This window comes from Perissodus microlepis, chromosome 4 (genome assembly GCF_051167445.1).
Source record: "Perissodus microlepis isolate ML-2025 ecotype Zambia chromosome 4, ASM5116744v1, whole genome shotgun sequence".
NCBI lineage: Eukaryota > Metazoa > Chordata > Actinopteri > Cichliformes > Cichlidae > Perissodus > Perissodus microlepis.
This window is the reverse complement of record NC_140464.1, coordinates 28,098,320-28,322,771: the sequence shown is the minus strand read 5'-3', so window position 1 is coordinate 28,322,771 and position 224,452 is coordinate 28,098,320. Positions and strand designations below refer to the sequence as shown.

The window sequence follows — 224,452 nt, the reverse complement described above, 5'->3', positions numbered from 1 at the left end:
TATGAGCAGTGACATAGAAATAGTTGTTGTTACTCCTCCAGTGCACCTTATGCATCTTTCATTTGCACCTAAGCAGGTGAAATGCATTCACAACAGTTTCTGTTTCCTGATTGGACAGATCAACATCTCTGAAGACTTTGTGCCAGAATCCAACGATCAAGTATTCCTTTCATTTATTTGAGCAGTGCATATTTAAATACACATTTGTTTTCTTACAGACGCCGTTTCATTTCGTGACTCTTGTTTCTCGAAAATGTCATGTGCGCCGCTCAGCATCACCACGTAAGCAAAGTTGTTGCACAAAGCGAAGAGCCTGTATAGATGTGGAAAGATAAAAACGAGATACGGAGATGCATCAAAAAATAACAACTTAATCAGCGGCTGCAAAATTTCTCTCAACATAAAACCCCCCCAAAAAATTTTGCACTTTCAAACCTTTTTGCATTAGCAAGCATTTATCAGCTACTCATAGTTTAGTTTTTAAAATTCATTTAAGGCTACATTGTTTAAAATACTATTAAAACTGGTTCAACGTAAGTCTTATTCACTCACATGAATAAGACTTTCACAGTCTTTGTGCTTTTCATGTCGTTAACCTTTGTTTTCAAGCTTCTTAAAAGTCTTTCTTTTCCATCTTCCTCCTGTCTATCCTTTCAGTTTACTTCCTCATTATTTTCTAGCTTTGTGTATTTTTCCCTCCCTCCTTTGTTCTTTTCTTGTTTTCCAGTAGCAGCTAAAGTGCCTTTTCATTTCACTACCTGCTATGCCACCCTGTACTTTCCATCTGTGCTTCAGTTTACTTACTAACGTGAATTATCAGTGTGACAGAATTCTATGACAACTTTTCTTTTGTGACTTATTTGTGGCTTTTTGTTATTCCTAGAAGGTTGAATGGCAATAAAGTAAAGAGAGAGACCGAGGGATATGCAGCAAATGGCAAACACAACAGAACTCAGGTCTCTGCAATGAGTACACAGGTCTCAATAGTTGGAGCACGAGTACTCGGTCCTTGCCCTTTCCTCTGCCTTTCTGTCTCCATTTTCCCTTCGCTCCCTTTCAGTCGTACATGCTCGAGACATTTACTTAGACTTAGAGTTTTTTATTGTCATTGTGCAGTTTCTTGCACAGTGAAATTGGGTAGCTGGACCACAAAGGTGCAAAGGTAAGAAGAGAAAACAATATACAACAAAGGGAAAACAAATAAATAATTAAAATAAAATAAAAAGCATATATGCATACATATATGTGAGTGAAACTATATACATGGAGTATGCGTAAGAACCATTGAAACAGAAACATTGTGGGTCTGTATACAAGAGCAGTTATATAGTATAATAAATAAATAAGGGTGGAGGGGCTAAGGTCATTTAGGGTGGAGATGGAAATTCTACTGAGACCAGACCTTTTATGCCTTACACTTTAACTCCGCCACCCCCCACTTTTAGATAATTTAAGTGGAAATTAAACACAGCAGTAGCAGGTAACTTTCAAGCACAATGTGTCACACTAACAGGTCTGCAGTGCAGATAAATCAAATAAAAGAGTTAAACTCTTCATTAAAGATGGCATTCGATTGTTCAAAATATATATTTTTGGCACATTGTCAGAATATTCAACCAAAGTCTTCAATTATTTTTCCACTGCATGTTAAAATCGCATGTACATTTTTTAGGTGTGGTTTGAGATGTAAAGGGCGGGACTAATGATAGTCATCTCTCCAGCAGTGCATATAAAGCTGCACTTGTTCCCCCCTCACAATGCAGAGGTACTGCTACACTGTTCTTCATCACGGCCATGGCTTTCTGCAAACTTCTGCTAACTGTGTTGGTACTGCTCCACAACAGTGGTGGTGAGAGAGAAAAATGCTGAACCTTAATTTCCCAACTCCAGAGCCCAGATTTCAGAGTGCAGCCTCGATAGACTGATGCTCTAATGTTTATCATCCATTCTGAGCAAAATAGCAAACAGCTCTTACTTTGATGGGATTTAATTTTCTTAGATGCCTCAAACTTACATCCAGCATTTTGTTTGTGTTTTTCAGGTCTACTGGGAAATGAAGTGAGGAGCTCCATCATTGGTGCAGAGGATGCCAAAAAGGAAAGTTGGCCATGGATGGTTCACCTCAACATGACATCTAATGATTTGAAAATGGTGAAATGGGGCTGCGGCGGCACCATCATTGCAAAGCAGTGGGTGCTGACTTCTGCACAGTGCGTGGCTAAGTAAGTCTGTGTGTGTTTGCAGAAACGTGTCTCATTATTTTTATGAACATCCTCCAGAGCAGTCATAACAAAAAAGCTTCACACTGCATGCGAGTATTTTGGGGGAATAATTACTCATAGGGACCTTTACTGCTGGCCAATAAAGACAAAATCATTTCAGGACACTTTCCCACTCGCCTAACTTCTCAGACCTGGAGGCCTCAGTCAGTATTTAAATACACCATATGCACATTTCAGCATTTTAAGCTGTGTTTTTAGTGAGTAGCTGCATATTTACAGACCTAGCAGACACTGCATCAAGTCCAAACTAATGTAATGTTTACTCCACTGCAGCTCCTTTTCTTTTAGTCCCTGCCAACTATGAAAAAACATATGTAGTCTTTTAAACTGCTGAATGCACCAGTGTCCACAAAACCCATGTGTAGTGTTGTTTTGTTGAAGGCTTGGTCATTCCAAAATACATGAGACTTAATGTGTGTGTTTCTCTTGTCATGCAGTCCTGATTATCGTCGATCGTTCGTTGTTGTCGGCGCATATCAGCTGCAAAAGGCGGCTCACCGTTACATGGGTATAGCCAATATTGTTCAATACCAAGACCTGGGCAACGGCAACAAAAATGACATTGCTCTGATCAAGCTGAAGAAACCGATTACATTTTCAAAAGATGTTGCACCAGTGGCTCTGCCTGACAAGGATGACACCTTTGGTCCATCATCTGAGTGCTGGATCACTGGCTGGGGGGAAGTGGGAAATGGTGGTAAGTTAAGCACAGAAAGTAGGCTTTAAAATGTACACGCTGTAAAAGGCAGGCTCACAGATCCATTGTAAATTGCCATACTGTCACCAGTAAACTGTATTTAATTGTGTATAAACATAGCCTACGTCCATACTTTGCATAGTAAGGTACTTCACAGATAGGAAACATCACCTTTCTGTCACTTCCATACTTTTCCTGTGTGTCCACAGTTCCACTGAAAGCTCCAGAAACACTTCAGCAGCTCAAGATTTCCATCATCTCTCAGAGTACCTGTAAGGAGAGGTTTCCTCAGATAGCCTCTAATACACTATGCACAAGTGACAGCAAGGGAAGGGGTGCCTGCAAAGTGAGTTTTTCCCTTTTTTGTAGTCTTTTGCATTTAATCAAATGGATTATTACCACTTTGAAATAAACAAACACTTTTTGATTTATCACACATGAAGTACTTTACTTTCACTCAGCTGAATTGACAGAAACTAGTAACAGTTACTCGTTACTTTGGAGTTTATTGTTGAATCTAAGTCTAAGTTGTGTGTTTTGCTTCCACAGGGAGACTATGGTGGTCCACTGGTGTGCCGTAAAGGGGGGAAATTAGTTCAGGTGGGAATCATGAGTTCTGGTGGCTGTGGCCCCAAGGACGGCCCTGGCGTCTGCACTGAAGTTGCAAAGTATCTGATCTTCATAAACGACTACATCCACCGTCCTGAGAAAGCTCCAGCTGAGATGTGAACTCCTCAGAAACCGACACTGCCCGCTGTACTCATCTCATAAGCTGTCTTACTTTTAGCTTCTTTCCTGTAAAGCACTGTCACTCCATGGTAATGGTAGCTGACGGTGGCTCAGTTAACAGATTTCTTTGCATTAAAGCTTTAAAGCATCACTTTAGTGTCTCTTTGTGATTTGAAGAATTCCTGTTCACGTTTCAAAAAAGGCACTGATGACACCCCCACGTCCATAGCAACGCCTTCCTTGGATACATAGTTATATGTGTGCAAATTTTTACTTTCCTCTCTGATTTTTAGCATTTTTACAAGTCTATATTATATACTGGGCCGGTTCTAGACAGGCATACATGAGGGGGCAGAGAGAAATGTAAAGACAAGACAACACTCTTTGCAGTCGTCTTTTCTTGCATCATTTCTCCTTGTGTCCTTTCATCTCCTCCTTCTCCGTCACTAGTACTTCTTTCCTTATTCTCAAGCTTCTGTGCTACCTCCTCCACCCAATTCATTTCTGTGTTGTAACTACTCTGCAGTGACTAAATGTCATAACAACAGTTGGTTAATTGGTTAAAATCAACTCTTATCTTTTCTTTCTTTCTTCTACTTTAGTAAATGTCCAGGTGAACAAAGGTGCTCCCTCTTCAGGAGACAAAGCGTCCATATCACTTCCCTTTGACAGTTTGCAGATGGTATAAAACTTTCTTTATACAATGAAAGACTTTTACCACTTTGTTCTCACTTTTATTTATTTTGTTTTATTAAATACCTTTTAACTTTTCAGAATTTACACTCAAACCCAACCCATGATAGCCACACAGTGCACTGAAAAACATGTCAATCTTTTACACTTTGCAAATCCAACCAGCAGACTTGGGTGGGCGGGATCTAGTCTATGGTCTGCATGTTTGACACCCCTTAAATATTACATCATAGAAAGTCTCATTTTTGACACATTTGAAAGAGAGTCTTTCCAAATTTCGTTCACAATTTTCACAGTAGCACCTTAATGTGAACTGGCCTTGATTTGACCACTAGATGGCACTCTGCTCTCAAAAATATTTATACTGTATATCCAACAACAGGAACAGAATAAACTGATGCGGTCAGAGGCACGTCATTCTTTTGACTAATTCTCATATTAACATGTAAAAAAAAATAAAAACCAGTATTCAGTATGGAACAATAACTAAAACAGATGTGTTAAATATTAATTTTGTGTTATTTATAACACAAAAGGTGTGTAGTCTAAGGAGCTTGAAAAGAAAAGCGTCTGGGCTTCTTTAGGTTGCTTGAAGATGGTTCACCTCTCATCTGAGAAGCTTCAGTTCTAAGGTCAAATGGTGGAGAGTCCCAGATTTAAACCCAGTGGGAGTTTCCAACGTGTGAAAACGGGTGTGGGTCCCAATCAGCCAGGGTTTCGGGTGAGCTCACTGTGAAACCTGGCCCCACCCTATCATGTGATTTCCTGAGGTCAGATGGCCCAGGATGTGAGTGGGCATTAAGGCGTCTGGGAAGGGATCTCAAAACTGGATTATAGATGACAGACAGTTGGTGTCGTAAACCACCGCCTCTGTTCAAAGATGGTCGCTCACAGTGGACATAAATGGCTTCTTTCACTCCTCTTTCAAACCATCTGTCCTCTCTGTCCAAAATGTGAACGTTGGCATCCTCGAAAGAGTGTCCTTTATCCTTAAGATGCAGATGGACTGCTGAGTCTTGTCCTGTGGAGGTGGCTCTTCTGTGTTGTGCCATGCGCTTGTGAAGTGGCTGTTTGGTCTCTCCAATGTAGAGGTCTGGACATTCCTCACTGCACTGTACAGCATACACCACATTGTTAAGTTTGTGTTTAGGAGTTTTGTCTTTCGGGTTAAACAGTTTTTGTCCGAGTGCGTTGCTGGGTCTGAAATGCACCGGGATGTTGTGCTTGGAGAAAACTCTCCTGAGTTTCTCTGATACACCGGCTACATAGGGGATGACAATGTTGTTGCATCTGTCTTTCTTATCCTCCCTCGCTGGTGTCTGATCTTCTTTTCTGTGCATCTTTGCTGACTTTATGAACGCCCAGTTAGGATAACCGCATGTTTTAAGTGCTTCCTTTACATGTGTTCCTTCTTTTTCCCTTCAGGCTTAGAGGGAACATGTTCTGCCCGGTGGCGTTGGGTCCTGATTACCCCAAGTTTGTGTTCCAGAGGGTGATGGGAGTCAAAGAGGAGGTACTCTTTGGGGGGAAACTCCCACTGGGTTTAAATCTGGGACTCTCCACCATTTGACCTTAGAACTGAAGAAGCTTCTCGGATGAGAGGTGAAACGTCTTCAAGCAACTCAAAGTCCAGACGCTTTTCTTTCCAAGCTCCTTAGACCCCGCATGCTACAAACTTTACCAGAGTCATTTAGACAGCCGTTAGCACATGATTCTCCTTATGGGGACCTGATATGTTTAATATGCTGCTGAGAATATAGCCCAGAAGAAGCGTATAGTATAGCTTTTATTTTGGAAAGAGCCATTTCTCTGTAATAAACTCTCTTTTCCAAAGATGAGTGATTTCTCGATCAGACAGAATTTTTTATTATTATTTTGTTGTTTCAGCAACATTAAATTTAAAAACTGTACTTTTGAGTTAAAATATATATTTCTAATTTTAATAAATGACAAATTAAAAAGGCATGAACATTTTTTTGTATCGAAAAAATATCGAACTGTGACACCAAAGTATCGAACCGAACCGTGAATTTTGTGTATTGTTGTACCCCCAGTATTAATGTTTATTTTTATAAACACAATTCATGTAAGCATAGATTACACACCTTGCTTTAAAATTCTGCATTGTACCAACTGCAAAGGCTATAAGAAAAACCAATATGAAAAGCAGGAAATAAAATCGACACAGGTTTACCGATTTGTCATAAATAAAAAAATTTGAAAAATAAAACAACGTAAACAGGAAGCTACTGGAGCCTGCAACCAGAATTCAGGGTTTGTTTTTTTTAATTGAATCTAAAATAGCTCATAACAGTAAATGCTTTCCAGCCATTTTAGGGCATAAGTAATAAAAATTTATCGGAATTAGTTAAAGCATTTTTGGGCTTGCTTAGGTGGTCCTGTTAGTAAACAAGCTAGTTACCAAGGAGACAAAGACATCAATGCCACCCAAACTGCAGTTCCTGGATTCGCCACTTGAGGCTGTCAGTCACCAAAAACTTTGCTGAAATGTTTTACAATATTAAAAGTGCATTTACTGTCTGCTGTAAAAATGGTTTGGACCTTTGTAGTAGTTTCAATACATTTTTTTCTCTTAAAAATGAATCTGAACACCTGTAAGACTTAACATTAGGGACTTTACCACAATGTTGAACAGGAGTCCTGTTAATCCGAGTTACCTGGATTTAGCATTTTTGTGAGTTTTGCACCTTTTGAAGCATTTTTAAATGGCATTAGTCCAAGAAGTTTGTGCTATAGGCTGGCGAGTGCAATTTATGACTTCTTTACTTTGTCCCTTATTAGCAGGTTTGTGTGAGAGCCATATGCATGCGGATGACGCTTGCTAACCAAACTAAGCAGAGCTAGTTCACAACTTAACTCTTCCACCCAAAAGGACTTTTTAAAAATTACAATGGGAAGAATTAAAATGTATTTTCAAAAATCCAGAGTCCAGAAACCAGAGGGTGATTTCATTATAGCTCCATCCATTACAGATAAAAATCTATATATTTGTTCATCTGTGTTGCCAAATTTACAGTTGCCCCCAACCTTTGACAGTGTGGGGCCAACTACCACAAAACACACATCCTCTTTGATGTCCATTGTACCTTATTACCCTGTATACACAAGCAGCACCTTTAAATTTCAGGCTGAGCATGTTTTACTCAGCAGCAGAGGGAGCGCTGAATTGTGTCCTTTATGCTTAAGTTCTGGACAGACAGTGATTTCATTCAAAAGGCACACAGTGCACTGTGCACTATGGGCTAATAATGCAAAATAAAGAAAGTAACCACATTTATGACTTTAATTAAACAGAATTTAAATATAGACAGGTAGATGCTGCATCCAGTCGTGTCAGAAGAGCTTGCTCAGGCTTCTGACCAGCTCCTGTATGAAACGCCACTTATTTTAAATATATGTCAAACTAAGAAATAAGTAAAGTTCCACTTGTGAGAACTGGTTTTATATTTTACTTCTGACTGAATTAAAATGGATTCTGTCATGTTTGAACAACAAGATGAACGTTTTAATCAAAGTAATGTATATGAGCCTGAAAATGACACTGATCAGTCCCTATGATGGGTTAGCTAACTTATCAGAATGCTTCAAAGCATTAACGTGACAGACATTAACATGTGTGCTTGAGTTGTACATACAAAATCAAGCACACTAAACATCTTGTACCATAAGTACAGTTGCAGCATTTGAACAATCCAAACTGCTTCAGGATCCTTTTACAGTTCAAGTACTTAGAAACTCTGTGTTCTGCCTCCACAGAGAAATAAGCAAAAGGAGACCGTGCTCTCCCTGAGCTATATATGTATGTATATGTTGGCACAGTGTTCCAGTGAACAGCAGTTGAGCAATGCAGCATCTACATGTGTGTATAACACATCTGCTACCAACAAGTTACTAAATCTTTCCCTGTGAAGACTCACCAACAACTTTGGGCAAAATAATGTCTTTAGAATATCTGTCCTTAAAAAAAAATGTAAAAAATAAATAAATTATATTTGAACCACTGCATTTTCAGAAGTCCAGTCCCCCGCCCCGACTGCTTATTCACCTAGAAATCCCTTTTACATAAAAATAAGCTTTTATTTTTTGGTCTGTTGATTGATGACACTTCACCATCAGTCCCAAACAGACTACTTAGCAGCTGTGTACACAGTATGCACCGACTACTGCATGCACTGCTTCCACCCTCCAGTGAGTGTGTGGCTTGCGCGCAGAGATGGCTGCAGTCCTGCTCATAGCAGCAGCCGAGGCTCCTCCAGTTCCCTTCTTGAATCCTGCAGAGGCTGAGGAATGCGGTCGCTTCTCTCCACCTCTGTTGTGGATCTCTCCGCCTGCTCCTTCTCCTCTGCTTTCCGTTTCTCTGCCTTGGTCTTGAACCTCAGCCCGTGGCCTGTTAAACACAGGAAATAAACACATTTATATCACAGATGGGTCTATCTTTTTCATTTCTTTCATCCAATAACAAAGTTAATAACAAAAGCTTGGTAGCTTTTATTTCCAGACTGTGGATTCACAGTGATACAAAACATCTTGACAAACGACAGGCTGGATAATTGCTGTGGACTGTGTAACGCAGTCTAACACATTAATGTCTTAACATGTGGCAGTAATAAGCTCTGGGAGTCTTTGTGTCAATAAATCAGCAGACAGTGTGCTTAGAAATCATATCCACTACACAGGATCAACACACAGCACCTCATGAGAGAGAGAGTGTGTGTGTGTGTGTGTGTGTGTGTGTGTGTGTGTGTGTGTGTGTGTGTGTGTGTGTGTGTGTGTGTGTGTATACACGTGTACACTTACTTGGACAGTCTGCCACTTCTTTGTAAGCCTTCCTCTTACAGCAGCCTCGACAAAGGCTGAAGACGCACTTATTTCCCTGCAGAGGAAAGTAAAAGCTCACAGGATTCAGGCTAACGATCAAATAAAAGCAAAACCGTCGCTTAATCTCAAAAGCGGTGCGAATGGAACAAAACAAAGAATTTCTAACTAAATGTCATGTCTAAACTTTATGAAAATGTGCTTGAGCACATTGACAATTGACAGATATTAGATTCAATTGACAATTGAATCTAATATCTCATCTTTTAATCTGTTGTCCAAACTTGAAGGTCAGTGTTTGAATTCTGCTTACCTTTGGGTTACCACATTGTTCACATTTGATGTATTTGGCTGCAGGAAGAAATAAGATGCACATTAGTGACCAGTGACTCACATTTTCAATAAGGAACTTGACAATTTACACGACCGGTCAAAAGTTTTACAGCACCCCAATTTTTCCAGTTATTTATTGCAATTCAAGTCCAATGAAAAGCTTGAAATGGTACAAAGGTAAATGGTGAACTGCCAGAAGTTAAAAAAAGGTAAGGTTACACAAAACTGAAAAATATGTACATAATGTACAAAAGGCCTTTTTCAGAGAACACAATATGGGTTAACAATTTAAAGCTGTTCTGCAGCAATGGAGGTTGATCAAGCTGGTGCTACTAATTCCTACAGGTGTTCCAACTTTTCTGGATTACTTACTGTGGCGGGGCGTGGGTGGTGGCGCCACAGCAGGGAAGGCGAACGCACCTGCGCGGCATCACAATCACACCTCGCCATCTTCAGAGTGGTGTAGGGTCCTGTCGTGGGGTTGCTGTTGATGTGTGTGGCTGGCAGCCGCAGAGCTGCAGCCTATTGTAAGTGTACAGCAACCGTGTGTGGGAAAAGTGGTTGAATAAAGATGCAACAAAGCATGGTCTGCCGTGGTCATTTACACTTACAACCCCCTCTGTCTGCATAAAAGCAGTGTGGTCACATACACTTGTGAGCATCACCTGAAAGGTATTGAATGGCGCGAATAGGGGAATTAACAATGGAAGCGAGACGGACCATCAAAAACTTAAAAATGTTATTCCTACAGAGAAATTGGAAAGAAGGTCAAGGTGTCAGTGAGCAGTTTCCTTCAACATCAAAAGGCCTCAGAAACTGTGACAGGAAGAGGTCTGTCAGACCAAAAGCCACAACTGAATCAGAGGACAAGTTTCTGACAGTTAACAGCTTGTGTGATCAGCGGCTCACAGAACAACAGCTTCAAGCACAGCTTAATAGTGGTATAGAAAGCAAGTCTCAGTTTCAACTGTGAAGAGAAGACTTCGAGCTGCAGGTATGACAGGACGAGTTGCAGCAAGAAAGCCACTGCTAAGATGTCAGAATAAGACAAAGAGGCTTGCCTGGGCCATGAAACCCCACCAGTGGAAGACTGGAAGTCTTGAATTTGAAATCTTCAACATGTAGGATCTTTGTACGCCATCAAGTAGGCGAAAGGATGGTTCCTCAGTGTGTGGCATCAACTGTCAAAGATGGAGGAGGAAGAGTGATGGTCTGGGGCTTTTTTTACTGGATCCAGGGTCGGCGACTTGTACAGAGTGATGAACTAAAACGGCTGCCACAGCATTCTGCAGTGCCATGCAATACTCTCTGGTTTGTGCCTAGAAAATAGTCGGGGTTCATCCTACAGCAAGATAATGACCATCGAGTCTCCATCGAGCTGGTTTGGGATGAACTGGACAGAAGAGTGAAAGCAAAGCAACCTACGAGTGCCACATTTATGGGACCTTCTGCAACAGATTGGGAAGGACTTTCTGAAGAATATTTGATTTCTATTGTAGAAAGACTCCCACGGGTGTGTTCAGCTGTTATATCTGTCAAAAGTAGATACTTTTTTTTACTCCAATTCCGTATTTGTACAATGCTTTCATTTCAGAGTGCAATGAGACATTAAAATGCATAATTTTCAATTAGAAAAACTGGAAAAATTGGGGTGTTCTAAGACTTTTGACCAGCAGGTTAAGTCGACAGCACAAACTTACGTTTCTGTTCGGGGCAGAAGTTCTTTTTGGGGTTGCGGGATCTCTTCTTCTGCTTGTTTTTAGAGAGTGTGTCAGCTGACTCACAGTCCTCCAGTGCCCTCTTCTGACAAACTGTCTTTTTCAACACTGATGCCTGGCTGTTACCGTTGGTAACCGTCTCTTTTGGCCTGTAACGTGATCATCCATCAGTGAGAAATCTTTTGAGAAGTGTGTCCATGGATCAAAAGATGTGCATTACTTTCTTTTTACTGAAGTAAGTAGAGATGTGTTGTGACTTACACTGGTCTGACATATGGCTGGCAGATCCAGTGGGGGAAAGGAAGTCCGCTTTCTTTATCTTCTGAATCTTTTCCTTTGGCTATCTCCTCCTGAATAGACAGAAAGCCACAGTCAGGAATCTTTCAGTGCCGCAATGTCTTGATGCATGCTCAATCATCCAGGTAAATAAATCCCAAAAGGTACGTCCAGATGAACAGAATCAACCTTTTGGGAGGGTGCCATAACATCACACAAACCCATTTGCTGCATTTCAAACTGAAATATAGCAAAAATGTAAAAAGCCTATGCTAATGAATCTTCTGACACTTGACACAAACATCCAGTACCCTGATGTGGTGTTTTATGCAAAAATGCACAATTAATTAAGTTAATACATTATATAAACAGTAACAGCGAGCTGATGGGGCAGAACAAAGAGGTACAAAGGGTGTGTGTGCCCAACTGGGCTTTTTTTTCCTTCTTCTTTTTTTAGAATTACAAAACTTCCCAACTTGTGGAAAGAACAGTAAACACTTTCTACACTATGACATACAAATCAAAGGTCATGTGACCCTGAACAAGCTGAAGCTCTAAACCAGGGGTGGGGAACTCCAGGCCTCAAGGGCCGGTGTCCTGCAGGTTTTAGATCTCACCCTGGGTCAACACACCTGAACCAAATAATTAGTTCTTTACCAAGTAGGACCGTGTGACATGACCAAAATCTCATATCCCGATATAAGACATTCATCGTCCCGACAATGATATAAACCACAAATATTTTTCATTTTTTGTAAATTCTGTGAATCTCGGGCAGCTCAACTTGCGTGAAGTGTTTCCAGCTGGGCGTCGTGTACCTGGACTCGACCGTTTTGACCGATGCATGAAACGATACATTTTTAGACATAAGTTGTAAGGTCCGCCATTTTCTTTCTGAGTATTTATTACACGGCGTGCTGCGGGGAAAATTCTGCTCTAATGTTTGAGTTTAAGGGTTATTTTGAGCACCTGACGGCTCTTTTTTGCTTCTCATCCGTAAACTCTCTCCATACTCTTTTACGTGACTCTTGCGTAGGTGGTAGAAGAGGTTTGTCATGTTTGAGTCCATGGTGGAAACCAGTTTGCAGCAAAATTTACATTGTACAGTTTTCTGGTCCGTGTCAGACTTTTCATAACCAAACCATGTCCATGCTACAGAGGTAGCCCCTCGTTTAGGAATAAGGTCCTTGATTTTTTTTTTTTACTGGTCCTTCTGTTTGTCATCATTTCAGTTTATTTTGAAAAATCTCAACAGGATCTTAAGCTTTATTGTGAAAGGTTTATGTGGAAAATAAAAAAGTGGATGATGGAGCCACACGCTGGGTTTACTGTCGTTGTTGCTAACGACAACGCATAAAAACAGTCGCTTGTCCATCCGTAGTGTGGTTATTTTAATTATAAGAGAAAGAGAGAACGTTAAGAAATTCATATAGCCACTACAGGTCATTTAGCCATTTAAATCAGCTGTGTTAGATCAAGGACACATGTAAACCTGCAGGACACCGGCCCTCAGGCCTGGAGTTGGACACCCCTGCTCTAAGCAGTTATACATGGTGTCAGTGCTGCTTTCCTTAAAGCTTATTGGCCAAAATGAATCAACAGACAACATCAGGTTAATATCAGCATTTGACTGCAATATTAGTGTCTGCCTATAAAAATCTAACTCTTGCACCTTGTAGGTGTTAAGGCTGTGATGACATCTTGACCACATGTGAAAACTATAGAGGAAATGGGTCATGGTGAGTTTCTAATGCAACACAAAGTCTACTTGCTACTGAACAATGCACCTCATTATCACATCATTCCACGGATTCTTTGGGAACTGTGTTGCTGAAATGTCTGTAGTACAGACATGACTGCAGTCTACCCACTACACAGCACAGAACTATATAAAAACATGCAATGATTACTTTAATAATGTCCGTCTGCTTCTTGTTTCACCTCTGTCGCTATGGTAATGCTGAGCTCTTAGCTACCTCCTCAGTTGTGCATATTTAAAAGGATGTTTCGTGTTTGTACCTGACAGCGAAGCCTCAGCTGTTTGCTAACGTCAGCCAAACCCTCCAGAGTCTTCACCTTGGCCAACTCCTCCCTCAGATCCTGGTGGATCTGCAGCCTGGACAGACACATGCATGCAGCATGCAGCAAAGGTCACGTTTTAAAGCAGCACTGCTGAGCTATAGCAGGAAGAAACATTGTGTATGTTTCCTACCCTGTACTAGATCACACAAAGTACCACTCAATGAACAGCGAACATGAAATATGATCTGGTGCAGTTATGTTTAAACTCAGTAACTGGGTAGACATGACGCGCTATCATTTAGTCTATTAGGAACTACTGAGACCTTCCTGGTGTCATGCCCGATGTTAAAATAAGCACAGAGGACAGATGTTCATCTATGCTGGCACCTGAAATGTGTTGTAGTTCATCACAGAGAAAGTTTGATCCACCACAGCTTGTATAGGAAAAGATGGACACTGTGATGTCACTTATTGGCTTCTGAAGTGCTGATGTTTTAAAACACACATAATAGACGAGGGGCGGAGCTCCTACACCAGGCTTTATCGTTTTTTATTACTCCACACTGTGTAAAATTAAAATCATGTTCTATTCAGTAATTTAAACTAATGACTGAGGCAATAAACTCATCAGCAAGTATTTTTGAGCTCATAAATCAAAGGAGCCATATTTGACTCTTGGACCAGTAGCATTTCTGGGAAACACAGAATCTCCAAGTGCAGGAGGCAAAGAGAGACATACGTGTGATGCCACAGCTTGAAGAGGTGGGCTCGAACATAGGACAGAGTACATGGAGGATACCGCTTCACCACCTCTAGATACTCCTCAGCCATTTCCCACACCGGGGGGCTGCGGCCTTCAAACAACGCTGGGTTATGGAGGTTCCCCTCTAAGAACAATACAACACAGAAATTGTGGTTGCTATGGTTGTCATCATCACATCAGGGAAGAAAAGTAATAAATAAAACAAACTCCTGCTCCTGACCTGCACTCATCACTCCCTGCACACCTGTTTCCTGAATGCAGCGCTCCACATCACTGAGGTGCTGGATGTTGCCGTTAGCAAATACTGGAATATTTACCTCCTGCCTGTAACAAATCACAGAAGTCAATATACATTAATGTTATTTGGCTCATCAGCTTCATGGTTCATCTGATTTTGCTTTAATATCAAAGCTACTGCATTTAATTATTAGTTAGGAAACACTGGAAACAGGAATACGTCCCACATCAGATACAGAAGACGAGCAGCTCACCGTACAGCCTTTATGTGCTCCCAGCTAGCGATACCTGTCATGGCGCCTTTCTGGTCTTTGGTTCTGCCGTGCACTGTCAGCAGCTGGGAGACACGTCAAGACCGATCAACACAGATTTATTCAAATGCTTCTGGAAACACCATTTAAAGCAAACACACAAATCAACAGTCAGAAATGAAAATAAACTATGCAGCTGTGCGTTACGCTTGTTCAGTGAAGCGTAAAACAAAGATGGCCGAGCCACACCAAACATCAGATTTGCTGAATTTACTCCTCATCACTGCTCCAGTTTAAAAAATTATTTTCTAATGTAACACACTGTTTTCTGTGCATGTAGTTTTCCTTAAAAGCTCTTATTTGTAAAAGGACTTTACATAAAAATGGAACACATCCTTAAAAACACATACTGGCAAAGTTTGCTTATGGTGACTTTTACAATAGCCCAGCTTCAGTCCGTTCATCTGTGTCTTTCTATACACCGTACGAAGCTCAACTTAGAAAAATCTTTTTCCCCCCCTTACAACAACAGCTAAAGTAAAAGGACAATTCTGTTTCTGCTACAGACTGGGAAGTGACAAGCCGGAGAGCTGGCAAACTCATTCAAATTAATGCAGAGGTCATACCTGACATCCAGCTTTCTCGAGCATCTGGGCATAGCAGACTGTCTTTTCAACCTCCTTGAACACACGGATCTTGCACGTGATTGGCACTTTGAGCTTTTCGTTGGCTAAGCTGACTGACAAATAAGGGGAAAGTTTAGGTGCCTGAGATTAAACTGATTAAACAAACAGAAGATGTGGAAAAAATGTTTTTGTATCATGAATATTCGTGAAAACATTATGTCCAACAACAGTCTTCAGTCACACAAACACAGACTTACCCATTTTTTCCAACAGGTCCCATTCATCTTGTAGAAAAACTCCATAGTGTCCTTAAAAAAAAAAAAAGAAAAGACAAAAGAAAAACATCAGTGTCAAGTTCCCCTTTCACTCGTCTGCAAGTTTGGCAACACTATTCTTTCTGATGCAATCTTTAAGAAATGGTAACGTAAGAAATTCATGGGTTCATATATGAATGAAGGGTTTACCTCTCTTAGCGATCATCTGTGGACAGCCCAGGTTGAGATCAATGGCGTCACAATAATCCTGAGCCAGCAAAGCTGCCTGAAGGAACACCGCTGGATCATTGGCACAAAACTGACACACAGAGGATGGAACACTGATTTAGATTAGGCAACAGCAGATGAAGCGATTAAGGTGATGTAATGGTTACATTTGTTTCTTTCTTTCTTTGCCTCTGATAAGGAGGTTTTGAAATGGGCAAAACTGAAAATTTAAATTAAAAATGGACAAATAACAAAAGCCTGCACTTTGAATTTTTTTTACTGCACCACAAACGTCTTGAAGTTTAAAAAGAAAATAAATAAATAGAAAATACAAAACTATTAAAAGCATTTTTAAATTACTGATATTACTATTTAAAAACAAACAAACAAAGAACTCAACTCAGTGTTGATTCTCACCTGTGCAATAAGAGGCCTGTCCTCCTCACAAACTTCATTGTAGAGGTTTTCCCTCCTGTAGTTGGCGTCACGGACAAACACCTGAGCATGCAGCATGGGGGTGTAGCAAAGCTGAGCACCGTGTCTGCGGCTAAGCAAACGCCAAGCCAGCTCACTCTGGTCCACCATGGGAGCCACCACATAGCGTGCTTCTTTCAGAGTTTTCCTCCAAAACTCAAAGCTCTGAAGTTTGGCCATCACAGCTGACTTTGAGAGAAAAGGAAGGATAAGAGGTAAATGGACTGGTTCTTATATAGCTTTTCTACTCTACCTGAGCATCCAATGCTCTTTCTATGCAAGTGCTTTCTAGCTAACATTCGCACACGTTCATTCAAACAACTGGGGGCTAGCATCTTGTCCAAGGATGTTTGGCGTAAAGACTGGAGCAGTCAGGGATCGAACCATCAACCTTGTTATTAGTAGATGACCTCCTGAGCTGCACAGGTAAAAAGTTTCAACACAAAAACTCATCAAGGCATGGGTTTTTGAAAACTAGCCAACTACCCCAAACACTGTCAATATAGCTAAAATAAATAATAAAACAATAACGTAGAAGCAGGAAGAATAAGCAGAGGTATCCCATCAGGTAAAGGTGTAACAGATACATTTTTTGATTCTCCATGGGGAGAATCAACCCCAACCAAATGTCCAGTATTTAGCCTCTGACCCTTCAACGCTGTCTGGGGATTTTACTTTCAGGGCTTCATTCCTGACTGTGTTATTTGGGCTGCAGTATAATTATAGTAGTGAACTGTCCGTTTTCTTTTTATTTACATTTGGTTTAAATCGTCCACTTATTATTCAAATTAATTAACGAAAGTGTACTCTTTATTTTTCCATGACGATTGGACAAATTGTGGCTCCAGTGTTACTAGCATGTATCACTGACTCTTCAACTGTGCCTGAACTCTGTCAACATGTAGCTAGCAAAGCTAACCGCAGGGAACAGACATGTACCGCATGATGTCCCACCGTAGTAAGAAACACAGCCACGAGCAGCTTAACAGAGAAAATATCCCAACATAATGATACAGCTCTAAGAGATTTACGCATCACCTTGCTCATGTGTTGACTGCACCTATTTAAAAATCTAGGAATTAGGTTTTTTTTCACCTGTAGTCCTGGCGTAGCACTTTCCAACTATGTGTAACAGCGAAATATCGCCGGTCGGAAACCTTTTTTAGTTTCCCCGCTGGTTCTTTTTCGTCTGCTTAAACGCAGTTGGCATCAGTCTACGTCAGTGTTTTACTGACCCCATGTGCTGTAGTGCATGGAAGCACCAGACGAAACAATAAATCTACAGTACACGTACAATGACCGTACATATGTGATTATTTTAAGTGTTCGGCATTTTAAATCTCACTTAAGAAAAAGTGCATAACTGCTTGTTATGCAAACAATTATTTTTGCAATTATATTATATTACTTTCTGTGTGCAGTTTACATGTTCTCTCCCGGCTTCCTCCCACAGGCCAAAGACATGCACTTTGTGGGGATAGGTTAATTGAAAAATCTAAATTGCCGACAGGTGTGAATGCGGGAGTGAATGTGAGTGTGAATGGTTGTCTGTCCCTGTGTGTTAGCCCTGCAACAGACTGGCGACCTGTCCAGGGTGTACCCCGCCTCTCGCCCTATGACACCTGGGATAGGCTCCAGCACCCCCCGCGACCCTGAAAAGGATATGCAATGGATGGATGGACAGAACATCATTCCATTTTCGGATTAACAGTCAACATGGTAACACAGTTAATGGAATAAAAACAAAAACAACATGGGCTTGAGAGTATATAAGCTCACATAGTCACATATCTCCTCACCACCTGTTTAACTGCAGCTTCACACAGAAATGCAAATACTCTACATTCAAATAACACTGACTCATGTTTTAGCTTTAAACAACAAAATGAAGACAAAGCATAACAATCAGCGACAAGCTCTGTTTGTTTAAAACACAACATATAACACAATTTAAAAGAAACAAGACGTCCAGCATTTATTGCAGGCAGGTTGCTGTTGTGGTAGGCCGTCCTACTAACCAGTCAACCTTTTAAATGATCCAAATGTAACCATTATGGCCCTTTACTAAGCTAAGTGGCACACAAAGTCCCACTCACTCATCTTTGCATGAGAAATCACCCGTCACCATGGATACTGACAGATCTCAATGTTCACCCAGCTGTTGTGTTATATTTCCTGCTGTCTCCTTACTGAATTGTAACAATCCCGTTTGATTTCAACTTAGATTTTATTTATTGATTCTTAGATTTTACTTAAATTAATGGTCTGAGAGAACCGATGGTTATGAATCCAAGTATTGCAAACACAGCTGAGAAAATGTATTTCAGGAAGCACCCTGCAGCTTTTTTTCAGTTACCGATTTAGACATAGAGCAGTAGTTACAATAGTCACTCTCTTTTAGCTACGTGTTTGGTCTTTATCCAAATATGAGAGATATAATATTTATAACAGAAAATATGTTTCTTTTTTCTTGTAAAACAACTTCCTGGTAGGTGCCTGCAAAAGTTATACAAAATAACACAATAGTAATAGTAATGGTAAAAGTCTGCACAGTTCCATCCCAGGAGTTCCTTTCATGTTTTCTGCCATATTTCAAACATTCACTAATTTTGCATCTCTGCACTTATTTCTGTGAAAATTAAAATGAGTGACACAAAGCCAAAACAATCCCTTTAATGTTCTGTTTCACTGAAACACAAACAGTACAGGCAGTACAAAGCATGTAGGCAACATGAGGAAAAAGCTTTATAGTCATCAGTAAATCGATGCTTTAACCACACCTGTTTCATCCTAAAGGGACACACATATAGTCAGCCTGTCCTTTGGTCCATACAAACATACTGCGTCTTTATCCTATCTGTATATAATTTGCTTTGTAGCGTAACTTGGTGCTTTTGGGGGATGAACAACACAATCAGCACATTAAGCCCAACAACAGATACCCACAGTCAAACACATGTACCACAGTGCATTGAAAACATCTGATGCATGATAGTGAAGGAGGGTAAGAGAGACTGGTACCTTCAACCAAAAGCACTTCAGACTGAACCAACTGCTTCCTTCTTTAAAACATCACACTTTTAACTAATCCTAACATCACAGTGAAGCTACAAATAATATTTGGAGCCTGCTTCTAATCCACACACAGCTACCACTTGACTGGGAACAACCTTTAGAAAGTTCGTCCTAAAAAACATAGTTTTATCAATCTCAATGGTGACGGCACAGATCAGGTGGGAAGATCATTTTCAGCTTTGGACATCGGGTGGAGAAGAGCTTCTGGTCATTACACAACCATCATTACATAAAGCTTTCCTGACCCTTTAAAACAAGCTGAAACAACCGTTTACACAACATTTACTGAATTTCTCATGTGTTTTTTTTTTTTCAAGTAAAAACACAGAATATTCTTTCAAATTATCCCTCAACTTTATTTGCTGGTGGCTTTTAACATGAACTGTATAGACAAGGCAGTGTTGTGACAGCTAACCACACTAAAAACATCTAGAGATAAAATATTGCTCACAGAACTATTAGTATTTGATACGGCAGTGACTCTAATCAGCCATATCAGACACGAACACCTGGGTTAAACACTACATCATGGGGAATAACTATCCAGTACGGTGTGGTCCCATTCACGTCACTGAGCTGTGTGGAAAATAATCCCGTCCGGCGTCTTCTACCCATTTTCACAGGCATGTTTCAGGATTGGGGGTCATGCCACCATTTAGTTGGGGCTCTTTCAAGAACTTTTCCACTTCCTGTGAGTCCACTGTTACGCTCTTTGGCCTGACCTCGTCTACTTTTTCTTTGTCTTTTTCCTCCTCCTCCTTCAACTCCTTCGATGCCTCCCTCTTTGTTTCCTTCTCTTGCTCCTCTCTCTCTCCTTTCTCCTCTTCATCATTTACCTCCGAAGGCCTGCTGCATACTTCTGTCTTGGTGTCATCTGTGACTGTGATGCACTCAAGTTTGTGAGATGGCTCCTGGGGCTTCCTTTTGATAAAGAAGAAGTTGCAGGTAGCTAGAACCACAGCGGAGAGGACCACCTCGCTTCCTGCCAGCAGGAAGACGTACATGTATTTCTTGGTGGCATCAAGCAGTCGGCCTGAAACGGAAGAACACAATGAAAGATGCAATTATATAAATGATTTTGCTTCATTTGTGACGATGCTGGTTTAAATAAACATATAGCGACACGTTTATGGATTCTTTATAATTATCTGAATTTCTGCACTCATAACTCATAAAATGTGCTTAAATCATCCTGTACAATAAAACTGTAGACAGAAAGTAACTAACCCTAACATATGAACAGTTTTTATGAAGTATACATGCAGTCCAATAAAAAAAAAACTAAGTGCATGTTTACCAGTCCAAAGCAATTAAAAGGGTAAGTACCCACATAGCAAGCAGGTCTGGCCCGGATCTGGTGTCAAGCTGGCACTTCTGACTGACCGGTGTCATGGCAGAGTGTATGTCAACCAGATGTGCACTAGGTCTGGCAATGACGCCACTGTTTATACGATGGCATGCCATATCTAGCTCGATTGTGGTTTGGTGTATGTGGCCAAGACCCATAGAAAACAGGTCTTCCCTGGGTCCGGCATCAGCTGGCACTTCTGACTGATTGGTGTCATGGCAGGGTGTATGTCAACCAGATGTAGGCCAGGTCTGGCAGTGATGGCACTGTTTATGTTCCTATTGTCCTATTTTAGTTAGAAGACTCAAATTCCATGTTGCAATACTACACTGCTATGGTAGCCAACGTTTCAAATGCAGATTTGACAGGTTTGTGAGTGTACACTTTATCCAAAACCTAGTGACGGTTTACTCATCTTTGCCAGTGGATGGCTGTAGCTCAGGAGGTGGAGCAGGTCACCGACTGATCGGGAGTTTAGTGGTTCCCTGTCTCCTCCAGTCTGCATGTCAAGAGTGTTTATGTGAATGAATGTAGTTAGGAAGCACTCAGTTTAGAGAAAGTGTGCGATTGGGTGAATGTGGCATGTTGTATAGAGCACTTCTGGCACATGTTGTTATTACATGGCTTGATTAAGGTACACATTAGGCTGACATCAGGCCAGAGCTGAAACAGTTCTGGGCCAGCAGTGTGTCTACAACTGGCCCGTGGCTGCACACAACTTACACATGGCCCACATACCGCAAAGAATGACAGCCCTTTGGTGGCTCAGATCAGGTTTGCCAGAGGTAATTCACACATGGGCCAGCACAGGACCACCAGTGTGTCTGCAACTGGCCTTGTGCTGGCCCATGTGTGGATTACCTCTGGCAAACCTGATCTGAGCCACCAAAGGGCCATCATTCTTTGCGGTATGTGGGCCATGTGTAAGCACATTGTGTGGGCCCGATCCGAGCCATACCAATTTTGCTATGTGGGCATGAGCCAGGTGCTGTTTATCAAATGGTTTTGACTAATTGATCATCAGCAATGTGAACACCTCTTTAAAAATCATTTTGGCAGTTTACCAGCCTGGTCTTTACTGGCTACAATTAGCATGTTCATAACTGTCCAGTTAGAAAAAGATGAACAAGTATGAACAATGTCCTCTGGACAGATAAAACCAAAGTGGAGATGGCCATTAGGCACAGCGCTACATCTCATGCACGGCGGTGGAGGAGTGAGGATTTGTGTTTGTTTTGTTGCAGCGGGATGTTGACCCCAAGCACGGCAGCCAAGCTGCAACAGAATATATGAAAAAAAGTGTTGCAATGGATCTCAACCTGATTTAAATGCTGTGGTAAGAGAGCTGTGCTTAATTGAATGCCAGCAAACCTCCATGACCTGAAGTAATGCTGTAAAGAAGAGTGGGTGAAAATCTTAAATCTTTCACATGATTTGAGATAGTGATAAAGTGGTACGGAGAACAGTTACTTCAAGTTATTTTTGTTAACAGTGGTTCTACAGCTACTGAACTGTGTATAAGACATGAGCCAATTAAATAATCACTGAAGTCCCAACTATGAACCGTTGGTCTTGGATACAACCTCATATCTTCCTGTTTGGCTCACAATCAACAGCTACTACCAAATAAAACAAGTCTTCCTTTTAAACGCAGACTTCACGGAGGCCAAATGTAAACTCAAAAGCAGCTTTATTGCTGATACAAGGGAAATGATGCAAAACTATACCGGGACATGTATGAACTAGTAAACAAAGAGGCAAACTGGGAAACACACAGCCATGAATGAGGGAGACTGGACAGAAGAAAACAAAAGGCTTAAATACACAGGGAATGACGAGGGAACAGGAAGCTCATGAGGAACGCAGCTGGGCCAAATTACACACAACGAGACAGAGGACGCAAAGCTAAACATAACACATGAGACAGGGTACCGTCAAAGTAAGAGAAGCAAAGCAAAACATGGCACAGACGGGAGACTACCAAAGTAAAACAGGAAGTAACGGAAACACACACACAGAGGCGCTGGGTCAAATGGCCCAGGATGGTGACACTGACCTGCACCCGGTGGCCCCACCAGCACAGCAATGGCCTCCATGAGAAGCACAAGGCCAATGGCACTGGAGAACTTCTCAGTACCGACAATTGCCATGAGAACTTCAAACTGTAGGGCACCCACCATCCCATAGGAGATGCCAAAAAAGACACAGAATACCACCAGAGAGGCATAGTCTTTGGCCTGGGAACAAACATAAAATAGTGAACAGAAACCTTCAATGTTTGGACTTCATTTTCCAGTTCAAGGAAGTATGTGATCACTCACCTGTGAGCCAATTAGGTCAGTGACTCCATTGAAGAGCATAGCAAAGCTGAAGAGGTAGACGCAGCGAGGCCGGACCCATTTGAGTCCAGCGATTATACCGCACGTTGGCCGTGCAAAAATATCAATGAATCCCAGGATAGTAAGCAGTAAAGCAGATTTGGTGTCTTCATTTCCCAGCTCCTTAGCGTAACTAACAACAAACACAGGAGGCACGAACAGTCCCAGCACCATGATGGATGCCGCCACAGTATAGATGACAAAGCCACCATCTTTAAACACGGAGAAGTCCAGAAGTTTGGCTTTTGGCTTCTTCTTCTCCTCTTTCCCCTCTTCCTCCTTGTCATTGTCCTCTTCTAAGCTCTTGGCCTTGAGATTCTTTGGGGCCACCAGAGGCTTCATGAGGGCCCCGCACACACAGCAGTTCAGCAGGATACCACCAAGGATAAGAAATCCTCCCCTCCATCCATACTGATACTGAAGGACCTGTCCCAGTGGCGAGAGGCAGCAAAGGGCCACGGGGCTTCCTGCTGCTGAAAGGCCATTGGCCAGAGGACGCTTCTCGCTGAAGTAGCGGTTCAACATAATCAGAGAAGGTTGGAAGTTCAGGGCTAATCCAAGACCTGCAGCAAATAAAAGAAAGGGTTACACTCTTCAGCCTTTTTAACTTGAACTTACCTACTTTCATTAACATAGTTTTCTTTTTCCCTACATTTCTACATGATATGGAGACAAGCATTTCAAGATGTTTCTAACCTTACTCTAATGTTTGAGATATGCTCATGCAGAGCTTGTTTACATGACATCAGCCATATGATTTAATATCTCTTAATGGGTATAATGATGCAAACTTTCTGACAGCATCTCCTGTAAAGTATTTGTGGTGTTGTTACCTTGTAACCTTTGTACCACTAACCTACATTACGGTTTCAAATGCTGCTCAATGATCCGATAAGCACTTGTGGTGGAGTATACTTTCACTGTAACCTTAACCCAGGCGGCACACCGGGGTGTTCTCATTATCAAAGCTGCAGGCTTGTCTCAGTTAAACACAAGGTGTCCATTGGTGAAGGGGCTTATTTGAGTCAAAGGAGCTTGCAAAGAAAAGCGTCTGGACTTCTTTAAGTTACTTGAAGACGTTTCACCTCTCATCCGAGAAGCTTCTTCAGTTCTAAGGTCAAATGGTGGAGAGTCCCAGATATAAACCTAGTGGGAGTATCCCCCCACAGAGGGACAAAAGGACCCCCTGATGATCCTCTAATCGCCTGAGCCAAGGTGTGAAACTGGGTGTGGGTCCCAATCAGCCAGAGTTTCGGGTGTGTTCATTGTGAAACCTGGCCCCACCTTATCATGCGAATTCCTGAGGTCAGATGGCCCAGGATGTGAGTGGGCGTTAAGGCGTCTGGGAAGGGATCTCAAAACTGGATTATAGATGGCAGAGAGTTGGTGTCGTAAACCCCCGCCTCTGTTCAAAGATGGTCGCTCACAGTGGACATAGATGGCTTCTTTCACTCCTCTTTCAAACCATCTGTCCTCTCTGTCCAAAATGTGAGCATTGGCATCCTCGAAAGAGTGTCCTTTATCCTTAAGATGCAGATGGACTGCTGAGTCTTGTCCTGTGGAGGTGGCTCTTCTGTGTTGTGCCATGCGCTTGTGAAGTGGCTGTTTGGTCTCTCCGATGTAGAGGTCTGGGCATTCCTCACTGCACTGTACAGCATACACCACATTGTTAAGTCTGTGTTTTGGCGTTTTGTCTTTCGGGTGAACCAGTTTTTGTCTGAGCGTGTTGCTGGGTCTGAAATGCTGGGATGTCATGCTTGGAGAAAACTCTCCTAAGTTTTTCTGATACACCGGCTACATAGGGGATGACAATGTTGTTGCGTCTGTCCTTCTTATCCTCCCTCGCTGGTGTCTGGTCTTCTTTTCTGTGCCTCTTTGCTGACTTTAAGAACGCCCATTTAGGATAACCGCACGTTTTGAGTGCTTCCTTTACATGTGTGTGTTCCTTCTTTTTTCCTTCAGGCTTAGAGGGAACATGTTCTGCCCGGTGGTGTAGGGTCCTAATTAGGGTCCTAATTTGAGCCCAGACCACAATATTTCCCAAACTTAACCAAGTAGTTGTAAGCCGGTGTACCTTACAAAGCACGTTTTGGTGTTTATAAACCTAAGAAGCTTATAAAAAGCCCAATAGGGGAGGGCGCAGGAAGGAAAAACAAATGCAGAACAAGCAGGGATAATTTGATTATGATGTATTGAAATATAGGAAAAACATTAATGCATTCTTCTAATAATTGTATTGTAATCTATTCTTAATTTATTGGGCGTAAAGCATTGTGTGATTTTATTTGACAATGTACAAGTGTTCGTGACCTGTAATGACTCCAGCAGTGAGGTAGATGTGGATGATACTTGTGGCAAAGGAGGCCAGAATCATTCCCAGAGAGGCAAAGAGGCCCCCCACCATCATCACTGGACGACAGCCGAAGCGGTTCACCAGCACGCTGCACAGGGGACCTGGACAAAGTGTAACATAGTATGACTGCATGCATCAGGCGCAGTGTGCAGCACATGAAAAGAAAAGCGGCGAGCATTAAGGTACAAACACAAGCATTTTCCAAAATTTCATTTTTTATATCATTGTTAATATGATATAAAATATCCCTCTGAGAATATGCAGATACATTATTTTCAAAATGAGATCATCAAATCCTCGAGCTAACCCTTATTTCTTTACACAAAGCTCAAGAAACGAACCAGTGTTTGTGTCTGCACGTCAGACAAATTTGCAAAGAGACACTTTTTAATTAACACACAATTTGTTCCAATTTCTTAATCTGAATCTTAGGGTGATGCCATGGATTACACAGTTTGACAGCAAAAAAAATAATATTTTTGCACCAATAAGTCGATTCGCAAAGAGCTACTAGCTGAAAACATGACATCTGAGCATGGTGTGTGTTTCCCTCTTTCTGTCCTGCTCACGCTTCCGGGATTCCTGTTATGTTTGATCCAGGGCTGCAGACTGTGGAGTTTTGTTCTGTGCCTGTCTCCAGTGTTCAGTGCTCGATCCTTATCTTGAAAATAACATATTTCTAACAAATAAAGTCAAATGTTTAGGATGTAATGGGGCAAAAGGGAGTTTCAAAAAGCTTCTATTGCAGTATTTTTTTTAAATTAAAGAACTGCATAGGTACATAATGCTTCCAAGTACAAAGAGTAAAAAAAAAATGTGAATACTGAATACAACGTGTAACAGCCTACCTGTGCCATAGAGCATGGCCAGCAGTATGGAGGAGATCCATGCAGTGTCGCTGTATCCAACACCAAACTCCCTGATCAGCTCTTTGAAAAATACGCTGATCGCTTTTGGGAAAGCATAGGAGAAGCCTGTGATGACAAAACAGCCAGCCAGCACTGCCCAGCCCCAGCCTCCGTCTGGAGCCTTCACCCTGGAATTACCCACATCCAATGCAACACCTCCCATAGTTCTTTAGGGCTGTATCTTAAAGAAGGCAAATGGAGAAGCTGGAAAAAATAAATAAAAGCAACAGCAAGACGGGGATTTAGTCTGTGTCTAATTCAGTCCTGCATGAAGTGCCTATGTTCTAATAACTGCAACAACATCTGTTCTCTGTAATTATGAGGAATCAGAGAGATGCATGGTACTCTAAGCATGGCTAGCTCTCAGTTCAGAAGTCTTCACTGTAATACATCATGTGCATCAACAGCTGTAGACTCAAGTTATGCTGATTGGCAGAGAAGAAAGATTTTTAGTAGACAGGATCCGTGAACACCCACAAAGAATCAAAACTGTCAAATGAAACAGAGTGCACACTTTATATTCATTTTTTTAATGTATTGCACATCTTGTTAGCCACACATTCTAAAAAATGTGGCCTCAGTAGTTTAAATACATCGAGGTGACAGATATATCATAATTTAATCAGATGTTCCAAGATGATAACAAACAGAAAATGTCCCATTGCCACTGCAGTGTGTGTGTGGAAACGTCGTTAGTTTGGTTCCAACTATTATCCCAAACCAAAGACACCGAGGAGTTTTGTTGTTGGTTGACCGAGTCTGACACCTCACCTCAATGCGATGGATCCCATGTTTTATGTTTTCCCCTCTCCCTCTTACACGAGTGGAAAGATAAGATAGTGGTCACAGACTTTAGACAGACGTCATAACAATCGATGACTCATGTAATTCATTTTTTATGTCTCCAAAAACTTTGTGGATTATTTAAGAACTGACCAGCAAATAGATTTTCTGTGTGTAAAGTAAACGACCAAGAAAACAGTTTAATCCTGAAAATATTATCATTTCTTTCCAAGTAAAATTGCTAAAGTAGAGATTAAAGAAATCAAAATAACTCATCACTGTATTTACTATTAACTAACTAGGTAAATAAACCACTGGTAAGTGTTAAAACTTGTTCAAATATAAAGAGTCTTATCTTATTTTAATACAGCTGTTAATGCTTGTTCAGCCTCATTTGCTTCAACCAGTTGTTATTTATAAGACAGCAGAGAGTTACATGTCATCCTATAATGCTTTGTAATGGACTAGCTCAGAGATTTACAGGCTCACTGGTCCTCTGGAGCGATCATTGGCTTTTACCTCACAACCATACATCAGCACCACCACTTACACGCCGATAGTTTCATGTATTGTATGTAAATCCAAATTATATATCAGTTTTTATTTTGGCGTGGAGGAGGGGTGGGCTTAGCTGCTTAGATGCTCAGCTGCTGGTGGGACAGTGAGGAAACAGCCAGTGGCTCCATCAGTTAATTTACGATCCCCTGAAGAAAGAGAAGGATTGAAATGCAGGCTGGGCTCTTGTTAAACAATCAGCAATCCTTTGTCTCTACGAAACACGAGCATTTCAAGCCTCGTGCTGTCAGGATTGTGACGTGACCAACCTAACAAATTTTAAAAACCCCGCAGGCCACCAGAGCCTGTGCAATGCTCAGTCCCCAGGGCAATATCCTACATTATTACACAGTCACAATAAGGAACATATCTTAGGACTATTGTTTGGACGATGATATCTGCTTTCCAAAATGTCCAGAGTGTCCTTGAAAAACAGATGAAGTTACATCTCTGCTAAAATCGACTTGATTTATGCTGCACTGCTTATCCACAAATAACTCAAGTGCACTCTGTTGTCGCAGACGGATGAGCCAAAACGCTAAAATGTTGCATTTTAAGTTTTCTGCTGCATGCATTCACAAAATTAGGGAATGTAGTTTTAAGGCCTTAATGGTAACTGCCCCAAACCTAAATAAATTATTGAATACATAAAATCTGAATTTTTCTTTTACTACAATATTTTAAGTGTATTTTTTAAAACTACTTCAGTAACATTTTTCCATTTTTAGCTTTTAAAAAATGCTGTTTTCCTTTTCTGTAGCCAAGAAAGGTAAAAATTTAAAATATATGTAATATTGTATATTCTGTAACTTTATAGGTTGGCCCTCTATAGTTTATTGTTATTTATAGGAAGAACAAAGTACAGTTATGGTATAATATCATGAAGGAATGACTGTTTTGTGCTGGGACTTTAAAACTGCACTAATCAATATTTCCATGGTAACAGTGGATCAATTTACGATGTGTACTCACACTGATTAACCCACAATTGTCCCCTTTCCTGTGTTCTGCTCAACAGAGAGTATTTTTTTACTGAGGTTAATAACTGCTGATTCCAGCTTCACTCAAACCATCACTTTATTTTCAGACAGCTGTTTTCAGCAAAACGCTCTAAAAACACTTGCTTCACTATGAACACAACATCCAGCATTTTGAAGCATTTTTCTGCTAACGAGTTACATATTTCTCTCAAGAGTTCACAAAAATCCAGAGACTGTATATAAAAGACAGACATAGCCACTGTAATCTGATTTTAGGTGATGGTGTATCAACCCTGTGCCTGGTTCAAAGTGTCTTAACTTGTTTATGTCTTCTTTAGTTAATAGAAATACACTTCAAAAAGAATCTGTGTTTGTTTTAAACCTTTCAAGCTTTTTATAAGTATTACTCATGCACGGCACATCTATAAGCTCAGTTTTTAACAGCTCACTGTGTACACTGCACCCCATGGTCTCATGGTGTCCCAGGTACCCAACATTTGAATCACTCTTTACTCTTTCCAGCAGACTGAGAATAATTTATTCTACAGCCTCCCTCTGCTAATGTGGTTATATTAGCACATTATTTTAGCACATGAACCCCCCCCCCCACATTGCTGCTGTATGGTTTTCCGTCTGTTCCTGTGCAAACTAACAGCAGAGCTGTATTTTTTGTCTGTTTTTTAGTGAGTTAGCAGGTGGAATATTATATTTAGATTTAAACTAGGTAGCTAACTTCCTGCTAACTTCTAACTCAGCTAAATCTTATAAACCCTCTTCTGTGTGGATGTTTATTGCAACACCCAGGAAAAAAGCCACACTGAGAATTTTATTGGATTTTCTTCATTGTTATTTTAGCAGCTCTTAACTTTCAGTGGTGCTGTTTTTGATTTTGAATTGTCAGACTTACCTTAAGATTACTGTTTTAGTACTATTAGTATTAGTAACAGTATTTTTTTAACCACATTTTAAAGAGAAGATGTTGTTTTCAGTAATACTTAAAACTAGTGACTGAGACCATGAATTACTTTCTTTTTGAAAGCACAAAGTATCCCTTTGCTGTCCATGAGAAAGGAGCCTTTTAAGCCTTATGTTTATCTTTTATCTTTTATATACAGTTTGTGTAAAGACCGAAAAAGAAAGTAAAGTGATTATACTTTATTTTATGTTAGAAATATGCCTTTGTCCAGTGGATGATCATTCATCTTTGTGCCTTTTAGAAGAAAATTAAAAAAAAAAAAAATTCAAACCATTTTACATTTCTCACATTTTTAAAATAAAATAATGTAAACCAGAAGTCTAAAGTCAGGAAATGTATACAAAATATTTGAAACACTAAGGTTGAGAAAATGTATACAAAATAACTTAAAAAGGGCTTTTATAGCTTTGATGATGTCATTGGCTTATTGATTTATTTTTAGTCTTTTTGTTTTGTATGTGTCTTTTTTTTTTAATAAATTAATTTAGGTATGAATTCGACAATTTGACATTAACAATATTTCGATTCCAATATAATTTTGATTTTAACATTTTAAGATAAAAGTTTCAAGACTAAAGCAACAAATCCTTGCTGTGTGTATACCAACGCCACTCACATCCCAACAGGGGGGGGTTGCATCGTGAAAAGCCTATAAGCTATTATCCCTGAATACTGACGCACACCTATGACAAAACACTATCACGACACGCAGTCAGAGTCGCGTGAGGAAACATGCATGAAAATTGACCTATCATGAGTCCCATGAATATGTGTCACTGTGGCAGAGACTTTTCTGCTCCAATCGTCTCTGAATGAAGTTGAATTTCTATATAATACGTATACTGTATATAACAGGGAGAGTTAATGGTTCCATCAGTGATATCAGGAGCTAAATCAATGCACACACACAGAACAACTGTTGAGTGTCTTACCGGGTGATGCTGTCCTGCCCTTCCTCCAGCCTTCTGCTTCAGCACCGGAGATGCGCGTTCCTCCCCGCACGTCTGCCTGCAGATCATCACAACGGCATATACAAGGAAGCCCCCTTGCTGCTGGGTCCTAAAGCCTACACCCCACTGACGTCACTCAGCAGCATCCAATGATGAGCTTTGCTTTTTTAGTCCTTTGTTTTTATTGGATAGTCTAGGTGATACCGGAACTGGTGATTACTGTTTTCCTTACGAGTGCATGCCATGGGAGTATTATGGATTTCAGATAGGAAGTCTCAATATAAGGATGCAGCTGGATGTAGTACTTCTGATAATAACAATTAAATCAAGTCTAAAATCTGCCTTTAATTATTCAGTTGCACAAAATAAAGGCTGGGTTTTGAAAAGCCTATAAAACGATTTCCTGGGTGTTGTTTGCAACAGCAGTGACGTTGTAGTAGAAATCCAAGCATACAGATTCATTTAATTTGTACTGAAGACCTTGGAGGACTTCAATAAAAAGGTATTTGAAATCAAATACTGCTGTGGACTCTGTGTGACACACAGTGGGGACCGCATAGAATAAATGTGGGTTTGCCCTGCCCACACAATCCCATAGTTCACCCATACCTGCCCACAGTGGGCCTTCACGGGTATGTTTGTTAGGTATGGTTGGCAAAACAGCCAATTTGGACAGAATGCAAAGTTGTTGCCATGACAGCAGGTAATATGCTCCAAAGAGGCTACAAGTTCCAAACATCTTTACACGCAACAGAAGAGTTCAATCGCTCCAGATTAGCTTTAGTTAGGTACTAAAGCTAAGTGTCCAGTCAATCCAAAAGTGCCAACCTAATGTGAAATTTGGTGAAAATCCCCGCTTGTTATAAGTCAAAAAGAGTGAAAGTCTAAAAAAGAAAATTGAAGAAAGTGTTTCAGAGATATTATGTTCATGAAAATAAGATAGAAGAAAAACAACCTGTAAACATAACCCCTCAGGCCATGTGTCTCTGGGTTAGGGACACATTGTTTTTATTAAAAAAGCTTTGTTTTCAGATTCATAGTGCATTACTTAATAGAGGGTTAATCCTTTAAAGCCCACCATAGAGCCAAGTTCGCCAGAGCTTATCTTTATATCTTTACATGCTGTAGTGCCATTTTTGGAGCATTTTAAGTTGCTATACATCAATACAAACGATATATCCTAAAGTTTAATAATATATATATATTAAGTCCTTAGTTACTACATAACGTGCAAAAAAGTGCAATAAACTAAAAAAAAAAAGAAAGAAAATAATTTAAATTTTTTTACACATATTTGTAGTCACAGAAATTTCAGATATGTCCCTCAAAACTGTAAATGTACAAAAAAGTTGCATAAAATAATTTCTAACCACGGGAAATTTATTTTGCACAGTGTGCCTGGTCTCGTTCGTTCTTTAGTAACAAATAAGTCACTGTTCCATAGCTGTCCTCAGATGCATCTGCGAAATGATGTAACTGAGCAGTTTTTACAGTTCCAAAACTGTTGGTTTTAAAACAACGATCAACCTTAAACTCCTCCAGCTTGTAGAGCTCTTGCATCCAAATAGTCCATTCCTTTATAACTGCATCAGGTAATGCATCATCCCATCCAATCTTTTTACGACACAGATTTTGCAGACTCTTTTTAGCATTTAAGATTACTGGTGCCAACATTCCTAAGGGGTCATAAACAGAGCTGACTACAGAAAGGATGCCACGTCTTGTCAAAGGTTGATCTCTTAGAGTGATTCTGAACTTGAAAACGTCAGATTCAACACACCATTGAACGCCCAAAACTCTTTCCACTGGAAGCTCATCACTGATCAAGTCTAGATCCTTTATTTTGTTTGCTCTGTTACTTTCAGGTATTACAGCCAACACATTACGACTGTTACTTATCCATTTGTTCAGTGGAAAGCCTCCTTTCAAGCATATGGCACAGAGTTCATGATAGAGATCTATCGCATCCTCTTCTGTGGCTGCTGAGACGAGACAATCGTCAACGTAAAAGTTGTTCAAGATTGTATCCACGGCTTGAAGGCTAAACTGTTGTTTATGATCTTCAGCCCATTTCCTTAGTGCAAAATTTGCACAACTGGGAGATGATGTTGCTCCAAACACATGCACTGTCATCCAATATTCAACCATGGCTTGAGTGTAATCTCCGTTGGGCCACCAAAGGAATCTCAACATATCTCGATCCTCCTCTGGTATTTTAACCTGATGAAACATGGCTTTAATGTCTGCTGCAATGACAACAGGTTCTTTACGAAATCTTGTCAGAACTCCAATTAACGTGCTGGTCAAGTCTGGACCTTGTAAGAGCTTGCTATTTAGCGACACTCCTTGATACTTGGCTCCACAGTCAAACACCACTCTAAGGGTTTTCTTCTGCGGATGCAGAACACATTGGTGCGGCAAATACCATTTCCTGCCATCCGTCCGTTCTAAGTTGTCCTCTGGTACCTTTTCTGCATAACCTTCAGAGATCATATCTGCCATAAAGCTGTTATAGTCCTGCAGAAAAGAAGAGTTCTTCATAAGTCTTTTCTTCAGATTCTGAAGGCGTTGTTCAGCAACACTTTTATTATCTGGCATGCAGACCTTTAAGTCTTTCAATGGGAGTCCAATATAATAATGACCATTATGTAGCTTAGCAGTATTGGAAACTTTATCCAAAAACTGTTGGTCTTCCTTAGAAGGTTCTTTCTCATCTCTGGCACACTCTGGAAAATCAGTTTTAAACTGCTGATTCCACAGCTCATCAAGTTTCACCACTGAAACTCTATTGACACTTATCTGTGGCTGATTGTGAGCTTCAGTTTGAGTCTCACCCAAAGGTCTGTTTACTATCCAGCCAAGGACAGTTTTAACAGCATACAGTCCGTCTCCAACACTTCTAATGACATCCAGTGGTTCCAGAGCCTTTGGCACATTCGAGCCAATTAGGAAATCAATTTCAGAGTCAATTTCTGGCAGATGTACAGACTTCAAATATGGCCACCGGATTATATCGTTCTGGTGAGGAACGTTTCCTTTATGCACAGGCATAGTGAACTGAGTATAAAGAATGGGAAGATCACAAAACTCATTCCCGTCTAGTCCAGCGACTTCTAAATCTGCAATAATATCCGTTTCAACAACTTTATTTTGTCCCATAGTTCTCAGCAGAATGTTGGATCTTCTTCCATGAATTTTCAGCTTATTCATCAGCTTCACTGTGCAAAATGATACAGTGCTGCCTGGGTCAAGAAATGCATAGGTGTACAATGTTACATTTCCTTTCTTGGCCTTAACTTTCACAGGCACGATTGAAAGTTTGAATTCATCTTTACCGGCCCCAGTAAGAGCACTGGTCTGAATAGAGACTATGGCACGATCTTGAGTTTGTTCCTTTGATTCTTGTTCTTTACTCATTGTCTTTTGATAAATGTGTAACATTTGAGGATGCTTTAAACCACACGTCTTGCAACTGAGGCGCTTTTTGCAGTCTCTACTAATGTGTCCTTTACAAAGACATCCGAAACAGACTCCATTCTCTTTTAGAAAAGTGATTTTGTCTTTTTGCGTTTTTCTTTCCAGCTCTTGACAATTTTCTAAGGTATGTTCACCTTTGCAAAACAAGCAACTCCTTATTTGTGTGGCTCTTTCTTTTTCCTTAACTTTGTCAAGGAAGTTAGGGAAATAGGAAACATTAGAACTGTAAATGTTTTCTTCCTTGTCTGCAGATTAACAGTCCACAGGTTGGGTGCTCGCACTCTGATTCGTTCCCTGGAGATGAAGGAGAGAGAGCTCAGAGGACAGCAAGATGGAGGAGTGAAGGAGAAGGTGGTGCAGCTCAGTGTCCAATCAGGAGTGAACAGTTCTTTCACTGCCTTCATTGCTGTCAACAAAGACAACAGAGAGGCGATCCAAGGACCTCTGCACCGCAGACATATTCTACCACCCTGTGAGGTTTGTTTAAAGCAAACAAAGCAATACCATGAAAGTGTTAACAGCAGGATGTCAGAGTCAATAGAGAGGACTCAAAAGAGCAACTTCAAATCAAACTATTTATGTAGTAGGTGTTTCTTTGCCAATGTCTTTTCCCTGCATTAGAAAGTAATAAGCCAAATGGAAGTACAACACACATCTATGCATTTCTATAAAAACTGACCTGCCCTGAACTTATAATCTCTCTCTCTCTCTCTTTGTTTTTCCTTAAAGTGATGGCTGTCCATTCTTCCTGTAAAAGGTGTAAATATAAACCTGAATGAATGGGAGTAGAAACTGTGTGTGCGCATGAAGACATGCTTGTGTCACTGAGATTTAACAGATTTATATACGTTCACGTAGCCAAGTGATAATCATATATAATAATCACTGAATAGTAATAATGTTATTGAACAGGTTAAACATTTAGATATCACAAAAAGTTGCAAAAAAGCAAAAAAAAAAAAAGAACACACACAGCTGTGAAGTCAGCTGCACATGAATAACATTAGTGCAATGACAACTTTAATCAGAGTGAGTTCAGAAGATCCAAAAGTGGGACACTAAAAACAAACTAGTGAAAGCAAAAAGTGACTTTGAAAAATTTATTTCAAGGAATTAAAACACTGATAGGAAAAAAACTAAACATGAGAAGAATGGCAATCCTGCAGCGACCAATCAAAGAAGACTGTAATGGCTGCATTGTAAAGAAGTGAGTGAAGAAAGCTGATTTTTTTTTTAGTTTTTCTGAGATATGCAGAGTTTTAACGAACAATTTGAACACTATTATTCATTTACATTATTTGTTCTCAACAGAGATGGGCAGTAATGCGTTACAAGTAACGTGTTACTGTAAACCGATTACAGGCACTTGCCCTGGTGGCCATTCTTTCAGTGGGCATTTCTCAACAACAACTACAAACACTAGTGAAGTGAATGGGCATTTAATTAAATAATGAAAGATTTAATTCAATAATTAATGGCATATTTAATTCATTCATTTTGTCACTCCTGGCCCTCCACACCTCACTGCCATGATTGTTTGTGTAGTTATTGGATTCTAAAACTACTAGAATAGAATAGAAAACCCATAAGATGCAGTCTCTGTTTTTTCTTCACCTTATTGATTTGAACTGAACTGAAATAAATCCGTTCTTTTCTGTATGGTAATGACCAGGACCTGTCCCAGCTGTCTCTGGTGGATTCAGTATTGTCTCCAATGTTTCTGATAACTTCCAGTTGCAGGTGAGGAATGCAGTGACTGACAGACTACCCCTCCTTGATTTAGGACCCATGCCAAACACTGAGTAAAGACTTCCTTGCATTAAACCTGCATAGCTGTTTTCACATTTATAACAAATCACCTAAGTGACCAGCAGTGATCGTATAGTTAGTGCTCTGAGTTGTTGCCTAAACAACCCCTCTTCAAATCGGAGTTACAGCAGAGAGAATATGGCACTGAAGCAATGATGACAGCTTTAATAACCTATTTCATCTTCAATTATTCTTGTATGAAATTCTCTTAAAGTAGCAACTGAATTTCAACCAACTCAGCTAGCTCTGCATATTTTATTTCCTCTGTTAAAATAAAATGTGGCGGAGCCCAGCTGTAATTGTACCTTGCATTAATATGCTGTATTATTGATGGTGACACAGCACTGCTTAGCATGTCGTCCTGAATCTCACAGGTGTGCCGATGACCTGTGCAGTATATGAGGCACTAAAATCCTGGTGGATTTCTGGGATACGAACAGGAGGGAGTCATGTGAGCTCTATCAATATTGCACCACTTACGTCTCAGACCTGTATTTATGTATTTATGCACTGAAATCGCGCTGTAATATCCAGTTAACTGTCCACATTTGTACTCTGTTTTTCCATTTATTATATTTTTTTCACATTAATTTGTCTGAAAAAAGATCCACGTAGTAACCAAAGAGAGCCTAAATCAATGGTCTCTAATAGCAGCCAAATTATAAGAGCTTTCATTAGTGATGGTGAGATGAAGCCTTGTGATGAACTGAAGCTTTCCATCCAACTGGTCGACTCGTGGTTCGAAGCATTGTGACGATTCATTGGCTCTACTGTGCCATCAAGTGGACGATTAAAGTCAGATAGGCTCAATGATTATAATGATGTGATGTGTAAACCTCTAAACTTAATAAATAAATTGTTTTCATGGTTATTTATCCCGAATATTGTCTCAGTATGTCTGATACAAAAGAGAAAGTGGAAACTATCAGGACAGAGTTTTGGTATGATTGTGTAACTGTGTAATCATGCTTATGTACATCTGGACAATGACACAAACTAGTGTGTGGTGCTTCACTTTTTAATAAACTAAAAGACAGAAATCAGATTATAAGATCTGTGTTGTTGTTGATTTATATTATGGTACTTATCATTTGTGATATTTATTACTGTGTGCATACTGTGGAGATCAGAGAAATATTTTACTGCTATTGTTCATGGTCATCATCATTACCATTGCATTAATAACATAATCTACAGCACTGATATTGTATTCAGATGTTTAAACATATTGGCACCCAATTAGCCTTTATTACAGGTGCAGTTATAACCACTTTAAACTGTTGAGTTGAATTCATAATCTTAAATGCTTTTCAATGCTTTTTATAATCTTAAATGTTCATATGCTGGTTATGTTGGTCTGTATGGGAGAGGCCCCAGGCTTCAGTGTGTGAAAGACTAGGTTGCAGGCTGACAGGAAACGTAGGCTTTTGCAGAGCGTGCTTGTGAAAGTGAAACTAAAGCAGAGTCTAAGGGTAAGTTATTTTGAGGAGCAGTTTGGATGATGCTATTTGATTAACTAGGCTATTCATTATTATCTTTTATTCATTTATAATCTTAATATTAAGCTTTGAGTAGTGGCATTCATTTAAAGCATTTATTCAATATATTACATATATAGTTTTAGTGGATTGTTGCACATATGAGAGTGGCCTCTGTCTGGTTGTGAGTGTTAGTAGGTGAGGTGAGAGGTGAAACAAAGTGCAATTGAGGTCGGGAGACATATACACACACATCTTAGGCAGATTCATTTCTAGGTAAGAGTTCAGATATATTTTTCTTGCAACTGCATTTTGAGTCTGCAGAATTGACAGTTTTTGCTGCAGAGCATGCCCTGAGGTTTTGGAGAAGCGAGAGCGAGATGAGCTACCGGAAGCACCTGGCGTGGAGGCGAAGAAGATGTTCTTTCAAACTTTGTTAAAGTCGTTAATGGAACATTTGTGGTTTTGAAACTTATGCATGTATTGTATCTGCTTGACGCATGAGGGGGCGTCATAAAATTAAACCCTGATGGTATAAAACAACTGCTTGTGTATTGTCAGAGAGAGATCGATGCTGTCTGCGTACAATGTTCATCTCCCACACGTGTGTTCATTAAAATCATCGTTTGACCGACTCTCCTGGACCGGTGTTGTGATTTTGAATCCCTCCTGTATCCCTCCTCAAATGTCGTGATACCATGACCAACCGAGCTGTGGCTATTAAAGTCAACAAGAGCCGCCCTGATATTCTGCAACAGGCGAAACTGGAAATTTTCATCCTGGAGCAGCTGCGAAGGTTGGATCCAGATGCCGCCAACATTGTTCAATGGAACGGCTTTTTCCACGACGGAGAGCGGGTTTGCCTGAAATTTGAACTCCTTGATCAATGCCTGTGGGACTACATACGGGACCGGAAAAACCAGGGTCTCCCCATAAGCGAAGTCAGGCCAATTTTAAGTCAACTGACAAATGCTCTGTCCCACCTGGGTTCTGTGGGAATAGTGCATGCTGACCTCAAACCTGGAAACATCATGGTTGTAAACCGCCATGAGTCTCCCATCAAAGTCAAACTTATAGACTTTGGCCTCGCATGTCCTGCGTCTGCAGTGATGCCTGGTGACCGTGTGGGGACGGTTGGTTATTGTGCACCTGAGGTTATGCTTGGCCTTCCTTACAATGAAGCAAATGACATGTGGTCTCTGGGGCTGGTAGCTGTGGAGCTTGCTACAGGGCTGCCACTCTACCCTGGAAATGAAGACTATGATGTTTTGAAATTCATCATAGAGACTCAGGGTCAGCCACCAGATCATGTGCTAGACTCTGGCGTGTACACTGAAGACTATTTCATTGAAGACAAAGACAAGCAACAGCGCTGGACATTTAAGACTGACCAACAATTTCAGTATGAGACAGGATATGAGTCCCTGGAGACAAGATACATAATACTTACACGTCTGGATGACCTCGAACAGCTAATGATGCTTAGACGAGGACCAGAAGCTGGCCAATGTTTATTTGTCAGCCTAATTAAAGAGATGTTGGCCTTGGATGCACACCAGCGGATAACACCCTCTCAGGTTCTCCGGCATCCCTTTTTCAACCCTAAGAGTTCCCTGTGCATTGACATGAGTGCTGAAATATCACAAAACCCTGTGGTCTTTCAGCACCCTTCAAACTTGCAAAGCAAGAGATCACAGAAAATCAACTGCAGTTTTCAAAACTCGGTTGAATTTTCTCAGCAAGTAGTCGTCCGCACGTCAGCCAGTCCATCATTCAGCTCAGATGAGGTTGAAATAGTTAAAGGGAGCATTTTGGGAAACCACTACAAGGTAGAGGCTTTCCTCGGAGAAGGGGGCTTTGGTATTGTAGCCAAATGTCGCGACACAACAACCAACCAAGCTGTTGCCATTAAAGTCAACAAGAGCGACCCTGATATTCTGCAACAGGCACATGTGGAAATTTTCATCCTGGAGCAGCTGCGAAGGTTGGATCCAGATGCCGCCAACATTGTTCAATGGAACGGCTTTTTCCACGACGGAGAGCGGGTTTGCCTGAAATTTGAACTCCTTGATCAATGCCTGTGGGACTACATAGGGGACCGGAATAAACAGGGTCTCCCCATAAGCGAAGTCAGGCCAATTTTAGGTCAACTCACAAATTCTCTGTCCCACCTGGGTTCTGTGGGAATAGTGCACGCTGACCTCAAACCTGGAAACATCATGGTTGTAAACCGCCATGAGGCTCCAATCAAAGTCAAACTTATAGACTTTGGCCTCGCATGTCCTGCATCTGCAGTGATACCTGGTGACTTTGTGGGGACAGTTGGTTACTGTGCACCTGAGGTTATGCTTGGCCTTCCTTACAATGAAGCAAGTGACATGTGGTCTCTGGGGCTGGTGGCTGTGGAGCTTGCTACAGGGGTGCCACTCTACCCTTCGGAGAATGACTATGATTATCTGAAATTCATCATAGAGACTCAGGGTCAGCCACCAGATCATGTGCTAGACTCTGGCGTGTACACTGAAAACTATTTCATTGGAGACAAATACAAACAACAGCGCTGGACATTTAAGACGGAAGAACAATATAAAGGCTCTGTTCCAGGGACAGGACATGAATCCCTGGAGACAAGATACATAATACTTACACATCTGGATGACCTCGAACAGCTAATGATGTTTAGACGAGGACCAGAAGCTGGCCAACGCTTATTTGTCAGCCTAATTAAAGAGATGTTGGCCTTGGATGCACACCAGCGGATAACACCCTCTCAGGTTCTCCGGCATCCCCTTTTCAGCCCTGGCCTCTCTAACAGGTTCCCATGTATCAACACTGAAAGACCATACTGAATCAGTCTCCAGCATGGCATCTTCCACCCTGGACAAAAGTGATAAAAACACAAACTGGGGTTGGAAAATGATATTAACAGCAAATTACAATGCAAAAATTAATTAAGCTGCTTCAATAATGATCACTTTGGCTTTTTTTTTTTAATTTTCACTCCCCCCACCCCAACCAGTCGTGGCAGAGGGCTGTCCCTTCCTGAGCCTGGCTCTGTTGAAGGTTTCTTCCTTTTTAAAGGGAGTTTTTCCTTCCCACTGTCGCTAAATGCTTGCTCATAGGGAAATCTTCTGATTGTTGGAGTGGCCAAAACTCTAGGGGAAGTAGCAATTCTTGTGATAATTAAAAAAAAAAAAGCCTATCAATCTTCAAAGCGCAGCAGCGGACACCTTACCATCACATCAGTCCTTCAATCAGACCTAAAACACCACGTTTACAGAAATAAATTCCATACAAATTGGAAATAAATTGTGTAATAATTGTTGTTTTTGATTGTTTATAAATATATAGTGCTACCCTTCAGCCTCCTAGTAGACATACCTGTGATATAAATGTGAAACTCCTCTGATTTTCAGAAAAGTTGACCTCTGACCTTGAAGTCAAGGTCACTGAGATTTAAGCTTCACAGAGATTTTCAGTAGATACAACCATGGTATTGACTTGAAAATTCTACACTATCACAGACTTAGGTGCCCACAGCACCTCGCCATATACAAAAGATTTTTCTATTCATATATGTATTATTAGTTTATTTATTTCTTTATCCCGCTCTCTCTCTTTTTTTTAATTCACCTTTCTGTTGCGATGCTCTGGACATTTCTAAACCCCACAAGTTCAGCCTCAATTTTCAACCCAATTTTCCTATACTTTCACTTGAACACGTCCAGCCTTCACCTCTCACCAGTCCTCGTCCCCTCTTCTCACAGCTTCCTGTGTGGCCTCCCAAATCAAACACAGGCCCAAATCAGCCGTTTCTTCTTCTCTGTTCATTCTCTCTTCATCTTTTCAGTCTTTTCTTGGCGGTTAACTCCCAGCATGGCAAATATGAACTCAGACAGTCCAATGCAGTGCTTTCACACAGTCATGTCACTGGTACACTTTCCAGCTTGTAATTCAGAGCGCATGTTCCATTAACATACATGCTGCTGGACCCTTCAGTGTTTTAGGTCAGTTGTACTGTCTTCTGCCTGCTGTTAATTCTTCAAATCTACGGTGTTGTTCTGTCTGTCTTCTGTCTTCATCAGGAGATTGACTGTCCTTTAAGCTTCTCCTCAGGATAAGGGCAGGATGAGAGGTGAAGCTGTAAAATTTCAGCCAAAGCCTGGCCTGTTTGTCGTTCCAATTATGTTAATCTATCATTTTGCCGCTGTACTCATCTGAGGTTGAGCCAAGTCCATGGGCACCTGTATTAACCAGTGTTGGTCAAGTTACTTGAAAAAAGTAATCAGTAACTAATTACTGATTACTTCCCCAAAAAAGTAATCCCATTACTTTACTGATTACTTATTTTCAAAAGTAATTAATTACTTAGTTACTTAGTTACTTAGTTACTTTTTAAAAACACGATTTACAACCTGAATAGGTGATAAAGCGATAGATCTTTCAGCCCAGTTCTACTTTTTCTGCATAATCCATCATACAAAATGTAATCAAATGGAAAAGTCTCCTTTTTTAAACTTGTTTTATCAGTTTTAATCTTTTAACTTTATGCATCAAGCAAAAATTAAATTATATGCACCATTCTCTGACTTGAAGAAATTTGTTTAACATTTAAACCTATTTTCTGCACATTCCTGCACATAAAATAAAATATTTTTTGTGTTTACACACAGTCTTTCAAATAGATGCAAGTAAAACACAGCAGAAAATAAATAAAGTCAAAGACTAGCGGTCCTGTTGCTCTATTTTCACCTGTAAAGCAGGCGGAGGTTTACCCTGGTGCAGGTGTGCCGCAGCGGTCAGTGGAAGAATCCGCGAGTTTCTCTGTGAATTTCCCATTACGTCGTTGCGCACTCGGTGCTTGTTTAGGGGTTTTTTCGCTGTAAAAAGAAGTTTTCTTCCCACGCACAACGGACACTAATGTTTTTGTCACTTTTTATGGAATCAAACTCAAAGTAAGGTCAGTACTTCCACGCTTTAAACGCTGCACGCTCATACTCTCTCCCGCACTCGATCCATTGTTGATCTGCACACAGCTGTTGTCACGAATGTCGCACTCGCTTACGTCACTGTCATGAGACATTCTCGCAAAAAAATCACGGTTTTAGTAACGCGGTAACGCAGCGTTACTACGGGAAAGTAACGGTAATCTAATTACCGTTTTTGCAATAGTAATCCCTTACTTTACTCGTTACTTGAAAAAAGTAATCAGATTACGCGTTACTGCCCATCTCTGGTATTAACACACTAAGACATTTATTTAATATCATTTTCATTATTATTTCTTAGCACTTTCATTCTCTAATTCCTCTGTTTTCATTTTGAAACGTCTCTCACAAGCTCACAAGCTATATTCAGACTTCCTGCTTCACTTCCTGCCAGACACACACACACCCACACTCTTCACTTTACTGGATTTTCATCCGTTTCTACAGCCTAATCAAGCTCTTATTTTATGTTCACACTCTATATACCCTCTGTAACTCTACTAATTCTAATATAAAAAGAATGCACCCTCAGCACAGAAAAACAGAAAAGTCAGTGATGTACTAATGTAGCAAAAATAGGTGTAAGAGCCAAAGTCAATGTTTATGTTTTGCTTATTTGTTATGGTGGCACAGGTGTATAGCTTTACCTGCGTCTCAGGTGATGGCATGTGGGTGTGGTCACAGTCTATTTACCTGATGTCGGTGTTCGCAGCAGGTGTGTTGGGTGAGTGGTTTGTGGGCAAACTTTTCTGTTGACCGTCATTTTTTGGCACACCAGTTAATCCATGCGCTATTTGTAAATTGATTGAAAGCGCAAACGTTTGTTTTTGTTTTGTTCTTAAAATAAATGCGCAAAGTACAAGTACGACTCATTATGGATTATTGGAGGCGCGTCACAGGGACACAACCAACTCAGCCGGCTGCGGCTTTATTTATGGATGAAAGTCGCAACATTTAGTCAACAGAAAATTGTCTTTTGTTGCACGTGCCATAGGAGGATTCACAGGTGGTAAGTTTAACACAGAAGGGAAACCCTTTTGACGGGAAGAGCAGTGGAGCAGCCAAGGGAAGTAGTAAATATAAACACAAATTGCTAAAACTATAATTTATTTTTAAAGAAAGCACTAAAATACTCTGGCCAGGCAGGAACATGAAGTTAAAAACATTAAAAGTAATTAAAACTATACAGCCAAAATGCAATGGCCTCAGCCATGAAGGTCAAGTCCCATAAAAGTCCAAACGGTGCAGAAACCAACAGGATCGTCGCCGTCCTGTCTGCCTTTTCATTCTGGTGCCAACTAAGAAAGGAGAGAGGGCCAGCGGCAGTCACCATTCTTAGATTCCACTGGAGGTACGTCTTACACGGGATTGATCAGGACTTACCCCGGATGGGCAGACCTCCTAACTCCGCCCGCCACTGTGTTGTGCTTTCACACGCGTAGCCATAATCTAACCCCTAACCCTAACCCTGCAGGAAGCAGAGAATAACTTCTGTCTCCATAGTTTCATTTTTGACATTAACTAATCTTTATAAACTGCAGGAAAAACGAAAATAATATTATTCTGCACAATTTGCAAAAAACCAGCATCAAAATAAATTATTTCTAACAGCGCAATTTAAGTTCTAATCATCCCAGAAACTGTAGAGCAAGGCATAAAGTCAAACACGAGCAAAGAAGCAAAACCTAAATCATAGAAACAAGAAATACAAACACGTGAACAACCACATTCAAAAACCACAAAACACAAACCCTGGGATCCACAGACCCAGTACTGTGACAGGAGCAACTGTAACCACATCATTTCCTTCCGGATTTTCAGTATTCTGATTCTGAAAAGTCATAACTCAAATTATACACCTGGAGTAAACAGGCTTTATGTTCATATTTACCCTACTGCTATCACTTGTCAAAACATCCCACTTTTTTTCAGGAAGTGACCAAAAATTCTAAAGTTAAAAAAGAGTTAGAGTTGAAATCATCAAGTCTATATCATCATCATCATCATTGTTTATTTATATAGCACTTTAAAAACACACAAGGCTGACCAAAGTGCTGAACAATAGAAACATAATAGATACCATAAGAATAATAAATACGATAAAATAATAAACATAGCGAAAACAATAAAATATAAGTAAATACAAGTCAGTTAACCACTGAGTCAAAAGCCAGTGAATAAAAATGCGTTTTCAATCTGGATTTAAAAACCAGCACTGATGTCGAGTGCCTAATGTGAAGAGGAAGATTATTCCAAAGCTTAGGAGCCACGATAGAGAACGCTCGGTCTCCTCTCAGTTTCATCCGTGATTTGGGGACTGAGAGCAACAGCTGCTCAGCTGACCGGAGTGAACGAGTGGGGACATAGGGCTTCAGCAAATCAGACAAATATGCAGGTGCCAGACCATTTAAAGATTTAAAAACCAATAAAAGAACTTTAAAATTGTTGAGAGATTTTGAGTTTTGTGTTATGTTTATTTGTAGCTTCATTTGAAGGAAGAAGAGCTTGTGAATTGGACAATTGCAGGAAAAGGGAGTGAGACATTGTGTGCAGAAAAAATGTGCTGTGACAGCCAAAAAGCTACCTCCTGTTTCAACAGATAAGCTAACGGTATCTCCTTTTAAGGAGATGTTATTGAGTTCTGTACATGCCACACCTACTGCTGTGAAAGCTTGCTTGAGTATAAATAAAGAATGTACTGGGAGCCCCGGCGCAATTCCTCTGTGACACACACACAGTGCACACGTTGGTGCAGTGTCGGGGCATCGCCCATGTACATGTAAAATCTTTGAGTCTGTGTTTCTTTGCCTCCTAAGAGTTTTCTCCTCACAAAAATGAATCCTAAATTCAATTGGAAGCCAGTGCAGCGAGGCCAGAACCAGAGTAATGTGCTCAAATTTCCTTTCACCAGATAAAAACCGTGCCGCAGCATTCTGGACTAGTTGCAGGCGTGTCAGAGTGCCCAGTCCAAACCCTATTAAAAGGGAGTTGCAATAATCCAAGCGTGAGGTTATAAAAGCATGGATAACAGTCTCCAAGTCACGCCTTGAAAGAAAAGGTTTAACCTTCGACAGACGCCTGAGTTGATAGAATGACAATTTCACCACCCCATTCACGTGGCCATCAAAGGTAAGTGCAGAGTCGATTTTTAACCCAAGATTGGTAATCGAGCTCTTCAGGTGAGGGGTCACAGCAGCAAGGTCAACATCAGGGATATCAGAGGAACGATTCGGGCCGAACAGAATTGATTCCGTTTTACGTTCATTAAAATTTAAAAAGTTTTGAGCCATCCATGACTTAACATCACTAAGGCAATCAAGCAGGAGTCTAACTGGGGAGCTATCAGAATGACTGAAAGGAAAATAAAGCTGGCAGTCATCAGCATATAGATGAAATGAAACTTTGTGTTTACGAAAGATTGCACCCAGTGGCAGGAGATACAATGTAAACAGTAATGGCCCAAGAATAGATCCCTGTGGTACACCCCATGGCAGAGGGGCCACAGAGGACGATGACGAGCCCAACTTAACACAGAAGCTCCTGTTTGAGAGATATGATTTTATCCACAGTAGTGCCAAGCCAGAAATGCCCACACAATGCTGTAATCGAGAGATCAGCAGGTCGTGATCCACTGTGTCAAATGCAGCAGTCAGATCTAGTAGTATAAGCACTACATGTTTACCACAGTCCGTCGCTACCAGAATATCGTTCATAACCTTTATGAGAGCTGTCTCTGTGCTATGAAACAGCTTAAAGCCGGACTGAAAAACTTCAAACATTTGAGAGTTGTTTAGATAATCCATCAGCTGAGTGTGAACAACCTTTTCCAAGATCTTACTCAGAAAAGGAAGTTTAGAGATGGGTCTAAAGTTTGACATTACTGAAATATCTGAGCCTGGCTTCTTAAGTATGGGGTGAATAACTGCATGCTTAAACCCGCTTGGTACTTGACCTGACAAGAGGCTGGTATTAATTAGGTTCAGAATATGTGGTCCAACAGTAGGAAACACTTTTTTAGGAAATATAACCATAATGCCACATAACTGCTAGATGCATAAATAAGCAATTTCTCTTTTTCTTTTTTTTTGCCTGTCCCGTTTGGCTCTTTTGCCATCAGAATTATTGTCTAAAGGTGAAGAAAGATGCCCAACGGATTTACTTTACCAAATGAACCATCCCAGCCTTGCCATAATGGTCTATTTGATTCACCTTTTATTTTTAATTTTATTTTATTTTCACTTTGCTAAATACGGGACAGACTTGACTGGGGAAAAGAAAGGGGAGAAAGATAAGCAATTTCTCAACTCTCTCTGTTATTCTCTTAAATTTCTCATATTGGGATGTGGCCTGGTTTATTATTAAAATGATTTATTATAATATATTTATTATGTGATAACATAAAACAGATTTCTATTATTGTGAAGAAAAAACCCTCAAAAGCAACCAGGTCATAACTATACTGAAACTAATGAATACCCAACAGATGACACCTCACCGGTAAGTAAAAGTAGCTCATCACTGACAAATCTTAAGGAACTGGTATCTCCAGTAGACATTGCTGACTCAGTATCTTGCTGCTTTAAATTCTACTTTAGCGTGCCTTTAGGCAGCTGTTGCTGTGTTTTGGCAGTATAGAAATAAATTTGAATTAAATCGAATAGAGCTGCAGTTTTAAAATAAATTATGAAAAGTTGTTAGCTAATTTTCTTGTATTTTATTCTTGTCAAACTGTGCTAATCTTTGGCATTTTTTATAGACTCACCTAAAGAAATGGAAACACATTATGTTTGTTTGTTTGTTTGTTTTCTGCATCAAGCTGCTAATAACAGAGTTGATGCTGTTTCAAATAGAATTTTAAGCTGCCTGTTATGTGTAGACACAAAACTGGTTCATTACCTGTGTTAGGTGTCTTTTTATTCTTAAACAATGCACAGATCAGTGTTAAGTAGTTTAGCAAATAAAAAGCATTCCTCTGGAAATTGCCGGATATAAAAAATTGGCAAATAATTAGTGAAAAAGTAGCCAATGTCCACAGGAAGAACTTGAGAAACGACTGTCAGAAATCCTCGACTGTTGCTTGAGATTATTTTTGTTTGTTTGTTTGTTTTAATTACAAGCAGGCCTATCTCCATGGAAGAAAATTTCAAGAAATGAGGGCTGGCTCAAGACCTTTGCACTGTTACAACTGTATGCAGTAACTTAAAACTTTATTTTATAAAAAGAGAAAAAAAAAAAAAAAGAAAGAAAGCTCCAGCTGATTTGCCAACAGTCCACTTCCTATGTAATCATTAAGAGTAATTAACATTTGTCTATTAAATCCAAAGGTAATGCCAGAGAGTTGTTGCCTGACTTTTCTGAGAGGATGCCCTGAGATTTCAGGATTTACTATCATGTGTGGGCCACAAGAGTTTGGTATTCACTGCAGCATCCACAACAGTATACCCAGTGCATATGTACTGAACTGGAGCTTGAGCAAAAGTGAGCCTTTATTGGGCTGATACGAGAGAAACATAAATACAAGGCAAGATCAACGTGGGGCGAAACTAAAACTCAACATAAACTGGAAAAACTAAATAACTGACAAGCTGTGACGAGACCGTGGAACTGGGAAACAACTACGAACACTATGATACCTATGAAACTATGACCATAACTATGACAAGAGGTACATGACTAAACGGGATGAACAGACATCCTGACACAGACTGAATAACAACACAAAGAGTAAATACACACAGGAGGTAATTAGGGGAAGTGGAAACAAAATAGGGACACATAAATAAACGCCATGACATCACAGGGAAAGTGAAATTAAGGGAAAGTGAAACTAAAACAATGAACGTAGAACACAAGACCTCTACAAAACAAAACAGGAAACAGGAAACACAGGGAGACGTAGACATGACACAGGCTTGACAACATGAAACCACACAGACAGGAAATACATGACACAGAAGACCAGGACAGACTTACACCAGGGGACATGAAGAGACTCATAACTAAAGAGACATTGTTACGGATTCAAATATTGGGGATGGATACAAGAGGAAAAACCACAATAACAACACTGGTCCGGCCGGGTTGAGTCAAACGATGATTTTAATGATCACACGCGTGGGAGATGGACACCGTACGCAGACAGCATCAGATCTCAAAATGGTGGAGCATTGATCAAACTCTTATAGCCTCTAGTGGCCCCCACCTAATCATAAAAGCCTAAACATTCACATTCTTTCTCTCCCACAGTGCCTAAGCTACAACCTTGGCTCCCTGTTTATCTGCTCCTGCTGAGATGGGGCAGAAAACTCCAGTATGTTCTGTTCTCTTCTAATCAGACAAATAAGGCGATGACTTTCTGCAAACAGTATTTCTCATAACTCAGCAGTATAATGCATCATAAAACAATATCATTCATTCACAATAAACCAGCAGTCTAATGTAATGCAACTCAGCTTAACAAATGCAATAGTTATCACCTTCTTCTAATTCAGGAGAATAATGCAAACTAAAACTACATAATAATTCACCATCTTTAATTAAGGGTCTAACATGGCATAAAATAATATTATAATCTGACAACATGAAAGGACCTAACTAGACTACAACTCAAGGTAATTAATAATAATACTAATAAGACTTAAAATTATCTCATAAATAATCCAAAAATGCAAAATAACTCAACTAAACCCTTAACTGAAGAATAGCACATGAATTAAACATAATACAAATGTAAGAAAACAATACAAAATAACACAAAACGCTGGGTCAAAGACCCAGCCCCTGACTGTAATAAAGAGAGGTAGCAGGAGACGGGTGTGGTTTGGGGGATGGGTGTGTGTGGGAGGGGGGTATTACTGACTAACCAGAGCTGCAGGAGCAGCTTTTGCAAGACTGGCAAAGTTTGGTTTTGTTTGCATTTTTTTTTTAAATTTCTAATTACTTTAATAATTGAATGACCTGAATAAATCAATTGGGTGACTACGTTTGATGCCCTCTTCACCCCTCAATAATGACACAACATGTTTTAGCCCATCAGACACTCCCATGTACAACACAGCTAAATTTGTTGTGTCAAGGTGACTGCTATGCTCACCACGAGTCATGTGTTTTCCTAAGAAAGCAAGCTCAGGGTATCAAAAAAAGAAAGAAAGACACAACCCTTTGCTGTTGCTCCTGTCTCTCTTCACTGCTCCACTAAAACACAAAAGAGAGCTTCAGCCATCAGCAGCTGTTAAACATGGTGAATCAATGTCCGCTCCAAAGGATGCGATATAAGGTGACCTCATATACTGGCAACTAAAAGCCATTCCAAGCAATCATATGTGTCCATAGCCTCAATAGCATGACTAACAGCAAGTAGCACTGAACTTTCCTGTATGAGGATCAGCTGTGAGGTAAGCAGGGAATTGAAGAAGACTGCTCTAGCAGCTGAAACGGCCTTTTAAAATACCACACTGCTTCTTAATTTTTAAAAAAGGAAAAGAACAAATGCAGGTAGCCACTCATATTGTAAGGGTGTATTTATTTAGCTTTTACTAGTTCTTATAAAACACTGATATACCCATTTACTCTCCTTTAAATGTTATAATCTGTCCAGCCCTCCATTTCCACCTGCTTTTCCAGGTCTGGGTCACAGAAGCTGCAGTCTAGGCAGAGATTTCCAGACCTCCTTCTCACCACCCACTTCCTCCCAGTTGACATGTGATGCTGGTGCCACTGAGCCAAACACCCTCCACTCTTGGCTGTGTCTACAAATTCAGTCCATAAAAGTTATGAATACAGACTGTGACAAAGTGCATTCATTCACTATGAATGAATGCAACTTATTGGCAGCAATGTGAACCAAGCTCTTGCTTGGTTGTACATGGTCAGGACTGCACACAACATGGAGCTGATAACACATACTCCAGGATACCCCAAGGGATGTGGCCGTATGCTTTCTCCAAGTACACAAAATACTTGTAAACTCGCACATACCCTCCAAAAGTTTAAAGCGATGTTTCAGGAGTCCAAGGTTCCAGGATCTCGATGAAAACCACATTGTTGTTCAAACATGGTGTTTGTTATGGACAAACTATGGTTAGTACAATCCAACAACAAAACAAAGGAACTGTCAGAAGACTCAAAGACAAGATGCAGTGGGAACAGTTCAAAGATTTTAATGAACACTTAAGTAAATAACAGGTGAGTGCTTGCAGTTCTTCAAAAAACTACCAAGATGAAGTGTCCATTTCTTTACAGGATCTGGTCAAATCACCACAAGGTTGTCAGTCTCATTGTTTCTGTAGGTTGCAGGTTCAGATAAGTTAATACAGGATTCACATGAACAGTCACAGATAGGTCCACAGTGTATTTCAAGGATTTATTGTTTCCCTCAGGCTCGAGTTAAAAGCTCTCTGACTTTACAGGTTTGAACTTGATGAGGGAGGACACCAAGATAAGTATGTTGCAGCTTAGCAAGCAGGAAACAAACAAACTCAGTAAGACTGCCACGTAATGTATATCAACAACCCAGCAAGGGAAAGCAGGAGCAGGGTTACATACTGCTGATGATTGTAGATGAAAATCTGACATAGTTATGCCAACGTCTGGAGGAGGTAAGCAGAGTTACTTCACTCGAGTCTGCACATGGATGATGAAGAGAGGGAAGAGGACATGGGGGACATGAGAGGAACGCTAATAGAAAATGTTCATTGCACATATAATAAACCTAATTTAATCTAATGCATTTTACATTCTAACGTTAAGCTTCCTCAACCAAGGTACTGTAATTTTAGATGAATAATTTGTTAAACATAACAAGGTTTGGAGAAATATTTAAACTTTCATGGAAATAAATAGAGTTACATTATTTATAATTAGCTATGTGCTTTGACCTCTGATGTACCTTACCACCAGGAAGGCTGAAAACAATATTAGACTCTAAGCAGGTTAAGAAGCTAATAAGAGGCTCCTGTATTCTTCAGTCTGGTAGTGGCTCTGTCTGTGTAGCGGATAGTCAGCAAGAACATGTAATGGAAGATGATGGAAGTGAAGAGAGCAAGCAAAATGAAGGTTGCCCTGAGGGTGATGTCAAAGATAAGGAGAGGCCAAAGCATGTTGGAACGGTGCTAAAAAGAAAGAAAGAAAACACTCTTAAGATCAAGTTCACTGCTACACTGTTGAGCAGGAGACCGGGGTTTGTCCACAGTCTTTGATTATGGGATTAACAAATGCATAAACTGGCACTAAAACACTAAAATGGCAAATATAGGGAATCTGTGTCCAACCCGTCTGCTGGGGTCAAATGCAACAATTTTTTCATGCATCTTCTCCAAAACTGGATTACTGAACACTGATGACTGAGGTCTGCTGCTTTTAACTTTCTCATTCACTTTCATCAGCTAAAACTGCAAAAACTGTCCCTATTAGATACAAAAACACTGGAAGTCCTCTTTATAAAAAAATTCTATAATATTAGTTTAATAATGTAAGTGAGAATTTTTCAAGTTTCAAATTTTTATTATAACATGTTTCCCTGTACAATGAAATTCTTCCTTTGCAGTCTGCAATAGATACCACACAAACAAACAAAAAGAAATAAAATGGCCAAATAGAATAGATCATTTAATAGAATAGATCATTAAAAAAAATAAACACCATATGAGAAACACAGTAGAAATATAAGATGCAAAAATGTACTCAATTGTAGGCCGGGGCTATGTCAGATGTTTAGGGGTCTGATGGGGAAAAAAAGAGTTCTTCAAAGTGTTTTGTTTTACTCAACTTAAACATAAAAATGATATTAATAAACTGCAGAAGGTTTTCTGGGGCAGTAAGCAGTAAAGTTGCACCCTTACATACATACTTATAGCTCTAATGTGGAGCGTAATGTTGTATTTAGTAAGACTCAAGGCTAAAGACTGAGCCCAGGAATTCATCAAGAAATTGTTTGTACGGGTCACAGAAGAGGGGAGACAAAAGCTAGTTCTTCTAATGGCCACAAAGGGCATTATTTCAAATGGGCCCTGCTGGCCATTTGAAATAATGCAGCTTCACTTCACTTTGTCAATGTCTTCACTTTTAAGGACATACTCCAGCCTTCTTTTATATTTGGTCTATGGCATGAACCAAAACATTAAAGTTTTTTTCACTGTGCAACACTGAAGACAACTGCAGTGCTAGAGCTTCATTTTCTGTCAATTTAATGCTCCCTCACATAACCAATTGATTACTGTCAGTATAAAAATACTGACTGACTGGAGCTTTAAGGATTTATGAGGCTCGTGCTTTGGAGCTGATTACTTGATTGACAGGTGCCTTCCTTTATTACGATAGGCTGTGGTGATTACTTGGTCGCCACCTCAGCCCCACACTGACCAAAGAAATCTTGCATTCACACATCACCATCATTCTGTTTTTCTGATGACCTTCCTGTCAGCTAGTCCCTGTCGGCTACATGACCTGTTTGCGGAGAAAGGCATAAAAAGCTGACATCAGGATTGACTGCCATAATTCATCATTCAAGCAGCTGTAACACTTTCTATATTTTCTCATACTATGTCTTATCTGTGACTATGTGCAGGACTAAATAGCAAAAACACAAAGGAAATGATTGTGCACCTGAAGGCGAGTGGGTTTGCTGTGATTCTGCTCCCATGCCTTAGGTGACAGAGTGTTAATAACAGGGGAATAAATAAACTGCAGCGCTGTTGCTGTGGGCTGGAGACTGTGGGTTGCTGACGTCAACGATCCCCCTGCCCCACTTTAACCCTAGACAGGGAGCATGTGTGCGTGTTCAGACTCATGCATCTCACCTCTTCATCCTCTAGTTCCCTTAGGACTTCACTCCATTTGCCCTGACTGATAATGAGCACATGTTCTAAAAGAACGCCCAGCAGTTTGCTTAATATATAACACCATGCTCCAAAAACCACCTCTGTTTTTTCCACCTAGCTTTGCATCTGCTTTAGGGGTTTTCACCACCACAGCCATGCTTGTCTTGGATGCCTTAACCTCTGCACAATCTACAGGGAGCAGCTACGTGGTGTGTTGTATAACTGTCATGGTTGTGCAGTGGCATGGAAACTGTCTGACAGCACCGCCCACTGGTTTCACTGTGGCACTGATGCAGTGAAAATACAAACATACAATCCTGACATTGTTTTACCAGCATTGCTATTTTAGAATAAAATAAAGGTAAATTAAATACAACCTAAGCAACTGAAATGTAGAAATAATGGAACAAATGGACTCAACTCAGTATGATGGAGCTTTTTGTGGCCATCATCATAATATCATTGTTGTAAATTCTTTTGACCAGAATATTTATGAAATGGCAATCCTATGTGTAAAATGTTAAACTAGTACCCTAAATTCTAGAGAGTATGAATAAAGAGGCAACTGGACTTCTGTTAGTTTGTGCAGACATTTGAAGAGGCATCCAGGAGACAAATGGTGGAGAATGCTCTGGTTTGGTTGTCCCCTTGGACATGGTTTTAGGGGTCGTTAACCCACCACTGATCATGTCAGTCATCATAAGAGCCAAAGTGGGAAAAAAGGCATGGGTCATTGCCATCACTGGGGATTAAGGGTAAAACCACTGTGAGACCAAGACCCACCACATCACATAACCTATTGAGCTCACCTGGGGTGTGGTGTGAGTGGGGGTTGGTGCTTCTGGGGTGTCTAGTGGTCATTTACAGTAGGCATCAATGGCCTCCTTTACTCCTCTTTCAAACCATCTGTCTCATCGTCTGAAATGTGATCATAGCCATTCTCCAAAAAATTACCTTTGTCCTTTAGATGCAGATGGCACTTGTATGTTGTGCCACGAGTTTGTGGAGTGACTGTTTGATTTCTTCTATGTTGAGGCCTGAATACACCTCACTGCACTGCACACCACAAAATTCTCTGGTCCGATGAACGCTCTGGCCTTTATCTTCTAACAGGACAATGGCCCTAAGCACACAGCCAAGAGAACAAAGGCATGTCTTCAGGACCAGCCAGAGCCCAGACTGGACTCTCCCCATCCAAGCTGATGGAGCGTGAGAGCGTTTGCACAGAAGAATGGGAGAGATTGCCCAAAACATGCGTGCCAAGCTTGTCACATCATACTCAAAAAGATGTGACTGTAATTGCTGCCAAAGTGCTTCAAAAACTTTTGAGCTAAATCTGTGAATACTTATGTACATATTATATTTTTGTTTTGTTTTTAACATTTTTAATCAATTTGCAAGAATTTTAACCAAACATTTTCCCTCTTTGTCATAATGCGGTATTGCGTGTAGAATTCTGAGGTGAAAATCTCACTTTAATCCATTTTGGAATCAGGCTGTATCATGAAAAAGTATGGAAGCGCTGTGAAGTATTTCCAGGTGCACTGCCTGGAAATCGTGTCAGTAACGAAAGTGACAGGAAGTGAAGATGAAGGTAGCATTTTCATTGGGAGTGACTAGGATGGACAAGATTAGAAATGAATCTATGGACATATGCAGAGGAGGGATAGTAGATGTACTGGACAAAGGATATAAGGTATAGAGCAGCTAGCCGTGAGGAAAAGAGACAAACGGACTTTGTCATTCAGTATACAAGCATACAAGGAACACACAGAGAAGATTCACAGATTTAGTGAAGGAGGATGCAGGGACAGAGTGAGGAAGCACTGCAAAATAAGAAAAAGAAGACACCCATTTATAAAAGCACAGTTGTTTCAAGATTAGCTTTAAGATTGTTCCCTTAAAAGTGTAAAGAAATTGAACAAAAGGAGGACAAAAAAGTGTCAGACCTAAAGAACATCCACAGCAGATGAACTGAAATCAGGTTCTTAAGAAACAGGAAAAAAAAAACTCGGAATGATGTGAGAAATGCATCTCAGCACCTTTAGCTGGTCCAGCTACTAGTTGCTGAAGTAGTCTTTGAAGTTATGTGTCTCAGAGAATTCAGCTTTATTCCCTGTCACTGATTAGTTCCCTAAATAGCTCTTGGTGTATCTTTGTGCAGTCTAGCCCTTCTCTTCGTGTGTCCATCTTCTTTGTGTTCATTGTTGCTGTTATTTTTTTTTACTTTTGGATTTCACAGTTTGTTTGTAATTTTTATTCATCAATTACAAATGGACTGATTCATATGTAGTGCTTTCTATCTAACATTCACACACACATTCATACTGTGTGTGTGACTCAAAAAGCATTTTGGGGTTAGTATTTTGCCCAAGGACATTTGGCTGGAACAGCCAGGGCTCGAACCACCAACCTTCCAGTTAGTAGATGCCCTGCTCTACCTCCTAAACCACATTTTTTCTGCATTCCCTAAATAGTTCTCGTTTAGGTAATCTCCCTGACAGCCTTGCCTTTGGGTCCACTTCTTGCCTACTTATGACAATAGTCTGTGTGACTGATCCTACAGCTTGTCTTTTCTAAACTACTAAAGAAAGTGGTTTCCACATAAATACATCAGTTCTGTCCTTTAACCTTACATGTGCTGGGCACAAATATCTGGGCATTAATGTTACATATTAATGTCTATTCGGGTAGTTATGCCTCGCTTATGACTTACATCTGATTTTTGCTTCTTTTTGAGGGAACAATCATCCTCTCTTCGACTGGAATGATGGATATTGTCATACGTTTTTCAAACACTGCTGTTATTCTTACCAAATCCTTTTTTGTCACTTCCTTTATTCGAGATGCAGAGCCTCAAACTCCAGGCCTCGAGGGCCGGGGTCCTGCAGGTTTTAGATGTGTCCTTGATCCAACACAGCTGGTTTAAATTGATAAACGAGGACCTCAGCATGACTGTGCCTAAGGGTCTCACAGTGAAACACACTGACACAATATAAAAAAATAATATAAAAAAAACAAAAAAAACACCACACACACACACATACAAGTACTTAATTTATTTAAACAATTTTAAAATACACAAATACAGTGGTATTACAAATGAGGAGCAAAAGTTTTGAGGTGGGAGTGAAAAGAAACGATTTCCCATGATCCACAGAAAGATGCATTTTGGGACATGAGCAACCATCTCCACAACGCACAGTTCAAAGCAAAACTGACAAAAAGAGAACTGCGTGAGGCAGACTGCAAAATCTATCCCATGTAAATTGTACTTGCATTTATTATAGCCATCAGTGAAACGAACAAGTTAATGCATCACTTTTTTGATTTTCAAGCCCACAGGTGAAGTGTATGAAACAAAAACTGCCTTAGCGGGAATTCTAATGGAGTGAGGCATTCCCATTCCCTCCATACACTGTCGTCATCATCCAAAACCAGCGGCTCATGTGGACCTGGTAGACAAAGTAGGCGCATCCTATACACAACGACGAGTACAAAATACCACGACAACCCCTTTCCCCTTTAACTACAGAAAATCGGCCTACGTTACATTGCAATCAGTGTACCACATCGACAGTTTTCTACTTTAAAATGTGCACGATTCAGATCGAGCCACAGAGAGGAGCCGTGCGTGGCTTTTAGTACCACTGGGACTCGTCCAACCCGCCCCGCCCACCCTTTTTTAATTAATACTTGCTTCATTTGTCTCCAAAATCATCCTTTTTAAACCAATCCTGTCCATTTTCTACACAAACTTTCACATTATTTGCCAGACCCTCTGATGTGGGTCAGCACCAGACTGAAACTAATGATCTTTATTTTCTTTAAATCAAGCTCCATCTATGCCAATTACTTTTAAAAGTCATTGCAACATAGGCTGCACAGTACAATTCTAAACTGTGAAGAAAAAAAACAAACAAATGCAGGATCAAATACTACCAGGAGGTACAAACTGAGGCCATGACATCTGAAGAGTTGTGGCATTTTTTCATTTTATCTTTAACTTGCTATCGGCAGAATGGATCCCAGCTTGAGGAAAGTACATTACCAGAATCTACCTTTTTAAAAGGTAACCTCAGTAATTTAGTCTTTAGCTCACAGAAAGTTGCGGCACTTGCAAAATCAGACTTGAAGATGGTTTAAACGTACAGCTGTTTTTCTCACACGTAAGACACGGCAGCACAGTCGGCTCAGAGACGCCCGCTGTGTTTAGGTGACCCAGTGCATTCTGGAGGCAGCATACACTGGCGGGGAAACACACTGGAATATTAGCTGCAATCCAACACCACACACACGGACTGGAGAGTCGGCAGGTTAAACAGCAGCTAATGTGTGATCTTTACTAGGTGAGGGCTGCAGGTGCAATCAGGAAATCAGGTTTGAGGGTCAAAGCGTGTTTTCACAGTTCAAGTAGCTGTTCCACCCACAGACTTAAACATCGATTTGTTAAAAAACTGTGAAACACCCATTTAAGGCAAATCAAAGACATCGTATCCAAGCGGCTTCCGCTGCACTGTGCAACCATGATGTAAAATACTTTGCGATGTAACAAACTGGGTATCAGTAAAATCCAAGTCATTAAACTGCCTTGGAGCCTTTCCTCCAATGTAATTAATCCTTTAAGTTTCTGTCTTGCAGTTCTGCTGCGTTTACTTAAAACATTTGAGAGATTCGTTTTTGTGGCTTCTACTAGAGACACACGTGGAGACAAGGCGGCCGCAACATCCTGTGAATTCTGGTTGAAATCATCCATGAGTGTTTATTAAGTTTTACGAAGAAAGCTGTCAAAGTACGCGTGAAAAACAAAACAAAACAAAATCTTTGGAAGCAGATGGACAGATGGTCTAGAGTGAGGTTGAGGAGGCAAAGGAGACAAAAAAAAAAAAAAAGAAATACCCTCAACATGTTTATCCCACAACCATTTGAAGCTTGTACAACCCTAAGATAACCCTAAGACAGAACCACACAAACACACAAAAACCACATCACTATGCACTGAGTTTAAAAACAATTTCTCATCCGTTCGGTGCGGACACACCAGCCTCCAGACTAGATCATCGTTTCATTCACAGCTTTTCCCACCGCAGCCACAAACCTGAAGACACACTATATGTGCTGTATGGTTTTTTTGGATTTACTACAATGTCCTGGTTGCAACGCACCTGAGGTGGACGCAGACAAAAACAAAAACCCCAAAACATCTACTCATACCATTGGGATCATTGCAAAGAGAACATTAAATCCCCTGTTAATGTAACTGTAGAGCTAAACCTCAAACACCTAAAATACAAAATAAAAGAAAAGTATGTCCACTTGTGGGATTTAGACAGTCTTTCAGGACACAAAAATAGAGTTGAGGCACTGCTCTTCAACACTGCCACGATGGATCATGTGTCTCTGGTAGTTTTAATAAATCCCACAGGCTAATTTTGACAGCTAACAGACATGTCATTCTCTCTTGTGAAGTCTGACCAGCTGGTGCAGTACAATTTCTCTTAATGATTAAAAATAAGTAAAAACAAAAAGTTGGGGGAGGAAAAACAAAACAAAACAAAAAAACAGGAAGATGATGCCACAGAGAAGTGAATCCATGGCTTCATCAACAGCAAGGGGGAGGCAGGAGGAGGGGGGGGTTCCAAATCTTCCCACGGAGAAGAAGAGATGCTGCGGCTGCTACTTTGCCCAAATTGTTGTTAAGGCAACCAAACCGTACTCCACCTGCCCATCTCTCTGTCACATACACACACTCACACTCATTTCTGGCTGTGCACCTCTTCTTCTGTCGAGTGAACAGGGGAGTAGCCAGATACTTGTGCAATCGTTGGTAAGTCCTCCGTGTAATCTGCAAAGTCCTGTTCATATGTGTAAGTGTGTTGTGTGTAAAGTGTGTGTGTGTATGTGTGTGTGTGTGGCTGCAGATGGTGCATGTTGAGGCCTCCATGGTGCACAGCTGGATGAGAGGGTTTCACCGAGGGGCTGCAGACTGGAGGCCGCTTGGTGTGACCCGGGACAGAGCCTGAAAGAAAAATAACGTCACAGTTTGAGCAGGGAGCACATCACTGGAAGTTACAGTTACTGCATGGTTACTATGATGCTACAGCCAGCAGCCTAGCTTAGCGCAAACACTGCATACTAGAGTTCTGCTCAAAACCTTGGGCTAGAATGAACACTGAAATAGCCCATTTTATTTTATTTATTTTACCAAATATCCAATATATTAATACTAATAAGATTCAGTTAATATTAAATGCCCCATCATAGTTTGATGTAGGCAAGGAGCAACCTCAGAGGCTAAAAAAATAAAGACGGCAAGAAGTGCCCACATGGCAGATCCTCTCCAACAGTGAGTCATAACACTCCTGTGTTAAAAAGGCTAACGTTATATTTAAAAGTGAAAATGTTTACAGACTGATACAAACATGTGGACGTGACTGCCTTCATTAACAAAAGGAGGAGCTGTAACACACAGCTAAGCCTCACTTTCACAAAATTTCCAAAAAGTTTGTACTTTAGTTTCACTGAATTACAAACGAAAGATTTGATTCATTACTCGGCACTAATTAGCAGATATCTGTGTCTGTGGATTACAAAAGTACAGTTTCAGCCCAGGCTGCTAAACAAGCTTGGCTGTATTAGCTGATAACCACTCTCACCCACAGACAAACCTGACTCCAAAAACAAATAAAACAAGATGGCTGCAGCCACAACACAACAGTACAGTCCTGAACTGTGCAGCCCCAAAGCAAACAGGTGACAGCCTGTTGGCTACATCCACCCATGCAGACCATGCTCGCATATTTGCACCCTTGGAAATGAATATGATCGTCACTGCAAAAAAGACGAGCACCGATGAAGCTTCTGTGTGCAGAGCTGCATCTAAACTGTGTTTGCACCGTTTCTCTTCCTTGCTCATTCTTACATTCTGTGTAGAGGAGACACTGCTCAAGTAAAGATAACACTTGGGCTTGATTTTAGACTTCAGCGGGAAATCTACATCCCAATTTGCAATGTAGCTGGAAACGCTACTTCCCCCTACACCACAACCTTCACTGTTCAGGTTGCTGCAGGCTACGTCGACCTGACGTGTGATTACATTTCCCAGGAGGTGCGCGTCAGCTTCTGGTTACTTCATAAGTTGCGATGCAGCTTTCCCGCTGAAGTATAATTCACACTGAAGTTTGGCTGTGGCTGTGTTTCCCTGTGAATATACTCTTGTATATATGCTGAAGAAGCCAGTGCAGCAGGTACAAACTGACCAATCAGGAGCCAGCCAGAAGCATAAATGAGCTGGATGCCTACCTAAGGACAAATCACCGGCCTCCATTGGTTGTCCTTGGAAACACTTCTTTGTTTTTGTTCTGAATAAACAAAAGTTGCATTTAACTTTCCTATTTTCACATTTTCACAGACTTTGTGTTCTACATTTGAATTTTCTCTTCATCATACTGCCACAACATTAAACGAATGCTCCATAAAGCTATAGAAACAAGTTAATTATGGTTCATTTTATTCATGGATAAATGTAACTAGTATGAAACTGACATGCAATGTCTTATCCCGTGTCTGTGTGTGGGATAATACACAGAAATGTTTCACTTTTTAAACACTCGATTAAGAAAAACAAAAACGTCAAAGTGACTGGAGGAGACTGATTCTTTTCATTTGTTCAGCAGTTCTCCACTTTGCCCTCTGGGGGGCGTGGAGGTCCACGCAAAGAAGAGAACAAAGGACTTAATGAAGCCTTTAAACAATGACCTCCTTTGCTCCATGAGTGCTTTTACGCTTATTTTACAAACTGGGAAGGACTGTGTCAGTGGAAATGAACCAGTACAGATACTGTTCAGTTTGAACAGAGGGAAAAGGAGAACATGTATGCATGTGCCGTCTGCACAAACACTATGTTCTCTTATGCTAGACGCTTCCTGTTTTCAGGATTTGTTGGGCAACTGAGCACAAATGATTCAAGTTCTTCTTATTAACTGACACGCAATCATAAAGTCCTCCCAGTAAACCGATCGTTTCTAACAACAATGTTTTATGGTCTGCCAACCTGCACAGCGTGTACCCTGCTACTCAGTCACTTGAGATATGCCACAGCCTAAAGAAATGTGGCTGCAAACAGCTGTCTGCTGTGGATTTTCAACATGATATTTATAACGCAGTTCGTGTTACCTGTGAGGACATGCGGGATGTTTCCTGGCGTCCTGTCAGGTCTGACGAGGAAATGTTGACAGGGGCTCCCCGATGAAGGCGCATGCTCACCTTCCTCTCCTTCTCCATACCTGAAAGACAATGAAAAGGTACAAGGTAGGCTAAATATTTCAGCAACTGTTTAAAGAGAAGGAAAAACAAAACATTATATTTTTTTGCTCACCTGTGTGTGAGGCGGGGTTGAGCGGGGAGGGGGCTGCAACTTCCTGAGGGGCTCTGGCTCTTCCTGAGGCCGAGGCCATACCTCTGGCCCCGGGGTTCCTGCTGTGCCTCATTCTCTCATCCCGTTCCCGACGCTCCCGCTCTGCATCTTCCACGGCCCTATTGGCACCCTGACACACAAGACAGCTGAGGTTATTAACCTTTAAGACAGCTGCAAACTTAAAAAAATAAACAAAATAACAAAACATGCTGCATGAAAATGCGTCTAGGCAGAATACACAAGGCCATTTAACAGTGGAAGGTCAACTTAAAATTATGTGTTACACAACATGTTTATAGCTGCGTTTATGTCACTGAGAATGCTGATGTTCCAGTTGTAAACAGAAAGTACACATCACCCAGTTCTTCTAAAGTTTGACTCATATTCTGCTTGACAATGAAATTCCTAAGAAACACTGTTTGTTTTTGGCACAACCTTCTAACAAAAGCACTTATATAATTAAAGTAAGACAGTAGTGAAAAGCACAAAGAAAGTCTTCTTAGATGTGAAGCTATAACTTACAAATTTCAGCATGTTCCAGTCAAAGACGTAGTCGTAGGAGAATCCCTGTCTGTGGAAGAGGTTCCTGAAGAGCTGGCGCAAGTATGAGTAGTCGGGCTTATCGTCGAACCGCAGAGACCGGCAGAAGTTCAGGTAGGTGGCAAACTCGGCTTTGGGGACAAAGAGGTGTTTAAAACATTAGTGTTGGCTAACACTGATGTGGTGCCTTTATTCATAGGTACATAAGAGCACTAGAACCTACACGGGTAGCCTTTGCAGAGGACCTCAATGGGTGTCGACATTTTTTTCTCGCTGATGCGTTCATACTTCTGCCTCTTAGTGGCAGCTTTAAGGCCTTGCCAAGGCAGAGACCCCAGGTTGAAGTACATAAGGACGTATCCCAGTGACTCCAAGTCATCCCGCCTGGACTGCTCTGTAAATGCAGAGAGAGGGCCAGGTCAGTCGGGATCCGGACGAATCACAGTTATTAATCATCAGTTTGTGGAGGTCGGTCTTACCAATGCCCAGATGTGTGTTAATGGAGGCGTAGCGGGCGGTGCCTGTCAGGTTCTTGTTCTCGCGGTAGGGGATGTGTTGGTGCGTGCGTGCGTCACGATATTTCTTGGCCAGGCCAAAGTCGATGATGTAGACGAGATTTCCCTTCTTGCCCAGGCCCATCAGGAAGTTGTCTGGCTTTACGTCTCTGTGGATGAAGTTCTTGGAGTGGATGTACTCAATTCGGCTGATCTGGAAGGAAAAATGGTGGTTAAAAATTAACATGAGGGGTCATTCCAGGAGCTTAACCAAAGTAGATATTTGAAATCAGTGAAGACATTAGACTGTCCTGCACTACTGTACATACAATTTGTGATGCATCTTTAGCATCAAGTGTAGGACCAGCATTCCTCGTTTTATTCCCTTTCTTTTTCCTTTTGGGAACTCACCATCTGGTCAGCCAGCAGCAGGACTGTCTTGAGGCTGAACTTGCGAGAGCAAAAGTTGAACAAGTCTTCCAGACTGGGACCCAGCAGCTCCATCACCATCACATTGTAGTCACCCTCAGCGCCACACCATTTTATCGTTGGAATACCCACTGCAAGAAATGTAGGGAACACAAGGGTTACATTTATAGTTTGGTGCCATTTTGTTCATGTTGGCACTTCAGTGAGAACCACAAGCTGACACTAAACTGTAATAACTTGATGAAACTGCAGCCACTATTAAGGCTGGAATGTGCAAGTCCTCAAATCAGAATCCTAAAAGTCATATATAGGACTTTACAGGCCTGTATAAGGAAGCCAAAGGTCAAGCGTGTTTAGTACTGACAGCTGTGACTCCTCCACAATCACGTCTTCTGTTAAAGCAACCCAACAGCAAGTCTCATGGTTGCACACATATTAAATGGTAAATGGTAAATGACCTGTATTTGTATAGCGCTTTTACTAGTCCCACCTAAGGACCCCAAAGCGCTTTACACACCCAGTCATCCACCCATTCACACACTGGTGGAGGCAAGCTACAGTTGTACAGTTGTACAGTTGCGAGGCTGCCGTGTCGCGCCATCGGCCCTTCTGGCCAACACCAGTAGGCGGTAGGTGAAGTGTCTTGCCCAAGGACACAACAACCGAGACTGTCCGAGCCGGGGCTCGAACCGGCAACCTTCCGATTACAAGGCGAACTCCCAACTCTTGAGCCACGGTTGCCCCGATTAACACATTATGCTCATAATTACATGTTTGTCAATATGCTATATGGGGCAGTGATCAGAAAAAAACAGAATAACAAACCTTTGGTAAACTAAAACTAAAATTGTCGTCGTTTTTGGTTTCAAAAACTGTCTGCCATAATGTGTCAATCTGTGATGCAAGCATGAGGTTTGATGTTGGGTTGTTTGCAGAGGGGGACCATGGGTAAACCATTTTTGATTAATTGGCATTCACTTAGAAAGTTTGTAATTTCAATCCCATTTTTGTGTTAAGGGATTAAAATTACAAACTTTCTCCTGAACAAAGTAGATTTCCCTCCTTGTGTGTATGCATAACAGTATTTCTACTCCGTTTTTATTTTTGTTGTTTTAAACATGTGTACTGGTGAACACGTTTCAGGGTAAAATCTGCAAAAGTCCACAGACGTATGTGAGTCTGATCAACCGTCACTGCTGATGGCAGTGTTTAGCAATGACGTCAGGTCTTCACACTATGAACTTGTGCAATGTCATTTCCCTTTTCTGTGGATCGTATTACAGACAAGCTTGTCTGTTTTGAAGTTTTTGAGCAAACACAATTAGTGCAGCGCACATACACACTTTTCTGATTTCTGTCACGAAGGGGTTTTTCCAAGTAAGCAAGTCACACTGTGTACATGTAAACAGGAAATGCATAACACATTTACTCTGCATGCATTATTTAGAAAAAAAAATAAAAACTTCCTGAAACAAACTTATACAACTCCAAATAATAAAAATGGCTCGACTCCTGCCCTCATACACAGAGGCCAGCTGGTTTCGTAGGAGCCGGTGACCCTGCCAAGGCGAATAGGCCATCTGGCATTTCCTTCTACAGGCAAGCAGCAACAAAATGCTGGTGCTCAGCAACACACACACAGCATAAGCTATTTATATACATACAAACACAAATACATCTCACAGTCTGAGTCGGCTACTGTGCCCTAATAAATCTAACTATGCTGGAACTAAAATACAAATGCATGTGGGGACATAGCTGTGCATACGGACAAACTGCTGACTTCTAAAGTTTACTGTTTTAAAGGCAGACGCCAGTAGTATAGACGACATGAATCAATAAGTCACCAAAGAAAAATACATTTCAAAATGTACATTTCATGCCACACAGTAATAGTGTAGTAATATACAGTATGAGGTACAGAAATACAAACATGCAAACAAGTCTACCCCAGGTATGATGTTGCAGACACTACTGAGCTGGCAGAACAATTAAACAAACTTTACCCATGCTTACTGACTCAAAGCGGCAAGTCCTTTCTTGCTGCTTTCACGTTGGAAGTGTGTGAGCATGTTTCAGAGTCAGATGTTCTTTTCCTTTGCTCTTGGTACCTTTGCAGTGGGCACAAGGGGTTCTTTAAGCTATGCTAGTAGTCGGACTATAAGCCAGTTAGCTAGACTGAATGATCACTTCGGTTTAAACTAAAAAAAAAATAAAAATATCAACAGGAACCATTCATGGTGTCTATCGACATGGTAACAGTAAATATTTTTCCCCAAACAGAAATTTCTCTTAAATACAAACTATATGCAAATCATTTTTCTTTTGGTTTCTTCAACACCAACAGGAGATAAGTACAGCTTTATGTTTTTATCGTGCCACGATACTGTGCAAATTTGAATATTTTTTAGTATCAGTGGTGCATTTTGAGGATGGCCCGCTCCCATGAAAATGTAGTTGTAACCTGTTACCTAATACGATAGAAAAAAGGTGTTACTTGTGTTTTTCCAACAGTCTCCACATCAGTCCTCGATTTATGAAGCTTGAACTGTAAAGAGCTTTTCAGCTTTACTGAAGTAAATAACTCTTTCTCTTGCATGGCTCAACACTCGTGTATTTGTCTTTTATGTGATTTAAACTCTTAATGTTAGTGTGTACATGTGTGTGCGTGTACATGTCTATACATAGGAATAGTAGTGGTAGAATAGTTATGTTAAGCTATATAGTTTATGTCTTGCATATTTCCACAACCATATCCATAATCACATACTGTGTATGCTACTGTTGTATATAGTGTATTATATTCCTTATTTTTTATTTGTTTGTATTTTATTTGTATTTTCCTTCTGATATCTGTACCTGAGCTGAGGTAATGCAAAAATGTCCCCGTTGTGGGATCAATTAAGGTCTTATCTTATCCTAATCTCTACTTTTTGATTAAAGTCAAAGTGGTGAAACAACAGCTATGACAGATGAGTTGAAACTGTATGACACGTGTGCAAAAATTACAGGAAAAACTGACGATCCAACAAGTGATTTGACAACAAGGTACACGAGGAGGAGACACTAGCAGCTGATGATGTGAGAGCCAACGGTAAACAAATGACTCAGAGTATCGCTGGAGCACTCGGTAACTGTACTCCGTAATGTCAGATAGCCCAAACAGTTCATGGACAATTACAATGCTAATTTTATGCTTACAAAAAACTGGTGTCAGAAGTGATTAATAGAGGGAATGGAGGAAAAAGGAAGGGAAAATCATTTGGTGTGTGCTTTAAGCACCCAGCTATTGGGTGGTGTTCACTTCAGGAGGGTCACTTTAATAACAGAAAAAAATGAATGAACAAACACATCCTTTACCAATGTCTACCAGACAGCCAGTACGGAGCATTTTCTTTGTGGTTTACAATGACAAAAGTGTAAACCAGCCTCCATCCAAGTACTTTAAAATGATGAGGAACTTATAAAAGCTGCATGGATGCATGTGTGTAAAGTGAGTGTCATAGTGTACAGTACCTCCACCCTGCATCATCTTGTAGATTTTGCTCTCTATGTGGAGCTGTGGGTGTTTGGTCTTGACACATTCCAATTTGATGGCGACCTCCTCTCCAACAGAGATATCAGTACCTGGGCAAAACAGCAGAGGGGTTAGCTGCATGAAGATGCATTACACATTCAGTCAGAACCTATATTTAATTAATAAAACCCAACAATATGAACAATGGGCACTGCGTCAGGGGTCAACACAATCAAGGGAGTATTATTGTCATGTCAAAGTCCAACACAACTCTGTCATGGTTATAGAATTTAATGATGAAGATAACGAATGTCGTTTTTATTATCATCTTATGTCCTTCATTTATGTCGCTTTTCCAATATGGACCTGGCCAATAGGGCAGTAGGAGTTACAACAATGCAACACATTATATAGCAAGAAACAAATACAAATGATATTTAGTACAGACAAGTGGATACAAACACGTGAATCGTACAAAATAACCGATTATTACAACAGCAAACTTAAAACCCTGTATGGTGGTACCGTATGTGGTTTTTACACATAGGAGGAAGGAGGAGGAACTAGCGAGAATTTATAGCTAAAAAACAACCAATGGGGAAATCTGTAGATAAACAGAGATTGCAACTTTGAAGCAGCACACAGAAGAATGTAGGACAGGACAGCTAGCAATAACATGAAAAGCACAATGACAGACAGAATCCAACTTCCTTCGGTCTGGCCTGCTGCATTTTTCAGCTTTACTGACAGTGAAGAAATGACAGGAAAGTGGAGGGAGAGAGAGAAAGGGGAAGGGCCGTGGGTCGGACTCAAATCCGGGCCGGCTGCTCTCAGCCATACAGCACGCGGCCGCCTGCTCAAACCGGCGCCCAGACCTGGTGCATTTACAAAGAGCAGATCGCCATAATCCAATAAAGGTTAAAAAAAAAACCTTTAGAGATCAAGTTTCCTCACTTGGACAGAGAAACAAGATTTAGTCTTAAATAATGCCTTTCAGTGTGAGTTTTAAATGACACATACTGATCTGATGATACGCAAATACTGCATATCATTTGCATAAAAATAGGAGCAATTGATTTTTCTTAATATATAGAGAGAAGAGCAGTGGTCCTGATATGGAGCAATAGTAAACTCTTGTGGATATTGGGAAAAATGAGGAAGGGAAAAAGTAGAAAGTTGGACTGTTCTAGCTGACAAGTAATTTAGAAACCAAGTTACAGCATCAGCAGATAAACCAATATTGCATCATCAGCTGTGCCATAAGCCTCTGAAAATCAAGAAAACAAGTAACCAGTCCATTAGATCAATGTCATTCACTACTTTAAAAGCAGCAGTTAATGTGCTGCGTTGTCATTTAAAGGTTTGCTTTATCAACATGTCACAGAAAAATCATAAACCAGCGCTTGGCTGGTGGATGAAGTTAGGAAGCCCTGCTTGGGTACACAAGGAAATATCAGTGGTTATTAACACAGCAAAGCCAGCCAAGTGTAAGATACACCAGCCAATTTTGTGTACTGGATGTACTTGTACCCTGCTCTTCTTTCATACATCTACGCTCTTATTCCTCACAACTATCCTTACATTTAGATACGGTTTCACACAATCGAGCATTTTGGGAAATGGCTCTCAAACTGACAAACTCGTTTCTTCCCAAACACAGCCATAGAAGCCAGTTCCCTCCACATGAAAACAGCAACTGGACACCAGGTTATGTAATGCCATCACACACACTCTCACGCATACAGGATCTCACACAAGGAACTGTTCAATCATGTAGGCCAACCAATGGTGTATCAGACAACTCTAAATGATGTCATTCAGCTGGAACGAGTAGCATTCATGGGTGGGGCTTCCAACTTACACCATAACTGTTTAATCAAAGTTTTTAATACAAGAACAACACTAACAGGGTGAAGAGGACTTCATATTTATTTTGGGTTTTTTAAAGCTGCATGAGTATGCATGATGCACCTGCTGCTCCTCATCTATGCAGTTAAATTAGACTTTGATCTACTCCAAGCTAGCAATCCAAACCCACTGTCAAATCATTCGAGACAGTTACTTTAAAGTTTATCCAAATCGCTTGGTCATCTGCACTCAGAAATATTTTTCTCTCTTAGCATACATTTTCTTACATATCCTATAAAACTAGAAGCAGAACCAATGTTGCATCATCAATGTCACTTTTTCTCACCAAGCAGAGAAAATCTTATTACGATTTCTTTCAGATAACAGCATATTCTCCCTGCTCCATTAAAACTGCCACCTGCATTTGGCTCCTCCCATTTTTTCCTGGCCGATTCTTTTTAAATGCAAGTTCTCAGAACTGTTCCTCATGTACACACAATCCATTGTATCAGTATTTTAGTGTAACAGACGCTGACTTCTGTTCACAGTAAACAATAATGCATTGTGATAATGCATTAACATCATACACTTTTCAGGTACATATCCCACTGTGGACTGAAAAGCTGTAACTTGCTGTATGTGATTTCATTGCATGGAATGTAATATACAAATATTTGCATGCATATACATGTTGTATATGTGGATCCCAGGCAGAATACATGAGATCTATCTGGCACAGAGAACCCACAACAATCTAAATAAACATTTCTTTATGGATTTCCCTGCAGAATTAATGTTCTCCTATTTGAAATGCCAAAGTAGTTCCTGAACATACAGTAATCTATTATTCATTGGTGGATTGACATAATTTTATAGAAATCCAGTTGCATAGTTATGCAAAATATGTTTCGTTTTTAAAAACACACCCTTAGCGTTTCTACCCTATTAAAGCTTTCAGTACAACACAAAGACACTTAACTCGAAATAAGTATTTAATCCAGTATGTGCTCGGCCAATCGATCGATAAATCAATCAGCAGCCACAACGAAAAGGCTTCAAAGCCTCTTTATGGGGAGAACTAGCGTGTGTTTGACTGTGGTGTCTGCTCTCTTGCATCATAGGAATGTGATTTGCCTGGACACATTTCCTAGAGAATGTAGTCCCCCACCTCCACCCACCCACAACCCCCTTCTCTCAACCACATGGTCTTAAAGGCGAGGCTGGGGGCATAGATGTGTTTGTCAGTGGAACCCCCCCCCCCCCCAAAAAAACAAAACAAAAAAAAACACAGTGTGTATGTACATGGTGTGTGTTTCTATCAAGTGCAGTCCTGCTTGTGAAACGTGTTCTGACATGTCTCTCCACACTGGCTCACAAACAAACACAGGCAGGCTACTGAGACTCTAAATATCCAAATATTTGACGAGATTTGCATAGAGACCAGCGCACAAAACTGTGCTGTAATGACTATATAGGAATAAAAACAAAACTCAGCATTAACACACTTTATAGAATCAAAGTTGTTTTTTGCCATAAGCATAATAGAAATATAGAAATATAGAAATATATTACAGACTACCATGATCAAGGCAAACAGGCAGAGAGTAAATCAGAGAAACTGACAGCACAGGCAACACGATCCAAGTAAAACCAGTCAGACCAGCGATCCCCTATAATGCTGAAGCATAGTGAAGCAGGTCTAAGCTGGCATTTCACACAGAAGATGACCAAGACTGCAGTGGTTCAAGTCTTCAGTGCGAGGACTCCATTGAACTAAGGCTTAATTTAGGCTGCATTAACATATTCTACGCTCAGTTAAAAAAAAAAAAAAAAAAAAAGACTCAAGATTGCTCAATACCAAAGTTTCTGGGATGGATGAGACAGCGTCATTATAGCTACTGTTGACACCATAACACGGCAGATGGGAAGCAACGAAACGCATCATCAGTTTGAAGACTGACTCACCGTCAGCATTAGTTCTGAGCACGTCTTAGGTTCTTTGTTATTATGGCAGCCTTATAGCAACCTCACTGTTATTTTTCCTTGTGTAAGCAGACCCATCCCTTTTGGTATACTCTACTGGAAGCTTTTCAAAAATCAAAAGCTGGGAAAATGTTAGACAAGTCTCAGGTAGCTAAGTAACAGGCTGAGGTAGAGTTTGGAGCTCTGAACACTTTGAAAAACAGGTTTTATTCTTACTGATAGTGATCAATAATGCGGTGTAAAAGAAATACATCAATGGTTAAATTTACGTCAATACAACGCATCATCACAGCATATCAATATGGGTAATTTTGTGACATTTTTCCACAAACTCACTCAAGTTTTTTCATTTCAACTTTGCACTGATTACGTATGAGAGTGTTCAGTGCCTCTGGATGAAGGGGTGTGGTAATCGCCCCAAAATTATAAAATATTAGTCATAAATACAGAGTACAATGATACAGAATAGGCATGTCACAGAACCAATACTTATATGCAGTGTATGTACTGAAGCAGTAACTCTTCCAGATCTGAAGGGTATTCAGGTCATTCAAGCTACCACGTTAGCGTTTAATACGAACTGGAGGTAGTAAAGGTAATGAAGGTACTTTGCATTTACTTTGCATTTGTAAGGTGGATTCTTATATTAAAAAGGCCACTAATAAGGCAAGTGTATTTACAAGCAGTCATTGTGAAACAAAAGCTCAGGCTCCATGCTGCTGTCAGAGAGGAAATGTATAAAATTGTTTATTTTTGGCAAATTTAAACCTACACCAAGGCCCCAAAACAACAGCATTATTTTAAAACCTCAAATTTGTAGACTACTCTAGTAAATTCAAAGCATAACAATATTTTGCTGAAAGTATGTATAAATACATTCACTTTAAATAACTCTACAGAAAGTCAATAGTTGTATTTCTAAATTGTTGATTAAAATAATTGTACAACAGAAAGACATAAAAGAACTTTGCCTAAGTTAGAATCTGTAATTGGCCACAGAACTCCAATGAACGACCAACATTTCTGTTCATCTCCCAAGTTTAAACTTTAGATATTGGCAATACTTGAATGCTCCTTTTCAGGCGATACCAAACAAGTATTGACGTCTGGTGCTGTGATGAGGGGAAAACCTTTACAGTTCAAGTAGTTTGGACAATGATAAAGACCACATCCGGATTTTTGAACCGTGTTTCAACATGCACATCACCCAACAGATAACACAGCAAGAAGCGATTCAAACGGAAGATCTTTGGAAATACAAGATGACTCAGACCTTGACTAAGCTCTTGTGTGCTCTGTGCATAACTGGCATTTTGTCGTGACAGCCTCTCAAAAGTGGAAAAGCTATTCTACCACTTGTACCCGAATATTTGACAGTCCACATTTGCGTCCAGTCACAGCACACAGAGTACAAGGCTTCACTCCAAGAGCTGACCTCAATCCTGCTAACAACAACCGATCTCTCGCACAATCCACTGCTCAGCCAAGCTGCTCACACATTGTCAGCATTATTAACGCGCTGTTTTCACACACTGTGTGGGAGCCTTAATGTGGGAATGACTGTGAAATCCAGTTGCCTAAACTGTCAAAGTTTCATTTTCTCAAGACTTTTAAGAATTTGTTTACTTCCTGGAGAATTTACTTCTCCAAATGTGTTTGACTTGTTCAATTCAATTATTCACTTAAAGTGCAAATTTGTGCTGTAAGACTTGGAAAAACACCTCTGCACAATGCGTGACTCTCTGTTCTGGCTGATTAACAATGTTACATCACATTATCCACCAGCCAATTGGAGGAGAAAAGAGGAAGGGAGGGAGAGACAAAACCACAAAGTGATTATGCAAGCAGCTGGCAGAGCTCACTATCAGTCGAAACAACGCATCACGTGCAAAGCAAACTGGATACAGTTGATGCATTAACTTCCACTTTGCTCTGTTTAAAACTTTGCGTTTTAAAAATAAATGCATTTATGAATCTGAATCTAAGCACTTTGTTAAACCTGCAGTCCACCCTGCATTATTTCTGATTTCACAGATTAAGAAGTCATCTGCTATACTGCAGAGGGCAACATGATTAAATCATGTACCGTAACAGCCGTCAGACACCAAATCTTTAGGCATTCACAAGTTGTTATTCGTTTTTTCCACAAAGAAAAATGTCAAAAACCAAGAAGTCTGGGTAAAACGCTATATAAACTATGTACACAGGTTTGTCCCTACAGGAAACTGGGCTTGTTAACCAATAATCAAACACATACTTTATCCTTTCAAGTAAAATTTAAATATGAATAAACTATTAAGTCAGCTGCAGCTTAACTGCTCTAGACTGAGACCTTAACACACTAAATGGGGGGGAAAGACCCAACACTAATTCAAGAAGGGACAATAAATGCTACTGGTGTAATTCTACATGTTGTGCTGTTTAGCATTTTATCATTTACTCAAAAAAAAGAAAAAGAAAAAATGTTACAAATTAGCCTAAAAATTTAACAGAGACTCCATGTATTTATTAAAACTGGACTGATCGTGTTGACTTTCATGTCATACAATCACAGGAAAACCACAATTCCAACTTAGACAGCAAATTCAAAATGCTTAGTGATTAAATTAAACTGATGATGAAACATTTAACCAATCATATGTACCTATCTCACTGTTTCCTGAGTAAGCGGAAACATTGCACTTAATACTGTGTAACATATACTCAATTGTTACCAAGTCCCAGCAGTCAGAGCTGACCATTTTCTCTCCTGGTTGATTAGATCGCCGTCAGTCACAGAATAATCAGTCCACCACCAGAGAAAGACTCAAATGAATAACCTCTACATTTGTTTAGATGACTAGGTTTTAAGCTCAAAAATGTGATCAGCTGTTCTCCACTGCTGATGCCAAAAACCTCCAACATGGCCACAAGAGAACACATTACAGCAGCTGGCGAAGCCGTGTTAGAGAATGTTTTTTGCATATTTATATTCATAGCTCAGTTGGAGAGCTCAAAGAAGATACACTTCCCTCTGCCACTATCGACTTCCCCCATCACACAATAAATTACATCATTGCTAGCAGCCACTATTAGCCCACACAGCCTGTGCAGTAAATAATATTCAACATCTACCATTCACCTAAGCCAGAAGAAGGACATGCAGTTCATTAAAGTAAGGACTGATCCACCAGTAGTCCAAAAGTGTAGATGAAAAACTATATGAACGTGTACCTTAAACCAAACAACCAGTACTATACTCAAAGTTACCCCCGCCTGTCTCAGCAGGCCATAGAGCCTCATTTTATCAAATGTAGTCCCAAATGTACCATCCTCACAGATTGAATAACTAGGTTATAATTTTAATAAATAAAGATGTCTTCAAAAGTATCTATAGGATATAAAGGACCATATCCTCCTCACTTCTCAAGAACACTAAGCTAGTGTTTTTAGTGCATTTATGAACAAGAGGAGGAAATTAAACCGGTCTGTTGTGTTTAAAGAAGGATGTTCAGCTTAAGTAAATAAACGCTGGATATCGGTTACCAAAAAAGCTTAAATGAAAGCCTGTGGCCTGATCTGCTATTTTGTTCGAGACTATCACTGCTGCTGCTTCCAGGGGAGCAAAGACTGGAAACCTATACATTAGCTATCTATAGGCAGTGGACATTTAGTTACACAAGAGCCGTCAGTGTCAATTCTTATCGTTAGGACGATTAATTTGGACAATAATTGAATCTTGTAACAGAGAAAATGCTCTCGAAGTCAAACACAATGAAGAATGATATCGTTTATTATCAAATGTTTTATGGCAGCGGATGTCACTGCTAGCTCCTTTGCTACACAGACTGATAGCTTAGTAGCTAACGTTACTGGGACTAAACACAAAACAGCTGATTGATTGTGAGCTCGAATAGGAAACCCGGAGAAGATGACCTATTGTTAGAGACGTCTATATTATAACGAGACTAACAACGGGAAACACTACAAAAATGTTGTCCGCCAATAACTTACCTAGGTAGATGTCTCCAAAAGAGCCACTTCCAATTTTCCTCCCCAGTCTGTATCGGTTACCCACTCTCAACTCCATGGTAAGCAAGCTTCAATCGGCTAGCAAGCACGCTCGCTAGCTCGGAAACAGCCAAAAACGTCCTGGTTTAGAGCTCAGCCTTATTTAAAAGCACCACAGCCAAAAGCATCCAACGCAAACGAGCTATTCAGGCGAAGGACTGACTCTTCTCTATGCTGTCGCCGGATGAGGTCGATACTCACAATCTTTCGCCTCTTGTTTTAAAGTATTCCTAACTTCATAATGTGACAATATGAGGTTCACTGGAAAGGTTAATCGTTGTACTTTCTGCTCCTGGTGTTTTCTGTGCCGATACACTTTAATTCTCCACGGATGAAGGCGGATTTTGAGCAGGTTACTTTTACGATTCTGCTCTAGTTCTCTTCCTCTGGCTGCCTTGTCTGCTCTCTGTGAAGACCCTGTTCAGCACTTCTCTGAATGTGTCTGACATCACTTCCCTGCAGGGTGAAGTGGGGGAGGACGCTTATCAGAGAGCATATTGCTCTAGAGTTCCCAACAGATACCACTAACGATAACGGACCCAACCACATCTCCGGCCTTGGTAGTTTCTTCACTTTGAACTGTTACAAGAGCTAAATTTAAAAACGTTTACTTTTAAATAACCCGGAACTACAGTGTAATGAAAAATAAATGGAAATCATTCACACGGGACAAGAGTGTGAGGTTTCGCCTGATCCGTAGCCGCCATTTTTACCTTCTCCGGGGCTCTGTGTTGTTGCACCTGTATTTTCCGTTAGAGACTAATCTTTACAAAGCGAAAGAGTCTGGTCCTGCACATAAACAAAAGATGTACTCTTTTGTCCAGCTGGCCGCTGTCCACCTTCTCATAAACAAATTAAACAAATACAGTCATTTGCTGTATGACATGGTAAAAAAAAAAACAGAAGAAGCCCTAAATAGATATTTATTTTAAAATAAAACCGTTAATACAAAATGTTACTGATCGGGCACTGAGTTTAATGTTTAATCTAACCCGTTTCTTAAAAATTGTTAAAAAAAAATAAAAAATAAAAAAATAAAAAATTAGATCATCAATTCTTTTATAGCTGTTTGGTAATTTACAGTGGCTTAAATTGAGTGTTATCAACTGGATTTTGACGCCTACAGGTTTTGTATATCGACCATAGTGACATCAAAAAGTACAAACCAGATTTTTTTTTATCACATTATATTAAACAGCTCCCACGTTGTCCAGCTTCGTCGTTTTAGTTTGTGAAATTGGAATGGAAATGAAAATGCCGATAAATTAGCAAAGGTTCTTTGCTAAAAGAAATAACAATACCCATTCCACTTGGAAAATGTGAAGGAAGGGCAGTTATCAATAAGATAAGGATGGAACTATGGCAGAAAAGATAGTATGAGGATAAGAAAGGAAAAAATATTTCAAAAATGTGAAATACACGAGAAAGGGGAAACAGGAAGCAGGGAAGGGAACGGTCATTGAAGGGTATTTGGGGAACAGATGGGTGGGGCCGAAGGTGTAAATAGAACTAGGAAAGCAATTTTTGTTATTTGAGAGAAACACAGCTGGTTGGGAGCTGATTTAGTTTGTTAATAACATGATGTTGTACACACTGTACAGTAGGTGGTGGTGTGCACCTTTCAGCTGTCTGCAACCGCCTATTAACTTGAGAGAGAATGAGAGAGAGAACGACGTCCTCACTGGTTGAAAAGCCGTTTCAGTTTCCATGTCTTCAGATAACTTGACACTTCATTACTCTCTGCACGAAATTCAGGGAAATGGCATCGAGTGGTGAGGAAATCCAGCTTCCTTTACGAAGGAAAAGAAAGAACGGAGAGGAAAGTGATGGCGTCGCAGGAAAGAGGTACAACATTTAGTCAGGAGAGACCTTCTGCCTGCTGTGTGAAAATTAGGCCTAAAAGTTCCCGATATACGTATTTCTTTTTTTTATGCCTTATATCTTTATTTATTTTGGTAAATAGGCTGTAGTCAACATAACCTATGGCGTTAAATATAAAATAAAGAACAGTTTTGCAAGTATCTTTAACAGTCTGCTATTCTTCCTGCTCTGCGTTTGATATTATAATTAATCACCTTTTTGCCACTTGAAATGTCTTTATTGAAATGCTATGAGATATTTGTCAGGTGTCTTTTGTAAAACAGATTTTTAAATCTCAAAGAGAGGATAGGAAATGATCGATCACGTTGCCAAAAAAAGTTGTTATGTTAGAGAACTTCCGGTCAAGATCTTCTGTCTTGTCAAGTTAAGCTCTTCACCTAGGAGAAGAGAAAGGAGAAAACTACGGGACACAGTACAGGAAGCAGGAAGGGAATGATTATTCATGGGGATCATGCCAGATACATTGGGGTTCTCGTGGATGAGAAGGTTGCTTCCCTGCACCTTCGGGTCAGGGAACGATCCCTGACTGTTTGTGCTTATGCATCAAACCGACAGTTCAGAGTAACCAGGCTTATTGAAGTCACTGAGTGGGCAACGACAAGGAGACATCGAGGAGCGTGACTGGGAGGAACGACCTGTCTAAACTGATCCCGAGCTGTGTTTTGTTTTTGGACTTTTTCATAAACCACAGTTTGTTTGTTTGAAAGGGAGAGTGTTTGCTAGTTGAACCACAGATACAGGAGGAACAAGGTGGTTTTTGTCCTGGTCGCAGACCACTGAACCAGCTCTTTATCCCCTCAATGATATTTGAGAGTGTGTGGGAAAGGCATTGGAGTGTCCCATGGGGGATGCTTCGGGAGTATGGGGTGTCCGGTCCATTGTTATTAGCCATTCAGTCCTTGTTACAGGAGCTTTCCACATTACCGGTGTTGTGCCAAAAAATGATTTCCGGTATTTGCCAAAAACTGATTGCTCGTATTTAAACTGCTATAAATAACTTGTTGGTCTATAATATGTGAGACATATGTCAAATATATGTATGTATGAATGATATCAAGTCATCTTGAACCACAAAAAGCATTCTTGTAACAAGGTAGAAGCCGTAATGAGTTTTTGGCAGTGACTTTTATATATCCTTTATTTATCCAGTTAAAAATGTGTTTTTTAAGAGCAATCTGGCCAAGAGGACAGAAGATATTGCAACAAATATAACAACAGTTCTGTAAACATATTTTAAGTGGACAAAAAGGACCGGATTGGTTATAATGTAAGTACAATAACACAGAGTTATAAAGATACTTGAAAAACATGTAATTTTTACATTTTCTATATAACCCCTTTGTAAACCCTGTTCACTGAAGTCTATTTACCAACATACACAAAGAGATTACACATAAAAACCAGGAAACACTGGAAATCAGGTTTTGGCAGGCGATCACTTTCTGGCACAACACCGGCAACAATTCGGACTCATTTCCGGTGGGTGCTGGACTCTTCCAGGACTCTTCCAGAGCAACTTTTTTATGTTAAGGGAATTTTCTCTGTCTGGGAACCGATTAATTGCAATATTGTCAGAAAAATTTTTGATGTCTGGGAACCTTTTTCGGAAATACTGTCACATCAGATTAGTTTAAAAACCAATTAAAAAAAAAACCCTTTTCCTGGTTTCTTATCCTTTATCAGGTTGGAATCTTGTTTGGATCAGCCCACGGACTCAGTTATTTGTGAAGTCGTCACGTATACAGCGTCACCGCTACCTAGTAAGGTTACAAGTCTAAAAAGATCTGAGTTAAAGCTGGTATCTTGTACATTCTTGTACATGCTGTTTCTTGTTGTCTTCAAGAGAAACATTATGATGCTGACACCACTGAACCAATCACCTGCGGTCTTGAATCAATGGAGGATCTGTTGTCGTGGACAAGAAGTAAGGCAAACCCCTTCAGTGTGGCAGTTGTCCCCTTGGCACCTCGAGAGCCTCCTCTGGACCGTTGTCTGCGACGGACCTTGGTGTCTCATGACATGATGGGTGGCTACCTTGATGACAGGTATGAAGCGAGTGAGTCATACCAACATGTGATACGCACTTTCTTTGTCTATGCTTCACGTTTCTGAATCATAAGATTCAGCACAGTGATTTCTGGCTAATCTTGCTGACAGACCTTAATGTGACACCTTGCGATATGATCGCAGAGCACCCAAACCTTGTGCATGCTGACCTTATAAAAAGGGTTAAAGCCACTGGGGTAAAGAGTACAGCTAAAATTGTTGTCTTGGCAAATATCTATATTTAATTAGCTTGTTGAAATACAAAACTGTAATTAAAGTCAGATATTTGTCTGTCTTAATAATAGGGTGTGATAGTTTTCTTCGTATTTTAACATAGACGATCAATAGAGCAGTTTACTATGGTGCTTTAAATAATAACCTTCTTCTGTCCGTGCATGTTAAGCACAAAAAGGATATGTGTGGGTGTGTTATGGTGTTAAATCCTGATTGTTTGGTACTCTTACACAAGGACCACGCTGAATCAGCAGTCCTTGTATATTAGTCCTTTTCCATATAACCACTTTCAGTGGCATTTTTGCCTCATTTACCCTAACACTAGCAATCATGCTCAATGCTGATCGATTCTATACATGAACAAAAGCTATGTTTATGAGAGCTCTAGAAAACAAAGTGTCTTTCGCAATATATCAGCAGGCCTACGGTCAAAGTGGCATATTTTTACAATAATAATGAGCTGCAGCCAAAACAGCAGCGTGCGTGACAGGAAACAGGCCATGGAGCAGCCTAATAATTAAATTATCCTGTCTGTGCATTTCAAGCACAGACAGCGTATGTGACGGGGAAGGCTTATACATCGACAGTAGCTGCTTCTGTCTCAGTGCAGACGGTCAGAAAACATGCAAACAGGTGATAAAGAGCTGTTTTTGCCTTTTTTATCTTACCAACAATTTTTTTTGAAAGCATAATTTCTTTGTGGCTTTAGTTAGCATAGACCCTATGTTTCGTGTGTGTGTGTGTGTGTGTGTGTGTGTGTGTGTGTGTGTGTGTGTGTGTGTGTGTGTGTGTGTGTGTGTGTGTGTGTGTGTGTGTGTGTGTGTGTGTGTGTGTGTGTGTGTGTGTGTGGCTGGTGGCACATACAGCATTTTAGTTTCTTCCTGTTTTAGGACATCAGTCCCTTACGCATTATTGTATGCTTAAGGGACTGCAACAATATTGGACATATTCTCCTCTTATCATCTTTGACACAAATAGTTCTTTAATTTACTTTGAAAAGATTTGGTCAACACAACTAATCCCCTGCCTTTGATTTAATAACTAAAGGGTCCACCCTAAAACCAGTGTATTATATTAAAATCTGTAATTATTCATTCTGAATTATTCTTAGACACTGCACCAGGTCATCCAACCGATTAGCTTCTAACTGACTACAGGCTGCTGCTCTGCCCAGTTCTGAGATCCATCATTCACACTAAGGGCCAGCCCACAAACTATGCCTTAGACCAGCGGTCCCCAACCCCCGGGCCTCGGACCGGTACCAGTCCGTGAGTCGTTTGGTACCGGGCCGCGAGAGTTGAGGCTCAGGTGTGAAATGTATGGTTTTCAGGGTTTTTATCGGTTTTCAGCGTTATTTTGTTATCGTTTTGATCGTTTACTCGGTTTTCCTGGGTCTTTTCACGTGTGTTATGAATAAATCTTCTTTTTTTCGGTACCGGTACTAGTTTTATTTTGTTGTATTTATCCGCGACACATTAAAGGCCGGTCCATGAAAATATTGTCGGGCATAAACCGGTCCGTGGCGCAAAAAAGGTTGGAGACCGCTGCCTTGGACCATGGTATAGCTACTTAAGAAAACTGCAGCAAACGGCAGTTTTGTATATATGACAGTTTTTAGTGAGGCTCCATGCCGTAAAATAACCTTAAAACGCGTAGAGTTTCATTACTACTTTAAATTATTTTAGATCTGATTGACACATTTTCTTCCTCTGGAGAAAAGATGTCAGGTCACTTGTTCCCAGCTAGAAGAAAATTCGAAATGCTTGTAAATCCCAACACACATCCAGTTACAACCAACTACATGTACTGTAAATGCTACAGTTTGATACACCTTACCTAGAACAGCCTAAACTTGTGGCTTAAGCTTTTATTTCTTTGGTTTAAGTTCATTATTCACAAGGAGATGTTGTTACAGTCACACTGTTGTACTGGTCTCACACAGGCTTTGTTCTGTTTCCTCTCTAAGGTTTGTTCAGGGCACAAATGCAGAGGCTCCATATGCTTTCTACCACTGGCAGTACATCGATATTTTTAACTACTTTTCACACCACCTGGTAACTATTCCTCCAGCTGTGTGGACCAACGCTGCACACAAACATGGAGTCATTGTTATTGGTGAGCAGAAAGTCTCAATAAAGCAGAACCAGACCCAGTTTAGTACGTCTGAAATAGCATCATAAATTTAAAATGTAGGATATACTAAAAGAAATGGAGTATGTTGGCAGAAAGAAAAATGGTATCTTTTCTTGTCTTGAAATGTTAAACTGCTGTGGTCTACAGGGACTTTCATCACAGAGTGGATAAATGGAGCTGCGATGTGTGAAGACTTCCTGAAAGATGAGGAGTCGTACCGGAGAGTAGCTGATAAACTTGTCCAGATTAGCCACTGTTTTGGCTTTGACGGCTGGCTCATTAACATAGAGAACAAGCTCAGTGTGAGTAAAGCTTCTGTGCTCACCTCTAAAACAAACTGTTTAGGAAATACAGCCAATTTTTTAATCCATCTCCCAACCGGCACCAAGTTTTACCCCTAGTCAGCTCTTCCAGCTCATCCAGGGTACTCAGAGGTGTTTTCCAAGCTAGCCAAGAGATATAATCCCTCCAGTGTGTCCTGTGTTTATTCTGGGGTTTCCTCGCAACACCTCATTTAAGAGGCATTGTAGACAGATGCCCGAATCACCTAAATTGGGTTATTTAGATGTGGAGGAGTAGCAGCTCCACTCCAAGTCCCTTCCTAATGACCAAACTCGTCATCCTATCTTGAACGGAGAGCTCAGCCACACTTCAGAGGAAGCTCATTTCTGCTGCTTGTGCCCTCATTTATGAACAAGACCCTCAGGTACATAAACTCCTGCACTTGATCAAGAACTTGTCCTGGATTCAGAGTGGGCAATCCACTCTTTTCCAATTGAGGACCATAGCTTGGAATGGCATGGATTAGGAGGCAGTCAGGGACAGAGTTCCTGATGATTACAAAGCCAACATATTGGGTGCCAGTGTAGCTGACATAATGAACCTGTGTTTAATGCAGTGGCAGGTTTGACTTCAACCAGATGCCATTTGTTCCATCTTCCTGCTCTCTCTGTCTCCAGTTTCTATTCTTAACTATCTAAAAAAGGAAAAAAGCCTAAATTATTTTCAGTTTATTTTTTTACACTTGAAATGAATGACAGAGTATAAACTCAATGCTCTATGGAGTCCTGGGCCAAGGGGACCATTTTCCAACATACTTCTATACAACAGGACTTCTTTTTGAGTCCCGCCGGACTGAGACGAATTAGTCATCTTTTACACAATACTTAATTGTAGGCTGTAAGTCTTAATGTACAGTTTTCCCAGAAATGGCAGCGCCAGCAGTCTTTGTCAGTAGATGTAGGGGGGAAGGATTACAGACAGCCTTTATGCAATCTTATTGAAAACCTATTAAATCACTGAAAAAGCCACAGAAGCAAAAATAAATCCTACATCTGTCATTAATAACAGGCTGTGAGTATTTAGCTTTTACTCTACCATCTATTGGAGCAGACCAAAGAAATGATTTAATCATAAACAGCGGTCCCTCGTTTATGGCAGGAGTTACGTTCTAAAAATGACCCGCGATAGGTGAAATCCACAAAGTAGTCAGCTTTATTTTCTACAATTATTAGAGATGTTTTAATGTAAAACCCCTCACTACTCACTATATACACTTTTCTCAGACAGGCATGAACATTTTCACACTTTTCTCTCTTGTTTAAAGACTCTTAAAGTTCAAACCGTTGAAGAAAAATAAGTCCAGTAGTATAAAATGTTTCGTTGACATTGGCGTGTTTGTTGGGGAGAAAACGTACAAACACACAGTATAGCACTTCAGAGTCACGATTGACAATGGTCTACAGCCAATCAGGATGCAGAACACAATGCGCTGTGTATTTTAAAAAAAAAAAAAAAAAAAAAAGCATGCAAAATTGCACACAAAAATCAGCGAAACAGCGAGGCCGCAAAAGGTGAACCGTGCTATAGCGAGGGACCACTGTACTACTGATGTATGCTTTGATTTGTGCTTACCTTTTGGAAAAAAGTAAACCGATTGCATGACAGTGTCGGTCTTTGCACCTGTAGCAGATGGATCATGTGTGCTGCTCTCTGCTTACAGGAGGTTGCAGTGCGAAATGTGCCGCTGTTCCTGCGCTATCTGACAGACCAGATGCATGAGAGAGTGTCCGGCAGCCTTGTGCTGTGGTACGACAGTGTACTTGACAATGGAGAGCTAAAATGGCAGAATGAGCTCAACCAGTCCAACAGGTAGATTAAAAAAAAACAAAACGTGTTTCCTTTATAGCATCTGATCAAAAACAAAGACTGAAAAAGAGAACTTTGGTCCACAGAAGTGTGTCAGACCTTTTAGATCACGATTGCTTCTAGCCTGTCAGTTCCTGGCAAACAGTTATGTATCCGTGTCAATATCTCCATACCAGGGTGTTTTTTGATGCTTGTGATGGCCTCTTTACCAACTACAACTGGAAGGAGGAGAACCTAGTAGAGATGAAGAACCTGGCGCTCCAAGACCGCCAAGCTGACATCTATGTTGGAGTGGATGTGTTTGCTCGAGGAGAGGTAGTAGGAGGAATGTTTGAGACAAATAAGGTAAGAAACTGTGAATTGTGTTTGCCAGCTTGTGCTTGTACCGTGCAGCGTCTGATTTTGGTTGTCTGCAGGCGCTGGAGATCATTCGAAGGCACAACTTCTCTGTAGCCATCTTTGCTCCTGGCTGGGTATACGAGACTCATGAGGATAAGAGTGAATTCCGCAAGAATCAAGACAAGTGAGACTAGTGCAACATCTACTCTGTGAGAAAATCATAGACTGTATTTATAGACGGGTGTAGGCACCATAAGCTGAAGGCTTTAGCCATCACTGTCTTGTTTTTTTAACAGTGAGCAGCAGAAGTGAGATTGTGCACTGAGAGGCTAGTAACTTCTCACTTGTCAGTCCTTTTGGGCTCTAATGAGAACCATAATAGGGGGAGGAAGCTGAGTCTTTTTCACATTCAGACTTACAATCACTCCTTGCTGGCTGTTGGAATAAATGCTAAGTTAAGGCTCTTGTGCATTTGCAACACTTTTGAGAACTGGACACAGCATCCATCTTTCAAATATAGACAATATGTGGAAAATTGATGTGGGGCATGTTAGTCAGTGTAAAGACTGAGATGGTCTGTCCTGTGTGCAGGTTCTGGGCTCTTCTGTCAAACTACCTGTACATCCACCGACTAGCCTCACCGCTCCCCTTCGTCTCCTCCTTCTGCCAGGGCTTTGGGAATGCCGTCTACTGGCAAGGACAGGTACTGAAGTAAAGCGTTATTTATGTATTACACTGCTTCATGTATTACCTTTGCATTACTCCCTGTGTAAATGCCAATAACAATATGACACTAAACTTTCTTTTGCTCATCCAATCCAATCCAGTCCAATTTTATTTAGAAAGCACTTTAAAATACCCAGCACAGGACCAAAGTGCTGTACAGAAAATAAGTTAAAAACAATAGAATAACAGAAAACAGCAAAAATAAATAAAACACATAATACATAAAAATTTAAACAGCCCTATATTAAAAAACAAGATAAAACAGCATAGAATCAACTAAAAACAACTAAAATAACACTAAAAATAAAAACCAAAATCTCACGTGGTGTCAAAGGCCAGGGTGAAGAAGTGGGTTTCCAGGAGTGATTTAAAAACAGGTAGAGAAGAAGCCTGTCTGATCTCTGAAGGGAGATCGTTCCACAGGTTGGAGCACGATCTCCTCTATGCTCAGTTCTGGGTACATTCAGGAGCAGCTGATCAGCTGACCTGAGAGAGTGGGTGGGTGTATAAGGCTGTAGCAGCTCAGAGAGATAAGATGGGGTTAGGCCATGGAGGGCTTTAAAAGCAAATAAAAGAATTTTAAAACGAATCCTAAAAGAAATGCTCATACATACTTGCACATATTTCTACCCTAATAAGGAGAACTTCCATAAGATATTTCTTTGAAGTTTTACCACAAAACTAACGGCAAAGTCAAAAACAGCCCTGGAGCACTTTACAGGGCTGACAGTGATCTGAGTACACTTGGAACAAGGTGTGATTCTAAAAGCTGTTGCATCACTTCTTTTGTTTTGTTTTCAATCCCAGTCAAGTTTCATCTGCTTGGCTAGTGTGGAGGGGTGTGCTAACTTTGTGTTAGCGTCATAGATTGTGTAGAAAAGGGTTGATTTCTCAGGTGTTGTATAGCTTTGATGTACACCCCTTAAGTTGTTTGACATTGCTGTCCCGTCTCCCATTCTTCTAAACAGAGCTTTTCCTCACAAACAGAAGGTTTGAACAGCAGGTGGGTGGTCTTCTGTGCTTACAGAGAGCTTTGTGACTCAGATGGCCTTATTTAGGGTGTCCCCCTCTGGTAATGATCTCACTGACATCATTATAGAGCTAGAATAGAAGAAACTGTCTGAAGCCAAGACCAAGCTGAAGCCTGTGCTTTTGGATCAGAGGCCTTACTCGTGTAATATGAGTATTCACTGTTGTACTGGTAACAGTGAATACTGTCCCTTTTTTTTTTTGTAAAGGAAATAAAAATTTTGCATATCAGGTGATAATTTAAAAAACAAACAAACATCATCAACAGTGTAATTATTTATTTAAAAAAGACAAACTCCAGAATTAGTCTGTGAAAAACAAAGTACACTTCTTGTTAATGTCTTGAACCACTTTCAGTTATTCTGTTGTAGATTTACTTTGTGTGTTTAAGATGATCGGTTATCGCCCAGACAGCCGGACATTTGACTCTAGACTAGTTTGGTGTACGGAGGAGTTCAGGGTCAGCAGGGTGTCCGGGTCCCATCCTCTGAAAACCAACCTAAACCGTCATCTCTGCACCACCTTGCTCGTTAGTTGGTATGAGGTGTTTGTTTCCACATGTGGTGCAGGCACCTCCCCTTGTGTGTCCAAAGGACGGTATTCCACAAGTCTTGTGGTTTGTTCAGACACAACAACTTTGCAAACCTAAACCATGCTGCTGTCTTCTCATGTTCAGAGAGAAGTGGATTTTTCCTACAACCATTGCAACAAGCCATACTTGTTCAGTCTTATTCTAATTGTATGGTCATGAACTTTAACATCAACATGCTTACAGAGGTTTGTAACATGTAATGTTTTACAGGTCCTCGTTAAGCTGTAAGCGGCTGAAAGCTTACTTGTTACTCAAAAGTTTACTTGTCAAACCTATTAAAGTGTATTATTTGCTGTATTAGTTTATTAACATTGTTTAAAAATGTGCAGAGTAATTTTCTATTTTTTTTTACTCTTTTTTTTTTTTTTTTTTTTTCCCTGTATGCAGCATGAGACAAATAGCAGCTGGTTCAACCTGACAGCCCAGGAGATTCAGCCTTTGTACTACCACCAGACTCTAGGGGGCCTCGGCTGGCTGAGAAGCTCTGGCTGCCCGAAGGACGCCTGGAATGGAAGTTGTTCGCTGCTGCTTGACGGACTCATCCCTGCAAGCCACACCACTCCAGTTTGTGCCAAGTGTGTGGGTTTGTTTGATTGAGCCTTTATTTTGTTTTAGTTTCTACCTTATTTTCACATAGAAAACTCAGAACTGCAGTCTATGGCACATATGCAACAGCTCATTTCTCATTTTTTTTCCTTGATTCAGGATCTTCTCCATCCATGTACCCCTGCCGTCCAGTACACTGGTGAGCCTCATCTACAAGGCGTCTCCTGGGATTGCAGTCTCCTTGGAGCTGAAGATGACTGATGCCAGTCAGTGCACACGCGTCGATGTCCAGGAAATCCAACGTGAGTTTCTTAAGACCCTTCAAAAAATCTTTTTGAATCACCACCATTTGGTGGTGATTGGTTTACATTATAGTTGAGAACATTTAAGGAGCAGACTGATTAAAAACTGACTGATTTTCATGTGTGAAATTAAGTTTGTACGGCTGTTGGTTGTTTTTATAAACTGTTACCTTATTGAGTTTCATTATAGACAGTTTACCCAGCGAGTGCCTCTTTAAAAATGAGAAAAAGGACCCTTCCTTTGGTGAGTGGTGTAGATATTTAGACTTTGCAGTGTTTCAATCCACACTATATGAAATTACTATTCTTCAATGGCTGGAAACTATAGACTGTATACAAAAGATGGATTAAGAGACTCATCCATTGGTTTCTGGATTCCACAGGTTGACACCTCAGCGTTGGCACTGAGCTGTTTGAATATTAAACTGTATGATTGTGAGAATAGTCTGGCTTATAGACACTCTGCTAAGCAAAACTCTTGCTTAAATCAGAAAAATTCCATTTCTTTAGAGATATGGGTTTTTTTGCTTTTGACGCCTCGATTCTCTTGTGATTTCTCAAAGAGACGGAAGGCAAAATATAGAGTTTGTCAAAAGAAGTGTTGCAGCGATGTTCTGGATGAGGAAAATGTGTTTATTGAACATTACAGTGCGCAAACCTGTTCTGGCAGACCTGCAAATAAAGAACTTTAAACATGTTTACAGCACAGTATGGGCACTTCGAGGCCATTAGGTCTCATACAAAAACCAATATTCAATAAACAAAACCTTTGTAGAACCATCCTATTGGTCCCTAATTCATTTAGCAGCACATCATCCATCCAGAGTCATAAAGGAGTATCCTCATGATTTAGGCCATTTAGTACGTTTGTTTTGTTTAACTTAATTTTTAACTGCTATTAAAAAAATCTAACATTGGGATAAATGAAATATTTGTTATCTTATTTTAAGAAGAACAAAGAGCCCGGCAACAGATGGTGTGGCCCCCACAGAGCCCTGATCTGAACATCGGGGATTATGTCTGGGATTGCACGAGGAGACAGAAGATACTGAGACATTTTAAATCCACAGAAGAACTGTGGCAAGTTCTCCAAGATGCTGATCAACAGGCCTTAAAAACAGTGTGCTGAGGTGAACTGGTGCTATAAAAGGCACCAGTTCATAGTGTATATATATATTGTGAACAGGTGTTTGCAGTGTATATATAAAAATTCTCCTTTGAAAATGAATATTTATTTTTTAAAAAAGTGCCCTTCATTCTCACGTTACTATTAATGTCTCAATTTATTACATAGTGCTGTTCGTCAGGCTTAGGGGCTTTAGTTTCACACAGTTGCTGATACTTAGTGGATTCATCATTTATTGAAGGTTTGTGATCCTGCCTCCAAATCACACAGCAAGTCGAGTCGTTGTTGGGTGTTTTTGTGTGTCTATAGTTAACAGTGTATCCCCTGAAGTACTGGATGACGAGCACCAGTTAGTGAACAAGTTCACTCAGCTATGTGGAAACTTGAACCACAATGGTTGGACCATGAGGTGTGTGGAGCACTAACAGTTGAGTGATTTTAATTTCTCCAAAGAGTTGAAGTTCTTGGACTTATTTTTTTCCCCATGTTTGTGAGCAGGTGTTCACAGCTGGAGCTTCACGGCTGCACTCTTCGAGAAGTTTGTGTGAAGATCGAACGCATCGGACAGCCTGAGGACAGGCCTTTCAGCTGCAGGGTGGGAGAACTCATGGTGAGACAGTGGGAGCAAGTACTCCTCGATGTATTACTCTGTGCCTGCTGTTAGAGATTAGAATGTAAGCTTGGATCCATAAATAATAATGATAATACATTTTATTTATAGGTGCCTTTAAAGACCTATAAGGTCACCTTACATTAGTACAACAAAATAAAAGCATAAGGCAAACAACAAAAAATAAGCCCTACACACTGGGCTTGTGTGGGGTTATTTTGTGGTATTTGGTACACATTTTATTAGCCACAGATGACATGAAGACAAATGTAAAGTTACTGATAAATATGTTTATTCCAGTCCACTTGAGATTAAACTGGGAGAATACACTCTCCAAGTTTGAAGCAGATTAAATGAACAGGTTTCAAGACAGACAAAGAAATGATGGACAGAGGTTCACAATATCAGCAGTAAGGTTACCAGTTTTCTTTGAGAAGTAATCTATTCAAAATTTGAACTTAAATCTGGTTCTAGCATGTTTCTTATTTGTCTCTTTCTACAAGGTCTTAGATGTAGCTAGCCTGCAGGTGCCCCCAGACAGGATTCAAGGTGTGTGCATTGATGACGTGGTGTGGCTGCGTGGGGCTGGAACCTCACTCCTCAACGCCACTCTGCGCTGGGACTACCCTGGCAACCTCGTACGTCACTTCAAGGTGTACTGGCGACAGCTGAGAGGACCTCATCCCAGCATCCCCCCCAGTCAGTTGGTTCTGGTGGGTCGCTCGTATTCCAATTTGTTCAGGGTGACGGAGCTGAGAGTGCCAGAACCTCCTGGCCTGTTGGAGCTGGTGGTGGAGCCAGTGATCAAGATGGGTTTCCCAGTCCCAGAGAGCCACTGGGGAAGAAGAAGCCTCAGCTACACAAAGGATTCCTCGAAATGAATTTTACACAAATACCAACCAGTAGCATCTTCATTTACTCTCATGCTACGACTGTTACTATCACACCTGTGAAGCAAAATGTGGAGAAATGCCTTAATTTGTTTCAGGATCAGTGTGCATCAGTGATGTAATCACCAATCTCATCCCAGTGTAGTAGAAGCTTAAAGAAACATGTCAAACATCTTGTGAAATGTGAATTGAGGCTGTGTAAGTATACTTATGAATACAGCTTTGTAACATTTTACATCCTGTTTAAGATCTAGTTATTAACAAGAATGTTCAAAAATAAAACTGGATAACTGGAGGATATTTTCAAAAGTTTAAATTGAAGGGATAAAAGCAATATGTAACCTGTACGAAAATGCAAATATGATCCATATTTGGGGCAAATAAGTCTGGTGTCTGGGCATTCCAGACAAGAAAAGAAAGAAAGAAATTTGTTAAATTTGGTAGTTTTGATCAGTTATGTGTAAAGCCAGTAGCATTCTAAACAAATGAAAGGTGCACCTTACCCTTATACTGTGTTATGTCTTTGTCTGAATATCTAATCACAGTCTGTATAAGTGAATACAATCAAATCTACAGCCATGCTAACTGCTATAATAACTAAGCTAATACAATGCTAATATTAGCATGTTAACGTACTATACCGATATCTTTTTATCTTTTATTTATATATTCTTTGATACATCTTAAAATTTTTTAAACCTTCTTGTTTTCTACTGGCGATCTAGCGAATTTTGCAAGTGCCTGAGTATTTTGGGTCTAGTTCATCTGCCTGTTTGTTTTGGCCGTTGTCTCCCTTGGATCCGTACACCTGACTGTCCGTGATGTGGCCTAGCAGGATCTGCGTCTTGCTCGTGTGGGTCTGGATTTTTATGTCATTGGTCTACCGACCTAGTGCTGGACTTTACCAATACTCAGCTGATGAGCTTCTCCGTCTCCGCTTTCACCTGGCTTCTCCACCGCTCAAACTCATAGTACCCCTGTGCCTAATGGGAATTATGTTAGTTTCTGCTTTTATGTGATAAAGTTTTGTGGAGAAAAAAGAAACCCTGACAGTTTCAACCATGTTCGCTAAGCTTTGGTACTAACATGGCCCAGAGCCAAGGTGGCTAAGGTCTATCATCCCACCTAGACAATGGTGAAGCCAGTGCTTAATACCAGCCAAAAAGTAAAGGTTATACAATATTCATTTTTGTGTTATTATTCTTTGGGAGCAAACATAGAGAGATTCTTACAGTACAACATTATTGCATGAAGATGATGACTACATTTGGTATGTTTCCTCGAATGTCAAGGAAAGTTCGTTTTAAATGTCAAAGGGTAAACGGATCTTCTTGCTGTGCTCAGTGATGGAAGTTTTGGTTGTAATTTAAGGATTGAAATTTAGACATAACGGAAAAAGGGCTCAAGCCACCCACTGTTTATGTGTCTATTGTATCTTAAGCAAATTTCCTTGGACATTGGCTGCTTTTTGATTCATGTTCAGTCCAGCTCTTGTACCTGACCATTTTCAGAATGTTTTTGTCAAGCCTCTTAACCACGAATCATTAACCGAGTATAAATGCTCATCTGTGGGTGGGTGAATGACTGAATGTAGTGTAAAGCGCTTTGGGGTCCTTAGGGACTAAGTAAAGCGCTATACAAATGCAGGCCATTTACCATTCAAGCATAAAAAAGGAACCAACTCAAGGGATGAACTAGTTTTGTGTTCATACACAACAGACAGTTTAGCAAAGGACCAATTTTAAACTGTGTCTTTATGCACCAGCAGCTTGTCAAAACCAAAACACAATTTATGGAATTATTATTGTAGTAAAACGCCATTCGATTGTTAGTCACCATGCAGCATTAAAAAAAAAAAAGACTAACAGCAGCTTAATTGTTCAGATTGACAATGGCACACACACTGACACACGTGTATTCATATCCTTGTGGGGACATCACATTGACATAATGCTTTCCCGAGCTGCTTACCCTAACCATCAAAAATGAATGCCTAAACCTAATCATAACCCTGACACTAAAACCACATTTTGAGCCTCAAAAATGTCTTCAAACTTGTAGGAACTGGGATTTTGTTCCCCGTAAGTTTAGTAAACTTCCAATTTTTGGTCCCCACAAAAATATTAATACACGTGTACACACACACACACACACACACAGATCCTCAACATCCTCATCATTACTGAAGCAGTGTGGGATCATTTTAACAAAAAAGGCAACTAAGAGCCCAAGAAGCACCTCAGGATGTCTTTCTTCTTCTACTTAAAGAACTTCCATGAATGCTTACCTAACAGAGTTCAGACTGTTGAAGAATAAACTGTTTTTGCTTTATATGCAGCATTTCCATTTGTTTACATGTTTCAATAAATCACTGCATCCGTTTCCCCATTTCATAAAATGAGGGGTGGCTCAGGACTCTGTACTGAACAGCATTTGACACTCTGTACAACATTTAAATAAAGACAACAAAGTAGCCTTTATGAAACAAATGTGTCTTTATTGCTTTTTATTGGGTTAAAATGTTACACAGTATTGTAATCAACTGCACTTTGGAGTTTGTTTAGCAGGGAGTGAAATTTATATATTTTTTAAAAATAATGTGATCATTATGATTGTCAGTGCACTTCCAGCTTGGATCAGAGAAAGGTGTTCAGGCCTGCTGGGTGATCATCTTCAGCATCTGCAAGGCCATAGGTCCCTGATCTGAAGGAATCTGTGAGGACAGACAAAAAGATGACATTTTATGTTAAATATTAATAAAAAGAAATTAGGCTCTATTTATCTACATTTCATCAACTGACTCATTCTAGCTTACCATGTGACCAGCTTTGAGAATCCAATAAAAGGCAAAGTTCTTAAAAGTCTTGCAGAAAGCTCCAGTAACGCCCGGGGTGGCAGGATCATCGAGAGGAGTCCACTTAAGCTCGTTAAAATTACGAATCCCCTCCCACTTTAGCTGCTTCACCCACAGCTCCTGACCTGTGAGAAGACAAAGATCCAGGTGCTTAGACTCAACAGGGACATATACAGGGTGGGCCATTTATATGGATACACTGTAATAAAATGGGACTGGTTGGTGATATTAAAGTCCTGTTTGTGGCACATGAGTATATGTGAGGGGGCAAACTCCTCAAGATGGGTGGTGACCATGGTGGCCATTTAGAAGTCGGCCATCTTGGATACAACTTTTGTTTTTTCCAATAGGAAGAGGGCCATGTGACACATCAAACTTATTGGTAATGTCACAAGAAAAACAATGGTGTGCTTGGTTTCAACATAACTTTATTCTTTCGTGAGTTATTTACAAGTTTCTCTTCGTTCACAGCCATTGACATGTCGAAGAGGTTAACACGTGAGGAGCGGATCGAAATTGTGTGGATATCTGGTGAACGCAGTAACCGGGTCATTGCAGCAGATTTCAATGCAAGACACCCTACGAGACCACCCATCTCCCATGCTACAGTTGCTTGCTAAGTTTCGTGAAACTGGTTCAGTGTTGGATTTGCCAAAATGTGGACGCAAGAAAACTGTCACTAATGAAGAAACATCAGTGGCTGTCCTAGCTTCATTCAGCAAGAGCCCACAGCGTAGCACTCACCGCATGTCACTGGAGAGTGGCATTAGTCGAACATCCCTTCGGCGGATATTAGCTACTCACAAATGGCACCCTTACAAACTCCAGCTACTGCAGCATCTCAACGAGGATGACCCAGACTGGCGCACAGAATTTGCAGAATGGGCAAAACAAAAATTGGAACAGGACCCTCAGTTCACGCAGAAGATTTTGTTCAGTGATGAGGCAAACTTTTATGTGACTGGTGAAGTTAACAAACAAAACCACCGCTATTGGTCTGACACTAACCCACATTGGATGGATCCCTCCAAGACTGTTGGAACAACAAAAGTGATGGTTTGGTGTGGTATATGGGGTACAACGATAGTGGGTCCATTCTTCATCAATGGAAACCTCAAGGCCACTGGATATTTGAAATTGCTACATGATGATGTGTTTCCCTCTTTGTGCACTGAAGCTGGCACGTTCCCTGAGTTTTTCCAGCAAGATGGTGCACCACCAGATTATGGGTGCCAGGTCCGAGCATTCCTAGATGAACAGTTTCCTGGAAAGTGGATTGGTCGTCGTGGGCCAGTTGAATGGCCCCCAAGGTCTCCCGATCTGACCCCCTTAGACTTTTATCTTTGGGGTCATCTGAAGGCAATTGTCTATGGTGTGAAGATACGAGATGTGCAGCACCTGAAACTACGGATACTGGATGCCTGTGCTGGCATTTCTCCTGCGGTATTGCTATCAGTGTGTGAAGAGTGGGAGAAGAGGGTTGCATTGACAATCCAACACAATGGGCAGCACATTGAACACATTTTATAAGTGGTCAGAAACTTGTAAATAACTCAGAAAGAATAAAGTTACGTTGAAACCAAGCACACCATTGTTTTTCTTGTGACATTACCAATAAGTTTGATGTGTCACATGACCCTCTTCCTATTGAAAAAACAAAAGTTGTATCCAAGATGGCCGACTTCTAAATGGCCACCATGGTCACCACCCATCTTGAGGAGTTTGCTCCCTCACATATACTAATGTGCCACAAACAGGACTTTAATATCACCAACCATTCCCATTTTATTACGGTGTATCCACATAAATGGCCCACCCTGTACTTGGTGCGTCACCCATCTTCGTAATTTACTGAGTAACTAACCCATAGTGTCCACGATGAGATCAAGCTGTCCATTGTAGACTGTGACTTTAACTCCAGCAGTCAGCAGCTGGTCAACTATGTCCACCACTGGCTTCATAAAGTCTCCTGCCATGTTAGTGAAGACCTCATCAGCCTGACCTGAGGTCACAGCAAAAACAGGAGAGGGAACAAGGTTTTATGATGTTTAGTATTTTCAAGCATCTAAAATGAAAGGACAAACAGTTCCTTGATCTTTCACTTCAAGAAATCGTACCTCCCCATGTGACATTGTCAGGAATGATACCCAGCTTCTTCCTTATTGGTCCATTCATCAGCTGACTCAGGGACTGGCTGTGGAGGGGGCGAATGTGACGATATTTCTGCAGACCTGGTATAAAGTAGGAAGAGCATCAGTAGATAGTCATCGAAGAAATGTTTTTTTTAAACTTTACATTTAGACTTAAGTAGGACAGGTTTTTAAAAATCACCAAACCCATGTGGTCTAGTTTACTGACTAGATGGAATCATTTAGATCAGAGTCTTACTGATAAAGTCCAGCCCTGCAGAAGAGGTGAGCTTCTCATCTGAACTCTGAGTTAGGATGTTGTAGAAGTTGACTCCATTGGTATTCTTAAGGAAAACCAAAAATAAGACAAAACAATACATAAATATGGCAAAAACTACTTTATTAACATTTTGTTTACACAAAAATATAACATATCTTCAGTGTGTATGCTCCTAGCCAAAGGTGACCATATTAATATATAGTTGTACTAATAGTCATCTCAGTTAAACAGGTTATGCATGTATAACAGAATAAAAGCAACAGCGATTCCATACACACACACACACACACACACACACACACACACACACACACACACACACACACACACACACACACACACACACACACTATCTTATAACACTGTTGAAGAGATCATGTCAGTTTCCACTATCAGTCAGAGAGTAGAAGTTTATGATGTACATATGCAAACATGGCTTCTCAGCTTGACAGGCTGAAGCCATTTTTATTGGGACACAGATTTGCCCATGAAAACATTGGCCGATGCAGATTCCAAAGAATGGAGTCAAGCGGAGTTAATTCTGCTTCCAGAGCCATGAACCAACTATGGCCACAAGATGGCAGTAACTTCAAGAAAAATGCAAACAGGTGAGAAGTTTTACGACAAGGTTGTTTGAGATGAAAGGAGAGATGCTTTCTCTTTTGTATGTTTAAATTAATGTCTGTTGGTAGATTTTACTAGACAAGCACTGCTTGCCCTGATTGCCCCGATGGAACACCACTTCCATAAAGCAATTTAAGATTAGACAAAACATTAAATATCCAGCAAGCATTTTCTCCAAATTATGTAGTGTTGTACAAACCCGCTCTACAGCAGACTCAGTCATAGACCACAGCTCAGTCGCTTTAAGAAACTGGCCCTGCTCCACGGCTTGCTTCACTGCCTCTGCTGCCTTACTGACATCTGCCAGGCCGTAATCATCCAGGAGGGACTGCACACAGAATCATATGGAAGCTCAACACAATGGACAAAAAGACTCTTACCTGTGTGTTACATACACTGTATATGAAAGATCATCGTAGCTTCATAATCTCAACAGTGTCATCATTTTTTGTAAATGATGACACTGTTGAGATTAGATGCTAATTTCAGGTCATAGTGAATGCAAAATGGAGTTCATTTAGTAAGTTATGATCACTATTATAGACAGAAAGGAGGATAAACCAGATTATGCTAAAGGAAAAAGAACCCAATGATAAGTGGTAGCCAATGAGCTCGCAACATTTTTCAGTCAGATGTTTCACTCATCACATCCGGTTTTAAAATGCCAAGATCGCAATGGTGAAAATGCAGGATTGTACCAACTGGTGACATCAAGACAGGTTAATATATGCAGTCTATGGTGTGTTACTTACAGTGGTGTAGAGATATGGTCCCCATGTCATAACAGAGTCTGTGGATGAAACAAATGTGTTCAAGATAAACACTCCCACTGAATCAACAGAAATTCACTCAGCCTTGCTTGAAGTTTTTAACCCCAACAGCAAAAACCTGCCATTTGTTCTCATCCTATGGTTAAAATGAAGTCTTTCTTGGCACATGGTGTTGATACTTAATATCTGATACTGACCCAGTGGTGAAATCCATGAGTCTCCAAGTGCCACACCAGAAAAGTTGCATTTGACTGTCCCTTGGGTTATGGCCTATAAACAGATAAGAGACACAAATGAATGGTTTTATTTATTTTTTACTAATTTCTACATTGTAGATACATACTGACGACATCAAATATATGAAGCAAGATACATGGAATGATGTAACAAAGAAAAATATTGATAAATAAATATGTTTTATATTTCAGATTCTTCAAAGTAACCACCCCTTTGCTTTGTTGACAGGGTCACCTGAAATGGTTTCACGTCACAGGTGTGCTGTGTCAGGGTTCATTTGTGGAATTTTGTGCCTTCTTATTGGGGTTGAGACAGAGAGATTGTGTTGGACAGAAGTCATGTTAGTACACAGCTGACAGCCCCATTTGATAACTGTTAGAATTCATATTAGTGCGAGAACCAATCAGCTAAGTAAAGAGAAACAGCCCATCATTACTTTAAGAACTGAAGGTCAGTCAGTCCAGAACATTGCTAACTTTGAATGTGTCCCCAAGTGCAGTCGCAAAACCATCAAGTGCCTTAATGAAACTGGCTCACATGAGGACGCCCCAGGAAAGGAAGACCAAGAGTCACCTCTGCTGCTCAGGATAAATTCATCCGAGTCACCAGCCTCACAAATCTCAAGTTAACAGATTAGAGCTCAGATAAATGTCACACAGAGTTCCAGTAGCAGACTCATCTCTACATCAACTGTTTAGAGGACACTGTGTGAATCAGGCCTTTATGGTCAAATAGCTGCTAAGAAACCACGACTAAGGAAAAGCAACAAGCAGAAGAGATTTGTTTGGGCCGAGAAACACAAGGAATGGACCTTAGGCCAGTGGACATCTGTGCTTTGGTCTGATGAGTCCAAATTGGAGATCTTTGGTTCCACCCACCATTTCTTTGCGCAAAGCAGGAAAGGTGAAAGGAAGTTCCCACTGTGAAGCATGGAGGAGGAGGTGTGATGGTGTGGGGGTGCTTTGCTGGTGACACAGTTGGGGGTTTATTCAAAATTGAAGGCACACTGAACCAGCATGGCTACCACATCATCCTGCAGCAGCATGCCATCTCATCAGGTTTGTGTTTCATTGGACCATCATTTATTCTTCAACAGGACAACGACACCAAACACACCTCCAGGCTGTGTAAGGACTGTTTGATCAAAAAGGAGAGTGATGGAGGCCTGGCCTCCACAGTCACCTGACCTAAACCCAGTGGAGATGGTTTGGGATGAGATGGACCGCAGAGTGAAGGCAAAAGGACCAACAAGTGCTCAGGATCTCTGGGAACTCCTTCACGACTGTTGAAAAACCATTTTAGGTGATGACCTCATGAAGCTCATCCAGAGAATGCAAAGAGTGTGCAAAGCAGTAATCAAAGCAAAGGGTGGATATTTGGAAGAATCTAAAATATAAAACGTGTTTTGAGTTGTTTACTACATAATTCCATATGTGTTCATTCATAGTTTTGATGCCTTCAGGGAGAATCTACAATGTTAAAAGTCATGAAAATAAAGAAATCCCATTAAATGAGAAGGCGTGTCCAAACTTTTGACTGGTGGTACAAATGACCATCAATCTGATTTCATACAGCATACCTATCAATTTAACATTGCTAATGTCAGCTATATTTATAAAGCACATTTCATGTTACTTAACTCAATCAATGTGCTTTAAACAGAATATAAATCATTAACAGCTCTAAATATCTCTCTCTCATAAAATAATATAAAAAAATGTGACCAGCTAAAAAAATAAAACAAACTACAATAAAAGTTATTGCTTAATTCTCCAGAAGAATAGGCTTTACAAGCTGTCAGACAGTTGTTTTTTTTTTCTTTAAACGTCACGTTGTCTCTACTTCCCTTTTCTATCACATGACATCTTTATTACTGGGACTTTCCAATAGCAGGGAGCTCACACTGAACTGAATGCTGTGCCAAGAACAACAGAAAGATCCCAAAATAAGTCACCTCACCTTGCTGAGTTCTAAGGAGATAGCAGCTGCCATCTTCCCTCCATATGACTCAGAGAAAATGTAGAAGGGGATGCTCTGAAAAGAACAGAACAGTACACTTTAGCTCCTTTAATACTAATGTGTTTTGGAGTCACTTTAGACAACGTCTGATGAGCCCATCTTTCTGACAAGCAGGCAAAAAAATAAAAAATAAAAAATGCAATAATGGACATACCTGGAACTCAGGCTTTTCTGAGAAGAAGCGTTTGAGCAGCACCAGCATGTCTGAGGCTACAGTGGACACATTGGTAGCATAGGCATCTGGCCTGTCTGTGTAGCTAAAGCCAGTGCCCACAGGGTTATCTACAAATAACAAATTGGCTGCCTGGACCTAAAGGTCACACACACACACACACACGTCAGCATGATAATCTATTCATTTATACTTTCTTTGAAGCACTCTTCAGTTACAATAAATCCTTACCCAGCTTGTTTTTCTGGGCTCTAGATCTCTGTTCAAGGGTCCAATTTCCTCAAAGTTGCCAAAGCCACTTCCAGATCCTCCTGGGCCACCCTAAAACACACACACAGGTAAACATTGTTATATTTGCCATTTAACTCAGCACAAGCCACATTCGTATTAAATGAGCCATTAACGTACACGTCTCTATTACTGTTTGTTTGTTTTTGGTGGCAGGGGGTGGGATCAGAAAAATAATGCAATACAAGGTCATTAGGTGGAAAGTTTAAAATTAGACCATAATTGTTCCTCTTTTGTAGTTAGAAATAAAAACAACACTGCCATTACTCACTCTTACCACCTCTCAGTCTAAGCCCCATTCCATTTTTAACCAAAGGCCTGATCATTTGATCAGACGGGGACACAATCTCTGAACATCACAACTTCCTGCAGACATCACTGTACAGGAAGATGGACTGGTAGCATGATGCTGCACATGTTTGAGAATGCAACCATGCATGTGCTCGATTTGTCACAGACCTGATTGTTAAGTGATTAATGATGCTCAGTGAACAGCTTCAGGGGATTTCTTAGCTTCCTGTGGACTTTATTATTTATTCAATCAGTATTTGCATACAACAGGCAAGACAGACAGTTGATATGGGATGAGAATCACTAAATAAGACATAAATACTTGAAGCATTATTAGTCTTGTGGACTTTTGTTCCCCCTCAGAAACATACAGACAAGACTGACCCCCACTTTCCAGTCTTACTCCAACTAACAGTTGAACGCTTGAGTGTCTGGGGATGGATCACTCTCTGTGTCCAGTACAAAAAAAACTTCTGCATGCTTCAACTTGAATGAACTACAAAAATATATGAGACCCTACAGACAGTGCAGGTATTGTAGGTGCAGACTGTAGACAGCCTACTGCCTAAATGAAAAATAACTTTTTAAGCTGTCAGCATAAGGTCGTGGGGGAAGTTGCAGGCAAAGTTAGGAATTCACAGTTTAAATTCCTATATAGGTTATTTATTTATTCGTGTAAAAAGAAAATCTCATTGACAATTTATTTGGTCTAAACGTAATGGGACTGATACTAAGCGACTAAACACGCGTAAAATGTTCGTAAATGGGACGAATCGGGAGTTTGATTGAAATGCTGACATCGCTGGAAGCCCAGTTAAGGTGGAAAACAAAAATCATGAAGTCCTACCTGCAGCCACATGACCAGAGGCAGGTCCTTGTACTGGGCTTGTACACTGTCAGCATAATAGAGCCACCAAAACATGTGGGCCCCGTCTCTCACCTCCACATAGTTCCAGGCTTCTTTGCTCCGCAGAGCAGAGGGGAGCCCTGCGCAGAATTCAATCACATCCACTTTGTTAACCTGGTGTTCGGTTACAGTGTGACAGTGTTACATCGTCATTCTACCAGAAACAATAAACCAGTCTGTGATGAGCGATCAAAACGTTACTTTCGTTTTGAAGTCAAAGTGGGAGGTAAAAAACCCGAGAAGAAGTCTGTAAGAGCCTCGTCCACTGTGCGGATATCTTACCTTTAGACAGCACAACGCTGAGTAAGAAACACAAAGTAAAGTCTACTCGGAAGGAAACCATCGTTAAAGTGTCTAGCTGTAAAGGCTCCGCATAATTTCAACTGCAACGAGAAGTCACATGACCAAACCCGTGGTCAGCTGACCGACACATTTTTTTAAATATTGCGTCACAAAGTAAAGTTATAATAACCTCGGAGCACTGAAGGGACTGAAGTGACTTAAGGACTCTGAAAAACCTCAATGAACATCAAAAGAAAAGAAGAAAAGACGATGAGTTTGATCTAACATTCATTTCAAATCCCAGAAACACTTCATTTATCCCCAAGGGGCAATTAACAATTAAAACAGGCACAGAGAGCACTGCACCTCATAAGACAGACATAAAGCATCAATATAAATGCACACAGTTCAGACAAAGTGAGCAGTTCAGTTATAAAAGAAACGGCAAGGAGGCAGGAAAGGCTCAGATTTTAGGTGCAGAACTGCTGTATTGGGATAAAAGTGACTCTCCTACTCTGTGTCCTACAGAGACATACACGCTGATAATAGTTAGAACCATTTTAGATTTGACTTGTTTCCCCTCATTTTCAATCCAGTTTTTGTGTACTATGACATACTGCAGCCTTTACCCTTCCTTAGGAATGGCTTGTTTACAGCGACCTTTTCATTCAGACCATTTCCGACAAGACTTTGGCCAAGAGTAGATGGATCAAGGTCTTAATATATCTCTTTTTTTTATTTTTCCAGGTCTTGCTGGATTTTTCCTATTTCTAGCAGACATGGATTCCAGAAACTGGTCATCTGATGTAGACAGTGTTCTAGGCTTGCCACTTTTTCTTTGGTCCTAATGTTTTTCTTTTTCGTTTTTTAAGGAAAATCTGATAACCATGCTGATATAAGTTGTCTATTATGTGTAGACAGACCAGTGGTTCAACCCGTTAGTTATGTGCATTTTTAATGCTTGAATGAGTCATAAAGTCAGTTTTAAGGACTTTAACAAAAAAAAATCCCAAGAAGAATGAAGATAAGCTTTTATTCAAGTCATTTTTCAGTTCAGTTTGAGCTTAGTTTTAAGTTACGACAAGAGCCTCTGGTGAATATTTCTCGATCATTTGGCTGCGATGGAGCTCTGTAATAATTCAGTACTTCCTCCACGCCAGCAGAGGTCAATATTGTAAACGAGGGTATTGACAGCGCCAAACACGTGCGCCTCACTTCCGTTGAAAAGTGATAATTTAAAATAAAAGTCTGAGACTACAAACGAATACGTGATAAGTTGATATGATGTGGGTATAGCTGTCATTACAGAGTTATTATTAATATAATAGTCTTTTCTTTGAATAGGGAAATGAAATACATTTGAGTTTGCACTCTTATTTTGAAGAGCGGAAGTGTCGTCTTTGAGCTTGCAGAGGGAGTACAGCAGCCGGTGTGTTTTGGTGCTGGAGCCGTCATGGCTGCCCACAGTAACAACTTTATCCGACTGCGCCTGTACTTTGACTACCCGCCGCCGGCTGTCGTCGGTTGCCGCATGTGCTGGCTGCTCGTAGACCTAAACGTGTGTCGCGTGGTGGCCGACCTGGAGAGCGTCATCAGGGAGAAGTTTGAATTCAGCGGCGGGAGCATCCTCAGCCTGTTCATAGAAGACTGCTACCTGCCGCACACGGAGAGCATCTACGTGGTGCGGGACAACGACAGCGTCAGGTGCGCGTGCTTTGTTAGTTGTAACTTTCAAAGCGCTGACAGATCCTGGCATATTTAATACGAGTTATTTAGTTACAACATGTCTCTAAACACTCAGCTCAGTACCATGTGGACGCTGCTTGCTTGCCTAGCTCTGGGTGGTATGAACAAAAACCTGGATCGTGGCACGGTATATCGTGATTTTTTTAGACACTTTGTCGTCATAAAAGGGAAAAAAAAACGTTAATAAAATACAACCAAAACATCCTTTCAATGTTATCTATTCTGAGGCTCTGTTTGCAAAAACGAAATACGCGTATTTGGCACAGGGCTATTGAGTGAAGTGTGGATTTGAAACAAACTTCATGTAGACTTAATTTTCCAAAGTTGTGGCACCATTTATTCTCCTGTCACCCCAGAGTCTTGAGTCTGTACTAATCTAATTTGAACCTAATTTGAAGTATGCACCAATGTAACATACTTCAAATGACCAACACACCTCAAGTTTGTTAAGTTTAAGTCTTAACATAAGCAACACAAAATTTAAATTCACACGTATTCATTTTGTTAGTTCAAAAGCTACAACAAATCAAATGCTGTATGCTTTACAACAGTCAGTTTTTCAGTATTCTGCACTGTCATCTGACAATGAGATGGTTCTGGGGTTCAGATCTGTGTGGGTTTCCTGTCACAACAGAGAGATCTGCATGTTGGGCAGACTGCTGATTCTAAATCATGTGTAGGTTTAAATGTGCTTTTGTGGTTGCCTGCTGTTTCTCAGTGTTAGCCCTGTGTCATCAAGAGTGTGTCTTAAGGTTCCAACTTGCCTGTAAGGGTTGGATAACTAGGTAAGTAAACAGGTTTGACGTTCATTTCTGTCATCTGTCCGTCTGTGAGAAGCAGGGTACACCCTGGATAGTTTGCCACTGACCTTTTTTATTTGTGTCAAGGAAATTTGACATAATACATCCATTGTATAATGTATAATGTTCAGCTATTCCTTTAAGATGTGTTCTGTTTTTGTGTCAGGGTGAAGGTGGGCTGGATGAATGAGTTGAATGGATACAGCAGTCATCCAGATGCAGCAAGTGAAAGCGGCAGAAAGAGACGGCGAGCCACAGAAGACACTGTGCCAGAAGAAAATGGAGTGAGTGTCGAATGGAAGAAGAAAAAGAGGAAGAAAAATAACGAGGACAGAATGACAGACGGTGCCAACCTAGTGGCAAGTGATGACCAGAATGAGAATGTACAGGGAAAACCCACAGAGAAGAAAGAGAAGAAGAAAAAGAAGCCAAAGGAAAAAGGTGCTCCTGCTTCTCCCAAACCAGCTGATCTCCCAAAGATTCCAGCTGCTGTCAGCCGGCTGAGTAAAAGCACCAAGAAGCTCCAAGCATCAAAACCACAAAAAGCCTCCTCTTCAGATTCCAGTAGTAGCAGCAGTGATGAAGATGTCGTACCCAAAAAAACAACAAAAACACCCACCTCCACTCCTGCTCCCTCCAAGGTCCCATCAAACACAAAACCTGCCCCCAAAAAACCTCCACTGTCATCGTCATCCTCTTCAGAAACAGAGTCTTCTCCTGATGAGGCTGCCAGTGTGAAAATCCAGCCCAGAAACAAATCTTTAAAAACCACGGCTGCCACCTCAGAATCGAGTCGGGCTCCTTCAGCCCCGCAGCCTACAAACGATAATCCAGAACAGACCGCCAGCATAGCTGAGCCACCTCATACAGCAGCAAAGGGTTCCAACTCGGACAGTGAAGACGAGATCCAGCTGGTGATACGAAGGCCGCTGCAGCAGCCCAGAGGTGGCATAGGTATTCAGTCTCCTTGGCAAGGTCGCGGCAGAGGGAAAGCCAGATGTGGCGGTGGTCAGGGAGCAAGTGTTACGGGTGGGGGTAGAGGAGGAGCAAGCAGAGGGAACAGTAGCAGCTTTGGGTCCAGCTATAATGGAGCCACAGAGCAGTCTTACCAGAATGATTCACTGACCAACACGTCAGTGATCCTGCAGGTTTGTCTGTATCTGAAGCCTAAAATTTAAATGTAATATCTGCTCTCAAAATGAATTAAAAAGCATTCTTGACTTTCTGTCTCCATTTATAGAATGAAGCTGTGAGTGTACCCAAGCAGGACTACAACTCCATGCCCGTGTTAGCTGCTCCTCCACAGGTGGGGCAGAGGATTGCCTTTAAGGTGGGTGTTGTAAACTGCAGTCATCTCCAGGTTAAAAATGAAAGCTATCAGCCCTCATAGTGTTGTTCTGAAGGAGTTTCAGGGCTACACTAAGAAAAAAATACTATTGATGATTTTGAGAATAATGTCATACTTTTATTTTGAAAAAAAAAGTCTAAATCTGCTGTACCCTCTGCCTTCTGTAGATGAGTTAGTGAAACAGGCTGATCAGCCCTCTTACAATACAGCACAAGGATGTAGCCATCGATGACCTTTAGGGCTGCCACAAACGATTATTTTGATAGTCGACTAGTCACCGATTATTTTTTGCGATTAGTCGACTAATCAGATCATGCATCCACTGGACTTAAAATGTACAGCTTATTGCACCAGCATGCATCTGCTCTTATATAACTTGCATTAGCTTACAGCTTGTAGTGTTTAAGGTATGTGCTAACTAAAAATAAAGACAAGATGACAGTTTATTAAATTTTAATAAAATCTGCAGGTTGTTTCAGTGAAGTTTAATAAACTCAGCCGTCTGCTCCTTGCTATCTAAAATATAACAGGACACCGGAGTATATTCTCGAGCATCTCACACTTCTGATAATCAGCTGTCTGCTTGACGTTTATTCAGCTGTGTAAAAACTATAACTTTAATCTCAGCCAAACCGATTTACTCAGGAATAAATAAAATACAAAAAAAAAAGCCAAACAATAACATTTTAAAATTATCTAAGTGACTTATGTATGTTTAACCTGAGTAGCGAAAGACGCGGTGGGTTTGAAAACGATTTGCCGGGAGTCCGGTGTTCTCACGGCTCTAGTGAGCCTTGAACCCCGGCTAACTATCGAGCTAGTGGGTAACAGACATCTCCGAAAACGTCGGAGCGCTTTTGAAAATATGTGGTGTCTTGATAAACTGAGCAGATATTTGAGCTTTACACAGCTACATTCTCGCCTAAAAATATGTTAAACTTTATTTTGTGACCCAAAAAGAATAATAAGAGTAATATTAAAACTAACTAGCTGCCGCCATTGTTGACAACTGAGCTGGGCTGCGCTATGAATTCTGGGACACAGCTTCTTCTTCTTCGGGGTTTAACGGCAGCTGGCATCCTTGTACACGCAGTACTGCCATCTTCTGTTTCAGTCCGTTATTACACTCTTAAATCCTACTACTTATTCCTGCGTCTTTTGGGATCTTACAAAGCTTCAAACGACGGGTCGACTATTAAATTAGTCGTCGACGATTTTGATAGTCGACGTAATCATGACTAGTCGACTAATCGTGGCAGCCCTAATGACCTTGCATCTGTCCACTACAAGCCATTTCAGTTTGTACAAATCAGGTCAACTCTTCCAAGTTTGCGTGGCTTTTCTGTGCCTGGTTTTTTCAACATCCTTATCAGCTGTAGTACACTGTTGTAGCTAATATACTGTAGAACACTCAAAATTAGCTTAACTTTGGGGCGGGGGGACAGTTATCAAAGATTTTCTGTTCAGGTGTAAACTTATGTGAAAAATCAAAATGCTTCACAGACATATAAGCCATGAGTTTATCTTACAGTGCAGTATTTTATGTAATGTTTAAATCCAGTGTTCTCTAAGCAAATACACTGTTAGTGAGAATCTGGGATTTTTTTCTCCTCTGCAACTCTTTATAGAGAAGTCGAAAAAGTCAAAAAAGCTGCTGTGACTGAATAGCAGCAGTTTGCCATGCCTAGCTAGAGGCTAGCTCGTTAGCTACAGTGGTTCAGAAGCTAACCGCTATGGGTAGCAGTCGCTAAGAATTAGGAACCATGTTTTACAAAGATTTTTGTGAACCCATTATTAGCAGTTTTTTATGTTGTTTAAAACTGCATCCACACTGGAAGCAGTTAGTTTGTTGCCCATATCTTTGAAGCTGATGGCAGGTCACCTTTGAGTATTTCAGTTGCCTAGGTAACCCACTAATATATTTAAGTAGCTCATAAGTCAATCACCAGTTTTCAGCTTTTTTCATAGGTAGTGCTTTAATTGTTCACCTGGAAACAGAGGATTGTTTATCCTGTCCACTTTGGATCACCAGTCAGGGCTCTAGAGTGCGACCAATTTGGTCGCAAATGTGACCAAATTTTTCAATGGTGCGACTAAAAAAAATATTTGGTTGCACCACTGCGACCAACTGTTCGGGTAACAAAAAAAATCTCTGCAACTCTCCGTGTGGTCAACAACAGACACACATTATGCCCCTGTCATGGACTAAACCAATCAGAGATAGTCAGGGGCGGGACCTCTCTGATTGGCCGTGGTCCAGTTGAAAGTGCAGTTGGAAGAGGGAGGTGAGTAGCTTGAATAAAGCGATATTGATTCATTAAATCCTGAATCGACTTTTAAATCTAAATGTGTTTTACCAGAAACGCCAGATTCTCAGATTAAAGCTCACAAAACTATTTCTACAACCACCAAACAGCAAATGAGAGCAGGTTAACGGACTCCACACAAAGACGTAAACACAGAGCGGACCCGACGCATCAGAATCGGTTTTCTCTTTCTCGGCTTTCTCACCCGACGGCCCGTAGACGAACACGTTGTCGGAGCTCAGCGATTCTGATGCGTCGGGTCCGCTCTGTGTTTACGTCTTTTTGCGCTGATTCTGAGCTGCAGGTTTTGTCTCTCTCCAACCAAACTTCACCGAGCCAGCAGCAAAAGAAGCAGCAAACTACGCTTCACATTTGATCAGTGTCGTCATGAATTCCCTCTGACTTTTGCTGTTTTGCTTCCACCACGATAAAAATCACACTTCATGCACAGCTCTCTCTCTCTCTCTCTCTCTCTGTTACTTTCACACAAAGGCATCTGCTGTGATGTTCACAGTTCTGATGAAGTCTCATGTATCAGTACTGATAAATGATCAGAATTATAATATTTCTGACTGTCTGAGGCTAAATTGAATAGAATCAGGACTTTGAGAACCGGAATCGAATGGATTATAGAAATCAGTGATGATACCCAGCCCTAGTGAGCAGCCTAGGCCTGACAGAAGTGGATGTAGCTGTGGGTAATAAGAAAAGATGAAAAGAAAGCACTTTAAGCACAAGATTGTTAGTTAATAATTTAGAAATGAATGTTGTCTGTATGGACTGCAATTTCCCCACCAAAAAAGTGCACATGTAAAACTGCGGTGTTAAGCGATGCGGTTGAAAAATTTGAGTGCGCCTAACTTTTTAAAGGTGCGCACCGGTGCAAAGTTAGTCTAGAGCCCTGCCGGTGGTTATTTTGCCCATAATTGCCTGCAGTTGCTTGTAGCACACACACCTCCCATCTCAGGTCCCAGCACGTCTTTTATCGGGAGCCATGGCTAGATGATGGAGCTCAGGTGTGTGTCAGACTCCCCTGACACTGCACCCTGAACCCGCTGCTCCACCCCTCCCCTGCGGCTGAGCCACAAACCACACCCTGCCGCACTCACATTTTTTCAGCTTATTGAAACCAAAGATTTCGGCCATTTCTGCTTCAATTATATTGGTAAAGATAATAAAATACATCATTTTAGTATGTAATGCTTAAAGGTCAAAGGTCAGACATCAGTGTGTTGTTATAAAAGCAGGGTAATATTATAATTTTGAGGGCATATTGTAATAAAATAAAATAAATACATGGCTGGCTGCTTCATGTCAAATTTCCTTGGGGAAGATACTAAGTTGCTCTCTGATGCATTGTAATAAAAACATCATAAAGCATCACAGATGTATTACAGCCCTCGTTCTTCGAGGGGAGTTGTGCTGTCAGAGTGCTCTTGTTTCCTCTGTGTTATTGTAGGGGCTCTGCCTTACAGAATAAAGCCCCCTTAAAGCGACTGCTGTTGTGATTCGAAGCTATATAAATAATAATGTGTGAATAAAAAAGTGAATTGCATTCATTTCCTAATTCTATGTGTTTATATGCAGCTCCTGGAGCTAACTGAAAACTACACACCAGAGGTATCTGAATACAAGGTGAGTGCAGTCAGTTGTGATGACCTAATCACAACCTTGGAATGATGTTACTAATAAAAGCTTATTTAATACAGACTATGGTATAAACTGTCATTCGTACTCTATGACCAACTATGGTTCTGTTTATATTAGGAGGGAAAGATTGTGAGCTTTGACCCAATCAACAGACAGATTGAACTTGAACTCCTTAATGTCTCTCAAGGTAGGAGATCAGTTCACCGCTGGCATACAATATCATAACTGTGTATAATCATGCCTTTTTAAAAATAATGTATCATGTAAGTAATTATATCAAAATGTAAAAGACGACTCCTGATGTCTTTGAATTGTCAGCACCTAATTAAACTGGTCATGTCACTGGTAGTGATATATAATACGTTACAGCGAAAACCTTTTCATTTTCAGAGAACTGAACACTTTCTCAGAAGAAGTTAAGAGATTTAAGAATTAACCTTCCTAGTTTATTTCTGTTTCTAATGATTCCTAACTTGTTGCTTCTTCCAAAGCTTCCGTAGAACCTGGAAAATTTGATCTAGTCTATCAAAATCCAGATGGCTCCGAGAGGGTGGAGTATGCTGTGTCCAGAGGGTCTTGGGTAAGACTTTATATGCTGTTAATAACCCTCTGAAGCCACAGGTAGTGTAAAAGTAAAGCCAGTGTCGTGTGCTTTAAATCTGCTGTTTTTTAATGGAGCTGGTCACAAAGTGCACAGCAGATTTATCAGAGCTACTTGAGTCAATCTGCTGCTGCTGAATGTGACACTGATAAGAGCAAAATAAAACCATGAGATAAGAGGTTAAATATATATGTATGGATGCTGAGTAGGGTGATAATTCTGTGGGTGTGACCCTTTATCACCCTTTTTACATTACATACATTAGGTCATGTTACTTTATTATTTATTATCCCCCCACCAATAAATAAATAAATAATTATTTCCCCCCCAATAAATAAATAAAAAAAACTTTCCCCCCAAAACCGCCAAAAGGTCTGATTGTTTTAGACATTTCTCTCTTTTCATGAGTTAACAGGACCACATATCACTCGTCTTAGCTGCCAGTCAGTTTGAGATTGATTTTAAGGTTTTACTGTTTGTTTTTAAGTCTTTGCATGGGTAAGTGCTGTTTTGGTTTTTGTAAAGCCTTTACACTCCGAATAGATTAAAATCAGAATACTTTATTAATCCCTGTGAAAATTATGTGGTTACAAGTTTTATTTTCGACCCTCCGGATTGAAACGTGGGTCGCTGGTTTCCTGGTCCTCCTCAAGTCCACAATCATTTCCTTGGTCTTTGTCACGTTGAGCTGCAGATGATTCTGCAGCTCCACAGCCCAGTACTCTGTCTCATTGCCCCCACTGATGCATCCAGCTACCATCCTACAACCATCATCTGAAGATGGCAGGTCTCTGTGCCGTGGCTGAAGTCTGTGGTGTAGAAGGGGAATAGGAAAGGGGAGAGCACAGTCCCTTGTGGTGCTCCGGTGTTGTCAGACTCAGACACAGTGCTTGCCCGCTGGTCTACATCGTCGTAGACACGATTGAATTTATTGTCTTACATTGTTCTGTTCTCTTAGCTGCACAGCTCTTATTTTTAATTTGCTGTATAAATAAATCAGACTTGACTAGTTCTTAAAGTAACATGTTCACTTTCTTCTCATAGGTGACAGAACGGTGGGAGTCTCTGCTGGAGCCAAGACTCATCATTTAAGTTTGAGAAAAAGAGTGAATTCATACGCCCAGATAGTTATTTTTTTAATGACCTGGACTTATCTTTTAAAAGCTAAAACATCCAATGGTTTTGATTCTGGTCCATTTAAACTTTCTTATCTGTGCTTCTCTGTTAGCAAGTTTTTAACAGCTCTGTTTAAACTGGGTTTAGAGATGAAATGGTTTTTATGCTTAAATCAGCTGAAGGGATGAGTAATGATTTTGAGCACTGGGGCACACTGTAATGGTTTTATTTTTTTGTACAGAGATGTGACTGTGATAAGTCTTGTATAAACTGTTTTTCCAATAAAAAACTGCATCCTCAGCCACACATGACGGCAAAATTTTAGTGTGTTATCCACAAAATAATATTTTGCATATTCATTATCTGACTGTTTTATTTTGTAACAAAAAGACCTTGCTCAGAATTCATTTTGAAAAAGTGTTTAACCTAAAATGTAATTATGTTGATAATTAACAAAACACACACTTTTCAACTTTAACTGTTGTGATTTTCTTTTCCCCCTCAAATCCAGCACTTAAACGATTATTGTGTTTTCACTGACTGCTGTCATTTTGTTCTCAACAAATTGCCTAATGTACGTCAGAGAAGATTTTCAAGATGAACATTTCATTCATCTAGATCCAACCGGTGATTTATGTGTTGCTTTAATTTTTTTGAGCAGTATTTGTCCGCTTGAAATATCACAGTTTCCAAATAATACATTAATTCTTAAGTTTTCTTATTCAGTTTTCTGGTTAGTTCAGAGTTCAGTTATAGTAGCTAATATTTATGTTAATTTATACTATTTATACTAATTTTATGTTTAAATTAAGTCGACTTTTTTGTTTCCCAATGTTAATTAAATATTCTTATTGCTTAGTTTTCATGTGGTAGGGTAAATAGTCTTACATGGTATGATTGAGTATTTCAATCTTGTGTGTCATATAGTTCTGTTATTATTGGCCAAACTGGGCTTCCATACAGTTTTATACATTGTCGTCAAAAGCGGGAGGAAAGTGACAGCACACCTGGATTATGAATTAGCAACTGGCCTGTGACGTAATGCCTCGTGACGAACTCGTAAGTCGTCGCGTATTTCCGAGACTCCTCGCGCCTCTTGAGCGTGCCGTGCTGCTTGTATAACAGTAGCGGTACCAGTCGGTCCGGCGGAGCTGAAGGCTGGGGTGGTGATGGCGACCGTCGGAGTCGGTGTCTTACAGTCCGTTTGATTGAGGAAAACTAGAATATAAGCTGTGTGTGTGTGTGTGCGTGCAGCACGAAGCCTGTATAATGGAAGGACGTGCCTTTCCCGAACAAGAACAGCTCCTACAGTTTTTGAGGAGGCTCAAGGAGGTTTTCGACGTCTGTGACGAGGATGCTGACGGCTTCATCCGGGTGGAGCACTTGATGGACCTCGGTCTTCAATTCGGTCAAGGAGACGAGGTGAGAGACTGGAAGGGACTGGGTAACAAAGGACAAATAGCACATCTGCATTCATATTCATATAATGTTTCCAATATGGTGAATCTGTAATACGTGGAGCTTTTAACAACAGACAACCTGTCCTGCTTATTAACAGTCACAGGTGTGTTAGAGGTGCCAGCAGCTTATTTGCTGCGGTATGACATAGGACAGGCTACAGGAGACTTGACATCCTCGGTGGTGGCTGACATGCTTTGTCCTGCGTTTCCCATTCAGTAAAACTGTTCCAGCCTCACAACATTAGGAAAGCTGAAGACTGACGACAATGGGGGCATTACAGCCTCTGTAAAATTAGAAAGCCTAATAATGCAGCTTTACTGCTTATAGCTACGCTTTTATTAATGATTAAGGTCTTCTGTAATCCCCCCTCCCCAATAGGGGTTAACTAATACATCAGTCTCAGTGGCTGTATAAAGTCAGTGCGGGAAAAAACAATTCTGAAATCTGATTTTTGCAGCATCATAAAATACATTGTTTAATACAGGTGCTCTGATTTTGTCAGGATAAGAAACATGTTTGGCTATTTTATTGTACAATATTGTAATATTATCCTAGATACTGACTGTACCAATAGAAGAAAGTGGGCAAATGCAGGATCCTGAGCAGTGCTTTGTTCTCCAGTCTGAATGTTTAGACTGGAGTGAAGAATTTCATTTGTCATTTAAACCTTGATAAGAAACATACAAAGTGAAATGGCTTTACATTCTGTGTGCAAGATCAGATATCAGCGTGTTTGTGTTGTTCCTAAAACACTGTGATAAATGTCGCCCTGAAACCTTCACTGCAGCTAAACAGTTTGTCCACACCTGGGACGTGTTTAGGGGGATTATGCCAGAAAGCCGAGCCACACGTAGATTTCCACACATAGTTACCGTGGTTAACCATCGATGAGCCTTGCTTCAGTGGTCAGAGTTGATCCTGGAGATGCACCATATCTTTGTCATGCTTCTGACCCGTTGAGCTGTCAGGGAGCAGCTAATGAAAAATGTGATGCTATGTAACATTTTATTACAGCCCCAAATATGTGAAGTGATGTAGTATTTTATCAAAGAGTATTTAATATTTTCTGTAGCAGAATTATATAATTTTCCATATTGGATGATGATTTTTGTGTGCCATGATAATAACCCCAAGCAGGGCTATAGTCCCAAACCAGGGACCTAACTATATATATATACACACACACACACAGAGTATATCTTCAATTTATTTAGAAATATGCTTGTTGTTGTTCAGGTTTACATAAATAAGAAAGCTATATAAATAATAACTGATGACTTTAAGTGGGCTTAGTCTGCAAGTGTTTCCAGTCCTTTGCTGATTGAGTTTACATATTTGAAAAGGTGGAGTGATGTCTGCTTGTGACTGTGGAGTTTGCTTTAAAGTGCAACAGCGGCTGAAAACCCAGGACACATCACTAAAAATAGCTCAGCCATGCTAAAATGAAGCTACTTCCTCATGTCGCTCCTCCCCTCGTGCACTTCCACTCATCTCTGTGCTTTGTCACCATGGGAACGGGAGCTTCACTAGATCTCTGCAAGTGGATTGGTTGATTATTAAGTAATTAAATGATCTGCTCAGCTGCTCAAAACAACTCACGAGAACACCAGCAGCTCTGCATTTCTGTTTGTTCCAGCAGCGTCTGTGGATCGTGGGTTATACACACATCCTGTATTATTTCATCATATTTTTGAAGACATATTTCTGTATGTTTTGTGTAGAAATTTACTGCTAAAGATGTACATTTTTATATTTTATCATCTAAAATAAACAAATCCTATTGTGCTCATTTCGACCATACACCTGCATGCCTCTTTATTAGGTATACCTCGTTACTACTGGGTTGGATGTCATTTTGCCTTCAGAACTCCCTTAATCCTGCATGGCATAGAATTATCAAGGTGCAGGAAACTCCATGTTGACATGATAATATCACACAGTTGCTACAGATCCCCTATTCCACCCCATCCCACGCTCTATTGGACTGATATCGGGTGACTGTGTAGGCCATTTGAGTGCAATAAACTCCCTGTCATGTTCAAGAAACCAGTTTGAAATTTGTGACTTGTCTTACATTCTGCTGCTCATAAAGGGATGCACATGATCAGCAACAACTCTCAGGTACAATGTAGGATTTATGCTCAGTTGCTACTAAAGGGCCCAAAGTGTCATAAGAAAATATTCCCACACTATTAAACTACCAATACCAACCTGAAGGCAGGGCAGGATGGACCCATGCTTTCATGTTGTTTATACAAAATTATGAGCCTACAATCTGAACGTCACGATTCGACCAGGCAATATTCTTATGATCTTCTGCTGTCCAGTTTTGGTGAGTCTGTGTGAACCGTATCCAGACTTTCCTGTTCTTAGCTGGCAGGACTCAGGCCATCTGGCACAAACAACCCTGTATGTTTGGAATCACTTAAATCACATTTCTTTCCCATTGTGGTACTCGATTAGGACTTAAGCAGGCTGTCTTCATCACATGTCTAAACACATTGAACTGCTGCCGTTCGATCTGACCAGATTATTTGCATTGATGTTCAGTTTGAACAGCTGTATCTAAGTGGCTGGTGAGTGTATGTGCATGCAACACTAATGTAGCTTTTTCATTGATCTGCTTCTGACCATAGATAATATAAAGGAGAATGTACCTATAGTAACACCCAGAGACACTAACAGCATAGAGATGAGCATTTCTGTCATCGCCACTTTGGTCTTTGAAAAATAGATGTGATGAGTGAGAGATCGGTCTCAGTAAGATTATGCATGCTTTGGTTAATGATATGTAATTGAATATACTCCAGATATCCTCTTTTTGACAATTAGAATGATCAGAATTTACAAAATGAACTTCATGTTTTATTCAGCATGACCCAAAACGATTGGTTTATTCTTTTCAATGCAATATGTGAAAAACATGCTCATTTTAATACATAGGCCACCAATACTTCATTGCTGTTGATTTCTTTTTATACATACAAAAACACCTGATATCTTTTCATCTATGTCCACTCAACATGGCAGACTAAACTATGCATCACTTTAATGTGGACACGGCCAACTGGGATCTGGTGAGCTCTCTATTCTATATTTAGACGTTACTTTCTTCCCTCCTCTCACTGTTCTCTCTGAAGCGTTGCACATTTCATGTTAAGTAGATGGACACCACTATGTGAAACAAGTGCGACATTTATTAGCACAGAATCCCTCTTGTCGCAGTTGCTGGGTCTAATACGTTTCCTGGCTGAAAGCCTGACACTGAATCATTGTTGTTTACCCCTTTGGCAGAATTATCTTCTCACTGTATGGTAAAAACAATTTTCAGACCAATTGGAAAGGTCTACCGCTGATGTACTGTGTTGTTAAATGTTTGTGAAACACAAAATCTGAGATATGAGAGCTGGCTGGCAAAGAGCACTCCACTCAGAGCTTTTATTTGGGGAAATTAAAAGCAGCATCCATAAACGTAATATGAATCCTTTTAGTTTGTTTTGTTTCAGCACTCTGAGCTGTATAAAGACTTATCTATCTAATGCCAGTCCATTTCCATCTCTCTTACTTTTTTATATTTTGCACGTTTGCACTATTTTAATGTACCCTGTAGTACTGTATGAAGGTACATGAATGAAAACTTATCTTTGTAAGGTACAGGAAGCGAAGCTAAAAGCGCCCCTAGTAGCAGCAGTACCTAGTGACAGATCGAGGTACCTGTATAAGTACAATGAGGTGCTATATTTTTCTAAGGGTGTTCTGTGTGTGTCGTGTGGACTTGGTTCCCCAGTAGCCTCTCGTTGTCTTCCTTTGTTCTTGTTATTAGTTTGAGCTTGCAGCAGTCTCGTTACCCTGAGGTAAAATTATTAAATTATTGATAATTGTGTCAGGTTTGTGGTCTGGATCTAACTTTCCTCACATTTTTCTGACGCTACATAGAAAAAACACCTAATTTAAAAAAAAAAAAAAAAAAAAAAAAAAAAGAGTTTTAACCGTAATTTAAAGATGCCAAAGTAAGTTATAGTCAGTGTCATTCTTCAAGTGGGCTGCATGTCTAGTGTGCTCCTGTTGGCTGCAGTCTGTATTTCTGTTTTGAGCATTTGTTCCTGAAGCTCTCTCCTGTCTAACCGTCCTGTGAGTGTCAGATCCACAGTGGCGCTACTTTCTGGTTTTGTACAAAATACTGTTGTCATGGTTTTATTATATACATGCATTAAGTTTTGTTAGCATTGGATGGACCTTTTTTGTCTTTTGGATTAAAGTTGAAAATGATGACCCAAGAGAGCCTCTCATGAATTCTAATGCTGTAAGAGGTTTGTAGTGTCTGGTTTCTGCTCGTGTGACATTAAAGAGTCTTCAGGTTTTTGAAGTCAAACCGTTTAGACAGCTGCTGACGTTTACATTTAATCCTCTGTGATAACGTGACACTGAACTCCAGGACGTGTCCGTTTGTGCTTCTATAGATGCTGATATAACACAACTTGTCCCACAGTATACCCTCAGCTCTTAACTGGTTATTTTCATCTTTTTTATCCTCGCTGAGAAAGCTGAGAGCAAGATCAAAGCCTGTGTCACAGAGTAGTTCCACCACTTTCCAGACCCGGAGCTATAATCCTCTTTTGACTTATTTCATCTTTGTGTCAACAGAACAGTGATCCTAAAAGCTTCTTTACTTTTACAAATAAAACTACAAATTTGTCACATTTTAGATTTTAGTTGTCAGAGGGAGGGTCTCACTCCATTTGAGCCTCCAAGGGGCCACTCTGACATCTGACAGTATATCAGGGTAGTAGTAGTAGTAGTAGTGTCAGAGTACTCATTGTTGCATATGAGGATAAACATCCCAGATAATTTCTTTTTTCCAGCAAAAATTTTCCTTTACAACATAGATTTTCAATTATTTTAATAAAATTTTTATATATTTTTTTTTTTTCAGTAATGTAGATACAAATAAATAGAAAAAAGTGTTTTAAGTTTCATTTTGATGTATGAAGATCAAATGGGAGAAAAAAAACAGCCCTAATCTAAGGATAGCTGTGCAGTTTATTATTCATTTTATGCAATAGGATGTTTCCTACTTTACCGTTGCTGTAAGACAGGCATCTTCTGGAGGGGAAAACAGGGACTCGATACTTTTTATTCAGTCTGCCATTTTTTCCAGAAAAGTAGGATAAATCTGGAGTTCTTTGTGAAGTCTGCTGTTTGGTTTATGTAATCCATAGTTACAGGCAGTCTTTGTGAACCTGGACCCTGGTGTCTCTTCAGACGCCTCTAACAGTAAAACGTGGTTGATGTACTTGTGTGAATCATCCAATATTTTTCTATGCACACCTTTAAGATTTTTGCTGATGTCAGTTAACAAGGGTACGAGTTACCTTCTGTGTTTTTAGTAAAGCGAGTTTCCTTTAGAAAAGGCTGACTTTACTTTTGTGTCTTGCAGGTGAAGAAGTTGACAAGGTACCTGGATCCTAACGCTCATGGGAAAATCAACTTCAAAGACTTTTGCCACGGAGTGTTTGCTATCAAAGGTGAGACATGGACTTTGATTGTCCTGCTCTCTGTCATGAGAAGATGTATGAGCTTTGTAACTTTGTAACCTTGTCACATTTAGTTAAAGCTCGGTAAACTGTTTTTCTACTATTTAGTTTTCTTGCTAAGCTAAGACAAACATCTGCTGACTTCACACTTGTGTTGTTTATACAGACACCATAGTGTTGTCAGCACTTTCATGTAACTGTCAGAATGGAAACAATCTGCTCCATACTCTTCTTCTAATGCTACATGGCCCATTTTACCTTGAAAATGACAAAAAGAGTTTGGATATTATAAAATGAAATATGTAAACATCGAAGATGATGCCACTTTATTCACGTAGCTCAAATTAGAACAAATATTCTTACTGGTTTTATTACAGAGGAAACAGTCTGCTTATGTTATTTCCCCTCTTATTATTTACTTTCCTCCCCACACTTGTCCTCCTAGGTTGTGAAGAAATAATGAAGGTGACTGTGGGTCCTCGCAGCCATGCCTCCAGCCAGCCATCTGTCACAGACAATGGCTATATATACCAGGTGATTGGATCTTCAATGGTGCACATAATTCTGTGGCATGATGTGAAAACACACCCTGAAACGTCTTCATTAATACTGCAAATAATTTTAAAGACACTTTTTTTTTTTCTAAACTCAGATGTCAGAGTGAAAGTGGACATGGTTTACATGGAGTGAAACAGCAATAATTCAGCAGTGAAGCTAAGATCATCGATAACTGTTCATTTAGAACAGCGTTTCTCAAGGTTTAGATTTATAGTCATAATAAATGAAAATCATGAGGCACTGATTTCTAACCTAAACACCAGAGTTTAAGTGTCAAAAATATGAAAAATTGTTTCTGACTTTTCAGAAACAATTTTTTTATATAAACCTGTACTGCTGGGCTTCCATACAGCTCTGATAATGCTGCTGGTTTCTAGCATGTCTACTACCTTAAATATATCTCAATTATTTTTGTATCATAAATTTACTGTGTGAAATGTATGTTGCTGTGCGTGGCTGATTATGTCCCTCATAGAGATTAGCCTAACTGGATCGTTGCTTAGCAACAAGAGGATGAGCGAGACAAGAGCGAGACGGAGAGCGAGAGAGAGCGAGAGAGCCGAGGTGTGGTTTTGTCCCAGCTAAAGCATCGCTGTGCTTTCCACATTACTGCTGGAGCTGCAGTCGTATTTATTTGTGTCTAAGCTCTGAGGACACTGAGCCTTCAGGCATTGGGAATACAGTAGATTTTTGTTTTTAGCTCCACCAGAGCAGATGCCATGCATTCACACGTACACACTCATTAGTGTGATTTGTGACTTTGTATTGGAGATGAGTGAGATGGTGTCCACACTTATTTGGTAAGTTGTACGAATGTGTCAGACTAACTGATTTCTAACTTTTTGAAAGAGAAGATTAGTCCAATAAAGGAAGAGCACACAGACTGGCACAAAGCTTAAAGTTGTGTTTCATTTTATGTGGTGTTGCTGTGTGTGGATGAATTGGGATATATTGTGTTATTTTGTGTGCATATATATAAATATATATACATATGCTCCCACACCCCTTCATCACAGACAAAAAATGTGTTTAATTAATGAGTGAAAGGTGGGTAGCAGTCCCTCAGATGCCATATTATGTCTGTCTTGTGTCTGTGAACATACTTCCACAATCCAGCAGAATCCTAAGTAAGAACAGAGTATGGAGCCACTGCTTTTACTGGTAATGATGAGAAACTTGACTTTGTGTGTGTGAAAGAGCGCTTGGGTGTGACCTTGTCATGGTACTACAGTGGGGTTAAGCCAGACAGCAGCATGATTTATTAATGATATACTATCTGGGGCACGCTAACTCCCACATGATAAATCAGCCCAAGACACTACCTCAAATACAACTTCATCATATTCTGTTCAAATCATGATAGCAGGTCAGAAATCCGGCTGTACTGCTGTTTCTCTCTTAAAGCCGTCGCTTTGTGTCGCTGATTTAAACTCTCCTCTTTGCTTTAGTGATTTCTGGGGAAAATGTTTGGCTCACACCTAAAGCTAACCTTAATGCTAATCACAAAGGTCCAAACATTGGATATTGTTAGTAATATCCAATGTTTGGACAATTAAAGTCATCTTAAATATCTTGAGATTAAACTTAAACATCTGAAATTCTTTGAGTTTGTACCTCTCATACAGTTAGTATGTGATGGGGTATTGAAACAACAGTAGATTACAAGCAGAAACATTTTTAAATTTCTATTTAAACTATGGTTTAACCCTTAAAACTCCATTGTTTGATTAAATCTGCTAAAATAAGCACTGGAAGGCAAGACTGATTTCTCTAAATAGCCTTTTAATAAATGTAGGCTGACATTCCTGGATCTTATTCCTGGATTCGTCTAAATGCAGTGGGATTCTTTCTAGTTTGAGGTCATCTTTGTATTAGGTTTCTTTTATTGATAGTATTTAGTTTTCTGTTTGTGTTGTTGCTGTTAATTCCTTTGTAATTTAAGTCTTGTCATTTTTGCCTTAATTTTTAGTTACTGGTGACCCTGAACTTATTTTGGCTCCTCGTGTCTTATATCTAGTTGTCTTTGCCTTTCGTTACCTTATTGTGTGTGTATTTTGGCCTGTTTTCTTCCTTTAGCTACTAACTGCCTTTACTTTGAAAGGTTGAGTTTACCTGCCTCTCTTATTACCTGATTATTCTCAGCTGTGTTTTGTTCCCCAGCTGTTTTCTTCGCCCCTCTTCACCTTTTGTGTTTTTACAGGTGGTTCATGACAGTTTCCTTGTAAGCAAGATTATAATCTTGGCATTTTTTATTTGAAATGTATATTTTTAAGAACTATATATTAAGATGCTGATGATCCGTTGTTCAGTGTAATCAGTGAATAGGCACTGTATCGGACTTGTATCTCATGCATGATTTTAGCTGTTCTTTGAATAACTGTTTACGTAAGTGTTTACATGTGATTTTAGTAAACATCTCTGTGTGGTGATGTGATTTTGAACTCAAGAGTTTCTGCTTTGAAATTGGAAAAAAAAAAGTAAAGTTAACTTATAATTCAATTTGTCCTGTTTTGCTACTGTATGAAGCGATGCCTTGTGTTGGAGAAGTGTCTAATGTGACTGTTACTTCTATTTCTGAAGTCCTGTAAAGTTCAATTTTTAATCCTAATTCACATAATTTTGCTTGTATGTTCAGAATGGTGAGGCAAAGCTTGGTCCTCCAATTATCATGTGTACACGGTCCTACCAGGAAAGCACGTGTGCTGATGGCGAGTGCGACATGGACAGCAGCACTGAAAATGCCAACAGCTCTGACTCACTTCACCCAACACAGCAACGCAGGTCAGTCATAACCAGTCTGAGTTGGGACTTTAGGAAGGCTTAGAATTTCTTTTGATTGTGGGTTTGCTCTTTTCCCTTTTATTGTTTTGTTTTGGAATGCAACCCTAGCCGCCTGATTGGCTCAGCGTCTGCACCCGTCATCTCTAGAGAGGAGCAGTTTGAAGACTACGGTGAAGGGGAGGATGTAGATTTTACTCCCAGCAGCCCTTGCCCTGAAGAAGAAACACGAACAAATGGTTTCTCAGATCTTGGATCCTCGCTTCCCTCCAGGTTGGTGTCTGATGAGAAGGAAGCACTCGCTTAATCGTATGCACACGCAGAATTGCATACAAACATATCTTAAGACACAGTTTTCATGCAGAAAAAGACAAATCAGACTTTTTGGCTGTTTGCTTGTCCTAAAGGGAAAAGCACAGGGCTGTTAACAATGGGCCTGTTTGATTTGAATGCAGTGCATTGTTTTAGACAGTACTGCAAGTTTTCTGAACCATGGCTTGAAAAAGTAGAGACTGGAAGACATTTCATTGACGCATGCCGATATGCTCTGCAGACACTGCAAATGTCTATAGCTAACGGCGAGAAGCTGACTTTCACTTTTTCAGACATGCTTATTTATATTTGATTATATATGTGGACATTAATCAATTCATTCTTTATCATTCCAGTGCTGGCCACACCCCTCAAAAGATGCGGCAGCTGTATAACAGTGAGCTGCTGGACATCTACTGTTCTCAGTGCTGCAAGAAAGTGAATCTACTCAATGACTTGGAGGCTCGACTGAGAAACCTCAAGGCCAACAGGTGGAGCACACATTCACTGATGTTCATTTCTGGGAGTGACCTGGAACTGTCTTCATCCTAAGACTGAATGAATTTCAGATTTTTAAAAAAGAAAAAATGGTGTGTGTTCATCATTGGGGTACCACACTGCTCAGCCTTGAACCCCGGGTCCAAGAGGACCAACGTGGCTACCATGCTAGCCGTGGAACACCTGATTACCCTTTCAAGACAGGGAAGCACTTCCAAGTATGATGCCTTCATTTTCAGTGAGAAAACGGTGGATTCGACCCTCTGGGTTTAGATAGAGATGTTTCAAGTACGCTGCAGTCTTGTTCGTAAGTCTGATGGTGTAGCATCAGTACTAATGCAGGCAGGGAGGAGAGAGCTTAGCCTAAAAGATCAAGCTTTAATTTACCAGTGAGTATAGCACATTCGTACAGTTATCTATTTTTTTGGAGCTGTTGCTAATGATAGAAGGAATGAAGTGAAATGACTCTTGCTGCCTCAGCATCGCCCTAATGTAACAAAGCTTGGATTAGCTGTCTTAGCCATCCAGCTAAATCCCCTCTTATTCATTCTTGGCATCAGATGCTGCATCCACATCAAAGGGTGAGCTCGAGTTGTTGCTATAGCAACTGTATCCCAATGTGGCGGGATGACTGGTTGTGAGTTTTTGTGTCTTGTGTGCGATGCTACAGCAATACAGCTGAAACAAGAACACTGACTGTGGTTAAAACTGTATCGTACGGCAACCACAGAAGAACATTGTTTGAAACCACTGTGTGAATGAAAGCAGAGGTGTCATTGCACTAATTTTACTACCAGCAAATAGAGTTGTAGCAAAGGCTTTTGGATTATTAAAATGGATAGTTGAAGCCTGTGTTACTGTCAGTATGTGTGACTCGGTTCCTTTCCTGTTTTTTCAGTCCTAACAGGAAGATTTCCAGCACAGCATTTGGACGGTGAGTGACCTGACGTTCCTCCAAAGCACCTTTTCTTGCTGCTCTAAATCACCTGTGCACTGTAGATATCATAAACTGTTGCTTAGTTTTGGCATCTTTCTCGTTACAATATAAAAAATGCAGCCACTGAAGAACATGGTGGTAGTAGACACTAATGCAAAGCATATACAGGATTTACATGTTTATGCAGTGTAAATATGATGTCTCCTGTTTCTCGGGTGTTTTCTCTCTCCCTGCAGTCAGCTGTTCCAGGCCAATCACAGCGTGTTTGGGTCCAGTCAGGGCAGCAGCACAGAGGATCTGTTCACAGACAGTATCGACTCCTGTGACCTTGACATCACAGAGAAAGTAAACACATAATAATCTTCACCTGCTGGATGATCCTCTAGCTCATAGCACATCTCCAGAGCAGAACAAGGACTACTGTCACAAACTAAGAGTCTAACTGGTGAAGCAGCAGCCTCGTTTTAGCTAATGAAAAATAAAAACAATGCTGAAATAAATTGAAGTCTGTGAGGTGGGGAAAAATAGTGTTAGTGTGTAGGAGGATGGATCAATTTAAAACAGGTGATTAATTTCCTGTTAACAACAGGCTGTGTAGAGGCATACTGGGAATGTCTGTATGCAAATGAAGAAGATGCTCTTTAACCTTTAGGCCTTACCTGTGTGATGTGTCACTCAGGTCAGCTACCTGGAGAAAAAGGTGACAGAACTGGAAAGTGACAGTCTGGCCAACAATGACCTCAAGTCTAAACTCAAGCATGACAACACCCACCTTGTGCACAGGTAAGAATACTTGAGCTGAGTGGGTGCTTTGGCTGGGTTTGGTTCCTGTACAAAAAGGCGTGGTGTTTATTTTCACACAAATAACATTAATTGCACCTGTTTGAACATTCTTTACATGTGGTGCAGATATGAGATATATGTGATGTGAATTAGTCCATAGATCTTATATAAACCTGTGCAGCATTTTGGTTCTAGCTAACTAGTCTGTACCAGTCTGAATGACCTCTGTGTTTTTGCTTCCAAGGGTTCATGAGCTAGAGGAGCAGGTGAAGGATGCAGAGACAAAGTCTGCAGAGAGTCTCAAAGAAGAGGTGAAGAAACACCGGGAGGCTTACACCAAGATGGAGAGAGATAGAAACACGGAGATAGAGCTGCTCTGTAACAGGTAATCTAACCAGCAATTTACCTGAAGGGAAGTTCCCCCATAATCCAACTCCTAAACAGGCTGGTGCTAGATTTGGCTCTGATACAAGATCAACTACACATCTGCTGTTAAGGCAGGTATTCTGCAACCATAAACTACCACAGACACTGATTGGCTGTAGGTCTCATGAAATGAAACTGCTGTTACCCTTGTTGCCCTTGTTACCCTGCCGTTATCTGCTATTAAGACAGGAAATAAGGAAATGTGCAGCGCAATTTTACAAGCTGCTGTGCTGATCAAAGCCGGTCAGCGTTCTGGCACTTTAAAAACACCAAGCCTTACTCATGTCTTTTAACCTCCTAGGACCTGGCGTCCATATATGTGGACATCACATTTTGGGTTGTCTAGACAAAAATACTAAATTGTGCTCTACAAGGGCCTGATATCCACTTACAGGGACATTATACTGCTACTGTTCTATCAACATTTACAAATGTCCTCATTTTTGGATCTCATTTTTCTCAGAAACAAAAATCAGGTAAAAAAAAAAATACAAAACAGGTAATTCTTTGTTTTTATATTCATCAGGTCCCAATCAGCCCAAATAGCAAAGAGAAATTGAAAATGCATGCCATGAAAGAGTTTGGGTCTTAGGAGGTTAAAGTTCACTGGGGTACCTGTGATACCAAACTAAAGCTGTTTGTGTTTGTTCACCCTAAGGTTACAGCAGTTAGAAGAAGAGAATACAGAGATGAAGTTGAATGTGTGCAGACTCAAGTCTCAGACTGAAAAAATGGATCAGGTATGCTGAAGTATCTTCCTGTGTCATCATGATGTAATCCTTTTATTATTTTATATAAACTTCATGAGTAGTTTCACCCTGACAAGCTTTTTTTCTTTTAGTTTGTCTGTACTCATCTTGGGTGCTGCTAGATTTCCATATCTCAAATGTTGCGTATTTTCCTACATATATCATAAAAGCATGAGTGTTTCTTTTTCTCAGCCACTGTTTCCTGACTTGTTTCTTTTGCAGGAGAAGCAGAGGGTGACAGACAAACTGGAGGACACTAGTTTGAGGCTGAAAGATGAGATGGACCTGTACAGGAAGATAATGGACAAGCTCTGGCAAAACCGCCACGAGTTTCAGAAGGAAAAAGAGTCCATGCAGGAGGTGAGACACTCCTCCCAGGCAATCATTTCTATGAAAATAACTTCATTTCCCGCTGTAGTCACCAGGTAAGATAAGAAAAGGTTAATGTGGAACATGTTAGAGTTGTGTTTGACCGACTGTTTTGTCTGCAGCTGATTGATGATCTCCGTCGGGAGCTCGAGTATCTGCAGTTGTTTAAACTGGAGATGGAACATCCTGGGAAAGGCAAGGGGCTGTCTGAGTTTAACGCCAAAACCAGGGAGATGGAAATGGAACATGAAGTGAAGAGACTGAAACAGGTCCACACAGAACACACTCATCCTTGTTCTTCCTCACTGCAGAAAAGACTTTCTCTTCTACTTTTAATTCCACAATGGTCAGCTTTGTGTCATTTCATTTATTTCTATTTAATCCACACAAAAAATAAATTCATGAAACATGCATATATCCAAAAAAGGAGCTGCTCGAGCCCCGTTAATGTGTATTGGGAAGTAGCATACTGAAGTAGAGAACTCCTGTGTTGATACACTGATGGATCGCTCAGTCCTGCTAACTTTACTTTACTGTGTAAAAGTCCCATTCTGACCACCTGTAACGTGCGCTCCATTTCGTAACTGCTCTCACATCAATTTCTGTTTCAAACTTTTATGCTTATGTTGAGCTGCAGAGAGGCCAAATATTAGTCTTTAGTTGTAAAGTCCACAGCAAGCCCAAAGGCGCTTTGTCAGGTCAGAAATGCTCTCTGTTGTGTCCTTGTCTGTTTTTCTCTTCCCAACAGTCACAGGGTAATCTCCAGTGTTGGGCAAGTTAATTAAAAAGTAATTAGTTGTAGTTACTAGTTACTACTTCAAAAAAGTAACTTAGTTACAATATTCTAAAAGTAACTAATTACTAGGAAAAGTAACTATTGCGTTATGGTTAACCCTCTGGGGTCCAGGGTGGCTGTTTTTGACTACTTTTGATTTTACCTCTACACTTCACCTTTAAAAAGTGTTTACCTCGCCTTGTTTAGTATCATTCTTTTCAGCCCAACCTCACATGTCTGAATTTACAGTTTGTTTGTTTTTTCATTTTGAAATACTGCATTAGCACGATTGATCTGAAATCAGAAAAAAACAGTAGAAAAAAAGTTTCATTTTTTACTGTAACAACCACAAATGAATCATTTTCATAATTTGAAATGCAAATATACATTGTAAACTTTACAAATCTATGCACAAGTTTTGCAAACCACAAAGTTGTATGCAGCTATTTACTAAAAAAAAAAATTATTAACCATTTCAAACTATTTACAGAACAATCAGGTGTTCTGCATCAAATTAGATGCCACACAAACTATTTGTGCAAAAATAATTTCTGTCCACTATGAGATAAAGGAGAACATCACGGGCCTGATACCTGCAGGCCTGACAACAGGAGGTGCATCACTCGTCCTGTTTTCTACCTGGAGACAGCGTTTATACTGTTATCTGCCTTTGGTGGCTTTATGGCAGCAACTCATTGTTCTGACACACACAGCAAAAGTATCCACTACACTACACACTAACTAGGATTTGCTGTCATCTTAAATTGGTCATGTGATTGGTTTAACCATGACTACTCTATTCGTTCTCAGCCAATCAGCAGCAATTGTGCGATGGTAATGACCATTCATTTGGGCTACCCTGCATTTCCCTGTTAATACCAAGTTTTGCCAAACTGGCATTGGTCAGCGGTGGTTTCATTAAATCATTAAAACAATATTTTCATAAAGTAAAAATCTTCCTTTCAACTCAGAAAAATTGAAGAGAAACCCAAGTGTATGTGATGTTTGGAGGGAGAGTGAGACATGCACCCACAGTCAAAGGCAGGCAATCCTAATCACATGTAATGGATATGGCTCAGTTATATTTGAGATTTTTCAAGCTCACTGCTTTCTCAAATTCACACACACATCGAGTCAGGACTGGGTCCTTTGTGTCTGTAGGAGAACCACAAGCTGCGCGATCAAAACGACGACCTGAACGCTCAGATTCTCAGTCTGAGCTTGTACGAGGCCAAGAACCTGTTCTCCTGTCAAACCAAGGCCCAGTGCCTGGCAGCTGAGATTGACAACGCTTCCAGAGATGAGGTTGGTCTGTTACTGTTTGTTGGATGAAATGGTTATTCTTGATATAACTGCGCTTGTAATGCATTCCTCTTCTCTCTCAGCTTGTGGATGCTTTGAAGGAGCAGGAGGAGATCAACCTGCGTCTGAGGCAGTACATGGACAAAATCATTTTGGCCATTCTCGACCACAATCCTTCCATCCTGGAGATCAAGAATTAAACACAATGCACATTTGTATTAGTGAAGCTGTGCTGATCTACCGTTACCTTTAGTCCGTAAAGTTGTAATCCATAAGATTCCTGTCCTGGCTGAAGCTGATGGAGCTGTTTACACTACAGACAAACACATTCGCATTGTTCACTCAGTGATGTTTTTTTTTTTTTCACAGATATTGTGCACGTTTGGTCCCCCCTGTGAGATGTAAATCTTAAGCTGCAGTACAAAATGCAGGAAATGTTCTGTTGGTGGACGTAAATATTTTTGCCTGGTGAACTGCGGCAAACAGTTCACATTAAAGCTTTCCTGCATTTCAGCATCAACTCTTTGGGTATCATTGCTTTTACTTGGAGGGTCACACTAACCCTGGATATTTAATCCCTTTAATGTGTGACCACTTTGAATCTGGTAACACATTTTAATGTGTGGATGTTACCACAAATTACTGATAATGCAATAAATGGGCAGTTTTTGGTTTGGGTACAATCAGAATCTGATGTCACTAAAAAGTTAAGGATTACAACTTTACATTGCAGCTAACATTCTGAATGTTTGACACTTGCACACAAATGTATGTACATTACCACAGCAGCTGGTCTCCACATCCACCCGAAGTAAACGCGTCTTTATAAGGAATCACTGTAGAGCAACTTTGCCATTTTAATCTTATCCACCGATGTTTATCACTGTATGTTTGAAAGTACATTAAAAAAAAAGCATCTTTCCTGTATGTTATGTAATTTGGACAACTGTCTTTGACTCACCTACAGGCACCGAGTGGAAAACAGATTTAAGAAGTGAAGCAAATAAAATGGGAAGGTGAACTGTTTCTGTAGTAAAATCAGAAACTAGTTGTTCTGCAGAGATTGTAGATAGCTACACAGTACATGAACACTGATGTAAGCCTTTCTGGTGACACTCAACCTTTCAGTTCTTGTGATCATTTGATTGCGTTTCTAACCCTTTAATTTAGCTGTTTGAACACAGCCGAATGTTTACATTGAACCATATGCTTTTATATCGGTTTTCAGTAGTAGTTCCAAATGTTAATGTCAGTAACTACATGAAGCCTTTGCTTTCTGAAGACTTTTCACTATAGAGATATTTAAAGGTGCCAATGAACAGAATTATGTGCCAAATCATTTGTGTTTTCCACAAATAATCTAGTAGATGAAGAGCATTATACTGCAGAGCTGGATGGCTTACATGTACTTGTATATCAGCCAAATTAGCATGTGTATCTATGAATCCAGAACTGTAACATGCATTTATTAATGTGTAGAAATGTGCGCACACCATAAAAACTGCAAGTCCAGATCGTATCGTGCTGTTCTGATCTGAGCTTATTCCAAATTTTCTCACCAAATATGAAAATATTCAGGTTCAGGAAATTGTATTTAGCTTTGCAAGGAAATGAATACATGTGGTGAAGCTCGAGGATTTTAACAGTGTGAACTAATGATGTTCGTTGCATTGAATATAGATTACAAGAAAACTCTGTGGGGCACCTTTAAAATCAGGTTCTGCACTGTAGCCCAACTATGAAAGCACATAGCATGTGATATAGTAACACACTTGTTTCGTAGGCAAAGTTTATATACCTGGAACAATGATTTTAAAATAGGGTGTAAACATTCTTGTTCTGTCAAAATTCACATGTTCACATTGATTTCTTTTATTTTTGTACCACACATGGAGCAATGGGTGACTAGATGTGTAAATAAAATCCATTCGCTTAGCAACACAAAGTTGGTCCTGGTTGCTTATTCGTAGTCTTCTTGTCTTGTTACTGGGTACAAAGTAACAAATATGTTAATGCAGGTGTGATGTCATGTTGTACACAGAATGATAGGAATTCTGTCCAACCTCAGTTGGGACATACATACAGTCACTTTAATATGTTTAATGAAGTCATGTGAATTATTAACTGGGTGTTTGTCCCCACGTTACAGCGTTGAAATTTGATTCCTTTTGGGTATTCTTTTTCTTTTTACATACAGGAACTGGTCACATGAAAGCATATTTAAGCTCTGTGAAAGCTGCAACTAAGTCACCATATCTAAATAACAGGATTTATTCTGAACAAGTTTGGGCATTAATATCATTAGGTCTTATCTATATTGGAGTTTCAATAGCAGAACCCCTTAAAAATGGTATACATATTAAATGGGTGCTGTTTTCCTATTTAAACTATGAGGGATCAAAATTACTGGAAATTACTTGTAGGGCTGTAACTTGGACCATTTACATACGAAGGTAAAATTCAGTGTGGCTTTGTTAGTTTTAGTAAATAAGTTAATTACGTTAAATGAAATACTGTCATGTTTATTACTCAAAAAAATTCAAGGAAACACTTAAAAAGTATTTCTCATGTAATTATAAAACCAGTCCTCAAAAAGTTGATGATATTGTTTTGGCAGCTGTTGGGTCATTTCGTTCTCAAAAAATTACACACACTGCATTATGGTAAAGATTTTCGTCAGCATCGATGTGTAAATAAACTGCTCGCTTAGTCTTAAAACCATTGCAAAGAAAATATGAAGCTTTGGTTGAAATTTAGCGTCTATGCGTTCATTTCGCTGTCATACTCCGGTCCAGGAGGCGGCAGTAATGCTCCATACGCTTCGACATACCCGCCGCCAAAACGCTCATTTCACAGAAACAATATTTTTCTTTTCGGAAGAAGATCCCGACAAAGCGGCCCTGTTTCTTTTCAGCTTAAAAAAATAAAACATAGTCGAAAATCTGAAAACCGACGATGTACGCTCGGACAAATACCAGCAGCACACATGGAGACTTCCAAGATAGAAACGGGGTGAACTATGTTACATCGACAGAGTCTTTCGGCCACTGCTCTCAATTGTTCTGGAAAAAGGACCCCAACGACTCCGGAGTAAGAAAGCCAGTAGCTGCCATCACTGTTAGCTAGCGACCATGGGTAGAAATAGCTGCACCAAATAACTAGTGGAGCGACAATTTTACAGCTAAGCATTTAGCGCACCTCTCTGTTACACGTGGGTTTTGGTTGAGTGTCTGTGGGTGAGCTGAAGCTGCAGGCTGTGTCACAGAGCAGCTTCGTTAGCATTCGGCTAACGTCATGCTGAGCGGTTTCCGGCCTAGTTTGACTCATAGCTGCAGAGCTAAGTAGCTAATAACTCGTTCCTTTTGAATTTCGTTTCTGTTACAACTCCACAAACGGTTTGGCGAAATTGGACGTTTATGTCCACGCATGCTGTCATTGCTGTCTTGGAAAGAGAAACACCAAGTGACTACCTGCTAGGAAAATAATGATGGAGCAGCTAAGCACCGCTGTTAAGCTAACTTCTCACAACACTGTCTCAGTCAAAGCCGAGTACGCTTAGCCAGCAGCAGTCTTTGCACATTACGACAAGACTGGAAAAACAGTTTAAATGTGTAGACTTCTACACGTTAACCTGTCTTTGGTGTAAGACCAAAACAAGCGTGCATTTCTGGGCAGTGGAACCAGTTTTACATGTATCAGGCCTACAATATTAGCGAGCAGCGCAAAGTAAACACGGCTGGATACCTCGCAGGAAACGGGAGCGGAAGACGCCCCGCGGAGGACTGCACTTCATTCAGTCTCCGACAGATTATCAGCGACCACAACCACACTTTAATCTTTAGAATCGAAACATAATAGTCTGTGGGACGGCCTGCGGGGGTATGAACCGTTGAGTTCACCGTAGCTCCCATAGCGTCCCGTAGCTTTTAGGTCCAAGGCATCTGTTGTGATTTGTGACTTGTGGAAGTCGTTCTGCGGTGTGTCACTCTGTATTCCTTCCCTCTCCCCCTTAGTGTCCAACAGTGTAAAGTGGACACACCAGCATGATATTTGTCTCACAGTGTATACTCTTCCACAGAAGCTCCTTAGGAGTTGATATGTAAAAACAATAAAACGCTTGCTGGTGTGTTGTCACGTAGCATCTCAAACATGCAGTGCCAAATATGGAAGTTTAATGTTTACATTTCTGTGTTTGTCCTGATGTTTTAGTCACTCTGGGGTGAGAAAACAAGTTGTCACACAAGCAGACGGTTCTGGTGTTCATCTCTTACAACTAACGTAGTGATTTTTTTTTTTTGGGATGCACTAGCTGTAAGAATGATCATAGTGATACTGAGCATTAAAATCACAATTTTGCTGCTGTAATGTGTGCGTTTTTTTTTTTCTTTAATTACCCCCTTTGTGGCAGGGGGCAAGGAAAACTTGATGTGGCACAACAGATAAACAGAGACTCCCATTGATAGATGACATCTTATTTAGGGATACACATTAGAGGCTGATATTAGGCCTGTGTTTGAACTGTCAAAGCATCACAAGCGTTGATTTATCTAATTACTCCATTCTGCTCTATGCTTGGTGTCAGCCTAATGAATGACCTGAGGATTTTGAGTTGTTAGTGTCTCCACAGAATCTGTGTGTCTGTTTGGTTCTAGTGTTTCTAGGCCCACAGTGTAGTTCTACATGTGGTACTGCAGTAGTTTTTCAGAATTTACTCTCAACATACTGATTGAACTTATGTGAAGATACATACGTGTGAAAGAGTAAAATTATATGTATTAAATACATAATAAGAGTCGTTAGCTGTCATTTAATGCAAATATAATTAAATGTTGTTTAAGTTTAATACATAGTAATAGATATTTAGGAAGGGCTGTACCCTTTATTTGAAGTGTTTAGATGTTCCCACTAGGTACTGAAGCTATGTCAGATCTGGGCTCTGATTGGCTGGAATTGTGTAAAGCAATTTTCTTGTGTAAAGCTTTGTCTCAGAACTGTCTATCATCCCAGATATCCACATATCACACCAGGCAGCTGCATGTGCAGGTTTGTCAGGTGTTTCAAGTGGTCAGAAAGAGAGAGGATGTCAATGCTGAATTAAATATCAGGAATATCCAGTGCTATGAACAAGTGTTATGATTTAATTTTTTGCATGATGAATTCATTTAAGGGAAGAAAACCTCGCCCTGTATCAGAAAGTAATTCACAGTCAATGGTTGCGCCTTGGTAGCAGTGACTGCAATCAAGTATTTGCACTTATCGATGAGTCTTTTGCGTCGCTGTTGAGGAATTTTTGCTCATTCTTCTTTAATGTATGAATGTAGTTAGTGTTAACATTTCCTTTAACGTTACCGTCACAGCCAAGTTCAACGATCAGCTGGTGCGATCAGCTTCCTTCATCCTCAGCAGCCCTCTCCACCTCCAGCCTCTCCTCAGCATCGCTCTCCAGCTCCAGCCTTTCCTCAGCGTCGCTCTCCAGCTCCAGGCTCTCTATGGAGTCCCAAGCACCAGCACCGGCGCCGCCACCAGCAACAACAGTGTCAGACGACATGGAATCAGACGAGAGGCCGTACGTCTGCGACCTGTGCAGCTGCGCCTACAAACACGCCAGCTCCCTGCTGAACCACAAACTCACCCACAAGACCGGAGACTTCAGGTTGGGACGTGAGGCTTGTTTGCGTAAATGCATGAAACATTCTACTCCTTTCCTTGTTACTAATGTTCACGCCATTTTCAACTCCAAAACCCAGGTGCGACTTTTGCAGTAAGCCCTACACCAACTACATGTCATTGCGCAACCACATGCGAATCCACGGTCAGAAGCGCTACATGTGCGACCTGTGTGGGAAGGCCTTTCGCCTGGCCCGGTACCTCCGTAACCATCAGAGGATCCACGACGATGGGCCCAACCGCTTTGACTGTCCCTCCTGCTGCAAGAGCTACAGAACCATGTTAGAGCTGGCTCAGCATCGCTGCAGCGCTGCTGCGTCCAACCAGGTAGGTCTGTGTTTCTGATGATAGCGTGGGCTTAACTGATGTGACTAACACTGTAGTTCTCTCGAAGCCGTTTTTTGTGTTGTATTTGAAAGAAATGTAAAATGCAGCTGCGTTTAAATGTGACTTGTTTTGCTACAAAAACACATCCCACTGATGAGTGTGTCTATTCTACAGCGTGATCTAAAAGAAAAAGGATCAGTGTTTTCCTGAAACACCTGGGTATCGTAGTTGTTAAACTTTACTCACAGGAGGAAATGTAGTTCGTTAGGGATTATTTTCAGTGGTAAAGTAATTACACAATTAGAGCAATATAGAATATCATTAAAGGGAAGTCTGCTTTCTCTTTTTTCCTAGCATGAATTAATGAATACACAGACTGGTTACAAATTGACCCTTCGACCCTTGTGTTGATGTGTTGTGGGAGTTGTGCATTTTGGGTCCATTTGTCCTCTTAACTATAAGGCAGCGGTCCCCAACCTTTTTTGGACCACAGACCCGTTTATGTCTGACAATATTTTCACGAACCGGCCTTTAAGGTGTCGTGGATAAATACAACAAAATAAAACCAGTACCAAAAAAGAAGAAGATTTATTCATAACACACGGGAAAAGACCCAGGGAACCGAGTTAACGATAAAAACTATAACAAAATAACGATAAAAAACCCTGAAAACCATACATTTCCCACTCGATCCTCAACTCATGGTACCAAACGAATTATGGACCGGTACCGGTCCATGGCCCAGGGGTTGGGGACCACTGCTATAAGGGACACTGCACATCAATACAAAGCTGTTCTGTGTGATCACCTTCATGATAAAATGCTATCCCATCATCAGAAAAACTAAGTTATTACAGCTTAGCTTTTAGTTGGTCATAAAGTAAGTGTACCTGCATAAGAGTGAAAAAGCCAGACCCTGCTAGCTCAATGCACTGATGTAATGTGAGCTCCATGTAAGCCAACCTTATTGTATCTGCTGGGTCCTCTGTTACAAACTCCCAGCTTTACTATGCACATAAAATACTCATTAGTAAACCAACTGTTCCCAGTAACTAGTTTGTGGAATAACATCGCACTCATTAGCTAACCTCTTAAAGGGTAATCTTGCAACTTAGTGTCGTGCTTCACGTCATCGATTAAAAGACTCAAATGATGAAGCAGCGGCAGGGAGATCCTGACTTGTAGCTTTGGTATGCTGTAGCTTACACTTTGCTAACAAAGCTAGCATCTTTTTTAATAAAACATAAAGAACAATATGAAAGATCATTTATATCATTTTTTTCTGTTACCTGGCATTAGCCCTTACTCCCCTTACGTTCAAGTAGCTCTAGAGCTCGATAGAGATGCTCCTGAACAGACAAAAAACACACTTATTGTCTAATCAAACAAAACGTATGTTATGTTGTTCTTCACTCATGTTACAGCTGTTAACCTTTAACATTAGTGATGCACTCATTTAAAGCTACTGACGCTTTATCTGTTGTGTCACACCAGTTTTGCATTGGGTGAATATTTGAAGTGAAGAGTAATGAAGACTTTAATTTTTCAGAAAATGTGTTATGTTTTTTCTTGTAAAGACGTTTCCTTGATTTTGCTGGAACAGAGGTGGGGGTCAATAATATATATATAATAATATATGTATGTATATGTATATTAGTGGGAACACTGGCATGTATGGATGTTGATGTGTATGGCTAGGACTTTTTCTACACTGAAGTGTGTGTGCATGTAATACAGTGTAGTTTGTACTGTGTTTTCCTTCCTCTCTCCACTGACCTGCTTGGGAGAATGTTTATCCAGTCTTCCTGTAGTGGAAGTGTGCCGCGGCACTAGGGTTAGACTAGGGTTAGGCTGAGATTAGGGAAAGGCTCAGGGCTCAGATGACAGAGAATGAATACATTTCAGCTGATTTTCCTAACAAGTACAGTAATCCAAACTTATATGTGTGTGTCTGTGTGTGTCTGTGTGTGCATGGGGCTGGTTCATAAGAACCGATTCAACTGCCCGTCCTGCTTTAAGAGCTACCGAACCATGCTGGACCTGGCCCAGCACCGCTGCAGCGCCGCGGCCAAAAACCAGGTTGGTGTGAGCGTGAGTGAGCATGTGTGTGAATGTGGCGTGTGAGGCAGAATCGGCAGTTTCAGGGAGAACCAGCGCATACGGGCATTTTAGATTTTAGATCAAATTCCTGATGCAGCCTGCTTCTGATGTACGCGCGGCTCTTTAGTAAAAAACCATCACAGTGTTCTTTTTTCCTGGCGCTGTCTTCACAGAATGTATACTCTACACTTTTGGATTCCATATTTGGAGCTTGCTATTGACTATAACATCTAAAATCTCATATCAGAAATATTTGAGTCTTTTTTTTCCTAACACTTGACTGCTGATATTTGAGATGGAGTGCAAGGTGGGCAAAGTGGATAACTTCAGCTAGTACTAGCATCAATGTTCGAACTCTCAAACTAAACCTTAGTCATGGGACACGTCTCAATCCAATCAAAAGTAGAGACGGTGACCAGCAGGCACAGCCTTATGGGTTCTACTTTTTTCCACTTATTTTGCCGTGCGGGTGTGTAACAATACTTCTTTGACCATATTTAAGTAGAGTTGATGTCAGTTTACTTAGCAGACCTTTTGACCTTTTTGTGGAGCTGTGAGATCAGAGGTAACTGAAAAAACAGCACAAGTATGGAACAGCAAGACTGCTGCAGTCATCTTCTTTGAAAAAAAAAACAAAACAAACCAGCAAAAATGAGATCCAGTGCAAACCCTGCCAGGGAGAGCTAACACATCCACAAGTCTACCCCAGCTTTGCACAGCTGTTTGATGAATGGTGAATATTGAGCAGCATCTCTGCTTGAAGTGTGCATTGCTTGTAGGGATGCAGTGATGTATCAGCAGATTTTAACAAGCATCAGCCGGTATCAGTCCTGGAAACTGCAGAAAAGAAAGAAGCAAATTAAGGAAACAAAAAAAAATATTGATACCAAAAGAGGCCATGAGCTAAATTTTTATGTTAAACAACTTCTAATTTTGCTGTTCTCAGACCTGTGGTTTATTTACTTTGGTCTGAATCAGTTGATATGTTTGTGTACTTGTAGCGTTTTCCCACGGTTTGGTTTCTTTTCATACACAGAAAACAGCAGGCGAGCCAAAATGTGTCACTACAAACCACATCAGGATGTTCAGTCTGCCAGATATGTCTGAGGTCTGTGCAGACACAAGTAAAAACAGGAAGTTGGTGTTGAATTGTGGACTAGTGGATAGCTCCTAATTTACTTAATGGGCAAAAGTGTACTGGACATCTGTTGCATCCAACTACCATAACTAGTAGTTGGGTTGAGGTCGGATCATGTTTTAACCATCAAGGTAACTGTTGTAGAGTTTGTTGGAACAGGGCTGAGACCAGCTACTCCAAAGGTCCACGCCTGGAATTATAACTGTCTTTTTGCACAAATAAATAGCATCAAAGTCAAACACTGTCCAGACTTTGGTTTAAATGGACTAAATCTGAGAGTTTGTGAAAACGCCCTATCAGTGCATCGATCTCTAGTGCTTTGCAGCTTGTAATGTATTGATTATACGTGTGGTTTTCCTGCTGTGGAAGGCCGTATTTTGAATATTTTGTATGTAGCCCAAACTGTAATTTAGCGCAGGCTACATTAAGCTTTCAGACAAGCTCAGTCATGTCGATTTAAACTTCTGTTACTGATTAGAAAATCAGCAGCTCAGGAAACATCTGGCTGTTAAAGCTGAAGACAGCTGCTGGAGCAGCGGACGTCAGCGGGCTGAAGTCACGCAGCTTTGTTCCTGACTGGCTCAGCTTTATCAGCTGGGCTAAATTCAGTGCAACAGTTACTTTGTTTGTACTGTTGCCATGGCAGCACAATACAGAATCCCAACGCCACATTTTAATATCTCATTATTAAAACACATTAGTGTTTGCATTTCTAAATGCTCAAACATGCTTTAATACTGCCCGAGTCTCAAACATTCGCATTTGTTTTCACTTCCATGTCACTGCTCTGTGTAACAGTAGACAAAAGTAAATATGAGAGATATCCACAAAGATGAGAAGATTGTAAAACAGACAAAAAAAAATCAACCAACCACAAATTCCCATAAAATAGCTCGTTTTGTTAGAGGTGTGAGGAGGCAAAGGTATGGGTGAGAGGTATTTATGTGCTGCTCAGGGAAACCGTCAGAGAGCATGTTAGGTTTAAATTAATGTCAGCAGAAATCCTGACGCTGTCGGGGTTGGAGGACGGCACGATGAGACGACGGTGTCTTCCGTGATTAAATGACAGAGACGAGATTGGAGTCGACTGTCCCGTTTTAGGAGCGGCAACCTTAAGAGAAATACTGAATTTCTGTTTGAGTGTGTGCGTGTGTGTGCGCGCGTGTATATGTTTGTGCGTGCGTGGGTGTGTGTGTAACTTTACCACTTCATCTTCATCATATTAATAGGTTTAGACAGGGCAGTGAAAGGTGTGAGATAGATGTGGAAGAATCAGGTCTGAACAGCACAAGAGGTTTGAGACCAACCTCGACAGTAACATCACATTCATCTGTCACCTCTTCTGTTTAACAGCGTGTCTAACGACAGGTACAATCACCCTTTCCTGTGTCTTTCTCTCCTACCCTTGCTTCCATCCAGTCCGGCGGTCGTCGCTCCAACTTCTCAGCTACACCTCGTCGCCAGCAGCAACAACAGCAACAGCAGCAGAATAATGCTAACTCCATGATGCAACCGCATGGCGGACATGGCCAGCCGGAACCTCTCCCCTCTCACTGCGTCTCACCAATGTCCCAAGGAGGGCAGGGTGGGGGCGTGGCTAGTCAGCCTGTGCCTGACCCCCACCAGGTAATGTCAGGAGGAGCTCTGGTGAGCGATTGTTTCTTCGTAGCTCTGTTGTTGTCGGCGTTTACGTCGAGCTTTCTTTGTGTCTCAGCAGGGCCGCCCCAGCTCAGTGTCCTCTCAGGGCAGCCAGCAGAACATGAGGAGCTCGTCCTCCAATAAACACGTCTCCTCGTCCAGTGCTACCCCGTCCTCCTCCTACTCCCTTCTTCAGCCCCTGGTGCCTGAGGTAAAGGAGATGAGCTCAGGATACACTAGGCTGAGCGCCAACCCCATGGTATGAGAGAGCACCGCCACACACTCGCTGTTTGCTTTCTGCTGGCTAGCTGCCTTTCCTCTATCTTACCTAATAACACCAGGAGAGAGAGACTAGTGCTATAATACTCTCTCTACCAGGAGCTTCTCCTCACAGGTCTTTCTCACAAAGTCGCAGAGAAACATTTTCTGTTGCTAATGGGAAACAGTTTCATCTCTAAGAGACAGAAATGAGTTTCTGTTATGATAAAGGTGGCAAGTTCGTGGCTTCCTCTTTGCAAAGTGAAGCGGACCAGCAGAGTGGCGAGTCTGTCTGCACAACGTCAAATTAGTGTCAGTTAACTGTACGTGTCATTTTCAGCTGTGTAAGCAGAACTGCGCAAAGCTACCACTGAGCCAGACTTCAAGATGCTCTCCTTCAGTGTCCACTCTCTGTGAAGTGCTCACACTGTGAAAGTTCTGTAGTGGCGAATCCGTGACCCACGCTGGATCTTAAAGCGCTGTCCGAAGAGAACAACTGTAGGCTTTTAGAGTTTATTACTGGGTAACAGGAAGAAGTTCTCATCGTGCCAACGATGATTGAGTCCCGTGTTAGAACGCTCAACTTCAGAAATGAAATGAACAAGTTTTACAGTATGGTACAAAAATGATTTGGGTGTCTGTGAATAGCTTCCCCCTTCATAACTGTACAGGGTGTGATTCAGAGCTGACCTTTAGCTGACCCTCTGCTCAACGTGGTCACTTGTAACTTAGGTTAGGATGTAAAACTCTAAGCTTTCTAATTTAAGGAAAATTATTAAAAGAATCCAGGTAGTTTCACAGTCTGTAACCTCACGTACACAGGCAGTGATTCACTGAATCTAGTGTATTATTATACTACATGTTAGTGTTAACTTGGTCTTTACAGTAATGCTGTAACAATACAGCAGTAAAGGGCTTCAGTCATTGCTTGGTTGTAAACAATAAAGCCAGTTTAGTGCTGATCTTCTTCCATGTCCTGTCAGCTGATAAGCCCATCTGAGCAGCACTCCTGGCTTTAATTTAAACCTTAATCATTGTATTGAATCAAATACCGACGTTCCATAAGAAGGATGTTTATTACTAACGTCCTGCAATTATGGTAGAAATTTCATTTTTCAATTAGTCAGCCAGCAAAGAAAACAGGCTAAAATGTGGCTGCTAAGGTGATCCTTTGTCGTGGGCTGTGACCTGTGGACCTTCACTGGCGGTATGAGGCTCTCTAACATTAGTAACCTGGGGCTGTGCCTTCTGCTCTTTCACACCAGTCACCCTGTGAGCTTGTGTTGCACGTTTCCATGTTGTATTTTAGGCTTTACACCATCACATACTGAAACATATTTATGACATCCATGTTCATACAGCAGTCCAAAACTAAGTTTAAAAAAGTTGGACATCTGCAACATAGATCTGTTGCAAACACTTCTAAAAACCCTGGAGGAACATGGGTCAGACAGACAGGACCTGTGAATAAAAGGCAGAAAAATCAGTGTAAAAACAGTTTTGTTAAGTCTTTGTGTAGAAAACCTTTTAAAAGCAGTACAGTACTACATCTGCTCTGTCAGCTGCTCAGCGGTGCTTCGTTAGTGGCTAAAAGTTCAAGAGAAAACCAGTGTTTCTTAGCTGATGATAAAGAACCAGTGGCTCTATTAATGAATGTGCTTCCTTCCATAAGGCTCCTCTTTTGAATGAACACAGAAAAGTTCTTTATGTCTCAGAATTAATAATCATCCAGTTAACTTTACAGTCAAATTTAAAGGTTTTCCTTCTATGGAGTAGTTTATGATTAAAAGAATAAATGCCTAGTTCTTCTAAACAAGGCATACAAATAAGATTGGAGTATTTAAAATATATTTATGCTGCTATAATTTGTCATATTATCTAAAGAAATGAGAAAACCTGCTGAAGACTGTAGGATTTGAACCCAGAGCCTTCTTCTAACCACCATTCCACTTTGGTGCCATTATTTTATTAGACCAGGGGATCGGCAACCTGCGGCTCCTTATAGTTTAGTCCTTATAGTGCGGCTCCGCGTGGTTTGGGAAAAGTATTTAGCTGAAGTGTATTTTATTTATGTTAGTAATTTTTTAACTTGTACTTCTAAATTGGAAGATTATTGTGATTTTGAAATATGAAAATAAAATTATATTCTATTATTTTTTCATCGCTCGAAATAAGCGTCACATTCGCGGAAGCCGGTATACCCGCCGAAACGCCGTGCATTTATCGAGACTTTCAACCCCAGGTAGGCCAGTTATGGATCTTCGGATCCACATTATGTCAGCTGCTGTTCTCCACCGTGAACTATGTTAAAAACAAACACAGCTCACGCCTCACAGATGAAAGCTTACAGTCCTGCGTAAAGATGAAAGTGACTTCGTACAGCCCCGATTTGCAGACCCTGTGCGCAGAGGTTCAGGAACAGAAGTCCCATTGTAAACAAACCACGGCAGACCCGACGATGTTTGCATGAACACGCTTTTCACACACGGTTGCTGTACGCATACAGCCAGCTGTAGCTTTTCAGCTCACAGCCCGACACATACCAACACAACAGCATAGATAGCACAGACGTTGAGGCGTGATTGCGGGTGCCGCTCAGGTGCATCCGCCTCCCCTGCAGCGGCGCTGCAAACCACGTCCCGCCACACACATTAACCAGGTAAAATACATATTTAGGCAGAATTTTGCAAATATCTATTTTTCTGTTTTTAGCAGCATAGTGCTTTTTTTCCAATTATTTTTTTAAAAGCCAGGCCAAGGGTCCAAAAGCCCAAAGGCGATATAAGGGTGGCGGCTCACAACAGTTTTTGTTTGCTACATGGATCATTTTAGTTCATGTTGGTGTCTTTCCTTTTGTTATATTTCTTTAAGAGTTCAAAATGTGTTAATTACATAAATAAAATGTAATTTTCTCTGTAGCACTTCATGGATTTCATAAGCAACACACCTTAGTTGTTCACACAAAGCATAAAAGTAAAAAACAATATATACAGTGTTATCTTTATTTTAGATGTCAAAAAGTATTTGCAGCTCCCAGTGTTTTCTTTTGCGTGGAAACCGGGTCCAAGTGGCTCTTTGGGTGTTAAAGGTTGCAGGTGTCCAGGCTTAGTCTTTCATAGAGTGGTCGAGTGTTTCAACACGCTGTTTATAAAAACAATAACATCAACAGGACTGACTGTGAAGTTTATTTAACACTGGCTCTTGTTCTAGTACCACCTGTAAGAGTGTTCATGAAGTAAAGCAGTGAAATAACCAAAGATTTTTCAATGGTAAACTAAAGTAAACAAAGTCAGTGTGGAAACTAACGAAAACAAGAAACACTGTCGACCAAAAACTAAACTCTCGTCATTAAATCAGGAAACATTGCCCGTTTCCTTCTGTGTAGCGCGTCCACTCGTGCACATTCCCACAGCAAGTCAAAAATGGAGTTAACTCTCGGTACGAGTTACTGTGCCCTGATGGTTTAATTCCACTTGAGTAAGAAAGGACGATATATATCACAGCAGTCAGGTGTTGTGTTGCAGCTTTTGCACCGCCATTGCTTTTTGTGTTTTGTGCTCTTGCAGTGGCTTTTTCCACTGTTCATGCATCGCTGTGACTTTTTTCCTTTTGCCTTCTCCCTGTCCATCCACTGCATTATCCATGACTGTCGTTTTATTTTATCCATCAACTCTTTTTCTGCACCGGTGACACAATTCTTTGTCTCTCCACCTCCCTCTCCAGCCGAAGCACCAGGACACTTTCTCTCTGCCCCCCCAGCGACCCCTCACCACCATCAACCCCATCGGCCACTCCCTTCATCCGAACGGAGCGCCCACACTCAAGCCCTCCCCCGTGCCACGCACCATCCAGGCCATGCCCTGGGAACAGCGCTCCCTCTACAACCAATGAGACACCTGGGGAACCAACACCTCCCTGTTCGCGTCACATCTATGACCACACACCCTCCTTCTCCACCCCGACCCTCTCAGATCCAGCGTCAAGGACGGACGACTGCCGGACGCCTGCCTTTTCCTTCAGTCCTCCTCTGGAACGTTGTTTGGGATTGGGGGAGGGCACCGTTGAGAACTAGTTGAGATTGATTACTGAGTAGTTAGGTTTAAAACGATGTGTTGCCTTGACCCTCATGTATGATCTATGCCATGTACTGGATATAAGTTAAAATGTCTGTCTCCTAATCTGTCCTCACTAAGAATTTATCTCCCTCGTCCTCCTCTATCACCCTAGTTATGAAATATTTATCCTTCCCATTATGAGTAGTGTCTCCCCACCACCTTTTCCGTATGTTAAATGAAGCCTATTTTTATTAAGAGTGTGTTCCAAACCCATGAATGATAATGGATTCCTGGCGCCAAGTTGTAAAAATAATTGTTAAAGTTTTTTAAACATAACATCATTTTATTTTATTTTATTTTTTCGTCCAATGAGGTTTCTGGAAAAATGAAGGACGGGGGAAACATGAACAGTTTCTTTGTATTTTTTTTTTCACCCGCCCCTCGGACGAGCTCCAGAACGAACATTGTGTATATTGTGCGTTAGGAGGTGTAATGAATTCCGTTCTCTCAGCAAGGACCACAAAAGAAACATTTCTGCAAAAAACCCATCTCTCCCTGTTCCTGCCCGCTCAGCTCAGGTGTGCTGTGGAGACTGAAGCCACCGAACAAGGACAGTCGGGGCGCTGTTCTTTTAACACACAACTGAAAGCTCACGTTTTTTCTAAACTGGTGGTTTGTGGTTATTGTAGTTTTAATAATATGTTGGCTGGGAATCAAATCTAGAAGATAACAGAGCGAGTCTCCATCCCTTTTGTTCCAAACTGACTGTTACCAGGTTTGTTCCTTTCACTTTGAAGCATTTGAAGAAGTGCTGTATAATTATCACGGTCTCACTTCCACCCCTCTACCGAGAGCTGTGTCTGCTGTAAAGATGTGACATTGCCACCCCCTCCCACCACCACTCGCTCACGCCATCACCAGTGACTTAGCAGTCGCACCGGGCCTGGCTCCCACACACCTCCAGCTCCTGTAGGGAAAAATCAAACACACACAAGACACCGCCTGACTCTCACTACTCCCAGGGTTTAGTTAAAGCCTAGATTTCAGTAAGCAGCCAATCACTTCTGGCCAAGTTAATAAGAATTTAGTCCAATCTGACAGTGAAAGACTGGCTCCAGTATGTAGTTCTGTTAGATTATCTCTCGCTAACATGGTGTTCATTGAAATACCCACAGTTCTACTGACATTGTATTTTCTCTTTTTAAAGTTGTTTCTATTTTTATTCATATGTTTTCATTGTTGCTTTCTCTATCCTTGTAAAGTGTCTTTGAGTATTTAGAAAAGTGCTATACAAATAAAATGTTTTATTATTATCACCATCAGTGCTGCTCTTCTCACAGAGAGGACATAGATGTAAATATTTGACTTGGAAGTAGAATTTCTGCTTTGCTCAACAGCAGCTGTTGAGAGATCACAATCACACCAGTCACACTCAACTTTACAGAGTCTAAAAGTTGCCTGAAGTTTTGGAAAGTATTAAATTCTGTGTGACAGAAAAGCCAACCCCTGCTGAAGACTGTGATGCAGCTACAATTGCAGAATAAGTAAGTTTTCATCGCATCTTTTCATCGTTATCATCATAGTCCACACATGAGCAAAATGGGACCCGAGGAATCGGACATGTGATGTAAATGAGGTAGTTGTAATATGCTGCTGTTTAACATCAGTCCAGTCTGCTGTGTTTTCTTAGTGACCTATGCAGGGGTGTGTATATTTGCAAGACGTGGGTTAATTTAAACGATTATGTAGCATTTAGGTGGATTTTTATGTTTGAAATATTCAGAGGTTAAACCTGTGCTCTTTGTAATGCCCAGCAGAGGACTGTTGTTATATTTCTAAAGACCTCCATGGAAAAACAGCATTTCATTTCTCTCGTTCTGTGACCTCCGCAAACTTTTAATGATGGGTTTATTGATTTGGCGTGTTTATTTTCTGAATTTGGGGGGAGAAAAGGAGAGAAAAGCAAACAAATGTGTAGCTCTTTCTCACACCTGTTTGCTCATCACATCACTGTCTGAAATGCACCCAAAGCACTGATTTATATTTTAATTCAAATAAAAGTGAACTTTTTGAATGAATGGCTAATCAGATGAAGATGCCTGGTCTTCTGCATGGACATGGTCACATTACAAATGGTCTTCAGGTAAGTATCTGTAGTTTAACAGTTAAGCCACAAAGGTTTTCCTCACAAAGACTTTTTGACTTTGCCAGAAAGTCCTTATGCTAAATCTATGAATTTTCATATAACAGTTCAATACTCCAAGTCACTCTTGTCCAAATTCATACTAGGATTTGATGTCAAATACATCCAGGTGATAACCTTTTCTTCCCAGATGAATGTGAAAACAAACGGCACAGTGCAGCTTGAATGTTAGTCTGATAAGTATAAGAAAAGAAAATCATTGAACTGTAAGGTGCTTCAAACCTCATGTTTGCCCCATATGAAGTAATGGGCACTTTAGGATGTTTGCATTTAGCTTTTTGTGGGTAAAAGCTGTCTCTATATTATATCTTAAAGGTTCCAGTCAGTCAGGACTGAAGCCACGTGATAAGAGACCGCTGTACTGGGATGGAAGGACGTTACGTTACTTGGAGGAATTTGTATTTTTTTTTTAAAATATACTGAATTCTAAAAACAAAGGGGCAAGGCAGATTATTTAAATGGAGAGTAATTAAATGCCTTGGTCGTGAAAGTAGGCTAAAGTTGTACAACAAGGACGTGGGCGTTTACACTGCAGCGACATCTTTTAATCGAATAATCACAATCATTAACGTGATCAATCGGAAAACCGGGAAGCCTTACAGTAAGAGATGAAATATTTATAAAGAGGGGAATGATTTGGTTTATTATGTCAGTCTAAAGTCTGCAGGTGTCGTCACGTTAAGTCTGATCTGTCCATATAGTGTATAAGACTGCGTGCACATGCCGGGAACGCGCATTGTATTCCATCTGATGGAGAAGTGAATGAGCCGGTCGCGCGTCCTTGTCGGACCTCGGGTAGCCTGTGAACTTTCCCGCCGCGCGACACTCCGGCGCGGCTGGCAGTGAATTAATTTCCACTCGTCAGTGGATGGAGCGTTTGCTCCATATGGACGCTGGTCACTGATGAAAAATCGTTTGCCGTTTCGATAACCAGGCTCGGATTTTTCAGCGTGTGCGGGCCTCGGTGGATCGGACTCCCGTGTTTAAACGGATCCAAATTGCCCCCTTTTCGCTGACTCACCTACAGACCGCTGTGCCATACCTGACCCCGACAACCAATGACGTACGAACCAGGGCGTGTAATATTAGCAGCTGTGTTGGTGCGTTAAACGACTCAAAAACGTGTTTTTCTTTGTTTGTTTAATACAAAATCGAAATATGCGTTGAATATGAGTGGGTTGTTACAAATTAAATTGTATAAATTTTATAAAATAATATTATTTAATGCGTGATAATAATCTAGATAATATTTTCTATAAGTTATCCATTTAATAACGAAGAAATATGACCGCCGAAAAGGGCCGTTTAGAAAAATGAAAAAGTCAAAAGCCATTATTTAAATATTTTTTTATGAAGAAAAAAGTTTTTTTAAGTACTTTATTTCAGGCAAATGATTACGTTTCTGCGTTACTTGTTTGAGACTGTTGCGTCTCGACAGGCCTCCCGGCTGAAGGCCTCGACTTCCTCTTTCAGGCCTAACGACACAGTGCAGCGACCTGAGTCAGCCGCTTGGTGGCGGTAATGGGTCGGAGAAGAGGACAGAAGCCGCATGCAGCAAATTTACTGTGGGCTGTTTTACTTTGCAACCTCCAATCACAAGCAGAACACAAAGCTTATGTAATTTTAGGCTTCATTGCCAAGATTTAAATGCGGCAGTGTGAGATTTAAAAAATAAAATAAAATGTTCGTACAGCATATGAGGCGGGATGATTCTTGTCTAAAGTTTTTGTACGGATAAAAAGGAAGTTGACTTAAGAATAACAGTTTTAGAGAGTACATAGTTCCGCCTACATCCTTGTGCTGCTTTTACTTCTGACTTCTAAATCTTGATGCTACTTCATGCTAATTGTAAACACAACATTTCCAAACAATAGCCCACTGCAAGGAGTTTACAGCTCAATAAAAACGCCCATTTCCGCTCATGAAATTGTTCTTATTACGTTATACCGCCTCATTTTCAGTTGACAGGGTAATTCAGTCGTCATGGCCGTTTTGTTTCTTCAAATCAGCGAGTTCTTCAGAGTAGACCCCCCCCCCCCACTCCATTTTGTGTGCTTGCTCAAAGGTCTTGTCCCCGGGTCTTCTCGTTGTCCACCGCGTGAGGGATATTAGACTATTATTCTGATCGAGGTCGTAGCCGGTGAGTCCGATACACAAACAGTTAAATTCCCTTCTTCTTCTTCTTCTTTTTTTAATTCGGTCATCCAATCCTGTCCGACCATAATGACAACACGCTGTTTGATCCGGATTGACATTTCCCCCTCTGTTTAACCTATTTCACATTAACTAAAATCCAACCAGCCATTTAAATGTCTCTTTTTATTTGACCAAAGGCAGTTAGTTGATTGGAGCTGCATCTGTTTTGGACACAAACGATGCTTTTGATCGTGCTAATTCACACGGAGCTGTGATTCGTGATCAATGCTTTCATCTCATTTCACGTAGAAATTCGTTTTCCCGTTCGAGTTCGTTTTTGTCCCGAGAAACGTGGAAAAGGCTTCAGTGAAGTGCTCTAAGGCGACATCCTGTTTACTCATGAATTCACACGGCTTCCCATTCAGCTTTAACGAAGTTAGTTAAGTTGCATTAACTTCGGGGTTTGATGCGCGTCTGTTTTCTCTGTACAATCTTTTCCCGGCTGCTGTGTGGAAACTTTCTGTTTGACTCTGCAGCTCTGTAAAGCTCACTCTGCTCGGTTGTACAAATACAATACTTCACATCGCTTAAAGCAGCTGAACACTTCCCAGGAAAAAGCCACCGGGTAACAAGAAAAACTTTACCACAGTTTCATCATCAGACATCAGTGAGACATACACACGGTGCAGATGCTCCAGTGTGCACGCACAGGTCTGTACTTTTCATTCATTCCACAACGAAACAGTCTGTATTCAGTCCCCTGTGCACAGATAACAGTGTTTGCTGCCAATCTTGCTTTATACAGAACACCTTCAGTTATTTCACTTATTATTTCCGTAAAGTTTCAAATACACTTGCATACGTTTGCGTGTATGCATACATGTTTATGTCCTTCACAGCTTGTTTGCAGCCCTCTGTAAAATCAGTTGCATATTACCACATAATTATACATGCGTTTGTTTTTCCTTGAAACGAAGAAACAGGATTTCACTCGAACACAAAGGATTTGTCATCATCCCGATGATGATGCTTCTCTTAGTGGCAGACAGCACATCCTGTTTCCATGTCGACACAGGAAGTGAGAGCCTTGTGTCATAAGATGTCTCATTTGGTTTTAAAATCCTAAACATGTTTGAAAATTAACATTTGACCTCCAAAAACGGAAGCAAACACTGACAGCCTGCTATTGTGAGAATTTCAAAATATTATTTCAGTATCACTGAATATTGAAATATAAATTTTCAAGTTTTTTGCACAATTTGAGCAGATAAAAACATTTTGTTTTTTTCATAATCAAGTCTGCCATGTTTGACAAAAACCATAAGCATCAGATTGACAGCAACGCCACGCTACAAATCATAGAAATGAATCCTGAGACTGAACTATAAATGATCTGTATGACACACACACACACATTAAAAAAGGGTTTGTGCAGTAAATATTGACCAAAAAGCTTCAAATTTATCCTTTTTCTAAATACTAGTTAGTAAATGAAAACGTGTATTCGGGCTCATTTTATTCAACATGAGCATAAAGTTGTCCCAACTTTTTTGTGGAACTTTTACATGGTTGCAATAAGCTCGAGTTGGTAGTTTTTCTTTGACCGTTTTATTGTTGTATCTTTCCAATAAGACCTGTTCTCCAACCTTTTTACACTGACCAGTGAGCAAAGAGAAAATACAATAAAAAGCTAAACAAATGTCCTTGTTCCTCCAGGAATGTGGTGTGACAACTCCACTCTGCTGGGATTTCAAGAAAAAGGGAAAACATATTTTTTAAATATGAAAAATGTACAAAATCTTGTAGATTTTTTTTTTTTAAAATTAGGTAAATCCACAGATACAGCAAAAATTTAAATAGTTGGATTTCAAAACATGGACGAGGCCTTCACCACTGAATGATACTGTAAAAACAAAGCAGACAAACAAAACGTGAATTTTCTTCCAGATCTAAGACGTGAAACATTCTTAAATAAGTCCATGACAGAAAAAACTTCAAACTGTTTTTTCCACAGTTCCACGGGGATCTCTTCAAAACACGAGGAGACATTTGGGACAGTTTCCTCCTTTGTGTTTTATTTGTAGCTTTCAACAACTTTTACTTTTTGTTTGTGTGACTGCACACGAGGAGTCACATATGTACCAAATCTACAGCAATACTAAGGAAGTAAAAAGGTTCCTGTGGTCATTTTTGTCTTACTTAAAAATGATCAAATTAAAACAAGAAGTGATGAGGTTATAAATGACACGTTCTCCTCCTTTCCCACTGAAAATGTTGCACATTTTATACATTTTCCATGAGTTCCCCTGAAGCCTTTTTCACATTCCTGTCACGTTTCATCGAACATCTTTTTTAAAAACATGCAGACTCTACTCTGCTTGAGTACTTTTCATTACTTACATTTCTACCTACTGTTTTTTTAAAATAGAAAAAACCAAAAGATGGTAGAAATATATAGAGCTGATTTGTTTGTCTCTTTTCTCCCCCAGTGCTTGTGGTAAAACTGGAAGGAAACAATAGTGGCAGAAGGATGTTTCCTCCAGGTCCATTTAGCAGCCGATGAGGAGCTTTCGGTCATGATGGGTGCCCAGTCGTCATCGCGTCCTTTCAAAATATCCTTTTTGTCTGATTGCTTCTGAGGCTGCTGCGGAAAAAGAAAACACCAGAGCAGGTCTTCATAGAAGCAGTGGAAAGTAACTATGTACTCAACTTTAGTGCTAAGGATTTAAAAAAGTGTACTTTTCCCCATTTTCATTTCCGTGAGTACTTTAGTTACTCTGGAGTTTCATATTAAACGTCCAACATCTGAATGCTTGTTTCATTTTCTCATTTCTAATTTTCTGACATTATAAAGCCTTCGAACCAGAATAGATCAGTCAGAAACAAATATTTAAAGGAGCAAACATTTGTTTCTGGACCGGATTACAGAGGTGTTGGCAGGTGGCGGAGGCACATCTGTAATGAAACAACTGCCTCTTGGTTCACATCTGTATCGCTTTCACTACACTGAAGAAATCTGTGCTGTTTAAGCACGTGAAGCAGATAATACACACAAACAGTGCAGGGTGTGAATGCTGGTACTTCCACATTTACATATTAAGACTCTTTGCTGTCCAGCAGGTCACATGACTACACTGTAATAGTCCCAATCAGCCAACAGCAAACAGCAACGAGGCCAGAGGTCAGAGCAGCTGGAAAGTAAGTCTGAGGTCATAATTATGAAAAGGCAACACGGGGAAGAAGCAATGAGGAGAAATGCTGAGATGAACAGGACTAACGTACAGGCTGTGCACACTGATGGTGGATCTCATTAATCCAGCAGCAGCACATCCTGTATCGGCTGTGCGTGTGCAGCAGATAGCATGGAGATCATCTGCATAGATGTGTTTTGAACTGCAGACAGGAAGAGCTGTGACACATGACTGACATGCATGTTTGCTCTGTGCTAACTCAAAGAGAGAGAGAGGGCACTAAGAAGGAAGTGGTGGAAGAAGCCTAACTGAAACTCTTCAAACGTGACATAAACCAAATGACTATTATACAGTTTGAATGAAAGAGTGCTCGCTTTACATTTAATAGCAAAAATGTTATGTATCTGATATTTGGAAATTGGCAAGCAGAGGGCCCGAGCTTTACGAAGAGCATATTTAGCTGACTTTGTAGAGAAAACTGGAATCTGCGGTCAAACTCTGTTGCTCATTTCTGAAAAAAGGCAAATAAATAAATAAATAAAAGCTCAGACCTCATTATTTGATTTAGAACAAGGTCTCCTCTCTTTTCCTGCCTGAGCAAACTCATCATTACAGTAATGAGGACTGTTGTTTGTCTTTTTGTTTTTTACGTTTTCTCCACAAAGATGCTGAAACGAGACGTTTCCTACCTGCAAGCTCTGCAAGGAGGAGCACTGGGCCTAAAACGGGCACAAAGAAGAAGGCGAGAGGTCCGACGTTTCTTCTTAAACGTTTTGGGCATAAATGCCCTCGCAGCCTCTCAGAACAGTGATTGTGTATTTTGTTTTTTTAAGTGATGAATGAAAACTTCATGTTGGGGATTTTGCAGCAAACTGAAGCCTCCGTGCAGTATCAGAGGTTTGTGTGTGTACACTAATAACCATGTTCTTACTTCTTGCCTTATTCTGACAGCATCATACTTAAAAAACACTCACTAAAGGGCTGCTCTGGCTTCATGAAAACACTGAGACAACAACATGTTACTGCATCTCTAACAAACACTTTACCTGCAGCTTTTAGACCCGTGCACATTTGTTAGACTGGGATTGTTTAGCTGACTGATGCACAGAGTGGGCTTTTATAGACACACACAGTGATGGTTTGGATTTTTAACAGCGAGCAGATTACAATAATTCCTATTTTCACCTCACACTTAAAGGGTTGCAATTGATGTAATTAGAGATCTAAACTTTCAGTTCAAAGTGGAACGAGGTTCCTGCGATGGTTCAGCTCTGACTGGAATTCGTCTTTTGCCGGCTGCTGACGATCAGGGATACACAGCAGCTAACTGAACTTCCACTGGAAAGTGGCTGTTTCTGAAATGTGTCTTCACAAAGTTAGTTCCAAAAATCAAACATCATCATTTGTCCATCCGGGTGATTTTAAAGAACAACTGTATCACCTGCAATGCAGTGATCTCACATTACAAGCGTGGCAGGAAATAAATGAGAGATTTACTCATTCACATTTCCTCAGCCTGTTCCCCTCCTCCTGCAGTTCCTCTATTGCATCTGACCTCCGCCCATCAACCCTTCTGCCTCCAACACACACACACACACACACACACACACACACACACACACACACACACAGAGAGAGAGAAGAGTAACTGCAGACAGGATCTTGTGATACAGTTTTTAGAAAGTTTCAGAGAACAAAGGAAGGCATTCGTTGATTTGTAGGAGGAATCTGGTGGTTAGCAGTGAAGTTCATTAACTTAATTACTCTGCATTTTCATTTAGATGCTTCAGCTCCAGGTAAGCACAGGAGGACACTATTACAGTTTTCATGGAAAACTGAATACAGGGGACATACGGGGACAGCTGAGAGTTATCTAGACAGTGTAACAACCCCACACACACACTAAAAAAAGTATAGTTTAACATTTTAACTCTGATACAATGAAAAGTTGGATTTTAGAGGTTTGACTTCATAAAAACAACGTTCACCTCGTCAGCCAAACAAACAATTCTGTTTAAAAAAATAATGTCCATAAAGCATAAAGGTGTGTGTTTTAACGCTACACAACAAAAACGAGATTATGTTTGAATCTTAAACAGGCACGTATGGAAGGCCAGGTTTTAGTTCCTGGTCTTAATCACAGCTGAGGCTTTAATGGACATGTGGGGGTTGGGTGGAGGTGTCCTTTGTGCCTTATCCATCTCAGGACAAAACCCCACCAAGGCTATTGTGACGTTTCCTGCTGAGTTAAGGTGAACTAAGGCACTATGGCACACTGAGCACTTTAACATTTGTTTTTAAATGCAACTAAACTCCAATAAATGGTTGTTGTGACTGATGTCTGTCTGTGATTGAGACAAACAGTTGTGGACTTAATCTGACTTTGAATTAAAACTGGTGACAAATTTGTTGATTCCATGTTCTGAAAGGAATATGTTAGTACAGATGTTTTTAACCATCGCTGTACTAAACTAAATGTCAAACGACACTGAGGAAAAAGTGGACACTGATTAAATATATTGTTACAAAATACAGCCAGTAGGCCTAGTTTAAAAAAGGGGAAACATGTGATGTGCTTTTCAGATTTAATGTCTCCCCCTGTAAAAAACAAACAAAAAAAACCCCCCCACTCCTGATGATTCAACAGTTACTGGCGAGAGCTCCATTTCTCTTTGAGGGTTTGGATCCATTTTGTGAGTGGAAGCCATTTTCTAACCAAAGCAAGCTTCACCAGAGTGCCACGTATCCCCCGGGCGTGTGCAGTATGGCTAAAAAGTCCAAACCTCGTGCACAGAGAAAAGGAGGCCCTTTAAAAACCAAGTCCAAGCCCGTCAAAATTAGAAAACCATGAGACGAGACTGGGACAACCTGGAGAGAAGGGAGCCGATATCCACAGCCAAACTCCAGCGTGATGAGTGAGTGGGGGAGAGGCAGGCCTGCATCACGCACTGCCTCCATTTTGAGGAGACATCCACCCAGAGGGGCGCGCAGTGTGCGTGTCAAGCGTAGCGAGCGGCTTCGCCATGGTATTACTTCCTGTGCGCCTCACATCGAGAAATGTGCAGAAATTGCTGGAGAAGAGGCTAGCGCGCCATGTTCCCGCTGTACTTTAACTCTGGGTATCGCCTGTTGGGAGCCATGACCTCACAGGGAAACTACAACACACAGTAAAGTGTTTAAAGCGAGACGAACTACGAGAGTGTAGCCTGGTTGCAATGCATCGACGCCATAGCTGACACATTGTTCCAGTTGGTGGGGAAAAGGACCCTGGCGACAACGTATGAAAACGAGGACATGGGTTTCCTACCACCTTACTACAGCACACTTGTGGCCCCTAAAACAAAATGGAGGCCCCGTCCCGCTGTTTGACAGCCACCATGGGTTCACCATAGGTCATTTATGTAACGTCACGAGGACAACTTCTTCAACTTTAGCACAAATCATACCCATCCAGAGGGCGGGAACAGCAACAACAGGGGTGGGGGTGCTACGCAGTAGAATGAGCGGGCGGTGCCTTGTTATTTAAATGTGAAACGGCTATGGCCACCGAGGCCTTCCACTAGACTGAAGGGTGGAGGAAATACCCCCCAACAAAATAAATACCAACAAAGTAGACGCTCACACGCTGTCCGCTATCAGCTTTTAGCTGCAATTCTCCATATTCGCCCGCATTAAGCGCGGGTGTCTACATCTACATCGTGATGCATACCCCCCACCGCTCAGAAAAACACGCAAACTGTACTGTTGTCCACTACTGTACAGCACGGAATTGGGAGTCTCGGCTTCTGTTACCATGCGCGCGCACATACGCACACGCGCTCATCTGGTGAAAACCCTGGGATGAGAGGGGGATGCCCCCTCCCTTCCGCCTTGCTTACCTACTCCAACTACACCACGTGGTTTCCTCTCTCACACACAAAAAAAACCGAAAAAAAAAACGTGAATTGGAGTCGACGAGGGGCGGCGTCACCCCTCTGCCGGCAGCAGGCGGATCGCCGAAAGAGGGAAGGATAGAAAACTAGAGAGAGAGGCGGAGAGAGAGAGGAAAACATTTCTCCCGATCTGATCCCGCCATAGTTTTTTCCCACTCTTCTGCCATAGACCCATCATCAGACCCAGTCCAACCCACCTCCTCCACAGCGCGATAGAGGCTATAGGCTGCTGCTTTATTCGTCTGTTGGGGCCGGCTGCAAGTCAGGGGGTTTCATTTCTTCTCCTGCTCCACTTATTCAACTGGATTTACAGCAATATTCAACGTTACCACCTGATTCTACTTTTTTACATTTTTTTATTTGAATTTGTCATCGTGAATTCAAATTTATTTCGTACTTTTGTCCTCTAGCGTGATTTACACTTTCTGTTTGAGTGGCAAGTGTGACAATATCTTGTTGCGCTATTAGCACATTCAGCAGAAACTTTTTGCTGGCTCCAATCTTTAGTTATTCTGGGCTTTGTTTTTTGTTTTCTTTTTTGGGGCTCGGGAAAACAATTTCCACAATGCACAAGCTATACATTGGGAATCTAGGCGAAAGCGTGACTGCCGAGGACTTAGGAAAAACCTTTGACGAACACAAGATCCCATACACCGGACAGTTTCTAATGAAAACCGGCTATGCGTTTGTGGATTGTCCGGACGATCACTGGGCCATGAAGGCTATCGAGACATTTTCTGGTGAGTTAAGGTGGACTACAAGTCACCAAAAAAAGCCTTCTCTTATTTCCACCTTTAATTTCATTCATTCTATATATAGGGAAGCCGTAGACGCCGGCGCACAGCCCCGGTTGCATGCTCACCTTCAGCGGTGTATCCCAGTTTTATTGTCCGTTCGCCTCCCGAGGCTCCACGCGAGATTAAATAAATAAATAAATTCCTGAAATTATTTTATTGGTGTTAGAATAAGGAATATTAGTGTGTGGAAAGCTACACACCCACGGGAGCCATTCAACTTTTGCAGGAGGGGGGGCGCACGTAGTGTAAAGCTATACTGTAAAACACAGCCATTGGTGAAGCTTTCCTTGATATCGTTGTAATTTATCAAAGGAGATTCTAACAGTACTGTGCTAATTATGGCACGTGCATTTCAAGCTAATGCGTGCTTCTGGTAGGCGTTTTAATATCTTGCACCCCTGAGCACTGAATAGAGTAGCCTACTCTCTTGTGATATAGGATGAAGCCTTGCTGCTTCCCCTCCCCCTTTAAGCCGGGAGTCCACTATGACAAAGGCAGAAACAAATAAATTAGCCCTTACCAAACCTGGCCTCAGACCAACCCAGAATTTACACAAACCTACCCCGGTATGGTACAGCTCGCTTTCCTGCGTGGCGACAGCTCTGTGGCCCATTTCTCATGGTTCCCTACACATGTAACGTGAGGAGGCAAGGTCGCCATGCCAGTCAACTCCCTCTGATCCTCCCTGAACCCTCACCAAACTCTCCAAACAACCCTTTCACACTACAACCATGTGGGCTTGAAACCTTTTAACTGCCACTCAGAGTTAAACTGATAAACGTATAGTTATCGCTTGGCATTTCTGAGGGATTCAAGCAGACGGAAAGTGACGTGATGTACACTATAGACTTGCTCCCTGACTTTAGGGCATGTTTTGAGCACTTTCAACATAACTGCTTCTTAGTACTTTTCATGAGTGCTTGGAAGATCACCGGGTTTAATTGGAAATAAGTGAACCGCAAGGCAACCCACACTGTGTTCCCTGAATACAGTAGATTCCCTTCGTAGGCCTTTGCAGCTAGTACACAGTTAGCATTTAGCCACACTTTGTTCTGAACCAGTTTTCCTTTTTTCAGGTAAAGTGGAACTTCATGGGAAACGTATTGAGGTCGAACACTCCGTCCCCAAGAAGCAAAGGTACATTGAGCACTTGTATCACCCCTCCCCCTCCTTTCTCAAAAAGAAAAGGGGAAAAAACCTTTCATGTGTTGCATCACCTTGTGTGGGTCTTTCTCTCATGGGGTAATAAGTGAAAACAACGACTTCACTGAATGATTTGCTATTAGTGGGACACAGATTTCGGCCCTTGCGCCCACTTGACGTTAAAAGCCATTGTGAGGCTAGCAGTGGCTAGCTTGGCTGTGTTTGTTGGTGTGGCAGTGTAGCGTGGACCCTCAACTTTGTCGGCCATTGCTGTGGAGCTGAACTGTGACAGCTTTAGCTAGGTGCCTGCCGTTCTGTGCAGTGTGGTTGGATTTTTACTCGTCCTTTTAAAATGCTGCTGTGTTTTTAGAGTGAGCTCAACAAGCACGTAGATATAGGTTCTTCGTAAAGTCGCAGTGTTGATGTGAGCACGTCCTGTGGTTTACTATATGCTCTAGGCCCAGCCTTTTATGTAGTTACTCTTTCCTTACACTACAGTCACTACACAATTTCTTTAACACGATTTAAAAAATACACTGGCACATATGTATTTTATAAATGTATACGTGGTGTGGTTTGATGTGTTGGACAACCTTTCAGTGCTTTAATGTGTGCATGGATAATATTCGCTTGTACACATTATTCCCAAGCTTTTTGCTATTATTAAAACTCTTCGGTTTAACGTTCACACTGTGAAAACAAATCAGTTTTTAATGATGCTGTGAGTTGTGACGGAAATGCGGTGTGTTGATTATTTTATTTCGTTTATAGGTTTCTTTTAGAATGTATTTGACGAGGAAATTGTGATTTAATGGAGCTGTTTTGTTTTTTTTTTTAGTTAAATTAATAACGTCTTGACAATTAAAAACACAGCTGTGCTGTTTATTAATTGTAGTATTTCTTTTAAATATATAATGCTCGTTTTAACCCAGAATAGGTGCTGGGTGTGAATATTTCACATTTAAATGCCTTTTTCTTCACGCCAACTCGGACACATTTATGTGGCAGCCTGATAGTGTACCTGTAGCTTTGGCTTCTTTGTAATTGGGTGTCAATGAAATTTCTGCGGTTCAGTAGTAGCTCTAACTGGTGTCCATTGTGCTCATTTGACCTGCTTCATTCAAACAGCACTATGCAATTCTCTTATAGCCCATCATTTATGCCCGTAACCTTTAGCACAGATACGAGTTGAGCACTGTTCTCCATGTTCCGCCATTTGGCCACATGTGTGCGTATTCACTATGAGCCAAAATGGCCAGGAAATGTAGAAGATTCCACCCCATTTCCACACTTGTTGCCTTTTAATAAATGCTACGATTTGGCGTAATCACTCTTCGCGGGATTTTGTATGAAAAAGGCCGAATATTTCAAACTGAGCTGGCTTTTGGGGCGCCCGCCCTGCGCCACGAAAGCAGCGTAAAAACGTTGCAACATGGCTGTGGCACACACATCCCAGCAGCGTGGTCTTTGTGTGGATGAGTGGGGCCGAGTGTGGTCACTTATTGCCAAACTCGCCTTACACGCGGAGCTAACATGGCTGTAGGCTGTAATGCCTTCAGGTGTCTTAGCGGGTGCGTGAAGAGTCCCAGATCTTGACTGTGATCACCTTAAAGAGCCATAATAAAGGTGATTTGTGAGTGGGTGGGTGCGGGGGTACCGTGGGACGAGCTTGTGGCCCTTCGTGGCTTCACAACACGTGGTGCGTCCACGCAAAGAGGAGTTGCACCACGTCAGGCATGGAGGGCAAAATGGCGAAGCCTTGAATGAAGCAGCCACTGTACAGATTGCTCCTTATTCTTTTTTTTCCACAGTGTGTCACTTTGGGTCTCGTCAGCGCCCGGGTCGCCCCGTGGCCTACATCACGTGTTCCAGTGTGTGTGTGTGTGTGTGTGTGTGTTTTTCTTTTAAATTTAAATAAATTTAAAAAAATGAGAAAAATATTAACATGACGGAAAACTGTATTTGTGGAAGCCCTTTCTTAAAATGGCTGTTCGTGCAGTCCGTCAGCCAGAGCTAAATTATCCAAATTATGTCGCAAAATGATCGCGTTTAAATATTTATGAAAAACATCTGCTCATCTCCAGCATCCAAGCGTGTGCGAGCTGTTTGAGCGAACGCTAATTTACGAAATTATTTTGTAAATGTTTAAAATCCTCCAGTTGTCAAACAAAGACTGTGGGGCAACGAATCAGGCGTTTTCTGGAGCTTTTATTTTTATCTACTTTCACTCAATAAGCTGCTTGTTTTGATACCGTTTTGAATGTTTCTCATTTATTGTGACTCTAACGTGGAAGTAAAAGTTTTCAGAGGTGCTTGCGTTTCTACACGTGTTTAAAAGAAAGTTGCCAGAGTACACACGTTTAAACGTCTTAAAACTGCTCTCCTGCAGTTGCTTCTGAACCTCAAGGAGGGTGTGTGTGTTTGTGTGGGAGTGGCGGCTGTTCTGAAGGAACAAGCCCTTTGGGCTATTTGAAGGAGGTGGGGTGGGGGTGTCAGTCCCTTAACTAAAAGAATGAAGGTTCAATTCCTTCTTTATATTCCACAAGTCTCAGTGCAGGGGGCGCTGGCCCTGCCTGTCCTGACCTCTGACCCTGTTTTGAACGGTACCTTTTGCGTTTGTATGTATGGACGTTAAAGATGGACGAGTTGTAAGTTTCAGAGAGAGCTGTTTGGTTACTGTGTAAGGCTGCAGAGGGTTTGGCAAGGTGGAAAGCTGGGGTTGTATAGCTACAGGAAGAGGAGAGGGGAGAGAAGGGAGGGGAGTTTTTGTGTGTGTGGGTTCTCAGAGAGAACAAGCCTCCCTCTTTGGAGAGGGGAAATGTATAGAACGCTCGCTGTTGGCGTGAAGCAAATCAGTGGTGACGCCCACCAAAAATCCCGTTAAACCCAGTTGAAATATAAATGGCATGGGTAGGTGTGTGTGTGTGTGTGTGCGTTTTTTTGTTTTTTTTCATCTGTTACCCATGCTCTGCAAAATTCTGTTGCAGCAACCTGGCACTTAAAACAAAATAGAGTTTTGTTGGATGTCACAGGTAAAACGAGAGCTGCTACAGATTATAGGCTAGCTTATTTATTGTGTTTCTTTTTTGTTTTTTAAAGTCTTTGAAGTCTAGTAATAATTGTCTTACACTGATTCAAACAAAATATTAAAATTAGCCTTTGATTTTAGGCGCATTCCTGCAAAGTTCACATTTTTTGTTACACTCCCTCTAAACATTTGCATGGGCAACTTGCAGAATATCAGTATCAACTGGTATTAGCCCTGTTGACTGACATCAGGAAATATAATGGTATTTACAGACGCCATTGGCCAATACTCAGTTGTTGGGTCAGTTTTATGCAAACGATTGTACTTTAAAACAGACCGATTATTTATTTATTTTAAACTGAAGACTTTTTCTTCCTTGCACTAAAACTATAAACAACAAACAAAGTAAAAAGAAAAAGAGTTGGAATTTTGAATAAACATAATTCACCCATAATTAGTGTGTGACTAAAAACCATTATAATAATTATTATTATTCCCACTTTGTAGTATTTTTGTATGTCCTTGGTTCTGGAGGCAGGGTTTAGTGTCTGATTCTGGTGTGACCTTTGGCACCAAAATGTTATCTTTAGCGTTCAGTGTGCTAGGATTTGCACCACGCCTTCACCGCGACATGAGGCTATTATGCACAGCACACCAAAATTTTGTAATTTCATAATTGTGGGAATTAATTCCAGTCTCCTTTGAGTCTCGACTCATTTTTCCATTTGCCATTTGTATCCAAAAAGGAAATGATGATGTTGGCTCATTTCAAAACAGGAGAAATTGCATTGGAGGCTGCAACCTGTTCTACTTTCTTCATGCATTAGTCTTCATGTGTTACAGCTTCCTGTTTGCATTTCCTTCAAAAGGAAAAAAATGCATGGAATCCTGAAAATACTGCTGCACATGAAGCATGCCAACATATCTGCTGTCATTGTTTCACTGTTTAGGAATCTTTTTTTTAAAATAATAATAATAATTATTAATTTTCACTGAAAACCTCCAAAAGAGAAAAAGATTCCTGCGACCCATAGACTGACTGATAGATCACGTCCAAATAACATCACAGTGTTAGCAGTTAAAAGTCCAACCCATGGCTGGGAACATCCTCTGAAATACTGATATCCTTCCATTTTTCTTATGAAAGTGGCTTCAAAAAGCTAAATGTCATTTCCTTCCTTTCTGTAATGGTGTTACACATTTTGTATTGGCCTTTTTTTTTTTTTTTTAGCAGCTGAGTGAAGTTACTGTACATGTTGTGTCCCCCCACTTTTTTTCCCTTTAATGGATGCAATAGCTATATTCTAGATATTTTAGGCACCATTTGTTTGTCCATTCTTGTAATTGAGTTTGACGTATATAAAATCATCTCCACAACAAGCTTGGCTGTAAATGCTTTTGTAATAAACCTGCTATCTGGTTTAATGGGGCACTGTTTAGCATGCATTTAAAGAAGTGTCCAAGTCAGAAGACGAGGAAGTGGTTTTAGATTTGACCCCCCCCCCCCCCAAAAAAAAAAAAAAAATCTTAACACTTTCCCACTCGAGTTGTTTTTTTTTCTCTGAGGTGGACAAAACAGTTTCCATGATCAAAACTGCCCTTCTACTTCTGACGGGTCTAAGAGGTCTGTCAAAGTTTGTATGTACATCATTAGGTGACGTTGTCTTCATCGCATTAGTGATTCCCAAACTCCCTGGCTTGCAACGTTTAAACGTCCCCCTCCCTGGCCACTGTGTCAGGTCTTCTGGGGGGATGTTAAGACCAAAGTCAGAATGTCCTGAATCTGCCCCAGACATCTAACGTTCAAGCCATCGTAATTAGATGCCTGAACTACCTTAACTAGCTCTTTTTGCTGTGGATGAGCAATCGCTCTACTATGAGCCCCTCCCAAGTGACAGCACTCATAACAATCTCTAATGGGTCCATTTCACTCAAGTTTTGCTGCACGCTAAAAGTGATGTCACATCCGGTAGTGCTCGCTGCATTTTGGTATCATGTTGGCTGGTTGTGCAGTCCTCAGTTTTTTGAAGACATGAGTGTGTGATCATGTGACCATCATTTTAGGGGGAAATGTTGCAACAGTTTGAAAAGAGGTGATTTTCTGTGGAAAAAACTTTTTTGTCTGAGTGTTGACATCTGTTTGGGAAATGCTGCAGGACTAGTACTCATGCCCTCAGCACTGGTATAAATGGTATGGAGCTATGGTGACGTCACCGTTTGCGTGCAACACGACCAGTCCAGTGAGCATTGTGGGCTCATTAGGATGAATCTGGACTTCCCTTGGAGGAAGTTAATTTTTGCCATTGTATGCATTATCTTGGTGACTACCCACAGCCTGTGGCCATAATCCACAGTTTCTCCATGACGCTGGTGTCTTCACCACAACAGACTAGTACAGCCTCTCCTGCAGACACCAGTCTGTCCATCAATTTTCTGTCTTACTCTTTCCCCACTCATGAACACGACTCTGAGATACCCAAGCTCGACCTCGAGGAAGCAAGTTGTACTGAACCCAGAGCGCACAATCTATCCTTTTCTGGCTCAGAACCATGGCCTCAGACTTTGTCCCACCTGCTTCTAAAGTTTGAATCTCTTGGTGAAGCTAACATGTAGTGGTGTGAAAAAGCTTTCGCCAAAGCTGGAATTTTTGGTATGTTGCAGATCACTGCTCTGCTGCATAACTGAAGCGGACTTGAGCTTCTGTGCACAATCTGACTGCTGGATGTTCTCCTTTAGGATTTTCTGATAGAGAGCAGAATTCATGGTTCCATCAATTACTACAAGTCATCCAGCTTCTGAAAGCAGCAAAACAGTCATAGTCTTCATGTTCCACCACCATGTTTGACTGTTACTTTTGTATGAAGTGCTGTATTGGTTTTATGCCAGAAGTAACAGGACACTTTTTGACATTTCTTAGCCTACTTCACCTGCCAGACAGGTTCTATTTAAGCAGTTCCTAAATTTAACAAGTTGTATTTCCAGTAGTCTGAATAAATCTTAAGCAGACCCTTTCCCATCGAGAGGTGATGACTGTGTAAAACATCCCAATTTTATTCTCCCAAAATTATTCAGAATGTCAGGATGGCCCAAGTTTACCAGTTTCCTCCACAGTGTTTAATCTCTGGTCATTTGTAGCCTCGTAGGTAAATTTGCTAAACCAGCCAGTATTCTCTTCTCCTTAAATAAACGAATGGTTTGTCCAGCATTTGGATCAATAAGGTACATGAATGCAAATGTTATATTTTCTACATGATTCTACCAAAATTGTATGGGCAGTGAATGGAGTACAGAGAAGGAATCAATTAGTGATATTTTATAACTCCATTAGCATCCAAAAATGTGAGTTATGAGTTTGTAAACCACCAGTAAGCCCAGAAAATCCTGTATACGTGATGGGGCTGTAGGTTTTGTACCACAGTTAAACTCTGTTCATAAAAAGCAGTGTTTAAAATATCAGATACCTGAATATCTGCTGACAAAGCTTTGTTGGAATATAGATCTTGTTTATCAGTGAACGTTATGCTATCGAAACATTCAAGTTTTTTAGCAGATTTCTTTGTTTTTTCTTAGCTATGAAATGTATGCAGTGTGTGTAAATCTTTGCTCTACTGTTTTTCCCCTCTGTGTAATTTCCCTTGCTGAAGCTGTGTGCCTTTTCCCCCATGTAAAGTGTGCTGCAGCTTTAAATGCATCCAAACGATCATGCATGTGAGGAGCTGGATGTGTGTGGCTAGCACTTTCACACAGCAGTACACAGAGCTGAAGGAGAGAGGCGAGCTATGGTTTTATTTCCTCCTCTCTCATGGCTGGCAAAGGAGGAGGGGACAAGTGGGCGGAGGGAGCAAGAGGGGTGCGACCAATCGTCTGGTAGCAGCACTGTGCCTCGCTCACCCACATGCATGCTCTGACTTTATACTTTATCCTCGCTCTCTGCTCTCTCTGCTCGCTCGCTCTCTGCTCAGCGTGTTCATGGTTTCATTGTGCTGTTTTGGTTACTCTCTGGTACAGTGTGCTCGTTTCGCCCTCTTGCTTTTTGCCGTGATCCCAGAACCATTTCAGCCCCGTGTGCACAAGAGCTGAGACCGGGTAAGGGAACGAGGAGCAGACAGACAAACCAAAAGGATCCAGAGAGAGTCACAGGAAGGAGGATGAATGAGGTTTAAATTTTGATGTCAGCTGAACTGCATTGCTCAGGGATGTTGGACAAACAGTTTTGAGGGATAGCTCAGTTGTAATCTGATTAGACAGGCTGCTGCTGCTCTGCAGTGGTTGATGCACTGAGAGGTAAACCGTGCATTCAAACTAAAAGAATAGCTGTGGATAATTTTGAGACGGTATGAATAGATTCCTCAACTCAACTGCAGCTACGCGAAGGCAGATGAAGGACAGCATTTGTCTATGCCAGTTACAACTTTGCAGAAACAAGAATAATCATTTTACTGTTCTAACTGGCATTCATCACCAGTTTTATACTTCTGTTCTACTGCAGGGAGATAATGTCCCACATACTTGTGTAATTCATTTTTTCCTGCAATAGAGACAATCTGCTCCTGAAATGCAAATTATTGAAGCTACAGTTAAAAAAAACAAAAACAAAACATTCCGCTTGGCAGCAACAGTATTAACGTACATCAGTACTACAATTTCTACCACTATACTACTACTAGTAATTTGCCGTCTTACTCAAATGGAAGCTTGCAGTATAAACAATTTTCCGTTTGCTGATTAAGTCGGATGTAATTTCACAGAGCTGCTGTTGTGTGCGTCTAGTGCAGTCTGTACTCTTCTATGAAAAGTATTCCAGCATCCAGACTGGGTGTATTGTGGAAGTTCAATTTTCAGCTGTGTTCTGTATTTCATTACTTTTACAGTGAGAATAGCAAAACATTAATGAGGGTATTTAGTCATTGAGGGTCACTGTAGTCACACAGAAGCACACAAAGAGCTGCTCTTTGTTTTTCTTTCAGGTGAATATAAAAATGTTTTGGTGATGCTCATTAAGTTTAGGTTTTGCTCACTGCATTGAAATAATAGGAACTACAGTGAAGTCAGTTTCCTATAAAGTAATGGAATTAAGCTGATCTGTTTTTATTTTTGTGAAAATCTAACCACTGATTATGAAAGCTAATAATGAATAAAAATGTGCTTTATTTTAACTTTAATTAGTGCATAAATGATCTAATCAGACAACGTAAAATCATTTTGCAGTGTGTGATATGACTGTGATATTTGAGTTCTTGCAGTAACTGGTTTCACTTGGTCTACATTTTTGGACCAAACTGGTGTCGTACATATTCATGCTGAGTCTTCCTATCTGTGTAAAAGCTTTGTTTCAAATGGGTGTTTGTGTTGCCGGAGCTATTTAATGGTTTTATCCCGTTTAGTTATTATTTCTGTCAGCATACATGTAGAAATGGTGTTTTGTGCAAAGTATTTTGATTTCAAATATTTTACTCTGTAAAAACAAACTGTACAGATCCAACTATTAAAAGTTTAATTTCTACATGCACAATTCTGTGATATGAACTGGTCTGTTTCCTGGCCCGTGACTGCTTAAAATCTTCTGTGGAGCATTGTCAGATTTTTGTTGTTTGTTTCTAAATTCAAATGTAACAAAAGGAAAGAAGCAGCATTAGCAGTGTTATCTGAGCAGCCTGGGCAATAGAAATGGTTACATGTGAGCTTAAGCGAAATCTAAAGATGTAAGAATGCATTTTCCTCTACTTTCTTATTTTGAAAGGCAAAAAAAAAAAAAAACTTAGCTAACCACTGGTTCTTCATTTCTAAGTCTATAAAAGAGAGAAAAGACATTAAAACTTAAAGAACAATATTAATGTAGAATGTAATTACAAAGGTCCAAGCCAAAATAAGGTGAGGAGAGGGTGTAAAAATGAAGGGATGAGGACAGTGGAAGCACGCGTGTAATGTAGGTGAAGGGGTAAATGAGATCTGTCTCTTTAAGAAGACCCCCACCTACCCCCTCCACCCCATCTTTCTGATTGTTTCTTCTCTCTGGTTCAAACCATCTGTCCTCTCCCTACATTAGTTGGTGCACACACATTGAAGGGGTGGGGGAAAGAAGGAGTGATCAAGAAAAGAAGACAACGAAAGTAGGAAAGGGAGGAGGGTTGTTGGGGCCAGGGGTCGGGTGTGCATGGTGGATGGGGCCCCTCACGTTTACGTGTGTGTGTGCATGTACGTGAGTCCTGCCTCACTTGCACACAGTAATGCCATTAAATAGGACAGATTTTTTTCCCCCGTTCTTAGTCACTTGCTTTTTTCAGTTTTTCTAAAAAAACTAAAACGTGCACATTTAAGCCCACACTTTGGTCGAACGGGTACTGAAGTTGTATGAACTGCACCTATTATTCCTCCAAAATGTTAGTGCTGTATATTGCATATGATTACAATTGTGCTCTATTTATAAAATAAAGGAAGAAAAGAGTAAAAACTATTTAAACCATTTCACAAAGATTCAGACCTAATTGTCTGCAATAAAATCAATAAACTGAAAACTAAAACAGAAAAGAAAAGTCAAGTTAAATAGAGAGAATGCAATGCTGCCCCAACATCTAGTCTGTAGTTGTTGAAAATGTTGTATTTATTCTCTTTAAAGGATTTTTACAGCACTGTAAAGAATTGCTTAAATTGTACTATGGCCCGTTATTGACTGGCAATATTGTCAATGTGTTTTTTTTTTAACCTTTTTTCATTTTTATTTCTTATATGATATATATATATATATATATATATATATATATATATATATATATATATTAGAAGCTGACTGCTTAGGCTGAAAAGCTAAAGCTAAGCTAAAACTTTACCAACTAGTAAAAACAAGCCACAAAACCAGTGCTAACCAAATATAATACATGCTTTTATTACAGATAACGCGTTTCTTTAGCAAAGCAGAAGCTTCCCTGCAAATATTGGCTAGCCAGGTTGCTAAAGCATTTGTTCTATACATCAAGTGGTAATCTGCAAATGAAGTTGGTGTTTCTCAGCTTTTGGTTGAATGTGGAAGCACTAAAATAATGTTTTACAGGATGTAAGTCACTGTCATGTATTTTGAGCTGGTGTTTTCACCCCAATCATTTCAGGGTGTTACAAAGCTCAGTCAGCATTAACCCTGACAGCAGACACAGTTACACAAATAAAAATACAACACCACAGAGAACACAGTTCAAAAATGCTGTAAAATTGCAAAAAATCCTACACGTTGGAATTGATTTATAACATTTAAATACAAAAACTGGTTTAATTTTATAATTTTTTGCATAAAACAATCGGAGCCACATTCGTTTTAAATAGGAACTGTGATTTCAAGGGGAGCTGTAGCATGAGATCAGTTATCTGCAAAGGCGAATGACCCTTTCATGTATTTCTAACAGGTCAGAAATGGAAGTCTTCCTTCGTGCTTATGCAAGGAAACTGAACTGCATTGATTGCAGACATTTTCCTTCAGCTCCTCCACTTCCGCTTCTGTTTTCCGAGAACAACAGGCCTCTTGTATAAACAGTCAGACAAAGAGCACAAAGCTTCACTTAATCTCCCGACCAAAGTGGATTTTACATAAACCAACGAGTAGAAATCCATAACTTTACAGCACAGTTTGGATGCTTTTAGTTTTATAGAATATGTACATCAAACCTCTACGAGGAAAAAAACTAAACTTAAAAAAAAAACAACCTCCCTCCTTCAATTAAAAATCTTAAAACATTTACCCAGCTGCTGTAAAATGAGGTGTTGAGAATGGTGACCTAATCTGAATCAAACTGAATCTTTCTTACTATTTCCTTAACTTATTAATTTTTTTAAGCCAATGAATTTTTAATAGCTTTTTATGACCTTTTACAAACTTGAGCTCATCACCAACAGGCGACAAAAACCCCGTTCCTGAAGGGGATGAAAACGTGTCTGTGTTTGCGTGCGTGTCTGTCAGATGGAGCCGAGGGAGCTGGGGCCCAACGCCGTTGCCCACTAGATCTGAATTCTTGAAATTTTTGTCCGACAGGACACACGTTTGTGGACAGGAGGCATCAGCCTTGATGCAATTTGTCTTTTGCTTTTTTGTAGGGGGCATTTTATTTCTTTAGGTTTGGGCAAATAGTCTCAAACATTATCACAACACAGCATTATATCCAGTGACACAACATAAGTGAACCATCACGTTCGGTGTAACTAGCAAGTGCTCCAGCAGCACTCGGTGGAGTCATTTATTTACATTTGGGTCGTACATCACCACCTACTAGCATCTCCTCCTTTGTAGCCGGGTTGTACTTTAATGTGTTTCTGCCTCTGGTGAAACGTGCTTGTTGCTTCCATCTTTAGAATCAGTTTTCCTACACATTTTGCAAAATGCAGTGCTTCCTGGGAGGTGTTTGAAGTAGCTCCCTTTTAGGTACTAAATCGTCAGTGGCTGACATGAAGCTTTCAGACATGCCCAGGCTTTTCTCGCTGATCTGCACTAGGGAGCATAAAAGCACGCTGTTGCTATAGCAGCAATATCACTATCACACTTTTATATCATGAAAAAATGTATACCGGTACTATTTTGAATGATATGATAGCCTTTCCTATGTGATGCAAATAACTGTATTAGAAAGACTGAAACAGTAAATTAGACCTGGTGTGTTTTAATTGGAACCCTGCTCATGCTGAAAGGGTTTAATTTAATTTATTGTTAGTCTAATTTGTCTAGAAAGGTTTGCAGCCACAGTGTTTTGGAAAGCAAAATAGTGATGTAGAAACTACTTTTTAAAAAACATGCTAATGATATAAAACATTCAGTTAAATTGCAGATTTTCTTTTAAGTATCACAATTTCCACAATTCATCATTTAAGCAATACATCTGTTAGATCCTGCAATTCCCATAATGCAGCTGAACTGAGTTGTCATTAAGAGGTCACAGAAGACATTTCACAGCTGTTTTCACGGGCTAGTAGTACTAGTAGCGGCATGTCAAATAATCATTATGTAAAATAGGCCTTGCCTATTTAATAAACATATCTGTAAGAACACACATGAGAGTGAGTAGTTTAGAGTCTTGTGTCTGCAGACCCTCAAAAAATTCAGTGTATAAATATTAAAATGAGAATTTAAAATGTCAAGAAAGTGATGAAGATCTACTGATTAATAATCAGAGGACTGGGGACAAATGCATGTATTTGTCCCCAGTCCTCTGATTATTAATTTAATAAGATTGTTGCTAAGTGTTAAACACTTCTCAGTGTCTTGTAGTGATGGGGTTTCCCTTGGTGGTGTCGGTGGGGGAACCAATCAGAACATTTACACCACTTTTCCATAATGAAACTCATGAGTTCCATAATTCAGGAATTATGTGATTTTGGGTTTTCTATTTATTTTTTATTTTTTTCAACCTTTGATAGAAGACTAAACTTGATGTGTGGTCTGCTCTGCTTTTTTTCTCTCCTTCTTCTTCTTTTTAAATATTCTTTAGACATTTTGGCCTTTATTTGATAGTAGAGCAGTGAAGATGTGGAATACAGGCAGCAAAGGGCCACAGGTCGTACTTGAACAACTCCAGCCATGTGCAGTATAGCTGCCTGCTCACCCACTGAGCACCACGGAAGCACTGAGCTCCCATTGGTCTCCCCCTTCGTCTGTAACTAATTTAAGGATTCTTAACTTTTTAAAATTGAACATTAATTTGAAAGTGTTTTTTCTGCACTCCACTTTCTTGTATTTCCTCTTGCCACCAACCAGCCGCAGTAAGTGGGTGTCCTGTCCTGTGCCTCGTTCTGAGAGGGGCCTTTTCCTGTTAAAATGGAGTTCTTTATGGGCAGAAATCTGTGCCATCAGAAACTGAATTTGAATAAGTTAAATTTGAATTTGAATTGCTCGGATTGAATCTGAATTGTAACTTGAATAAATGCTTTTAAAAACTGAATATGAATTAGCCTAATTTGAAATTCAATTTATTGGTTTGAAAATGATCATCACTAAATTGAAATTGAATTTTATATTTTGAAAATGAATTTATTTGCTTTGAAACCGTATTTTATCCTTTAAAAGTTTAGCTCTCGAATAATTTCAGATTCACTTCTCACCATTCAGTTTCAGTTCCAAAATTCAGTTTTTTGGGACTTACATCCGGTTCCGGTTCAAGAGTAATCGAGCGCAGATTAATAGAACTACGTTTTACTAGCGGACCGAAAGTGTTACTGACGGGAATCTACAACATCTTGAGCTGAATTAAGACTTCAGAAGTCATTCGTCATGTCGAATGACCAGCGGATAAACTCTCAGGTTGGTAATAAATGTATTACATGTATAAGAACAAGCGTCATGTTAACAAATGATAGCCGTACGGTAACTTTTATGCTTCTTGTAGCTGTTAGCTAAAAACGCTAATGTAGCGTAGTTTGCCCTGAATTCAGCTTTGACAAACAAATATAATCGACTGTTTCTAGTAGAATTCCAAAGTTGTCATCTTGTACCCTCTCAGAGCCCTGTATGCTTGCAGAGACCCCTACAGTAGGGAAACATGCAAAACGGTGTCCAAAACTTTGTATTTTAGCTTTATTTATGTCTTAGACAGCATCCCAACTCTTTAGCTAACTTAATAACTTTAGCTAAAGTGAATAGTTTTCAGCCATTTGATTCATGTTACAGCAGCTCATGAGTGAATGAACATGGTGCAATAAAAGTATTTTAGAAGTATATGTTTCCAAATACATACATTTACTTAAATTTACTTGAGTAGGGTTAGGGGCCACCTCAGCATGCAGTCAAGTTCTATACTCTTGCTAATGACCTACTAATTGTATTCAGGTGTGTTGCACCAGGGACACATGGAAAAGTTGTATGACACCGGCCCTCGAGGACTGGAGTTTGAGACCCCTGTCATACGGAATATGACAGGTGTGGTTGAACTGCATGAAGACTCTGAAGTTTCTCTTCTCTTCTGGCAGGACAGGAATGTGGCCTTGTCCTGTGAGCCACCGTAAGGGTGTACTTAGAGTAGAACTGGACTGTCACCGGCCTCAGGCTCTTCACCTTTTCAAAGACAAAGCAGTCATTTAGATAAAATATTAGATATTGTTTACCTGTAAATGCACAAAGAGAATTTAGAAATGTAATTATTGTCTGGGGTCTGGAATGTGGGGCCTCCCTGCTGCTGCGGAGTCGGGGCGGTCTGCTTCTCCCCACCGCAGGGAAAAGGGTAACACTACCTGGGTCTAGGTGCAGTTTTCCCCTCCGGGGGCAAGGGTACCTAGACCCGGTTCTTAGAGTACGCTTGGGGAGTGTGATTGTGTGTACAGTGTCTCTCTATGTCTGTCTCCACGTTGGGTGAGTGTTGAGTAATTGCATATGAGAGCATGAGGGTGGGAATGGGTGTTTGTATCTGTGTGTGCCTGTATGTCTGTGTCTATATGTCAGGTCGGGTATCAGACGCCACCTCTCTGGGGACATCTCAGGTCCTCCAAGGTATGGAGGCCTATCTCCCCCACCACTTCCCCTGCCAGTGGCAGACGCCCTCAGACATCGGTGCGTGGGTGGTTCTTTGTGTCCGGGGGTGGGCGTCCAGGTACACACCGGCTCACTCCTTGGTGGCTGCTTATCGGGGCCTGGAGCCTGGGGCTCGCTCGGGCCACTTCGGGGGTGGGGTGCCCTCAGCCTCTCAGCCTGGGGCTCGGTCACTCTGGTACAGCTGGCTGCCGGCGGAGCTCACGGGCACGTCACTGCAACCCCCCCTGGCTTCTGCTCCGCGGCTGCTGAGTGACCCCTCATCTGGGACTCTCCTCAGCTCTTTCTGGGACAGTGGCGCGGCTGCCCCTCTGTTGGTCTTCCTTGGTCTCTTGTGTTCTGGGGGCCTCTGGATGTCTGGAGTTTTGATCTCCTCCATACCTGCTTCATGCCCTGGTGGACGGGGCTGTGGCTCCCCACACCCTCTAGCAGATCATTACATGAAGGAACCTTTTAAAAACAAGCGCGTCCATGCTCACAGGTGTACACACGGGTGCTCACACAGATAAGAAAAAATAAAAAATAAAAGAGAGGAAAAAAAAAGAAATGTAATTATTGTCAAGAGTGAACAAGCACTGATAGTGTAATCTACAGCTGTGGCCAAACGTTTAGAGAATGAGAAGTGTTGTTTGTTTATTTACAAAGTTTGCTGTTTCAGTGATAGTTGTATATCATATCACTCAAACAGAGGTGATCCAGTAATGCTGCACTAATGAATTAGACTGACTATTCACTTTAGCTAAAGTTATTAAGTTAGCTAAAGAGTTGGGATGCTGTCTAAGACATAAATAAAGCTAAAATACAAAGTTTTGGACACCGTTTTGCATGTTTCCCTACTGTAGGGGTCTCTGCAAGCATACAGGGCTCTGAGAGGGTACAAGATGACAACTTTGGAATTCTACTAGAAACAGTCGATTATATTTGTTTGTCAAAGCTGAATTCAGGGCAAACTACGCTACATTAGCGTTTTTAGCTAACAGCTACAAGAAGCATAAAAGTTACCGTACGGCTATCATTTGTTAACATGACGCTTGTTCTTATACATGTAATACATTTATTACCAACCTGAGAGTTTATCCGCTGGTCATTCGACATGACGAATGACTTCTGAAGTCTTAATTCAGCTCAAGATGTTGTAGATTCCCGTCAGTAACACTTTCGGTCCGCTAGTAAAACGTAGTTCTATTAATCTGCGCTCGATTACTCTTGAACCGGAACCGGATGTAAGTCCCAAAAAACTGAATTTTGGAACTGAAACTGAATGGTGAGAAGTGAATCTGAACTTATTCGAGAGCTAAACTTTTAAAGGATAAAATACGGTTTCAAAGCAAATAAATTCATTTTCAAACTATAAAATTCAATTTAGTGATGATCATTTTCAAACCAATAAATTGAATTTCAAATTAGGCTAATTCATATTCAGTTTTTAAAAGCATTTATTCAAGTTACAATTCAGATTCAATCCGAGCAATTCAAATTTAACTTACTCAAATTCAGTTTCTGATGGCACAGATTTCTGCCCATAGTTCTTCCTCTCCACTGTCACTAAGTGTTTGCTTGTCAGGGGCCATGCGATTTGACTAATTCCTGGAATGTTGTAAGATGTTAAAACGTTTCACTCTTTCTGCTTCTATACTTGATTAACTTCTGTGTGAAATTGAGCATAATTTGCAAAAGTTGTTGAAATGCTCTCTTCGGATGAATGTTCGTGCCACATAAATGCGTTGCAGGCAACTCTTTTGCCTTTGATCAGCAAAATGCGTTGACGGGCTGCTCGGTCTATATTTAGACTCAGAACAATGGTTTTTAAATTTCAGTGTTTTTTTTTTTTTAAGGTTTTTTTTTTTTTTTTTAAGTTTTTTTTTTTTTGCCTTTTAGCCTTTATTGGATAGAGACAGTGTGGATAGACAGGAAAACAGAGAGGGGGAGGGAAGATGTGCAGCAAAGGGGTGGGTGGGACTCGAACCCGGGCCTACTCTGTCTATCAATACGACATATGTTACCCACTGAGCTAAACTAGCAACCTTTTAATGTGACTCACTGACTCTGTCCAACATGGCTTCACTATGTCTGACTGTCTGCGACTTGAGTTTCCACTGCTGAGAATCTGCATGAGTGCTTGGTTCATCGCATTCAGAGTGAAAGGAATAAAGAGCAGGCAAAAGCAAAAGCCATTGTCCTTGGGAGAAGGATTTTTTTTTTTTTTTGTTTGTGTGTGTGTAAGTCGTGATTCTGTGTCGAGGTTTACGACATATAAATTTACCCTAGGTATCCACCAATCAGCATCAGTGCAGAAATTCTGTATCAGCAACTTTTTTGTTGACTAATATCAGCAAATGGGATGACACTAACCAATCTTTTGGCCAATAATGTGCATAAATAAATGGTTAAAGACATGATGAAGAGCTGAAAACCTTTTGTGCTTGACACACTGTTACTATGACATTTGTCCCTGCCACAAACAGGAATAAATGGCTGCAAAAGGAATAAAATATCACTATCACAGTTATCATAACGATAACAAAATAACGCTGAAAACCATACATTTCACACCTGAGCCTCAACTCTCGCGGCCGGTGCCGGTCCGAGGCCCGGGGGTTGGGGACCACTGGGCTTAGGAACTCGGAGAAGCCAAGATTTGGTCAAATCCACTAGTGTTTTCTGCAGTATTGCTCTAAACTGCAGCAGCAACTCGTGGCTGACAGTCAGGGGAAGTGGGAAGAGAGATTTAGTAGTAGTAGTAGTCCAGGCTTCATTGTCCAAAGGATGACGGTGGGGATTTGTGATCATCACGCTTTTGATGTGTCAACACTGTGATTTATCGAATCATCCTGTGGCTTGAGCCCTGCTGTGGACACATAAATCTGGGTGAACTCTTAACCCTGAGGGTTTCTGGACATCACTTTGTGGGAACTTGGGTATAAATGTTAGTTCAGTTTTAAATGCATTGCCTCTGAATGAACGTTAAATGAACTGAAATACATAAAGCTTTTTCCTGAGCCACATTATAGATTTTGATTGCTTTCTGTCAACTTTGCTCTTCTTTCTCCTTTTAATCTGCCGTTCTCAGAGTTAAAATAGAAGCTATGCCTGCTGGTCACATGTCTGACAGACAGGCATGCGGTGTGGCCGCGCACATGTATACGCACACTCGCGCACACATGAGCTGCAGAGGGAAGAAGGAGGACTGATAGAGAAAGAAAGAGGAAACCCCTCCCCCAGCAATAAAAGTGTGCTATGCCTCTCTCCCTCCTCCCTTCACTGAAGTGGGTGTGTGCAAGTCTGGGGGTGTGCCATATCACATCCACTGCACTAGCTCACGTGGTGCTGAGGCATGTGTGTATGTGGAAGGAGGTGCCCCGGTTGTATGCTGTGATGTTGGGTGAGAACCTTCGAGAAGTTACTGTGAGAGTTTGAGGGGTTTGCACAGGTCAGAGTCGCTGCACAGTGTCGTCTGTTATTCTGAAACTAAATCAAGCAGGCCTCAGTTCCTCTGTCAGGGTGATGGAGAGTTGCCATGTTCATGGGCACTACGAGAGCATATTTATTGGCTCTGCATTTCAGCAGCATGTGATGGTGAAGCTTAGGGAATGAGTCTCCGACGAGGTGTATGAGAGATGATCTTCATTGTGTTGGTAATGAGTTAGCAGGGAAACGGCTGGCAGACTCAGACTAAGTGATGTGACGACAGCCACTGCCAGGCTCCTGACATAAACTTTACAGTATTATGATGATGAATGTTTACCATCTTCATGTCTTTGTTCTTGACTGGACTGGCTTTCATTTTAAGAGGAGAAAAAACGTTTTTTTTTTCCTCTTAAAATTATTTTTAAATGAAAGAAATCTGTGATAATGTTATAGAAGATGTGTATGCATTTTCTAATTTGTGTTAGTTATTTAATTAGTATTTTTGCATATTTATTCATTTTAAAATTGTTTTAAAAATCTCACATGTTGCTTTGTTATTTTTTTATTTTATTTTTGAGTACACTGCCCAATTAATGCAGCTGGGTTTTGTTATATTTGCAGCATGAATTTGTATTTTTACAAATCCTTTTCGTTCACTTAAATCTGATGTAGCTGTTTGCTACCAGATAAGGTTTGTATGAAATACAACATGAAGACAAGTGGCTTAAATAAAGTTGGAATGAAAGCTCCCCTGGTGTTTCATAATAATATTTTAAAAAGTGTTTCATAGTGACGATTAGGTGTCACTCTGCAAAACATTGTGTGTGCAGCAATTTTTCCTTTTTCCCCACCGTGCTCGCTGAAGCTCGGTTTACACTGTTTTACACCTGGATTTATGAAGCATGACTTAGTTTGTACACGAGAAACTTAATTACACATCTGAGCCTGGATAATATTTGCACACAAAGGGAGAGGTTATTTTGTTAAAACTGGGTGAAGAGTTTTTCTTTTATTTTTAGATTAAACTTTACTTGACTTAAATTGTGATAAAAACAAAAAACAAAAATTCAAAACAAAATAAATATAATTAAAAACAGTTATTATAATGTTGTTATGTGTTATTATTATTTGTTATAATAATAATAATGATTATTATTTTTATTAAAACAACAAGGGAGTTAAATTGAAAGCTTTGGTAATATTTAAATATTTAAATTCAGTACATGTAAAGTGTTGTTAATTATCTGTCACGTTACCAGTTTAAAAAATAAAGTTGAGTCTAAGGACTGAGCTTTGATGTTGTGGGAAAACAGTTTGAAAGATTTGTTTGCACTCTGAACTCTTACTGTTGTCATGTTTGTCAGACACAATCTGCTGAGCACCACAGTCACGTCTGGGTGAGCCGTGCTGCATGCAAATGTTAACAGTGTGGGGACGCAAAACCAGGGATTTTATTCCTGTGAAAGTATGATAACGATGTGTTTTGTCATTACTATGTTTATTGCAGTACAGTTTGCAGTTGTAATATATTTATACTGATATTCTTGATTAGTTTTCTCCTTTTTTCTCCCTGAACTGCTCATTGGAGTGAGCACAGACCAAAAATTCTCATCTCAATATGAACTTAACTCCACGTTGTCAGTGTTTTGCTGGCTATGCTATAGAAACTTGTTTCACTGAGGTCTGAACAGCAGTGAGGAGCTCGGTGACTGACTCGGCCCTCTGCTGTTCAAAGCTGGAAACTCAAGGAATGAAATCCAAGGCGGTGAGACAGGAGAAGTGTGTAGTTCGTGTTAGTGTATATAATATATATATATATATGTGTGTGTATAATATACACAATTTAAAATATATATTTTTTAAATATATTGTGTGTGTGTGTCTGTGTGGGTGGGCGGTGAGCAGACGGGCCCCTTTTCTTGCTGCTTTTCTATAGGCTACTTTTGGCCCCACCCTGTTCCTCACAGATTCAAAACAAAGCAGAGGCTGACATCACACTCTCTCTCTCTCTCTCTCACTCGCTGTCTCTCTCTCAAGACAAAGCAGGAACTCCCCTCCCTTCTTACTCCTTCTCCCCCATTTTGTTTTTGAAGCGGGGAGAGGCAGAAGCTGGGCCCTCGTCCACTTTCTGTTTGCTGTCCACGAAATAAATCCTTACAAAAATGCAAAACTTGGTAACTCTTTGTTTCTGTCTCTCTAAAATATTAACATAAGAAGAGTCAGTTTTCTGGACATATGATGGCTGTGTTGCCTTTAATGAACGAATAGGTGGAGTGTTTGTGTTTTATGTGTTTGAAGTCTTCCAGTTCTGGACCAGAATTATTGTCCTGACAAATATTATTTAATGAACAGTAAGAAAAAGCTCTGTGTTCTTACCCAGACACAGCTGCACAAATGACTCGATAAAAGTCTGTGGAGAGAGTAAAATCTGGAAGCTTGTTGAAGTTCCTAAATGCGCAGACGACTCTCGTTTCATTATTTTATGACAGAAGATTAATGCTGTTGAAAAAACTGAATCCCGAAGCTCTTGCTCAACAGTGCTTTACCTTCACAGCTGAAACCAGTGTAACAAATCAAACAATCATGTGTCGCTTTCACTCGTTTTTTCTGCACAATGTTTGACTGTATGTTTCCACAGTATAGAAAGCTGCTATGTTAAAAATCAGTTGATGCCATTTTTCCTTAGTTCCCTGCTGACTGTGACAGGATGAATGGGCTGGACTTTGTATTTTTGTTGAGAGACATATTATGAAGAAAGAATCTGTCTGTTTATGAAATACTAAGACCTACTCTTCTAAAAGACTATAACACAATTTTTCCTCAAAGTATTTAATTTTTTCCCTTCATATTCATGCGTCCCATTTTCAGCTTTCCCTGAAATTCCACCTTAAATATTTCTCAATTGTTTTGTTTTTTTAAATCATAAACACATTTTCACATTTGACAAGTTAAAATAAATATGTGAAGAGCAAAGTGAATCCTTAAATTCTAATATTAGATGTTGGTATTTGTTATCTCTGGTTCACAGAAGTGTGCCCTTGTTTTAGACCTTTCAATTTTTTCCTTTAAAATAATGTAAACTTGGCTTTCTGTAGTACATCATCAGCTCATATTGTTCATTTTGTAGAGGTGAGGGGATCCAACATGAACAAAAAAAACGTACCTAAAACCAGTTTGTGAGTTGACATTAAAACTGTTTGTTTGCTGTTTGCAGGTGAAAAATAGGCAGGCCTTTTCTCTCATTTTGTTCTCTTGTCTGCAGGGGATCTTGATTATTCCCTTTTCCTTCTGACTGTTTTGCAACACATTTGTTATAAAACGCAAAGAAACTGGAAACAGTAAAAATATTTCCCTGTTACTTTTTTTTCTCAAGAAATAAAGCTACCAAAAATCAGAAAAATGTAGTAATTGGATTTAGATGGTAACATTCTTCTTGATTCTTTAACCAAGATTTTTGTTGGAGTTAAATGTCTTTAATTGGTCCAAGAACTACTGTTCAAATCTTTCAATATTTTCCCGACCGTCTCCTGTCATTAAAATACATGTTATGAGCAACAGCCTGCCGTTATCAAGTTAACATGGCGGTTCTCGATTGAGTTCAATTCCATTTCACTCATATATCACAACTACAGTCACCTCAAGGTGCTTTATATTGTAAAGACCCTACAGTAACAGAGAAAACTCGCCATGTTACAGTAATTTAATATTGTCATTTTATTGAGTTGTTCCTCGTGTTCAAATTAAACCCGAGAACGTGGCTCTACGTGATATTAATCTGTTTTCAGCCGCATCACAACTTTGTCGGTTGAGCTACGAAAAAATAAAAAAAATGTAGAGATGCGGTCATACAGCGGCTCGTTCTTTTAAGTGTTAAACTCGAAGCGTTCATTCGGGACCTTAAAAAAACCCTCTATAACCTTTACTCGGGTTGGAGTTTAATCGTTGCTGTCGGCTGCAAAAAGCAAACAGAAGCCGACACTTTTTGTTTCTCCAATCCTCGCGGCCACACAAACCCGCACAACAACCCCCCAAACGTGTCCGCTATATCAGCCGCGAGCACTCGTGGCACACATTCTATAGAAGGCTGTTAGCCCCCTCCTCCCTCGCGCCGCTGGAGTAACTTCAGAGTAGTTTTAAAGCACTTTGTGAATGGACATGCGCGTTCACCCCACTACACAGGCTGCGCGTGGAGGGGAAGCAGAGCGTTCGCGCGCGCTCACAGTGAGTTCCTATGTTCAGGTGATTAAGACGAGATCAGTGTCTGCACGCACTCCCGGCCTGCATATTAGTTCCCGTAAACATTTCGTGGCGGACTTATCTCTGACAGTATGCGGAGACTGAGAGTAAGGCGCGCTCGCGGAGGGATGTGTTAAAGGGGTGAACCGTACTCTGTTGTTGTTGGGAACACCACAGCCGTGTTTTAAATATTACTCAACTGTACAGCTTATAACAGGACTATGAATCAACTGTTATGGTGGTAGCTGAGAGATAAAACAGACGTATGAAGAAGCCCACAACCCAACACATCGCCTGCATGATCCCATGTTCATGTAATGGCGTATGTGGGCTCCTCGCCCTGCTCTCGTGTGCTGTATGTGCTCTCCGCTGTCATGTGACTGCACATTCATTGTAGTAAATGGGCGTTGCCTGGTCAACATGGCCGATGACTGGTTCTCACATGTATGTAGTCTATAGTATTGTTTGTGTGTGAGGGGGGAATACAAGGAAGGAATATGCTTTTCTATTGAAGCCGCAAACCTGGCTTTCTAACACCTGTGTTTATGCTGGATACCATTTTAGGGCGGACCGTAAAGCTCTCTAAATCGACAACAACGCCAACGTGTGTTTTGTTTCCACGTCGCGGGTTATCCGTGGAGACTTTATTACAATCGGCAGGAATGGCGCACAAACATGTGACCTTACAATCTGAACATGAGGAGCACCTCAGTCTCCGGCCTCGTCTCCCGTTTATCAATAGGTGACCGCTTTCTGATAAACTGTGCAACAGTGTAACACGCGAGGATCACTCCCTGATTCCGCCTGTATCACTGCGCAGACTGCATTTCCTACTATAGGTTAACGCCACTGCTTTGCCGTGGGGCCGCAGTTCCTCCGCCTGGTACAATGGTTACATGACACGGCTATAGGAACACAAAATGGCGAGAAGAGGAGGAGGGGCGGAGGCGCAGAGGGGAGAGCTGGTGGAGGTGCTGAAACACCAACAGCTCATGTGATTATTATTAATAATATAATTTTAAATACAAAACCAAGGTTTAGACGAATGTTAAAACGCAGGGATTATTTAAAGCGTAACGGGCTAACTCGTTTTCACAGAGGCTGAATCAGGCCTATATAAACGGCACACGTTGAATATTAAATAATTTAAAAAGTCTGATGTGGTAAGTTTGTCCACGGTAACAATGTCACAGGCCTAACCCTGAGGTGGAAGCTGTGCCTATAGACCTAAAATACAAACGGCCCACCTAAACAGCAGGCGCAAATCCAACTTCTCAAAATGGAGACCCTCGCCTCTCCAAAATGGAGACCTACCGCACGAGCAGCGGGCGGGGTCAGAGTGGCGAACAGAGCCTGAACTTTGACCCGTAGCCTACTGCTACACCCTCCCCCCTTTTAACCTAAAGGAATTCCCAAACTGAGGCCTCTCTCGCCAACATTGCAGCCACGTTAAATTCAAAGTTCTCACAGGCAGTGAATCAGTTGTTCTTCAGTTTTCTCTCTTTTATTCTGTTCTTGTCTCATGAGTATGTGAAAAATGTAAAACGGAATAAAGAAATAAAAGTAAGAAATAAATGTTGTTAAAGGTTATTTTCAGTTTTCAGCAAAGTTTTTGCATATTAATTAACCAAAGTTAATAACTCTGTTATTATAAGTCGGGGATATTTACGAGTAACACACACATATTGTGCACCTTAGTGCCTTCGCATGTAGCTGTTGAACCGTGGGCTTCCTCCACAAAGCTCGCGCTGGACTTATATTTAAGTTGTGGAACTGGGTGTTGATGGACCAATGAGAGTGCTGTCGGTGAGGGAAACAGCCTTTCCCCTATAAATCCAGGCAAATCGAGAAATGGTGACAGTTATGTTCTCAGACCTGGACAGTTCTCCAGGTCTGTGTTTAATTTTGCACACTATTGTTTGTTTTTTTATTTATTAGAAAAAAATGCTGAATTGGTATTTTACAGGAAGAGAAGATCACAGATGTAACAGACTGGCTCAGACTGGATTCAGCTTCCAAATATGCTGAAGATGGGGAGTGGTACTCATCGTGGGTTTGCTTACTTATTTGGAAAACAAAATCAGTAACTAACTTATTGTTTACACACCGTTAAATTGCCAGACATCATGAACCCATTGAGAGCATGCGCTTTTCTGCCCTCTGTAATTCCACGTGGATTTACTCTTTAGGAGATGTTCCCTTCTTTTCTTTTACAGTTCTTTTCCACACCTGTGCATTAACAGATATTTCCAGCTGGTAGGTGACGATCCTTTCCACTGACTGATGTGCTTCACTTGTCTCTTCTATCTAGCACGGACAGGCTACGGCTTTATTCTCCTTACATTGCACCACCCCCCCACCCACCCGTTCTTTTCCTCCCTCTCCCCTATTCCCACCACCTCTTGCTCAGTTTCCTCCTTCCTCCTCAGGTTTGTACTGTCTATTTAAAGCTCTCATGCATCTAAAGTTACTTCTACTGAAACTGTCACTCCGGCCTGCAGCCCTGGGGAAAGGCTGTAAGGGGAAAACTCCAGGGCATGGAGGAAGGAGGAAACATACAGAGATGTAGAAAGGAGTGGGAATACGTATGGAAGAAAAGGATGAGACACACCTGGGCCTGGTTTTCCACACCTACAGTGAGGCAAACGAGATTTACCGGAGAGCAGATTTTCATTCTACTGGCTTTGGCATATCGCTCGAAAAGTTCTGGAAAAATATGAAGGCTCTTCAAAAGGAAGCACCACTTGTTTGCTTAATAAAGACTGAAAATAGCCCACTGTGACTGTTTTCTCATTGCAGTCTGAGAGGTTATTGTGTTTAAGTGAATTTATGATGAACCAGATTTTTAAATTCAAAGGCCGATCCTTCTTTTCTTTATCTCACCTGACCATCGATGGTCATTCCCCATCTATTTAACCTGCCAGCTCAGCGCTTTGAGGAGCACTGTCTTTGAAGGGTAATCGGGCAGAGAAAGGATGGTGTCCATCCAACTGACGGATGTACAGGTGGGACTGGACGATGGGTCTTTGGCCGGTGACGTTGGTGGGCAGATTGGGCCATGGTGTTTGGTTGCCATCATCCTCTCACTCCTCACTGTTAGCGATAAAATATTCATCCGCGATTTTAAGCCGGCCAGATAGCTCTTATAAAATATTAACCCCCTGCACTTCTGTGCCCTTGTGCCAGCAACCGGCTTTGCTTCTTGCTAGGGGATATTTGAGTGTTGTAAGGGTTTTGTAATGGAAGCAGGTAATGACTTCTCTCTACACAATGGTCTCAAATTGTGTTCATGGGCTTTGCCAATCAGTGGTTACACACCTAGCCAAAACATAAATTCAGTCACATATTAAAGAGATTTATTTTGTACAATAAGGCTACAGCTAGTTAGCTTAATTACAGCATATCTCTGTCTGGAAAAAGAGTCGCGCTTGTTTAGACCCACAAAAAAATAAATGTTCAGTTCTGTGAAAGTTAGCCACCGCGGTCGCTAACAATGAAAGGTACAAACAAAGCAGTGAGTGTCGTTATTGGCTAAATAAAGTGCAAAGATGTTCCAGTTTGTATAATTTAGCTGTTTTTATTTTAAACCATAATAATTTTCCAGGTTTTCGTTTCTGACTATTTCTCACATTCATTTACTTTAACACTTTTGAAATTGTAAGATTTTTGATTATCATTTTAAGTTAGACTTGAAATTAAATACATGAATGCATGAGTTTTAAGGTTTCAATTTTAAAAAATGTAAATTAAAATGGCGAATAGAAAGATTCAGCATTTCTTTTAGGGGAACTTTTGGCACTTGCGATCTCCATTTGGAAATTCCCAAAAAGAAAAAGTGGAATTGTTGGCTGCTGTTAAACCTAAAAATATATGTTGTGTTTGTGCTAGAGAAGAGAACTGTGGCTGTTTGATGTCTCATCCAGATGACAGACATTTAAAGTTGTTTGTGAGCAGCAATTCAAAAGTGTTTAGGAAACTTGTGGCCTGTGTGGCCACAGGTGTTAATGCAGTCACCTTTCTTACTCATTATGTGTTAACAGACCTCTCTGCACTGAATCATACTTGTTATTAATCTCTGGCTCTCTTCCACAGCATGTATTTTATCCTGTCTTCCTTCTCTCTTACCCCACCCGGTCGCCACAGATGCCCAGATTAGTTTCTTCCTGTTAAAAGGGAGTTTTTCCTTCCCACTGTTGCCAAAGTGCAACAGTGGGACAAAGGGGCTCATAGCTTGCTAGAAGCTAGAAGCTTCTTTAAGCCATACTCGCGTCTTTTGATTTATTTATTGAGCCTGTTTGGCTCATTTGTGGTTTAGTAGAGTGATTGTAGGTGAGGTCACTCTGCAGAAAGCAGTTAATGCTCAATAATAAAAATGCAGATAAAAGACTTTGAGATGTATTGATGAGCACTTGTAGAGTAGTTGGCACCATTTGTATGCATTTAGTTTTCCTATTACTGGGAGTATTTGTTTGACTGAGGTCAGTCCAGCTGCATCATCTTAATATTTATTGGACTCATTCTAAGGTTTGTTATCTGCAGACTTTAACCAAACTTTGTTTGATTTGATTTGACAAGAAACCATTCTGAATGCCACACGCTGAAAATCTTCTGTCTTTGACCATGTATCCTTTCTTTTTACACTTAAGACTCTCCAAATATGTCTCATTAATATAAATGCTTATTCAGTAAGTAAAAATGGTAGCACTTGTCATCTGGGTTTTATTTGCTCTGCTGGAAGAGATGGCAGTGAAACCTGTCAAACATGTTTTTGTGTCACTGAAAAGTCCCACTGGGAGCAGTAAAACACTGTTAAAACACATGCATGCACACATCACAGCCCTGACTGTGGGTGACTTTACACTTTGTGGCTTTGAATGCTGCCATGTTAGATTGTGTGTGTTATTACATGTATGTGCGTTTTGTGCTACTCGACTGCTGGGGACAGTTTTCATTGATTTTTCAGCTCTGAGCCTCTTTCTTTCATAAATGAAATGAAAGGAAACACTGCTGCTTGCAGTGCCATTACACACAGCGTCTCTAAAGTTCATTAAGCATAACTAAAACCACTTGGATGATTTCTGATGTTAACAGGAAATGCTTTGCCTTATTCATAGAGGGTAAAACAATCAATAAAGTTATTCGTGGTTAACTCATGGTCTACAGTGCTGGGTGAACACTGTCCTTTGACTTCTAACAGCAAGATAAATCTAACGCTAAAATTAAAACTAAAATAAAAAAAACCCAAACCTCTTAATATTCTGAAATGGAAATTTTGAAATACCCATTTCCAAATTTGTCAATTAAACTATAACAATGAATGAATGTTTCATTGTGGCACAAGCGTCTCCCTAAGCAAAACAAACTAAAAGTAGACTGAATTGTTACAAAAATGCATTTTTGTTTAAGTAACGTTTTCCTCTTAAAACACTGACATTTTCATGTGTCTCATGAAGTATGAGTGTAATGCTAGAAATACTACATGTATACGTCAGAAACTAAAAATGTGTCTTCAAGTGGTTTTAGAGATGTGAAATGTTGGCGAGGTCCGAGTTTGAAGAGGGAGAAGGCCCAGTCTCCTCTGCTGTCGTCTTCTTCTTGGTACCAGAAGTATCTGATCAATTGACTGTAAAGATCTATTAGCAGGACGCCCAGTTAAGAGTTCAGAAAGGTAAGAGGGTCCCAATCTAGTTAGTGAATAAAGCAGTAGTAAAGATACTTTTGTGACGACTAGTTTCCCTTTTGTAGCCTTGTAACCAGCAGCATACTTCTCACATCATTAGTGAAGCTCTGAACAGGCGTTGGAACTATTTTGTGTATAGCTGCCTTGATGGTGGACACGATGACATTTGGGGGACATAGAAGGATCCAAGAACGGGATTGTTATTGAGTTCCTGTTGTAATTTTTGCTGTGAAAGTGTAGGACGTCACGTTTACACCCACAGACCTGCCTCACTGTGGTATTGGAGGCTAATCTGAAGAGCTCTGACCCTCGGCCTTTGACCCCCCCCTCCTAGAGCAAAGACCTTTTCCTCTCCCCTCTCCTCCACCACCTCCTTGAGGACCTCACTTTTCATTTTTTTGGCTTCTTTCCTTTCTTCTTGTCTTTCTCTTTGCTCCATTGTCCTGCTGGGGACTGGAGCAGAGCTTGGATTTAATGCCTTCACGGCTGAGGGAACCTCATCACCTTCAGGTTTTATATTCAACCTTGGGCATTTTCAAGCTGCATTGACAATGGGTTTCCATCTTTGCGCGTCAACGCGGACTCGGGGGGGGGGGGGACGTCTCAAAGCAGATTTCTTTCTTGTTTCGTTAATTTATGTTTATTTTAAGCTGTGCAGTTTGACACTTAAATTAGTCTTGTGCACTTAAAATTGCCTTTACTTTGTTTTTTATGCATATATCTGTAGCTAACAACAGTCTAGTTCAGCATTATTGTTTTCACTACTTTGCCTAATGACAAAACATATATTATAAAAATAACATCTTAATTTTGTGAAGCAGCTGAACAGATATGTCAAAGGCAGGCAAACCCACATGTAAGTAAAAAAGGTGATACTTAAAACTGAAAAGATATAACAGATGAGTGATGTAGCACATAAGTAAATGTGACGCATTTTGTTGTGCTGTCCATCCGCCCACCCATCCATCTTCTTTTCCCGCCCATTCTTAACTTGTTGCCATGGTTTCAGCCAATGGTGTAGGCTGTTGGTTGGCAGGTGGTGACGCCAGAGGTCAAACAGGTTCAGTGGCCGTGGCCTGATGGGGGGTTGGGATATATTTGTCTGTGGGGGTGATGGGTTGGAATGACAACGGGAAGGATAATGAGGGGCTAATGTGTTGATAAAGTTGAACTTTGGTGTAGTCGGTGGTATTTAAACATGTAACATTTGGACAGGTCTGTCCAAAAAAAAAAAAAAGTATTTGTTTGGGCTGGAGATGGTGACGTAGCTGATAGCCAAGCACTCATCGAGGATCAAAAGGGTTTTTTCTTTCTTTTTTGGTGAGGTGGGGGAATGGAGTATGGATGGAGGATGTCAGGTATTCTATATGTACAAAAGGCTATTCATCTGTGCTCCAGCCTCCTGGGGGTTAGGCTGGCGTTTAGTATGGGGGTTGGCCGTTTAAAGCTATTGATGCTCAGTTGGGTGGGGTGCATGGTTCTTAAAGACGGTAAAGATAGAAGAATGATTGGCTAAAGGTTTTTGAGTTACTTAGCCAAATAAAATAACCATTCTAACATTAAAAGATGCCACTAGCATGATTCTTCAATATAAACGACTTCATTAAAAGTGAAAGATGTAGCAGATAGAGTAGTCTTGAGTAAGGATGAAAATGAGGAACCATCACAGAGAGGGAAGGTTCATGCCTGTGGAAATCTATCCACTGGTGAACTGGTTAAAGAAGAGATGTGGGCAGGAAAACCAGATCCGTTCACACATTTTTAAAAAAGCTCATACAAATGGGTTTATTAGAGGGGAAAAAATGTGTCGGACTATGGTTCTCTCATTGTTTGTGGGTGGTGTGGCAAGATCCTGGTTTACTACTCTTCAGGTCGAGGTGATATAGGACAGATCTATATGAGAAATGCAGAGAATTTCCCAACTGGCTACCTCAAGTCTGACATGTTCAGATAGAGACGATTTAAAAAGCTTTGTTTTGAAAATAGCATGTAGGTGAGTTTGGCAGAGTCAATATTGAGTCATTGATGAAAAACTAAACAGTTGCAGAATGGAATTTCAAACCTTCACTGTAATTAGTATTTCAGTTAAATTGCCATGTTTATTAGCTGCAAACTTGCTTTAATCACTGGAGATGGTGTTTCTTTAGTTTTACCAATGCTGTCTCGTCCTGGTTTAATTTTCCACTGTTGTAAAATATCGTTGGCAGTAGTTTCAAAATATCTGGGACTCTCCACCATTTGACCTTAGAACTGAAGAAGCTTCTCGGATGAGAGGTGAAACGTCTTCAAGTAACTTAAAGAAGTCCAGACGCTTTTCTTTGCAAGCTCCTTTGACTTTCAAAATACTTGGTTTGTCTTATTGTGAAGCTCCATCCACTGATGTGTGGATGAGACATTGATGCAGACTTGGAATCATTTTGGCTGGCCTGTTATTCCTGGGAAGGTTCACCACTGTTCCAAGTTGTCTCTACTTGTGGATAGTGGCTGTCATCATAGTTCGCTGGAGTCCCACAGCCTTAGAAATGGCTTTGTTTCTCCGCTGTTCTTGGGTTTCTTTAAATGATAGAAAATCATTTAAGAGCTGCGTGTGTGTGCATTTTACCCCACTTTGGGTGCCACAAATGTCGTGAACTGAACACTGTCGGTCAGTCTGTACACACCATCCATTTTCTTAACCACTCAGCTGGTTTAGGCTCATTTTTGCAATAGGGTCCATGCCCTCTGTCGTAGGGCAGGAGGCAGGGTACACCCTGGACAGGTCGTCAGTCTGTTGTAGGTCACCACAGTGTTGTAGAGAAACCTAACTGTTCGCTGCTAGAACAGCAAATGTGCATCTTTAGATCTGTAGCTCACAGGGCTTGTTTCTAAGTGATATAAACTTCTTCATCTGAACTAATAATAGCAAAGAAGGTTGGTGCACTGTTTTGGTTTAGTGTTGGACCAAAAGGCTATCTTGCTTTCATCACCTGTTTGTCACTCAGGACACGTTCTGGCTTCATTCAGCAGCTGCTTCTTCCTGTCACTCTCTTGTATCTCTGAGTTACACACACGCACGCATACACACGCACGCATACACACGCACGCATACACACACACACACACACACACACCCTTCAAACATAAGCATTATTTCATTCTCTTGAAACTTTTAAAAGCTTCTTTCTGTTTGCAAAGCGTTAATATTTCCTTAAATCCTCCTCTTCTTCTCTCCACAGAACCAGGAAACTCCAGATCAGAAACATTCCACCTCACCTGCAGTGGGAGGTTAGTTCCCATTTCCTTTATTTTTTTAAAGGTTATAACGTACAAATTTTACGGCTGAGACTTCAGATGGTCACATCACATTACAAATACGTTGCTTGCATATGTGTAAACTGTTGCCCAGGTAAAAGTGAAATAGTGTGTGCAAAATGGCCACTACTTTCTCTCCCATCCAAGCCAGCTTGGCTGCGTTAAGCAGGGATTTTAGACAAAAGTGATGTTTATATTTTTTATTGTTTTGTTAATGTTCCAGGTGCTTTAACACAGGGCAAAAAAAAAAAAAAATTGAAACAGGAGTCGTAGGTTCGAGTCCCGACTGGGTCTGTATGAAGTAAGATTCCTAGGCTAGACTCCCCCCATGCTAACCAAGCCTACCTCAGACATGCCCGGATTAACAATGTCTGTGTCAGGTGACCCTAATGAGAAGTGGGCTACTGGAGCAAGAAGGCATAGGTGGGAAAGAGACGAAAATAGGGCACTGTTGGAATGCTACATGAATAGGATGAGGTAGGCGAGTGGCTCCTGGAGATCCCAGGAACAACATCTAAGATCTCTGTGCAGAAGAGCGCAGTCGTAGGAACAGCTAAGATACTGTGCCGAACCCTCAGGCTCCCAGACCTCTGGTGGAGACCCTAGCTTGAAGGATATATATGTGTGTATATAATGCAAACAGAAATGGAATGGAAAGACGAGTGCAGAAGGCACTTTTAGGGCAAAACTACAGACTTTTCTTCCCCTGTTAGGCTTTAAATCTGTTGATTCATCAAACATGACTGACTACAGAAGAATGGAAAGTGGAAGGATCACTGTTCCCTACATTTGGTGTGTAGCTCTGTGCACTTTCATTGTTTTTGTGAGGGTGTGGCACACCCGTCTGCCTCTTCTGGCAAGCGAGCGCCTGTGGGAGTGGCTCCGTGTGTGCATGTGCGTATGTGTGCGTGAATACGAGCCAGACTTCTGCCTTTGTCCACGTGAGGGCAACGTCTCAATGCAAAGTTGACTGAAACGTGCTTTAAATCAACCTTAATAAACATCCAGAATTTACAGGCGCGCATGATTTAACCTTAGAATCACAGTTTTTGGGGTCAGGCATTTACAACATCATCATCTATCTATGAATGTAAAATAATGAAAGTTCAGTAAGTATGTTGGGTTTAATAGTTTTCTGTTAATACATTTAAGTTGAAAAATTTCAAAGGGAAAAAAAAACAATCCAGCTTTATCCTGGTTAGAGGATTTAGAGCTTTAAGTTTGTGCAAATATGTGAATGTCTGTCTTTGGGGTGGAGTTGGGGAATCATGATGACTCGTTTGCTTTTAAATCTCCTCAATTATTACTGGTGTGATCTCAGGTTATATTTACATGTTTAACATTTGTAGCTGATTGTCCAGCAGCCTCATTTTATTTCTCTCTCAATCTTTTTCTGCTAAATTTATCTTGATTTTTCACAGAAGTTAAAACAAAGTAATTTTGTTGTCAAAGAGTGACCAGCTGAGTGGTGTTATTCTTCGTTTATTGTGTCTTTTGCTCCTGAGCTGACTCTTTAGGTGGTTTGATATAAGGTCAAGTCCAGGATGTTGGAATATTTCCTGCAGACCTGTCACCAAACACATAAATGATGGAATATCTTATTTAAGTGAATGCGTGTCTTATATTACTCTACACATATGTTTGTCAAATAATCATTTGTGCTAACAAAAAGATGTTTTTGAATTGAATGACATTGTCTAGGATTTCCTTAAAATGGTTTTGTGCTGGGATTTTATAGTGTTCCCTTCTCTCCGTCTCTCCATCAGGTGCTGGATGGACTCTTGGGCCAGTGTGGAACCGTAGAAAACTGTGAACAAGGTGAGATCTCAATAAACTTGAAGCACATTTTATTTTAGTACTTGTTACTTATGGTTTTTATCTCCCACATGTGTCATTATATAAAAATATCTGGCAGTTAAATTGCCGACTTCTCCTTTTGCGCTGTTGTTGGACAGCATAATGCTTTGCTGACACCTAGTGGCAGCACATTGGTAACTGCAGCTCAGCTGAGCAAGTTTGTGGTGAAAGTGAACCACCAAAAACCTTTTGGCAAACAGGTTTCTGCAGCGTATTTGCAGGTTTGATTTGGCACAGTTCTTTGACCTGGTGTTAAATCAGAGTTTAGACTTTACAGTCGCTCCTAATCTCAAACCAATGATGTAAGGTGAATGTGCACCGTGGATTCACAAGATACTTTCACTTGGCCCTCATCTTAAACCCACTGGTTCAGTTACATTTATTTTATATTTTCACCATAAATTATTCAAATGAATAATTACTATTATCTTTTAAAGATTTTTACTAGAGCTCAGGGCGTTCCTATCAATGATCCAATGCTCAAAAGATATTTGATTAATTCAGATTGTCACATTTTACATGATAGCGTTCAGTGTTGTGGTGTGAAAACCAGTGATTTGATCAAAGTGGTAGGTTATTGTTAATGATCTCTTGATTATTGTAATTAATCAAATCTTTGCTTCAATTGTTTAAAAAGTGGGCAAAGAGAAAAGCTTTTTTTTAATGATGATGATGTAGAAGTCCAGTTAACACCTTCCACACAGATTAAACCCCTGCATCATCACTTTTTGAATTCTCAAGCACACTACCAATATATTATTATTATTATTATTGTTATTTATTACAAGCCATCAGTTCTTGGACATTAGTGAGAACAAGTAGATCTAGCAGGAATGTCACTGTTGAGGTACTCCATGGGACAGAAGTAGAAAATGCTGGCAGTATCATATAACCGACTGGCTAACTGTGGATATTAATCACTGATTCAATTTGAGGCTGGACCAGACAGCATGCTATTGATCCATAAACCTTAGAGTATGCGGTGCATGGAAAAAAGCACAGCAACTCTTTCTGCATTAGCTGTTGGTAACATATATTCTGATCTTCATCTACAGTACCTTATAGTTACAGCCATATTATGAAAACATTAACCTGTGTGTTAGTGATGCACAGTTACACCTGTACTCACTGCAGACACTTTTTTTGGATGCTTGTTATTTCCATGATTTAAGATGAGATACTCGAGTTATTCCAAAAGTTCAGGAATGACTGCGGGTGCCAATATTCATGCTTTAGAACAGCGGTCCCCAACCCCCGGGCCTCGGACCTGTACCGGTCCGTGAGTCGTTTGGTACCGGGCCGCGAGAGTTGAGGCTCAGGTGTGAAATATATGGTTTTCAGGGTTTTTATCGGTTTTCAGCGTTATTTTGTTATCGTTTTTATCGTTAACTCGGTTTTCCTGGGTCTTTTCACGTGTGTTATGAATAAATCTTCTTTTTTCGGTACCGGTACTAGTTTTATTTTGTCGTATTTATCCGCGACACCTTAAAGGCCGGTCCGTGAAAATATTGTCGGGCTTTAACCAGTCCGTGGCGCAAAAAAGGTTGGAGACCGCTGCTTTAGAAAGCATATCTAGGATTGAGTCATTCAGTTAGAGTACACAAAAAGGCTTCTGTCTTCTAAACCATTTTGGTGTTTAGTTGTTTTTAAAGAGAACCGTAACTCTCTGTGATGTGCTTTTTAAATGTAGTAGCAAAACACAAAAAACCTTCCTGTAGCTGTCAGATGAGCAGAGATGGTGTATGACCGTGATGATTAAGGGGTGTTTTTCTTTCTATGTGTTACATGAGCTAGTACATGAAGTGGATACTTTGTTCTATTCGGTTCAGTTTTATTTAATTATACAGCACCAAATCACCACAACAGTTGTCTCAAGGTGCCCTATATTGTAAGGTAGACCCTACAATAATGCATAATGAGAAAAACCCAACAATCAGATGACCCCCTTTGAGTAAGCGCTTTGGCGACAGTAGGAAGGAAAAACTCCCTTTTAACAGGAAGAAACCTCCGGCAGAACCAGGCTCAGGGAGGGGCGGCCAGAGAGAGCCAGAGATTAATAACAAGTGTGATTCAGTGCAGAGAGGTCTATTAACACATAGTGAGTGAGAAAGGTGACTGAAGAAGAAATACTAAACCTATTGCAGCATAACTAAGGGAGGATTCAGGGTCACCTGATCCAACTATATGCTTTAGCAAAAAGGAAAGTTTTAAGCCTAATCTTAAAAGTAGAGATAGTGTCTGTCTCCTGAATCCAAACTGGAAGCTGGTTCCACAGAAGAGGGGCCTGAAAACTGAAGGCTCTGCCTCCCATTCTACTGTTAAATACTCTAAAAGTAGCTGTAGATTAAAGCACATTTTCACAATTTGGGCTTTTGGTGTGTTTGAGTGTGCGGGCCACAGATTTTGTTAAACCCTGCCTCAGAGAGAAGGCTCAGGATTGCTTAAGTAAACTTTCCAGCACCAGATGCTAAATAACTAGTAATACAGTGGTCCCTGGTTTATCGCGGGAGTTACCTTCTAAAAATAACGTGATAAGTAAAATCCGCGAAGTAGCCAACTTTATTTTTTACAATTATCATAGATGTTTTAAGGCTGTAAAATGACTCACTATATGCTTCATACACTCTTACAGACAGGCATGAACATTTTCACACTTTTCTCTCTTGTTTAAACACTCAAACCTTCGTAGAAAAATAAGCCCAGTATTACAGAATGAAACCAAAGGAACCCACAGGTGCCTTTGACAGTGCAAAATGTTTAGTTGACATTGCCGTGTTTGTTGGGGAGAAAATTTACAAACATCCGGTACAGCACTTCAGAGTCACACTGCTAGCAATCAAAGATTTACGTACATTTGACAAGCTGAACTCATTCTGTACTGGACAGGGGACACGGCAGGAGATTGACTGACAATGGGCTACAGCCGATCAGGACACACAACACAATGCGCCAAAAAAAAAAAAAAATCCCCGAAACAGCGAGGCTGTGAAAGGTGAACCACGATATAGCAAAGGACCACTGTAAATGACTGATTAATGTATGTTTTCACCCCTTTATGTAATGTTTTTTGTACAGTCACATTGTAAGTGGCCAAACTTACCTGTTTAAATGCAGTTAGGCTAGTGCAAAAAGTATAGTTCTGCCAATGATAAATATCCATGTTGACCTAGGAGCTTGTAATCACCCATGTCCACCAGTAATAAAGCAATAAATATGTCATTGAATACACATGAAAAAGTAGTTTTTGATGACAAAAGCACACGTGCACTCTAGAACGCTCTGAGAGACGTGCACTAATGTGTCACACACATCAGTCAGTCAGCGAGGATGCTGTTTAACCTGTTAATGAAACAAGTTACAATGTATTCAGTCTTCCTCTTTTCTTTCTTTCAGTCAACACAGATAGTGAGACCGCAGTGGTTAATGTTACCTATGCAACCCGGGAACAAGCCAGGCAGTAAGTTGCTTATCTTAATATTTTTCCATCTCTTGTTCTTTCCACAGTCTTTTGAATTTTGGTCCATTTTGTGTATAACAAACCGCTGAGGTGTGTGTGAAAAGTTGAGTCATGACTTTGTGTAGCATTTGTTGCATCTACCTGCAAAGAGTCTGTTGTTATGCTCTAATTAATTATGTATTGTATATATATTTATATATGTATGTATATGTTTGTTGCGGTGACCTCTTAAAATTGTGCCGTGTCGATAATCAAATACTTTTAATGAAAAAAAGTATGTAAAAGTAAATATGACTTACTGCTGCTGTGCTGGGTCCTCAGAGCCATCCAGAAGCTGAATGGATACCAGTTTGAAAACAATGCCCTGCGTGTCTCCTACATCCCCGATGAAACCTCTGAACTGGAGGGAGGCCAGCGGGGGCCTGATAACGGCCGGCGACCTGGCTACGGGCCCCGGGGCGGACCCCGCGGTGGGTCCCCAAATTCTGGGATGCCCTCCAAACCTCCACATGCCGACATCCCTCTGAGACTGCTGGTGCCCACACAGTACGTCGGCGCAATCATCGGCAAGGAAGGAGCCACCATTCGTAACATCACCAAGCAGACACAGAGCAAGTGGGTAACAGTGTGATGGGTTTATTTCACACTTAATGTATGATCTGTAAGATAGTTTGATGGATGGACGACAGCATTCTGATATGAAACCTTTTCCTAAACACTCCAGATTAAATTTATGATTTTAAATGCTCAAATTTAAAAGTTTGATATCTATTGCTCTTATGAAAGCAGATTTTTCTTTCTAACTGTATCGAGACACTCTGGTTCTTGTTAAAAAAAATGCTTTTGAGCTTTTTCCCTGTGTCAGAATTGACATACACAATTCCATGTGTGTATTTCTTTCTGTTGCTGCAGGATTGACGTCCACCGCAAGGAGAATGCGGGTGCTGCTGAGAAGCCCATCAGCATTCACTCTACCCCTGAGGGCTGCTCAGCCGCCTGTCGCATGATCCTGGACATCATGCACCAGGAGGCCAAAGACACTAAGACGTAAGTTATCGTAGTGATCCAGCACGGTAACAACCTAATGCAGTAAAACTGATCCTGGAGCTGATGAGTTCTCTATAGCAGCAAGCATGAAAATAACAGTGGGTTCCACTTGCAGTGCTGATGAGGTCCCTCTGAAGATCATGGCTCACAACAACTTTGTTGGGCGGCTGATTGGGAAAGAGGGACGCAACCTGAAGAAAATTGAGCAGGACACGGATACCAAGATCACCATTTCCCCGTAAGACACACACACACTAACTTGTGGTTGTGTATTAGCTGAGGTGAATGATTTATTGATTTAAAGCACAGAAAGACGCCTCACTGCAGCTCACCCATGAGCGGCTAAATTTCTAGTTGAGCCACATCAGTGAGTAACACCTCGCCGTGTGCCGTCTCTGTGTGCAGTCTCCAGGACCTGACGCTGTATAATCCAGAGAGAACCATCACAGTTAAAGGCTCCATCGAAGCCTGCTGTCAGGCTGAGGTGGAGATCATGAAGAAGGTCAGAGAGGCTTACGAGAACGACATCGCAGCGATGAATGTGAGTGCACGCGCACAGAAAACTGGAGGGGAGCACAGCGACGGACTTTGAACTCTGTGAACTTATAATAGCAATATGATGGCGAGGCTGTTTGAATCGTATTCAAATAATGTCAGTAGTACAGCACAAGTACGAGATATGTGCTTTTTTTCTTTGTGTTGGTTCAACACTAGAACCAGCCCACCTATTGTAACTGTCATTGCGGTTTCTTACCTACGCTGTCCTTCTCTGCAGCAACAGACACATCTGATCCCTGGCCTTAACCTGGGTGCTCTGGGCCTTTTCCCTTCTTCCTCCAATATGCCCCCACCACCACCTGGAAATGCAGTTGGTGGCACCCCCTACGGCTGCTTTGGGGTAAGATTACCTGAGAGATCAGCTGATTATAGTTTTCTTTCTTTTTTCTTTTTAAAAGACTGTTGCTATTTATTTAATGGGATTTTCTTGGCTTTGTTTTTTGTTTTTTTGTTTTTTTTTTCAGGCTCCAGAACAGGAGACGGTCCATGTTTACATCCCAGCACAGGCGGTGGGAGCAATCATTGGAAAGAAAGGACAGCACATCAAACAGCTGAGCCGCTTTGCTGGAGCCTCCATTAAGGTGTGTTAATAAACTCAGATGCATCTTGTAAACACTTTTCAGGGGAAAAATACTTTGTTTGCATCTGCAGAAAGGTATTTTGAAAATACTAATATTTCCTTTTCCAAATACTGCTAGATGGTGAGGACTCCAGAGCATTTACACTTCTACTTAGATTTGATCAAACCAAACACTGAGGTTTGAATAATGTATTTCTTGTATCTCCTTCAGATTGCACCAGCTGAATCTCCAGACTCCAAAATGAGGATGGTGATTGTGACAGGACCCCCTGAGGCTCAGTTTAAGGTAATCACTGACAGTCATTTACCTCTTTTGTTTGACATAATATCCCTGGTTGGTGGAACAACTTGTTGTTGAAAAGTGTTAACCTTCTTTTGTTTGCCCTCTCCTCCAGGCTCAGGGCAGAATCTATGGCAAACTGAAGGAAGAGAACTTCTTTGGGCCAAAGGAAGAAGTCAAACTTGAGACTCACATCAAGATGGCAGCTGCTGCTGCAGGAAGAGTGATTGGCAAGGGAGGCAAGACGGTAAGCCACAAAAACGTATACCTTGGTCTACTTCCAGTAGTAACATATTCTGCACATCAGGGTGCTTTAAGTAAGGACTGTTGCTGCCGCACTAACCAAGTCTCGTGTCTCCAGGTGAATGAGCTGCAAAACCTGACAGCAGCTGAGGTGGTGGTTCCCAGAGAACAGACACCTGATGAAAACGACCAGGTCATCGTCAAGATCAATGGGCATTTCTATGCTAGCCAGGTACACCTTTACTGTTTTGTAATGTGCTCATATATCATGTTCTCAACAAACTGTTCTATGGTTATAAACTATGAAGTATCACTACTGTTACAATGACCTTTGTAATGTGTCATTTTAATTGTTTTGACACATAATTAGGTCTCAGTTTTTGTTTGCAGGTATTTTTCTTTGACTCTCATAATCCAAAATGTGTGAGTGTGAGACAAATTCAGTGACCACTTCTAATTAGCAATGATGGGAAAAAAAGAAAAAACCTCTCTGATTGGTTGAAATTTGAACTCACATCTAGTTGGTGCTAATGGTTACTCAGTGCCCTGTTGCGTATTTAACACCTCATACATTATAACACATTCATGGCTTAGTCATATTTATTTTATTCAGCACTGTATGCTCGCTATGCTAAGCTATGTTAGCTTAGCTACCAAAAAGAGGTTAGCATTTATAAGTAGCTAATGGCATGTGATTGTCTTCCTGCATTTATGAGGTTAAGTATCTGTGCTAACATTGATTCATTTTAATGGTGCATATGTTCATGCTGCTGATACTCAGAAAGTTCATCTTCTTGTCATCCTTGATTGTCTAAAATATCATTTTTGTGTACTTGAATTTTTTCTTGATGCCTTCTAAAAACCTAAAATTGACCAAACTCTGAAGTCGCAGTTTTGTCTGCTATATTTAACGTGTTGCTAACTTTGTCTCCCTGCAGCGGGGGAAAAAGGCGTAACTTATGCAGCTCATCTTCTCAACTCTGCTCTGTCTCCTAGCTGGCCCAGAGAAAGATCAGAGACATTCTGACCCAGGTCAAACAGACACAGAAAAGCGGAGTTGGCATGGGCCCTGGCCCTCACTCACCGGGCTTCACAGAGATGGGCAGACCTACGCAGGGACTGACTCAGGACCACCAGCCACGCAGGAAGTGAGGGGTCCCCGCACCCTTCTCACATGCCGCGGGCCCCCTGCCTGACGGAAGGACAGACAGACAAATGCACGAACGGATAGACGGACGGATACATGAGAGCGACACCCGGACCCAGCGAGAGACAGGGAGAGATATAAAGAGGGAGAGAGTACGCCCAATAATCACAGAGAAAGACAAAGAACAAAGACGAATGAAATCAAAAAGATGAAACAAATAATAAAAAGAGGATTAAGAAAAAAGAAACAGAACAGAGATCAGATTCCAGGCCAGAAGAGAAACTGAGTGAGGATGGTGGGATGAGGGTAAGGAGGAACATGGAGAGGGAGAGAGAGGGTATAGTTTCCTCCTAGTGTGCCTCGGTATGGCTGCAGCCAGCTCCTCATCTGCTCTAACTTTATGGGATCCCACCCAGATAAGTCGAAACAACATGGCCGACTTTATTCTCCATGTATGGATGAAGCAACGCTATGGTGGGTTCCGATTTATAGCAGATCTGCCTTTCCCAGGCACACTAGCAGGTGCCTTCTTGTCCTATCGCCTCCAAGAGACCTCTCCAACCATCTGCAGTCAGTCCTATATTTTAAAGGTGGTTTTTTTTTTAACATAGAGATATATGTATAGAAATGTTTTATTCAGAGCTATTATTAATAGAATGCAGTGAGGTGGAGCTGGGAGAAGGAACAGGGGAACTGCTGTAGTGGCACAGGAGGATAGGTGCGGGGTTTGGCACTGCCTCGCCCGCCCCTAACCTACTGGCCAAATGAGAGCATAGAAGAGGGGCCGCAGATGTTAACACTGCTCTTTTAAAACCTTTCAGGATAGTAGAGAGATTAAAAGGAAAAAAGAGAAAATATGAGGTTGTAAATATATAATCTTCATGTAAATGTAAAAAAAAAAAAAAAAAAAAGCTGCGCCTGGCCGCCTTGCCTTTCCTCTTTAAAAAAACGAGGACGTCTTCTCTATTTTTCTTAGTCCCTTGCCTGTACTGTGTAGCATCATTTAGCCTACAATAAGGCTCGGGGCTGGGGAGGCACTGAAGATGCCCTTCCAATATTTAGCTATGTGGCGGAAGGCGCGGCAAGAGACAGTAACGGGAGTGGAGGTCGCAGCTGGTCCTGCAGTTCTATTGCAGCGGCTTAGCTCACGTGTTAGATTAAAAAAACAAAAAAAACCAACTGCCAGCAGCAGTGCTCGCTGGCGAGCGACCTGCACCCCAAACGGCATATTTTATATATATTATATATATATGATATGTGAGTTAGCCCGGCCCCTGGTGTGAATGTATTGACGGCTTTGCTTAACAAGTATGAGTAAGTGTGTCAGCGACAGACATTCTGCTCATTAAGTTTGTGCAGAAAGTCAAGGTCAGTCTCAGACGGAGAGTCGGGTGCTTCAGCCATCCCTGCGTTTTTTCTCTTAAATAAAAATGCCTTTAATGTCTGCAGTGATGAAGGCAGTCCGAGGCTGACCTTGGTCGAGCACGAAAAGCAAAGTCTTCCAAAGCTCCTTGCCTTGAGCTCAGCAATGGTAATATCGTTATGAAAGGGAGCAGCTTCCTCGTTCTCTCTCCCTGTCTGCTGAAGGCCTGTGGGCGGAGCCTCCAGACCCTGCCTGCGTATGATAATGAGGGGCGGGGTCGATGCTTGGACGCTCTCGCCAAGATTAGAACAGATTAGAAAAGAAAAAGAAAAAACCTACCTCAGGGTAAAGTTACCTCAGTATTCCTTTTTTTTGCTTGCTGGTCTTCTATATAATAGGAAAAAAATTGCTGAGAGTCCTGAATATTTTTTTATTTTTTTAAGAAAAAGTTTTTTTTTTTTTTTTAGGTATTGAGTTATGGCTTTGGTAGTTTTTTTTTCCTTTTTTGTGTTTTCTGGTGTGATGGTTGAATGAGTTCAGGATGACAAAGATGCTGTTTTCTTTTTTCCTAAGCGGAGAGAGATCGGTCTGCTGGTGTAGAGAAGAAACGGGTCCCATTTTTCCATCTTTTGGGGGGAAACATGCTCGGTCTTCCTGACGTGTGAGTGGAGCCTCTGTAGTCTGAAACAGAGAAATGGCCAAAAGGAGTTATGTTTAACTCGAGAGAGGATCCTCAAGTGCACATGGTGACCAAGCTCGCCACCGGGGTAATCGGATAACCTTTGTGTCATACCCCGTCCCTGTGGCTTCTGGCCTGCTGTGTGCCCTGAAATACCCTGCTCTCCTCGTCTTATTTTGACGACATTGCCACGAAGCGCCAAACATTATGAGACGGCTTTACAGACCTGCAATATTGGCATATGAAAATGCGACCTTTCTCACCTGGAGGTTGGGAATTTAAATATTAGCGGTCCACCTACAGAGTAGCTGTACTGTGTCAGGTGTTCTACTTACACACAGGAACTAGCTCTGACTTCTCTGAATGTGAATATTTATTACCTGTGCACTGACCGTGCCACCTCAGATGCTCCCTGTTGGCTACACGTGTGCTTGTTGTGTGTATGTGTGAATGCAGGCGCGTCTGTGTTCGCTGGTTTTAAATGTTCCTTTTTTTAAAGTCAGGGGATGTGGTTGGGTGATGTGGTTGAGGAAAAAATAAACAGATAAAAGTAGGATGAGAACCCAGTGGAGAAAATCCACAAATCTTGTAGAGGAAAAAGATGGGAGCTACAGCAACGCAGCTGGGATAATATTCTAACCTGTACATAACATGTTCGAAATGTGATCTCTAACCTTTTGTACTTTTGGAGAAAAAAAACTTAAAAATCAAAGTGGGAAAGAACCATCAGACAGAAAGGTTGCGCTTAGCCAAGTTGCGGAAGGACACTGCCAAATAACTGTCTTTTTAATGTCTTACCTGTGCTTGGTACAAGCTTAATCGGCTACCCCACCAGCTCATCAACAAACAGGGAAAAATCTATTCCACCTCGTCTGCGCTTGTATTTTTGCCCAGAGGCGCTAACGTCACAGCTCGACTCTGTTAAGTTTCCACCTCTTTCTAAACCACAGCGCTCCGTTCACAGCCACCAACATGCTATTCAGGATTCATCCCTCAGCCTGCGGGCTTTTGGAGTGGTTCGAACGACATTTTTTATTTTTCATTCTTATTTAGTACAGCAAGCTTTGTTTGGAAGTGACATCTGGGGACGTACTGTTGCACTAATCGATTAAATATTTCAGCAAACAACGGAAAACAACTGAGAACATCTGATGCAAATCTAAAAAAACAAAAACAGTGGAGGGTGAGGAGTCAGAGTTTTCTCCCTTATTGCTCTTTCACACCACGTTTTCATGCTTTGTCGTTGCTCTTCTGTCCTCTGGTAGAAGAGTGATTTTGGAGTGGGCGGGAATGTAAGGGTCCCTTGCCCTCTTGCGCTGGTCTCCATTGTGTTCGTTTTGCTCGCTTCTGTTCAAAAACGTTTTTCTTTATTTTTCCCAGAATCCACACTCTGAGTCTTTATTGGAAAATGGTTGAATTTCACCCCATCTTATTGTTTAGCTTTTTTAATGCAGAAATCTACAGCTACTTAATGAGACGAAGTACTAACATGTAGCTCAGTATGTCACAGTGACTGTGCCAAACAAACAGGAAGGGGCGGAGTCCAAAATGCAGTATAGAGCCACGTTAAGCAAATGAGCTCACTGAGAAGGACTTGAAGTATTTTAGAACTCGGGTGAAGTTTCACCTGAACCCTTCTTGTCTCGTTACAATAGAGACGACAGTACAGTTTGAACTGAGGCGCGCCCGTGCCGCTCGCCACGCCCCCGTGCCGCTCGCCACGCCCGCTCTGTAAGTAAGAATGTAGAAAGAATGGCTCACACAAATTGCAGCCGGAGACAGAGACAAAAATCATTTATTTCTTCATTTTCATCTGGTTTTCCTCTCTGTTCTGTTTTTTTGTTTTATTGCAATTTGAGTGATTGAGCCAATAAGTTGTATCAGCTAGTGGACAGAGTTTGGTAGTGAGAGGTGCCACGTGGTATAAAAACAGTATCATCGCCAGCACGCTAACATTTGAGTTAAAACCGACACGGTTTCTAACATTGTTTAAAGGACCATACCAGTGTTTCAGACATGTTTACCTGTTGCTTGTGTGCTTGTTATGGCTGACCATTTTCTACAACGTTTCCCCACTGGTTTCATTTCACTTTGATATAGAGCTCCAAGAAGAAAGGCAAACCTACTGACAAACAGTTATTTGGGGCATCCAAAAACATCCTCTCATAAGTCTAATATTCATAACAGTCCCTGTTCTTGTTATGACTTCTGGGCGAAGGTTTAGCTGTTTGCGCCACCTTTGCCCGTCTCTTGAGCAGGTAGATGGTGAAACCTCATGTGGCTTGTATGAATTAGTCACTGATGTCATTTTGTAACCTATAAAAGATTCAGCCCTAATATTGGTTCCAAAGTCACATATTTTCACAACTTACCAGAGCCAGAATTTTGCTTTTGTTTCTACGCGATCACAAAGTTGACGCTGTGGGCCAACAAAGCTAAACTGTGAGCTGAAAGAAGCTAAAATGCTCCTGGTGATGAGTCTTGGCTGTGTCACACGTAGTTATTTGAGTTACGCCTGTCGTACTTTAAACCCGGCATGCTTTAGAACATGGTCAGCACTGATGAGAAGCACACGCAGTAAACTGGCAAAACAGATCCTGACTGGTATTGCCCCTTTCCGACTGAAAGGAAATTCCGACTTGAGTAAACTTATCTTACCTGATCAAAAAACAGACAAAAGACGCACGCACACACACGCACACACGCGCACATACACACACTGACTCCAGGATGGGCAGAGTTTGCTCTAAAACAGCACAAACTCCTCCATGTTGTGTCCCTAACAACTCCCCACCTCTTACCCCTCTGTCCGTCAGCAGGAATGGGGCTTTGACAATTCAGAAACAGAATCTGACAGAGGGACTCCTTTCCCAAGAAGGAAACACAAACAAACAAACAAACAAACCTCTTGACACATAACTAGGAACGCTACCTCAAAACACAAGCAAACTCAGCTAGAAGATTGTCTCTTGTTGGTTTGTACAAAGAAAAAAGTAAGAGCGAGCAGTCAGACAACAAAGTGACAGTGTTTTAGTACCCCCCCCCGTTTTTTTCCCCCATTCTTGGACTTTATTAATTTATTTTTCAGCTTTTTGCAATTGTACCTCTTCAGCTTAGAGATGGGACTGTAAAAGTAAATGCAAAAAAAATAATAAAATAAAATAAAAAATACATGAATAAAAAAGAGAAAAAACACACACTCACTCTATGGACACATTGTGATGCAGGGTGACATGAGCCAGACGGGATGAAGATTTTCTTCATGTGTAGGGAGGAAGTGAGCCAGTCATAGCAGGGCGTCAACTTGTTGACCTGGGAAAGGTGTTTCAGTTAAACTGCTCAAAGCTACCGATGCTACTCACTAACCCTACTTCACATCACAGCTTAAGACAAACTTAATTTCTTCTGCTCGTCTCGCTCTGACCACACACTAAAATTACTCGTAACCCTCCCTCGGCTCTGCCCTGCTGCTCACCTCCCAAATCAAGGGGCACAACACCTATAACCATGTAATTATTTTGTTGATCTACCTCTTAGGAAAAGGAAAAAATAGATAAATGGTAAAAAAAAAAACTTTTGAAAAAGGACACAAAATAACTAAAAAAACAAACAAAAAAAGTCATTTGAAAGAAATATAGGTAAATAAATAACTGGGTAGTGGCATCTCCATATACTGTAGTGGATAGTCTATTAAAGGAAAAAAACGTACTTCTTCCAAAGATGATTTTGTTTTCTTTCTGCGTTCTGACTTGTATTTGAAATGGAATATTAAGGAAATTGGGAGATGGAAACTCTTGCCACCAATTTTTAATTTTCTTCTGTAACAACCCAGCATAAGAGATTTCTTTATCCAATTTGCATTTTATGTAGTTTGTTTCATTAAGCTTTCTTTAACTTCAAAATATTCTTTTGGTTGACTTTACATTTTTCTCTCTTCTTTATGACAGCAGATTGAATCTCTTGTGTTTGGGTGCATTTAGCATTTTCTTTCTCTCTGTGAAAAGCCTACATGAGTTAGTGCCCTGCAAGGACCTTCTATGCCGACTGATGATTTATTTTCAATTCCAATGAAAAGCAAAAGGACCTGTTGTTTTAGCTGATTATGTAGCTGCAGCTGGAAGGAGGGAGGTCCTCTGTACTGAGCTGGATCTAGAATAATCACATTTTGACCTAACCTCAAATTAATAAAAAAAACCCATCTCACTGTTGACTGCGCAGCCTGAGGCGACTCCTTGCTCATCAGGAGTGTCAGGTCTTCCCTCCTTCCAGCAGATGGCACCGTTGGTCTTTACAGTATATGGACTTTCACCTTCTGCCTGCCTGATTCCTTTAGTCGTCATCAACACTTGTTTTAAACTCCTTGTAAACAAAACAGAGCATAGATATGAATGTGTTATTAAAAGACGAGAGAACTGACCTTCTTGGCTTTTTGTCTTTTTGTGTGGCCTTCACAAAATCTGAAACATTATACAAAGACAATGAATGATTTGTCTAATGTGGTGAGATTTTGAGGATTCATACCTGCGCAAAAGCCTTGAGCCATTTTAAAAAATATTTCATATTTCATTGTGATTTCTTGTTTTTTTTTCTTAAGTGGTCTTCAGCTGTAGTTCTCAAGGCATTCTCAAAATTGTTTGCTTTTTCATTGGACATTGAGGTTTGTTTGCTAGTCCACTTAACACCAACCTATGAACTATTCAAGTATAAAAAAGACACCTAACCCAAATTTTCTCTGCATAAGAAATTTAGGTACTTCTAAAAAAAAAAAAAAAAAAAAAGTGACTTCCAAGTGACTTCTTCAGTCTCAGCTGACTGCAGGTTTCCCCAGTAAACAGTGTCTTTGAGAACCTTTGACCTCACAGCCCGTTGTTCATACAGTTGACTAGTTTTAGTCATTCTGCAAGTGTACTGTTTATAAGGTTGTAAATAACTTTATAAATTTTATTACATTTATTTATTTGTTTACAATATTTACATGTTTATTATATACGTATTTTACTGCTATTACTACTATTTTGGAAAAAAAATCAAAGTTGAAATTTTCAAATGTCTTTAAAATCTTAGGTAATTACCACAAAATAAGTGGAATGGCTGAAATAATGTGATTTATTATTATTTATGATCCTTCATAAATTGAGTCTGGAGGTGTAGACTCAAAATGGCGTGCAAACACCTGCACGCCACATAATCTGGAATGAAAATCAGTGGGAACATCACAGAGTGATGAATCCAACTTTGAATTTTTTGTTTAAAATTCTCTTTAACACACAGAGGTGAGGAGAGGGGAACAGCAGTGTCTACAAATGTAAAACAGATGTCTATAGACGCTCATGAGTGGGGATCGTGTCATAATTGATGGAATTATGAGCACAAATATTGATCCACTTGAAAACATCTGATTGCCTTTAAATTTCGGCATGATAATGAACCCAAACTTACTGTCAATGCAATGAAGGCATACCCGTGCTGAAAAAGACACAGTGGAACGCTATCAGTGACACACTGACCTCCCAGAGTTCAGATCTCACCATCACTGAAGCAGTGTGCGATCGTCTTGGCAGTGAACAAAACAAAAAACAGACAGCAATCAAAGAAGAACTTCAGAACGTCTTACAAGAACCCTGGAGAACTACTAAAAGCAAGACCAAAGATTGTCTACGAGAGTTCAGGCTGTGCTGAAGAATAAAGACGGTCATGCTGCCTTTTCAAGCTGCATGCATGTTTGCTCATGTTTCAATAATCTGCTGCAAGCCTCACCAAATGATAAAGGAATGAGGTGCTGGTCAAGACTGGGAATAGAAAGAAAACAAAAAAACAACAACTTTGTTTAATTTTAATATTTTCTACATTTAAATATCTGTAAAGACTTACTGTTATACCTGACCTCCTGTGTACATATTAAAGGTGTTTAAACTAAAAATGTCAAATTTACTCTTATAGACATGAAGGTTATGCATAAGGTCAATAAGGAAGCTCCGTATTCACTCATCTCACTGCTCTCCCAGCTGTCCGACTGCTAGTCTAAACCTTTACATCACTTCCTACGTGTAAGACTCGATGCTTTATTGCTGTAGTCCAGTCGTCTTTCCTCCTACCTTCTTCAAGTCAATCTGAATACTTTAAATTGCACGTCTCATTCTCTTGCCTTCAGTCTCTCTCATGTGTCCTTCAGCAGTGAAAGACCTTCCTTACACTTCTTTTTTTTCTTCTTCTTCGTCTTCTTGTGATTTTAAAATGCTGCCAAATTATAACACTGGGTTCATTATACTGCTGCAAAACCAAACATGCAAATGGTCCGTTTATTATGCCTTTAACCACTAGAGGGCATAATTTTATCAAACAATGTCACACTCTTTATGACGTTTCATTTTGTATAACTTTTTGAATAACTGTCGAGGACGATTCTGTAAAAATAAATAAATAAATAAATGAATAGTTGCACAGCTGATAGCACTACACACCACAAAAGCAAATCATTTGGGGGTTAAAAGTTGCAGTTTTTATTCATATAGCAATTATTTATATTACAAATGTATAATAGCAATGCCAAGTACCACAATCAGGTGATTACAGTCGAATCAGTTGCAGAATTGAACTGAATAAAGAATTGAAGGATACCATCTTAATATCACACAAAGTTAAAACTAAACACTACTACTAAACAGACTAAACATTGATGTTTGCAATGTAGATGCTATAAAAGAAATGAGCACTTTTCTGAAACAAGCTTCTTAAGTCAATTGCAAGCTCCTTTTTATTCTACTTTTGTGGACACAACACCTTTCAGGGTTGCTGGCCTTTCTTGAAACAGAACAATAGAAAGAAGAAGAAAAAAAGACCAGCAGGGCTCACCTGTTATATGCCTTTAAACAGGCAAACGTTCTCATGAAAACCAACGATGAGCAGTGGCTGAACAGTGAAATTCTATTTTGAGTTAAACAATGGCACCCTCTATTGGGCGATTCTAGGAAAAGCATGTTTCTCCAGCTAAAATGAGAAGGCAATACTTGAGTCAGAGTTGGCTGTGTTCCTCTGTTGGATAAAAAATGAGATGAAATGAATGTGTGGGTGTCCGTGAGCACCTCAATAATGTCTGTTCAGCATGTTCAATGTTCTTACTCCAGGTTTGCTGGTTTAGTAAAATACATGAAGAAACATGATTTAAACTGGAATTATTTAGACACACCTGCCTAATGAGCTTTATCAACACCCCCCCCCCCCCCCCCCCCCCCCCCCCCCCAAGGAAACAAAAACAAAAAAAAATCACACAGATAAACTTCTATAGATCTACAAAGAAAAACATGAAACATGAAACAAGCATTCTTTACTACTACACATTGGACAAACTCATGACATATTCAAATTCATTGCAAGGACAAAACTGCCTCGTGGTGTCCAGTGTCCAGAAAGTTGTCAGACAGTCACGTTTCTTCTCAATTCTAGAACATTCATTAATGTGTATCACACCTGAAATATGTCCCGATGAGTTTGGAGAATTGGTCGAGAGCTAAGCTCAACATGCTAGCTATTCGCCACAACTTATCGCACCAATGACATTAAAATTTTCCTTCTGTTTCCTCGCTACTCGGCTGCATCTTCTCCCTCAGTGTTGGATCTGGGAAAGAGTACGCTGGTTTCACTTAAAGAGCTTTATGAAAAGGGTAAACAATTTGAGTGAAAAAGCTTCATAAATTGTTACTAATTACTAGTTAACCCCCCATAATTTACAAGTTCCTGCATTTCATTTTATAGACATTAACATCAGTGACTTCTAACATCTGCCTTCAAACTTCTGGTTGATATGGTCAGTTGTGGAAATTCAGAGGTGAACGTTCCCCAACATTTAACTCAGTGTGAAGAGTCTGAAGTCTGAAGAGTGTGGGGTCATTTCTTTTTAAAGAAACCATGGTGGATTTCAGTCCTGTAGCCACTAACTTTACTGGTTCCATTGTTTGACCCAGTAGTTCTGTTGTGCTTTAATGGTGCCAAATTTTGATTCTAGTAGAATTTGTTTTGTTTTATGTCAATAAAACCATACAAACAAACAAAAAGTAGATAATTTTGTTTGAAAAACAGAAACAAAACAATGTGGTTCCACATTTCTATTGGAAAGAAGTAATATCCACATATTGTTTTAGTTTGTATTGTTGGTCACTGTATGAAATCTGAAATATCAGCTGATAAACTATAACGTGGTGGTAAAAGAGAAAAAGAAATTCTTTAAAGCCAGTCTGGGAATTCTTATTTGAACCAGTCATTTGATGAAGTGTTTCTTTGTGCCCATTATCATAGTGCAAAAGTTCAACTATAATTAAATGCATTCAATGCAACACATAAAGGAAAAAAGAAAGGAGAAAACTTTTCATGGATATTTGATCACCGGGACCTGAAATGATATTAATTTGAAAAACTATTTATTGCACTACTAGTATCACCACTCAGTGGGTCTGGTTTGTTAAAGCATTGAACTAAATATGCTATATGACACATTTACGCTGTCATAGCTCGTGTTCTATCCAGTTTCTGCTTGGAGCCTGAGTTAAAGACACATTGCTGTGTAGATACAGTCCATGTGTGTGTCTGAGCTGAACTGTAGTCCAGGTGATCCAGTGGTGTTTATAAGGTGATGAGGGAGGGTTTCGACTAAAAACAGAGACTAGACTAATAGACTAAACAGTTGTTCAAATCCCTGCAACCACTTTTTGTCCTACTATCAGCAGCATGTGTTTGACAATCACCAAAGCTGAAAACAGACTGAAAGTGCCTCAAGATACAGATCTACCAGAGATCCTTGGCTGGATTTTGTGTTGTTTTCCTTTCCTTCTTGTTGACTGATTGGACCGTTTGAACAGGGTATGTATTTTTTTCTCTCATAAATGCGTCTGCGTTAGTCTTTACATGTTTGTGAATCTTCATCCGTGTTCATAATGTAATGTTCACTTCTCAGCCTTCTGGTTCTCATCCCTGGCAGGGCCACTCCTAGGAAACACCTCTGGGTTTTCCGCCAGTGTGGCTCTCACTCTTTTCTTCTCCTTAAACCTCCCAGAGTGTGACACTTTGACGTGACGCCCCTTACTGGCTGTCGTCTTGTCCACGATCTTCCCCAGTCGGGCTTCCAGCTGGGCATCTTCTGCTTGGGCAGCAGCTCCTGAGGCTGCACTTGAACGATGCTGACTGCTGGGTGAGTTGGACACAAACTCTGGAGGGATTTCATACAAAACCTTTGGTTGGGATTTTTTTCTCCTCATAAAAGTGAGCTTCCACAAGCCTGTCGATGACTCTGCCATGATGAATAAATGTGGGGTGAATAAACCTTAAGAGAAAAAAAGAAAATTAATTAGGATGGCTATAAGAAAACTAGAGACTCGTTAATTTGTTATAAATAATTGTATTTAATAAGAATAATGTACATGTGTGGGTAATAATTTCTGTTTATATGTGTGTGTGTGTCTGTGTGTCTAAACACTTTCTGCCCATGGCATTGTTAATATTTCAGTGTAATCCAATAGTTTCCACATTTCGTGGATACGGACATACTCATATTACTATATGCGCATGTGCCTGCATGTCTGTGTAAAAAAAGCTGAATAGGAAGGCAAACATATAGGAAGTCATTGTGATTAATCCCCAGTGGGTGTGTGTGGGGTGTGTGCATGTCTGATGTCAGATGATATGTTACAGCTTTATTGTGTTCCTGGCTGTTTGTTCAGTGTGATTTTTGGAGTCATGATGAGCTGACAAACGTGACATGTGCGCTGTAAACTTCATACATACAGTGTGATTAATCCATTAATTATGGCACTAGTAGATTAAACAGTAACAATCACAATAATATTAATAATAACAATAATAATAATAAACACAGTGCAGGTCTATAGTCAATCTTACTATACTTTACTGTTAGTAAATAACCATTCTGGCCCAGATTGAAATATCTACCTATAATAATGACTGAATGGATTTGCTGTTAAAGTTACAATTGATATACTTAAGGATGGGAATTGAGAACCAGTTCTTATAGAGCTTTGGTTCCCAGCAGTTCAGTTCCTTGGAATTGTTAGTATGCCTGCTTATCAGATCTACTTGCACTTTGCACTGCAATCAGCTGATTTCAGTTCAGTCTCTCAGTCTACAGAGTGGATTTGGACATTACTTTTCTTTTTATTGCACAGAAGCACGAGTTACAGGGTGATCTGTCCATAACAGAAAACTCTGGCTCTTTGCAAAGATCTGCACCAGACAGCATGCTAACGCTAAGCTAGCCAAGAACCCAGAGTGATATTAAAAGCTGAGTGACCAACCCCAGCCTAGCAGCCATACACTGGACTTCATCAGCTAACAAACCGATAACCAGTCAGGTAGCAGCCTCCATTTCTATCTGTTCAAGTTTCTGCAGTAGAATCACTGGAAGTCTCAGTGGGCTTGTTTTCATCGTCCACATTGTGTTAATACCCAAATACTAAGATCATATGTGTGTCCTCATTAGGGAAGAAATAACCCCAACACTGATCCCAGTTAACCTCCAACATGCACAAACATTTTTATAACGTATCTATGTATCTGATTGGCAGCTGTATCTAATAGTTGTTTGATAGATGTTCCCTCCACTAACTGTACTTGCTGAGGTGAACCCCTTGACCACTTGTGTGTTTTTAGTGCAATAATCCCTATATGGGCCTGTGTGTTGCACCCATACAGTTTATTAATGTATCTTTTTAATTAAACTTGGTTGAAAATATGGTCACTTCATATTTCAAAAAGCAAACTAACAAGTTAATTTAATTACTGTACATTATTGGGTAATACAGTAATATAATGCATTACTGTATAACAATTGTGTTGATAGCTGCATTACAAAGCTTTTCAATTCTCTGCATGATGAAGGGTTTAACGAAAAACACAACAAGAGCTCTCTATAAGCATCTACATAGATAACATGCTAACAGAAAGCTAACAGAAAGCTAGTCAGGAGCTCAGAGGGATGACAAAGCTAAGTGACCCCAGGCGAGCAGGATAGCCAGCTCTCAATACTTTAAAAGATGCTTCTTCCTTTGTGTGTGTGTGTGTAAAAAAAACTGTGTGACAGCAAGCTTGTTGCATTGTCGTCTCTATTTCTACCTGCTCATGTTTTTACAGTATAATTGCAGTTGCAGTCACTTTGGTTGGTTTGCAGCTTGCTTTGCATTGTCAGCTTTGTGTTTATACTTAATAACTAGATGGAGGAATTGAACTTGCTGTGAAGTTTGACCATCCTGCCGTGAAGCTAACAGTGCTGCCCTGCAATAAACCTGACATGGCATTTTCTTATCGTTTAATCTTTACTGTTATACCTGCTGAACATTAGCACGCTAATACTCTCATGTGTAACTTTAGACAGAGAGAAGCTAACTCTTTCCCATGGCACTCAGTGTTTATGCAAAGCTAAGCTAATTTTCTTTTATCTGTGACTTTATTCTGTGTTTTGCATACAGATTTGAGATTGGTACAGATCATTTATCCAATTCTCAGCAAAGCAAGAAATAAATCCAAACTATTCTTTGGCTGCAGTAGACTCTGATTAAAACTATGCAACAATATGTGGACAGTACAGGCCATATAGTGTTAAAGTCTCCTACATGATCAAATGGTACCAGTGAGCATAATGATGGGCGTACTGGGCGGGGAAAAATATTATTAAATTTAATATAGGTAAAAGGGGAAAAAAAGGAAATCACCCAGCTTCATTCACATTGACGCCCCTTTTAAAAAAAATAATGTTCTATTATTTCGGCTTTAAAATGACCTATCAACTAAAGATCACCTAACTCTCCCAGCTGGCATGCAAACTGGCTGCAGGCCAGCTCCTGATCGCCTTGTGGCCCCAGGCAAGTTTTTCTCTCAGCTGAGCAAATAGAAACTGACCACATTGTTTTATTTTGTGTTCTGTTTCTTTTCTCCTCGCTCACACACACATGCCCTCTCTCTGTTTCAGGAGCATATGATACGCTCAGCTAACTGACTGTTGTGGAGCTTCTTTTGTCTCTTTTGATGTCGGTTCTATTCAGCTTTGAAGTGATAGCGAGCATCGACGTCTCAACCATCGTCTTTGAACACCTTTTAACTGCGGCAGCCAATTTCCTGCTTGTTGTTTAAATTTAAATCTTCGATCTCTTTTTTTTTGTCGGCTCAAACACGTATTTGTCACACAATTCCTCGATGCGTCCTCACAACCGGTAGCTTCGAATTTAGGTTATTCTTCTCGTCAGGATAAATTGCAGTAAGCTTGGTGATCCTGACTTTTGCTCTAGTGTGATCATCAGATCACATCCCTAATTATTCACATATTTTAAAACTGTCATCTGTAATTTATGCTAAATAACAAATACTGAGATGCTGAAAGAGGATGGTAAGCGTGGTAATGTTAAATTCAAGGCTTTTCCATTTATCTGCATTTGTGGCAATTCTAGAGTCTGTTGGGGCCCTAGGCAAAAAGTAACAGGGGCCCCTCCAAGAATTTATCACCATTGTCTGATGAATGCTGGTCAGAGGGCCCAGCGTTGGTTGTTTGATAATCATCGTGTCACAGCCTGCAGTGGTGGACACACTGAGAGGTTTAGTTTTGTTAAATCAGTCAGGTGGGCCCTAAACAGGTCTCTCCAACCGTAAGCTTCACACAGCCACTACTGCAGTTTAAAGTTTGTCTGCCTGCTTATTTTCATGCAGCACCTCTGTCTTTAAGGAATAACTGGCTGAAGAAATCTTGACCTGAAAATCCACTGGTCCTGAAAAAATGGGGTAATTTATCAAACTAGCTGATGGGATTAGTGGACTGATGTCACAGATGTACATTGTTAACCAATAAATGTTGCTGACTAAGATAACGGCGGCCAAAGTCCAACTTGAGGCCTTAAAACAGGAGTCCAAAGACCCGTGGTTGTGAGGATTCTCTGCCCTGTAATTTACACACAAAGTAGAGATTCATGCATTTAAAAGCAACTCCGTGGCACCAAATGGTCAAAGTCCACAAAGGAACCTTGAGGTAAAACAGTTCATCTAGAAGGGATCGTCTGCCAAGCTCAGTGCTGTGAGTTTCAAATTGAAAGAAAAGGAAAATTAAGATTGAATGGGTTCTTCCTTTACTGATGCTCCACAACGCTCTATTCAGTGGCTTGGTGTCTGTTGTGTTGGCTGTTGTGTTGTAGGAAGAGCAACTGTCCTGTTAAATAACAAAATCATACATTTTTAGAAGATTTTTTGAACAGATTGGATCACTACTGTAACTATCACTACTGTCACTGCAGATATGATGGTGCTCTGGGTGTAGTCTCTGCATTAATAGCCATAATGTTTACGATATGTGAGTGTGTGTGCGAGAAAGTATTGTACCTGGCAGGTACTAGACCAGAGTAGTGCTGTCAGATGATCACACAAAGCAGACATTAAAATGCATGTGCTTGCAGCCACACTGTAGTTTAACAGCTCTAAGGAGCACATCTCTACAATCCAAGAACGCAAATGTTTTGTACAATCAATGAGCAGATTTATAGATGCACATATGTTATATATGTCCAGTAAATGTTGGCAAATTCAATGACAACTGGACTTTATGTGTGTGGATGAAATTGATAGCCAGCCTGAAAGGCAGACGTACCTAAGAAACCAAAAACCCACAGATCACTGATGAATGTAACGCTTTTTTTAATGTATTGAATTAATCCAACTGGAACTTTTAATAGTCAAAGATTGAATGCAGGGTGAGAAAATGTCAGAAGCTCAGAAACATTTCCTGATTAATGCATAAAAGCTTACTAACAAAAAACGATGTTCCTGCAATTATCAGTGTTAAATAGCTTTGGGATAGCAGGGGAAAAACGAATGTGTGGTCTGAGCTCACACTCTTCTGCCTGTGGAAAACCTACAATGCCAACGTTTTCTCACATCGTTTGTGGGTTGTTTGTGTAAAAGTTAAGTCAAAACGTATTTTGATCATTAAGTGAGAATCTGATACGGTGCTAATTTAAATAAAAAATTAAGCATTAACAATGTAGCCAAAGTAGCAGAAAATAAATAAAAGCAGTGTTTCAGCAGTCCAGTGACTCTGCTCGCTCACATTTTAACATGTCAGCTTTCTACTGATGCAGAAAGGAAAGAAGGAGTTTATTAAGATGCAGCTACTTAAAAGTAAAGTAAAAAGTAAAAATAATTTTATTCAGTGGTTCCTAATCAAATGTACTGACCGGACCTTGCTTGGAATTAGATGAAAAATAGAAAAAAATATTTGAAGAAAAATCTTTTTCTACTTCTTTTTTGTTTTCTAATCTTTATCCTGTTTGTCAAACATTAACTGACAAACATGACATTTGATAAAATGTATTACTTTAACAACGCAAGGACTTTAGAGCTGCTAACACCCACATGACAAACGGCCACTTCTATTTTTTAAGTCTTCAGAAGGCAACGCGTACATGGCAACAATGCGCTGCAGCTGTCATTTTTTCAAATCTCAGTTTAGATATTTTATTAAAGGCAGAGCTGATTCTGGGCTCACCTGCTGTAGTTGTGTTTAGCAAGTTTCCCAATCACTTTCCAGCCTCTTTACTCCAGAATTTAGGCTTCCAGGCACAAAAGTTCAGCGTTCACTGTCCTGCTGACCTTTGTTTCACCGCTCTCTCAGACAGAAAGTGGGTCTGAGTTTACAAGGCCCAAGTTAATGATAAGCTGTCTTGGCAATCTGGCAGAAACATGGAATCTAATGTTTCACTTGACAGTTTTCAATCCTCGTTTCTTCATACAAGAGTGTCCGCAATCCATTTCGTTCCCGCACAACTACCCTAAGAAAGATTACACCTGCATCAGGAGGCCGCGTGGTTAAATGAGGACGTCTGACATCATCCACCCCGCTGAAGGTCTCTCTAAAAGGCTCCAACTCACAGACGATACAAGAACGAGAGCTAACTCACTCGTTCAGTCATGTCTTTGTGTTCTTCTCTGTATTTCCTCCTTTTTTTCTGTTCACTGCTCTGTCTGTCTCTTCTCAGGTGGTGCATTACAGGTGCTGCAGTTGGCCCCTCCCACTGACACACACAGACTTCACTGTGTGTGTACAATATTAACCACATTTCACTTCCTGACCTTAAACTAACCTTCACTTTATCTCAGCCTACATCTTTCTCTTCAGGTTTCATAGAAAACTTTAAAACTGCCAAAGTATGTCAGCAAATAATGATCCAAATTTACTGATAACTTTCATGCAAAACATATATTTTGATTACTGTAGTCTAGCAATCAGTGTTCATGTATTATTTATTAACAATAATACCTATAATGTCAAACTGAAAGCTAGACTGACTCAAACATAACAAAGCTGGTTGTTTCTCACAACATATGCAGAAGCCATAGTAGCTTTGGATCCCTGTAGTTAGTACTTGGTTGCTATAATGTTTAGTTTGTTGAGCTGTTCCTAGACAGTTGATAGTTTTATTTAGATGGTCAGTAGCAACTGCTGTTAAGTGAGTTTCCAAGGTTCATTGTAGTATTTACTCCTTCACACTAGCTTTGAGCCAATGGACATTCTGATATAATGTGGCAGACCAATGCTATATTATATTTCTGTAATCAACCAGATGACAGTATTTTGTAACCTGTACTTTGAGCAAAATCTAAGATATTGTAGACGCCTCTGCATGGGTGTCATATCTGTACACCATAATCAGTGTCTGTATCAGATACTTATATGTTAATTATCAACATTTCCTTATTACTCTGACTGGAAATTCAGCACCATTTATGTGATCATTCTGTGCAAGTTTAATGTTATCTTTATTTCACACAAACTGATACTGGTTTTTTAAAATGTAGAATTATGAGCAAATAAATCTCAAAGCCAGACCTCTGTCTCGCATTTATGACTTGGTTTCTTCAAGATAATGCATTCACAATCTTTCTCCAGCGAGGTGTTTACTGCCTAGACTAAAGTTCAGTGTAGTTTGGAACTGTGCCTTTTACAACCCTGATGAAGCTGAACCATCCCCTGAGGATTAATAATGAAGTAAATGAAAATGAAAAGAAAGAGGAGGAACTTGGAAATCACTCGATGTCACAAGTGTGCAGATAGTTGTCCTTGAAACGCATGCAATTCTCCCTCAATGTTGGATGGAGAAGAATGCAGTGCAAAACTAAAAGAAAATATATGACATCCGCTTCTTTTGATTTTGGTGCAGTAGTTTTGGAGCCAGTATGCTCACTATTCTCAGTGAGCCCCTCAAGTATTTCCCAGGAGGACTCTGGAGGCCACAGACTCAAAAGACAGAGTACTACACATAAAAGACACAGGTGCTCTCCTAAAGGCTTTTGATTATCTTCAAAGACAGAAGCAAGGGTAGGGTTATGGTAAGTATCATCACCTATACTGAAACATGAGGCCAGAATCAACCTGGCAACAACTCCAATCCGGCCCACTGGATGGTTTTTGGAAATGAGAAGGAAGGAATCAATTTTGGACTTTCTACTATAGAAATGTATGTTTCTTAAAAGGTGATCTAAAGTAAAAACAAAACAAGAAAAGGACCAAATTAACAAAAGCTTTCTGTTTTACAATTACAGCACAGGAATGAGCTACCAGAACTTTTTCTGTAATCTTATAAATTAAATTCTAACAATTTAAGCCAAAAGAGTTAGACTGAAAGATTTCTTTTATTTTACGACAAGCAACATTTCTTTTTCACAAAAAAAAAAAAACTGAGACGTAATGTTGAAATTGCACTTCTTTTTCTTATATAGTGAGGATTTAGTTAAACTTCTGTACAACGATAGAAACTGGTCTGCACTGGTCTGCTCCACTTAAGATCAAACTGGGCTGTATGCGTTTACCTCTGAACACAGGTCAGGTCACTGGCAAACCACGTAGGGGTAATGTTATGGTTAGATTGCACTTTAGCCACATAATAAACAAGCATATTATCAGAAACTGGAAGATGTTACCTTTCAAGTTAAATCTTTTACATGCATCTTGGCCTAATGGTTATTTTTTTAATAAAAAAATAGATGTGGATCCAACCTTAACCATACCCTATCTCTTAACATGCACCAGGTGGCTTGGTACCTGTGTAGAGGTAGTAGGTTAGATTCTATGTTTGTTTAATGTGTGGTTACAATGCAACCTAACCTTGCCCCTAAGCGGTTCGCCTGTCAGCTGGTGAATTTTAAGATGTCAGAAAGCTGAAGTCAAGTGGGTAACAATGGAGCAACTGAACGTAGTATTTTGTTCTCACGAAATCTTCAGGAAACAAATGTTGGGGAAAGAAAGTGAACTTGCTAACAACAGAAGAAATGTTTACGTGGTTATCTTTCATAGTCATTGAAAGTGCATATTTCTTTGTTGACTAGTTCAGTACATGAAAAAAATCTACACAGTTAACACAAGGTTTTCTGTTGTTACCTCCTACTCTAGTACTTTTCTTTGTTTTACTTGTTTGAGACTTTATGGAAGTAGAATACTCAAGTACCCGTCACACGCACACTTGTCTCTATTGGACATGTAGCTGTTGAACATGGTGACAGAAAACTGTATCTTCTCTGTCAGCACTGACTCATGCAAATCAAGAACAATAGCAGCCCTGTGAGCCTAATCAGCATGTCCTAATCTCTTTATCCAGGCTATGGTGGTGGTATAATTAACAGTGGACGCATCAATATTAAAAAATAGTGATATGTACATGTTAAAACACCTGTTATAAGGCAGCCTTTAGCAGAAGGTAAGTATTCTCTAAATGCATTTTAAAATAGATCACATGGTGGAAACTAAAGCTGTCAGATCTTTATTAAACTAAAGCAGAATTTCTCTGACATGCTGACACATTAAGATTAAACAGCTTTAATGAAGCATGGCTGACCTTCTTTTCTGACTTTATTATTGTTATAAAAATGTGGCACTGCTTTTTAAGTTAGCTGTATATAATAAAAATCATCCCAGAACACATGCGGTATGTTCTAGATGTGCAATAAGGATGTGCAATTTATTCATAGGTGACACAGGCTTTTAGAATATAACTCTATATTTATATAGAATTATATATTATTACACACTATCCACCCAGCATCCATCCTGTCAAAGTAGGTAAAAGCCCCAAAGCCCCCTCCCTCCAAGATGACTGGTTGTCCAATCTTATAGTATAATGAATGTAAAAATAAGTTGTAAAACGTCAGTATAAGAAGTAATGAGTAAAAAAGTACATAAATTACATCGCGGGACGTTCTCTCTCAAACACCCATACATACATACCACTCCCTGAGGTTTGTGTTCCTGCTATATGTACACTATATTGCCAAAAGTGTTGACTCACCCAAGCAAATTCATTTCATTGAATTCGTGTGTTCCAATCACTTCCATGGCCACAGTTGTATAAAATCAAGCACCAAAAAGACTCAGGAGCTCGGTGAATTCCAGTTTAGTACCACCACCTACCCACTCGTGCACTACGTCCGTTGAACTAGCAGACCAAAAAGGTTGAATCTTTTCAACTCAACCTGTCTTTTCTTGATCAGTGCCACTTCAATAAGAGCTATGGTGATATCAGCAAACAGCTCAGTCTAGTTGCTTCTGTGTTCAGATGTAGTATTTTAAGGCTTATAAAAGAACACATTTTCTTACACCTTATATGCAAACTGCTTTTAGGTGTGTTCATGGTAGCTGACTGGTGCATATCTAATCAGTGGTGTTTTTAAGTCCCAAATGAAATATTGTTTTTAAACAGACTTAAGAGAAAGGAGTTGATATGTGACATTTCTGTGTGAATACTGTATGTAATGGGATTCTCCATTTCACAGACAGTACAGAGTAATAACACTCTTTTGTAACTGATACATTTCTCTTACATATATTAACATACCAGCTTTAAAAAACAACAAAAATCATGTTTACCTGCCCTGGTCAGGAAGCCCTGGGTGGTGTTGTGCACATATTTTGGTTGAACATTGCCATCCTGTGGTGAGTTTTGTAAAGTGCATCTACACAACCTGCTGAACTCCCACATGGACTCCGGGGAACGTTTGTCAGAGACAGCGTAAGACTGATGATCTTCAACAAACATTTTCAGAAAAATAAAATGGAGTCCAGTGCAATGTGTTGGTGGCTCCGGCTGTTATATTGAGTATGACAGCTACTTTCAGCTGCTCCCTTATTTAAAGGGAGGGGTCATCACAACAGATGGCCTTCCTGACACAACCCCAAAGATTTGTATCTCCTCCTGGAATACAATGGGGAAATCTTTCACTTGTTAGGCAGATATGTAAATCATTAAACTATAGTGTTACCAGTCTATAGTACTGAGTCATTATTACTTATTCATATTTGTTTAGGTGCAAAAATGGAACTTATGTAACCTCTCGACTCATACAAACCTTTTATTTTTGTTTGAAAGTGGTGAGTGGACGAGGTCAGTGATAAGGGCTGGGTCATTCTACACTTGGTCGATAATTTAGGTTTCAAAAGTGATACAAAATGGACCCTTTATTTTATTATCAGTTATGTATTTAAGAAAAACAAGTAATAAATGTTACGGTCGCTGTGTGGATGTGGAGAAGAGGGGACCCAAACATGGGACTCGCAGGCTGGTTGAGGATGTGGACGATGTTTATTATGAGAACAGGATGAAAAGAACATGAGAGACAGACTGACTAAACTCAGCTGAAAACACACATGTGAAATGGATGATTCAATTTCAGATAAGACTTAATTTATATGATATCAAACAGAGTGTCTGACTCCAGCTTCACAATCTGGTGAAGCAGTATTGCACCTGACTCAAAGAAGCTATTCTCCAAACCGTCCTCAGTCCAAAAGTGCTGCACAAACCTTAACATTAAGGCTAATAGCTGGGTTTTCCTGTATCATCACCACAAATCAGTGGTGGAGAACATCTTACTGCTTAAGAGCTTAAGAGTAAAAGTGGACAGTATCCTTGATTTTTACCATAAAAAAGTAATTGACTGCTTTTCAGTTTTAGTTTCCTTGTTTTCCACTGAGTTATCAGTCCTGTCACTAATTGGCTAACATAAACCAACCCAGTGATGTCATGTTCTGTAATGGCACAAGGTGGCACTAAACATGCTCTAAAAACTTTAAACACATTTCTTAAAGACGGCTTCACGGTTCCCTTCACCTGTATGTTGATCGAGGTCTGATCCAATCTGCTCTCAAGAACACTCTCTACCACTTTGTCTAATTTATTCCAGAATTCCTCTCTCTTCTAAATGTGTGACTGTGGCACATACATGTTGACAACATTCAAATTCACTCCTTCAATTGCCTGCTTCAGATTCTTCATCCTGTCTACTTATACAACACTATTCACATAATCTAAGTAAGTCAAAATTAATCAGACCCAATATCCTGAGCCAGGCCTGTTTTTATAAACATAAAAAAGTGAAAATAAAAACAAACCAGGCCAGTGTCTCCTTTCTGAAAAACCAGCATCAAGGAACCAATACCATGAAATAACTTATGTTTACGGGTGGAAGCAGGTGGCATCTGACAAAGCAACATTTCATGATGCATTTGGATAAGAATGCCTTGCAGCTTTTGAACCTCCCCATTTTTACTTATGTACCTCTCTTCATCATTATAATTTCTTTCACACTGTCTTAACACCTCCATTGTTCTCCACCCATTGCATTCTCGCATATTTATTCATTAGGCAAGATTTTTAAAAAACACTTCTATCTCCTACTACAGAAAGTTTTGCACTGTTTACCACAACTGGCTATCAGTCACACACACACACACACACACACACACACACACACACACACACACACACACACACACACACACACACACACACACACACACACACACACACACACACACATTTTCGTCATTAACACTTTAAGACAAGTTAAATGTTGGTCTTAATCCAAATTCCATCCTTGTATTCTATTACACACACACACACACCTAGACACACATGCACATGCACACACACACATACAGTGGGCAGTACTGTGCTGTAGGAGGATCCATTTGTCACTGTGGTAATGCCTGACTGTGTCTGAGGAGGGAAAAAAGAGAGGGATGCAAATGGAAACGTGGCAGAGACAAGACAGGGAGGTGAGTAAGGAATGATGGAGTGGTGAAGGATGGAAGTCAGAGAAGCAATAACGATGATAGGGTCCTGAGGTTAAGAATGGAGGTGTGGAAAAAAGGAAGGATAAAGGAGTAGAGGGAGGAGGAGAGAGGAGGCATCATTAGTTCTCTTTAGCTTCCATTATGAAGATTAAAGTGAAGACTCCCTGTTTATCTTAACCCTTTCTTCTCCATCTGGGCTGGACTGCTGAATTTCATGTTGCTTTCAGCACTTCCTACTAGCTTTAAGCACACGTTCAATATGCCTCAGTTTAATAACATCCACCCGATTACCGGTAGATGTTAATCCTAACTTAGGGATGGCATAATGAGGTTAGCCTTACTTTCATTACATTTTTGAATATTTGGGATTTGGGAATATTTGGACTATGACACTTAATATTGACAAATAACTTGTTGTTATTAAGTATTTCACTAAAATGCAACTGAATCATAGCCTTGAACCTAAATGTGCTGCTGGATACCTGCTGAATGTTGACATTAAACCAAACAAGTTCTGAGATCCATTTTTTAAAAATTTACCCAAAAGCCCAAAAAGTTTAAAAATGGATAAAAAACATAATGTAAAAAAACACCAACCAACCCTTTTTGCTCCCTTTGGGTGGCTCAGGAGGTGGAGCAGGCCAATCCCTGGCTCCTCCAGTCTGCATGCCAAAGTACCCTTTGTTAGGATACTGAGCTCTGAGATGCTCCTGATGGATTCGTCGTAGTTTGAATGTTAGATACGAGCTACTTAGATATAGAAAAATGATTGAGTATTAATTTGTGTAAGAGGCTTGTGAGAAAGTGTTCAAGCAGAATAGTAAAGTCCTAAATAAGAACCAGTCCATTTGTTTGAGCTTTTTTCTTAAGAATCATTTTGTGACACTTATATTGGAAGGTGATATATAAACTTTACATGTTCAGGTATTGCAGGAAAGATTAAAGAGTTTTTCCCAGAATGTTTCGAAATCACCTCTTTGATAACTCATTCACTGTTCTTGATAGAATAAACACTGTAGTTTGCTCAGTAATAGTTTAGTACAGTTTGAGTAGTATAGTTCAGTTTACTAATCACTGGGAATTTGCATCTTGACTGATATGCTGCTGTTATTTTGACATTTATTAATGTTGAATTTACATTAACAAATAGCTGAGATAACTGAGACTGTTCTCATTTCTATTCTCAGATATCTGCTGGCGTCTTAGCGATACTGTCCTTTGGCATCAGTGTGATGACACTCTGGTCAGGGTAATAGTGAGTCTGGTGTTATTTCCAACACTCAAATACTTACATTTAAAAAAAAAAACAAGTTCCAGCAACAACTGACAGCAGCAGCATTCTGGTCCTCTCCTTGGCCTCCAACCCCTCCAAAACTCCAAGCCTCGAGTTTTCTGTAGTGAGGCGTTAGTGTTGCTGTGGACATCAGCCTATTTGTATGTAGCTTGTTTATCAAGAGTTAGAAAGGTTGAACTGCCTTTTAGGACTGCCATTTTCTCCTGCTGTCGCCTTTTAGGGTGATTAGCCTTAGCACGTTTTCTGTTTGTTTTAGGTAACACTGGTTTGTGAAACACAGCTGGTTCTCTTTATTATTTTGGCCTTGGTTTACCCCTTCAAGTTGGAACAACTAGGAAAATTGGTGAGCGTTTTAAATCCCCTAAAGAGAAGACGAAAGCTTAAAAATCATGTTAAGGAGATGCTAAATTAATCAGCCTATAGTCTACCCTCAACAGACATAGAGGAGAAGTAACTTTAAGAAGTTAAGAGGCCATCTTCAAGAAGAGAAAGCCAGCATGGGTTCACTGAAAGAGGAAAAAGTGCAGAATAATCAGATGATGGCGCTGAGCAAAGAGCAACAGAGGAGCAGCTAAAAGCCTAATGGTAAAGCTGCTTGCATTAATCCAGTTTGACTCATCAATAAGAGTACCGAAGTGTTATAAAAATGCCAGTCCATTTTCCATTGACCACTCATAGAACCTTTACACTACACGCCCCAGTTTACCATTCACATACTTTTACTGTTATGAGTGGAGGAGAGAGAAATTAACTTCCTGATTGGCTTAAAAACTTTGATTATTATTGTCCCATTCTGAGGCCTGCAGGGTTTTAATGCAGGATGTTATCCAATGGAAAGCCTTCACGCAGTAACACGAAGTATAGAGAATAGGGTTCCTTGAAAGCCATCACTCATGTGCTCACAGTACAAACGATACTCGAGGGTCAGAGTGCATCTGGACTGGACTAGAGAAACGTTGTCCTTTTCTGAACATCTGAGACGCCCAGTTTGGGGAAACTTGCACCAGAAAATGCAATTTTTAATCTGGTCCCCATATTGTGTAGCTGTCTGCTTTTCAAATTGTACACTGACTACTTTGTATCTAGCTTTGCTTGAATGAATTTATTTCTTTGGCAAATGCCACATGATATAGTGTCAGCCTTGGAATATGTAGATTACTTAATTTGTAATCTTTGTAATATTGAATAAATAAAAAAAATAAAATGCAAATAACAGGTTTATATGCAGGTTTTCACATACATTCATTATTCGAGGGATATGTAGCTGCCTAGATAGTGGGTAGGCTCATCTGCACACTACATTTATCTTGGCCAAACATGTACTCACACACCAACACACATTCACTTAAGGCCCAAAAAACCCAGACCATGTGAAGGAAGTGGCGCAAATTTAGATTTTTGGAATATTTGTCTTCTTTAAATTTGTTTCTCTTCTCTTTGTTTCTCATGTGTGCACACATCACCAAAGACCATGCATTAAATCATGCCCCCTGCCCCCATTATCATGCATGTGATTCATTACATGTGAATTCAGTCTCTGTTGGCTGTCCAGCTTTGTCTTTATGCTGCTATGCAGATGAGCAGTTAATAAATGCGGGATAATGAGTTCATTACTTGGCGACACACACACATGCTAAACATACATACACACATAATATGATTTGAATAACAACAGCCACAGTTTGGCTCTGTCCTTAAATATGACAACGACTGTAATTATAAGTATTACAAGAATATAATATGAATGTTTCAAAATGTGTGGCACCACGTGCAGGTCTGATGTTTTTTTATGAAAACACATAAAATATATTTAGGTGGTAAGATAAACTTCACAAAAGAATCTTTAGTTAAGTAAACACATAATACTACAAAAAATGAAATTACTCAAGTTAGAGACTGAGCCATTTAAAATTACAATAAACAATATCCGATTAATTAAATAACTCAGCCACCAGGGGGCCACAAGCCTTCTACTTCTACTTCTAGCGCCCTGGATAAATGTTGAGGGTTGCATCAGGGCAACTTGGGGATCATAAACAATAAGATTTCCATACTGGAATTTTTTGACAGGAGTTTAACAACGAGTACCTGGAGTCCTGTTGGCCACCAGGGAGCCAGTGGAAACTGTGCATCCGTTACCCATAGACAAAGGAAGAAAAGAGGGGGAGGGGATGGTAGGAGGCAGCAAGAGAGAAAAAAAAGGCAGGACTGTGGGAGGAGGGATTCCAAATGTAGGGACTGAGAGACTGGTGATTTTAGCAGATTTCAGTGGACTTACAGGTGAAAAGAACAGAGGTGGCAAGGAGGTGTTGGTATGGAGGAATGGAAGGTGATGTATGAGAGTGGAGGAAGGTGTGCACAGGCGGACTACATCTTAGCCAGAAGGTGCGATCTCAAAGAGATAGGACACTGAGGTGGCAGGTGACAATGTGCGTATGCAGCATCATATGGTAATCTGTAGATTTACTATGGACATCAAAAGAAGGAAGCAAGTGGAAGCGGAGACAAGGATTAAGTTGTGGAAATTAAAGAAGATATAAATTTGCAAAAAATAGTAAGGGCTTAAGATGTCTAGGAAAGGACAGCTGAAGTACTCAGGGAAACTGCCAAGAAGGCGTTTGGTGTGTATGGACAGAGTAAAGAGGACCCGGAGACAGTGGTGGAATGAGAAAGTAAAGGAAGATGTTACCAAAGATGTTACTACGAGGCTAGGTGCATGATAAAGAAGAGGTGGCAAAGGTAAAGGCTTTTAGTGAGTGGTACGTGAGGCAGGACACTAAGGAAGGAGAAAGGGATTTCTATTGATTGGGAAGGCAGAGAGCTGGGAATGATATGTAGCAGATTAGGACAGAAATGGAAATGTGGTAACAACTAAAGAGAGAATGTTGAGAAGACAAAAGGATGGATGGAGGGCAGTATGTAAATCACCAAGTGTGGAGTATTAGTTGAGTATTAGATGTGCAGAGCTGTAGTACATGTACATAGTACAAGGGAATGAAACTGTTGAGCCGCATCATGAAGCAACAAGAACGAGTTTTTAAGCTAGGTTAAGAAAAGAGGTAACAATCAGCGAGCAGCAGTATGGATTCATGCTGAGGACGAGCACTGCAGATGCAATGTTTGCTTTGAGAATGTTCATGAACAAATATAGAGAAGGTCAGAAGGAGTTGCACTGTGTATGTGGGGATCTGGTGAAAGTTTATGCCAATAGAGGAAGTGTGGTACTGTATGAGCCTGGTCCATCCAGTAGCAAGGTTGAGAGACCGGGTTTCTTTATAACAATACAGCAACATATTCAAAATAAGAAGTAACCAAAGCTTTAAATACATGTTATAGAATACAAGCTAGGATATTTTTATCCAAAATATAGTGGTCTAGAAATACAGTAGAACAGTGGGAGCACAGATTTATGAAGTTATTTCCCCACTGTTACTGTCTGTGCTCTTGTCTAATGTCTTTGGGCATAGTGCTGCAGTACTTTTAGATCACGGGTCTCCAACTCCAGTCCATATGATATGAGTAGTTTATTTAAAGTGCTCTCCACGACATGTGAAACTTTAACCAACCCCCCCCTAATTAACTCATAATAAGAAAAAACAGAAAGCTCATTGTGTTTTCAAAAAGCTCAGCTCTGTGCTGCCTTCACACTCTAGCCAGTGCCACTAGCTTAAGTCACTACTACTAAATATAAACAAAGGAGCAAACAGCTATCATGGAAATTTGAAATAAACCGCATACCTTAGATGAGTGTCTTTGAAAATGGGTTTTATTTACATGCTGCAGCATGCAGAGAAACACTCTGGTCAAATGCCAAAGTGGTCTCTAATGACAGCCTGATCTCTTATATACACAGTGACAACACACACAGACAAATACATTCCACAATACATCACGTGAGTCTGTGCCTGTAGTTCAGTTCATCCTTGAAAACCTTCCCTTCAGAGAGAGAGCATTACTACTATGTTTTTCACTTAGCATTAGCCCAGTGTGTGTGTGTGTGTGTGTGTGTGTGTGTGTGTGTGTGTGTAGAACACATGTGATAGAGCATAAGACACATTTGTGATGCTATTCTACGTGTAAATAACTAAGTGAGAAAGTGATATTGGTAAAATATGTGATCATTTGCCATCACACAACATTTACAGTGGCTTGCAAAAGTATTCGGCCCCCTTGAACTTTTCCACATTTTGTCACATTACAGCCACAAACATTGATCAATTTTATTGGAATTCCACGTGAAAGACCAACACAAAGTGGTGTACATGTGAGAAGTGGAACGAAAAAATCATATATGATTCCAAAAATGTTTTACAAATAAATAACTGAAAAGTGGGGTGTGTGTAATTATTCAGCCCCCTGAGTCAATACTTTGTAGAACCACCTTTTGCTGCAATTACAGCTGCCAGTCTTTTAGGGTCTGTCTCTACCAGCTTTGCACATCTAGAGACTGAAATCTTTGCCCATTCTTCTTTGCAAAACAGCTCCAGCTCAGTCAGATTAGATGGACAGCGTTTGTGAACAGCAGTTTTCAGATCTTGCCACAGATTCTCGATTGGGTTTAGATCTGGACTTTGACTGGGCCATTCTAACACATGGATATGTTTTGTTTTAAACCATTCCATTGTTGCCCTGGCTTTATGTTTAGGGTCGTTGTCCTGCTGGAAGGTGAACCTCCGCCCCAGTCTCAAGTCTTTTGCAGACTCCAAGAGGTTTTCTTCCAAGATTGCCCTGTATTTGGCTCCATCCATCTTCCCATCAACTCTGACCAGCTTCCCTGTCCCTGCTGAAGAGAAGCACCCCCAGAGCATGATGCTGCCACCACCATATTTGACAGTGGGGATGGTGTGTTCAGAGTGATGTGCAGTGTTAGTTTTCCGCCACACATAGCGTTTTGCATTTTGGCCAAAAAGTTCCATTTTGGTCTCATCTGACCAGAGCACCTTCTTCCACATGTTTGCTGTGTCCTCCACATGGCTTGTGGCAAACTGCAAACGGGACTTCTTATAGTTTTCTGTTAACAATGGCTTTCTTCTTGCCACTCTTCCAT

At 40.5% G+C, this 224,452-nt stretch overlaps 11 protein-coding genes across 15 annotated transcripts; 6 read left to right on the top strand and 5 right to left on the bottom strand.

Moving 5' to 3' along the window:
• Positions 1-1,770: 1,770 nt before the first annotated feature.
• LOC146389179 (tryptase-2-like) lies at positions 1,771-3,859 on the top strand. Its single transcript, XM_084924812.1, has 5 exons — positions 1,771-1,849; positions 2,042-2,222; positions 2,720-2,979; positions 3,189-3,325; positions 3,529-3,859. The coding sequence occupies exons 1-5, from the start codon at positions 1,795-1,797 to the stop codon at positions 3,706-3,708; spliced, it is 813 nt and encodes a 270-aa protein (XP_084780938.1). The 5' UTR covers positions 1,771-1,794; the 3' UTR covers positions 3,709-3,859.
• Positions 3,860-6,669: 2,810 nt separating this feature from the next.
• Positions 6,670-17,781, bottom strand: dus1l (dihydrouridine synthase 1-like (S. cerevisiae)). Of its 2 annotated transcripts, none has more exons than XM_084926891.1 (14): positions 17,515-17,781; positions 16,363-16,608; positions 15,928-16,036; positions 15,721-15,771; positions 15,464-15,576; positions 14,841-14,923; positions 14,570-14,673; positions 14,326-14,473; positions 13,584-13,680; positions 11,550-11,638; positions 11,271-11,437; positions 9,551-9,588; positions 9,220-9,295; positions 6,670-8,809 (listed from the first exon to the last, which is right to left on the bottom strand). In XM_084926891.1, the coding sequence occupies exons 2-14, from the start codon at positions 16,597-16,599 to the stop codon at positions 8,652-8,654; spliced, it is 1,470 nt and encodes a 489-aa protein (XP_084783017.1). In that variant the 5' UTR covers positions 16,600-16,608; positions 17,515-17,781; the 3' UTR covers positions 6,670-8,651. The 2 variants fall into 2 exon arrangements, with proteins under 2 accessions (XP_084783017.1, XP_084783018.1); XM_084926892.1 differs by having other exon boundaries at positions 16,363-16,604; positions 17,515-17,562.
• Positions 17,782-19,076: 1,295 nt separating this feature from the next.
• Positions 19,077-30,817, bottom strand: slc16a3a (solute carrier family 16 member 3a). Its single transcript, XM_084926890.1, has 6 exons — positions 30,708-30,817; positions 26,422-26,685; positions 25,531-25,674; positions 23,164-23,783; positions 22,899-23,079; positions 19,077-20,527 (listed from the first exon to the last, which is right to left on the bottom strand). Exons 2-6 carry the CDS (start codon positions 26,642-26,644, stop codon positions 20,112-20,114), a joined length of 1,584 nt encoding a protein of 527 aa, XP_084783016.1. The 5' UTR covers positions 26,645-26,685; positions 30,708-30,817; the 3' UTR covers positions 19,077-20,111.
• A 25,521-nt stretch (positions 30,818-56,338) lies between these two features.
• On the bottom strand, positions 56,339-75,017 carry csnk1da (casein kinase 1, delta a). Its single transcript, XM_084926889.1, has 9 exons — positions 74,515-75,017; positions 66,690-66,800; positions 63,156-63,304; positions 62,730-62,958; positions 62,474-62,644; positions 62,233-62,381; positions 61,672-61,840; positions 61,470-61,579; positions 56,339-59,313 (listed from the first exon to the last, which is right to left on the bottom strand). The coding sequence occupies exons 1-9, from the start codon at positions 74,588-74,590 to the stop codon at positions 59,263-59,265; spliced, it is 1,215 nt and encodes a 404-aa protein (XP_084783015.1). The 5' UTR covers positions 74,591-75,017; the 3' UTR covers positions 56,339-59,262.
• A 1,066-nt stretch (positions 75,018-76,083) lies between these two features.
• On the top strand, positions 76,084-89,468 carry engase (endo-beta-N-acetylglucosaminidase). The gene is made up of 14 exons (XM_084926887.1): positions 76,084-76,416; positions 78,136-78,212; positions 78,296-78,497; positions 80,699-80,847; positions 81,013-81,167; positions 82,868-83,016; positions 83,190-83,358; positions 83,430-83,536; positions 83,944-84,055; positions 86,087-86,274; positions 86,405-86,547; positions 87,983-88,082; positions 88,172-88,283; positions 88,787-89,468. Exons 1-14 carry the CDS (start codon positions 76,331-76,333, stop codon positions 89,162-89,164), a joined length of 2,127 nt encoding a protein of 708 aa, XP_084783013.1. The 5' UTR covers positions 76,084-76,330; the 3' UTR covers positions 89,165-89,468.
• A 2,176-nt stretch (positions 89,469-91,644) lies between these two features.
• On the bottom strand, positions 91,645-100,156 carry scpep1 (serine carboxypeptidase 1). Its single transcript, XM_084926888.1, has 13 exons — positions 100,027-100,156; positions 99,685-99,824; positions 98,490-98,579; positions 98,241-98,396; positions 98,027-98,101; positions 96,028-96,100; positions 95,813-95,850; positions 95,260-95,388; positions 94,416-94,500; positions 94,145-94,258; positions 93,892-94,029; positions 91,989-92,152; positions 91,645-91,886 (listed from the first exon to the last, which is right to left on the bottom strand). Exons 1-13 carry the CDS (start codon positions 100,085-100,087, stop codon positions 91,824-91,826), a joined length of 1,326 nt encoding a protein of 441 aa, XP_084783014.1. The 5' UTR covers positions 100,088-100,156; the 3' UTR covers positions 91,645-91,823.
• A 1,263-nt stretch (positions 100,157-101,419) lies between these two features.
• Positions 101,420-109,899, top strand: coil (coilin p80). Its single transcript, XM_084926886.1, has 7 exons — positions 101,420-101,730; positions 102,739-103,720; positions 103,813-103,902; positions 107,814-107,861; positions 107,994-108,063; positions 108,368-108,456; positions 109,522-109,899. The coding sequence occupies exons 1-7, from the start codon at positions 101,480-101,482 to the stop codon at positions 109,567-109,569; spliced, it is 1,578 nt and encodes a 525-aa protein (XP_084783012.1). The 5' UTR covers positions 101,420-101,479; the 3' UTR covers positions 109,570-109,899.
• Positions 109,900-110,595: 696 nt separating this feature from the next.
• rab11fip4a (RAB11 family interacting protein 4 (class II) a) lies at positions 110,596-128,020 on the top strand. The gene is made up of 15 exons (XM_084926885.1): positions 110,596-111,015; positions 116,492-116,579; positions 117,034-117,122; positions 119,782-119,927; positions 120,036-120,197; positions 120,593-120,727; positions 121,633-121,668; positions 121,908-122,016; positions 122,351-122,454; positions 122,699-122,839; positions 123,539-123,620; positions 123,852-123,989; positions 124,121-124,267; positions 125,935-126,078; positions 126,159-128,020. The coding sequence occupies exons 1-15, from the start codon at positions 110,863-110,865 to the stop codon at positions 126,273-126,275; spliced, it is 1,791 nt and encodes a 596-aa protein (XP_084783011.1). The 5' UTR covers positions 110,596-110,862; the 3' UTR covers positions 126,276-128,020.
• An 892-nt stretch (positions 128,021-128,912) lies between these two features.
• Positions 128,913-142,574, top strand: LOC146389171 (uncharacterized). 4 transcript variants are annotated; one of them, XM_084926882.1, is made up of 7 exons: positions 128,913-129,165; positions 131,433-131,728; positions 131,823-132,069; positions 134,059-134,148; positions 136,727-136,933; positions 137,025-137,204; positions 140,927-142,574. In XM_084926882.1, exons 1-7 carry the CDS (start codon positions 129,031-129,033, stop codon positions 141,092-141,094), a joined length of 1,323 nt encoding a protein of 440 aa, XP_084783008.1. In that variant the 5' UTR covers positions 128,913-129,030; the 3' UTR covers positions 141,095-142,574. The 4 variants fall into 4 exon arrangements, with proteins under 4 accessions (XP_084783008.1, XP_084783007.1, XP_084783009.1 ...); XM_084926881.1 differs by having other exon boundaries at positions 137,022-137,204; XM_084926883.1 differs by having other exon boundaries at positions 128,914-129,165; positions 137,022-137,156.
• A 9,699-nt stretch (positions 142,575-152,273) lies between these two features.
• Positions 152,274-201,417, top strand: igf2bp1 (insulin-like growth factor 2 mRNA binding protein 1). The gene is made up of 15 exons (XM_084926879.1): positions 152,274-153,460; positions 154,594-154,654; positions 185,722-185,770; positions 187,564-187,615; positions 191,048-191,111; positions 191,433-191,726; positions 192,024-192,158; positions 192,274-192,396; positions 192,564-192,699; positions 192,934-193,056; positions 193,181-193,297; positions 193,508-193,582; positions 193,692-193,823; positions 193,938-194,051; positions 194,816-201,417. Exons 1-15 carry the CDS (start codon positions 153,286-153,288, stop codon positions 194,969-194,971), a joined length of 1,806 nt encoding a protein of 601 aa, XP_084783005.1. The 5' UTR covers positions 152,274-153,285; the 3' UTR covers positions 194,972-201,417.
• Positions 201,418-205,402: 3,985 nt separating this feature from the next.
• On the bottom strand, positions 205,403-206,295 carry prr15la (proline rich 15 like a). Its single transcript, XM_084924811.1, has one exon. The coding sequence runs from the start codon at positions 206,293-206,295 to the stop codon at positions 205,945-205,947; it is 351 nt and encodes a 116-aa protein (XP_084780937.1). The 3' UTR covers positions 205,403-205,944.
• Positions 206,296-224,452: the final 18,157 nt, after the last annotated feature.

Coding starts and splice junctions, on each gene's coding strand:
- rab11fip4a (XM_084926885.1), top strand. CDS start 110,863: ATGGAAGGACGTGCCTTTCCCGAACAAGAACAGCTCCTACAGTTTTTG. Junction 120,198..120,592: donor GGATCCTCGCTTCCCTCCAG/GTTGGTGTCTGA, acceptor TTATCATTCCAG/TGCTGGCCACACCCCTCAAA. Junction 126,079..126,158: donor ACAACGCTTCCAGAGATGAG/GTTGGTCTGTTA, acceptor CTTCTCTCTCAG/CTTGTGGATGCTTTGAAGGA.
- scpep1 (XM_084926888.1), bottom strand. CDS start 100,087: ATGGTTTCCTTCCGAGTAGACTTTACTTTGTGTTTCTTACTCAGCGTT. Junction 96,101..98,026: donor TCTCCTTAGAACTCAGCAAG/GTGAGGTGACTT, acceptor ATCTGTTTATAG/GCCATAACCCAAGGGACAGT. Junction 92,153..93,891: donor TCTCATCGTGGACACTATGG/GTTAGTTACTCA, acceptor GTCTTCTCACAG/GTCAGGAGCTGTGGGTGAAG.
- csnk1da (XM_084926889.1), bottom strand. CDS start 74,590: ATGGAGTTGAGAGTGGGTAACCGATACAGACTGGGGAGGAAAATTGGA. Junction 62,382..62,473: donor CCTCTGCAAAGGCTACCCGT/GTAGGTTCTAGT, acceptor TTGTCCCCAAAG/CCGAGTTTGCCACCTACCTG. Junction 61,841..62,232: donor ACTGGAACATGCTGAAATTT/GTAAGTTATAGC, acceptor CTTGTGTGTCAG/GGTGCCAATAGGGCCGTGGA.
- coil (XM_084926886.1), top strand. CDS start 101,480: ATGGCTGCCCACAGTAACAACTTTATCCGACTGCGCCTGTACTTTGAC. Junction 107,862..107,993: donor CAGAGGTATCTGAATACAAG/GTGAGTGCAGTC, acceptor TGTTTATATTAG/GAGGGAAAGATTGTGAGCTT. Junction 108,064..108,367: donor ACTCCTTAATGTCTCTCAAG/GTAGGAGATCAG, acceptor CTTCTTCCAAAG/CTTCCGTAGAACCTGGAAAA.
- LOC146389171 (XM_084926881.1), top strand. CDS start 129,031: ATGTACGCTCGGACAAATACCAGCAGCACACATGGAGACTTCCAAGAT. Junction 131,729..131,822: donor CACAAGACCGGAGACTTCAG/GTTGGGACGTGA, acceptor TCCAAAACCCAG/GTGCGACTTTTGCAGTAAGC. Junction 137,205..140,926: donor GGCTGAGCGCCAACCCCATG/GTATGAGAGAGC, acceptor CTCCCTCTCCAG/CCGAAGCACCAGGACACTTT.
- engase (XM_084926887.1), top strand. CDS start 76,331: ATGGCATCGAGTGGTGAGGAAATCCAGCTTCCTTTACGAAGGAAAAGA. Junction 76,417..78,135: donor GATGGCGTCGCAGGAAAGAG/GTACAACATTTA, acceptor ATCCTTTATCAG/GTTGGAATCTTGTTTGGATC. Junction 84,056..86,086: donor CCGTCTACTGGCAAGGACAG/GTACTGAAGTAA, acceptor CCCTGTATGCAG/CATGAGACAAATAGCAGCTG.
- LOC146389179 (XM_084924812.1), top strand. CDS start 1,795: ATGGCTTTCTGCAAACTTCTGCTAACTGTGTTGGTACTGCTCCACAAC. Junction 2,223..2,719: donor TCTGCACAGTGCGTGGCTAA/GTAAGTCTGTGT, acceptor CTTGTCATGCAG/TCCTGATTATCGTCGATCGT. Junction 2,980..3,188: donor GGGGGAAGTGGGAAATGGTG/GTAAGTTAAGCA, acceptor GTGTGTCCACAG/TTCCACTGAAAGCTCCAGAA.
- prr15la (XM_084924811.1), bottom strand. CDS start 206,295: ATGGCAGAGTCATCGACAGGCTTGTGGAAGCTCACTTTTATGAGGAGA.
- igf2bp1 (XM_084926879.1), top strand. CDS start 153,286: ATGCACAAGCTATACATTGGGAATCTAGGCGAAAGCGTGACTGCCGAG. Junction 193,057..193,180: donor CCCCCTACGGCTGCTTTGGG/GTAAGATTACCT, acceptor TTTTTTTTTCAG/GCTCCAGAACAGGAGACGGT. Junction 194,052..194,815: donor GGCATTTCTATGCTAGCCAG/GTACACCTTTAC, acceptor TCTGTCTCCTAG/CTGGCCCAGAGAAAGATCAG.
- dus1l (XM_084926891.1), bottom strand. CDS start 16,599: ATGGCCAAACTTCAGAGCTTTGAGTTTTGGAGGAAAACTCTGAAAGAA. Junction 15,577..15,720: donor GGACCTGTTGGAAAAAATGG/GTAAGTCTGTGT, acceptor CTTATTTGTCAG/TCAGCTTAGCCAACGAAAAG. Junction 14,924..15,463: donor TCGAGAAAGCTGGATGTCAG/GTATGACCTCTG, acceptor CGTGTCTCCCAG/CTGCTGACAGTGCACGGCAG.
- slc16a3a (XM_084926890.1), bottom strand. CDS start 26,644: ATGGGAGGTGTTGCATTGGATGTGGGTAATTCCAGGGTGAAGGCTCCA. Junction 25,675..26,421: donor GGCCATGCTCTATGGCACAG/GTAGGCTGTTAC, acceptor CACTTTGTCCAG/GTCCCCTGTGCAGCGTGCTG. Junction 23,080..23,163: donor CTGACCTAATTGGCTCACAG/GTGAGTGATCAC, acceptor GTTTGTTCCCAG/GCCAAAGACTATGCCTCTCT.